The 254,151-nt window shown below is 38.0% G+C and overlaps 5 protein-coding genes and 1 long non-coding RNA gene across 9 annotated transcripts; 2 read left to right on the top strand and 4 right to left on the bottom strand.

Moving 5' to 3' along the window:
- Positions 1-9,647: 9,647 nt before the first annotated feature.
- On the bottom strand, positions 9,648-12,281 carry LOC124262686. The gene is made up of 2 exons (XR_006894668.1): positions 10,509-12,281; positions 9,648-10,373 (listed from the first exon to the last, which is right to left on the bottom strand). It is a non-coding gene; the product is annotated as an uncharacterized LOC124262686 (long non-coding RNA).
- A 337-nt stretch (positions 12,282-12,618) lies between these two features.
- LOC124262684 (alternative oxidase, mitochondrial-like) lies at positions 12,619-31,712 on the bottom strand. The gene is made up of 11 exons (XM_046697200.1): positions 31,446-31,712; positions 19,815-19,924; positions 19,488-19,562; positions 18,164-18,227; positions 17,783-17,874; positions 16,881-16,999; positions 15,991-16,083; positions 15,330-15,442; positions 15,140-15,217; positions 13,583-14,970; positions 12,619-13,497 (listed from the first exon to the last, which is right to left on the bottom strand). The coding sequence occupies exons 1-10, from the start codon at positions 31,578-31,580 to the stop codon at positions 14,845-14,847; spliced, it is 1,005 nt and encodes a 334-aa protein (XP_046553156.1). The 5' UTR covers positions 31,581-31,712; the 3' UTR covers positions 12,619-13,497; positions 13,583-14,844.
- A 6,259-nt stretch (positions 31,713-37,971) lies between these two features.
- LOC124262722 (activin receptor type-2B-like) lies at positions 37,972-52,289 on the top strand. The gene is given in 6 exon segments (XM_046697261.1): positions 37,972-38,230; positions 41,342-42,390; positions 44,441-44,579; positions 46,353-46,480; positions 47,536-47,610; positions 47,613-52,289. Coding segments are annotated over 6 exon segments (1,566 nt in total). The 5' UTR covers positions 37,972-38,181; the 3' UTR covers positions 47,739-52,289.
- An 11,799-nt stretch (positions 52,290-64,088) lies between these two features.
- Positions 64,089-68,564, top strand: LOC124262688. The gene is made up of 4 exons (XM_046697205.1): positions 64,089-64,203; positions 64,320-64,625; positions 65,518-65,699; positions 65,927-68,564. Exons 3-4 carry the CDS (start codon positions 65,571-65,573, stop codon positions 66,416-66,418), a joined length of 621 nt encoding a protein of 206 aa, XP_046553161.1. The 5' UTR covers positions 64,089-64,203; positions 64,320-64,625; positions 65,518-65,570; the 3' UTR covers positions 66,419-68,564.
- Positions 68,565-70,198: 1,634 nt separating this feature from the next.
- On the bottom strand, positions 70,199-195,166 carry LOC124262687 (zinc finger protein GLI4-like). Of its 3 annotated transcripts, XM_046697202.1 has the most exons (19): positions 195,046-195,166; positions 173,075-173,216; positions 137,110-137,217; positions 100,996-101,244; positions 96,655-96,772; positions 94,831-95,006; positions 94,409-94,537; positions 93,578-93,781; positions 92,855-93,051; positions 92,124-92,238; positions 90,691-90,839; positions 87,446-87,595; positions 80,814-80,978; positions 80,182-80,349; positions 79,575-79,670; positions 78,971-79,171; positions 78,414-78,555; positions 76,317-76,412; positions 70,199-76,123 (listed from the first exon to the last, which is right to left on the bottom strand). In XM_046697202.1, the coding sequence occupies exons 3-19, from the start codon at positions 137,186-137,188 to the stop codon at positions 73,887-73,889; spliced, it is 4,671 nt and encodes a 1,556-aa protein (XP_046553158.1). In that variant the 5' UTR covers positions 137,189-137,217; positions 173,075-173,216; positions 195,046-195,166; the 3' UTR covers positions 70,199-73,886. The 3 variants fall into 3 exon arrangements, with proteins under 3 accessions (XP_046553158.1, XP_046553157.1, XP_046553159.1); XM_046697201.1 differs by lacking the exons at positions 173,075-173,216; positions 195,046-195,166 and adding an exon at positions 153,379-153,901; XM_046697203.1 differs by lacking the exons at positions 137,110-137,217; positions 173,075-173,216; positions 195,046-195,166 and adding an exon at positions 120,917-121,189.
- Positions 195,167-220,884: 25,718 nt separating this feature from the next.
- On the bottom strand, positions 220,885-252,756 carry LOC124262723 (tetraspanin-13-like). 2 transcript variants are annotated; one of them, XM_046697262.1, is made up of 7 exons: positions 252,627-252,756; positions 249,602-249,769; positions 246,957-247,175; positions 246,070-246,240; positions 243,217-243,322; positions 234,595-236,689; positions 220,885-220,897 (listed from the first exon to the last, which is right to left on the bottom strand). In XM_046697262.1, exons 1-5 carry the CDS (start codon positions 252,687-252,689, stop codon positions 243,248-243,250), a joined length of 696 nt encoding a protein of 231 aa, XP_046553218.1. In that variant the 5' UTR covers positions 252,690-252,756; the 3' UTR covers positions 220,885-220,897; positions 234,595-236,689; positions 243,217-243,247. The 2 variants fall into 2 exon arrangements, with proteins under 2 accessions (XP_046553218.1, XP_046553219.1); XM_046697263.1 differs by lacking the exon at positions 243,217-243,322.
- Positions 252,757-254,151: the final 1,395 nt, after the last annotated feature.

The raw sequence follows: 254,151 nt of genomic DNA, 5'->3' as shown, positions 1-254,151 counted from the left end.
TTATCAATGTCCCAAAACGAATTTTCGTCAGCCATAATTCACGTTAACTAAAACAACATGAGGCTGACTAGTCGTAAGTAGTGCCGGTACATGGAAGGCCAGCCCTTGAGCTACAGATCGCAGACCCCACTCTATAACTCAACACTGATCAAATCTAAATATAGTAACATGGCCATGATCGGACATGTCTCATAAAACGCTTAATTTCATCAGTCTAGAAGTGTTTATGAATTTTCATAATCATATATATGATAGAATATGGAATGAATTTTAGCACTGTACCTTTATACTTAAATAATACGAATGCATTTTAATTTGTAGACACTTTGAAATACACTAAAACTAGGACAACAGTCCAGCGAGTGGCAATCGAAGCACAACATCCAGCCAAGTTATTTCATTGGTCAAAGTCACATATTTTCACAATCTACGGTTTCTGATTGGTTAACTTGCTATGATTCAATGGCGGGAGAAATGACTTTTGCGTGAGATAAGAGGGTTACAGCAGAGTCGCGATGACTTTGAAAACTTTGAAAAGACATTAAAACGGTATTACGTTGATAGTATTCCATTAAGGTATAGTACTATAATATTTCATTTAATATATTTAAGCAATAACTATTATATCTGCATGTAAGTAAATAAAATATCACGCAGAACTGGTAACAGACATTGTCACAATAAATGGCACAGTTTGATTTAGCGCGCCGCGTAACAGTTAAAGACAAGGTTGCTTTATGAACACCGTTGTGATGAAGACTTTGTCTGTTTATCATATATCTAAAACAACCATACCTCTCATTTCCGTCTCAGCCCAAGGACCCGTTCTTACCCGGGGGCGGTTCGGTAGGGTAGCCTAGTGGTAAATCGTTTGCTCGTCGCGCCGGAGACCCGGGTTTGATTCTACACATGGGTACAATGCGCGAGGCCAATTTCTGGTGTCCCCGTCCGTGATATTGACAATTCAACAGCAATGCACCCCCTGGAACCACTGTCCTGCAGAGTGCAGTGATAGGGTGACTGTCCGTCTGCGTTTGCAGTGATAGCGTGCTTGTTTGGCGGTGAATATAGGTTCGGTGTTAAAAATCTAGACATCATTTGTGAAAGACGAACAATATCATTTATATTTTAACATTTCACGAATGCAAAGGTTCTGATGGTTATTTGCAGAAAGTTATAAGGTGCTAGGTTAAACATGAAGAAAGCAATCAGCGATTATCGGCAGAACATACCTTTTCATGTACACAAATACTAAGTTTAATACCAAATGGTTTGATTTTACAGTATTTCTATGTGCAGATATTGTTAATGATACACTTTTCCACATATATATGTGAAGCCTTTGCTCAGTTGAATGCATGGTATTCATATAATCTGTCTAAATGTGATCGTGAAGTGATCGGGGTCCAATGACTGTACACCCACTATGCTTGCAGTGATCGTATTTTTTTCTTGCAGTGATCGGTATAGTACAGTCGTTTCAAACATGAGCATGGGCCTGTAGAAGAGAAGATGACTGAAATAGACCGTTTGGATCTAAGCTTTATTAGCATAGGATCAGAAATTGAAGTCCCAGTTACTGTTCCGTTAAAGCACTTCAAGCGCAACTTACCCGAGAAGATCCGGGTTAGAATTGGTCTTCAGTAGCACATGCTTATCGTAAGAGGCGACTAACGGGATCGGGTGGTCAGGCACGCTGACTTGGTTGACGTCATCGTATCCCAATTGCGTAGATCGATTCTCATGCTGTTGATCACCGGATTGTCTGGTCCAGACTCGATTATTTACAATCCGCCGCCATATAGCTGGAAAACTGCTGGGTACGGCGTTAAACAACAACGAACCAATCAAGCGCAACTTTCGATTCGGCTTCTCGGCCTTCATCAAGCACAACTTCTTATTGCAGTATTCGTAAATACAGTACCAAACGTTCTTCGTCCATGCAACGGCATATCAGGTGTCACCAAACATCATCTAAATGTGATTTAATCATTTATGTGACAGGGCGTACATCGACAAAGATAAACTAAAATCACACAAGCAAAAGCATGAACGGAAAACGTTTCTTGGTGAAGTGTGCGAAAGTGTACTTGTCGCGCGATTCCCTACGAGCCCATTTGAAAAAAGCTCATGCCAATGCTTGCACATATACATGCACAATTTGCACAATTTGCACAGCAGGATTCATTTCACTTCGGTGACCATTGCTTAACATGTAAACATGGTGAGGGTACATAACATTCATATCGGCTTTCTGCAATACAAGGTTTTTTCTTCATTTACCCACCAAGTGATGTATTATGTGAGTAATACACCTGGTCATCGTGCCACTGTACGTGTCACTGAAGTCATATTCACCTCGAATTAATTTGAAAAGGTTAATGTTCTGTATGAACAATAGGGCGAATGAAAGTATACACCCATGTTTGCTGTCCAAAATGAAACAAACAAAAGTTTATTCACTACTGATGCATTGTATGTGCGTATCATTTTCCTCTTGTAGACAGTGAGTTTGCAGTGTTTCGGCGAATGTTTTCTGTCAGATAACGTGTCGATAATGTTTGTAATTTCATGTAAGATTATATTTCCAAGTGTTTGCTTTCTCTTGCCCGGTAATGTATATGAAGCTCATTGTGGTACATGGATGTACACGCTTACCTCTGAACGTAAACCAGAGCTAGTCAGTTCGCATGACGTCGTGTGTATACTTAGGTGAGGTGAAATTGGGTTTAACGTAGTGCTTGAGAATATTTCGCTCATATGACGACGTGCATGCGTGTGTATGTGCGGCTGCTTGTACCAGCCCAGACTTAAGCTGGTTTTATAGTGCTAGCCCACTGAGATACCATGCCGCAGTGAAGCAGGAATACCCCACTCAGACACATTATACTGACTCCGAGCCGACCAGTCCTTGTTGTACCCATTAATGCCGAGCGCCAGGCATGGACCAACAAGTATCATATTTTAACGTCTTTTGGTATTGCGCGGTCGGGGATCGAACCCGCGACCTTCCGCTCTCCGGGCGGACGCTCTAACCACTACACCACGGAGGCGGTCGTGTATACTTAGGGGTGTGCTTAGCCTTCCTTCAACACCGGCACTGGGACGGTGGGGTATCCTGGCGGTTAAAGCGTTCGCTCATCACGCCGAGGACACGGGTTCGATTCCCCACATGGGTACAGTGTGTGGAGCCCATTTCTGGTGTCCCCGATTAGTTGGTCAACTACAAATATCTGTGAGTAGTGTCGGGGGTCACAGACCCATCCGAATATTTGGTATGTTTGACTAAATTCAGTCACAATACTAAACACGTTTGACAAAGGAAGTGTGAAAAAGTAACCCGAAACTATATCTGTTTTCATTTTGCCGCAGTTTCCGTTTATACGTGGCAAGTCTTTACAAATTCTGTATTCATATCGACGGAGAATAAAAGCACAAGTGCTTCATACAAAATGCTAAAATAGATGTACAAGTATCTGGCTTACTCCATTAAACGCAAAAATATCACATGAAATAAGGACAATCCAATTTGTCAAAACTGCTTTGTTTGAGGGAAATATTTCATTAGCGATGTATTTTAACAGTGAAATCATTTTGCCACATCAAGCAGAAGTACGGAGGCTATATTGTCGAGTGGAAAGGTTCGCTGCTTGCTTTCTTCATGTTTAACCTAGCAACTTAAAAACTTTCTGCAAATGACCATCAAAACCTTTGCTTTCGTGAAATGTTAATATTTAAATGATATTGTTCGTCTTTCACAAATGATGACTAGACTTTTAACAGAGAACCTACATTCACCGCCAAAACAAGGACGCTATCACTGCAAACGCAGGCGGACAGTCACCTTATCACTGCACCTCTGCAGGACAGTGGTTCCTGGGGGTGAATGCAGCACCTAATGCAACGTCACATATACCGGGCGCTGGGATAGCCATATTTCCACCGCCCCTTGCTGTACATAGTGTTTTCGGAATAGTGCTTAAAACTGCGTAAAAGTATGCTCACTCACATGATTCTTGGGGCAAGTTTGTCATTGTGAAAATGTGAAATGGAGATAAGGCTAATGCTGCTTTTTTATAGTATGTCTTCCTGGATTTTCCAGTGAGTTATGTTCAATTTCTATTATGATAAGACCCCATGAAGCATTCGTCACGATGGATTTGTAACGAAACTCATCTATCTATATCTCGAATATCACTAACTTGGCATGCAGACAGACACAATGTCTTTGGATATCTTTCCGATCGAGTTCAAAATGGTGGTAGATGGGTCCAAGATATTTATCATAACAGAAAGGAGATATAATAAAGAAAAGAAAGTATATATACTTGAAAACTGGATTTGAATCCAAATTACAAACGTAATCAAAACGTCACTAGACTGAAAACAGTCACCGAAATATTGCAAATGAAGCACCCGAACGCAGCCATGATACCTGTGTCAGATACACCACCATCAAACACTACTTCTTTTAGCCGCCATCAAACATGACTACCGCTTCGTTTGAATAAGCACGATATTCGAAGTTACACATTTTTGTATGAAAACTGTCTACGGTGATACCAACAGGGCATATAGCATGCGGCTACACTTTTCGCGGACACCAGGTGCGCGTGCCCCCACGTGGAGTGTGTGTGTGTGTGTGTTTGTGTGTTTGTGTGTGTTTGTCTGTAAATACTCGAGTCTGGACCAGAGAAACCAGTGATCAACAGCATTAGCATCGATCTACGCAATTCGGATGCGATAACATGTGTCAACCATGTCAGCAGGCCTGACCACCCGACCCTGTTAGTCGCCTCTTACGACAAGCATTGGTTACTGAAAATCAATTCTAACCCGGATCTTCACGAGTTCACTTGTCATTGTGATTGTGTGTGTTACATATATAGACAACAAGGACAATTATGATATGGACAATGTAAGGATATCCGTATTTTCACACTGAGCATTATAATGTTTGCTTAACGTTGACTATAGCTAGTTCGAGTCATTTGTTTCATAGTTTTCATTGTTTCCAAAGTCGTTGCATAGCAACGTGTCGTCCTGTCAACGCATCGTCACCAACAGTTCGGAAGTTTACAGACCTGTGGAGGTCCGGGTTAGAATTGATCTTCAGTAACCCATGCTTGTCGTAAGAGGCGACTAACAGGATCGGGTGGTCAGGATCGCTGACTGGGTTGACACATGTCATCGTATCCCAATTGTGTAGATCGATGTTCATGCTGTTGATCACTGGATTGTCTGGTCCAGACTCGATTATTTACAGACAGCTGACATATAGCTGGAATATTGCTGAGTGGGCGGCGGATTGTTTATTCTTCAACACACAAAAGCAAGACAGTGGGTAATACACGTAATACGCCCATAACGTACTGGCAATTTGGAATATACGGATTGTTTATTCTTCAACAAACAAAAGCAAGACAGTGGGTAATACACGTATAACGTACTGGCAATTTGGAATATACGGATTGTTTATTCTTCAACACACAAAAGCAAGACAGTGGGTAATACATGTAATGAGCCCCTGACGTACTGGCGACTTGGAATATACGGATTGTTTATACTTCAACAAACAAAAGCAAGACAGTGGGTAATACACGTAATACGCCCGTAACGTACTGGCAATTTGGAATATACGGATTGTTTATTCTTCAACAAACAAAAGCAAGACAGTGGGTAATACACGTAATACGCCCGTAACGTACTGGCAATTTGGAATATACGGATTGTTTATTCTTCAACAAACAAAAGCAAGACAGTGGGTAATACACGTAATGAGCCCCTGACGTACTGGCAACATGGAATATACGGATTGTTTATACTTCAACAAACAAAAGCAAGACAGTGGATAATACACGTAATAAGCCCCTGACCTACTGGCAACTTGGAAATGCGGATTGTTTATTCTTCAGCAAACAAAAGCAAGACAGTGGGTAATACACGTAATACGCCCCTGCATAGCGAACGGGTAACTTGGAATATACGGATTGTTTATTCTTCAGCTGAATATTTATTCATTTATCATCAGCCGGTAATACTGAAACACAAGGTGTGCTAGGTGTCGTTGGTTGCAAAACAGTTATTTTCTTAACCATAAAGAGGTGCCTATTGATTTTTGCTCCTTTTCAATTGAATAAATATAATAGATAATTCTGCAAGAAACTACAAACTATTTATTTCCCTTTCATATGAGACATATGTAATAGTGAGTGAGTGAGTTTGGTTTTACACGGCTTTCAGCAATATTCCAGCAATATGGGCTTCAACATATGTAATATATTCCATCAAGATATGGGATGGATTCAGTTTGCAGAAAAAATCCATCTCACTCACTCACTCACTATAATCTATCATATTTTTCTGTCCGGTGAGCTACAGGACATTCTAACTCAGTTTCCACGAAGAGGCACTGCATCCTTAATGCTACTCGGAACAAGGTAAGGACCACCCGATTGTTTCATTGTTCTGTGGTTCAAGTTATGGGTCACCCGGATCTTTCGTAATAGTGTAGTTAATATTTCATGTGGCGCGATTCTTGCTATATACTATAGTTAATCCGCTATAGTGTGGGAGATTATGTATATAATATTATGACAGAATCGAGTGTCCCTAACGGCAGATTGCTTGTCACAAACAATATCAACACTCGACGGAATGTCATAACATCCTTCCTATTTACACACAACATTTATTACTGCATCGATCTCAGAAAACATCTCGACATTGTAGCTGGTACGATTTTGTGAGCCAAAATAACACGATGAAACGGCTTAGATATTACGCTGCAAAACTTTATACGGTGTTTGGAATAAATCCCGCACAGGGGAGGTCCAAACTATGCAATATTAGTGCCCGGTACATGTTATACTGTAGGTTTATTTGCATTTCTATTTCGAAAACGACCCTGTGTTTTTATAGCGAAAAATGTTTTAGAAAACAAACATCCGTAAACCAAGTAGAATAAGACTTATAATGTATGGACATTTTATCACACATTGTGTTTTGATGAAAAAAATGTGCAAATGCTTTTGATGTATACTACTTTAAAACACCTTATTCTTCAATATTTCTGCCACAACAGATTAACTACATGTATAGTATAATACGAACACTCGAATGTTCCAGAACCACTTTAGGGTGTTATATGTGGAGCTATAGGCAATATCAGCATTATTGCATGGCTAAGCGAAACTCTCAATAGAGTGATATATGCAGTACATGGGGGTCATGTTTCCACAAACCCAGCACCTACAGCTGCAGGCAATGGTGACATGTTTACAAAACACTTGTCAAGCAGTACATGTCGGTCGTGATAGTGTTTTAATCCTGTGTATGAAGACGAAATGTTTGGGCGCTAGACAAAGGACAAGCTTTTTCCATTTAGTTCAAGACTATTGACACCCTGATGTAACACAGGAGAAGTATCTTGGCAATGTGGATAGTAAAGCAACATATTTATACATCAACCGAAAAAGTGACTTGGTTCTGAATCAGGTCAGATGAAACCATTGATACTTATAGGCGACTGGTGAAGTGTGTCGGTGCTGTAATAGTCATGGCGCAAGAACCAGTGCAAACTGGACCTGACAACTTGGACCATCTGAAAACATTGTAGTTTTTCTTGGTCTGCTGTAGCGGGAATCTCATTGTAATCTACTTGAAAGAGATTGATCTGTATCAAAATTGTAAATATGTTATGTGAATGACGGATTGCTGGTTTTCAATTTGGTGCTATGACACTTTCTGTATGTAAATAATAATGTAATGAATAAATATGGGGTTTATTTTTAATCTCAATTAATTTTTGTACGTAAAATGTGTGTGTATGAATACAAACTTGGTCTCGTTATGGCTGAAATAATGCTGATGCCACTTTAAACCAAACTCAACTTTCTTCTGGGTGTTTTTCCGCCATATAGCTGGAATATTGCTCAGTGCCGCGTAAAAGTAAACTCACTCACTCACTCTTGGTGTTTTAAGAAGCAGTTATACTGAACTTATCCAGCTCATTATGTCTGTCCAATCGTTCAAGTTCATTATGTTAAAGTTTATTTTACCGATAAACATATGACTGATTCTTGCCACTAAGGCAAGTTTGTGAATACGTAGGCCCCTTTGGTGGCATGTCCTGGTAGAGGTTGCATGAAGCGTATTATGCTGTCATGGAGTCACTGACGATGAAGTGAGTGAATAAGTTTGGTTTTATGCAGCAATAAACAGAATTCCAATCATTACACACGTCAGCTTGATGTAGGATGAAAGCCGAAGGGATGTTGACATTAAACGTTCACTAGGATAGAAATATAACTGGAATCGAACATGATCATAAATTTTGGGTTTGCCGAAGGGACGCAACTCTGCACAGCGCCTTTGGCGACCTGACCACTGTTTTGATTGGATATTATAAGTTGTGTTATATGTCCTTCAGTTGGTCGCAAAACTGGCCTAAGGTGGAGTTGAATAATCCCAACTGTCAGAATATTCCAAGCTGTCCATCCTTCAGGTAGTGAGTAAGGCTTTAAGCTGATTTCAGCAATATTCCAGATATATCAAGGCAAGGGGGAAAAATGGGCTTCACACATTGTACCCATGTGAGTGAGTGAGTTAAAATTTAACGTCACATCGGCAATATTTCAGCCATATCGTGACGATTGTACCCATGTGGTTCTTTGACACAGAGTGAACCCTTTAACCCCTGTGCTATTCACTGTCCACCTGCAGATAGAATTTGGTGCAAGCTGTAATACAAAAAAAAAAGAACTTATTGCATTGCACAAGGGACCGTTCATAATTTATGGCAAAAGTGTGGTGTGGTGAGGGTGATGATAATTTTAAGGGGTGGGTCACCCATTTTGTTCTGGGGAGGTAGGATAGTCATCAATTTTGTACACGTTTCGAGGGGGGTGGGATGTCAGCAATGTTGTACATATTAATATTTAAAAATTGTGCTTTAGAAATATGGGAAGGGGGAAGGGGGTCATTGATTTTGTACATGACATGCAGGGGGGTCACTTACTTTGTGCATAAATTCTAAGGGGGGGGGGGAGGTCATTCACATTGTACATGCTTCTCCATGAAGATCACCATCACCCCCCTAGCCATAAATTATGAATGGTCCCTAACCACAGTAAGACGTTGTATGGTTTAGTGTCAATTCAAACAACATTCCCACTGAACTGAGACCGGCTACGCTTTAACCACTAGGCTACCCCACAGCCCTCAGTAAGGGATGGAAAGAACACCCTTACTGTCTGCAGCCCAATACCAGATTAGGGGTCAACATGAATGGTCTTTACAAGGAGGTATTTATTTTTCCCACTCAGTGTGACAAATAAATTCTGTAACCATTAGCTTCCAATTCTATACATTCATATCTTTTACATACTCATCAGTCTGTGACACTTTGTTGTTTAACATCACACTCAGCAATAACCCAGCTGTATGACTAAGAGTCTGGACCAGACAAACCAGTGATTCATATCAATAGTAATGATCCATGGGATCCAAATACAATGAAAATAAAGCATAACACATGGCTGAAGATATAGATGAAGACTGACACTAAGATGACTGGAAATGGAGGGGTACCACCTCATCCTCTCTGGATCCCTTTGTGCATTGTACAGTACAACGGTACAACTATACACAGTATAACTATTTATTAAACTCTTATATAAATACAACATCTGTAAAATGTCAAGAACATAACCATATGAGACAAAATGTGGTAATGAAGAGCTTCAGGACATATTGCATGAATACAAGAAGGCATAAACAGATATCACAGTCCCATATATGTCATACTTTAACACTCCCAGGGTGACAAGTACACTGGTCTCCCTGAACTAGACTAGAACTGAGCTCCCTGAACTAGACTAGAACTGGGCTCCCTGAACTAGACTAGAACTGGGCTCCCCGAACTAGACTAGAACTGGGCTCCCCAAACTAGACTAGAACTGGGCTCCCCGAACTAGACTAGAAGTGGGCTCCCTGAACTAGACTAGAACTGGTCTCCCTGAACTAGACTAGAACTGGTCTCCCTGAACTAGACTAGAACTGGGCTCCCTGAACTAGACTAGAACTGGGCTCCCTGAACTAGACTAGAACTGAGCTCCCTGAACTAGACTAGAACTGAGCTCCCTGAACTAGACTAGAACTGGTCTCCCTTAACTAGACTAGAACTGGGCTCCCTGAACTAGACTAGAACTGGGCTCCCTGAACTAGACTAGAACTGGGCTCCCTGAACTAGACTAGAACTGGGCTCCCTGAACTAGACTAGAACTGAGCTCCCTGAACTAGACTAGAACTGATCTCCCTGAACTAGACTAGAACTGGTCTCCCTGAACTAGACTAGAACTGGGCTCCCTGAACTAGACTTAACTAGACTAGAACTGAGCTCCCTGAACTAGACTAGAACTGAGCTCCCTGACCTAGACTAGAACTGAGCTCCCTGAACTAGACTAGAACTGGGCTCCCTGAACTAGACTAGAACTGGGCTCCCTGACCTAGACTAGAACTGGTCTCCCTGAACTAAACTAGACCTGGGCTCCTGGATGTTATCATAAATGTTTTCAGAATCCCTGCTACAAAACAAGCAAAGAGTGTACTCAAGGTGTCCTCTTTTACCTACATAAAAAATACCAAATAACACAGATTCTGAATTTCTGTTTCCTTTCAAACACACATCTACACTGCACATTCATTCTTTCTGTACTGCTTAACAATGGTAAATATATATGTATAATATAAACAAATATACAGAGGCTAAGGTCTTTATATATTATGATATCCATTGGATCATTGCTTCTCAATGATATAGCTTTGTTTCATCTCTTGCATGTTTGCATGTATTTCTTAAAACTTATATGTGTAAACTATGAATGTCATGTTTGTAAAATACATGAAATAAAACCAGGCAAAAATAACCCTTGGGAAAGTGCAACAGTTGATCTTTTTCTCTATCAACATACAATGAAATCTGCCAAGACAGAGCATGGTACACAAATAATGCATGGAAATGAAAACTTTGTCCAGTATAGCTGCACCGAAGCCATTTTAAAACAAATTATCAGGTGGCATGAGAGAATACTTCCGTGCATAAAAGTCACGTATGCTGTTGCTAAATATCAATATCCTGTATATTCTGGGTTTGGTCAAAAAGAACCAGAAAATAAATCGTCATGGTATGAAGACACTCATTTGATCACATAACTTAATTCTTAAAACAAATTGAATTAAATCATTTTTGAAACTGTGTAGGAACACAAGTCAGTGGATGATATAGTATCAAATTAATTTCACTCATGTTTGTTTACAAAAGCTTCAGGAAACCACTATTGAAACACTTAAGCACGGACATTAATAGTGTTTTAGGAAGTAAATGAAACATCTATGTTCAGACGTCATCTAAAGTAGTTTCTGCCAGGGAATCTCATTTCCATATTTATCACATCATATTGTATATGATTTGCTTATTGCATGGACAACACAAATGATAAATGCATATCACTGAAAGAAATTATTTGGTTTATACCAAGTGGGTGTACCTTGAAGTAGCTAACTGGTCCATTAGCTTCTCTAGCTCACTAGTAATTGATATGTACATTGTCCTTTGTTTACTCAAACCTCTGTATAGATTTCATTATATTTCATAATGTTTTGGTTTAATAATGAAGTATATGGCCTTATGTTTTTTTCTGGCTTAGTACAAAGTGTGAGTAAACTTGAGTACAAATTTAAAAGAAATCTGAATCCACAAAAAACATTCTTCTGACATCAATGTTATTGTCTGTAACAACCTGCATAATAATAACCCATAAATACTGTGCATGTTTTCTTTCTTGAGCCAGCCACTCCACTGAGCGTCTGGTCTCATATGTGAAAGGGACTCAGAAATAAAATATCAGTTACAATAAAAACTGTATGATAAATATACCTACCTACCTACAGTACACATATCAGTCAAGGTAAACTTAGGCTCAGTATTATTCTTTACACTGCTATACTGAGCCTAACAAACCCTAGTAGAAGGTCGCGTCAGGTAACCTTTTGAATTGACCAATCAGAACACAGCTTACCAAATCGTCAAAGTTAATTTTCACACATACTGTTTGAACTTTTACCTCAAAAATGATTCCAAATGCTTTTTTCTGCACAATCGCTTCTGAGTGAAGCACATGGAGGACACCATTATTCACAACAGCGAGTAAATGGTCGCATTTTTGTCAATATTCGATGTCATCTTGTGGAAATATAAGCTAATAGTAACTGTCATCAGAAGCCCCTGAGCATATATACTGCAGGTCAAATATCTGTGTTTTATGTGGATTTTCGTTTGTTGCCATTTTGTAAGTCCTGCCGAAATAGTAGCCATTGTCTGATTGGTTAAATCTGTTTGTCTGTCTCGCGTTTGATTGGATGGTCATAGGTTGCTCAAGGTTAGGTGACGCGATCTTCTACTAGGGTTTATTAGACTAAGTATACCAGTGTAACGAATAACACTGCGCCTAAGTTTACTTAGACTGTACACATATACCCTTGACACATGCACACTGTGTCGACAGGGGCTGTCAGATATGTAGCTTGATTCAAACTTGAAGATAAATAAACACTTACTTACTATACATGCCTTTGTTTCTTGTTAAATGTCATGCTCCGCTATATGTTGGCTATATGATAGTGGCTGGAGGGAAATAAGGCCTGAACCAGTGATTGATATTATGAGCAATGGCCCCAGCCATTTAGTTAGTCTGACATCTGATCATCCCAGTCATGAAGCCTGACTACAAGATCTATACCTTGTCTAATAAACTCTGGAACATTTGACAAAACTGGATACAAAACCATTTGCAAACAACATGTCAATGCTTAAACTTAACAAGAGAAAAAGAATCATACAATGAGATTTGTTCCTTTTAATAAAACAGATTATATTTTATCATCATCAACACTTCACAGCTATATTCCTCCATTACTCACGAGTCCATATGAAGGCTTGTTGTGTAATTGCTATTTTTAACCACGTTTCCAGCCTGTGACCTGACAATGGCACAAATTGCAACATTTCTCCCTTGACAACATGTGCAGCTCTACTTCTATTACAGGTCAAAGGCCAAAGGGCATGTATATAATAACCACTGATGAACGGGCTGCCCCCGTATGTTCACAGGTGATGGAGGAACGTCGTATAAACAAGTCCATCAAGTACTGATGACGACAGCACAAACAACAGTATTTGTAAATATGTAGAAAGAAATGACAACAGTCACAGCTACAAATATATACATGAATGAGTACATTGGACTGTTGAAAACATATCCAAGTTTACGTAGTTAGAGACGAGAAGAAAAAAATGCATAAAAGCATAAACTTGATCAAATGTGGTGGGACTTTTTCTTCCTGATATGTTTTCATACATTTCAAATTGTCCAGGTGTGGGGGTTGGCCAACACGTCATTGACTATCCAGGTGGGTGGTCTCCTGACACATCATTGACTGTTCAGTTGTCTGGTCTCCTAACACATCCTTGACCCAGGTGGGTGGTCTCCCAGGTGTGGAGTTCTCCCAACACATCCTTGACTGTCCAGGTGGGTGGCCTTCTAACACATCCTTGACTGTCCAGGTGGGTGGTCTTCTAACACATCCTTGACTGTCCAGGTGGGTGGCCTTCTAACACATCCTTGACTGTCCAGGTGGGTGGTCTTCTAACACATCCTTGACTGTCCAGGTGGGTGGTCTTCTAACACATCCTTGACTGTCCAGGTGGGTGGCCTTCTAACACATCCTTGACCATCCAGGTGGGTGGCCTTCTAACACATCCTTGACCATCCAGGTGGGTGGCCTTCTAACACATCCTTGACCATCCAGGTGGGTGGCCTTCTAACACATCCTTGACCATCCAGGTGGGTGGCCTTCTAACACATCCTTGACTGTCCAGGTGGGTGGCCTTCTAACACATCTTTGACCATCCAGGTGGGTGGCCTTCTAACACATCCTTGACCATCCAGGTGGGTGGCCTTCTAACACATCCTTGACTGTCCAGGTGGGTGGCCTTCTAACACATCCTTGACCATCCAGGTGGGTGGCCTTCTAACACATCCTTGACCATCCAGGTGGGTGGCCTTCTAACACATCCTTGACTGTCCAGGTGGGTGGCCTTCTAACACATCCTTGACTGTCCAGGTGGGTGGCCTTCTAACACATCCTTGACTGTCCAGGTGGGTGGTCTCCCAACACATCCTTGACTGTCCAGGTGGGTGGTCTCCCAACACATCCTTGACTGTCCAGGTGTGTGGTGGTCCCCTAACACATCCTTGACTGTCCAGGTGTGTGGTCTCCCAACACATCCTTGACTGTCCAGGTGTGTGGTCCCCTAACACATCCTTGACTGTCCAGGTGGGTGGTCTCCCAACACATCCTTGACTGTCCAGGTGGGTGGCCTTCTAACACATCCTTGACTGTCCAGGTGTGTGGTCCCCTAACACATCCTTGACTGTCCAGGTGTGTGGTCTCCCAACACATCCTTGACTGTCCAGGTGGGTGGCCTTCTAACACATCCTTGACTGTCCAGGTGTGTGGTCCCCTAACACATCTTTGACTTAACTGTCCAGGTGGGTGGCCTTCTAACACATCCTTGACTGTCCAGGTGTGTGGTCCCCTAACACATCCTTGACTGTCCAGGTGTGTGGTCCCCTAACACATCTTTGACTGTCCAGGCGTGTGGTCCCCTAACACATCCTTGACTGTCCAGGTGTGTGGTCCCCTAACACATCCTTGACTGTCCATGTTTGTATTAGCTTCCAATGAGTTTTGAAATGTATATATGTGTTCTCAACATGTTCCCTACTGCCCAGGCTTATACGGGTTATGGTCCGTGCTCTTCATGGAGGCCAGAGTGTGGTTGACCAGTCGGTGGTGAGCTTCGTCTGCCCGTATGGCTAGAATCACATCCTTCATGGTAGCATCAGCCTGAAACGGTCGAGAATGTATGAGGTGCTGTTATAGTAATAGTCATTCCGATATTTGATGTCTGAATGTAAAATTCTAAAGTGCATTATAGATATGCCTGGTTCATCAAGTCATCCACTACTCGGAACATTACTGTCGTGTAGCCATTATCACCATTACAGTTCCTTACCCCTAGTTTCCAGTACCGCACAGCCACATCTGGCGCTGCCTGGGTCTTCCAGTGAGACATTGGACCATTCTCTATGTCCTGCAATCAGAAGACTTATGTAAGGTCTCAGAAATATATACTGAAAGGCAAAGAAACGTTTTCTGAACACAGCAGCTATAGCTAGGTTAGCGAGAGGTGTTGATGGACTCACTTCTAGACATTTGGTGTATGTTTTAACAGCCTCCTCTTCCAGGTACCCAACAAAGCGATGACAGAACCGAGGGCTGATGAAGTATGTCAGGCCAAACATGGTCACAAACACCCCTAAAACACATCATTAGCTTATAAAACACTGAATACATAGTAGCTACCAACAGACATTATTATAATAGTAGTGAGTGAGTTTAGTTTTATGCCACTAATATTCCAGCTATAGCACGGTGGGGGATGCCAGAAATGGGCTTCACACATTGTACCCATGTGGGGAATCGAACCTGGGTCTTTGGCATGACAATCGAGTGCTTTAACCACTAGGCTACCCCACCGCCCCTTATTATAATAACCCACACAAGAAGCTTTATCAACTAGAGGATGTGTTACAGACATAATAATCATGATCCGACAAATATGCAACTGTCCCCCAGCAGGAACAACTGTATATGTGTATATTCAGCTGGATTACCTTAAACATCAGTTACCTAATGAATGATCCTAATTTACTAAAACTAACAGGTATATCAAACAAGCCATATACTACTTCTCTTGGATTTCACCGGCATGGGAAACATTTAAATCTGCATCACTTCTCATGCTTTCCTCACTCACTTAAGATTCAAACCTTGTTATAACCGCTGGAAAAAGCTACAACTTACCCTGTGAACCAATGACAGCAAGTCGGAAAAAAACAGATGGTTGTTTCAGCTGCAGTGCTGTGAGGAGATGCATCCGTTCATTTTCTGCCTCCTCTGGAATAATATGAGGAAAGATGGGTTCAGAGAAATATACATTGACTGGTGTATAACAAAAGGGTATTGAAGAAAAGGGGAATTATCACATATACAGTCCGACCTCGTATATCTGAACTTCAGATATCCGAATACTTTGGTTTCCGAACATGCTTCACAAAAAACGAAATTTTTTAGTTACAATTTACCTCGTATATCCGAATGTTCGGTTTCCGTATCCGAACGGTCAATTTTGGTAACGAAACAGATAAATTTGTACAATTTGCCTCGTATATCCGAACACCAAGGCTGTCGTCGGTAAGATGTCTGATGTTTACCGCTCCTCAACAGTGCTCTATCCTATATCAAAACCCAAGGTCTGTTGTCGGCGAGGTATCAAAACACGAAGTCTATCATGTCTACCGCTTGTCAAAACATTGTGCTGGCTGCTAGTTCATTCATTGTTTATTGAACATTTATCAAAGGGCGTGTAGGTTAATTAGAGAAGAAACAATTAAAGTCTGACATTGCGTTGACACTGATTCGAATCGTTGATTGAGTAAGCATAAACAAAGATGGAGGTGTATGCTAGATATAGAAACAACACAAAGGCGTGGATGACAGCAGAGCTGTTTCGTGATTGGCTGCTGTCTTTTGATCGACAGATGAGGTCACATGGTGTTTTCACGTGTAGCCGACCATCTAGGTCCTGATTTAGATATCCGAATGATTCGTTTGTCCAAACAATTCAATAAAAAACCAAAGTGTTCGGATAAACGAGGTCTGACTGTAGCTGATATATTTCAATGAGGTTGTACCTAACAGAGTGTGAATCCATCCATAATCCCTCTGCATCATCCTCAGTGACTTCATGTGCCGCGCCATTGCCGCCACCATCCCAGGAACACCAGCGACAGTCTCCAGGAAACAGATTCTTCTGTATAACATACAATAATAATTTTGGCATTAACACATATTTTGGTATTTTGGACAGAATTGTTAATATATACTCATTTCATTAATATCATTTGCAGTGTAGGTAATTAAATACCAATAATTTCAATCCAAATTGATGACATGACAAGAATATCATGTTTTCACAAATAACAGTTCCTGATCCTAATGATCCAGTCACTGTGCATTGGCGGGATATTATTTAACACTCCTAGTTTCATCAAAATCAGATCTTTCACTCACACATGAGTGTTTTCAGTGTGCAACAACCCCATATACCAGAGCTTGCATCAGATGTTGCCGAATCGTCAAATCAGTGTTGACATTCTCAGTTCTCTGTATAACTAGATAAAGCACATCTGATTTCTGTACTATGTAAATAATTTTAACACACCAATTACAAATGTTAGTAAAAGTGTCTGAGTCATGATATTGTTGCAAATAGTTTAGACACCCTGCCGTTTCCCAACAAAATGGCATCTACACACAAAGGAGAGTACCACAGAAGGAATATTTGTGTTCTGTCTGGATGTCCCATTATTACCATCAACTTTCACACTTTATATCATAAGGGAAAAAGGCTGAATTGTCTAAGACACTCACATAGGCCTAAGATCCCCCCACAGCCTTTCATTACATTGGGCAATCAGTGTTTGCTCTGGGTTCAGCAAGAATCATCAAAACACCATGAAATATTAAAGATCATTAAAGATTAACCAACAATCCTGGACTTTCACTGTGTAAGAGATTTGTAATGTGTACTTACGTAAGCCATTTTTTTTCATTCCGCTGTCCAAATATAAACCCTGAGAAGATGTCAAACCCCTTTCTGAATACCTTGACAGTCATGAAGGCCATCTGGATAAACGAACAAATGGTAGTGTTAAGTTTTGTTCCATGAGTCCTTTACAGTAGGCTGAAAGATCCCATTATTTCATGCTACATGTATTTCATATGTAACCTTATTTTGAAATCAGAACTTTTGGCATGTAATCATTACTACCATAATTAACCATAATTAAAAGCTTATCAATAATGTTCACATGTATAGTCATCTTCGCCCTAAACAATAACATTTTAGCACATACTTTTGAGTTCTTCATTAAAAAATACCCAAAGATATTTGATCATGGGAGATAACTCTCACCTTCTCTACCTTTCCTTCAGGCTCCTTGTGAGTTATTTTGACTTGATGCAGTTGACCTTCATTCCTGTGAATGGACAATTATCATGATCAGACATATCTAGACATATGTACATTAGGGCTTGGGCAATACACACTCACAATATTAAATGTGTCATGATACTGAAAGACTGTCACAACTGATTTTGAATGATGAATGTTTAATGTAAACAAGTCCAGTCATTTTGGCAGAAAATTATGACAAAAAGTCAAAGACAGAAAAAAATGGAAGTCACTGTTTTCCTGCCCAAAAGTCACATTATGAGTGAGGCACTAATAAATATACTTGTTTGTTTGTTGTTTAAAGATGCACTTAGCGACATCATAACTATTGGATGTTTAGCCTTGCTTTTTCATAGAACATATCAAAAACAATCAAAATGTTTCCAGTGCATCAGAGACATCACAAGCCTTCATCATATTTATGGTATACTTATTTTACTGGTATATATATGTATGTTAAACTTCAAGTGATCTTGTCCTGGTTATAAGCCATGGGGGGGTGGTGGTTAAAGCGTTGTCTCGTCACGCCAAAGACCCGGGTTCGAATCCCCACATGGGTACAACGTGTGAAGCCCATTTCTGGTGTCCCCCGCCGTGATGTTGCTGGAATATTGCTAAAAGCAACGTAAAACCAAAATCAGTCAGTCAGTATAAGCCATGGGAGTGATGGTCCCAGTTGAAGCTGCAACAGGGGGCTTTAGCTTACCGGTAGTGGTTTAAGTGTTCGCCATGCCAAACATTTGATTCCCCACAATATGTGACAACTATTTCTGGTTTGCTTGCTATGATATTGCACAAATTTTGCTAAAAGCAGCACAAAAACTCACTATCACACTCACTGGCAGTCAACAAGGCAAGAATTTCTACAGTTATTATAGTGTCACATAATTAGGACCGACTCAAAACAAAGTGTTGACTGTGAGTAGTCCATTGTGGATATCATGATAGGACGGAGATGTGATGCAGGGGATAATCAAGAAGAAGAAGAAGTTTATTCGTATTCAAGACCTCGTGGCCAAAATGGGATAATCAAGAACAACAACTGAGACTGACTGACTGAGTTTTCGTTTTACGCCGCTTTTAGCAATATTCCAGCAACATCACGGCGGGGGACACCAGAAATGGGCTTCACACATTGTACCCATGTGGGGATTCGAACCCGGGTCTTCGGCGTGACGAGCCAACACTTTAACCACTAGGCTACCCCACAGCCCACAACAACTGAGAAACACACACATGGACAAGAGTTGAGTTCAGAACAGCTGGGAATGGTACGTCTACATACCATATGGGATGGGGCATGGTGTACGTTCCAATGGGAGGTTTCTCTTTCATAGAGAGAGGGTCACTTTTCCCAGACCTGTCAAAATATAGAAGTCATAATTAAAGAAAAGCTATTAATGTCTAGGATCTCATTGCAGCCAGTTTTCCACAAAATGTGGATTATTGTCCATTTTCATTCAGAACTCCCTGTTTTTTTTTTGTCATATACACAAATTTGTTAGAGATGCCTGTCTCATTCTTACATAAAACTTTGAAACCTGATTTGCTGACGGCTCCTTCAATGGATGACAAAACCACTACAACATTATTCAGAAATGTATCACCTTACCTAAAGTGTTCAAGATGAGAGGGATCTGGCATGTTGTCAAATTTTCCTTCCTTGAAATTCTTGATATTGTCCTGAACATCTTTGTCTGTTGCCAGGCGACGAGTAAACATCTAGGAGAAAGAAAAGCCTTTAAAACACATCCTTAATATATTTCCAGTGACGATAAAGTGACACTTCATAACAACTGACCAGACTTGCAAAGGCATGATGTCATCATAACGTAAAGCTGTACAACAATTAATAATTATCATTCTTGACAAAAATACAAGATCTCTCTCAAACCCTGCACTGCACTTTTCTATAAACAAAGAAGTCATTTCCCAAATCCAAAAACAATCCATTAAATGATTGTAAGCTTTAAATCCAAAAGTTAATATACTTATATGATATAGATATAATGCTGAGCTTAAGATATGAATGGCTTTAGCTATACATATATAATAGCAAAAACCTGTAGAGTTTGTTAGCTAATATATATTTTACATAATATGAGTATAGTACTGTGCTTAAGCCATAATTAACTTAAGCCACATATATAATAGCCAAACCTGTAGAGTTTGTTAGCTAATATATTTTTATAATATGAGTATAGTACTGTGCTTAAGCTATAATTAACTTAAGCTACATATATATATGTAAACTCTGTAGAGTTTGTTAGCTAATATATATTTATAATATTAGTATAGTACTGAGCTTAAGATATAATTAGCTTAAGCTACATATATATAGTAAAACTCTGTAGGGTTTTGTTGGCTAATATATTTTTACAATATGAGTATAGTAGTGTGCTTTAAGATTATAATTAGCTTAAGCTACATATATAATAGCAAAACTCCATTAGAGTTTGTTAGCTAATATATTTTACAATATGAGTATAGTAGTGTGCTTAAGATATAATGAACTTAAGCTACATATATAATAGCAAAACTCCAGAGTTTGTTAGCTAATATATTTTACAATATGAGTATAGCATTAAGTTTTAAGATATTATTAACTTGCTACATGAATATAATAGCCAAAAACTTGTGTAGATATTATTAACTAATAAGCCATAGTATAACCAAAAAACTCTAAACTCCTAGAGTTTAATATACTTTTATGTTAAAACATAGCTAATGAAACTTAAGCTATATATGATAATAACAAAACCCGGTTTGGTTATATCACTTTATAATGTAAACATACTGCTTAAGATATGATGAAAACTAGCTACTTGTATAATAGCTTTAGAGTTTGTTAGCTATGATATAAACCTGCATTGATTTATGAAGGAAAACTTAAGCTACAAATAATAGCTCCAGAGTTTGTTAGCTAATACATGCTTTGTTAAAGTTTAAAATATGATGAAACTTGGGTTTAAATATATAATAGCAAAACCCTATTTTGATAGCTTTACCTATAAGGATATAAACATATAGTACTGCGCTTAAGATATGAATAGTTTAAGTTACATATATAATAGCTAGGCTCTGTAGTATTTGTTAGCTAATACATGTTATAATATAACCATATTGCTTAGAAATATGATGATACTTAAGCCAAATAGCAAAAAAAAAACTCTTTAGAGCTCTGTTAGCTAATCTACTTATATGATATAAACATAGTACCTGCTTAAGATATGAAGTTTTAAGCTACCTATATAATAGCAAACCCTTAGAGTTTGTTAGCCAATATATCTTTTAATAATATGAGTATAGTACTATGCTTACAGCATAATTAGCTTGGGTTACCTATATAATAGTAAACCTCGTGAGTTTGTTAGCTTAATTAACTTAAGTTATGTATAAAATAGCCAAAACTGTGAAGAGACTGACCAGCTAATGCATTTATCATGTAACGACCGCTCAGTATTACTCTTAAGATATGAATAACCCCAGGTAGGCTGTATAGATAAATAAACTCTGTGGCAGAACCGAACGCTTGTATGTTGGCTTGTGATGTAATCATGAACGTACTGTGATGATGAAAAAGGAGACTTTAAGTGAAGTATATATGGCATGGAAGCTATTTAATATTGGTTATAAGATACGCAAAATCTGTTGGAATTGACTTGTCTTCTCCGAGGAACTGTCAGCTGCTGTAGCGAGGACCATGGATCGAATTGGTGTATACCTGAGACGCCCCTCGTGGTGATATCTCTCAGATAATGGTTTGCAACCACTATCGGATTTCTCCAGAAATAAACCTCCATTATTTCAATCACATTTGTGTAGAACAAATTGTGGTAGCTACGCCATAATGTATCATGAGTATTAAGCTCATGGAGGGTCGGAATAGGTCCATCCGCATATGCACGAGTATGACAGTTCTGATCCAAATGGAGATATAGTACATGAGGACTTCACTCTGCTAAGTTGATGATAGAGGAAATAATCTGTTGCATTTTTCCTCCTTGCCTATTTGCGGAGATAAATTTACAGTACCTTGATAAACAAAGAAGTCATTTCCCAAATCCAAAAACAATCCATTAAATGATTGTAAGTTTATTGGTTTAACTAATTTGACTTTCCCCCCAAAAGTTCAAAAGATGTATTTTGTGATAATTTTCGATAAATCAAAAATATAAAAAAATCACTTTTCACTGCCCCTCACCTATCAAAATGGAGGGTGATCTCCAAATTCAAAAATAATAAATTCAAATGTGTCCAGATTATTGGTTGAAAAAGAATTCCTTTGTTGGTTTTCTTAAAGTTCAAAATGCATAAATCAAGCAACTCTTGCACAAATTCGAAAATTAGAACCAAACTTAGCACAACACCTCTGTTTTCCAAATTTGAAGATATTTTTACCAATACTTTTCAAGTTAATGGTTGAACAACCTTTCTAAGTCCAAATTTGTAAATTGCTGTAAACAACCAACCAATAGTTTTCAAATTACTGGTTGAATAAAAATGTCTCCTGACGGCAGAATTCCTTGGTATAACTGTATGTAAAAGGTTCTGGGGTTTAACAAAAGCAAGACATTTTCAAACAATAGCATGACAATGTTAAACAAAATCATGACATCATCAAACCATAGCATGACATTTTGCAACAACAGCATGACATTCAAAGTGTACCAACTGATGCAAGAGCTTTCCTTGAAACACTAAGGGGTCGTTTTAATTATGTGCAACGCTAAGTGAACAGAACCATGTTGCCTGTTGTCTACACCTTCAATAGTTTAGTTAGGCCTAGATGTAAGTGAAACATGGGTTAATGTGCCACATATTGTGTAGTCATAAAATTCAGCCTCTGTCACTCAATAATTGTTGTGTTTTTTTCTGAAATAAAATGCATTGTTCCCAGTTCCAGTATAAAATCAGAGCACAAGCACTTAGTTCTGTGTCTGCACCTACATAGGTCCATTGTTAAAACGTCTTGAGTGTATTCTATATGTAGTCAACAGATACCACCAACCTGTATCTATATTGTTTTTCTTGTCATACGTGGCAACTAAACAGCTTCTGGTGCCAGGCTTGGTGATTTGGTTGAATGTGTGGCACCGTAGCTCACAGCAGGTTCATAATATCAATCACTGGTTTGTCTGGTCCAGATTTGATTATTTACAGGCTTATTTCATAATACAGCTGGAAATTACCTAAACAACACCAAACAACAAGCAGTGGCATATGATAGGGACCATCTCAAAAGTTAATACACTGTATACATTATACACAGCCATTTTCACCATCTATCATGGTGTTTTTGAGAGAGCCATGATATTAATAAAATATAACGTTGACCATCTGAATTATATTAATTTGTTAGCAGTGACAACTTTATACAAGTACATGTATGACCTAGCGGGGTAGTTTCATATAACCACAAATCCTTGGAACTTCATGCAAAATATCCTACTAACGATAAAATGATTTATTACCCACGTGGTGAAGGTATGGGTAGTTGCATACTAATCTCGTACGTCACACGAGTGTCGTATCGAGCTGACCTGTGTCATAACGACTTGACCTGAGATTCTAACGATTTGATTGGATAACCAATGACCTCTCAGTTAGGTCACGTTGTGACGGAACTACTTGTTCATTCATAACAAACACGTGAATTCATTCATTCTACAACTTAGATGCATTGTGGGAATGTAAACATTGCGAACGTTGCCGTGTCGCTGTTTAATATTGTCGAGTCGAACTGAGACATTATATCCGTCGAAAAACATAAACGCAATGTTTCCACCAGTGATGTTAGCCGAGGGAAGCAGTTGCAACCAAGAAACGGGGTGCTACAGAGTAGTTTACTGTAGGAGGCTGTACGAGAGGCGATGACAACTGACATGCATCGTGACGTCGGTTACCAAGGGGACAGACCAGAATGGCGTAGTGACATCAATACAGTGTGACGTCATGCAAAAGTGTACTACAGAACAAAATTCTTCCGCAACCTCTTTATGAAACCGGTTTCGGTTTGAAACCATAACAATAACAAAAATACGCTATTTTGTCAATTCAATGCATGTAAGACGTGGATAATAAATAAAATACCACACTCGGTCTCATAACATACGAATTATACGAAACTCGTGACCTTCCTATGGTTTCTGACCTCGCTTTCACTCGGTCAGATATCATAGGAAGGACAATCATTTCGTATAATTCATATGTAATGAGACCTCGTGTAGTATTCTATATATATTTAATAGGGGTGTCAAGATATAGGTGCCTAATGGTGTGATACATATCAGACTGACTGACTGAGTATGGTTTTATGCCATAAATGGATACAAATCTCGATACTGAGGTCACAATAGGTATCGCACCATAAATGGGCATCACGTTGTACCTGTGTGTGGAATGGAACCCAGGACTTCGGTGTGACAAGCAAACACTTAATCCACTAATCTTCGAATCATGCAAGCACACCTTTTTCCAAAACTTTGTAGCTGTTCCAGAATGTGAAAAACTAAACCTGATTTTCAAAAGCCAGATACTAATCTCAACTATGCAATAAGTGATGTAGTTCAATATTTACATTATAACTGAGGCTCAATTCAAGCTAAATAACGTGTCAAGAGTGAAAGGACACAATTTGCCGGAACTACTTTCAACACTGGTCAGACTCAATGGCATGATGATTTTCCAGCTGAAATCAGTGAGAAAATACAGAGGAGATAAAACGGTTGGTCTATCTTGTCAGCAGTACATATCATCTTGGTGGTCTGATGGTGTGATTGTCAGGCCACTGCACCACTCCTCAAACTGTCAACTTAGTCATGTCACTCAATGAGATATACATGTCACTGGGCCAGAAACATTGTTTTCTTGTACCACAGCGCACACACAAAGATATGTTTACTGTATCTCTGTGGAAGTCAAGAAGAAATATAGAGATTATCACACGAGCAACTGTGTCATACGACTTATACGAAACGAGTGTGAAATTTTGTATTGCCCGAGTGATAATTTCTTTAAATTATCCATTTTATGCATGTACATTTGTGCAGTAAAACACGGTAAGCAAGTGTGACGGCCCACTTCATTGGCATCACGTTCAATTGTTTAGTGACGTCACAGACAATGAAACACAGAAACAATGGTTGCTAGGCAAAAGTGATAGGTGCACATATGCACATATGATATATATGACACTGGTTATATTTCGCCCATATGAGTAATAAATACTTTTTCTCCATCCCAAGCTTGTGAGATTTCATGTCTCCTTTTCTTTCATTGAGATTGCTAATAACCTTTTCAATACCCGATCACCGTTGTTCATTCCAAGAGCCACTCTGAGCATTTTGTCCAACTTAAAGATTTGTGAGTAAGTACATCCATTTGACCAACAATTTATATCATTAAAATAATATTAGGCAAATCACTTCTAATATAGTACATGTTTCTGAACATTTCACCTAATGAATCAAGTTAATCTTGTTTACATGACAGAATTTTCTACTTCATAAAACAAGAGACATCAGGAGACGACATATCCCCCTGGCCCCCACATATTTGAAAGAACAAATCATCTGACAGTTACATCCGGGAAAATTAAAAATGATGAAAATCTGCAAATAGCAAAAGGCACCACTTTGGGATCTGCCTCACATATCTGCCAAGTTTTGCTTAAAGATATTGAAAGGTTTTCGAGTTGTGCTCCGGAAACGAAGCCCACCCCTCCCTTTTGAGACTAGGTCCGAATCGTTTCAATGGAAACCGAGAAAATGATAAATGCCAAAAATCTGTAAAATGCAAAAGGCACCAGTTTAGGTTCTGTTTGATATATTTACCAATTTTTGTAAAAAAATATTGAACATTTTTTTAGTTATGCTCTGGAAACGAAGCCCACCCCTCCCTTTAAGACTAAGTCCAAAATGTTTCCATGGAATCCTAGAAGAATAAAAATGACAAAAATCACTAAAAGGCACCCCCTTAGGTTCTGTTGGATATATCTACCAATTTCTGTTGAAAACCATTGAACAGTTTTTGAGTAATGCTCCAGAAACAAAATTATTACAGACGGACAAGGCGTCGACTATATCCCCCGGAGGGATAAAAAATTAAACTGGTACAGTAAACTCAGAGGGCTGCCAATTATAGTTTGCTACAACCATAGTGTGTTACATGCTTTTCGACTAAAATATGAAACAAGCGACTGGGACAAAACAAACCCACAAACACAACACTTCAATATCAGTTCTTCAAAAAAGTTGGCTGTAAATGCTGTCTACTGTAGCTGCATGGGTGTACAGCTATAGCTGGTAATATTTAAGGTGTGATAGTAGAAACATTCTCAGACAAAGAATGAACTTTGTTATACAGTAAGATAAACCTGTGTCTAAAGATACATTCAAAACACCAGAAACATGACGGATAGTCCAAAGTCCACTAATTTAATGTGAAAGTCACGAATAATAAATATTTGGTGGGGCTTTATTATTGTTCGATGTTTTTAGGATTCAGTTGTATCAAATATGCAGTGTGATCTGTCAAAATAAAACCATTGACCGTCACAATTGTAACCAAAATATATCCCATTTTCCATTTCTGGAGTAAAATTGAATCTGCGTAGAACAAAATGAGGCCGACTTACAGTCACTTGTAACTGAACTGGCAACAGACACAACAGCTAAATATTACACATTTTAACAGTTTCTAGAACTCTGTTGAAGTTAGAGTGGTAATAAGTTGAAACAAGAATCCACAAAGTTTACCAATGGGAAATAAAATGAGATAAGGTGAGGTTAACTGAAGGTGAGTATCTTGTCAAGTTTACTGTGTTTCTCTGTGTGTGTGTGTGTGTGTGTGTGTGTGTGTGTGTGTGTGTGTATGCATCATGTGTAGGCCCCCGTAATGCCTTGCACAAGGTAACAACAAGTACCATCTCTCAAAATCCATTGGAACCCATGAAGATCCAGGTTAGAATTGATCTTCAGCAACCCATGCTTGTCATTGGGGGGGGGGGATTGGGCGGCATCACTCCGTCCAGTATCACTCTGCTTGTGGAATGTCTACACTCACGTGACTTTACACAGTTTAGTATATTTAGTCCTACTTTCCAATCAGGCCATGAGACAGCATGGATGTGATGCTGCAGCTATACCACTGCAAAGAATGGGTTCGTCAAACTGTACCTATTTCAAAACCTGTCAAGATCCAGGTTAGAATTGGTCTTTAGTAACCCATGCTTGTCGATAGAGGCGACTAACAGGATTAGGTGGTCATCTCACTGACTTGGTTGACATATGTCATTGTATCCCAAAGGCATAGATCGATGCTCATGCTGTTGATCACTGGATTGTCTGGTACAGACTCAATCATTTACAGATCGCGGGCCATATAGCTGGAATATTGCTGAGTGCGGCTCAAACTAAACTCACTCACTCAGGGGTGGAAATAACCCATTGCCCGACGCCCGAGTCCACTGTTTTTTTCTGTCGGGCAAGCAAATTTGTATATCACACTGTACCAGTGTCCAGTTGACTTTCCAATGTTAATTATGTTGTTTATTTAAAAAAATCAACAAGAAAACGGCCAGTACAGTGGAAAAATTATCAGGGCAAGTGATTTTACATGTGCCACTGTACCGGAGTACACTAGCAATTTTAAAGTTATTTCCACCCCTGTCACTCAATATCATTTGGAATGATATGGCTTTGGATGACAACAGGAACCTTTCACTTTCTGGTATAAAACCCTAAATGAGAAATGTACATCACTATTTCTTGTAACAATAGATGCATATTTTTGTATTGATAAAGAATATGACTTAATATACGTGAACACTCACTGCTGTTGTTGTGATTGTACTTGAAACATTTACTGTTGGTTACTACAGTCCATTTGAGTCAGAGACGGACCGTTGAATTGCAAATTTTATCATTGTACAAAATTGCCACATAAATATAAATACATGTAGTACACATGTTTATCATTTACTAATACCTTACAGCTTTCTTATATTTGAAAATTTTCCGGACTCCACCAAAAAAGTATCATTAAAATTTTGACACAGTTCACTATATGTTACGAGGGAGGAGTGCAGAGAAAGGGACAGCCAGGTGTTAGAGAAGCACGAGCACAAGTGCCCATCAAGTTATTGATTCATTAGCCTGTGCTGTGCCATCTCCATCCTTTCTCGCACACCTGGCTGTCCCTCTTTCTGCACTCCTCCCTCGTAACAAATAGTGAACTGTGTCAAAATTTTAATGATAGTTTCTTAAAGAACTTTTTTGGTGGAGTCCGGAAAATTTTCAAATATAAGAAAGCTGTTGGGTATTAGTAAATGATAAACATGTGTACTATTTATATTTATGTGGCAATTTTGTACAATGATAAAATTTGCAATTCATCGGTCCGTTTCTGACTCAAATGGACTGTACTGTCCCTATCGAACATGAGTGAGTGAGTAAGTGAGTTTACTTTTACGCTGCTTTTAGCAATATTCCAGCTATATCACGGCGGGGGACACCAGAAATGGGCTTCACATATTGTACCCATGTGGGGAATCGAACCCGGGTGTTCGGCGTGACGAACGAACGCTTTAACCACTACGCTACCCCACCGCCCCCTATCTAACATGAAGTAATGGATCATTACTGTACCACTAGCTCTCCATTTATCTTGTCTGTACATAGAAACAAACAACCATTGTAAACAAAAATGAGTTTGAAAACAGAAACAGTTTTAGCATTTTTTCATAATAAATGTTTATCTGAATGAGTCCACTTTCAAAAAAAGGAGAAAAACAAATGTAATTTGTTGTGAACGCATATAACATGATGAATTATTATATCTTCATGGCTGTATCAGAGGGTAGTAGGTCATTGTATTTCATCAGTAAATACATACAGATTAAGAAGGATATAAGCTTTGTATTCCTATTGTGGTTAGTTAATGGTGGATTGTATACCTTTTGTGTACCATACTTGTAGGTAACAAAGTATATTTTAAACATGGAATATTGCAAGCAGCAGTTCTCAAGATTTTATCAACACCATATCATATTCGACAAGATCAAAGAGTAAAAGTAAAGAGCAACAATACTTTCAGCTGCCTTGCCAGCACAATATACTTGAGTCAGATAATCACAAGATAATCACCAGATGACAGTTAGCACAAAACATGAGTCAAAACAGTCGGTCCATCATCAAAAACATTTGAATCCTAGAAGAAAAAACCATCCATATTTCAATACTTTCCATGTTTGAGTATTGTTGCCCTTGTCTGTGGTATAATACATGTTATATCCTCCATTTTGGCAGCTGTGTGAAGGAGGCCAGCAAAGGGGTGTATCTCTGGAGGTTGTTACTGAAGGAGTGGACCTCTTTAAAGGCACCTGGATATCGTTAAGTAGTATGTGGTAGCAGAAAAAGCACAGTGGTTTTGGTCTGTTTCACTTGAAAATCAGCATTGTTAGGCCCTACACCCGAAACCCCATATGGGTGCTATGTTTACTATCTGACATCGGCTGGATGCAAATACATGTATTACATTGTATTGCAAATACATATATTAACATGCTCTCAAAGAGCAATACATGCTTTTATTACTCTTAAGATAAATTTGTCGAATTCTGATTGGTCAATAGCCAAAGCATACCAAACCATGTAGGCGGATTTGCCATGATGTACGAACCATACACCCGCCTAATCTGTCATGTGACACACTACACGTGTTGTACAAATGACCTTGACCTAAGATGGAATGTGGCTGCCAAACGGTTCATTGCTTCAAAATTTTAGAGTTGGCGTATACAATTATGTGTATAAACTGGGAAATATAGTTGTTGCCATAATTTCTTATTTGTTTGTGTCAATAAATATATCCCAAAATAAAATGTTTCTGTATTTCACTTGTCATTTAACAAAACCTCAAATTTGATATTTTTAATCATAAACTATCTCCCTTCATGACCGTTCAGGAAAAATCATGGCGAAACATTTTGCGTCTCATTCTGCCGATGATTGAATGTTGTTGTTTAAAGATAAGTTAAATAAAAACATCTTAGGGTAATAAATTGGCCACACAGTATTTTGAAAGGGTCAACGGGACTGTAAGACCCTTGAAAATTCTGTATTTCCTGAGGTGCAGCTGAAGTGGATGAGCCGAGTGACTTTCTTCATTATCAGAAGATACTGAAACTGTGGTAATCTTGACTTGCCACACATTCTAGACTTGCAAGGGCTACATTTGATATATTTGTTTCAGGGTCTGTATAACAGAGTGATAGCTATGGTTACATTTGCAGGCTCTAGATCATGACATGCAACATGAAGTACATTACACAGTGTCGGATCCAGGGGGAGGGAGGGGTTCGACCCCCTTTGAAAATGACTTAAGACCACATTGAAAACAAAATTGCGTTGGCAGAGCCAAGGGGGTTCAGGGTTTTACCCCTGACCACCCCCACCTCCACCCCCATCTAAAATTTCTGGATCCGCCCATGTTACATCACACAACATACATGTTATAACTTGGGGATGGGCAGAGATTGAGACTATCATATTCAGCTCACAAACCTACCATTCTATGTAACATTGTTTTCCTGGCCTTTCCCCATTCCCCACCTCCCATCTTGAATACATGCAACATTATTTGTCATGAATCTCCCCTCCACCCAATAATAAGTCACCGTTCACTAAATAACATTCAAATTTTTATCCATATGACCGTCCTTAGTTGAAAAAGCAGAAGAGTGTGTTTTTTTCTGGACTCCCCATGCCAAAGAGTTGTGATGAATGTTTTAGACTTTTTAGACTTTTTAGCTGCATCAGTTTTTAAGGACAACCACTCATTCTCACGCTCCTACCCACCAATACATGGCCAATGGTTAAAGGTAATATAATTTGTCTTAAGTTTATGCTTATTTGACACTGTAACACCTCCATATCCTGAAAAAAAGTGCCTTTTGAAATGATGACTGATTTCTATGACGAAATCAACAACTAAAGTTATAAAAACAATAACCAGTACCACGTGATTATAAATATTCATTTTTTCTTATCAGTACAGAAAAGTTCGGATTAGCGAGGTACCACTTTAGACAGAGAGAGCACACATGTTGCTGCGTTTGACTTCCGGGGTCTTATTGTTCGGGGAAACGGGTTTCTTTCGGGGATGGAGGAGGGTAAGTCTCAAAAGAATGTAATTTGCATTGTGAATACTGGTCTGATGACCATATCATAATTTCTCTTACCGCAGTTCCTGAAAGAAGTTGTTGTTTTGGAACGGTGCCATTGGTGCCGAGAAAACTGTGAGTCCCAAGACTTTTCAACTTTAAGCACTGACTTGCTTGGACATGTCCTTTCATAACCACTCGAATAGCTGTCATCGTTCGTTTTGTGTTGTTCGCCAATGATAAATACTTATGGATCACTATATTCCCCAAATATCAAAGACTGTTGCTGCTGCAATCACGGTGACATTGGGGAGAACCTCTAGCTATTTATTCGTTTAGCTTTATTTCCGCGCATGCGCACGTGGATAATTTCGTCACGACTTTCCTGAAGTATTTATAAATAGCTTTGGACGGTAAGAAAGGTATTCCCTCGATTATTGGCCTCGTATGGAGTTGGTATTTGGCACAGTCAGTAGTAACATGTGGCATTAACAATATACTTTAACTTAAATGGGTTTGATGTGTTTTTATTATGAGATATAGGTATAGAAAAACTGAAAACTTGCAAATAATTTCCGTTGTTGTAACCAGATCTGAGCGGTATCCGCTGGCTCGAGAAAGTGACCTCAACTCTTTCACAAATGATGCAAGGTCGTAGGCGATGTCGTCAGGGAATACCTAAGGAATGTAGACACAATAAACGTCAAAATTAACTTTATTCGATGCAATTTTATGATATAAATACTGGTTGAGGCATCTGAAATAGGCGATGCCGGCTTAATTTCTGGTCTATTCTAAAGAGGCGTTTGTACATAAACGTATTTTGTCAGTTTTGGTTCAAATGTGTCTTCAGGATGTTTCACAACAAATAACGTATCAAAATTTAAATTTGGGATGATACCTTAGGTTATTAAGGGCCATGTGAATAAAAACTATATAAAATTTGGTGTTGGAATTAATTAAGTTTCGCCGTTTGTTTCCTTTCGGTTGACCGTATTCTAGCCACGCGCTTATTCGAGGATTTACGGTACGTACTCGAAGTTCAACAGAGTTGTTAGGATAGGATCAACGTCCCCGCAACAATAGGATCTTCCTTTCCCCATTACAAAATGAATTAGATGAATGAATGTTATTTTACGCAACATGTATTCATGTTCCAACTACAGCGGTGTGTATATAATCCATTCGGAACTTGTGGTAAATTGCATGGGCGACGATCAACGCTGGCAGACAACGAATTGATTTCATTCACAATATTTTATTGACGATCGAAATGAAACATCAAAGTCAAGGAAAGTTACTCCATTTAGGGCATCAGGCTAAGGTATATACATATGAGTTACGGGGCGGTGGGGTAGCCTAGTGGTTAAAGCGTTCGCTCGTAACGCCGAAGACCCAGGTTCGATTCCCAACATGGGTACAATGTGTGAAGCCCATTTCTGGTGTGTAGCCTATATATCTGATATATTACTAGAAGCGGCGTAAAACTAAACTCACGCACATATGTTGCAGGCATACATTGGAACATTGGAATATGACAGCATCATCCTTTGCACAGAGAAGAGAAGTAAAACCAACCACAGCTATACGGCTAACGAAACTCGAACAGAGTACAAAAAGTACTTACGCGTGTGGCAAGCCATTTTCATATTTGTTATGAAATTACTGATATCTTAAGTTCCTTTTAAAATATTGGTGTAATATTTAAAGATAATAATAATATTTTCAAAGTTTATGAAGATGGCTTAAATTTATTTGTGATTTTAAAAATCAGTTACCGATATCCTAAAAAGATAGTTCATGACATCTCTAACTGTGACATAAGACATAGAGATAAAAGAGATTGACGAGTGTAAATGGCAGCCATGTTGGAAAATGATCGTCACTGTCTAATCCGACACCCTGTCTAAACCCTTTTTTTATTTCGGTCCCGTGGGGTGCCGGTTTCGACAGGTTTCACTGTATCTAATTTACAACTTATCAAGGATTTAAATCATTATTATATACTGATAATGTTACCTCAGAGACTGCTATTTCTATTAAGATCATCCGAACTCTCACTAGAGTAAATACGGGTTGGTGGGAACGAGTACCTCTTGAAGAAAGAATATGTTTAATGTGTGACCTACGTGTAATCGAAAACGAATATCATTTCTACAATAATGTCCTGTCTACAATAGCTCAAGAATAAGATATCTTCCATTGTATTACTTTTCAAACCACTATCAGGAAATGTAAAACTGTATTAACATCTCAAAATACTATCTTGCTCAACAATTGTGCTGAATTGATTAAAGGAATCACTGTGTAGAAGGAAAGTGTTTCTAAATGATTGATTACTGTGTTAAAGTAAATTTCTTGTCACCTTGTCATTGTTATTCAATTAATGTATGTTATTTTTGTATGTGCCCCGTGAAGGTCCGGGTTAAAATATTGATCTTCAGTAACCCATGCTTGTCGTAAGAGGCGACTAACGGGATCGGGTGGTCAGGCTCGCTGACTTGGTTGACACATGTCATCGGTTCCCTTTGCGTAGATCGATGCTCATGCTGTTGATCACTGGATTGTCTGGTCAAGACTCGATTATTTACAGACCGCCGCCGTATAGCTGGAATATTGCTGAGTGTGGCGTAAAACTAAACTCACTCACTCACTCATTTTTGTATGTGGGCGTTGGCCTTTATAGCGAAAATAAACTGTTCTAATTCATCTTTAACTGAATTCAAGATATGATCAATTGTGACCGTTGCTGGTAAAAAATCAAATCAATTATTTTGAAGATATCGGTACATCAGATTTTGGGATCTTTGATACAAGTAAAATGAGCGAGTGAGTTAAGATTTTAAGTCACATCGGCAATATTTCAGCCAAACTATGAACAAGTTTTGAATTCACCATAAATACATGTAAAGTATAAAAACCTGTCGACGAAGGACAGTAAAATCAACTAGAATATCACAGTATCAAGAAATACATCATCCCTTCAGCTGTCAGAAATATTTGACAATCTTGCCATAAATTAAAAGAACATACATACTACGATTAAAAATAATAGTAGGTTTAAATCTACCTTTAATGCTTTGGGACTTACGTAGGAATAAGTAAAATGAGAAAACGGTAAATGAATCATTGTGGTCCACCAAGAGGACGGAAAATATTTCACAGGTAACTTCAAATATTTCAGACTACAAATCCGATAATTCTTCCGGTTCGAAAATTGACGACGAAAGCTAGCCAAGGAGCTGGAAAACAAACGCCGAATGTCCATTGTGGAATATATGCTGGCATGAACTTATATCTATACAGCGGAAGTCGTGACCAGTAGCAACATTGGTTTGTTGGTTTGTTGTTTAACGCCGCACTCAGCAATATTCCAGCTATATGGCGGCGGACTGTATAAATATTCGAGTCTGGACCAGACAATCCCGTGAGCAACAGCATGCGCATCGGTCTCGTAATTAATTAATGGTATTTATATTTAATTGCAAGATCTCATGAGTTTAATTACTGATATCTTAAAACACATGCTTTTCAAATATATTTAAATCCTATACATGTATATCATTATCAATAAAGAAGAAGTTGACATCCATAATATTTTGTCTTATATATCATGTATCCAATTTAAGATATCGGTATTCTTTTCAAGACATCACAATTCATCCTTGACATGAATATTATTGTTTCTAAGATGCCTAGCGGTTAGAACAATCGAAAAAAACAAACATTATCAGACAATAAAGGTATAGTTTTTTGATGACGTAACAATTGAATGACGTTTTCCCGTCACTGCGCCATTCTAGTGTGCCCCCTCGTAATCGAATTATTTTACATTACGTCACAATGTAAGCGACGTCACGATGCATGTCAGCATTCGTGACCAACTCGTATTATTCCGGGACAAGCCAACATTACTGGTGGAAACATTACGTTTATGTTTTACGACGGTTAAAATGTGTCAATTCGACTCATAAGTTTTCAGCGACACGGTAACGTTCGCAATGTTTACATTCCCCGAATGCAATCGTGGAATGTCAATTGACTACTGAGCTTCATCTGGATGTACTGATCTAAACTTACGTTGGTAGTAGAAATGCGACGTTCATATTGCCCCATATGGTTTACGTTAATGACAGATGTAATTAAAATAATTCAGAGAAGATATTTAATCCGAACGTAAACAGTCATCAAACTGTTATCATTTCTTTTTTTCTGGTAACGTTCGTCTTAACGTAGGGGGGCAGACACATCAATAGAACAGCGCGCCAGTTAGCCCTGTGCGAGGAATCTTAATTTAGGTCACCGACACCGTCGTTTGTTTTCTGCCTTAAATTAATCGTAATTATCCTAAGTATTAAATTTAGCATCTTAGAAAAGATACCGTCCTCGTGCTTTAATTATAATAGTTCAGGGCAAAACTATACTTTATTACAAAACACATTGGGGTAGAGCGAACTTTATTTCCTAAATATAAAAATATATAAATAAAACAATCTGTATTTAAAGATTTGTTCAATTTAATTCACGTTATCTCTAATTTTTTTCAAGTCATTTTCAAAACAACTGAAGATATGATGAATTTCGCATTAAATGTTAAAACTTTGTTTGCCATACAAGCGAACATTATCAATATTTAAATCATTAAAGCACGGCTGAATAACATAAAAATAAACAAACATGAAGAATCGAGAATCCCCGATTATCCATTTTCACTTTGCCATATATCATAATAAACTGGATATACACCAAACGGATAATCGAGGGAAATAAAGACGCAATGTAGGCATAACCAAGTGCAGGTCATTGTATTTAGTGAACACCCTATTCTCATTACAACCAGGGGCGGTGGGGTAGTTTAGTGGTTAAAGCGTTGGCTCGTCACGCTGAAGACCCGGGTTCGAATCCCCACATGGGTACAATGTGTGAAGCCCATTTCTGGTGTCCCCCGCCGTGATATTGCTGGAATGTTGCTAAAAGCGGCGTAAAACCAAACTCAGTCAGTCATTACAGCCAGCCCGCGGCGAGCATGTGGTTTATCGAGGACATGTTTATCCGTGTGCCAGCTGATCATTGACTCGCATGCATGACGTATAAATAAAAACACCCAGTCCTCATTCATCACACATCAAACACAAACAATGACACGGCGCTGTCCTGGCAGTCAATCAACTAATGTCGACCTTTTAATCATTGCTCATGGCGGAAAATTACCAAACAAATGCGCTATATTTACAGAATGGACAATTAGCATTTGTACTTTGTATAAACTTCACAGCGTCCGACTCAGACCAACCCTCACCCTCCCAGATTTGTTCTTATATGAATACTTTATCACTAGATTAACTATAGACACATGTTCTCTAAGAATAGAGGCTGGATATGCGATTATATGCCATGGGCGGATCCAGGAATTTTGAAGGTGTGTGTGTGTGTGTGTGTGTGTGTGTGTGTGTGTGTGTGTGTGTGTGTGTGTGTGTGTGTGTGTGTGTGTGTGTGTGTGTGTGTGTGTGTGTGTGTGTGTGTGTAGGTGTGTGTGTGTGTCAAACACACACACACACACACACACCCTAACTTCGCCAAAGCAAAAAAAATCTTCAATGTGGTCTTAAGTCATTTTCAAGGGGGGGTCGAACCCCCGACCCCCTCTCTGGATCCGCCAATGTATATGCATACATATATTTTTCGATAAGGCGCGGCTAACGGGATCGATGGATGAGACATCAGTGGTTCTAGCTGCTTGTCATCGAATCACAGAAGAAACGCGTAGCTGCGCCATCCCCCTGACGCGCCAACGTACACATATAATTAGGGCTGTTGATGAACAGTATTCACACATCACGTACACAGTGCTAATTGTGCCACGTTTATATGGAATTTGTCTTAATCGTTCGTTTAAGCAGAGACCATATATCTATTATATGGTCTCTGGTTTAAGGTAATAAAACCACTGATGCCATTGAGATAAAATATTGATAAGCATGGCATAAATACATTATGCCTGTCTCACAACATAGGCCTAAACTCACCGATTATTTAGAAAAATGACTTTAGCAATCTGTCATATATCATTTTAAAATCAAAAGGAACAAAATACAATGTAACTTTACATGTGTCTAATATTTCAGCTAAGTTGATATCCCGTTAAAAATCAATCCGCATATTGTTAGGAAATACTTTGATTCATTCCAGTTTGAGATTTGAACAGAACAGATACATTATACTATTACTATCGTTGTTATTTTTTTTTTTTTCGGGGAGGAGCGGGTTATTTAACAAACGGTTTCACCATGAAGGAATAACTTGACAATAGGCACCGACCTCTCAACTCGCTCAAAGGTCATCTCTCATTGGTCATTACATACACGTATTTCCTTTTCTTGCCTAACGCCGTATAACAATGTTTGACAGTACAATGACACGACTAGGAAGAGAATTTACTATGACAATTTACGTGATCCGCTGACACAACATTGTGATTAAATGCATAATTGTAATATGGCCTGATTGTACAAAGTCAATATGTGCGGGTTTCAGGCCAATCAGATTGTCCTTTACAAAATATGCATGGCTTGGTTTTTACATCCGGGCTTCTGTATAGGTGATTATTGGAGTCGGCCATGTTGAATCACCAATAGTGTTTTGAGCTCCCTGTTTCTATGTCATTCAACTATTGTGCAAGTGATTGTGAACGTGCATTGTTGACGATGACGTATTGGACGTTGTTAAACCCGAAAGACGTAGCTGCCATTACCCTCAAGGTGTAGATTCGATTGTTGAGCTCGTCAATTGACGGGCTATCTTTCTACAGGTCAAAATGAAGTTTGGGGTCATGATAATCGCGTTTGCAGTTTCTCAACAAATTTGTAAGTACTCCTAATGAAGAACTAGTATTATTTCCCGAAAATACGGTCGCCTGTGTGTACATAGTACATTGGATTCATCAACGCCTAAAGCATGTGTGTTGTCGCCATTTAATGGCCTTTGCCTTGTTTCACACTGCCCATCCATTTCTGACGCTTTTTTCTGTTGTCATTTGTCAATAACATGCCATGATGTGATATCTCCCTTATGTGTACATATGTGTTAACGTCATGGTCATTTCAATAACTGGTGTATAACAAGCTATATTATACGCATACAGAAACATCGTTGCACATTATTACAAAGGATGAAAGTCCTGAAATAGATTTTTATCTCCCAATGAATGGCCACATTGTTCTTGTTGACGAAACAAGTTATAGTACAGTACTAACCGACAGTAAGTAATAGACAATGTTATTGAGAAGTTTTGACGCCCCTAATTGGAAAGAGTTCCTTCTGTTCCCCCAACCCTAAACCTAACCCTAACTTAAATTTTGGACTTTGTCATTTTGTGAGTTGTCTAGTAATTGTTGTGTCAAGTTTTGTTAATAATTTTAGTATATTTATAACTATTATTTGGGATGGGGAAACGGGAGGAACTCTTGCCCCCCTAATCATTGATTTGTTTGCTGATTTTTTTAGCTGTTTATTTCCTTGGTTTGTTTGTTTACGGAAATGTTGTCTTGTAAGTGAAGTTTGTGAGCATGGTATGACTGCAGTTGGAAAGAATTTGTCAGTAGGGCTTAAAAAAGCAATATATTTATAAATTATGAGACATATTTAATATTTTGTTTTATATGTTATTAACATGTGTGCAGTGTATGCAAACAGATAACTTATTTAAGGAATAGACTCATAAGAAATGCTGCAAAAATGAACGTTATTAAACATGAAGAAATCTCAACAAAGATTTGCTGTTCACAAAGCTTATTTAAGCTGAAATAATTTAATAGTTTTCTTTAAATATTATGTTGAGTAGATGTTGTAACTGATGTAAAAGTTACTTACACATTGGGTCTCCTCAATCACAAAAGATTGAATTGTGAGCACATTTGAATCGGGAAATAACCTTGCCTGGTTTAATAAGTTGGGAAAAATTTCTGCCTGTAACCCCCATATTTTGTTTTAATGATTCTGTTGCTAAGAACATATGCCTACGGTTTTTATATAAAACCTAAACCCTAACCCCTCGAAATAATCCTAAAAATAGAATACATTTCAAGCAGGGGTTACGGGTAGAACTCTTACTATAAGCTGAAAATAAATAGGAAAAAAAATATGATTAAACCATCTTTAGGGAGCCAGGTGGCATGTTGGTCAAATGTTCTTGTGTAGTGTGTTAAACATCTATGTAGTTGTAGGGAATGAAAATAGTAAAGCATCACAGTCAATGAGAATTTGAAATATGTTCTGAAACTTTCTAAATTCTGAAACTTTCTAAAAATGGGATATACTGATCGTTAATGTGTGTTTTGAGTCATGATTATTTGTTTTGCAACTCCTGTGTGTTCTAATAATGAAATTAAGCCCATTTCTGGTGTCCCCAGCCGTGATATTGCTGGAATATTGCTAAAAGCTCCGTAAAACTAAACTCACTCACTCACTCACTCTAATAATGAAAACAATGACAGCCATACTATGATCTTATGTTCTCATGTTTTCTCATTGCTAGTTTGTCGTTGTTTTATGAAAGAACAGTTCTTATCTTATAGACAAATTGCATTCACAAAACATGAGGTAATACCAACTATTCCTTAGATCATTTAATATGTAAGATATTTTCTGTCTCAAGATTGAAGTACTGAATTGCCGGTTTGGGGAGGTTCATTTGATACCTAAATTAAAAGTTTGCCTAATTATGTATGTTTTCAATTATGAAATCTTAAGGCAGCATATTTCTAACAGTCCTTAAAATACATTAGAATTTGGGCAGTTTGGCAAGGACAAAAGGACTAGTTGTAATTTCTGTGACTGCAGTTTTATATGAAAATAACTCTTTAATTAAAGGATGGTGCTTTGCGTTTTTGTTTTCTCACTGAATGTAAGGGGAACAACCCTTGATTGTACAGTTCCAAATGCTTTGAGGAATTACTAACACATGTAAGGACGTTTATTATTTATGATACAGCAAATAGGTTCACAAAAGCTATCCTAAATGTCTTTATTATGTTTTTTTATTGTATTTGAAAAAAAAATAACATGGACATATTCCTCATGTTGTATAGAAAAATAATATTAACTTCAACTGTAAATAATTTTATCAGAGTAAGTGGTATTTGTTGGGTTACTTTTCAACTCTTCGGTTAGTGACACACCTGACGTTCTGACATATCCAGGGATTTACATGGACTCCTGTATTTGAGGGTCCCTGGGACTCATACTCTTAATTTTCAGGGGTCCCAGACACTTAAATATTATACTTAGATATTGTGTATCATGATCATCACATTGTTACAGTAATTAAATTGCAAATACTACCATAACCCAGCTAGTAGCAAACTTATTGTCACTTGATTGGAATTTTTACAAAAAGTACTTAGATTTTTTCTGAGTCTTTGTGGACGCGCTAATAAATTTTATTGTGTCTGTTGTCAAATTTTATGAGTATAGGACACAGGAATTCGCGTCCTGTAAATCCCTGATATCTACTTTGATATCTGTATATCACAGTGGCTTGTCGTGAACCAGATATGACAAGAAGTGTATCTGGCTGTTGGGGCTTAATGACTAAAAAGTAATGATACATGAATGATAAGTAATTAGTAACTTGCAAATACTGTACCACAGTGCTTCTGTACAACTTATAGCGGCATGGTAGCCTAGTGGTTAAAGCACTCGCTCGTCAAGCCTGGGTTCGATTCCCCAAATGGGTACAGTGTGTGAAGCTCATTTCTGTTGTTCCCTGGCCTTATATGGCTGGAATATTGCTAGAAGTGGCAGAAAACCTGACTCACTCACTGTTCACTTTAAACTTGCTCCTCTTGACATAGTAAGTCCATAACAAATATGCCATGACCCTGTCACATCCCTGTGTCATGACCGACAGATTCTGTAGGCCATTTACATGTATATACTTTTATTACTATCATTAATCCTGGGTGTGTATGTTACAGGCGCAGTGGACAGTGAGACCGAGACGACGGGTCGGAAGTGTGCCAAGTACAACCATGAGTGCACCGGTGATGACTGCCCCACGGAAGAGATCTGCCAGGATCCCAAGGGAGTCACCAAGGTTTCCTTCTGTTACGCCTCCTGGATAAACAACACCAATGAGATTCAACTGGTGATGAAAGGCTGCTGGCTTAATGACTTGAGTTGTACGGGACTTTCTAAATGTGTCCGAACACACACCGTGAAGCATGTGGACTTTTGTTGTTGTGATGGGGACATGTGTAACCGAGAGATTGAGGCGAATCCTATTGAGCAACTTCCCATCACGACTACCAGTGAACCAGGCATTGTTAGGAAAACGGGAGATGAACAGTTATTACGAACTATAATGTATTCAATTGTACCAATCATTGGCGTTTGTTTCATCGTGGTGGTTGTATTCTGGATGTGGCGGCGACATCAACGCAACATCTACATGTACCATCAACAGCTGCCAACGGTCGACCCAATTTCGGCGACGCCATCAGAAATAGCCTTGTGCCCACTTCAGCTGATAGAGCTGAGGGCGAGGGGAAGGTTCGGCTCTGTGTGGAAGGCGCAGCTACATAACGAAAACGTAGCTGTGAAGATCTTCCCTCTACAAGACAAACACTCATGGATGACCGAACAAGAGATCTACAATTTGCCGCAGATGAACCATGAAAATGTACTGCACTTCATGGCAGCTGAGAAAAGGGGAGATAATTTAAACATTGAGCTGTGGCTCATCACCGAGTTCCATGAAAAAGGTTCCTTGTGTGATTGCCTGAAGGGACGTGTGTTGACATGGAGTGATTTGTGCAAGATTGCTGAAGGAATGGCAAGAGGCCTCGCCTACCTCCATGATGAAATCCCGACCAACAAGGGAAATGATGCCAAACCAGCCATTGCTCATCGGGATTTCAAGAGCAAAAATGTTTTGTTGAAAAATGATTTGACTGCTTGCATTGCTGACTTTGGCCTTGCTCTTAAATTCGAGCCAGGCAAAAATCCCGGAGAAACCCATGGTCTGGTGAGTAAGAAGGGAGAATTGTGGGATTTCTTTGTTACATCCCTTGGGCACGCCAGAAAGTTGTAATGATTGTGGGTTCAAATTGTACCCAGGAAGGTCTGGGTTAGAATTGGTCTTCAGGAACCCATGCTTGTTTTATGAAGCGACTAATGGGATTCGGATGGTTAGGCTCGCTGACTTGGTTGACACATGTCATCGTATCCCAACTGCGTATCGATAGTTATGTTGTTGATTGTTATTGGATTGTCTGGTCCAGACTCGATTATTTACAGACCGCCGCCATATAGCTGGAATATTGCTGAGTGCAGCGTTATACAACGAACCAAGAACCAAGGGTTCAAACTGGTTCCATGTTTGTCAGCTTCATGCCCATGCTTGCTGGTTTCACCAATGTGGTAAATGTCTGAGACATGCATCAACTACATGTGATGGAAATTGTTGGGTTCAGAGCTACAGATAACTATTTGGGTCGAGTTATGTACTCACTTGTGTTCATCTCAATTGGGTATTTTGTCATTTTCCATTAATTGTAAAAATATAATAAAGTTTAAATGTTATTTATATTTGATCTGTAATAGGAGAAACGATAAGAAAGACTGCAAGTCACAAGTGTTGAAATAGTACCTATCAATGTACCTCAGTTATTTTATCTATGCACGGGTACTCAAGATTTTTATGGGTTTTTTTTTTCATTTTCACATTTACTAACCAATAGTAAAAGTATTATTATATTATGATGCTTCCCCACCCAATCAATGTTTCACATAAGGTATTTATGGCATTGGACATCATGGTATGCTGTCCATTATGGTCACAAATTCTGTTTCTCAAAGTGTCTACCGTATATATGTCAGGGTAGAGACAGCGTTGAGTAGAGATTGCGATCGGAGTCTCTACTGGTAGAATCTCCGATCCTACTAGTAGAGATTGCAATCATAGTCTCTACTGGTAGAGACTACGATTATATGGAATAACCTATGCAAGCAAGTATAATAAGTGGGGATAATGTTTTCCTATTATTTGCCAGTTATAATTGAACTTATTTATTGTTATCTTGTTAACTTTATTTGTTAAGTCTGTTTGAGAGTAAGGTATTTTGTTTTGGTTTTTTGAGTGGAGTCCAAATTTGGCAGCTTGGTCTCATGATGTTACAAACCATTTTTATTTTTTATTTTGATATTGTTTACAGTGAGGTGTTAAATGTTTGTTATCTAAGTCTCAGTTAAAAGTAGGAAGTTCATTCAGATGTATTTCAAAACTTATGATCAGTAATTGTTATAAAAAAACTGCTTTCCAAAGAGGTGGGGAAATGACCAGGTGGGGATATGGCAGATGGGGTAATGTCCTGGTGGGGAATTGCCCTACAGCTATCCTCCAAAAAATGCCGACATGCCAAGACACCTATAGCTTATAACAACAAACCAATTCTGTATTTCCTGGAGCAGTGTTACAATAAGTGTTATATCTGAATAAAATGCATAGTACTGTTCAGAAAAAGTGTCTTTGTTGTTTACCCAAAGATCACTCGGAGTTTCTACCAGTTGAAGACGATTGCAGCTTCTACTAGTAGGATCGGAGTTTCTACCAGTTGAATTGGAAAATGTACTGGTAGAATCTCCGATTCAACCAGTAGAGACTACGATTACAATCTCTACTAGTAGGATCGGAGATTCTACCAGTAGAGACTCCGATCGCAGTCTCTACTGGTAGAGACTCCGATCGCAATCTCTACTGGTAGAATCTCCGATTCTGCCAGATCGCAGTCTCTACCCTGACATATACTTTGTTGAAAACCCTAGATAAATCCTAGTAGTTTCTTCATTAGCCTCTGCCTCGGCTTGCTGACCATGACAACTTAACGATGTGGTTAAACCAATGTTGCCATTGCTTTCTTGTATTGCATAAGTCATTTCCCCTGCTTGGGATATCAACTGGATCAAACTTGCTTACTGTCATAGCTTGATGCTTGTAATGTCCATCACTGCAAACAACAAACAAACACCAGCTTCAATCAGATGTTTTTGTTAAAGGTTGCCATGTATGGTTTCAGGTGGGCACCAGACGTTACATGGCCCCTGAGATCCTCGAGGGAGCCATTTGTTTCAACAGGGATGCATTTCTCAGGATTGACATGTATGCATGTGGCCTGGTTCTGTGGGAGCTCATGGCCCGGTGCAATGTTGTAGGAGGTAGGTTTCTGTTACCGTTGTGTGAGGGGAAGGGGGACCTGGTGGTAATAATAATCTCATGACATTGCATGCCCATTGGTACCTTCCGGAAATGGAAATGACCTTACGTGCTACATTGCACCAATAGTGATGACATACATGGTGATGTTTAGGATAGGTGTCACATGCAATCACATGTGTTCATGGAAGCAGCCATTTGATCATACAAAAGTAGGATTTAAAAAACTAGGATTCAACAGGGAGTAGGGGTGGAAATAACTTTAAAATTCCTAGTGTACTCTGGTACAGTGGCACATGTAAAATCACTTGCCCTGATAATTCTTCCACTATACCGGCCGATTTTCTTGTTTATTTTTTAAATAAACAACATAATTAACATTGGAAAGTCAACTGGAAACCGGTACAGCGTGACATACAAATTTGCTAGCCAGACAGAAAAAACCACTAGACTTGGGCGTCGGGAAATGGGTTATTTCCACCCCTGGGGAGCTTGTGAAAAATGGAATCTTCATAATCTAATATATCCCTGGCTAGGTGGGTGAAAAAATTGAAACAAATAATAGGGTAGCCGAGCAGTTAAGAAATAGCTTGTCACGCGGAAGACCAGGGTTGGAGGTCCCTATTTGAAGTCAATTTCTGGTCTCCTGTTGTGAAATGGGAATACTGGTAGAAGTGATGTAAACCCTCTCTCACTCATTCCCACTTGAGACACACATGCTCAAGTGGAATACTGTTTAAGTGGAGTTAAACCAAACTGACTCCTCCCGGTCATATCAATCACCGATTTGTTCATATGGCTCGGAACCCGTGAAGATCCAGGTCAGAATTGATCTTCAGTAACCCATTCTTGTCGTAAAAGGTGACTAAAGGGATCGGGTGGTCAGGCTCACTGACTTGGTTGACACATGTCATAGGTTCCCAATTGCGTAGATCGATGCTCATGCTGTTGATCACTGGATTGTCTGGTCCAGACTCGATTATTTACAGACCGCCGCCATATAGCTGGAGTATTGCTGAGAGCGGCGTAAAACTAACCTCACTCATTCATATGGCTCGGATAGTGTAAGTGAGGTGTTAAACGACGACAAGACAAAACTGACTGAGCTAGTGCAAATTTCCATCCCTAAAGAATAGTGAGATCAATGCAGTGCTTCTGTCTGTAATTACCGATATCATGATTAGAAGTGGTAGCCGCCTTTAGCTCAGTGTTTGAAAACTTGAAAGAGCTTTTCAAGCCATTGTAATAACAGTGTTAGTGTTTTGGATGCTGAAGGATGTTTTGATCAGGGCTCTGTATTAATTGGAGGGTCAGTGAAATAATCTATTTACTGAGTAAATTTGGGGTTTGTATCAGGAACATGAGGGTGGGGGTAAAGTGGATACGTTGTTATTTTTTTGTCATTACCAAACTGTCTAATGTGAAACTCTGTTTCATGTCTTTCTGTTGAAATGTGTAGGTAAAGGAGGGTTTTAAGTTCCAGTGTTTTCATGTAGTTGATTTTAAAGGCATCCTAATGGATCAAGCAGTCAGGACCTCTGATTTGGAAGATCACAAGTCTGGTGATCATGATATTGATCTGGTGAGGACTTGCTTTTTTAAGGGCAACTGTCTTTTTGCTGGAATATTGCTGAGTATGTCATGAAACAAAAAGAGCTGGTGAGGTAGCTTAGTGGTTAAAGCAAGGTACATGTATGGGTTATGAGACTTTTATCTTGTTGGAAGAAACAATGGTTGCTTACCCTTCTTTCACTCACTCACTGACTGACTTGCAGAGGTGGATGAGTACCAGTTGCCATATGAAGAGGAAATAGGTCCTCATCCCAGCCTAGAGGAGATGCAGGACCTGGTCGTCTTGAGGAAAGTCCGACCTGTCATCAAGGACATCTGGCACACACATCCAGTAAGTTGCTTTACAACGAATCAGATCACGTGGGTGAGGTACACATCCAGTAAGTGGCTTTATAATGGATCGTAGCATGTGGGTGAGGTACACATCCAGTAAGTGATTTTATAACGGATCGTAGCATGTGGGCATGGCACACATCCAGTATGTGACTTTATTATGAATCGGAACATGTGGGTGAGGCACACATCCAGTAAGTGGCTTTATAACGAATCAGAACATGTGGGTGAGATGCTGCGAAGTTTTATTACCCACAAGACTGGAATATTGCTAAACACTGTGGTGTTACTTCTTGGCATATTGGAGTGCGGCGTAAAACTAAACTCACTCACTCTCTCACTCTTGGCATATTGCAGTGAAAGTGAGCACTTCATTTTGGAAGTCTAATTTGTGATTATGAATAATATTAAAACAGTCATGGCAGCTTTTCTCAAGTCCTGATGTCAAAACAGAGTTGGCCAAAATAACACATGCTTTTAAACACTACCCTTTCTGACTTATGATTATACAAAGAAAGGTACCTACCATTTTATATACATGTGAAACAGACTTTAAAGCAGGTTGATCTACATCTTGAGGATATTACTGGGTGTACAGCAACCTTCACAGTGAGCTGGGAATGATAATGTTTTAATATGGGATGTACAAGTTTTATACAAAATGAAACATATCTAGTATAATGTCAAGTTCTGTTTTACATATTTCAAAAATATTTATGCCAACCTTTTAGAGTAACGAGTCTGAGATTCCAGTCTGAAAGTTTAGTAAATGGAAACACCAGGTGAAGCTGTTAGGAGTACTATGGTACATGTCATCCCTCTTGAATATGTGACAACTACAAAATACATAACACTGAGGAAAGGTTACTTTAGTTTCAGCATACTTGAGGTATAATTTGTTAAATAATACATGTATGATTCATTTCCTTAATGTTCACCACTGTAGCTCAGAATAAAGACCGTTTAGTGTCCATTGTTTAGCACCTGTTTAAATATATCATCTAATTATATCTATTTATGTCTGCTAGAGATTGTTGATATTTGTCTTTGCAGGGCGTTGCTCAGCTAATCTGTACAATAGAAGAATGTTGGGATCACGATGCTGAAGCTCGATTATCAGCAGCAGGCGTGTGGAGGAACGTATTGCCGTTTTGGCTCGTACCGTGAACATTTCTACCTCTACCAATCACCTCGTTCCTTCTGTAGCCATCATAGGTACAGAGGAAGATATGCCTGCCAAAGACTCAAGTATCTAACTTTTTGAAGCATCTAAGATGATACGGGTGTGCCAAAACATGCGCCTTGGATGGAAGGCGAACTGGAGAGAGACCAGAAAGGAAGTGACAGGGGTGAAAGTCCTTGGATTGTGGGTAATCCAGTGAAAGAATTTAATCCCAAAAGTGCTGGGTCGACTTGATGCAGTTGAAGCTGGCAGGTTTAGTGCTGTGTGGATAAAATCGGACCGTGGTCTTAACTGTGGGTCGTTGGCCATTGACATCGTGGGCAATTATCCATTTAATCACTGGATCATGAATTTGACTGTGACTTAGTCTGCAGCCAGTCGTCAGAGGAGGGCTGAGGCCAGCCTTTGTCATGACTTCATTAGGTTGAAGGACTATGTGGAGATTTCCTTTTCATCAAGAGTGTTGGCCAATTTTTGAAAAGTAGTGAATCCAAACGTAACAAAATATGACATTGAGAAAATCATGTCAAAGTATTGACATCATCAGGTGAAGGAGAGCAAGCTACAAGTTCATCAATTATGTCTGTGTCAAGCTTCAGGCATGAGCCTTCTCAAATTTTCAAAGTAAGGACTTGTCACAGTGAAGGATACAAAATCTCAGTTATCACAAGTAAAATCTGAGTATATCCTTGCCATGAAAATGTCTCAAATACAATGTGATGTACGTTACATTTTGAAAACCTTGTCAATGTGAGTCCATTTCCCTACAGACTTTTTGGAAACACTTTGGAAATCACCTTAATGACAAATGTTGTTGAAACTCCCAATTAACCCTACCTTGATGATCAATAATGACGTGCTTGAGGACATACGATCAATATTGATGGGCTTACAGCTGTAACAGGGAGACATGATGACCGTGTTAACCCCTTCCAGGTGGGACTGCTGATGCTGTGGTCAGCTAGAATGTACCTTGATGAGACATCAACTGGGCAGGGGTTAATACCGAGTTGATCGTTCAAGTGCCATACTCCAGTGATGCTGTAGATGAATGCTGTTACCATTGGATACTGCTGTTGACTAGTGTATCAGAGATACCGGTACTGTTGCACTGGCTAGGACATTGCAGTCTGGACAACTATATAGTGCTGCTATTTGGGAGCCCTTTTTGAGGCAATCGCTGACCATACCCATGAGGAACTGCAGTCAGTATGAGGAATGAAATATAACATTATGCTCCCTAAGCCACTGGTCTGTGTAGTTAAACATTCTGGTTTAGTGAGCTCAGCAAATCATGATTCTTATGTTGAGTCTCTGATCGAAGGGAGAAGTCACTGAATGTCAAGGTTTGTGCTAGTAGAGAAAAATGAGAACTTGTTCTCGGACACTTTGAATGATTTCTTAATTTCTCGCCAACATTAACCTGGTATTTTGAGTTTTCATATGAAAATGATTCCATTTGGGCATTTACACTACTCAAGGGAACTTAGAGAACACTTGATTCTACATTAAGCTTGTCATGGCATGGCAGCCTTTACATACGATAATAGTCGTATGAAAAGATTAAATGTTCTCAGAGTTGTTTTGAGCATGTATTGTTTATTAAAGGCGTTGATATGGTTTAGGCTCAGTGGAGATACTAGCTGCAGTTTCTTATGGAGTAGGGTTAAGTGCTCCTAATGCCATCAGGGAATTTCCTTGATTACTGTTTTCCGTGGTCATTGTGTGTACAAAGTAGAATTATGTGCATCTTTAACCTACAGAATGCTGAGTCGATACTTTGTTTCAGGAGTAATTATTTTAATATGAACTGTCTATAGCTTGAGTTTTCCTATACACTCATAACCTTACATGTGTACATTTTAAGAAATGTATGATGAAATCTATACAATGAAATATTAATCAAGACAAATTCAGCTCTTCCTTCCGTCAGCAACTTAGGGTTTCCTTTATATGCCTGGATGGTTGTGTAGCATTGGTTGTCACATTAGGATTTTTTAATCTGTTGGTTTTATTCATTTTATGTATTTTTTTAGTCTTTTGAGTGTGCAACTAAAATGGCAGAACCTTGGATGATACACTTGAGAGAACTGTCATATTGAACAGGGACCATCTCAAAAGTTGTTTCTGACATTTGGTCAAAGAAATGTAATTGGAAACAATCGTAGATATTTCTGAAAGTGACCGAACAAGATTTTTGTGAAGTTTCTGCTAGTTCTTGCCCTGTTTTGGTAAATGGATATAACTTTTGAGAAGGCCCCCTTACATATTTTGTAAATCTTGTACATATCTTCATGAAATGTGTGTAGATGGGGAGACTCTGTATGGAGGAACTGTTCATGCCGTAATTATTGTAGTGATACAAATGAACAAAATGTTTGTCAGGTTTTAGGGGGCACAATAACAACTTGAAATTGGATACTTTTAAAGTAAAAAATATTTATATAATTTTTAATAATCTATTACTTTTAATGATGTAACTGGTGTACAGATGATAGGAGGGTTATACATACATGTAACCTGTTATGCAGGTATTACTGTCTGGTGTCTAATGTCTGTATTCTGTGATAGAAATTGAATTTTATTGAAAGTTATGTTTTTAATTGGAGACGAAGAACAAACATAAAATTTTAAAGTTTGTTTCTATATTTTGAGTGTTTGTATTATTGGAATAATTATGGTAAGTTCTGTGTGGGCCTGAAAAGCACAGAATGCACATCTTGATTTTCAAGTTATTGTGTCCTTGTGAAATAGTTGTATAAAGTAATTATTCAGAACTTAACATTTTTAACATTTGGGGGTGATTTTGAAATTATTTGAAACTGTTACCTACATAGTAATTATTCCATTTTCCAAAATCACAGTCTGAAATCATGATGTGTTTTGAAAATGCTTTTCTGTATAGCAGATCCTGAAGTGAATTGTGAAACTAGGATATACATTTCGAGTGCTAGAATTCCTCTCAACTTTTTGTATGGATATGTCTGTGTCTGTCACTCTGGGTATGTTGTGAACTGGTGTCTTGTTCTATAGCAGTGTTTTCTGAAGACGAAAAACATCCAATCAGGTTTAGCAAAACTTTAAACAAACAATGAATTATATGCATTTCTTTCATGACTAATTGTTAGTGGGACTAGATGTTCAGATCCTCCTACAACATGTGTTACACTTGTTCAACTTTATGATGTTGTTTTGCATACAAACCTTGTCGTTCAGGTTTTCGAGAGGAAATACATCAATATTTTGATGACCATATTATGTAAGGTCCCGTGTTTCCTCAAAAGCTATTCTAAGAAAATCTTACTCTGTCGAAGAGGATGGACTGAAATATGTGTTTGTTGCAGTAGTAACAGTTCTACTTTAAATAGATAACTTTGTACATACGCCGTGAGTAGGTTCATGTGCAGTATATGTATAGCAGATACACATACACGGGAACTTGTTTTCTTTAGTTTTGTATCAGTTGGCTTAAGTTAAACTTTGTTGTCAAAATTATTACAAACTACTAAAGTCTTAATATTTATTTTGGGACAAAAAATCTTAATGATGCATTTTGTGAGTATCATAATACTGAGTGGTTTGAAGTCACTAGTTTTATGAAATAACTGGAACAGTTTCTTAGTTTTGTTCTTTTTAAAGTCAGAGGGTAACAACAGAATCTATTAAATCTGAAATAAGAACTACATATGCATCTTGCACAGATGATTTTTTGTTGAATTTGTCTAGTGATTTCAAGCAATGAGAACATGTAATTCTCTACGGCTTTAACTGTTTATCAGGCACTTGATGGGTATTAATTGTCAATTATTCTTGGCACTGGTTTATTACAAGTTAACAGGTTTCATTACTTTCTTTTTAAACAACTTTTGTCTTTCTATTTGGGAGCAAATTTGATGTGTTAGTCCTTGTTTACTGCCTCGTTCCTGAAGAATTTTTTGTTAAAATGTAGATTTGTTGAAGGAAAATACTATTGGCTTGGCACACATTCTCTTTTGACTAATACTAGTTAATTGTGCGAAAAATGTAATATGTGCTTGACAAACAGTTAAAGGATATTGAGTTCATTTTAAACTCTCATGGCATCAAACTGCTTTTATAAGCCATATCAAAATCAATTGTAATGAAAGTATTTATGCATTTTTATTGTAAGACCAATCTGGTTAGTCTTGTGTTGATTTAAGATGATCATGTTTGTAGGGATTACACAGTGCGATGTGTGTATACTTTGTGTGACTTAATGTATATACAGGTAGGATTACTGATTGTCTGCATGGCATCCTTGTTTGATGTAACTAGTGCACAAATAGGATATCAGGCATTGTATTTGTGACGGATGTATTGCAGAGTTTGCACTTTGTCGTTCATGATAGTCTTGAACTGGCAAACATGAAAGCACCTACATGCTTCCAACAGTTGAACAGTTATCTTTTCCTTGTAGCCCGAATGTATGAAAGGTCATCTACGCTGAGGTCCTGGCCTGCTTGGCTGTTTAAACACCTTATCTGATTTCAAACTTGCTTGTCTGAACTATGATTATGAAACAAAACTAAATTTGTTACGGTTCTAGTTTTATTATCGATATGTCTGTTATTAGAACCCCTTTTACTTCCATTTCTTTGCTACCTCAAAATACTGAAAGTTCATTTCTGACACTGTAAAATTAACTGATAAATTGTTGAATTTTTCAGTAAAAGTTAACCCCCCTCCCTCACTACCTTATCCCTGCGATCAAAACTACCGGAGAGAAGGCCACTCCTCGCCCAGCTCCTGTCTGTTGTCACATATCTACGTCCAATATCAGCACAGTCAGCAGATATGAAGTGAAACATCTCAGTTTTAAGCTGTCTTTACAACCTCAACATTGACCCAACCCCTACCTCCTATGCAGCTCTTGCACAATGTTACTGCACAATTTGTATTTCTAGGAATAAATGACTACCCTCAGACCTGCCAACATGGCTGAATGTTCAAGGGACCTGCAGGGTTGTGACACTGTGCTTAAGAGATACAAAGAAAGACTATTTTGAATTAAATTTCTGAAACGTTTTTAAGATTAAGCTGCAGATAACCCTCCAGGTGTATGTACATTCCAGGTGTCCCCTGTCGTGGTGTCTCGGTATCAGGTAACTGTTTACAGCTGCTTGATGACATATCAAGGTTGAGAGAAGATGTTGGGAGACTGGGCTCCGTCTCCAACGACTTCCTCCATAGGTGCTTTCATGTTAGCATTGTTTGAAACTGTTATTTAAGCCAGTTCCCTCGGGTTCAACACAAGGTACAATTGAAACTCAGGAACATGTTTATTCAGATTTTAGATTTAAATTATGATCTTTGAAGTGTGAATACTGTGCTCTCTTCCCAATCCCCGCGATTGCATGGTGTCCCATGCCAAGTCACATGACATAAATGGTCCCTCGCTGCAAAACGTCATTGACAAGTGTGTTTAACCCTTTCAGAGATACCTTTTGTTCACAGTTAAGCTGCTTTAGTAGCCTCAGTATGAAGGGTTAAGATTTATCAATGCAGGTGGAAGCAGAACAAACTGGATATATATCAGAAATAATATATTGTATTGAGTATGCCCTGTCATAATGTTTGCGTGTGTCCTTCACCTTAAATCATGATAGGAAATTAAACGAGTAGTGACAAACTGTTTGACAAATGGCCTCCATGGCTCTTCTACCTCATTTTCTAATATATATTATGCATGTGTACTGGCTGTTCTTGGCTTTCCTACCACATAAGAAAATGTCATATTTGTTTTATCAAGTATATAGATTTCCAACATGAATATCTTATGATAAGTCACACCCCCATCCCTGTGACTTTTGCTATAACCTCATTGAAAAGTATTTATCACGAACTTGAAAAATAGTTGATTGTAATTTGTTTTTTTTTACTGTTCCAGTAATGTTTCTTTATCCATGATCATACCAAATGCCCTAGATTATTTTCTGATTAGGAAAATTGGTAATATGGACATCTTGTTATCAAAGTTCATTGTGTAGTTGATGTTTTTCTGACTGGCTTTGAATTACTAAATCTGACTTTATAAATTCAAAATATGTATTTTATGGGGATTTCTGTTATCTGATATGATGGTTAGGGTTTATTTGAGGTTTGTTGTACTGTTAGTTCAGCTGAATCTATTACATATAAGTTTAAAGGAAAATCTGTTTGGAGTGTTATGTTTTCACACCAGTAAATTGAGCTAGGAGAGACCTCCAAATATTGATGATACTTGATGAAACAAATATTTCTGTACGTCCAGATTATTCCTGAAGGGACCTGTTGGCAGATGACAGGAAATATGGTGTTTTCTCCATTGTTATTTGTCAATCTAGACTAGAGCGTAGGGAGGCAATATAGAACACTCATTTTAAACAAACTTGTTATGGAATTGTTTTGATGGAAATCAAAATTGCTATTTGATATCATTGTATGATGTAAGTGTTTTGTCTTCTACAACAATGGATGTGCTTATCTAGTCTTGAGTAACAGTGTCATACATAAACTGTCCGTGGTATGTTTATTGCCCTTCGTACGGCTTCAGAGGGGCTGTTGATAGTAGAATCATTGTTGTCTTGACAAGTGCATTTTTTCTTTAAAACTCTAAACCAAGAAATCAGGAACGAACTTAGATATTGACCTTATTTTCATTGTGTTGACCCTCTACACAGCATGAAACAGGCAAACTGTATGCAATGGTACGTGCCACTTGTTATTCTGTGAGGAGGCTGTATGTATATAGGTGTTTGTACTTTGTTTGTCCTTGTAGTTGGTTTGGCCAGAGTGATCCTATGTTAAAGTTAGTGAGAGAGAGCAAGCCCTTAATGATACAAAATCTGGCAGCATCAACAGAAAACTGGTACTTCACATTTCGTCCAATTATTTGTTTCATTTTGAAATTTTCAATTTAATTGTTTCTTTGATCTGTCTGTGCAGCAATTCTTTGCCATGTTATATAGTTTGTCTTGTCCCATCTTTGAATATTTAGAACATTGTTACAGTTACAAGTACTTGTTTGGAAACTAATGAGAAAGTAAATGGTTAACTTACTGTAGACACTGATAAACGTGTTACCATGGTTACTGCAGTACTTGTTATTTGCTGTTTGATGTTATATAATGGCATGCAATTAGTCATCTGAATCAGGTCAAATTTTTTCTCTCATTTGAAGTCATTTGTCTCCCACTGGAACACTAACACTGTAGTACGGGACAGTATGTTTAGAGTTGGCATTGACCCACAACTTATTGTATTTCAAAACAAAGAAATCCGGGTATTATTGACAATAAGACATTATGAGTTTATGAATTTACAATGAAGATTTTTTATTATTATAAATGTGAACAGTCATATGTTGGAAATTTCCGCTCTGGTCCATTTCCTAGACATTGTAGTTACATGGTGGTTGTGTCTCCTCTCAAAATCTCTTCTTTTCATGAACATTGGATTCTACTGTCCCGGTGCGATTTGACATGGAATAACCATGATAACAGCTCCTTCAGATGGTTATACGTTGATAATACCCTGCTGTTAACAAGCCTCCTTCAGGGGTGCTCCTACACAGGAGTCCCTGCTCTTAATACCAGCAACACTGGCAGTCAATGATTTTGTCCACAGTAGAGGAGATTTCTATTTTTATATACATAAACGTGGACAGGATCATTGCCTGAGCTGTCTGTGTTTTTGTCCTAATGTTCAAAGAGAAGCATTACTCTGGATTGCTCGATCTCAATTCACTTTGACTTTTGAGGTCTGACCTTGACAGTTTGTCATACTCCGTATTGGTATGACCTTGACAATGAACTTTTGACCTCCAGTATGTTCAGACCTTAAGAACAAGAGTGAATTTGGACCGCTTTAAATCATTAAGATCCTTGCTGTAGAAATTCAACTGTGAATCTTCAGACTGAGGGTGTTTAATGAATACGCATGTATAAAATGGGCTGATCGAGTTGATGAACGGGTTTCTTGAATGCTTATATGTACGTACAGGTATTTATCTTTAGATTGTCATCAATAAACTACAGTGTTTGTTAATAAACATCAATATGTATATATGTGTCTTGTTTAATTCTTCTCCTGTAGGGATTCTGGTTTAGAAAAGGCTGATGCTGGGTTTGCTCCTATGTGGCTCAGGTTGTCATATTCTCCCAGGACTTACCAAGTAGTAAACATGTGACACCTGCATCAGTTGGGGCTCTCATTCCACATGAACCTGGCATGTCACAATATAACTGGATTACTGTTGCATACAGTTGGAATACAAAGCAGAATTGTCTGACTCATAAATACATGGACCCATGAAGATACGGTTTAGAATTGGTATTCCGTAACCCATGCTTGTGGTAGGAAGCGACTAACGGGATTAGGTGGTCAGGCAAGCTGACTTGGTTGACACCTCATGGTAGCCCAATTGCGTAGATCGATGCTCATGATGTTGATCACTGGATTGTCTGGTCCAGACATGAGTATGTAGACCGCTGCCATCTAGCTGGAATATTGCTTAGAACTAAACTCACTCCCTGTTTAGTGTTGCATTTGTCTCCTGTATGGATTCTGATTTAGAATAGGCCCCTATAAGGAACCTTTTGGACAACTCATATGTCAAGTTTCAGCTTTATTTATCCGCGGTTTCCGAGAGGATGTTTTCAGAGGCTAGAAAGTACTTTGAGAATAATTATTTATTTATAGGCACACACAATGCAAGCATATGTGTTATCCCGATTACTGACCACTGGTATAAAATTTCATCTCAGCTGTTTTTCAATATGGGTGCCGTCTGTAGCGGCAATACTGACGATCGGATTCGTAACTCTGGCACAAATATATTTAGGTGCCATCATTGATAAGATGAAGTAACTGAAATTTCACCTTCAACGGTGCACAGGATTATGAACAAATTTTCCAGTACAGCGCAACGCTTACTGCGAGAACGAGGTCATACAGAGAATTTGCAACATGGCCGTCATGGCTTCCATATTGAAAATGTGATCCGAATCCACTGAACCACGTATAGCGTCTTTTTCGGTGAAGGGGCGCATCTGTCCCTTTTGCAGCAACGTGATTGACAAGATTCAGGAAAAGCATACTAAGTATGCGGACCTCGCCTTTGAAATGTCTCGCTTGCATCCCAAGTACACTGTCGCCAGGCTCCCCATTGTTCTCGGTGCCCTTGGTTTGGTACCTCCTGATCTCTTGGCGCTGATCAGGAGAGTGCCCGTTTTCTCCACCGGGAGCACATCCCTTCTGACACTCGGGTAATGCAGAAGGCTGCAGTGTTGGGGAGCCTTCATATTCTCCGGAAAGGTCTTGGTGGGTTCGACTAGGCAGCGTTTCCTGGGAGAAGTCCCATTCGCTGTCTGGGCTGCGTGTTGAGGGGGCGAGGGCCCTGAGCTGATGATGAGCCTTACCAGCCTAACTGTGCCAGGATCACCCGAACCTTCTCTGCTGCATACTATCTTTAATCTGTAAAAAATATAATAATAATGGGGCCTGATGATGTACGCCTCTCCGTGGTGGGCCTAGATAAGGGAATTATATTCCCTGAACTAAACGTACATCACCCAGTTAGGGCTGACACCCCGAAGCTGGTTTTTCACTGGGTTACCGACAAACAAGGAGCAAACAATCTTTTAACTCCACAGCCCAGTCAGCCTTCCTCCGGTAGTGACACCAACCACACTGGAGATGGGACTTTCCCAAGGGGTAGGCACAGAACCCGACCAAGAATATCTTGGTCAAACCACCTTAAAACCACACTACTTGGTCCCTTTTGACACCAATGTGATTGGCAAGATTCAGGAAAAGCATACTAAGTATGCGGACCTCGCCTTTGAAATGTCTCGCTTGCATCCCAAGTACACTGTCGCCAGGCTCCCCATTGTTCTCGGTGCCCTTGGTTTGGTACCTCCTGATCTCTTAGCGCAGATCAGGAGAGTGCCCGGGTTCTCCACCGGGAGCACAACCCCTCTGACACTCTGGGTAATGCAGAAGGCTGCAGTGTTGGGGAGCCTTCATATTCTCCGGAAAGTTCTTGGTGGGTTCGACTAGGCAGCGCTTCCTGGGAGAAGTCCCATTCGCTGTCTGGGCTGCGTGTTGAGGGGCAAGGGCCCTGAGCTGATGATGAGCCTTACCAGCCTGACTGTGCCAGGATCACCCGAACCTTCTCCTCTGCATACTATCTTTAATCTGTAAAACATACATAATACTACTAATAATAATGGAGATTTATATAGCGCTAAATCCAACCACTAAGTGGGTGCTCAACGCATGTGGCGTTTGTTTCATTAGTATACTTGTTTCTGGGGAGATAGTGTCTTCTGAACCAGGAAATACGTTTTTGGAGAATTTGGAGACATTCTCTGTAAATGTAAGGTAAATGTGAAACAACGTATATGTCGGATACAACGACAAATATACGCATTTACCTTCCTTCGCATTTTTTAAAACGCGTGTATAATTAGAGGCCATAATAAGGTTTCCTATTTTGTGTGGTCGGAATGCAAAGGTCAAATCGAAATAAAAATGTAACAATCGGATTCGAATCTTTTAACCAAATGCAGTGGACATCATTGGTGGGAACAAGCAAGTGAATATTCAGTTTTAATGGTGTGATTTGAGGGCAGTCGCCGACGACATCGGTCTCTCAATCAGGCCATGATATCAGCTGATTTGACTTTTCCCAGTTGAGGGAACATAGTTTTCAGTCATACATGTTTCTGTCCTCATTTGACAGTAGTTTCATATATGAAACGCCGATTAACGTCAAAATAAGTCCAACGTAGGTCAAGTGAATAACTGAATAACTGAATTATTTTAATCGGTTTTTGAAGGTGGAGCTGCTAGGACCAAGATCTGCACCCGAGGCGGCTCCACTCAGGCTGAAGTCCCATTGACAGTATGGGCTACATTTATAGTTGATAGATCAGGTCACAAAGTTCCACAATGTAGACGTACTACGTCAGGCAGTATCGTGTATTATCACTCTATCACGATCTGTGTACTAACTTATAACAAACCCGTAGTATATATCTGAAGCCGCCATGAATATGATAAGCAGTACTGAGATAGCAGGTTTTCATTGTCCACCCGTCAACCTGTCAATCATACATCACTGTGTTTATGATGACACATATCTCAGGTGAGGTTACTTGTAATCTTGGTAACGTCAACAACCGCCGACGATGCAGTCCAACTCGTTAATGGTTGTTCTGGAGGTAGGCTGCCTTTGCCTAGGAGCGATGTGGCCTAGCTGGCGTTATCAGCTAAGAACTGTAATCTTGTGGTGAGTGGGTGGTAGTCGGACTGCCTGGACTACTTCGTGTGAAGTTGCCATGTATGTTGACCAGATCCAGCTGTGTGAGATATCCCCTATATGGGGAACAGACGGCCTCATACTCCTTTATTGCACTGGCCATGTTCCTGGGCCCCGAAATTCTGCCCGTGATATAAAGCACGATTCTGCTTTCCCTCGACCAATGGATTTCTACTGGATACCGTCGGGCTAAACAGTATGTCGAGCGGAGCCTCTGAAGGTGATCTGTTGGGAGCATATGATGACACAATTCCTGCTGTGCTCAAGCGGTTCCTCAAGGTCCTCGTGGATAGACGTCTATAGGATAACTTCTGTCCATCCCCGCAAATACTAGTATTAATGAAAGCAGTGCTTGGTCTTCACGCTCGTCTTGACTGTGGAATGTCCTGCACAGCAATGGTCTGAGCAACAATCGGCCTACTATACCTTTTAACGTTCGCCCAGTTCCAGCCTGACAGGTTTAAACTAAACCCTGTCGACTGCCTTCTGATTATTTGTCATCTTTGGTTCCCTGGTAACCTTTTTTTCTGCAAGACAACGAATTTACATACGTAAACTTGACCCCTCAGCTTACAGCATTTTGGAGGATGCACGCGTGACAGCCGGCACGTGCATGCCACGGAGAGTTCCGGCGTCACCGGACAACATATGTTCCAACAGTCACATCCTTAAGATGGAACTTAATTCTTGTTATATAATGATTGCCATTGTAGTTGAAAAGTAATGGTTATCATTATAAAAATATAATAAAAATATGTTATCATTCATTATCTCGCGGGACCGCCTCCGTGGTGTAGTGGTTAGAGCGTCCGCCCGGAGAGCGGAAGGTCGCGGGTTCGATCCCCAACCGCGTCATACCAAAAGACGATAAAATATGGTACTTGTTGGTCCCTGCCTGGCGCTCGGCATTAATGGATATAACAAGGACTGGTCGGCTCGGAGTCAGTATAATGTGTCTGAGTGGGGTATTCCTGCTTCACTGCGGCATGGTATCTCAGTGGGCTAGCACTATAAAACCAACTTAAGTCTGGGCTAGTACAAGCAGCCGCACATACACACGCATGCACGTCGTCATATGAGCGAAATATTCTCAAGCACGACGTAAAACCCAATTTCACCTCACCTCACCTCATTATCTCGCGGGATGCTTAACTTATTTCCAGGTGTATAGAAAACGGCGTTCAGCGTCCTGGGCCTCGATTTTCGAAGCTCTCTTAGCGCTGAGATAGTCGTAAGTTAATGTTAATGTATGGCACTTACGACGATCTTAGTGCTAAGAGAGCTAAAATCGGGGCCCTTGGCTCCATTTCACAAAGATATCGCAGCGTTACGACTGTCGTACCTTCTATAACGTAACATAGACTTACGACAGTCGTAGCGCTACGATAGCATCCCGACCACACAAAATAGGAAACCTTATTATGGCCTCTAATTACACACGCTTTTTAAAAAATGCGAAGGAAAGTAAATGCGTATATTTGTTTGTGAAACGGGGCCCTGAAGTCTACTGCTTGCTTGGGGGTGGTCGGACCTGGGATCGGTGACCTGTATGATTGAGTGTCACGTTTACCCAAACGGCGTGGGCTCAATCCCTTGTGGTCCAGGGTGCTATTGTTCAAAGCAACCTTAGCGCTAACACTACCTTAAGCATATGTTATGGTATGGAAGTTACGGTCACCTTAGCGCTAAGATCTCTTTGTACAACGGCACCCTAGACGTACACAGACCGCCACCATATAACTGCATGGAATATTGCCGACTGCAGTGGCATGAAACGTGAAAGATTTATGTTCACAATTCACAGGTTGATATTTGAGTGAGTATGATTTTACGCCGCTTTTAGCAATGTTCCAGCAATATCACGGCGGCGGACACCGGACATGGGCTTCACAAATTGTATACCCATGTGGGGAATCGAACCCGGTCTTTGGCGTGACGACCGAACGCTTTAACCACTAGGCTACCCAACCGCCCCCAGTTGATGTGTTAATGTTTTCATATTGTCAGTAGATGCACACGATCTTCGTCGGTACTCCCGCTTGGGATGACGGGTTCCATGTGATCTGAAGTAACCAACGAGAAGTGTACAAGATCGGACAGGGAGTCAGACTCAGTGACTCCGTTGCATGATGACGTGTCGTAACCAAAAAGCGTGGATCGTTGTTCTTAATATCAATCACGGGTCTGTCTGGTCCAGACACGATTCACAAGCAGCCGTCACATGGCTACATTGTTTTTTAGTATACTTTAACAAACAAACAAACAAACCTCACACCATATGATCTATGAATTCTGTAACTCTCAATGGTAACTCAATGTCTTCTACACAGCAAAACATGACAGCCAAATTAGGTGTTTCAAAAAACATTTAGTCTAGATTCCGGACGTGCTATGTACATATCCACACTGCCGGCCGAGTAAGTGCCTATATAGGTCGTCACTGCGGTTGATCGATATCACTCCTGTCTTCATAGAGGTTAATCGCTGATTAAGGATAACTCGTCCACTCAAGTTTACATCGTACAACGGGTTACTTCCGCAGCGGTTAAGCGCACGTTGTGAATGAATGACTGCATGCTCAGATAAGCACAGTATAAACACGCCCCAATCTTTCAATGGCCACATGCTATTGTATACGGTGTTTCATCACAGAATATTCTCGCAGTTCCAAGAAGCTATGTACCGTCGTATACAGAGTATATTCCGGTATATGGTCTCTGTATGTACGTGTCTGTCTGGGGTTTGTTCAAGTCAGCTTCCCGGGGGCTGGAGATCTACATATAAACGCAATGTCACATAGCATGCAGTAAAATACAAGCTGACACGACACAACGTGGTTGTACACACACGACATCGTCTACTGCAGATGTTGGGATAGTTGGTAACACATCCCAGAGCCTCGACTATACAGTAAGTATAATGCACGGGTTAAAATTGATATAACCTACCGAGCAGAAGAAAGTGTAATACCCAGTTGTAATGTGGCTTAACATAACAAAAATGACAATAAACGTGACATAATGGCGTCAACGTTGTCGCAACGTTTGTAACATTCTGTAAAAATAGCATGTACAAGCGTTTTCTTTTGTTAGGAAGTCGGCTAAGGAATAGGTTGAATATGGCAAAGTGTTTCTAATGATCTCAGTGCATTATGGCGCGGTCGGACGCGCTAACGAACCCGATGTGTAACACTCTATTTACCCATTACTAACCATTTACACGTGTACTAAATATATGACAAACCTTTTAACACCCCTTTAAACGTGTGTAAATCGGACAGCCAGATGATACGTAGATTTCAAACGTTGTGGCCGCCGGATGAAACACATATTTTCAACACTAGTAAATTTGGGTAATACAGTAAATACAAAAAACATCTTCAATGTGGTCTTAAGTCATTTTCAAAAGGGGGAGGGGGGTCGAACCCCCTGACACACACACACCCCACCCCCCGGATCGCCCATGAACAACTATCAGCAACGAAAAAAACAATGGTTAAATGTATTACAATGAACAATGATATTATTTTTAACAGTCAACGTGCTATATTATATGGTATTCCTTTGTAGTTTAATAAATAATATCATATCATTAATATTATGTTGTATTATTCCTGTTCTTCAAAGTTCCTGTGGGCAAAGATCCGTACACCGAGAGAGAGAGAGCATATAGTTTTATAAGAGAGAGTACAGTTTTCAAACCCAAAAATGTTATGTGTATAAAAACAACAGATGTCATGTCTGTCAAATTTATTTAAATGCCTGTCTCTCGCTGTCTGCCCGGCTCCATCTTTACATGTGTACACGTGTGGGGCTCTGCAATACCGTGTATAGTGAAGCACCGGTGTATGTTTATATGTATATATATTGGTAATGTAATCTCTGATATATAGAATTATTCGTACAGGTTTTTGTTAAGTTACATACAGTAGTTAGCGGTAGTGCGATCGCTTGGTCATATACAAGGCTTAGCCCGAGATTGGGGAAATATTTATTTAACTTGTACCAGTGTTGTCATAACACACCGAGCGGTTAAACGCGACACACACACGACCCTTGCTTCGCGGATTGCCTTACATGGTAGTTGAACATTCTGATCAATTCGTTCCATTCCGGGACAAGGTCGCGGAAAGATGCGAGTGGTGACGACTGGGTAGTTAGACGGCACACCGGCTACGAAATGGGTTAAGTGTATGTATGTAGGTCGCGCGTGATGAAACACTGAGATTCCGTTGACAGGAAATATACCTGGTATGGGATTTTAACGTAATGATACTGATAACATAGGCGATTATTTCCATCTAATTTCAAATAGATTTGACACAAATATTTGAATTAATTAAATTTACAGAAACAAAAAATTCAACGTGTCAAAAGATTATTTTTATCAGTGATATTTGTAATGCGATGTAATTTCTCTATGTCAAATGAACATGTCCCATAATTATCTAATGTCTTTACGAATAAATTCACTTAGAATTGTTTTTTATACAAATTTACTAACACTGTGATTAGCAAAGGTACTTTAGTGCAATGACGTAAGTTGAATGTTCGGCCCCTTTGATGACGAGGGTTGGAATGTGAAGCCTGACTGGCTTTGAATAGCCTGTCAAGGTGGATGTGTATGGACCTATCTAACTATGTCAACTCTGTGTAGCTATTGAGTTGGCACAACGCCATTTCGTCCCGTGTTCCTGTATGACCCCATTTGTTTCTAAAAAAATCAAGGCTATTCACCTTCCTTGAAAGAATGATGAAATATACCGACATCCAAATAATTCTGAATGGGGAATATTATTCATTATTTATACCTGGAAAACACGACAGAAATCGCAGAAATGTTACACCCCAACGTGGGCGGATGCGCGTATTCTGATACACTGTTTCACAGGTATTAAACAGCAATGTTTCCACTTAGATATCTGATAAGGTGGTCTATATCTGGGTTGTGTTTGGGTAATCAGGTTTTCACGCAGGGACCGGAAGCTAAACAAACGCAGAAACACAACACCGGGAATGATGGGATATAAAGTGATGTCATTATTTAGGTTAAAAATAGCGGAACATGTCCAATCCTCGCTCTCTGATTGGCTGTGCCATGTGTAAGTTTCTAAATTTAGACGTGGTATTGCACCATAAGACAGCAAGCCGGTCGGGAAGTTCCATAGTAGATTGAATTTGAGCTAAGAGGTGGGACAGGGACCGAAGGACAGAAGGTATGCTGAAAAATAACGAATAAATCTACGTTTTAAATCCCATTAATTTCAATAACAGTTTTCTCGACACATTTTATTATATAATCATAAAATGTCATGTGTTTTTAACTCCCCAGAGCGCCACAGAAGGCAGCTACGCGCAGGTTATTCATCCTGGAAAGCGGTTTATTCTCCGACACATCAACGTCGTCAACCAACGACTTCAACAAACTGGACACGTTTCTAAAGTCGGCTGACACCATTGCAACGATGCAGGGAGAGGAAAGTTCGGTGTTTGTCCCAACCGGCTCTGAGTTTATTCCCGACACGCTGGATGAGTTAGTTGACTGGCTGGATCTCGAGGGTGATTCTACCAGGAAAGCTAACGAAATCCAGCACTTCCGCACGTTCGGTACAGAAGACAAGTGGCCTATTTAACGAAGGTGAGAGTCTAATTTAATGTCTCAAAATGTTCAGCGTTAAACCAATTTCCTGAAGATCATATCGGTGAAAAATGTCAGAATTTGTAAATGGTATTCTACGCAAACGACCGTAAACTGAAGTATGTAGGTTTGTGTAGTTTGGGAAGAAACATCGGTTAAATGCGATCATACAGTTCGTTTGGATCGATTTGGGTAAACAAACATGGTAGGTACGGTTAATCGACCCGAGGCTGCCTTGGCCGGTTAACCGCCCTGTCACGTGACAAGTGTTTGTCGCTGTTTCTTAGCGATCACGTGACAACAACGTATGTTTCCATAAATAGGGCAGTACTTGCCCGTTCAGCAAAGATTGTGCCTCTATTTCCCAGAATTTCGTCATACTGGGATCAGTTGTGCAAGTAGCTGATAATATAAAGTCGCGGGCAAATCAAAACTGACAAACCTCTCGTATGTCTAGGAAAGATAGAGTTAGTGGAGAGTAGGCTTCTTGAGATGAAATTTTACGTTTATTTGGCATCCACTTACCCAACAACATTTCATCACAATATTGGACAGGTGCGTTTATAATACGTCAGCCCCAACGGGTATTTTGTTTGAAAGAATTTATTGATAATAAGTGGCCTTGTAATAGTTACTTAATTATTATTTTTTCATATTTATATTTACCTTTTATTGATATCTTCATTAATATTTTTCACTTTGAAAAATGTCAACAATTTGATTATTATTTAAAAGACGCCAGCTCAATTACTAAAGTTATAACATTTTGGTGATCTTTTCTGTAAGAACAGTGCTTGTTAAATTATTTTTTCCCACAATATTCTAGATTTGTCTTGATGCTTGAGGTTAACCTCCCATTGGAAATCTCTTCATATGTATTTCTTCTTTTCAGGGCCAGCTGATGACTTGAAGTTCAACTTAAAGCCGTCAGCTGATGACCTATTGATGTCGATCGACAACGGTAACAATGCATTGATGCTGGGCAGCTTTGACCCAGGGATGCTAAGTTATCTCGATCCACTGGCCGAAGCCAGTCTTGATAGTTTTGTGGATCTTTCTACCTTCCTTGAGGAGGTAAGTTTCACTTGTGTTTTAGAATAACATGCTTTGTTTTGGAATTTAAATTTGAACATTCACTTATTTTTCAAATTATTTAAATTGGTAAAACAATTAGCTCAGGGTTCTTGGACTGACTGTTTTGATTTTTGACGTTTTGTTCTGTTGATGATATTTTTCATTATTCCTAAGCATTTGAAACTTTGATATTATTTAAAATTTATGTAAACAATTTGACATTTAAGGATAGAACTGTTGAGCCAGTAGATGGAGCTGCAGAAGATATTGATGCACTAATGGAAAAGACAAAACCTGTTGAGGTTGCGGTGGAAACTGCAGAGCCATCTATGAAGCGCAAGTTTGAAGAGGTTGTGGAATTTGTAGATGTGGTCAGCATGGAGGAAGAGGTTGTGGCTACAACCCCCGACCATGACTATGTCTGCAAACGTCCTCGGCTGTCTACTTCATCTAGTGTGAGTGAGGAATGGGGACCTTCTGGCGCTGCTGCGTCCACAAGCCCCGTTCCACTTGTACAGAAGTATCGTCAACGCCGCGACAAGAACAATGTTGCTTCACGCAGATCACGTGAAATAAGGAAACAGAAATTTGTTGACATGGAATCCCAAGCAGATGAACTTATTGTTGATAATGAGAAACTCCGATTGAAGATTGTGGATTTGGAGAAATTAGCGAAGGAAATGAAAGCCATTCTTGTTTCCAAGTTGTCAGGGAAGTAAACATTGACTTGAAGCGTCGTACATGATACTTACATTGTTATCTGACAGCTGAATGCTCAACGGCTGTTGTAGCAGCTCAGTCATGTAGAACATTGTTTATTTATCATTTAAAGAGGAAACATAAATGTTTCTATGTTAGAGTAGTTACTTGTTTGAATTTATTTGAAATCCGTACTACTGAAGGAAATTGCCACTGCTTCTGTATGGGCAGTTTGCAGTGGTAGACTGATTAAGACAAAACTGGTCTAAATTACACCTTCTAGTAATAACGTATTCAGATTTGAATATCTGAGTGTTTTAACATTGATGTTGATAACACTATAAGAAATGCATTTTCAAAATATGATTGTTTTAAATTAGTTTGTTTTAAATGTCAAAAGGAAATTATTTAGTCACATTTGAAGGAAATAAAATAAAATGATTTGTTTGAAACTTTACCTAGATATTTTAGAAAGTCTTTTTAGACCAGGGGTTATGAAATCAATTGAAGGTTTCCATGGAGAGGATATTCCTTTAGTATTACTGGATTTCTATCATGATGAACTGAAACACCATTGACTGAACATATGTTAAATAAAGTCATGTTGCTTGAATGTTAGAATTGAAAAAAAGAATGTACATCTCTTAATCTCTTCATAAGACTTTATGTTGGTGGGACGTCATTGGAAGGAAAATGTACACCCCTTAATCTCTTCATAAGACTTTATGTTGATGGGATGTCATTCTGATAAAAAAATGCCCCTTAATCTCTTTTTGAGACTAAACTCATGGGGATAGTAACTCTCAGGAGTTGTGTTGTTGATTTATATTCCATGCATTAATCATGTTGATTGTGTGAAACATGTTACTAATGTACAGTGTTTCATACAGATGTATCAGTGTGTCTACTGACACTACTGAATCACTTCATAGACAAAAAGTACATTGTGTACAAATGCGAAACAAAAAACCAAAACATTTAAAATGGCAGAGAGTAATATTTTTCTTGATGTGTTATTGTGCCAATATGAATGATGTTTTGTATTTGTATGTGTGTCAACCATGCCATTATCCATTACTGACTATATTTACCTTAAAGGGTTAACCGTTGAAACAGAATTTATCAATATGTGTCAGGGAATGATGTGACAAGTGTCAACGTGACTCTTTGTCTTGTACAATATTCACACATTGATGGCATTAAAAGGGATTTATCTAGACCTGATCAAAGACAGATATTCAGGTTAGGGCATGCAAATGTAATAAATGTCAAACAAAATTCTCAAGAGGAAATTATAACTTTTCCATATGATGTTATAACCTGTGTTATGATGTGATGGCTTGGTCAAGTTGACATGTATTTTACTGATAATGGAACTAATATTCATATTGCTTGAGATGCAATGTCAGAATATAGTGTTTAGAAAACTTGGAAATATAACACCCCCAATTTTAAGTAAAATGGTATTGTTTACCCAGCTGAGCTGATATTGTGCATTTTCTTTGATATCCTAGATAAATCCCTGGATATACACAGAAGAACATTCATGCTCTTACATTAAGAGCCACAGATCTCTTAATGTTCTGATGCTATATGTATACGCCACAAGTGGTCCATATATCATTGAACTTATAGGCATTTTGAAAGGAAATAAATCAGGGATAAATATAGATTAAAAGTTCACTGTGAACTTGTGTGGATATGACGGGTTTTTGATTGTATGAAGTTGAGAAAAATGGATGCAAACTTAAAGAGATGTGTGAACTTTTGCGAGATCTTGCGTCAGTTTGTTGATGTTTTATCACTGTTTCAATCTTTTCTACATGGGGAAAGAGTGGGTTATTTATGTCTGGATGAGCAATTCCAGCAATATTTGTATTTTCAGGAGGCCTATCAGTTAAAGGTGCCTTATGGATTTGTTTGCCAGAAACATGCTATGAGGAAAGATTTAATATTTGCTCCCATAATTCATTGTATTTGTAAATCTGTCTTTCATTTTCATCATCATCTTGGAAAATAATGCAATATTGTTTTTTTCATCATTGATGCTATTTATATATTTTCAAGGTGTATGTTAATTTTTATGTACTGTTGACTGACGAGAAGTCTCAGTAGGATGCTGTTGACAGACCTTTTTTTACTGGTAAATAAACTGAAGATATTGTATTGATGGCTTGTGTTCTATATAGACCTTTAGAAGCAGAGGATATATGGTAACTGACCGAGGCAGTGGGGTCGCCTTGTAGCGATGTACACTACCTGACTGAGGCAGTGGGGTCGCCTTGTAGCGATGTACACAATGTGACTGAGGCAGTGGGGTCGCCTTGTAGCGATGTACACTACCTGACTGAGGCAGAGCGGTGGCCTTGTAGCGATGTACACTACCTGACTGAGGCAGAGGGGTCGCCTTGTAGCGATGTACACTATCTGACTGAGGCAGAGGGGTCGCCTTGTAGCGATGTACACTACCTGACTGAGGCAGAGGGGTCGCCTTGTAGCGATGTACACAATCTGACTGAGGCAGTGGGGTCATGCCTTGTAGCCGATGTACACTACCTGACTGAGGCAGAAGCGGTGGCCTTGTAGCGATGTACACTACCTGACTGAGGCAGAGGGTGTCGCCTTTGTAGCGATGTACACTATCTGACTGAGGCAGAGGGTGCCTTGTAGCGATGTACACTACCTGACTGAGGCAGAGGGGTCGCCTTAGCGATGTACACTATCTGACTGAGGCAGAGGGTGCCTTGTACACTGTACACTGACTGACTGAGGCAGAGGGTGCCTTGTAGCGATGTACACTACCTGACTGAGGCAGAGGGGTCAGTGGCGCCAGTATCTGACTGAGGCAGTGGGAGCTTTGTAGCAATGTACACTATCTGACTGAGGCAGAGGGGTCGCCTTGTAGCGATGTACACTATCTGACTGAGGCAGTGGGATCGCCTTGTAGCAATGTACACTATCTGACTGAGGCAGAGGGGTCGCCTTGTAGCGATGTACACTATCTGACTGAGGCAGAGGGGTCGCCTTGTAGCGATGTACACTATCTGACTGAGGCAGAGGGATCGCCTTGTAGCTTTGTATTTAAAGCTTTCCAAGGTGTTTGGTTAATTCCCCACATATGTACAATGTCTGAAGTCCAGTTTTTGCTAGAATATTGGTAAAAGTATGTGTGCTTCGCATATATAAAACTATATGATGAGCTGTTTTTACCCTAATTAACTCAACTACAAAAGCACTTCTTTGTTTGTATATATGCCTTTTAATCCATGCTCTGTACATCACTTTCTAAAAATGTGTTCGAACCTACACAGAAACATCACTCCTATGGTAACAAAGAACCCCCACTTCTAAATGCCACTCAAAGGAGAACATGGTATATATTGCCCTGGACAGTGCCCTTCAGCTTTTTTCCCTCACTAAGCAGATATTCTGTGATTTAACCATAACTTTTCAAAACACTCAGTCTGTAAACTTAAAAAGTTTTACAGTTCCTGATACAGCTGGCCACCCCTCTCTCACCAGTCTTTATGCCTTACATATCAAACCCTGCTCATTTACTGGTCTTCAGCAACCAATGCTTTTGTGAAAGGTGAGTAACAGGATATGATGCATGTCAGCATATCCAAAATATGTAGATCAATGTCAGTGATTGGAATGTCTGGTCTGAACCCAACCATTTTCTGACTGCCGTCATAAGAAGTACGTTGTTCACTTCACGATGTGGCTTGTGATACTTGTGTGTATGTTCAGGTATAAATCCTTAGTCCTTGTACAATTTCACACACAACAAAATCCAATTGTCTTGTTTAACAAGCACTTTTTTATTTACATCCTATCACTGTCTACAAAAAATGACATGAGTTACAGGCACCAGATGTGGCTTGATTCTAGGGGTTAGAAAAATAGGTGTATCATACAAAATGTACAATGCACAGAGTATGAAATATATTTCCAACATGGCATGACGTCACTACCGTGCTACACATACTCTCTCTTCTATGTCCGACATCAATGATATATGTAGTATGCTTCTATTATATTATGCATAGTTGTTCAACAACAATGTGATGAGGGCAATGTGTCCACTCTATATGGACATTCATGAGTATGTAACGTAAGCGGAGTTATCTCCCTTCAAGGATAGTTTGGTTTGAATCTATACGCTTTCTGTTGATACAGAAGTATTCAACACAATCTCAATTATGCTGTGGGTTAAGCAAGGTCTAAAACAGGACATATTCATCCACTGTTTTATATTAATAGCACTTATTTGCATTGAACACATTTATAGCAATTGAGATCTGTACATTCACTTTACCCAAATTCCTGAGTTCAGCCTTTTAATGATCTGATTCTGTCAGTTAAGGGAGACAACTCAAATGCATCATTTTCCAGTCAGTCCTCTATGATTATGGCAACCAAACATGCAGTTATAGCTAGCAGATCATCCCCTCTTACCAAAACACCGGATAGAATATTTACAGATTTCAGAGCACAAGGATATGTGATGAAATTCAAAGGTAACTCAATTGCGGTCAGAATAATCAACATTGTACAGTGAGTAAAATTAATAAGATCATCACTTTGAGACAAATATCTTTTCAGCAGAAGAAATTATTGTTATAATGGGTTTTCTTCATAAATTGTACCTAATCATTATAATATAACATATTACTTCCCTAGTACAATGGACCAAATCAGTACTTCTATGGAGAGTCAGTGAAGACGAATATATCAGATACCCAAATTGCCAATCACTGTCATTGCAGCAATGTACATCCATATAACAAGTGTTATTGTTGAGTACAGACAGCTGCGCTGATGGTCTCCATGGCTGATCATATTTCAGCTAATTCATAACAAGTATGTGAAAGATAAAGAGAAAAATTAGGTATTTCCTTTACATATTCTGAGCAGCATGGGAACTGTGCCATCTTTTAAGTACACTGATCATTTTGACATATATACAAAAATCATTCTTAGGCATCTGTTTGATAAAACAAAGACATATTTTTATTGCTTAGTTCCTGAATTACTTCTTTTCCACTTTTTTTATATTTTTGGGCAATCCCTCTTTACTTTACTGTTAGGTACTGTGGGAAAATGTTAATCTCGCAGCAGAAGGGGCTGATCTAGCCATGTTTTTGTTTGTCTCACAAACTGCAGGCATCTATGTGCAGAGCAAGTTGCCTTTGTGACAAAAATACATATATACCTTTATTCACGTGTATGTAAAACATTTGACAATATGTGAAAGTAGTGTCGGAAAGGTGCCAAATAATTGCATCCAGTTTGCCTAGATGAGAACCACAGGATCTTACATTCTAGAATGAAAAATGATTTTGAATACATATGACGCCTTTATTTAATCCTATATAAAACAAATACTGAAATGTCTTCCTTATTTCCGACACTACCAAGTTGTGAAATGTTTCACTGTTTACAACCTCATACTTCTTGGCTGAATTTTCAAACTGAGACAGACTTCAAATTAATGGATTTCTCATGAAAAACACAAGATAAGTGAAACATGTTACTAATTATGTAACAGCTGTTTCATATGAAAATTGTTGATCTAACGTTAAAAGACCAAAGGGAGGTAATTCACTAACAGAAACAGAATTGCCTCCCTTGGACTATTAGGCAACCTGCCAGTCACAAAACATTATTTTGGACAGTACTACTTAAAATTTTATTTCTTTTTCTTTAGTGAGGAAAATATTTCACTCAAATAATAGTGAAATTCATAAAAAATGCCTGATGTCAATAATATTTCATTCCTTAAACTTCTATTTTGCTAATCTGAAGATCAGCACAACTATATGGCAAACATTCAGCAGCCTTGTGGGTCAAATCTGTCACTTCATTTTGAGAGAACAATACCTCAATTCTTCACAAAAACTTTGTTTCAGTACCACAATGATGCTATAAAATATCAAAATCTTCATAATAAAATTTGCAAATACTTTTTCTTAAAAAAGATGTATACATTCTTAAACATGATATGGACAAATCTGTACAAACAAGCATACTCTAAAACAAAACAACATTCAGAAAACTATTCATAAGCACTTGATTTTACCTCAAAACAATGTTCTTTTCACAGTGGTAACATGTATTTGTTCACCTTAGAATTATTATGAGGTGTTTTCTGTGATAACGTTCTAGAGAAACTTCTTAAATGTTCCGTGATGGTTGATGGTTAATTTCAGTTAACGGAATGCATTGCTAAGCACTTCAAGCTCATACTGATCTCTGCAGTAAAGTAAAATTCTCCTCTTAACTAATTATGCAAATATTACGGAGATCAGCACTTCAGGACGATATGGAACGTTGATCATGCCACTCTTTCCTCTAAAAACAATGATAGTTATAAAAACAATCAACTGTACTTTCTGACATGAAATCATATCAAAACAAAACAGAGATATTACAGAAAACTGTAATGAAATGTCTCCTAATTTAGAGATGTAGGTCTCAAAGTGTTTACCTCTAAATATTTCAAACAATGCATACAAAAACAGAACAACTAAAACCTTGCTTATTATGCTTTGAAATGAGAAAAATAAAGAAAGTATACATGGATATGAATAATTCCTTATCACAATGATGTTTAACTTCTACCACAAGCACTTGCCATTAAGATCAAAACCAATCTTTTGGCATGCAGTCTGAACGAATATATTTAGAATATATTCATGTTAAAATGGACAAATATCATACCTATTATGCTGTATGGGGTCTGGAGAGATGATGACCCACCAAAGATGAGTAACGATTGCATTAAAACCCTGCCTGTGTATATCTACAGATATAACAATATCACCAAAACTGTTATGGTATTAAAGAATACTTCAAAAGTATTGTTGGAATTTAACTGAGACAACCAACATTATCATTCAACAAATACCAATTAATCTCATATTTATTTTGCATTATTTGCTGTATGTATTCAGATCAGTATTAAAAGATATGGGGGTAATCTTTTCTCCAGAGCATGTCATTCAGGTCTTGGAAGTCATTATAAGTCAGTATAAGGGTTGACGTACAGCCCCATGCTATTATACCCCACACAGAAAAAAAGGTTGATAACTCGAAATTATTGTTTAATTTAAACGCTACAGCATCAATTGCCAAAGATCTTAGTCACCTGATCGTGAATCATCCAAAACCTTACCTGAGGGAAATGTACACGATTCATGTCACCCATAATATGTCCACTGACAATGATATATGATTCTACATTAACACTGTATTCCACCACTGCATGTTGAACAAGCTGTCTCATACACAAGTCACTGAAAGTCACACTCACAACAATGTTGCAATGTGTCCAGCAAGATGCCTTCTAGGCCGACTCCTTGCTGCACCATAAGCACTAGCACCCATAATGCCACAATAAATGCAAGATAAAAAGGAAAAACATATAACATTTCACAATGTTCCATATGTGCACCAACATCCAAGTCTACATCACTCTAGTCTCTGTTACTTCATATTCAAATACTTGTTCTCCTCTGCTAGTGTGGTCAAGACAGAGCTCATATCATTTACCGCCATGTTATTCATATTGAGCACTGGATTCAACCGAGAGGAATTCTGAGACGCTGACCGGTTCGAGGCTGCTGTTGGACTGAATATATTTTCTTGTGATATTGAGCTTATATTGTCTATGAGATTTTCAGTTGATATTGATGTTAAGTTGTCCATGAAATCTTCAATCGGTGGCGCCGTGGTCTCGGCGGGGTCGGTGCTGCTCGTCACCTGGTTGCACCCTGGCGACATTTCAAGCTGGTTGGGGAAGGGGCCGTGTGGCTGTTGGATCTGGCAGCTGGGCCGGTTGTTCTGGGGGGTACCCGAGGGGGTGTTACTGCTGGGGGGATGGGGAAACATGGGTGGTACAGGTTGTTGGGGAAATGGTTGCTGTGTTGGTGGTAGTGGTTGGGGAGCAGGTGGGGGTGGCATGCTGTTCACTACGTTGGGTGTCATGTTGCCGTTCATGTTGGTGTTCATGCCGTTGCCCATGTTGTCCCCAGGGTACATCTTCTGTTGGTGGAAGCTCTGCTGCATCCCTTGCATGTTCTGCATCTGCTGCATCGGTCCCTGCTGCATCTGCATCTGCAGATTGTTGAAAATGCCAGCGCCGTTCTGCTGCTGCTGCTGCTGCATCAGCTGTTGCTGTCTCAGCAGCCGTGAAGCTGTCTTGGCATTTGGTGGTATCTGTGATTGGCTAATAAGAGGAACCTGCACCTGCGGTCTGGCTCGTTCCGGCTTCTGGCGCATGTTCATCTGCATCTGAATCCCATTCTGCATCTGCATTTTGGGCATGTTCGGAGGTGTGGGTGCAAACATCTGTGGAGACTGAGGTGGCAGCATGCTGCCTTGACCTTGATTCTGACCTTGACCTTGGTTCATCATAACAGGCCATTGGTTCATATTGTTTCCTTGACCATTATTACCCATTCTTCCTTGCTGCGGAACATTTTCAGGAATTGTGGTCATCCCCCCTTGTGGCATATTTCCCTGTTGCATGTTCTGCTGGCTCATGCCTTGCATCTGCATCGCCTGAGGCGATAACTGACTTCCAGGAGAATGTTGCATTTGCATATTTCTCATTTGCATATTCTGCATCTCGTTATTGAAGTTCTGACCCTGGTTCCACCCCTGCTGCATGTTTGGCATCATGCCAGGGCCACACTGGCCACCATTGTTGAACTGCTGACCATTATTCCCACACATCATGTTAGAGTTCATACCCTGATTGTCATAGAAACCAGACTGCATTTGCATATTGTTGCTATAGGGATGTGGCACCGAGGGTTGCTGATTTGAGTATTGGTTATTGGGACTGTGGTTTTGAGACGGAAAGTTCCCTTGCATCCGTTGCTCCATGTCTGGCGGATGAGGGTCATACCCTGCATAGCGTTCGTTCAGGAACCGTTGCATGTCGTCGGGGATTATCATATCCTCATTATCCTCCAGCATCTTCTCTTCCAGTGACTGCTCATTGTACGTCTCCATGTTGTTTCCGGGAGACCCATACTCTGCATCCTCAGCGACACTGTAGTCAGTAGCGATGCTGCTTCTGGAAGAGTGGAACGTGTTGTTTGACCCACACTTTCCTTGCAGACTTTTCATACTGGGCGGAACTGGAAGAACCTTCATAACATTCAAACTGTGGTAGCGCTGAAGCCGCTTCAGGTCACGGAAATTGTGATCGACAGTCCGCACAGGGTCACTGGCTCTCCTGATCTCCCTGTTGGGAATTTCGTGAGGCAGTGGCGTGCGACATGGCGTGCTGGTCCGTGCACCTTCCATCTCCCGCCGTGCGGCGAAGAACCTTGCAATATTCTCATTGCAGTACTTGTTGGCAGGACTTCGGATGGGCATCTGTTGTGACTGCACAACTAAGTTGGGATGGCTCCCTAGATGGGCTTTCTGCATCATGTTGGCAACATTACCAATATTACTACTCTCACTCGACCTCCTGGAGGCATGATGGGGCAGATTTCCTGAGATGTCGTACTCGTACGGAGAGTTGGCGATGCTGAACCGGTTGGATGAGAGCTGCGACGTTTCACTGGACCTCCGACTGGAGAACTGACTACCGAAGGGGTAGGGGCTGGTGTCCGACCTCATGCTGCTCATGTAGGAACTGAGGGTGCTGGTGTTGCTGTCACGGCGACCACCACCATAGATCATCTGCGTCTGCAGCTCTGTGCGACCTGCAATAGAAGGATGAGACATTCAATTGGACTGATCATTTGGTATTCACTACACTGATTCTGATGGACATGTGTCATTTGAATATTCTGAAGGAAATTACACTACAATTTGCCAATATACCAGTCATCCAAATATGAACTTAACAAGGTCCAGATTTAATTTGAAAAAAAGCTTTCTCTAAGCACATCATACCTGCGAGATCAGCAATACGTTTATGAGGTGGACTTGTTTTAATCTGAGTCATCTTGACATTTAAGTCGTTTGAACTGTTGTTGCAGCGCCGACCATCTGCAAAAATACAGGTAATTCTTAAAGTTCCTCAATACAACAGAAACATTGCGCTATCTTTGAGCAAGAACATGCTTGTAGGAAGCTCCTATGCATTAAGCACTGCCTAATAACCTATGTCTTATAGTGATGACTATTCCCCAAGCTGAGATTCGAACCATGGCCCAATCCCACCTAATATTGCTAGCAGCAAATAAGCAAGCTGATTGGCCCATCTTAGGAGACAGATATGACACAGAGCAGCCGAGAGTACTTACTGGGACTTATTGGAGGCAGCCAAGAGTACTTACTGGGACTTATTGGAGGCAGCCGAGAGTACTTACTGGGACTTATTGGAGGCGGACGGAAGTACTTACTGGGACTTATTGGAGGCAGCCGAGAGTACTTACTGGGACTTACTGGGACTTATTGGAGGCAGCCGAGAGTACTTACTGGGACTTATTGGAGGCAGCCAAGAGTACTTACTGGGACTTATTGGAGGCAGCCGAGAGTACTTACTGGGACTTATTGGAGGCAGCCAAGAGTACTTACTGGGACTTATTGGAGGCAGCGAGAGTACTTACTGGCAGGACTGGGACTTATTGGAGGCAGCCGAGAGTACTTACTGGGACTTATTGGACAGCCAAGAGTTTACTGGGAGAGTACTTACTGGGACTTATTGGAGGCAGCCAAGAGTACTTACTGGGACTTATTGGAGGCAGCCGAGAGTACTTACTGGGACTTATTGGAGGCAGCCGAGAGTACTTACTGGGACTTATTGGAGGCAGCCGAGAGTACTTACTGGGACATATTGGAGGCAGCCGAGAGTACTTACTGGGACTTATTGGAGGCAGCCTGAGAGTACTTACTGGGACTTATTGGAGGGACATTGGAGGCTACTTACTGGGACTTTTTGGAGAGGCATCCGAGAGTACTTGGGACATATTGGAGGCAGCCAGAGTACTTACTGGGACCTATTGGAGAGGCAGCCGAGAGTACTTACTGGGACATATTGGACTTATTGGAGGCAGCAGCTGACTTATTGAGTACTTACTGGGACTTATTGAGGCAGCCGAGAGTACTTACTGGGACTTATTGGAGGCAGCCGAGAGTACTTACTGGGACTTATTGGAGGCAGCCGAGAGTACTTACTGGGACATTTTGGAGACATCCGAGAGTACTTACTGGGACTTATTGGAGGCAGCCGAGAGTACTTACTGGGACTTATTGGAGGCAGCCGAGAGTACTTACTGGGACTTATTGGAGGCATACGGGAGTACTTACTGGGACTTATTGGAGGCAGCCAAGAGTACTTACTGGGACTTATTGGAGGCAGCCGAGAGTACTTACTGGGACTTATTGAGAGTACTTACTGGGACTTTTGGATATTGGAGGCAGCCGAGAGTACTTACTGGGACTTATTGGAGGCAGCCAAGAGTACTTACTGGGACTTATTGGACTGGGGGACTTACTTATTGGAGGCAGCCGAGTACTTACTGGGAGGCAGCCGAGAGTATTGGGAGGCAGCCGGGACTTACTGGGACATATTGGAGGCAGCCGAGAGTACTTACTGGGACTTATTGGAGGCAGCCGAGAGTACTTACTGGGACTTATTGGAGGCAGCCGAGAGTACTTACTGGGACTTATTGGAGGCATACCTGGGACCTTTTGAGAGTACTTACTGGGACTTATTGGAGGCAGCCGAGAGTACTTACTGGGACATATTGGAGGCATCCGAGAGTACTTACTGGGACTTATTGGAGGCATCAGAGTACTTACTGGGACATATTGGAGGCATCCGAGAGTACTTACTGGGACTTATTGGAGGCATCCGAGGCAGCTGGGAGTTGTACTTACTGGGACTTATTGGAGGCATCCGAGAGTACTTACTGGGACTTATTGGAGGCATCCGAGAGTACTTACTGGGACATATTGGAGGCATCCGAGAGTACTTACTGGGACTTATTGGAGGCATCCGAGAGTACTTACTGGGACTTATTGGAGGCAGCTGGGAGTACTTACTGGGACTTATTGGAGGCAGCTGGGAGTAGACTGACAGAGAGTTGCTTTTGTTGTTGATTCGGCCTTTCATTCGGTTCTGCATCACCTGGCCAGAATTGATCTGGTTGCGACGTACCAGCAGTGACTCGGACCCACCAGGTACCTGGGAACAGAGATATTTATATTTCAGTCATATCCTTAATACTTTGTGGATTGTTGGGCAGCCTAGTGGTAACACTGCTTCAACCCATTTTGCCCAAAGTTTGATTCCACACATGAGTACAATGTGTGAAGCCCACTTCTAGTGATATTATCAAAATATTGCTAAAAGTAATCTAAAACCATTCTCACTCACTCACTCTATACTTTATCTATCTATTCCTTAATATAATCAGCGATGAAGATTAATTACTATAGCACCAATAGCATTCAGTTTAAAAAATCTGCAAATACATTTCTTACACAATTGGCTTTAAAATCAACGTGATTGTAACTTTGAACTGAAAGGCAAAACATTATCGTGTCACAGCCTGAAACAATGAAGGTCCAATTGAGCCTGTGATTACAGCAGTCCCTACCTCAGCCTCGTCGGGTTCCGGGATGTCGACCTCCTCCTCCTCCAGTGAGATGCTCCCAGGGTTCCCTCCAGATGAGGTGATGTGCGTTCCTCCACTCAGATGCTCCTCGATAGTGTCGGGCTGGATGTTGTTGGTCACGTTGACTTCAGGACTGCTCTGGGGTGATGGGTTGTTTTGAGACACGGATGATCCCACATTATCCTGGAAAATAAATGTTAATTCATTGTATGGAGTAATGTCAGAGTGGACTGATTGATACCTGGCTCCTTGCAAATAGCCACTCCAGTTCCACTCTAACTTAAATTTCAGGTTCAAGAATCATCCACTGGTGACAGTCCTCTGATTCCTTCATTATAAAATTGCGATCCCTTATACTGGCATATCCTTAAGCTCTTACCAAAAAAGGTAAGGCTTTGCTTTGCAAACAACAAAGATTTATGAAGATTGCTGTACCCACCATTGCAGGCCATTTCGTGAACACAAACAAAATACTTCCAAATTATATCCACATACCATTCCATCTTGACCATCGCTATTAGTTTCTTTGGGAACTGACTGTCAGTTAGGGATTATCAGATGGATAAGGACAAGGAATGAGTTGTACCTGTGACTTTCTTCGTTCTCCTGGAGCTGACGTCTGTAATGAAGTTACCATGAGACACTCCTCCATCTTCTTACACTGGTCGTCATCTTTCTTGTCCTGTAACAGCAGACAGATTATTGTAACTCTCATACAAACACAGTCGACCGCCTCCGTGGTGTAGTGGTTAGAGTGTCCGCCCGGAGAGCGGAAGGTCGCGGGTTCGATCCCCGACCACGTCATACCAAAAGACGTTAAAATATGGTACTTGTTGGTCCCTGCCTGGCGCTCGGCATTAATGGGTACAACAAGGACTGGTCGGCTCGGAGTCAGTATAATGTGTCTGAGAGGGGTATTCATGCTTCACTGCGGCATGGTATCTCAGTGGGCTAGCACTATAAAAACAGCTTCAGTCTGGGCTAGTACAAGCAGCCGCACATACACATACACACGCATGCACGTCGTCATATGAGCGAAATATTCTCAAGCACGACGTTAAACCCAATTTCACCTCACCTCACCTCACAAACACAGTCACATCAAGAATAGATCGGAGTTCAGTGTTAGGAGTGTTGTAAGTCTATGTCAGAGTATGGTAATTATAATCAGCTGACAAGACTCTGAATCTTACGTCATCGGGTTCTTCTTTCTTGGGGTTGCAACCGGTGATCTGATCATTTCCTTTATGTTTCTTGTTTGCATAGAACTCTGGGCCGTGGACGGTCTTCACGTGCTTCCTCAAGGAGCTGGGGTCAGTGTAGCGTTTGGTACAGCCTGCTGCCTTACATACATACGGTTTCTGTAGGAGAAAGTAACATCAGCTATACACATCAGCCAGTTGAGAACTACATACATCCTACTACATGACTGTGTAACCAGGACTTGTAGATCCTGAGTGTCATGTATGTTCAGATTAATTTGGCAGCACTCTAGACAGAATAATTTTCATTGGAGTAGACCATTTAGCTCTCTAGTCTCTTGCCAGAAGCACCAGTTTGTCACGGGTTGCCTACAAGCTGCTGTGCAGAGTTGTGCCCCTTTAGCATGCCTGGCGCTTATGATAAGTGAGTATGTCTATCTGTCTGTCTGCACCATACCCACGCATGTAAGTATCACAATGCAGTAAGTTTCTAAGACCAACATAATTTCAAACTTTCCTCACAAATCAAACTGACACAATGTGAATTACGTGAAATTCAAAGAGGCAGTAATCCTATTTCATTCACTCGCTCTAATCAGATTCACCTATACATATATACTCACAGCATTGGAGTGGGTTCGGTTTTGATGCTTGGCCCTGTCGGATGCGTTACTGAAAGCCTTGGTGCACCCTGGGAACTCGCACATGTAGGGCTTCTCACCCGTATGAGACCGAAGATGTGTTTTAAGGTTTTCAAGTCGTGAATATGCCTTCGAACAACCTTCAAACTGAAAGTGAAAAAACAAAACAGCCATAAGCAATTCATATCATAATCTGCTTGCTTGTGTCAAGAAAACACAATAGAATTAAGACATTTTCGTTATTTTATCAAGCTGTGATATATCACTCTACTCCCAGCATATGTGTACCAGTTTGAAAAATGTACGTTTTAGATGACAAACAGCAACTGGCCTTAACATACCCCAATCTGATACCATGAATAATCGGACTGCAGAGTATTACTCTAGTATTCCATAGTAAACAAAGCTATTGAAATAATACATGTTGTATATCTTTTCTGTGTTCCTGTATATTGGGTAAAAATATATCACAAGCTTCCCTATCATTTGCATTGTTGAACTTCACATCTAACCAGAAATATATTCACAAATTGTTTGACAAAACTGCAGAAACACGGGAGTGATCTTTCTCTCACACTGTTATCTCCCCTGTTTCCATGACCATGAAATGTCAGTACCCATCCATATTCACCGCATTATTTAGAAAATATATATCTGTATGTACAATCAGTGACAATCACTCTAGCTCTTAAAATATCTCACCACACATAGAAATTGAGATACCTACAGTGATACCTATGTCAGGTGATTGTTTCATAGAGTATAACTTATGGAAGAACTGACGTTACTAGCAACCTAAAACAATATATCAAATATTTGATAAAGGCTTGAAAAATCATACTTGTTTCACGCTGTTTGCATTTTTTTCAATGTTTTTTTTCTATTTTGTTTTAACCTAAATTATTTTCAAAAGATGTGCTAACTGGGTTATGTACAGAAGGGTTGTTCCACTAACATAATAACTCACAACTAAATGGCAAAACTACCTACATGTTCATAAACTCAGATCAGATGTACAACAATGAAAGTGTCTTTGAAAAATGTTTTAATTACTGTCATACAATTGAAAGCAAGAATTACTGTAATTAATCACTTCATTGCTAATCATTAGGGACATCATAGTGAAGCAATCCCACAATACACTAAGCACTCAGTTAGTTATAAATGGGCTTGAAACTTCAGGAATATCTGGTCTCATATTTAAAAAACAAAATCAATACTATATTCCAGAAAACTTATGTGTGAACACCAGTTAGAAGAACAGAAAACTAGAACAGAATTAGTCTTAAACTAAGTACTCCTACATTGTTCAATGTAGTCAGAGCATAATCAAAAATTATAAAACTGATATTTAATTGCAGGTAGGATCCATTTACCAACAAAGTCATTTTATTGGTGTTTTAAATGTTCCATGTGAGGAACAATAGTTGAAATCAAAATATGAACTGAATAAAAATATGAATCAATACAGGCAATATTATTGATATAAATATATATTCATGAACTGAGATTTTCTGTTTAGGCATCTCTACTTTTTGCTCTTCAAATATTTACAACAAACAAAATACTTTAAAACAATAGTTGGCTGTTTCAGAACAATCTATTTTTGAGTCATTTATAAAAAACTCAGACACACTAAAAATCCAAAGCATGCCACCCTCAAGGTCAATACATACAGACATATATAGACATAGTTTCCTAAAAGAGCATGTACTTTTACTGTTTAACTGCATGTGAAGACTATTTGGGGAGATGCATGACTGGCATCAATCGTCCCCTCTTTTAACTAAAATCAATTAAAACTGACACTAAAATACAAAAGTCTTGAGACAATATTAATCCTAAATTTCCTCCAAAGGTATATTCCCTACAAGCATGTGAATATTTCCCATAAGACACTTATTTAACTTACCATAATCATGCTGATGGAACATGATGCAAGGAGCCCTTAGTGTCTAACAAATATTATTCCACTGTCGACAAAGTAGAATTAATGCCTAGATTATCAGGCTGAACTTGGATACAAAGAGCTTTGAGCATTTGACAGCTACACTGACATCCCATATCAGTGTCAAAAGGACACTCTCTGATTTCCTTTATTGAAGCTTTGGATAAACACAAAGAACTGAAAAATCAATAGTCATCCCAGAGTTGTGTCCCCTTGACCATATGTTGAACAGTCTGTCGCTCTATTAATGCTGGTGTCACTGCTCTGCTCAAATCAATTACGTTTTTTCATAAAGGGTTGCTTGACAACTGTGTATCTTGATCCGAACCATTTGCATACATTTGTAATAGATAGTATTTTTTGCAGTTCAGTTCATTTTCAATGGTCATGTTATGAAATTCTAAACATGTAAATTTCTTTGTTTCAGGCATGACAACTACGTTTAATTTCATGGAATTAAAATGAATTTAGATGAACACTTTACAATTTATAAAGGGCATTGTTCTCTTTTTGCTAATAAATGTACTCAATTACATAACATTATTCTGGTAGAACTCAGTGGATCTAGGTAACCAGCATCACGAAAACAAATGACTTACATGATGGTCACTGTAGACTTCTACTTGGTACTTTTGAGTATTTGTTTTGTACAAACCTTTATTTTCAAAATATGATTTGAAATTTTAATGTTATTAATGGATCCAAAGGGTATTTTACCAGAACTATCCATCTACTGACACGAATCATCTGGCAATTTTGGCCTTGAAAATATGTGCACATAAAAATATGAACCACATATAAACCTGGAATATATTCTAGAAATTTGATGAAATTTAATTTAAAAATAACTTCAGCTAAACTTTAAACTTAGCTTAAGACTGAAAAATATAAATTAATCTAAATTCCATTCAATAAAAAAATTGAAACAAAATTCAATTTAAACCTTAATTAAATTATCAATCTGTGTCAATTGCAAATCCACGAACCTCTGACATTAAAACACTGACATTAAAGCTCAATCCATTTCAACAGTTGAGAAAACATACACACAGTAAAAGCTCAGTGGAAGTGGATTTCTGGTGAGCAGCTGAATAAATGCTGGATGTAATGTGTTTGTATAGTGACATACTAGCCAATTACAGCACCAGAGGGTTGCCATATCAACTGACACAGGGATGGGTGTGGTCACACATTTCACACATCCTACACACCTCAGACAAGTGCCAGACCATCTTACATCACGGCTTGGGTAATGCTTGTATTAACTCTTTAAATGTCATAAGCCATGTGGTGGCAAATGTGGCAGTTTACATTGCTTTACACTATAGAAACATACTGCAAGAGAACTGTATCCGATATTGATGATTTGTATTGTTTCCTGACATTTTGTGGCGTCCGGATATCACATCAGCATCTGAATGTATGTGACAGATGGTCAAATATGAGAGGTGATTTTGAAATGAAACTATTTTGGAATCATATATCCAATTTAGACAAATATTTAAATTAAAAATATATTCAAAATATCCATCTCCTCTTTTGTGAAATATGCATCATTCCTGACAACATATTCAAGTGGTTTAAAAACAATTATTTGTTATAATGCAGAAATTATTAAATTAAATTGTAAAATAACATTTTCATTCTTAAAAAATGTTCAATTTATTTATATTATTTCAGGGAGCTTGTGCTTACTCCACAACTAATTGTCACCTGCTGAGACTATCAGGTGGAAAACTACTCATGGTTGTTATTATTGGCGACCATTCTTGCACAGCCTGGATAACATTTACCAGGAAGATCTCATTATTTCTGTGAGATAACAAACCCCTATCTCTCCACTATATCAGCAAAGGCTCCAGGTGAAGCAGCAGCAGAAATAGGTTGGCGCGATACGAGACGATAGATGCATTGTTTTTTGCCGATTAGCAGCAACTATTTTAAGCTGCATGCTGTGAATGTGTGTGTGAACACACACGTCAGTCTGCCGTTAACGACTTTACCTGTTGTCATGATAGCCAGACGAGTTTATCACCTCTTCGGGATAACATCCGCAGTGGTGCAGTAACCATACTTATGAAATAATCACATTATTCCTGACAATACCGTAATAGGTTCCTAATTTCATCAGTATTATGTATGGTAAAAAACACAGGAGTGGATGCCGTGTTATGCACTCTTCATATTTCCTCTTTAGTGCCGGCCTAATTACTGGAGTTACTCATCGGAAATGGATTACCTACCTTCATCAGTCTATTTGTCTACAGTGATGATGGCCTGACAGCAATATAAAGCATTGTTGTTATTGTTGAAACCTAATCTTTGAAACATTTTGTAGCCATTAGCTATCTTTGAGGACTATTTAGCAAAAATCAACACAAATGTTAATCTTTTAGAAAATTGTGAAACCAATGCTAAATCATCTCCACTGAGGTGGAATTCCATAAAAGACATGGAATGTAACACAGTGAAACAGTTGATGTCTAAAGACCTAAGTATAACCAGAGTGTGCCCGTTATGATGCCCACTGGATCATATTCACAGTATCCAATTTTTTCTAAGATTGGTATTCTCAAAATCTACATGAGCAGAGGTACAGATAAGCTGCGTATCTGCGTACATTAGGCACATATTTATGTGAAAACTCAATTCCAATTAAGTCTATTACGTACAAGTACACTTGAATTTTTGAAAATACTCAATAAATTTGATCTTACATGTGTACACACAAAAATGTCAAATCTTAGCTTGTGTACTGGTCGATAGATAAAATAACTGAGGTACACTGAGAGCTTCTATTTCAGCACATGAACTTGGCAACTTGCAGTCTTTCTTATCGTTTCTCATTTTACAGATCAATATAAATAACAAATATGTAAACCAACATTTAAATTTTATTATATTTTCACAATTAATGGCAAAATACCCATTTGAGTTTGAGTGAGGTGGGTACAATTTGTTTGGTTACTCAAAGGAAAATTAGGATACCCAATTGAGATGAACACAAGCGAGTACATAACTCAATGACCCAAAAAGTTATCTGTAGCTCTGCATGAGTGAATAATAATGTCTAATAAAATGGTGAGGCATTAACTGCACATTCTACTGCGACGTACTAATCAATTACCACAAAAACAGTTTACTTATTGCTGACAGTTTTGCCTAAAAAGATCATGAATAGCATCTAACATATGAAATATTTGAACCACATGTGGAATAAATGCCCATTTAAAAAGGCCTCAAAACATCTCAAGATTAATCAGATAAGTTTTCAAAAAATGTTTACAAAACACTTGATTGTGTCCATATTTCACTTTATTTCAAATGTGCATAATACACCATTGATAATGTCATACTTCGTCATCACAGGACAAGATTACGATGATGTGATAGTTGAGAGAATGTTGCAGCACTAGTCTTTGATGAAAGCAAACCTATACATCCAGCATGGATTAATCAAGACCTCGAGATATGCAATCAAATCGGAAGACTGTCGTGAATGAAGGGGAATGAAGTCTTATAGATGTTCCAACTTGTACTTGATACACCTCACAACAAGGTATCATGAGAACTTGACATATTGCTGCTTGTTTCAATAATTAAAAAACAGCTTGATTGGATGTTTACTTTTCGCATCATGTAATTCGAACCAGACTGAAGCTAGTGAGTCACATGTTTCCATGTATTTAAGAAAACATATGGGAGACTGCCAACCCCTTTTGGTATGCAGGGTCCAGGGGTCAACTTGGAGGGTATTTGGGACTCAAACATACACACACCAGGTATGCAGGGTTCAGGGGTCAACTTGGAGGGTATTTGGGACTCAAACATACACACACCAGGTATGCAGGGTTCAGGGTTCAACTTGGAGGGTATTTGGGACTCAAACATACACACACCAGGTATGCAGGGTTCAGGGGTCAACTTGGAGGGTATTTGGGACTCAAACATACACACACCAGGTATGCAGGGTTCAGGGGTCAACTTGGAGGGTATTTGGGACTCAAACATACACACACCAGGTATGCAGGGTTCAGGGGTCAACTTGGAGGGTATTTGGGACTCAAACATACACACACCAGGTACCAGGTATTGGAGGGTTCTCAGGGCAGGGTTCAGGGGTAAACTTGGAGGGTATTTGGGACTCAAACATACACATACCAGGTATGCAGGGTTCAGGGGTCAACTTGGAGGGTATTTGGGACTCAAACATACACACACCAGGTATGCAGGTTCAACAGGTAAAAATATAAGCGAAAGTAAAAGTATTCTACATTCACATTTTAGCTGAATTATTTAGTACTTTTACTTGAAAGTGGCCTCTTTTCTCAATGTGTTTGATATGTGTGTTAAGTAGTATTCAGGATTCTGCTGGGAAGGGGAGGAGGCTCCGAGAGACAATGGTATTCCGGAATCAGGGGATGGGGAGGGGGGAACAGTCGTAAAATACTGGAATAAGTGAGTGAGTGAGTGAGTATGATTTTACACTGCTTTTAGCAATATTCCAGCAATATCACGACAGGGGAAACCAGAAATGGGCTTCACCCATTATACCCATGTGGAGAATCGAACCCAGGTCTTCAGCGTGATGAGTGAACGCTTTAACCACTAGGCTACCTTACCGCCCATATATACTGGAAGATGGAGCAGAATGAGGTGTACATACCGTACACTTGTGTGGTTTCTCTCCTGTGTGTCGTCGCATATGCACAACCAACATGTACTGGGCCTTGAAGGGCTTCTCCTCCCTGGAACACTCCTTCCATCTGCACACAAACGACTTCTTGTTGGCCTGGATGTGATCCTGATTGATATGCTGAAACAATGTGGCAATAATTAGAACAATGTACACAAAGTAAAAAATGACACATATGTTCACTTAGAAATTGTTGCTATACAAGAAACACTGATGTAGGCAATACAGTAACACAACACAACACAACATTGGCTTTGGATCAGTTTTCTAAAATATTGGTTTCTTCTTTACATTCTATTGGACATAGTATTTTCCTACAATTTCCGAAAACAAACCATGAGCAACACAGTTCTTAATACATCCAGCTCCGACGGATGTTGTCACTGATGTGACAGGAGGGGTTGACCTTTATTGCCATAGACTGGTTCTTGACAGTTTTGCAATGCTGCATCTTTATTCTACATTCAACAGGTTACTGGCATCTTCTGACTCTATTTATAGCCGATAACCCTAAAGAGATTTCCCTTTTGTCAACCCATAATATCTTGGTTCAGAGGTAATAACACATAATTATATTTATTTATTATGTCAGATGCAAAATATCGGAAAAACCTAAAATCTGTTTATGCTCCCACGAGACATAAATTTCTGCATTAAACCATAGCCAATAAGGTTCCAGTAGCCGCTCTGAGAGCTGTGCCACTAACACCAGCAGCTGCTGTATCAGACAGTAGGTCATACTGGTGTTTAAAACACATTCAAAGCTTTACATGTATATGCATTATGAGACCTCATATACAGTTGAAACCACCTAAGTAAAGACCGCTTAACTAAACAGACCTGATAAGTAAACACTTTTCTTTGGTCCCGTCAAATTTCTTCATTAATTATCACTATTAGAGTCTGGTTAACTAAACTCGGATAAGTAAACAATACCGCTTAACTAAACGTCTCCTCACGGTCCCTTGAAGTAAATTTCTTAACAAAAGAGACTGGATAACTAAATTAGCGATCACCACATAATCCGACATGAGGGGCAGTCGTGTCAGTCTCCAGTCAAACAAACATCCTACTTACAGCTCGCTGGCGTCATGCAGTTTACAATACACTGACAACTGGAGGCCAGCCCTGATAAGTTGTTCATTGTTACATATGCATACATATACATGCATATGGTTGTCATTTGCAGGTTTATATAAGTTTGGATAAGTAAACTACCTGATAAGTAAACAATTTTGGCGAGTCCCTTGAAATTTTACTTATCAGGTTTCCACTGTATTTCCTTGTACAGGAACTACACAGTATTGATCTTCTGTGGGATTTACCAAATAATTTACAGATATTGAACTGCTACTACTGAAATACATTATAGAACACCGATAGCAACACATTATCAAATTTATCCATGAATCAATTACTGATCAAAGTGTATCAATATTTTAAAAGTTGCTGTATTAACGTTTGGTACCATTTACTAAGCATAAAGAAAAAGAATGCCAATTTTGAACACCAAACAGCAGTAAAACATAGCTATACTATTCTAACAAAACTAATACATGAACAAATACTTCTCATTGCAATTGCCTTAACAGATTCAGTTTACTACTCTGTGATGAAATAGAAATATCCACAACACAGAAACACTACATTCAACACATTCAAAAGAATATGTAAGGTCTGAAGATATATTAACAACTCCCCACCCCATCCCCCTATTCTTAAATGCCTACTTTACTTTCGGTAATGAAAGAATATATAAGTGTTTAAGTAATGGGTGATTATGAAATATATATAACAGGTATGGTCTCTGAAAGCCACTATTAATGAGGCAATAAAAAGGGTCATACCATGCAGAGTTCATCTGAGTGAGTGAGTGAGTGAGTTGGGTTTAGTGCCAGTTTGAACAGTATTCCAGTTACATCAAGGCATGTCAGTTGTTGTGCCCAAAGTGAAACATGTCTTGGCATCTACCACTGTGGCGACCCCATGAGCATGGGTATGGTGTTGACAAAAATAGAAACATGATTCAAACCCACTATCTGAGGATTCTGGCATGCCCAAGGGAAGCAGCTCGGCTTTTCAAATTGCAGCACCTCAGACAAATTGGCCCACTGGTGGACCCCACTAGATCTAAAATGGAATCAACCTAGCAGGCTTCCAGGTGTCCATTGTGTTAACAAGGCTATGACATACCTAGCAGGCTTCCAGGTGTCCATTGTGTTAACAAAGCTATGACATATATTCACCTGACTGACCAGGAAATAAAACAACATGGGTATTGACCACAGTAGACACAACACACAGACAACAGATAGAGGAGGAATATCACGACTAAATCTTACCCAACACTCCGTGGCTGCGTTGAATACACAAAGATCACTGAATTATACTTAATTACCATATTGTTGCATATGTTGTACTTATTGTAATACATCATGTGGCATCTGGCGCCCATCCCATCCATCTCGCCGTATCAATATGCCGTGGACATACAGCATGACATATCATACAGTGTAATGCCTCCGTGGGAACAGCTGATCACAGCTGCTATACAGAACACTTGGCATGGTCCGTGTGGTTCACGTGTCATGGGGTCAGGACTTGCCAACAAGGTGCATCGCATGTTGGCTTAGTATGGAGGTATTGGCACATTTCATTTCTGAACGTCATCAAGGTAATTTTGAGTCCATAACAGGAAAGAACTCAGTAATCAACAGTAATAATTTGTTACATTTGTCATAAATTCTTAAAATTGTCTGTAACAAACGCAGACATCTCTGCTTTCCTTATCTAAAGTGAAGAAATCTGTTCAACCTATGATTGAAACAGTGCCACCCTATATATGTTAGACGTTTGGCAATAAATCGTACTCAATTACCAGACTTGGTCAAACTTTTTAAAACTTCTTCTGTTAATAAATCCAAAGACTGCAAAACTCATAATTGTAAACTAAGTGAAGATCAATGAATTATGATGAATGGAGATCCATGCTGACAACAGGAGGGAAACTCTAAACCTGCTGCTTTCCCATGATCTTCCTTCCACCATTGAAAGGAGTCAAAGAGACAGGATTGAGTGGGAGTGCGTTCACATCATGATCAGTAGTATGGGCCCCCTGGTCTACTCGGTCTACTCGCAGTGTATAGACGAAGGCTGAAAGAGGGGAGGTGTGGAAGAGGTATGCAATATCATTGTGAAAATCACCAGACACATACCTTAACAAGTTCATCCTGAGTTTCAAATTCCCGAGAACAATCTACCCAGTGGCAGTGTGTCTCAATAAAATCTGGTTCTCCTTCTTGAGGTATATGTCCATCTTTGTGAAGGCCTTCTCGACGGTCGTCTTCTTCATCACAAATATCTTCTGAAATCCCAACGAAATCATTTTTATAGGTAAATATTTTTGTGTTTGATAATGTTTTTCGCAAGAATTATGACATTCACACAAATGCCCTATGTTGTGTTCCTTAGCATATGTAAGAACCCAAACACCTCATCTGTTGCGCCAGACTCCACTGGGTGTATTCGGGCAGCGTGGGTACCTACTTCAAAGTCATGAAAGGTCAGTTGAGGTCAGATGGGATGAATAGTGTTCACGGTGATTGCACTTTGTGATGGGCATGCACGGACTTGTGTTCATGGCTGCTTCTGCTGGTGCTAGTCCGGAACAATGCTGGTTTTACAGTGCTATCTAACTGATATGCCACAGTTTGATAGGGTAAACTGACACGGAGCCGACAGATCTTGTTTTGTCCTTTAAAGCATGGCAATAGGAACTATCTCTTAATGTTTTCTGGTAAGACATTTTTGGGGATTGAACCATGAACTTTCCATTCTTTGGGCACTACACAAAGGTAGTCAGTTTTGTTTGTCTGCTTGTTGTTTAACATTGCACTAAGTAATATTCCAGCTATATGGCGGCAGTCTGTAAATAATTGAGTCTGGACCAGACAATCCAGTGATCAACATCATGGGCATCAATCTATGCAGTTGGGATACGATGGCATGTGTCAAGAAATCATTGAAATTAAAGGTGGACAGTCATAAAAGACTGGAACGGTGATCAAGTTGCTGCAATGACTGTTGATAATCACTGTTTCCTAACAAGAGCCTGCCATGGAGGTCCAAGTGTGGCCTATTGCTCACCTCTGTTCTACCTCCTGGGTACAAATATGAGGTGAGGTGAGGTGAAATTGGGTTTAACGTCGTGCTTGAGAATATTTCGCTCATATGACGACGTGCATGCGTGTGTATGTGCGGCTGCTTGTACTAGCCCAGACTTAAGCTGGTTTTATAGTGCTAGCCCACCGAGATACCATGCCGCAGTGAAGCATGAAGACCCCACTCAGACACATTATACTGACTCCGAGCCGACCAGTCCCCGTTGTACCCATTAATGCCGCGCCAGGCAGGGACCGACAAGTACCATATTTTAACGTCTTTTAGTATGACGTGGTCGGGGATCGAACCCGCGACCTTCCACTCTCCGTGCGGACGCTCTAACCACTACACTACGGAGGCGGTCGGGTACAAATCTGAGCCTATGCTGGTTGGTGACAAGATGGATCTGATGGTCAGACTTGGTGAACTGACTGATTGAATTCCAACATATCTCACTTGTGTAAATCATTCTGTGAGTAACTCTTACCATGGTACTCCACCTCCTTCTTGATCTTGGACTTGCGTGCCTCGGAGGACGGATCCATGGTGCTGCTGACAACGCTGCTGCCGGCATCGCGAGCTGCTGTCGTCGAGATCTGAGACTGTTCACAAACGATATTTTGTTCAGCATTCGTTATAACCACATCTGGATACTTAACACGACATTATATACTACTCAAAATAAGGTAAAGAAAAATAAAGGTACCTTTCCATGACCATACATAATCTATCCTGGCTGATGGGTACTACTATACATAGCCTTCCGACTGTTGTTGCTTATGTTGTTTTGAGTGGTATCATATGCAGAGCAGGTAAATTTGGTACTATCCAAGGAAAGGACTGCTAAAAATGTGATTGACACATCTGACTACCATTTCTGAAACCATATATCAGCATGGTTGGATTGATGTTATAAAGGCTTACAATGGCTGAGTGAGTGAGTTGGGTTTTACGCCGCTTTTAGCAATATTCCAGCAATATAGCTGTGGGGGATACCAGAAATGGGCTTCACACATTGTACCCATCTGGGGTATCGAACCCGGGCCTTTGGCGTGACCAGCGAACATTTTACCACTAGGCTACCCCAGCCCCTACAGTGGCTGAGAGACATGGCCGCAGTAATGCAGGACAATGTGATAGTGGCTGTAACTTCATGGGACTTGACACTTTGTATTAACCATCACAGTATAATGAATATATTAGTTGTTGAGTGTTTACCTGGGGGTCAAACTTGGATGGTGGTATGAGTGACTGTGATGATGGGGGAAGGATGGTGTGTCCATGAGGGGGGACCCGCCCCACCATGGGAGGCATCACTGAGGGGTAGAAGAAGGGGGAGCCAGGTAGACTCCCATGGCGGAGATATGGATTCTGTGGTATCGTTTGGTGGGCAGGGCTAGCAGCCCCTAAGGAGGCTGGAACACAGATACACAAGGGTTAAACGGATGAAAATAGTCAAGTCACAACATTTGTTGTATTGTTGACACTAGCTCATACACTGGAGAAAACATTCAACAAGCACCTGTTGTAACAACTGACATCAGGAGATGACATATCCCCATCACAAATTGAAGTTGGTTACTTATATCCACTTCTGGTTCATTGCCATTGGATAAGAAAAAGAAGATACTGTTTAGAAAAGTATTTATTTATATCCCAAATCATCAAAAGCACCAGTTTACCACTAGACTGATCTGAATACCAAGTTTCATCAAGAAATATTCCAGAAACATTTTCACCTAAGTTCAACTTCACATGAAACCAAAAATAAATAAAATAGAAATTGCAAATTATCAAAAGGCAACATTTCCCCACAGGTATTATCTGTAAAAAACATGGTTGAACATCTGTTACAATGATTATTTATATTTGAAACCTATGAATTAATTTCACCCTTGATATAATTTATATAACCTGGTCAATATGTAGCGTATGCCCCACCTGCAGAGAGATGGCCATAGGAGCCACTTGCAGCACTGGAACTCCGTGAATTGTGATGCAGGAAGGGAGTCAGTTGGAGGGATCCTTCAGAACTTCGAGTTAAACTCTGAATGTCTAGATAGTCAGAGATCGGGGATTGCGATAAAGCTCTTTTCCGATTCCTTGCCCCACCGATGCTAGGCCGTGGACTCGTTAGACGAGAACCTGAAAAGATGGATAATGTTTTATGACAATTTTGTCATTCAAAAAAGATAAGATCCAGACAAGATAGTACAATTTCTCTTGGCAAAAAAAAACATATTACATATTACTACTTGTCAAATCCTCTAGAATTCCTGGTTATCACTTGGCATCTGTCCCTAAGTAACGCTTCTAACAGGAGTCAGTCAACACTTGGATCACCTTGTTTTGTGCATTTCCTCCACAAACATATCATACTGAAACAATCTGTAAAACTTAATCACTGCAAACAAAGATCCTGACAAATATTTTACAAGATAGTATGAACTTCAATCAAATGTATTTCTAAACTAAGAAATATCTAATCAACAGAAATTAACTTTTCTTTTTAGATCTGGCTTGGGACAGTAGGTACCAAAAGTGTATATATATTGACACCAGAGTTTATAATTTATTAGTACGAAGCGATATTCATGTTTTAAAAATATTATTTGCAAAATTTGAAAACCAATTCATCCAAACATCATTAAAGCCATAGGTTTGTGTGATGTATTTGACAAAATACAGACAAATAGATTTGTCAGTATGGAGAATTCACAAGTTAGGCATTGTCTTGAAGGTAGAAGGCCATTTTGTGGTGGTGGAACTCACTCTCTAGAGATCCTGGAAGTGTGATGCTCCCACTTCCTGGGGTTGGGGGGATCTCTGAGAAAAAACTCCGCTGGCTGAACGATGGTGGTGGGTATTCACTGAAGGACCCTGAGCCGGGTAGAGGTAGACCTGAATACACACAACACATGTCAAAATAATATCCCTTTGACATTGTTTAGGGGAAAACGTTTATTTATTCACTCACTCACTCAACAGGTAGACTAGTCATATAATGCTGATGGGGCATGAAGCAAAACTTGACTCACTCACTCACTCAAAGGAAGCCATATCATAAACAGCTAATCCTGATAACAGTCGAACAATAAATAACTGACTCATTCTCTCACTCACCTGGTAGACGAACCATAAACAGCTGATGCTGATAGTGTATCAGTCAATACCTCACTCACTCACTCACTCACCAGGTAGACTAGCTGGGCTGAATCTTCGTCCTGAGAAAGGACTCTGGTAAAAGTTGCGTTGAAGCTGCTCCCAGTGTATACGAGACGCCAGGTGAGTGACTGTTTCCCCGTTCATAAGGTGACTTCGCATACTAAGCAATGAAATATCTGATTGGGCAGGACTGGTCGCTTGTAACCTGCTAAGGGAGATAACCATGTTAACATAAATCCACATCAACTTAGCCTAATTCACCTAACACAAGACACAACATACTGTAAGTTTTTAACAAACAATCCTTTATTCAACAAGGGCTGAATATCAGCCCTCTTACTGCATGGCGATGGTTGTCAAGATGGCATTTCAATAAAATCAAAGTTTGTTCTGAGGTAAAAATAATTTGGCTGAAAAACAGTTAAGGAGATATAAATACATTTTATTATGCTCTTTTTAGACAAATGTTTCAAACACATCTTCAGCTGCATTTATAATTATATTGCATCTCTGATGATCTCTTCACGACTTTTTCTGTCAAGAAACACAGATTGATCAGAAACACAGATGACTCCTAAACTCATGCTTGTTCCAAAAACAGCTCAAATAAATTAAAACTCAAACACAATATAACTTTACTTATGTTAGACCTATATTTGCAATTTAAAAACATTATCACATTAAGGATCTAGAAATATTTTTCTGAAATGACAAATGCAGTTTTTAAACTTGAGGACCAACAAATGATGGAATTCCTATCAAAGGAGGAGAGACTGATATGTTCTTCACCAAGTAATGTTAATGATTTTGGCATGACAATTGTTAAGGGAACATGTTCAGAATATTGGAAGTGAGAGATACCAGCGATATAACCACGTGTACAACCCACACATCCTCTGGTTGTCCCAGGAATATTTCCTGAGTGGATTCCTCTGGTTTGTCACAAGAAGCCATCAATGGTTGTATGATATTTCCCTGAGAGAGGATGGTTGTCTATAATATCACTCACTGGACTGTCTGAATCAGATTGGATTATACGCAGGTAATCATCACATAGTTGAATCACCAGCAGTCATCCCAAACCATCAATGGTTGTATGACTTCATATACTGCAAGGTATTGTACCCTGACAGAGAGGATGGTTGGCCATAATATCACTCACTGGACTGTCTGAATCAGATTGGATTATACGCAGGTAATCATCACATAGTTGAATCACCAGCAGTCATCCCAAACCATCAATGGTTGTATGAGTTCATATACTGCAAGGCATTGTACCCTGACAGAGTGGATGGTTGTTTATATTATTATATGATGGGTAGATTTCCCTGTGACTGTGTTGGTTTAGAGTTACGTCCCATCTGTATCAAAATGGCAGACAACACGACACCACGAATATTCATGACTGTGTCAGAAGAGGAAATACATCGTCTATGTCACAGAAGAACAGGTATTCAGTACCTTTGTCATATAATAAAACTGACTGACTGATTGAGTTTGGTTTTACGCCGCTTTCAGCAATATTCCAGCAGCATCACGGCGGGGGACACCAGAAATGGGCTTCACACATTGTGCCCATGTGGGTATTCGAACCCAGGTCTTCGGCGTGACGAGCCAACGCTTTAACCACTTGGCTACCACACCGCCCCCATATAATAAAACAATTATTGACTTCAGTTCGGTTGATCCAATGATTTATCGACCTTGGACATGTCATATCCGCCGAGGTCCAACCTCACTAGAAGTCAATAATTGTATAATATCACTCACTGGATTGTCTGAATCATATTTGATTATTGAATCATATTGATCGTCACATAGTTGTAATATTGCCAGCAGGTCTACAGTCTTACCCTGGTAGAGGCTGATGATATGGACTTGCGGGTGGCCAGTGGTATCTTCCTTCCAATGTGGACACGTTGATGGGGAGGGGTGCATTTATAGGGTATGGCACGTGACTGTAGGGGTATCCTGGAACAGGAATTAAAACATTGGAGTTATCCAGATTTGTATATACATCAAATACAGATGAAATTAAATCAACAGAAACATCATAATATCTGAATCACCATATTGTACATTCTCAAATAATCTCAAACAGTATTCCATGTAAACAGTACAAGAATCCAGTGCTCATCAGTGAGTGAGTGAGTGATTGATATGGGTTTAAAACAGTATTGCAATAATATCCCTGCATGTCAAAATGAGGTAGGTAGAAATCCTATATCAATGTAGGTATTACATGTGTACTGCTTTGGGTGCAATGTGATTGTGGTTGCTTTCAATAAGGTAAAACGGAAATTGTATGTTATGGATGAACACAAATTTCGCTGGAATTGATATAAACATTACTGAATGATATTTAAGTAAACGTAATAAACTAGATTACGAACGTAAGTACAGATAGCAAAGGACATGTTATATTGTTAGATAGGGTAACAACAGGAGTTACTTGTGTAATTCAATATAAATCTGGTTGACTCTCTATTTCCAAAGACTGAATGCAACGAGAGGATGAACAAAGATTGGTGGTTCGGCTTATGTATGGAAAATACCATTTTCATTCTGATTGTAAGGGTCAAGTTAGGGTTATCTACGGTCATATATGGTAATGTAAAGCCCCTCTTCCAAAATTGGGCTATTGGGTAGCCCAGTGGTAGCCCAGTGGCCTCGTCAAGACACGGGTTCGATTCCCCACATGGGTACAATGTATTCAGCCAATTTCTGGTCTCCCTCACCATGATATTGCTGGAATATTGCTAAAAGCGGTGTAAAACCCAACTCACTCACGCTTTAAGACAATTGTAGTGCTTTGATTGCTCTGTGGATCCTTTGGGTGTAAACTACTGAGTACAACCTAGGTAGTATTCTTGCAGCCATTACACAACATCCAACTCGACTGAGTACAACCTAGGTAGCATTCTTGCAGCCATTATACAACATCCAACTTGACTGAGTACAACCTAGGTAGTATTCTTGCAGCCATTATACAACTTCCAACTTGACTGAGTACAACCTAGGTAGTATTCTTGCAGCCATTATACAACATCCAACTTGACTGAGTACAACCTAGGTAGTATTCTTGCAGCCATTATACAACATCCAACTTGACTGAGTACAACCTAGGTAGTATTCTTGCAGCCATTATACAACATCCAACTTGACTGAGTACAACCTAGGTAGTATTCTTGCAGCCATTATACAACATCCAACTTGACTGAGTACAACCTAGGTAGTATTCTTGCAGCCATTATACAACATCCAACTTGACTGAGTACAACCTAGGTAGTCCCGTAGGTACCAGGGTCCACCTCAAGATGTACAACTTCCCTAAGGTACTGGTCTAATCCAGAACTATATTCAAAACTGAATTAAAGTGACACTTGTAAAGCGTGCCAAAACATACATTATTATATTTGTTTTGACATAAACTTTGTTAAGTGTAATAGAGGTAGTTTTGGCATGAGATGAAGCTTGATGGAGAAGAAAATACTATCATGAACCCGATTTTTTATGTAAAAAATTTCAACTGATTAAACTGCACCCAAATAACACTTTAATGTGCTATAATGCAAACGTAAACACAAATACTTCACACTTCCGTCTAATACTCTAATAGTTTCATCACTCAAACAATATTCCCCACTCATACACCGGCAGTAAAGGCACATCAACAATGTGCAAGTGTAGGATAAACTGTTTATACACCTAGGGCATTACGAGACCAAGGAATGAGGTAAAGCCCAAATCAGCCATTGTTAGCAGATCTGAAACACTTGCACCGTTTCACTGTGGGCATATTGTCAGTCATAACAAGGGTTTCCCTAGTCTCAGGAAACTGCAGGCAAAACAGGCACTTATCATCACATTGTTAGGGGATAATAACAATATTCAAATGTAGTGTTCACCAGAGGCCACAAAGAGTTTTTTGTGACTTGGCGTTAACAGAATTATATCCAAGTTTCAGCAACACGTCAAGGCAGTTATCAGCAGCATGTCGGGCAGTTAATAACTAGGTCATAAAGATACAACGTGTACCAATATAAAATGCAAACATCAAGCACGAAGTACACTTTTTCATTCTTTTTCATTATATCCTTGATGAAGATCAATGTCGACATTTTTTTAAAAATGACTGTATTCTGTCCCTCAGTTATGTAAGAATTTCAAAGTGATTTGTTATTCCTAATTTATTACTCGCCCATGGAAGATACTGCAGCGTAATATTTTTTCACTAGTGTAATACCGCTAGACATCATAATGGTTACAGTTATGACGTCACAATGCTAATGCCTCTGTCGCAATGGTATTAGACCTTGCTTGACTCATGGAAAATTGATATGGGAGTCATCACACTGTAGGCAGTTTCTATCAATTTATGTTGGAGAGTAATAAACAGAATACTAAACTCGCTTCCGTGAAATACCATTTTTATTAAACCCGTGAAAGATTTAGTATCAAATTTGTTCTCGCTCGTTTGATACCAAATCATTAACTTGTTTGATAAAATTGGTATTACACGGAAGGTCGTTTAGTATTCTCTATATATTGGTAATTAGGACTACTTGGACATTTTTAAGTTAATATTCTTGTTTTAGTCACGAGCAGACAACACAGAAAAATGGACATATTCACAGAAGGGCAGGTAATCTCTGAGACACAGGCTTATTCAAACATCAGAGATACATATTTACAAAAAAGTTTATAATTATCCGGGACACATATGAGTAATTTCTGAAAGACTTTACATCATGCTAAACCTTGCACATACATGTAGAGATCTGGAATATTCCCATGCCTTCCTATAAACACAGACCATCACTTATCCTGCTGGCATTCATAATATTAGTTCTTCCAGGAACAAGTTGGTCTAAACATTCCCACAGACATCACCTAAGTTTACAAGATGCATGTAGCAGTTGACATTTCTGACTGGAAATCTCTCTTCCAGCAAGGACTCTGGACACACTGCTGGGTTCGAGACATGCCTGGTGTAGCACATGTAAGTCAGGCACCTTGCAGGCAGCTCTTGCCACACCAAGTGACAAAGACGTTTTGAGGACAATGCAATTCCTTCTTTGCTTTTGAAACCGATTTTAATACTTGAAAAGTGAAACCGATCTTAAAACTTGACCAAGGTGAAAACAATTTTAATACTTAACTTGCAATTCCTTCTCTACTTTTGAAAACAATTTGAATACTTGAAAGGTGAAAACGATTTCAATACTTGACCAAGGTGAAAAAGATTTTAAAACATGACCAAGGTGGGAACAGTTCTAACTTGACCAAGGCACTTACGAGTGCCTCATCTATATCATTCGCTATATCTATAGAGTACTTTGCTTTATGTTGTAAGAGAGATGCTGTTGCACAATAGTAAGCCTTCAGTCATATTGTCTAGGTTTTGTATACAGTGATGGTATTCAGCCCAGAGGGTACAGTATCAGTTTGCCACACTGGTTCTGGTTTGACTCACATTGGTTGTGTATGTTCTTGCTGTACCCTGACAATGATGGTATGTGACATGTGAAGCCTTCTTGCTGTACCCTGACAATGATGGTATGTGACATGTGAAGCCTTCTTGCTGTACCCTGACAATGATGGTATGTGACATGTGAAGCCTTCTTGCTGTACCCTGACAATGATGGTATGTGACATGTGAAGCCTTCTTGCTGTACCCTGACAATGATGGTATGTGACATGTGAAGCCTTCTTGCTGTACCCTGACAATGATGGTATGTGACATGTGAAGCCTTCTTGCTGTACCCTGACAATGATGGTATGTGACATGTGAAGCCTTCTTGCTGTACCCTGACAATGATGGTATGTGACATGTGAAGCCTTCTTGCTGTACCCTGAGAATGTATGACTGTTGTATAGTAGGTTCCAGCTAGTCACCCAATTTTGGTATGTGACACACTCTTAGGGTACCCTGCCACTTTGCAACTGTCTTTTTCCAGTTTCCATCAACTCCCTAGTGAACACTAATTTAAGCATCTTATTACACAACAACAAACTGCCAGAATTTATTCTAAACTAGATTTTAGTGTTGTTCAAATCTATTCCCTCAATGTGGACAGATGTAATGAATTTGATTTGTATGTCTCAAACATCACATATAATGGATGAACAGAGCTGCGTCCAGCTGTGACAACACAAACTCCATGAATACATATCTAACCATGGACACCTACCGTAGGGTGAATCAACTAGTCCATTCCGGGGATCCACATAGGGTGGTAGTGCTCCAATGTAGGATGGTATCCGGGGTTCTACATTGGGGGGAGGCAAGGGTGTGGGGCCTACTCCACGGTCGACAGTCTCGACCGATTGCGACTTGGCCCTGCTAGAGTCGGAGGTGGTCGGCTCCTCATCAACGCGAGTGATGTGACTGCTTGGGGGACGACTCACCCCGGTACCTCGGCGAATTTTCTGTGAATTTTCTGCAAATAAAAGAGTAAATTTGAAACAAAGGCTTCATAAATGTTGATTCTTATTCAACCTGTATGGCCAGGTAGCCTGATTAAAACAGTTGTTCCATTACTCTAGGTTCAGCTGCCTTCACAACACATGAAACATTTCTAAAAATGGATATTACAAGAGTTTAGCTTAATGAATTATTTGTTAACAGGAAAACTTAAAGATTATGAAAAGGCTTTAGATGTAAAATGTCAATGAAGGGAGATTAACCAGTCTCAATAATCCAATTAACAAAATTTCATTGGACATAATCACTCAAAATATGTGGGGACACCAGGTGTTGATGAAAACAACAAGCATGCTCAGCCCTGTTGACATCACCAGTCACACAAACTGGACAAAAAGTATGTGTCTGAAGCTCAACACAAAAGGAATAGCTAATTATGCTGTTTTAGGTTTACGCCACTTTTAGCAATATCATGGCAGGGACACCAGAAATGGAGTTCACACATAGTACCCATGTGGGGAATTGAACCCTGGTCTTTGGCATGATTATGCTGAAGAATCAAAAGTAACTCATTGCAAATACTAACATAGAGATGGAGAAACATGCTCAGCTTTGGATCACAAGTGTCTCACATCTGACAACCTGACACCTGTTACGTCCTCTACTCCTGAACTAAAGGCAGCCTGGACCAAGAACAGTGGATACCCACATTATGTTCAGTTCAACTGGTATTCACTTATCTCAGCAACATTATTCAACTGTATAACAATTTTATAACATAGCATCCATCTGCCACAAACACACATGGTTAAGGAAGTCAGAAAAACAAGGTCATAAATTTTAAACGAGGCATCACATTTAAATGACACCACCACATGTAAAATGGCTTACAACATTATCAGGTATCTATAATGCAATACAATTCCAGATGTAACACAATCCTACATATATACCTGTACGTCTCTACCTGCAGATGAGAATCCCAATCTGACACAGGTGAGCAAATCAGCACCCTACATATCGGAAATACTTTACCCCTTGGAATTTGGGCTCTTCTGGTCCAGTGCATTGCACATCATGCATTTTATTGAAATTCTTTATTTACAGATATCAAACTGAATCAAATATTTTTCCGGAGTGGTTGACAGAACTCAGTCATCCAACAATAAGGAAGGCGATGGCTGCCAGTGTGAGTCAGAGACACAGGAGGGGCCCCATCACTACACCTGGATATAGTTATTATCCCATAAAGCCTCACACACAGCAACAATACTTACTTGTATGCAGCTAAAAATCTAATCTGCAGGTAACAATATATATGGGTGTGTCCTACAGTTATGGTTTAAAATACTTATTCTTAGCCAATACAAGAAGAAAATATTTTCAGAAAACAATTGGTGTTGGTGAACTACGGATCCCCAGTGTTGTTCCCTGTGTTGTGTTACTTGCAGATGAATAATGGATTTGAAAATTGTTATGAATAATCCTCCACAATTGCAGGTGTTCATACACAAAGCTGAGTTTATTCCAATTTCCATTTAGAGACAGTTTTATGCATAAGCGGAAAATGAACATTCAAGATGTTTCACAAGTCATTCTTAAATGATGTCAAGAAGACTATCGTTGACTTTGTCAGCAATTAAAAAATCTGACATAACCTTATACATCAATTACTTGCATATGAAAATATACAAAAACACTGTTTGTACAATAATTAGAATTTAAAATCTCATTCTCATTCTCAATTTCAGATTATGAAATGACAGATCTGAGGGAATTAAGGAATGTTTGTATACAATCAACTTGAAAGGAGAACTTTCATGTATTGTTTCTTCAGTGATACAGCTGGCTATCAACTGTGCCTTTGGGACCCTCCTCAATCACCCCTCCTCAATCGCCGGCAAGCCAGGGCACACTGAGCAGTAGGTACAAGCTTTATGGCAGCAGAGAAACGGGGCATCCACAGTAGAACCTTATCAACTTATTGTAATGTTTGATAATACTTATTTTTAGTTGATTCAAGAGCAGTTGGCACCTACATGTATAAGTTAATGTATGTGTGTGTGTTCATGCATGCAGGCATGGGCGTGTGTGTGTTTCTAACTGATGGATGGAAAGAAGGCTGTATGGGTGGCTGAATGGATGGCTGAACATGTCACCTCCCTACTCGACAGACACACACAGTGACCCTATACATTATTTCAGGTGTTCCAGCTGGCCACCTGAAGATGTGTTCCTCACAACTGACTGCACCCTGCCTGAACCCACCCTCCCAAAACCCACACACAGACCCACCTTTTCAACTAGTCTTTCTAGCGTGAAATTTAATGGCCAAAAACTACCCCTTTTGAAAAGTTAATGATCAAGACATGTTATCCCTGAAAACAGTTGTTGACTGAATATTGATATTAATGCACTACTGTAATGAGAATCGGATATGGATCCCCCAACAATGGCTGTAGAAGTATTGTCTTAGCTAGACGGTAAGTAAATCACAAGGATCAGCCCTCAGTAATAAGCACGTCTGCTTGAAATTTGGGTTTAGGGTCTTGCCCTTTTTATCCAGATGAGTGGTCGCTATTCCTGACCTACCACATAGCTGGGTCTAGTTCACTCCCACCCTGCCGGGACGAAGATGTGTCAAGGGTGAAATCACTAGTTGTGGGGAGTTAAATGACCGACCTCCGACACAATAACTGCTTCCTATTGTGCAGACGTATTGTGGAAAAACTTCGGAGTCCTACCCTGCCTGGTCAGCAGGTAACCTGACACCATGGATTGTGCAGGACATCCTCGACATTGTTCCCAGAATTCCAGAGTATTGTCTGACAAACAGTGACATACCATCGCCCTGTCGGAGGACTTGGTACCCCGACCTAGTATACACCAGGACAGATTAGCACCCCCTTGCTGAGAAATCATCCCCGCCTTTTCACTGTGAAGACAATTTGAGTCTCCTCCGACACCAAATTACTCTAATTTGAGGCATGTAGAGAAACCAGGTAAACATGTAACTCATTGTATACAAACCTGAGTGAACAGTGTAAGTCTCAGAAATAACTAGACCTGCCCTTCAAGGGGATGATGACCAATTTGGAGATTATAGTAGTCAATAAAATACATCTGTTTGTCGAAACTCATTGGACCAGAGAATGTAGAATGGCAAGCAAACCCTGATCTGATAAAGAGCAGTCCTGTTATAGACTTGCTGTAACCCTACCAATAAACTGATAAATGAACTGAAATGAATAATGAATGTATATGTGTCACATTTCCATCAAAAGTAGCAAAGTATTACAGAAGCTGAATATAAACCTGATTATCAACAAATAACATAACCTCTTGAAAAACAGTATGATGTCTTGCTTCAATCTTTCAACCAATAACATCCACATTTAGAAAATAGTGTGCAATCTTAAGCCAGTCTTCCAACCAATAATATCCATATTTTGTACACAGTATAAAGCATAACTCTAATCTTTCAAAGAATAATATCACCATTTGAAAAAAAGTATGAAGTTTCACTTCAACCTTTCAGGTCGTATCGTCAACATTTGGAAAACAATAAGAAATATTACCCCATCTTTCACAAAATAACCTTACCATTATGAAAATAAGATAAAATATTACCTCGCTCTTTCAACCAACCAGCTCAGTCACTTAGTTCAAACTATCAATTACAGCAAGAAACTTAGCTAAACCCTTTTTAACATAAGATCTAATCATCTTCTCCCAACATGTAAACTACACCCTGTGTCTGTACACCAGCTGTGCCAGCAACCTGCAACATTCTAGCCCTGCATACTGTTCCAGGAAGGGGAGACAACCCAGTGTGAACATATGTCCCCTCCATGTACACTCCACCCATTCTTTAGACTGGGGCTACCTGGTATTTGCCTTGTTGTAGCACATGGCTGGGACATGGCCAAGACGACATGTTCCTCAATACTTCTATTTACAGTAGAGTCTCCATGAAAGACTGGTATGCAAATGTCATCCATTTAGCAGCTTTCTGAGTGGTAAAAGTACAGGATTTGTGTTAATTACAAAACTGTATTTTTTCTTTTGAAATGTAGTGGCGTCATGTATTGGTAGTTTAAATAAAGGTGAGTAAGTGAGTGAGTGAGTGAGTGATTATGGTTTTATGCATTTTTTGTTTGTTGTTTAATGCAATATGGCTATATTGCTGCAGTTGGTAAATAATCAAGTCTGATAAAAAGCATGAGCATCAATCCATGCAGTTGGGATATAATAATAATAATGAGTATTTTATCCACAAGGTGCATGCTCAAAGCGCATAAAATGATGGATATGATAACATATGTCAACCAAGTCAGAGAGCCTGACCACCCGGTCCCGTTAGTCGCGCCCTTTTTGACAAGCATTGGTTGCTGAAAACCAATTCCATCCTGCATCTTCATGGGTTTATGCTTTTTCTGACAATATTCCAGCAATACCAAAGCAGTAAATACCAAAAATGTTCCCATGTAGAGATTAAAACACAGATTATCAGCAACAACAAAACACTTTACAACTAGGTTTTCCCGAAACCCCCTACGATACAGGTGGACACATGAACATACTTTATTTCCTGAACAGGTAATCATGCAATCATTAATAAGTAAAATTGATGAAATCCATTTCCATAATCATAAGAAATCTCTAATATATTTAGAATATATGTGGTACAATTCAGTGCATATTCATGTATATTTACTGATATATGTACCAAGAATGGGTGTGGTAGTCTGTCACACAGACCCTGAAGCAAATTTTTCCCAGAAAGCCCATGCAAGTCTAGAAAATGTGGCAAGTCTAGAGTATTGGAAAATGTACAATATGTGTATTTCATAGAGTGGGTGTGCGAGCATTGGAGATCATACGGTATGTGTATTTACTGGAGATGTGCCGGTATCTGAGACAGTACAGTATTGTTTTTTCCTAGAGGAAGTGTGTTTATATTGCCGGCAGTACGGTACGTGTATTTACTGGAGATGTGCCTGTATCTGAGACAGTACAGTATTGGGTTTTACTAGAGGAAGTGTGTTTATATTGCCGGCAGTACGGTACGTGTATTTACTGGAGATGTGCCGGTATCTGAGACAGTACAGTATTGTTTTTCCTGGAGGAAGTGTGTTTATATTGCCGGCAGATGCACGGCGTGTATTTACTGGAGATGTGCCTGTATCTGAGACAGTACAGTATTGTTTTTTCCTAGAGGAAGTGTGTTTATATTGCCGGCAGTACGGTACGTGTATTTACTGGAGATGTGCCTGTATCTGAGACAGTACAGTATTGTTTTTTCCTAGAGGAAGTGTGTTTATATTGCCGGCAGTGCGTAATGTGTATTTACTGGAGATGTGCGGTATCTGAGACAGTACAGTATTGTTTTTCCTAGAGGAAGTGTGTTTATATTGCCGACAGTTGATGCGTGTATTTACTGGAGATGTGCGGTATCTGAGACAGTACAGTATTGGGTTTTACTAGAGGAAGTGTGTTTATATTGCCGGCAGTACGGTACGTGTATTTACTGGAGATGTGCCGGTATCTGAGACAGTACAGTATTGGGTTTTACTAGAGGAAGTGTGTTTATATTGCCGACAGTTCGGTACGTGTATTTACTGGAGATGTGCCGGTATCTGAGACAGTACAGTATTGGGTTTTACTAGAGGAAGTGTGTTTATATTGCGGCAGTGCGGTGCGTGTATTTACTGGAGATGTGCGGTATCTGAGACAGTACAGTATTGGGTTTTACTAGAGGAAGTGTGTTTATATTGCCGACAGTTCGGTACGTGTATTTACTGGAGATGTGCCGGTATCTGAGACAGTACAGTATTGGGTTTTACTAGAGGAAGTGTGTTTATATTGCCGACAGTACGGTACGTGTATTTACTGGATATGTGCCTGTATCTGAGACAGTACAGTATTGGGTTTTACTAGAGGAAGTGTGTTTATATTGCCGGCAGTACGGTACGTGTATTTACTGGAGATGTGCCTGTATCTGAGACAGTACAGTATTGGGTTTTACTAGAGGAAGTGTGTTTATATTGCCGGCAGTACGGTACGTGTATTTACTGGAGATGTGCCTGTATCTGAGACAGTACAGTATTGGGTTTTACTAGAGGAAGTGTGCTTATATTGCCGACAGTTCGGTACGTGAGTCAGCAGTGATAAGATGATAGCTGATGCTCATACATCTTTTCTCCATTACTGATCCAGATTGACAAATGATTCGCACTTCCTCCTCCGAATTTATAATTGCCTCAAATGAATATACAAAACATTTCCGGCTACTTCCTCCAGGCCCACAATTCCCTGGCATCCAGTAACCCAATCTATCAAAGATCGGAATGTAAACCAGAGAATCGCCTCAGAAACCTCTGGGAACTGGTTCCCGTGGCAGTTTGGAGGAGCTAGGTTTCTAATGTTGGAAGCGGCAGCAATCAGCTGAGGAGGCCTGTGGTGTATTTACACATACACTGTAATGATGCATCGTTTCTGGGTCATGCACAAAAAGTTGCACAAACAAGAATAGTGTTTGAAAATTGCCATAAATATACATACAATGTGTAAACTGTCACCTTTGAGCATGATTTTTGTACAATTATTCTCTGTAGATACACACACTACATACACGTTCCAGGGTTTCCCCGAATGTGTTACACCACTGTTCCAGTTGAGGAATTGTGCACATTTTTTGGCGAAGCCTGAGAAACATGATTCTATGTTATATTTTTTCAAGATGTGAAGCTTTCTTCATGGGATTCTTCTGTTTTAACACTGAACTCCATTTCAGTGCTCATGGTGACCTCATTTAACGAAAAAGCCAAACTGATTTTTTCAGATAAAAGGCACTTTTTTCTTTCTGTAACTGTAAGCAAAAACACAAGATTTAAAAACTGTTTAGGCTTCATAATAGAAATTCTGACAGAGTTCAAAAGCATTCAGTAATACGCCAACACCTTCCACATCTGCAGTGTGAACCCAATATTTATGGCTAAAAGATAAATGCCTAAAGTGTGGTTTTATCCTTCAGTCAGCAGATTCACTCAGCAGCCCAACAGGCTTCTGCAAATGTTCACATCTGACAGACATCCAATGGTTGACAGCATGACCAAGAAATAATCCACATTGTCAGTGTTCAGTGATGTGGCCATCCAATCCACATTCATACAGTGTGGCCATCCAATTGTCATTTCCATTGGTTCTGATAGAGCATGATGAATATGTTCACCCATCCTCATATCGGGATGCTAAAAAGAATGTAACTTTGTTGCAAGTCACTTACGGTAAATTAGTTAGCAGGGGTAGGATATATTAGGATTTGTATATATTACATAACTATATCAACATGGGGTGATATATATTTCATCTGCATCAACATGGGGTGGTATATATTTCCTATACAACAATATGTGGTGGTATATATTTCATATTCATTAATATAGGGTTACACAAATTTGATACATGTCATAAAAACTCTGGAAAGTCTTGTACTGTTGAAAGGGTTATGCTCATTGGTCAACACCAAGTGCTGTAGAACTGTGTATGCAAGTCACTGTGTATGGACACAAAGGGCCATGAATGTATGTTGCAAGGATGAGCCATCACATCAACATGGACCAAAGGTGGGCAGTAACAAGTCAAAGAAATAGAATGATGGTGAATGGTTTGGCATTGATGCAGACAGAAGGGAACAGCCTAATCCTTTCTGGACAAAGATGCCACAGAGCCCACAAACCATTCTTTAAAAGAAATTGTGACCTTAATCCTTCAGGTTTCACATGTGAGTAGGACTGGCTAACCTATATGTATGATTGTCTGTATTTTAATGCACAAACAAATGCTATGTAAGTTCCATGCCTTGTGCAGTGTTGCAAGCCCCACATATTCTTACAGGGTAGGTATTTACCTACATCTCATTGTAGGTTACATTAGTGTTTCCCCAGCAGGTGGAGGGCTTCAGGCTGTAAGACATCTGCCCAGGAACATCAGTTTCCAAGTGAAAGAGAACTCTTCAGAGTAGGAGATAGAAATCTGCTCTAGTCAGACCAGGAGAGTATCAACAAAGTTTGAAGTCTGGCAGGATTGGCAGTCCAGTTCTGACAGATTAGCTGGAGAATGGAGTCTACTTGTGGAATTCCACATGATTCATGACATTATCTACCCTTATATTTACATAGCTCACTGAAAGCCCCACCGATACTTGAAACAGTCGCCAGGGGCAACAGCCCAGTCCTCAACTTCTTCAAGATGGCGGCCTGAAGGATGCTGAGAGGAAGGGTGCTTGCAAGTTGGGAATGAAAAACAAACATGTTTCGAAAACACATGAGCAGATGGGTGTTTTGATTCTGGTTTTATGCTGCTGAAAACCAATAAACTAACCGACCTGTGACAGTTTTACATGGAAATGTACCAGTATTTGTCATATTCAAAACTTATCATGGTCACGTTAATTTTCCTTAGGGCAGCTGTCACAATATTGAAGTAAGGCAACTAATTTTCAAAAACAATAAAACATTTGCTCCATATCTAGCTTCCTTATCAAAAGTAAAGAAAATGTCACACTCAGTTGTTTTTGTAATTTTGTCAGACATATTTTAAGCAGAATAACCAAAATAAACCTGATTATATAAATATTCGTATAATCCTGTTACTCATAATACATATCAAACTTTTGTATAAATATTTAGTTTTTAATCTTAAAGATGACAAATATGAGAAGCAAATTAAGAGTTTTAAACACACTGCAAAATGTTTATGATAAAGTTGCCACATCAGCGCATCACTACTACAGCAATATAAAAATGACCTTACTATTTCAAGAGAGTCTGATTGGTTGCTTCAACAGCCACACATTCAGAGACAATATATGCAGATCTTACATACATGTACTTCCCCAAACCTTCACCAATACAAAACTGACAACATCAAGGCAACACACCTTTCATTTAAGCTTATAACAATGAGCAAATACTCTCTACTTGGTTCTAACAAGCAAACATAAAACTTTGCCCGTTAATTCAATGAAGGGTGTTAACAGGCACACTTCAAGATGATATTATTTCGGCAATTCAGAACTGCTTGCAATCGTCACAAAATGGCCTTCATGTCAGAATCTACTTCAGGAAATTGGGTGTGCGGGGAACAACAAAAATCTTATTTTTGTAAGGTACCCGAGGACAGTAGGGGCAGGTGAGAGTTGTAGCATCTGAGAAAATGACACTGTATCTTCAATACAAACACTCCCTATCTTCGTGAGCACATATGACTTGTATGTTTAATGTGACCTGTTCTATATGAGCCGTGTGTCAAGCCGTACAAGCCTGGCGTCTGTACCAAGCTCTTTGGTGGTACATGTCACTCCTGTATTCATCCATAATAAATGTGTGGATTTAGATCACAATAAATTATCTATTAGATTTCCATCTAAATCATAAAAAATGTGCAGTTTTTCATATATCATTTTTCATTAACAAACTGTGATTCATGTGAAGCATGAATAATTGTTTTTGACTATCGTGATGGTGTATTTTATCAAGAAGGGGAAAACGTTATTTTTAAGTTTAGGTACATATGGGTTTGACATGATGGGAAGTCGACAGGGACATAATTTATCTAGGAAGTAATTTATTACAACATTACATGTTTTTTATCATAAAACTCAATTACAACTATCAGAATTCAACCTAAATCTACAAATTTACAATTGAAATTTAAAGCTATAAGTATTTATATATAATGAGTCATATCTTCATATACTATTTCAATACATTGAAAAAATATATATCCGAGATACAATATGATACATATTGGACAGAAAAATGTGATGCTTAACCTGAAATAGAATGGCTGTGAGAGTCGACATACATAAAAACACATGTCCTAATTCTGAAAGTTCACTGGATCCCATCTGAAGTAAAATCAGGTTTGATATCTTTTAATAAGCACTGCGACCAGATACTATTGTCTGTTAACAATACAACTAATCACAAGACAACACCTCTTGAAAACAAATTTGCAAAATGATACCAAAAGAAACCTAAAATTCATTTTTATCACCAATTATTTTTTTTATCTACGAACAAATTAAGAAATATAGTTACAATTTGCCTAAAATATAAAAACAACTTTAATTCACTCTTTTCAATGATTTTTAGCAACATGATATGGGTGGCCATGATAATCCTGGAGTAATCAAGACCCTGTCTGGGTTTATCACGCTACTTGTGTGTGCACTGCTTGGCGGAAACAATCAGCATACAAGATCCACCTGATCAGGTTTCTTGGCCCTCTCCGGTCTATTGTGTAAAACGCCTTTTCTGACGTTTGATGGCTGATTTAGGACCTATTTAGCCATGCCACCTAAACCATGCACTTGCTCAGAAGGTGCCGAATCAGTTGGCGTTCATTTATCACGACTGCAGACACACTTTGCGAAGGACAATATTCGACTGGAGTGACGACAAGCCGCAATTTGGCACTGAGCATGTTAGATGTTGTCAGAGATCACGTTTTCAGAAAGTCCTTACTGATTACTTTACATGCTCACAGAGGTATCTGAGAGATTGGATTTTCTGAATGGACTCTTACCTTCAAAATTAGGTGCATGTGTTTATCTTGGAATGAGTACAAAGGTCTGCCACTCACACAACCATAAAATATATTTCTCAACATCAATATCACCAGTACGAGTGCATGTCAGGATAGTCAGCTAGTCAGAAAAATGCAAGTATAAACTCAATTGCCATCAGATAACAGATCAATGGTTACTTACACACATACTTTCTAAAGAACTTTTTTATTAGTAAAAATCTTTATACCCATGATTCAAGATATACTGCACAAAAACATTATTTTACAAAAAATTAAGATTTTAATCTGTTTATGTTTCTAAAAATATCCAAATCAATTCTCAATTCACGCAGAATCATCCGTTCACTAAACCTTCATATCAGAACCAGCTGACAAAACAGGTTTAAGCATATGTTTGTTGTATACATTGCTATAATCTAATACTTATGTGTACACACCTACAACCTAAACACATCTACACTGCTAAGTATGACATGATTCCACAAGCACCTTACGCTTCCTTCTATTTCTATCTAAACATGTGTACCACCAAGTAAGATACGATTATGGAGAACACCTACTAAAATACTTAAGACCACCCCGTGTGCCACTTCCCCTGGGGTAAGTAATATCCATAACGCCTGCTATAGTAGATCCATCTCAGGCTCTACCCTGCTCTATAAGCTGACTACACACTCAGCACACTTCCTGCAATGGATTCTGTCAAATCTGAACTCCCAAAATACACATTCAACCAGATTCAGATGGTCAGTGGCAGGGCAGAATATTAATGTCTCAGACAAATACAATTACTTAGGTGTTACATTCCATGAAAATTCTAAATTTAAACACTGTGTGGAATCCCTTGTAAAAAAGGGTCAAAGAACATACTATGTTCTCTCTTCTAACTTGTTTGGAGATGATTTAGATCCAACAGTCTGCTGCAAAATTTTCAAGGCAATTGTTGAACCTGTTGTTCTGTATAACAGTGAAGTATGGGGAATTTACTTTGTTCTGCTGAGACATATAGATTCTTTCCCACCTGAAAAATTACAAACGAAATTCTGTAAACGTACTCTGGGAGTTTCTCCACAAACGCATAACTGGGCATGCAGAGCAGAGCTTGGTTTGTTTCCCCTATTATTCAGAGTAATTAAATCCATTGTTCAATTCTACAGTCATATTTTACATTCTCCAAATACCATTTTAAAACATGCCTTTAATGAATCAATAAAGATTGCTAAACACAACATTGGATGGTACTATAAACTCAGTTGCCTCTTAGATAAGTTTAACATCAAGTAAAGTAATCTTACTTCCTCTTCTGTACTGAAGGACCTCCAATTGAAATTTACAGACATGTTCCACCCATCTGTTCAAGATAATCCCAACACATTAAATTCAAGGAACAAACTTAGAACATATAGACAAATTAAATCTGAAATTAACTTTGAACCATACCTGCAACACTGCAAGATAAAAAAACACCGTATCCACTTCACAAAACTAAGACTGAGTGATCACAGACTAAAAATTGAACTGGGTAGGAGAACAAGACCACCTACACCTTTGGAGGACCGTCTGTGTGATCAATGCTCTGTCCTTGAGGATGAAGAACACCATTTCATGTGTTGCACTAAATATCCAGATGCAAGAAGTCCTTATTTAACTCCCTTTACTCTAAAATTAATAACTTTCTCAGACTTACCACTGAAAAATTTAACCTCCTTTTCAGAAATAATGATCCAAATAGTATAGAAATTATTTGCTACCACATGTACAACTTGAAACAAGTGTAGAAGATCTGATTGTCCTAGGCCATTATTATTATTATACACATTTGTATTATTATATGTTTTGTTGCTCATCATATATATGTGATTCATTATATATATTGTTTATGTAGTATATAGAATATTGTCACTGTTTCTGTATGGAATGTTTGCACAATAAATATTTTATCTTTTTCTTCCTGCAGTGGATTCTGTCAAAACCAGACTCCCAAAATACACACTCAGCCAGATTCTTCTAAATGTGACTGTCAAAATCAGACTCCAAAAATACACATTCAACTCGTGGAAGTCTCTCTTACAGAGGATTTTGCCAAAGACAGAGTCCCACAATACAGATCCAACTATCCAGAATTTACTATGATAAATAATCTTCCTCCCTACCTTATCTTTATAACAACCTATATATATAGTTCCTGCTATAACCTCACTAATCTCACTTCCCGCCCATTCAAAATTTGGGTAAAGAGAGATCTACAGAAAAACAAAAACACAGTTAACTTCACCTTCTTAATCCTTTTATGTTAGGGCTATTGGATTCTGGTCCATTCAAAACAACCACAAACACAAATTATATTTTGTTTTAATTTTCATGCTGAATATACTGCAAAGAATAACACAGAAAGTAAATTCTTGACTTTCCTGCTCGTAACCTAACACAAAAAATCTCGTTTGAGTGCACCTCTTCTTCCAGCTGATGGAGAATGTGCCACGGGCACGATAGGTTACCCCTCTGTATTATGTGGGCATCACAAAGATCAACACCAAGTTTGTTGTTGGCTTATCTTTTGAGTGAAAGGTCTTACCACACTTTAACAATTTTGTATCAAGGTCATGGCAAGAATCACACTCAAACTCCAGTAAGCCAGTGTGTTACATCAACCGACTCTATGTTAGCCCAATATATCCAAGGACAGTTCTGTTTTCAATAAGTATATAGAATAGGCACCTGTGATTGTATCGGACAATTATCTAGTTAAGTAAGTAGCAATAAAACCCCAGTACATCCAGTGTATAAAATGACCCAAATCCTAGCTCCCTTCAAAAGTGAAAAAACATGATGGCCAATATACATTTCAGTTTCTATCCTGTGTTGACAAGACAATCTCTGAAGAAAGAGTCAATGATCTGATAAGGTATGTGTGCATGCATGTGTGTGTACGTGTATGTGGGGGCTATGTGTGCATGTGCATGCATGTGAACTGACAGATTTACTCCATTCAAACAAGGGGGACTACATTCAGACAAGATGGGACAGAGTTTCATCAGAGACAATGTACGAATATATGATGCCTGTTTTGATATAGTGAGGCCTTGTTCTGACAACGGTCAACATAAACTGGTAGACACCCTACATTCCAACTGGGTGGCACAATCTGGTAGGAGGAGCATGATCTGACTTGAGGCACAGTCTGAACAAGGTCTGAACAAGGTCTGATACCCACAACAACATCAACAAGAACCGTGTACAATCACACCCTTCATCTGATTACAATCTACATTTGCACTGCTCTTTCCTCGTACCATGCAGCAGAACATCCATGGTTCCAGCAGTGCCACCTACTGGCTGTCAGCAGCACTGACCTAACAGTACCTGATTACCAGATGCCAACCACATGGCAAAGGCCGATCATTAGTATGTACTGTACATCACATGAAGCATCCATTAGTGACATCCACGCTTGGCTCTGACATCAGGGGCTTGTACTATTACGATTGCCACAATAATGCTTACACTATCGGTGCCATTACAACACATACACTATCGGTGCCATTACAACACATACACTATCAGTGCCATTACAACACATACACTATCGGTGCCATTACAACACATACACTATCGGTGCCATTACAACACATACACTATCGGTGCCATTACAACACATACACTATCAGTGCCATTACAACACATACACTATCGGTGCCATTACAACACATACACTATCGGTGCCATTACAACACATACACTATCAGTGCCATTACAACACATACACTATCGGTGCCATTACAACACATACACTATCGGTGCCATTACAACACATACACTATCGGTGCCATTACAACACATACACTATCGGTGCCATTACAACACATACACTATCGGTGCCATTACAACACATACACTATCGGTGCCATTACAACACATACACTATCGGTGCCATTACAACACATACACTATCGGTGCCATTACAACACATACACTATTGGCAGCACTATATGAAGAAGCTAGACAATGGCTAGTTTCCGAATACACATAATTTTGATAGTAACAAATAGTCCCATTCAAACTGAATAGTAACCTCAGTGAGATGGGAAATTCAGAACCTGAAACGGAGCAAATCTAGACTTCATTTAAGGCTTTAGCATTGCAGGAAGGGTAAGTCAGAAAGGAAAATATGGTTCAGGAACATATCAGGCTGGCAATGTATACAGAATTTTACACACAACAAATGTGCATGACAACAGTTTTCTAACCGAACCTATTCTAAAGACCCTGGACCTTAAATGTTTTGTTTTTATATTTTAGTTACACCTTAGCTTCAATACAACCTGATATTGTCCATATTTTACGCAAGTAAGTGTTTTCGGATATGCTACATTTTGCCATTCGCTTAATTTGAAAGCAGACCTTTTCTGACATACTACAAAGTTCTGTTTTTTTAAAGAAAACAAGAACAATAAGCCATTAAGTCACCTTCCCTATGTTCGATTGGTTAAAATGGGAAACATTTTTCTGCCCAACAAGCACTTCTGAAAGCATATCCAGTAGAGATATATTGTCCCAGCTGTACAGAAACTGAATACTACTACAGAAGGTATCCTGCACATTCTGACACCTACATATTTGAACCTGGGGAAGAGATAAGATGAAGGCTCTATAACTGGTTTATATATTCTGATAAATCTGAATGTTTGTTTTGAAACAATATTATCGTTGTTGATTCCAGCCACAACTGCAGGTAGTTAATGCTGAGTGATGTCAGACAACACAAGTGCAAGTTAGATCATGTTATCTAAGTTTCAGAAACAACCAAGCCATTGTTCTCACAGATGCTATCACTTGTTTTCTGGAAGATATTATCTCAACTGAAGACAGACGGTCAGTTTTAGATTACAAGCCTGTTTGGGAAAACCACCTATGACTAAATAATGACATTGGATTTAGACGAGGTTGAATTTAGACGTTGATTTTTTTTGCCATTTCATCATAAACATGGTGTCGACACCATGCCACTGCTAAAACAGAAACCATCTTACACAAACCCAAAGTCATTCCAGGAACATATTTCTTTTCATTTTAAAACAGCTTGTACATGTTGTGAGAACCAAAATGCATTTTTTTCTCATGAACTGTTAAAATCATGATTGTGCCTTTCAAAGAAATCATGAAAAAGGATATCACTCTCTACTTTTAGATCTGTATATACCGGTACCTTTTTAAACAGAAATTGTTTAGGAAATACTTTGTCTCATACTTCAATCTCCGTTTGTTGAGTTGATTGTTTCGGCAGAAGGAAATAGTTTAATAACATACTCATGCAATGATGATTTGCCATGCTACAAGTGTAATTATCTTACTTCATGTCTCATCGTGTTTCAAGATGCTGATTGTCACAAGAATACATGATGGTGACAGCGTAATCCTATTGGCCAGAAATGCTTGCTGAACATCACAGATCTTTCCCTGATGGCACCAATGGCCAACAAACGTGTCACCCGTCTTGTAGGTTTCATGGCATTGGAAGTCACCTCTGATAACACTGATGTGGAAGTATGTGGAAGTTCTGGCAACTGTCAGATTGGTAACCTTGTTGCTGAATGATGTTTACTTGTTAAACCCAACCATCTTTCTTATCTGATGGTAACAACCCTAACCTTGTTTGTCCTTGCCCAATGATGGCGTCATGAGGGGTTAAATAGGAATGTCCTACATTTTGGGACACCAATTTAGCCATTATTCTTGTCATGTTCAGATAATGATGTTAAACCGACAGTAGCCAATATTGGTCATATCCAATTGGTCCACCATTCATTCCAAACTACTGGTTTCTTAAAAATAACAAGACTTGGAAAACAACGACCAATAGTCATACTGTATTTTCACTAGGTTAAGGCTAATGGGATAACAGTCATGTTTATCCCCCTGATAAATGTATGTTCAATAGCGTGCAATAATGGTAATACTGACATGTTGGTAAGGTGATATCACTCGTATCAGCACAATAGTCCGTATCATCTTCTTTGTATGTTGCTGACACACATGTGTTGATAAACGTTTGGGAATCAAGCTAATCTATCTGACTGTGGATTAACAGCATTGTGGACAGACATACAAGTAGATGCTGTTTGCAAGACCTCAAGCTGATCCTTAATGTTTCCTAAAGCATGTCTGATAATGTTTCTGACATCCCTGCAACTTCATTTACAGAATATGGTGTAAAAACTATCCCACCTCTTGATGGTATCTTTATCAAACCCTACATTTCACGGAACTGTTCTGCCTCATTATGCTGCACAGACAACAAGAAAAATACAAAAGTAAGATACCTTAAATATAGCTCATATTTTGTTTCACTTACTTCTGCCCATACGCTCAGAACATTATATGTATATGTATACCAAATGATTGTGCCCTTGGTATTGTCTCTGTTACATAACAGAATAATTTTGTAATAAATATGGCTTATCTTATCTTATCTTACAACATCCAAATTTTTCAAATGCTGATGCAAGCAAACTCTTTTCAAGCAATAAGTCTCAATTTCCATCCTTTTCATGTGCCTTGAATAAAATAAAATTTACAATGCAATCTGAAAATATTACAAATATTTAATGATACCAAGCTTTTTGAAGATCTCAAAGAACTAAAATTCTCCTTCTAATGCGATGTATTACTCATAATGATTGAAGAATATTGTTTCAGATCAATCCAAACAACAGGCTGGATTAAAGTCTCAATTCACAATAACCATTTATCCTTCAAGCAGAGTATTTAAGACAGCTACCTATCCGGATGTGATTGTGTTATTGCAATGTTTGGTTTTGCAGTCAATTACCTGATCCAGGTAGTCCGTGGTTTCAGGACAAGGTGTTGATGTGGAGTATATCCAATGGCTTCTCAGTTATCTTATCACATGTTAACAAGCCTGAGATTGGCATTAATGAAATAAGCGCCACTGAACGGAGCATAAGTGAGCATTAACGACACAAACAAAAGATTATGCGGAACACCCACGTTGATGGTGGAACCCATGTGCATGCCAGACCCGGCTGAAAACATCGCGGCAATTATTAGCATTGCATGTTCATAGATATATGCCCCATTCTGAAAATCATGGTTATCCCTCTTTTTTTACGATGAAAATACATGTTCTTTGGGTAAAACTGAAATACCACTGTATTTCGTAACCTTTATGGTTTAATTTCTATGCTTGGGAATTAGCTGAAACACCATTTTGTTCTGACAAAGTAGACCAAAAATTAATGTATAACGTCTTTATTAGAATGTAATAGTGGCATTTCGGTATGGATCTTTACGTCAAGGACTTTCACTGAACTTTCACGATCACAGTGTAATACAAAGTTGTCATCCATAAACTGTTTATCTACTTTGTCATTTACCTGATGACATTGATTTTGTAATATCCAACAACTACATCCTATTTGCCCCTTTTCCCTGTGTTAAATACCATTAAGTATCAAAGCTGTCAGTTCCTACAAATATAAAACATCCACATCCAAATATAACCTGCCTCCATTATCCAATGAGAAGTATTCCCCAAATCAGTAATGACATCAGTTCATGGAAAGGGAAGTCTCTTTCTATGTGTCGTGAAGTATTTCATTGAGAGTTTTAAATATTTGACAACAAACTGAAGTTAAAATAATTATGTTTATTCAGACTTTAAATATATGGCTTAATGTATTAACTGATATAGGGTGGTTGGGTTTGGTTTCCTTTAATTGATGAATTATAAAAGTATTCTCAACTGATGATTTCCAAAGAACCGTGGACATTTAAAGGACATGATAGTGAAACAAGCACAGAAGGAAACTGTGTAATACCAGCTGATATTGCTGGAGACCTTTGCTCTCTTGTAAGTACATCATGTTATTGCCAGACATTTTCAGTCTCGACTGCCTGTTGAAACAGATTACATAGGGCATAAAAGACAAAACAGTGGTGAAATGAATGGATCACTGAAAATCAGTCGTGACAGCATTAGAAGAAAACTAATGAGAAATTAACATCTGAAATAAATTATGCAGTTTCTTTCATAGTTTCTCTCGAAAAAGAAACTGGAAAACTTAAATTTTAAAAAGAATAGGTTTGTTAAGATTTGATCAGTATATTTTAGAGAGGCTTTCTTTGAGACCAATAATGAGATATGAGATGCTAATATGTTCACCATTACACTGATAACCTATGTCTTAAAGACATCCTTAAAACTAACCAAGTAGACAACCAATCAAAGGAATGTACATGCTTGAAAGTAGGATTTGAATAAAACATTATAAATGTTACAAAGCAAACACTGGAAACGTAAGGCCCTTACAATTATAATATCTGTATGAAATTAATAACTGTCAAAGTAGTACCTTATCTTGTTTCTTTCATTTTATGCCACAATCCAGTATTGGGGAATAGCGTCTTTTGCCCATCATTTTATCAGAAAATTCTAAAATATCCTTTTTCCGTCACAAGTTTTAAATATGAAAGATGTCTTAAACACTTGCATTACTTTGTATGTGTGTGGTAAAAAGAATAAAGAATTGCTTCAGGTAATAATTTGAAAAAAAGAGACACACAGTATATTTCATATCCTGGATGCTAGACATACCTGCCTTCAAGATCATATAACTTGATAAAATCTGTTCAACCCTTCATGATAGCTATGATAACTGACAAAAATACACAAAATTCATATACTAAATTGCACAATCTACTTCTCAAGGACCTAAAACAACTTTTTTTCAGAAAATTCTGTTTGATCTCTGTTTTTGCTTACTTAAGTCTATATTTAGTTTAATTTATTAGCCTCAAAATAAACTGCTTTCTTACATTCAAACAGAAAATCCAAATATAGTTATGATAGGACTTTTACACCCAAGGTAATGAATAAATGAACATTACACGAAAGGTAATAAATAAATGAACTTTTACCATTATATACAAAAATATCCTAATGAATGCAACATTTTCCATTACAAATCCTTCTTGAAAGATGCCTGTTTTCCATTAATGAAGCACAATAATAGAAGGTTGTTTTCCATTTCAGGTCTGAAGCAAAGGCTGCATGGGACATTTGCGATACGTACCTAATGGCAGGTGAATGTCAGACATTAATCCATTGTGCTCCTGATCAATCCATCGTGAGAGAGGAAAGAAAGATATTATGGGTGGTCCTTTCGCCTGAGTCACACTTGTCGGCTTGAAGGAATTAGTGGTAGAGAGTATATGTGGTGTTGGTACACTAACTTCCAGTTTAGTATCCTGGATGAATATTAGAGAAACACTTGAAGATTACTCAACACCGTTGAAAATTGGTATTATAAGGACATGGCAAATTGGGCATGTGCTCATTCAGAATGTGGCTTTTTCTCACCTGAAATCTTCTGCTTGGGTTTTTCTTGAATTAAAGGTATGTTTTACACAGATGCATTGCTGAAGATGTTTCTGTAAGCTGTTGTCAACTGTACTGAAACTGTTGGAATGTGACAAGTTGTCTCAAAATGAGGTTTCACTCAAAAATCCAAATTTTCTCGGAAACTCCTATAGCTCTAGAACTGGTCTCAATCCCTCGAAAACATTTATAGAATTGTTTTGAGGGCAATTTCATGGTACTATGTCAAGATTTATGCATGCAGAAGGAAAACCTAGTTCAGGAGTTGGCACTTGGTAGCAAAATGTTGTTTTGTATCCGCAGGATTGAATCCGCTTTAACTGCTGTCGACGCCTGTCATTCCCTTGTTTCACTGCAGGGAGGAGATACTAACCACTGAAATCCTAAAATGCACCAAAACTGCAATCCATGAAATCCCGGTTGACTTCTAACATCACAGAAACAATAGGGTATCCAGAAATCACAGCGGAACTATCACGGCTTCCATCACACTTTCAGGTGAAAAACCTCGTCGTAAGTGCACAATTCACATGTATAAACACCCATTTCATAATCATACAGCATATAAACTGATCACATAATCCACAAAAATCACAACAATGAGTAGAAAACTCCCCAAAAAGGAGGGAAAAGCACACAGTGTGTGTGCATCCACATGCTAGAACTCAGTGGAGTAGCACACAGACTGAATGGTGTGCTAACTTTTGGGGGGCCGAGCTTGCTTATACCACCCAAGTGAAAATTGCCTGTACCTTGTCCTAAGCTGACAGACGGCCACGGAATCTGATCTATCCAACTCGCTGTATCAGTGGGCAAACCTTGCTCTCTCAACCAATCACAAGTTATCACAAACATAGAATAAGTTGTATTTTACGCAGAGGGACCACCCACCTCACACAAACAAATAGGGTCGTGTTGTCAACACTTGAACAGCCCAGGGTTGGTAGCTGACTTTTCAAACCTTGTTCTTTTGCTCACAGATGCATCATGTTGAGGAACATCAGAGCAGCTCTCTATAGGTTTGTCACAGTGATAATAAGCTAGGTAAGGTCAATAGACAGAGAGGATACCACCCTGATATAACACCCTTGGTGGGATTACAGGCCTGTACGACTAGGACCCGTCTGTACGTCTAGTTCATCTTTGTATACTCTCCTGATATGACACTGTTGTCAATGCGATGAAGTGGCGTTAGAGAATATTATACAAATTAAATGAGATAAGTTGTACAGAGAGCATGCTTGTGAATAGTACTTGACAGAATTGAGGTAAATTTGCCAACGGAGGCTTGTGAAATCTTTATTACTTTGGGTGTTCTCTCGCTAGTGATTATGCAGGTCACTTTCAATTAGATCTCACTTAAAGGGACTGTAGGTTGAATTTCTGTATGGCTGAGGTATCACAGAATACTAACTTGGAATGTGAAGAATGTCAAGACTGTGTTGCATTTCAATCTTCTTTATAAGTTCCAGATACTGTATTTCTTATTGGGCGTGTGAACATCAAACAAACCAAATATTAAACATACAATATGCCATAATAGACATACAACTTAATCAGTTCCACCTTAAATTTGAATGAATTTGAGATGACGACTTTATTAGGCATGATAAAGGTCTTTGTTAAACATTATTATAAGTTATTGACAGAACAAACAACATAATTGTAGGGATTATTTTTCATTTTCCTTTTAACACATTTTGAAAAAGATTAAATATATGAAACATATGAATACACATGGGTGATCATGAAGAAAACACTGACAAGCACCTGAATGACATGTACAGTCACAGATAAACAAAAAACATCTCCTAAACCATATTTATATAACAGTCCCTAAAAACAGACTGGAATGAAACAGTTCAGATCATAAGTCAATGTCTATGTGATATTCAACAATTGTTCAACACTTCACATTAACCAAATACCAAAGTCAAGGTTAATTAAATCCCTTGAGAGTTATCTCCCTTGGCAGCAAACAGTTCTGCCTTGAGACCTCACTTGTGGTCAAACGTTAGAGCCACTACTAGTCCTTCTCCTACGGCCAAGAAAATAAATGAAAAAGGAGCCATATTCAAGTCTAGAATGATTTGTTAAGTCTACATTGCCTCCACGCCAGGCCAGATATTAAGAATTGTTCTGGGCTCCATTTGGAGTTGTTTTCTAGATCAATATATATTATTCAGTTAACTTTATTTCTGAGACTAACTGTCAGTCTTAGGAACTATATTTGACCCATTATTTGGTTGATACTGTTGTGTCTTTGCTAATACATTATACAAGTGTTTATTATGGGACTAGCAAAGGCTTGCTTGACTAAAAATCGATGTAGTTCTATTTCCAATACCCCAAAAGTACCTGGACAAGCATGTTTCACCTTGTTCTGACAACAGGGATTCTATGGTTGAATTTGTTTTTGTATGAAAGAATGTAACGTGGGCAACTCTAAAAGTTAAGCTGGGTGTGGATTCATCACACAGACAACATGATTGCCTTGTCAGCCTTCTGACTTGAATAACATTATGACAAGGTGTCCAACCTTGGGACAGAAGGTCTGTGGTTTGAATCCCATCAAGGCACTGGGACATTTGACGGTCACTACACCCACTTCAAGAAGAGTGGTGACTGAAATAGTTCTGAAAATGCTGGACTATATATTGTTACTGCATATGTCATAATAAGTGCCAAGGTTGCTGAAAAAATTGACATGTGTGGAATGGAGAACACAAAGAATAAATTTGATTTTAGAAATTGTGTGGTAGTGAACAAATTTAGTTCAAACTAAAACATTTTCATGACAGTTACATGGCAATTATATACACGTCGAACCAATCTTTGATATACTCAAGAGAACATGGTCTGTCATATTAATGTGAGGACTTAATACAGGAGCTTATATATGACTATAGGTTGATTTAGAAATTTGTTACAGGGCACTTATTGGAGCACTGTCTTATTACAGTGAATACGGTACATTGTTTTGTATGACACAAAATTCAAAATAGTTCTAGTTAACTGTGTAGATGGGTATTTTGACAATTATTTTAGTACTAAAACAATTTCCATATAAATGTTACGATATGTCAGGATGATGTTAGGGAGAAAAATATTAAAAAATTGACACATTAATCTCTTTCATGATTTACACTGAATACCAATAAGACTTATAACAACAATTATTAGCTAATGCATGGATTTTCCATGAGTGTATATGTTACCATTTTACGATACACACTACTTGCAAAAATAACACATCTACATGGTCTGATTTGTTTTCATGAACTAATACATATTTACAACTTATCAATACTTAAAACTCACATATTCAATTTCTGCATTTACAGCAACTGACTTTCCAGTCTACAATCTTGTTTAGTTGAAACGGTGAACTTGTGTTTTGAAAACTATTTGATATACTGATCCATAAATTTAAATCTATTTGGTCACCAGTTGTTCCACATAAACAAAAGTAGTGCTGTTTGTTTCCTTCTTATGAACATGTCAACAAATGAAAATCTGTTTATCGAGGTTTAATATGCACGTCTACAAATGAAAATCTGTTTATCGAGGTTTAATATGCACGTCTACAAATGAAAATCTGTTTATTGAAGTTTGATATACATGTCTAAAAATAAAATCTGTTTATTGAGGTCTAATGTACATGTCTACAAATAAAAATCTGTGTATCGAGGCGCTAATGTACAGAATCAAGTTTCAACAAACTTCAGTTAGACCTACACAAATGCATGGGTGTGATAGATCAATGTTTGTCTGGGCCCATTGGTGCCATTGCTCCAAACTGGACTGGAGAGGGGGATTGTGGGTCATTGGTGATCGTACTTACCGAGACGGATGAACTTCCCTGCAGCTATAAATAACTCTTGCCCGAATAGAAATCTTAACACTCTGTGGCTCCAGAACAAGGAAACATCAAATTATCATATATGGACAATCAGTTATCAGCTAAGGTTTATCATTTCTTTGAAACCTAAAAGCCTAAAATCTGTGGAAATGAGGCACTTAAACAGAAAACCATACATGTTGCAATCTGCTCCTTTAGTCAATCTATATCCAATTAACTCACATTCTCAAACAGTTCTAGGAACAAATAACTATTTTAAAATATATTTTCTAGATTTGGTGGGTCTAGCAAAACAGTTCTCACATTAACATTATTACATTATAACATGTGTATATATATAATTTGGCAAATATCCACCCTAAAGCAGGTTGAAACTCCTGCAATATTACCTTGATCAATGGATCAGTGTATACTCAATGTTCATTCTCATCTCCCTGGGGAGAGTACAACCCAAAAGAAGATTAACAGTCACAACTCCATCACACACTACTGGGTACCCAATTACTGATGGGTGAACTGTAGAATTTTTTTGCATAAAGACACACAACATCAGCAAGGGGCAAGGCTGAGCTGAACCCTCAAAACATTTAGAATTCAAGCTACAGAACACCCTCCTTCTACTCTTTGTGACTAATGTTGCTTAACCTCACCTGATTTGTGACCTGTACAGGGGACCACACAACACAACATGCCTAACTACCTATAACTCAGTGATACTTACTTCATGGCTATTCTACATGATTCACACTAAACTGTCACATGTGAATGCAATGCAAGTATCAAGGACACTCCAGAACATGTCAGAGCAAATCGGTCTCTATTGGAAGAAGAGGGGTCGTGTTTAACTGCAGTAGAACTGGGTTGGTTTAATAGGATTGACAAATGTTCTTCACATTTTTGCTGACAAAGGAATCTGTACATAACAAATAATGAGAAAACAGGGAACCCAATCAGAGGATATGTCCATGAGAGAGGTTCGACAACCATGGATAACAATCACAGACTTACTGTGGTAGGTAGGTCTGAGGAAACAATTGGAAATCTTTTCTAAAAAATATAATGGAAGGACCTGGAAACTAAATCATCATTCAAAAAACAGAATCTTTAAAATACAACACTACTCCTGCAGCGACATGTGACCCACAAACAAACTGAATCCCTATGTTAAATTGTCCCAAACTGACATTCCTCACAACCTATTTGACAGATAATCCTTCTTTGAGACATCAGGTTACATCCAACGGGCAATCAAAACACCCCATAACCATAAATATATATCATTTGAAAAAATCACTCCCAAAAACAATATTTAAAAAGAAAAATCTTTACCTCTTTAAAATTTGTCACAAGACTTTCAGGAAGCCTAGATGGCTGGAACTTAAGTGCCCCAAATTCCAATGGTATTCCAAATGCCAACTGGTTCACCTGACCCTGAAGACAATAGGTGAGTGGTAGGAGCCAGTCTCCCCTGGCCTACTTGTCTGGGTTCTGAAGCTAGTAATCAAGGCCATATGGCTGAGGACTGCAGCCTGTTCTGGCTGTTTTTCTAACCCTGCATATTCCTGGGGCAGTTTGCCATTAGCAGTAGGACAAGGCCTGTGTTTTTACATAATGCCCCCATAAGATGACCTCCATATAGGTTGATAGGAACCCAATGGATATACATGTAGTTGACAAAGAGGCAGTTGGTGGAGAACATAACATTGTCTGAGGACAGTCAGCGTAGTACTCTCTATTGTCTATGACATGAATCTTGTACCAAACTCTAATATTCCATTACAGATTAAACCTGTCGGACTGGAATCCATTAATCAAGAACCAGATTTTTACTGTAAAGGATGTTTATATGCATAAACAAGTCTTCCATAGGCATGTCAAGTTGGAAGAACATGACAACATGAACCAAGTATGGTCACAACTTCATCTGATACAGAGGCAAGAAGATGCCTGAAGTATGCCTGCAGACAATGGAGAAGTTGCCATCAACAAGACATGTCCCTGTATTCACATAAACAAAGCAACATTATCTGTACCCACGATTAGAGAATCCTAGAAATGGTTTCACTGATCAACTATAATGTTTTATTCATCACCATTAGTATCAAGGCTACCAAGTACCAAAAGGCAACTAGCTGAGAATGAGGATAAAAATGTCCAAGCAAGACCTATCAAATTGGCATAAGTTTCTTTTCTAATACTTTTTCGTGGCATAGCAAAAGCAAAGATGCAATTTGACAGGAACTGTTTCCCTGCTTCTGATCAAATCCTGCCAAGCAAACATCCAAACCCATTCCTGATACTAATTATTTGCTCCGCAAAAATTCAACCTCTGTAATCAAATCAGTCAGAAGTAGGCTCCTGCATTCAGCACTCAATGATTGGTTGCTAGGCAAATAAATACCCCCTCCCCTCTCCCATCCCTCGCACAGCCCCACCTCCCTATCCCAAGATGCTCCAGCGTGCTACAGAACCTGTGCAGCGGTACTCCAGAACATTATTTCAACCCTTCCCCACTTCCTGTATATTTAACAGCCCATTAAAAGCCTAGTAAGGCACAAAATGTTTAGGTATGAAACATGATACACTTGTGGTTCACTAACTGCCTGAAGACTTCTGAGTGTATTCATATGTTTATTTTCCTGACGTTTGGCTGACAAATGCTTCTACTTTCCAGGAAAGCCTTATGCTATGATTGCTATGCTTGGTTGATGAGAAAAATAAATATTACTGAAATCAAACTCTTAACATATCGCTCTGATGTAATATTGGGAGAATTATCTGGAGGCAGTTTATGGGAAAAACACAACAGCATATGCCGAAAGTGTGGATGGGTATATGGTAGGTTCAGAGGTGTTTATTGGCCACAACGGAGTCTGTGAAACTCAAAAGTCGAAAATGACAGGAATATATAGACTTTGATAGACTGGGAAATCAATTTGTCAAATATACAGGTGCAGTATCACTTGTTTATTGCAAAACCTCTAAGTGTTGAGATGATTTACTGATAAGACTGGAACTAAAGTCGTTGATGTGCCAGGAGATATTCTTCCTTCAATGATGGCTTCCATGGTTTCAGCCATTTTACACAACTTGAGACATTTTGTTTCGTGTTTTTCCTATTCTCAAGTCGTTAACACAGGACTGGGCATTACTCACAGTTAACATATAGGTTAAACTATTTGACTCCTGTTACAACATATCAAACAAACAATATTGTTTGTACAAACATATATGGTATGTATGGAAAGAAACTTGCCTCTGTTAGATGATATTACTTGAAAAGATCTTTTTCATATATATCTGGCACTACAAACAGGCTAGATAATAAATAAACAATTTTATTTCTTCTTCACTCATGGTTCATCGTAATGGGGTGATAATGGGGAGATAAAGTGCACCATAGACTAAGTTATTGTCCTGTCAATTGTCATGTCAATAACAAATCCTACAAAAAGTCTCTGAGAAAAAGAAACATCATACTGAAAAAGCTGTAGGTTAAGTAAAATGTCCTGGGAATTTCAATTTCTAAACAATATCAACAAAAAGGCTCCCTACAATCTCTCTATTAACTTTATTTTTCTCCAACTGAACTTCCATACATTTAAAATTTTCACTTAAAAAGCTTTCATTTTAAACACAAACATATTTCAATAATACTTGTGAGACTTCTTGACTGAAGTCATAAAATCACTTCCTTCCCTTCTAAGACCAAATAGTCTATATAGATAATCTAACACTTTCAGCATACAATTTCTATCTGTCTGGTTCATTATTTGCAAACAGGAGGCTAAATATTTCTGTGGTGGTAAAGCTTTGAAAGTAATTAATTTGAGAGGAAAGGGGGTTAAATCAAGTGTGTCTTACATCTAAATATTTACTACAAAACATTTCCTTCATCCCAATTGGACTGAGCATTGATCACAGAGATGGCCCTCCAAAGGTGTAGGTGGTCTTGTTCCTCTACCCAGTTCAAGTTTTAGTCTGTGATCACTCAGTCTTTGTTTCGTGAAGTGGACAGGGTGTTTTTCTACACTAACATAATGTGTAGGAACTGTTTTATTACACATTATATATTTCTCTTCATTTGATATACGTTCTGATTAGCCCTGAGTATACTGAATCATCTGCACTGGACATACACTATCATGGTCCATCCCCCCTCAACACAAGTTTCCCCACCCCTTCTCCATGCATTCATCCATTCTGTACCCCTGGCCTCGCCTAGTGTTTTCAACCATCCCCCCTCAACACACGTTTCCCAACCCTTCTACATGCATTCAGTTATTCTGTAGCCTCGCCTAGTTTTTTCAACCATCCCCCTCCAACACAAGTTTCCCCACTGCACTCAACTTCACCAACTGAACCTCCATAGAAAATACATTTGGGAGCTGCCAGAACTGTGACTTTATTTTGCCACAAAATGTCAGAGCCTCTGATGTATGAGATGAGAGCTGACTGCACACTGATCCCGGTACACTCAAGTAATTACATTCATGTGTGCCAATCAGGAGAACTTAACCAATCTTGTCAAAAATAAATTACATAAGAAAGTTAATCATGACTGACATGAATCATTTGAAATCCTTGTCATTCTAATAAATCAAGCACATGTTTTAGAACCCCACTAATGTCTTGACAAATACATACTTTTTAAAAGTTATGAACATGCTCTGACCCAATAGTATATACTGATAAGATGAGTCTGAAAGATTGAAAATGTGTGTGGATGTTTATACCGCTGTTAACAATATTCATGCAATATAAAAGTTGGGGAATCTCTAAAATAGACTTCATACATTGTACCATGTTGGGAATCAAACCTGGTTCTTCAGAGTGACAAGTAAATGCTTCCACCACTAGACTACCTCATCACCCTTATGAGTCAGAAAACACTTTTTAAGTGATTTCCATGAATAGTTCTCTTCTTTCAAATATATTTCTATTAATCTGAATACATTCTATTATTCCTAATATCTTTAACTTTTTTTTAATATGAGTATTTAAATAAAATCAATATAAACTGCTGGGCAAAGGAAGCTATATACACTAGAAATTGATATTTCACTGAAAAATTGCACAACTATCAAAATGTTATTACGCAGAAATCAGAATAACTGAAAAGTTATGGGCCAAAACATCAATATGGTACCTGCATCTAATGCATTACCATCAAATAACCATTTTAAGTTTTAGCCACCTTCAAACATAGGTGTATGCTTTCTTTTGGATTGCAGTTTATATGTTATATATTTAGTTATAAATATTAGAAATAAAATCACAAAATAAAACTGCAGTAGTTAAAGATATTGTCAAAATCTGGAGGGGGTTCTGATTATCGTGCAAGTTGCTCAAACCGAATCAAAAAGATTAATTATTCTTGGATCAAATAGCGATTCAACTTGATAAAAAAACAATCATCTAATCACATCATAATAATTTTATACCTTCCAGAAATAAAGCTGTCAAAGTGCCAATGTATATTATCCTTCAAATACAAATCTGTGTCTTAAAAGATTATCATATCTTCCTGACAATCAATCATCATCAATCAGATTCCTTTGTTAAACAACCAATCTACATTTGTATTAAAATGATGATGATGTTTTCCTGAAACATGAGAATACCAAGAAAAGACTCATCAGTTGGTTCTGTGTACCAGGGGGCTCCAGTAGACTGTATGAACCAACTTAAACCTGAGATAATGCCATGTAAGTGTACATTTTAATATAGAACACAAACTCATAGGAACCAGTGTAGAAGCAGGTTATTGACCTGCTGGTGACAAGAAAGTGACGGTGAAACATATTCTATCTATGAATACATATCCAAGCTGCAGTGATGTGGACACTATTCCCTCCGGCAGTAGTCAACCTTCTATCTCCCTGGAGACAGTACTCATTGTATATATATCCCATGTATTACTGAACAATCTCTCACTCTGACATCATCAATTGTACATGATGTCATGGCAGATACTTAAAGGCAGGTGGAAATATTCTCCAATATTTCTTTAAAATATGTTTCTGTATATGTGTGGTTTTTTTTAAAGCTACTCTCAGCACCAATCAAGCATAATGACAGCAGCCTCTAAATATTCAAATCTCGACAATCCAGTGATTGATATTGAAAGCAAAGATTTCAACTTTCCGAGGTTCATCTCCCAAATAAGCCAAATCACTGAGCCTGACCACCCACTCCATTTGGTCATCCAGCAGCGGTTGTTAGGAACACATTATAACTCAGGCTCCTAACAGGGTTCATGCTGCATAGATACTGAGACCTTAAGTCACCCATTTTTCATTAATCATCTACAGATTTTCACTTGTACATTGTTCTTGGTTGCATTTATAAAATAATTAAATATATCTGTGTGGACTACATATTTTTCTTAAATTATGGAATCATAAATGCAAGAAAATACTTATTAATGCAAGAATACATAGACAATTAAATCCTTCAGAATTACATGCAGTCTATCTATTTTATGATAAACTGTTTGAGTTAACTGACGACTCGTCATATTTGAGTACATGATGAATGCTTGATATATTGTGGTTCCGTATCACATAAAGGGGAGGGAACACATGACTTTCTCCATCAATCTGTAGGGGCGAAGGAAATTATGATGTGGTCGGGGATGAAAATCTATTTATTATTTGGTTCTGGCTTTAGTTCAAACCTCGTGCACCGCTTCCGTGGTGTAGTGGCTAGACTGTCCGCCCAGAGAGCGGATGTCGCGGGTTCGATCCCCGACCGCGTCATACCAAAAGACATTAAAATATGGTACTTGTTGGTCCCTGCCTGGCGCTTGGCATTAATGGGTACAACAAGGACTGGTCGGCTCGGAGTCAGTATAATGTGTCTGAGTGGGGTATTCATGCCTCACTGCGGCATGGTATCTCAGTGGGCTAGCACTATAAAACCAGCTTAAGTCTGGGCTAGTACAAGCAGCTGCACATACACATACACACGCATGCACGTCGTCATATGAGCAAACTATTCTCAAGCACTCCGTTAAACCCAATTTCACCTCACCACACCTCAAACCTCGTGCACCTAAATATTAACACAAATGATGTAATAGTCTAGGCAAAGTCCTTATTTGTGCAATATGATAGAAAATCAGCAGTCAGGTTATGTAAAAAAAGGAAGAAAAGACAATATGATTTCAATAGCCCCAAAGAATTTAAGCTTCAGACATATAACCATATTTTATATATGCAATGTCAATTTGTTCACTGGATGCATATATTAGTTATATGACTGATCAATACTGATATGTGTTTATAAAAAAACAGATTTGAAACAGAACCCAGTTTCTTGGCCTATTAATGCTTTAATTCACCACAGTGATACAATAAAAGAAATCTTCCCCATCTCTGCAACATTCCCTATGAGGTGGAAATATGGTGATAACATCAGCAATATACTCAACATCTTTTCTCCATAGCCACTGAGGTGTTACAAACTCCCTACACTGTCATAAAGAGGTGTGAAGTTCACAATGAGTCACATGATTTCCTTTGTCAACTCATGTCATCTTGATAGATGTGGCCATGTTAAGGCCATAATTAAATGCCATCCAGAAATTCTGAGAAAATTGCACGAAAAAGTTCTAGTTTAGTTTAAACAGGGTCATACACTTCGTTTCCATGGCAATAAATTCAAGTTCACTGCAAAAAAAGTTTCGTTTGGAAGTAAAGTTCTGAAATTACCTTCATCATATTTCAAACAGATTCTAATGGGGTATGTTTAATAATCAGATTCAAGTTTCTGGCCTCTGACATGCACCATCCTAATCACAAACTAATTGACGAGTATAATTTACTTTAAATTAGCATCCATAATATGTTGATGGACAGCTCAACTGTTGTAGCATACAGCCCATAAGACTTATTGATATTACAATGATGAAACTGATGTTATATATAGGCACATTCATATCAGAGGGGTGGTTGGGTAGCCTGGTGGTTAAATAGTTTGCTCATAAGACTGGAGTCCTTAGTTCTGTTCCCAATTGGAACAATAAGTGAAGCTCATTGCTGGTGTCCCCCGAGGTTGTATTGCTGAAACTGACTGACTGACTGAGTTTGGTTTTACGCCGCTTTTAGCAATATTCCAGCAATATCACGGCGGGGGACACCAGAAATGGGCTTCACTCATTGTACCCATGTGGGGATTCGAACCCGGGTCTTCGGTGACAAGCCAACGCTTTAACCACTAGACTACCCCACCGCCCCGTATTGCTGAAACACTGTTGAAAGCTGTGCGTAATCATACTCACTGATTAACACTAGACATAGGCACAAACCTGCTTCATGGTTTTATAGCTAGAAAATTCTAGGAATATTCATAATTACACAGCACCTCTTAGTTATAATCCTCAACCACATATCAACATTTGTTAATGACAACAGTGTCAGGTCAACACTACAACCATTACAACACAACAATGCACAGCAAGATTGCTATCAAAGTAATAAAACCAGAATATAGAAATTTCTTGGCAATAAATCAACAAGGAGAAAGTAATCAATGCAAAAACTGTACAAAAGATGAAACATTTAAGACCGTAAAGCTTGAATGATTTAATTACAAGTAAAGGTATCAGTGAGACCAGACCTCCATGAAAAGATGTCATGCCAGTGAACTCCGGTGTACCAGGGTATATCTATCTGTGCTGCAATATTTCATAACTTCAAAGTTCTCCAAGGGTTTGGTGACAGAATATCCTTTGCCACCTCTAGATCCATTCAAACTGTTGGTGTCTGTCAAGGCCAGTGTCTGACAGAGAGATGGTCCCTCACACACTGGGACAAACATATCAGTTTCATCTTACTTCGAGTGTCACACCCATAAAGTCTCACCTGAGTGATATCAGCAAATATCTCATCCCAACTGTAGCTTATAATACACTATTAAATGTACATTGAATAGGGATAGTAGTAACATAGGGGGTGTCTTAAGATGTATATACCCTAGATAGTGTAAAAAGTAGGTACAATACATGTATAATCCCTTGAACATCATAGTAGGAGACCGTCAAGTTTGTAGATGCTGTACGAATCAACCACTACAAAACTTTTCATTTCCACTGTAAAAACATATGATTATGTTTATACAACTGCAACACTATACATTTCGGGGTATGGGATATAATGTAGAACTATTGAATGATACCACAAATTGTTATTCATCAACTTGCACATTGTGCAGGCAGTAAAAGGTATATTATCTACTTATATTTCAAAGAGATTGCGTTAATAGACATATATGTTCTTGGCCACTTGTGAAGTAGAAATTAGAGACATAAAGTATGTGAAATCTTTTATCATACAATTAATTATTTTCCTTTAAATTGTATTTATAATGCTGATTGTAGAATAGACCCTTGTAGACAAAAACTATTCTGGTTTGCTATTAATAACACATATACTAGTATACCACAGTCCTGATCGGGACAATAGCAACGGCATATGTGTATCTTATATCTCCACATTGTGTAAAATGAGTTGACAGTTATGCTGGTACATAAAAGCTATATCACAGGAGTTGACAGTGTAATCTTGAACCAGTGGTGGATATGTGACCACCAACACAATGAACTTGTCATTGTCATTAACTTTATGCTTGTATTTTTTTTGTGATGAAAGAACTCCTTAAGATAGTTATGTTTTGTGGACAAACGTGTTTTTATGTCAACAGAATTACAACTTTTTGTTGTCAACAGGTTAAACTTGTTCAGAAGTTTCTTTATAATATTAAAACAAATATGTAGATATATTATCATTTGAAAAACATTTTCTATAAGCATTTTTTATTTTAAAAGCTCTTTGTAGAGCTTTATTCTCCAAAGTGAAAAAATATTTTTAATTGCTTTTATTAATGCATCTTGGCATGTTTCTTAAAAAATAAATATGTGGATAGTTTTGTTCCCTTGCAGATGACACTAACAAATGTAATATTGTTCCTACACAGAGCTTGAGATGACGCCATCTTTCTTTATAAGAGATCATTCCAATATGGACAAAACAAAAGTGACAAGCCATGAAGACAAACCCCGTTTGTTAACGTCAGATTCAAGTGCGACTATCCAAATGCATGCTTCTGCCCAATCACAGCGATGATTTTCTCTTCCAGTTTGTTTGGTATCATTTCATTGGTTGAGTGAAAGCACTGCGCTGACTCCTTCAATCCATGTCGTTATCGTCACAGAACACATATAATTCATCACACCACATGCAGATGTAGTTTCTCAGTTTACACATTCACAAGTTGTGACACGGCAGATGCAACACTTAACACAATCAAAAAGTCATGCAGCAGCACTTAAGGATACCAGGCAACATATGCATCAAGTTAACTGTCAGTCAAAGTGCATGTCACTCATTTGATAATGTCACTTCACGTAAGGGCCATTTAGTTCGAAAATACTTGGCAAAATCTTAAACATTTCTTTTCGCCAAATTTTATCATAAAAACATTTTCCTCTTTTTAGAATAAAAACTGCCATGGTATTTGATTTGAATGGGCTAGCTTGTGCCAAGATCATAGAACATGACTGTATGAAAAGAAGGTTTGAATGGGCAGGTGGGCAGCTGAGCTCTCAATATATATACCCCACGCTTGTTTAACAAGGAACAGATACACAGCACCCAATAAGTCTCGACTCCCCTAAAATCCGCATATATTGCCTTCAATTGAATTGAAAATGCATACATTCCCCTGGACCAACTGAATACAAGCCATTGGCGAACTCGCTTGAACAAACTGTTACAAAATCCCCCTTCCCAACCTCCCCATTCAATAGGGCACGAATTGCGATTGTGTTCACGGGCCATGCTCGCGAACAAGTGATCTTGTTTGCGCGTCTGTTCTGAAAACAGTCAGTAGGAATACGTCATGTTCAAGCCTCATACGAACAATCAGGGGAAACTATCGCGTGTTGTAAGGGCCTGTTCCCGTCAACAGCTTCCCAGAGGTTATAGGTCATGGTGGCAGGTAGCTAGGACACTTCTCTCGTATCCATTTCACTAAACCGTGCAAATGCCCTTGGATGGGACACACCGATTTGCATGCGTATTTAGATAAACTCCCATGGCTGTCAGTCCACTTGTTTCTCATGTTGGTCTGCTTTAATGCATTCAATGTCCGAGTAATTAAATTACCTGTGTCAAGCAATTCACCTGAGTTGATGACCTCTCACTGACCATCCTCCCATTGACAGGTGAGCTATGCGCTGTCCTCGTCAAACAACAATACAAATACACCTGATTGGAATTTTATCATCCGAAAGAACTTCTGATGGGTGTGCATGGGTGGTCATGCTCTGTCGCTCTTTACACACCAATGTCTGATTGGTGGGATTAGGATATAATTCTGTCCTTTATTTCTGATGAACCAAGATGATGACCAGTGGTTTGTGCTGGAGACATTGTCAGGTGTTCATCTAATTGGGTCTATTGAGAATCCTTGTTTGAAACTATCTAACATCCATACATCCTTAATCTCTCAGTGCCAATTCAGGTTTCTCGCTGAACTCTGAGATCATGACACTGAGATTATGCTGGACATAAACTCTGAACAATAGCATTACTGGCTTCGGTGTTGATTGTAGAATGTCAGGCCTCAGTGAGGTACATAACTACTGAATCTCCACAAGGTGACATTATCAGCTACTGGTTCCTTCTAATAACATCTGTGTCTATCTGATAACATTTATCACCTATCAGTGAAACTAATCGGAATCAACTGAACATATACACCAAAATAATCACAATAGGGAGGAATTCCGTAACCATATCAGGATCTGCTTGGTGTGAAATTTCAGATTTGCCCTGATTCTGATCCTTGTGTTCGTGGGAACCACATCCATACTCCTGTATCATAAAAGACACATCTACACTCTGTGCTTCTTGTCTTCTTGTCTTCTCCCACATCCAGATGAAACATTGTGATTTAACTGACCACTGTTTAAAGTGATGTAGAATTCATGCACTCCTTCATGAAGTGATGCTGCTACTTACCACCATCTTTGAGGGCGTCCCCGGACTCGGAGCTCTCCGCCTCCGACTTGATGTTTGTATTATGTCCCTCATCAGACATACTGTCATCTGGAGGCTATGTCATCCCATCTACAACACAAAACACACACTGTCACACACCAAGAACACTAATAGCATTACAGTATTTATCTATCTGTTCTATGAAATGTCACTTAGCAATAGTCCAGCTTCTTTGAATAATCAAATCTGGACAAGTCAGTCCAGGGATTGACATCACGAACATTGATCTACAACACTGGAATACAATGACATCCATCAGCAAGCCTGTCCAGTCTATTCTGTAAGTCACCATTTACAACAATCATGGGTTGCTGAGGACCAAATCTAGCCAGATAGCAGCACCATGACAACAAATTACAAGAATCACACATCTTTACCTGCACACACTATAACCATGACAGGGTGAGCTACAGTACATGTATCTGTACCATGTTACTTTGAATACAGGACAGCTTTAATAAGTGTTACTAAACATGTATATAAAAGATATAGTTTATATATATTTCATGACAGTCGATCTTTTATCCTGACATAATTATTGCAAGTGTAACATTTCAAAAGTATCAATAGACAATATTGACACCGTGACAAGTATGCCATATTGCAAAAAGAAGAAGTAGGCTCAGTAGCTCACCTTATTTCTTTCTGTAATATTGGCAACATAAAGTCAATTAAAGGGTAACAAGAACAAGCAACAGTAATTAACAGAGAAGAGGATAAATATTTCATAAATGATTCATGCAAAGTATGGAATAATGGGTTAAATAATATTATCAATATGGCTGTTGGCGCCAAAGAGTTTTGAGTCCACTAGCCATAACATTGGTTCTTAAAAATAGTTTCTGTGCATTTTACTGTAACTATATAGACCGCTATTAGCTGAACATCCCAGACCAAAAAGAATTTGACCAAGTTTGGGCTTTCGGCCAGTGGCAAAATTGCATACTGTCCTTTTTGTTTTATGGACAATAAATCTGGAACCATCTAGCAAAGTGCCATGCTCTTATGTCTAATGGGCCTTTTCGTTTCAGAGCCAGTGGAATCATTTGATAAACAACAGGCCATGCCACAAGCTAAATATTTCTCCATACATGATTGTCAACCATTACACAGGGAGCTGCAGTATATTTTCAGCTATTGTTATTCGGATGTCCGAGATTAAGGGACAGTTCCAGGTGGTACCCTGCTGTCGGATCTCAGTTACATGTTTGAGTCAGGCCAGACTTCCTGTGCCTGATGGCAGCATCAACAACAGGTGAAGGGTGGGATGGGCAGGGTCAGAGGGTACAGCAGGATTATCTGCTCTTGCCTGGAGGTCAGAGCCGCACCTCACACATTAGCCACTGTGGCATTGCTTTCTCATTGCATAAATACAATAGTGTTTTGGAGGGATCACTGACCATCCAATCTTACACTGCTATTGAGGTGGCAAGACAAGCTGTGTTGTCAACGGCTTCATAATCAGACATAAAGGAAGGGCTACTGTATAATGGAAACAGTCAGGCCTCCTTCATAAAAACCATGGAGACTCATATCCTTTGACCTTGATTGTAAAATAATGTTTTATGTGAGGGAGTGCAGTGAATGAGCATGCAAGTGATCTGAGTGGATGTTTTGTTGGACATTAGCTTTTTACAGCAAGAAAATGGTTTGCAAACTTGTAGGTCAGGTAACACTAGGGAGCCATATTGATGAGAAAGGGTGGGTCATTTGTTTTTCATGGGTCAATAACCTAGAGCCCCTGGCATTCTGAAGTCAGTTTGAATTATCTGCTGAAACAAATTCCATTGGGTATGAAAGATAGAGTAGTGTCAAATATTGTTGGAAAGGATCACAGAAAGTAAATGGTGGCACCAGTATACAGGTGTTTTTGAAAAGCCAAACTTTGATATGATGCCTTTCACAGAAACATATATCCTATAAAGGTGAAACACATCCCATAAAATGTGGGTGTCAGCTCTAAAATACCACACAGATGTGTGCAACATTGTCAACAGCACTAACACAGAACCACCGCTCTTACTGCTCATATGAGTGAGTGAGTGAGTGAGTTTAGTTTTACGCCGCACTCAGCAATATTCCAGCTATATGGCGGCGGTCTGTAAATAATCGAGTCTGGACCAGACAATCCAGGGATCAACAGCATGAGCATCAATCTACACAATTAGGATACTATGACATGTGTACTGCTCATATGCTTTCCGAGAACAAGTATGAAGTTTGAATAAACATCAGCCCTGCAGGAGTTGCCTACATCTACATTATGTTGTATCATTTGTGGCATCTAGATCCCAACTAGGATGAGAATCCCTGAAACAGGTATCTGTCAGACTCTGGACACACCATCACAAGGCTTCCATTCCAGTGAGCTAAAACCCTGAATACATGAGTTTTTACATATTCCTGAAACACTGTCCAATGGTGATGCTAAAGATTTCACAAGTTTTGTTCTGTAATTGCAGATGTGAAATGATTGTTTATGAAGGAAAGGGACACTCATACAATGTATCCATTGACAACCTTTCTGTAGTCTAAGAGCTCAATATGGTGGCTTAACCTTCTGAATCTCACTCTGCTTCTAGCCATTCCACACAAAAACATGCTTTCAACAAATCATTGAGGAGTAAAATTTATGTAGATTACATTAAGCTGTACAAAGAGCTGTTTAAACAGGATAAAATGTCAACTTATTTGATTCCAAATGAGTGAAACATTGTGGCTTGTGTGTACTACACATAGTCAATAACACCAGTTTGTACACATTGCAGACAGTTTCTAAGATCAACCACTGGAAAGAATGACAGAAAACTGCTATCTATTTAAAACTTACAAACAAGCTTTTGTCAGTAAGTAAAAGGTTAAACTTCCACAGGATTATTCAGATTAAATTAAGTGTGTATTATAGATCAGAGGCTGCTGCTAAACTTTACAGCTGTATACGTCTTTTTGTTAAATTCACGATTAATGTTCCCATCCTGTGCTGTCCTCAACAAAGAGTTGCGTACTCAGTGCCCGTACCCACAAATACCCCCGTGGCTAAATCACCAATAACCTACCAAACCTCCACCTATAAAGCAAGCCATGTAGATTGTACACCAACGCTACAAAAAACATTCACCAGCAATACAGAAAACGCAGTGCGAGAAATACCATTAAAACTTTTTAAACTATATTTGCTTTGAATGTAGAAGAATTCCAAACGACCTCCCATGAGAAAAAGATTGGACACAAATCCCTTGAATAGACAATACTTTAAGCTTTTCATCACACAGCAACCAACATGAAATGAATCATAGTCAATTATGGGCATGTAATATATTTTATGTTATATTTTCCTAAGAACATCAGTTTTAACCTGACACACCATATGTTTTACCTGTAATGTACAGAACAATGAATTCAGGATTTCAGACTGGCTTCATCATCATCTTAAATAAAATCAAAGTGACAAAATCCCTTTGGTGCTCATAAGAAATCTACACTAATAGCAGAGTTGATTGTACAATTCTGATTAAACCATGAACACAGGTTTGTTAATCGCTATCAAAGTGGTCATAAAAGGGAAAGAACATGGGGACTATAACTAAATTACAGAGGTGTTTTAACAAAGTCATTATGGGGAGTGAAAGATGTCCTAACTTTAATACTAGTTTTCACCTGCTCATTCTTTCATAGAGAATCATTTGATCATATACAGGTTTTTTTATGTTGACTATATATGAGATGATGTACAGCCATTTCTGGGTTCTCCATGTGATTTAACACACTTGGAAAAGAAGTACTTCCTGAACCTTGCAAAAGATATTTCTGCAATTAAGTTTGTGTGAACACATTGAGAAGTATTCAGTCTTTATTCTTTTATTAGTGTATGTTGAAGGGCCCATTCTACATAACAAAGTTCTGTAGAGAGAGAGAGAACTTCACAATACATCAAGCAGCATACAGAGGATGTTAGTGAACTGCTTCATACCTAATACCTATACTTTAAGTGTAAATACTTCAATTTTGAACAATGGATACATTATTTCAGGACATGAACATATTAAAACTATATAAGATGGGAAAAGAAAAAGTATGTGTATATTGCAAGACAGTGTTTGTATGTGGAAACATATGACATATCATGACAGGACCATGATAGAGATTTCTCGAAGTCTTATTGAAAAAAATAGAGTGTTTGATCATTACACAGAGATGAATATGTTGTCTTTTACTGAACCAAATATGCATACCTAATAATTTGTTAACTCTGTTATACCAATATTATTATACTATTGCAATAATTTTCCAGAATAATGTCAGTAGGACACTTTCAATACCGTAGCAAATTTTAACATGACTTTCTGTATTGTTAGCAAAATTTGAAAAATCTTTTAGGCATATTGGATGGCAATAAGTGAATATCCTAGTAAATAAACTGGTCTGATATACTTCTATTGTATTGTGTCCCTTCTTGTACATCTTAATTTCTTTATAGGATGAGTATTTGATTTAATACAAATGATCTAACAGACACATTAAGATTGTAAATGGTCTATCAATCAACATGCATCTCTATACCGCAAAGTATTGTGATGTCATGTGCCAAATTGTGTGGCTGGTATGATAATTGGTTTTGTTTCATAATATCTTCATGGGTTTCTTGGCATTTTAATATGATAATAAAGTCCTCCGCATTAAATTTGATACTGAAGAAAAGAACATATCACAAAAGAAAATATCACTAAAACGTGATAAATCAATGAAACTGTTATTTCTCACGTTTCATCTGGTACCTAACACTCTTAAGAACCAACTAATCAATCAAACAAGCTATCATTCTTCTGACATAAAAACATGTAACTATCTTTCAGTGTAATAGAATACATGTTCAACACCACAGATGTGATATAACTTGGTCATTAACATGCCAAATGTAAAGTTAACAAGGATTTTAAGTTCATACATGAGCCTGTGCCTTATCCGAGAGGCAAATAAATGAAGTCAATATCAACAGTGTCACATTGAAAGCCTCCTCTGTGTTAACTGTGGGAACTGACCGTGCACAGTGGCCTTTAATGACAAATACATTGTTTGTTTGTTGTTACTGCATTTAGCAATATTCCAGCTATATGATGGAGGTCTGTAAACAATAAATCGAGTTAGGATCAAAGACTGACTGACTGACTGAGTTTGGTTTTACGCCGCTTTTAGCAATATTCCAGCAACATCATGGCGGGGGACACCAGAAATGGGCTTCACACTTTGTACCCATGTGGGGATTCGAACCCAGATCTTCGGCGTGACGAGCCAACGCTTTAACCACTAGGCTACCCCACTGCCCCTTAGGATCAAAGAATCCAATGATTGATACCATGAGCATCAACACATACAACTGGGATACAGGACATGCATCAAACCAATCAGAGAGTCAGACAACCAAATATTATTAGTTGCATCTTATCCCAAGCATGGTTTGTTGAAGACCAGTTCTAACCAGACCATAATGAGGCTTAGTCTCTGAAAATATTACAATTTTGAAAGAAACAAATTACCTTTTATAATTGAAAAGGAGCCTCAGTATAACTGGAGATCCCTGGATCTGATGAAAACCTAGACTTACTTCATGTATGGTTTTGCATCACAGAAAGAGCTGGGAAAATAACATTGTTAAGGGACTGTGAGACAGAATAGCATGGGTTGCTAGAGATTATTTCTAACTCAGAGTGAGTGAATGAGTTTAGTTTTACGCCGCACTCTACAATATTCCAGCAATATGGCAGCGGTTTGTAAATACTCGAATATGGACCAGACAATCCAGTGATCAACAGCATGAGCATCGAGCCTGACCACCTGATCCCGATAGTCGCCTCTTATGACAAGCATAGTCACCTTTTGTGGCAAGCATGGGTTGCTGAAGACCTATTCTACCCCCGATCTTCACAGGTTTCTAACTCAGAACTTTCAGATGCTAGGACTGGAGGTTACAGAACCAAGACCTGGTATCTTGTGTGATCATACCTAAATGGCAGTGTTGCTTGTGTGTTTCTTCACCCAGAAACAAGGCTTAGGTTGTGGTTATAAAATTATCACCTTCCTTACCAGTGGCATAATGATGGGTTTTACCTCGGGTTGACTCAACATGACTTCAGTGCTATCATCCTAGTTCTTGTAGATTACAATCCAGTAACATCAGTTATTGTATAATAATTAAAATGTATTTTGGTTGTACTAACACAAGTTTGATTGGATGATAAAGTTAGTCAACATGGAGACACGTGAATTCCATTGAAGATTAGCTTGTTGAATAACCTTGAGCAATCTAGGTTGTACACATGCAACTGTCATGGTTCTATTGTACCATCTTGGGGTTAATACATCTGTACACCCACTTCGGTCATCCCATGCTCTAAAACACTTAAATGTGCCATACTTGTGTCCAGATGTCCATCCACAATACGCAGGGATTTGAACCATAAATCACCAACACCCACTTGATATGTCCATGACTACTCCTGCACTTCCTGTTGTGATGTGCCTAATGACTGTAATTTGTGAAGGATAATGTCTCCCTTATTCCCTACACAATTAGATGGCTCATGTGGCCAGCCAGCTACCATCACTGGTGTAATACTGACCAGCAGTGATGCAATGGTGTGTGATAACTACCATTATATCATAGGGAGATAATAGCTGTACTTCACCAACTGCAGGTAATCCTGACCATGGATGGTGTGGCACACTGACCAGGTAATCCACCATGGAGTGTACATGCCTCATTGAACTGGCTAATGGCTTACAGGTCCATCAAAACCAGTGCATGTGTAACAGATATGTTTTCATGGATAACGTCTATCCTTTTCATCATTGTTCATCAAAGGTTAGCTTCATCTGATTCCGTGTGAGACTGTCTTAAAATTTGTATTTTGACTATATCCTCTCACATTACAAATAATTGGGGATTATTATCTTTCAATACAGGTCACTTTCTCCACAATTTGAATTGTTCAGCATTTTGAGGAAACAGAAGCATTTTGAGGAAACAGAATTATACATGTTCAGTGTTCCCTGTTGCCTATTTTTGGGGACTAGCAACCAATAGATTGACATTGATGGGAATTTCTTAATCTGGAAATATGAAGAAGACATGTAGTGTAATTTGCTTTCATAAAATACAATTTGTAGCATATGTATCTGTTCTTGGAACCTTCAAATATAGAACATCAGTGCAAATATAGAACATCAGTGCAAAGGAACACTGAGTCTTGACTATCCTCAGAAACATATTCCTTTTGGATTATGAAAAATATATATAAACATATATCTTATGCTCTTACTTTCTGGCACAGCAGTCAATATAATTTTACTCATCCTCTTTTAGCCAGAGCTGCATATAAAAGGTATTTTAATATACAAAACTATTCCTCCAAGATGGGTGAAAAACAGAATCCTTATTTTCCCTTTATTATCAATAAAACCTGAACAGATAATAATTAGATGGTAGAAACAAACATCAGCACTTTCTCTACAGTTTCCTTTATCTATAAACCTCATCATGTAATGCCTCCCTGGAAAGTAAGCAATGAGTTTTCTAATGGTGCCTGTGGATACCTTGAAATCGCAAGTCCAGCACTTACTGCAGGGTAACGACCCTCTAGAACACCTTCAAGCTCTTTTAACACAGGTAGCAAGTGCCATCATGAGTGTTAATGGTTCTTTCATAAACTTCACAAACAGTTGCACACTTGGAGAAGGGTTGCCAAAACAAACTGAGGTACAATAGCATGAGTATGAATTGGTAATAACAGCATGCTTGTTCCAAGCAAAAAGAGCATAAAATATGCATAAAATTGCTGTCAGCATGAAGCAGTGTGGTGATATATCCCTGCTCAGTCATAAATCATTGATCAGGAATTCACCTTCATGACTTTAATGCGAAATGAAACTTTGACTGCAAGCACATGTGTGTTAGTGAAAGAAACCCTGGACAAACTTGATAGAACATCTCTAACCTTGTTGCCACACAAGGTCTGAGGAATTTAACTATCTACTTGCATCGTTTACTTTTTCTGTTCCAAGTTTATCCCACCAAATTTGTCTGGGTCCTGATAACTCCCACTGTGCCCATCGTATCTCAGCCTGCAGACTCAACATTTAACAGAAGAAGATCTCATTCCTTCTGTCCTGAAAATTTATCATCCTCTTACAAATGTTCATACACATCAAAGAAAATCAGCAATATTGTTTTGATATCAAGTTGTCTTGCTATTGTAACACTGATCCCCTGATCTCTTGGCATAGGCGCCATTCTGCTATACTTGGTTTAATTATAGGATTGTTCTAAGAATACAAAATGTCTGCCAAAGAAAAATGGCTGTTCTAGCTTTGTGATTAAAGGTCATGTGACAGCACAAAATGGAGTCAACAAAAGCAGTGTTAGATTAATGCTTAGTCTCTGAAATTCATTTATACTGAAAGAACCCAGGTGAGATTGGAGATTCACAAAATGGGTAACATCTAGACTTGCTTCATTAAAGGAATCTCTGGTAAAACATGTGTCCATTGTACGATTCCAAATTTATCTTGAACATGGCTTAAAAAACCATGGCCTAATAATGACTATACAGGAGATCCTAAGAAGCTGAGCATATCCTGCTTGATTGGTGGCACCTGTCACAAACACATGCAAAGACCAGGCAATTGTTCAGTAAATACATGTCAAACTTAAGAATTGCATAGGATATCATTTTGCCACTGATTGTCAATTTAGGAAACATCCTTTTCTTGTCTACCTGACAATACATGTATATCTTCATATAAATGCCTGCTATCACATCTATGTAGAATCAAGGCTACACCCAACCCTATCCCATTGAGGACATGCTCTTATACCACTATGTCCTGACATAAAGTCAAAGTGGAGCATGTCAGTATCATTTTCCTGGATCCCAATTAACAACATCTCCACATCTCACAATACCATCACATCAACTCTACACTTAAGCCAGTATCAGTGATAAACAATTATAAGGAGATCTCTGAACACTCTAATATCAACCCCTAAATAAGATTTGATTCCTGTTGTCTGCTTTTTTCACATGTCTTAACGTCACAGCCACCATGTATGCCATGCCTTGCTGAGTCACGCCCCCAGTGTCTAAGGTGATGGGTTTATATGTTACGAGTCATTGTTTTGTAAAGACTGCCGATAAGAGAGAGGCATGCATAACTCCTGAATCTCCTGCACTTGAAATAACCACTGACCTAGCACATACATTCTATAAATAACCTGACGCAGTAAGAAAACAATGTGAAGAACACCAGTTACAGTATTATAAATAGTTCTTTGAAAGAATGTAGGAAACACTGTGAACAACGGTCTGTTGAATGAAAGTTATACAAACTGAGAACCATCATGATAAAATTAGGCTTAAAATTCTTATTAAAATCAAGAGGCCCAAATTCTCATTGAATATCGGTCCTCATATCCGGGATAGAATTTATGAAATAATTAGAATATTTAAGCACAAATATCTAGAACAGATAATTGCATTAAAGTGTGAGTATTTGCTAGCACAACAGGTACGACTGGATAAACTTCAGGTAAAGTCATTCTTATCCCCTTCCCAGCTCAGAAAATTAACAAACTCTAAGGTTCCTTTATTAATTATTTTGATTTCAACTTGCACATACAATTATTTTGGTCACTGAATTTGGAATTCAATTCCTATAAATACCCTGAAGCCATATGTTTTTCAATGGCTTCAGTAATGACAGTGCTCAGGTATAGAACATATACCTTGTTATGGAATCTTAACTTGAAGCATTGGCCTCAAGCCTAAAACAATTAAACTAATGATTAACCAATACTATCATGTACATAAATGTGTCTCATTTACAGCAGAATAACTCTCTAATAAATGAACAGAACTTTTTCCTCTCACTCAATAAAAAGAAAAGCCACAAAGTGAACGACCCAAGACAGACTGGATTGCGATAAATAATAGTAGGAGTCCCTATACAGCCTCCCAACATAGACATAACCAGTGCTGGTATGCCATGTTCACGGTCCAGAATCAGTGGAAAGTTTGTTCAGGGAAACTTAACACTTAAGGTGGATAAACGACAGCTTGTTGACAGCTTTTTACACCTGCACAGCATGTCAATGTTGGCTCGTTACAGGTAGCTGTGTGTCTCTTCAAGTTTGAACGAAATAATTGGGGATTTAGTGTAGGACAAGGGATGAAGAGGTCACTGATGGCCTTCTACTTGGTGATGATAGTGTCCTCATGAACTCTAGATGCTCTTCTTAATACTTCATATTTGTTATAACTGGATGCACAAATTCTGATTTGGATACATGACTTTGATTACATTAAGCCAGTTCATCTCTTATGTGACAATATGTTTGGCTCAAGATTTCTTTTGACTAAAGAAATTAATATTCTTGGTTCTGAGACTCTTAACATAAAACATATTGCCATTGGCATAAGACATCTTGGCTGAGAGCAGAATCCATTGTATTATTCCAACTATATAAGCATGTTGTTATGAGTCACTATCAAATAGTGATGTCGGGGTTCAGGGAAATCTGTCACAAGATGGAGTTTTGTATCTGCTCTTCAGACAAAACATTTTGTGACACCTATAAATCCTTTCTGCAGTAATGTCTTCTGTAAGTTTTTTTGAAATGGTCGTCTCAGGGACAGCTAAAACCTAATCAATGACTCATTATTCTCTGAACAACATTGTACACCCTACTGTATTATAAGGTATATGTGTACATGTTATATTTTGTCAACATTTCATACCCAAAACCTGTTTGTCTAACAAACATTCAAAAGTAATTTAACTTTGTGACTGCTCTTGAAATATCCAACATAGCAATGAAAATGTAACAAACCCCTTTCACCACTAAAACTCATTACCATCAGTACCCAAATATTTATCAGTTGAAAAACATGAGGCTAGGTAATGGGAAGTCATTATCGCCAATAAAATATATCACCTGAGATAAATCCTCATCAACAGCTGGGAAACCTCACACTTATGTGTATTTTACACAACATTAATACCTTCAAAAACATTTATTGAAAAAAACATGGCCAATGATTTCACCATGACAGACTATAATTAAATATCTTTAAAAACATCATTCTTTGAAAAAGTGAAAAAGAATATTTTCAACATGCACTAGTTTTTTAAAAAGTACAACACCTGTTAAATGTCAGTGATGATGATGTAGGAATCTTGACGAGGTGTGTAAAACTGACAATGTTTCAGTTTCATTTGATGGAGTGATATGTAAATGTTAGCTGGATACAGGCTTTTCTCTTTCAGGTGTGCTCGTGGAATTCTTCATTCTACTGTAAGGTAAAGTCTATCTAGTGCTTGACAAAACATATCCAACTTGTAAAGTGTGTTCACATCAATGTGTCACCTGGATGAGACAGACAAACATTCTCTTGCTGTGCTGATTTCTCTAGATATGCTTAAATATATGTTACAATTACAAACAGGTCAACAATGTGGCTGATGTTTTATTGAAATGGATAAAGAAAAAAATTCACTTGTACTGAAATTTGCATCTGTGAATATATACATGTACAAGATCGTATCCTTGATAAAAGGATCAAATTGCTTCACAAACCAATGAATATTATATTTGTCAAACGAATAAATTAGCTTCATATTATAATGTAGTCAAGTTGTAGACATCAGAAACTAATAGCTTCTTTATATGGCATTTTAAATAAAATGAAGATATATATAAATATACATGTATCTTTCTATCTATCCACCTATTTGCCCCTCACACACACACACACACACACACACACACACACACACACACACACACACACACACACACACACACACACACACACACACACACACACACACACACACACACACACACACACACACATATTGTGTCTTTTATTGCAGCACATATGATCCCTAATGGAATCAGGTGGACTTGCTGACTTTGTTGATGCAAGTCATCCCAGTTGAGTAGATTAATTAAAACCACACGTCAGTCACTGGATTGTGTGGTCCAGTTATGTATATACAGGCTGCTGTCTTATAGCCTGAATACTGTGGAGTTAAACAAACAATGACAACAGCCACCTCATCCCAACTGACATCAAGGTGAGGCATACACTGAACAACTTTACACAGGGACTGTCTGCGCTTAATGGATTGTCTTCAAAGTAATTAAACGTAAATCTGAAGGCAAATAAGTATGTTTAAAGTCTGCTCTTGTTGCACTAGATTTGAATGTAGCAAACAGTGATATCAAATAGAAGCAACAAAACCCTTTCCACATCCATAAGAAACTTCTGCTAAAAGCAGAGTCGTTTGTACAATTGTGACTATATCATGAGTATTTGTTTCAACAGTATTACAGCTGTACGATGTTGTTTATGAACAATCAGGTACCTCTGTACCTCAATTGTAACATTGTGTCAAAGACAACAAAATTTTACTTGTAGAATTATTACTGTTTATCATTAAACAAGTAAACTTAATCTGTGTTTTCGTGATCATATTTCTGTTAGTGACTGAAAACATCCTAAAAAATACAGTAATTGATTTATTAATCAATTAATTTATTGAATATATATACTTTAGCATGTGGATTCTACTTTATATTTACTTCATTGACATAATTAAATATGCTAGATGAGCTGACAATAGAAATTAATACACACTAGTCATATTAGTATTAGCAAAGCGAGTTCATCTTCTTTTATAAGTTCTTCATTAATGAATTAGAAATAGAAATCTGATGTATGAGCTCTTGTTTTAAATATATTGTTTCTATCCATATTACCATGCCTTGACAATATACTTACGTGACTCAAATTGTCCAGTGTATTGCGTCACATGGTGCTATTCACAATGGACTTTGAAATATTTCCACATTCCAGTAATCAAACAATTCATTACTTTTTGTCATGCATTTCTAGTTTTCCAGAACTGTCAGCTCACAAACAAAAAAGGCTCGTTGCGTGGATACCATAAAATTGCATTGCATGTTAAAAATTAACATTAAACAGCTTCAGAGAGCAGTTCATCAAGTATACTTTCACAGGCCATATTGGTTTGTAAAATGATTCCCTCTTTAACACAAAAACCTATGTAGAATCATTATTTCAGAATGCAGGAAGATATTAGTCTTAACATTTCTTTGTTGAAGAATTTCAGCAAGTATGAAAAATACAATTTCAGATCACCTAATGTTTTCAGAAATTTACAAATCTTCAAGTATACATAAGCCAACTTAAAATTAAGTCATTATGCCTTCCCAACAAACAGTATGGAACAGAGCTTGGTTAAAGTTATCAAGTACATATTCTATGTGTTCTCCGTCCACAGAAAGTCTGACAATTGTGCTGCAGTTGACAAGTGATGGACTTACCTGTAAACACACACAGGGGTGCACCTGTTAAGAAGACAATAATGTGTCGGGGAGGAGAATACAGAGACGTACACGTGTTCCTGACAGTAGCAACATGTGTCATCTGTCACCTCCACTCAGGAAGTCAGGCATTGCAAACATGGCATACTGTTTCTGGGAAATTGATGACTACACATCACTCTCAAAGGATGCTTCCTAAACAGTACTGCACTCAGTTGTATGTTTAATTCTACATATTATCTTATTTTTCTCTAAGCATGATTCTAAATATACAGAATCTTTTACATAATCATTGACGGCAAAGGACACAGAACCCATAAAGGCTGGACATACATGAAGCATTTTAGCATGCTATAAGCTATGTACTGTTTCCAGGTGGACATCTGACTTGCCTGTGCATGTGTTTGTGATACATGCCACCTGTGAGGAAGGATACACTTCACAGCCATATACTATTATATAGTCAAAACTGTATTCAATCCTGCATTTTTTCAGAGATTTCTTTTGATTGTAGAAATGTTTTGTAGCTTCTATGCATATTAATTTCCTACAAATATCCATTTCCCACAGAACTAAAAGTGACCAAACCCTTTCCACTCTCACAGGAACCCTCTTCCAAAACCAGTCAGTTCAACAACTCCAGCTAGCATGGTTATAAACCATTCAGTTTAGACATATTGATAGTTACAGGTAAGGAATACACTTCCTAGTATACAATCATACTATCTCTACAACTCACTAGATATTACTTCAGCAAAACAGATTCTGTGGGTAACATCTTTCACAGATCTGGTATTTGAATGTCTGGTGCTATAAACAATAGTGTTTGACTGAGTCAGACACTGGTTCAAGGTTCTTCATCCATCACCCTGGTGTACAAAAGAGAAATGCGATTTATGGACAAACTTCGCCTATGGACAGCAGTTCTTGGGTCACTGGTATAAGAACAGAGAAGGGGTGAAGGAGTTGGCTATGATGTGCTTATGTTTGGAACAATGCCCCTTTGCTGAAGAAACATTACCTATCTCTATAAACAAGGTCTCTTGACGTGGAAGGTTATCATGTGGTGATTAAACAAATTTGAGGTTTAAAGTATAATACACAGCTTTAGGAATATATAACAGTTAGTCGACTCAATGGACTTAGTAAACTGATATGAACATGAAACTGGCAATATTTAAAATGTTCTTGTGCAACAATTTAGTGGGAGTTTAGTCGTTCATATGGAATCCAGTTTTCTGGCATCCATCCTTAAAGCATATGACAGCAATACCGTTTGAATTTCTCTAAGACACTGGGGCTTTCCTTGTCATCATCCTTGTGAGAGAAAATGAAACTTCTACAAAACAATCATTATCTACAAAACAATCAGTATCTACAAAACAATCAGTATCTACAAAAACAATCATTATTCCTTATATAAGCAAACACCTGACAGGTTGTTGAGACCAGGTAACATCACATATGTAGTGTAAGAATATGCTACTGAAGAATATTTCAGATCTTGTCAGGAAATAGCCAAGAAGAAACACATCCCTCTTTTGAACAGTCAGAGAGGATTAACATTTACCAAAGTATTAGTAGTAGTACTTATCATTGTTTAATTGAAACTGAGAAAGTCAATGTAACTGATAAAGAGCTTCACATCATATCTCTTCTGATACACAAAAGTTCTGAACAAGTCACATACCATTATGTGATAACCATTATCTTGATAACCATTATCATGACATTGTATTGATAACATTAATTTAACCATGTCTAATGCCAAACAATATTGCTAATATATTTCTCTGAAAGTATATCATACTTGCCTTATATGCTGAATGATAACTGATGGAAATGCTGCATGTGTCAGCTATTCAGTACATTCTTCACAATATTTCTTCCATAAACACCATGTTGTATTTAGTACAGCTTTTCCCAGGCAATACTCTAACAGTAACATATGTTTCAGATTATCCATGAACATCTCGAAACATACAACTCATGTAAATACCACTAACATTTTCACAATTTTCTTTTACATCTCTGAAAATATATTATTCCAGTCTCAACTAATATCACCAATAAATATTCAAGTTCTTTCTCTGAGGTGTACAAATGTATATTAACTTTGTCAGGCATGTATCATATACATCTGTTGTTCAGGGGTAACATCAATATTCAGGTTTTTAATCAGAAGAATTACATTAAAGAATATGCATTTATTTTAGTTAAACTAGTTAAAACATACCATTGCTTATGTGCATGTATAACAATATGACAGAATACATACCAATTCTCTCTTATCAGAACATGCATAAATGTACTAGTTCCCATTCACAAGTATCAAAATGATATCCAAATTTCCATTCAGATCCCTTAAACAGCAACAACATTTTATTAAATGATATTGTTAAAAAACACCTGTTTTTTTCAGTGTAAAATAATTTCACACAATTAAAGAACATTTCCTGTTATTTGTATCATATTTAAGAAGCGTAAGTGCATGCTTCTTTTCTTTAAAAGAAATAATGGTTTCAAGTATTTTTCTCACCTCTTGAAGGATTTCACCTTTTTGCAGTCATATTATAGTTTAACACTGATACAACATGCAGCTCAACTCCATTGACAGTTCATTGTCTCTATCACATTTATCTGAGAAATATTTCATAAGTTCATACAAAATGCTTGAATAATCATTCAGAATCACTAAAACTATCTCTATTAACCGATTCCATTTTATTAAAAGCCTAACTTATACAATAATATAGGAGTACATGTGTGTTCTGTGATATCGGACTTGACTACTGAGATGTACTCAGTTTGAATGTACAACTTACCTAGCACAAGCAATACATCCATGAGAATTCACACATTATTCCTATTGAATTCCCCCATGAGTTATCCATATTTAGTTTCTCCCTCAATGCAGCACGGACTGATATGAATCGGATCTCTCACACCATAATCTGTCAGTCTCTCCAGATCGCTTGTACTTGGCACTCCTAATACTGACAGTATGATAACAGTATAGACTTTGTCACATGGGTGTCGGATGTCCAGCATCAAACAACACCAACAGCAGCAGGAACAACACCTAATTCCCACACGCAGGTTTCTTGCTGCTGGTAATGTCGTGCTGGAGCTGGAGCATGTTTTAGTCAACTGGTGTGAAAACTTTGTGCGTCAGCGACTGTCCATCTTCTGTGTGCCCCAGTAATCCAAATGGGAGCCCCTGAATCTGTGTTTTCATTTACAGGGTCAATGGTGGCTTACAGAAGTATTTCCGCGGGACCACAGTGGACCGTGTCGCACATGGATGCTCTAACTATAGACTGAACACACTCCCAACACGCCTTTCAATCTGAGGCTCTCAACTGCTGGGGCACGATATGGACACGCAGTATTGTCAAACGAGATTTTCATACATGGATGCCCGCTCGCCTGCTGACACTCAAGTTATTCCAACCTCTATGCCCCAAAGTCACGAAAGGGAATACTTACTTCACCATTTGTATTCAACTCTCATTGAAGTTGAGGACTATAATAGACGCCATGCAGTCTTTCCCTTACTGTGTCATATCAAAAAGATAAATAAGAAATAACAGTTTTAAACATAAGCCTTTCTTTATATTCTGTTCTTACCAAAGAAGACTGAATAATTTTTACCAAATTGGTTTTCAAAATATATTGAAATTCATTTACAGAAACCAATGAATTAAGGATGATAAATTCATGCATGTTGTTGCTTCGACATACCAAAGCTGCTATACTTCATTAACCCAATTCACTTTAACTAAAATGGGTAATATTCTGAAATATCACTAGGTCCTTTTGATTCCTTTATAGCCTAATGTCTGAGATGCTCTACTGACTCCAACATTACACTGAATACCACTCCATCTTCACCAGTGCCTATACCCCCTATGCAGTTATACTTTTAAATGATCCATTTGATTTCAACACTTTATTAGCACAAATGCCTATTCACCATCACCACATATACACGTCACCTAACGTTACATACTTTCACAAACCCAACAATCCATCAGTCCACACTGTTCGGACATGTATGACATATATACCAAGAACACAAGAGTCTTGCATCAAACCAACACCTACTAACGATATTGGATATCTTAAAAGCCACACTCAAATAAGACAACAATGATGGCAGATTCAAGTTGAAAATGAAATTTATTGAAGACATGTTGACCATGCATTTTTCCATCCCCTACCCCATGAATCTGTACTACAAGCCGTAGAGCTGAGGAAACCATGGCAGTCAAACCTCTTCATATACCCCATTCACGAGGGTCGACAAAGCATAGCTGTAAAGCTGGGTCCCAAATACATCCCCGCCAAATTACACAGGGGCATCCCCCTTGCTTTCATCCCTGCCCCTCTCTTGTCTCTCTCTCCCCTAGGCTTCAGTCTACCTGAGCACTCAAGTGTGGCGGAGAGAGCCATGACTCAGAGGTTCCACATGGATGGGTACTAGTGAGGGGAGGCATTTTAAGGAAAACTGTTTTTCGATGTTTTATGACACATTCTGAATAGCAGAAACGACTGTAAGTGTTTATTTCTGACATCTTGAAATTCAGCTAGTCACAAATTGAGTGAGTTTGTGGCTAAAGAAGTCAAGGAGGTAGGACTCAGGTGTGTCTATGGACATTTATGGAGTAATGGGTAGTACTCTAACTTCACACTTGTGAAGACAGTCTGCAACCTACATTGAAAACTACCCCAAAAAAACTTGCATAAACTGTATCTAAAATTTATGAAGATATTTTATATATGCATTGACTATGCTTTAATATAAAAAAGAAGAATAAAATTGCTAAAGTTTAAGCATGTATGATGATAATGTGTGGAATATCACCACAATGGCAATACTAAAGTTCCTGACACCAGTTCCTTAACAAATCTGTCACAGATTTTCAGAAGAGTATATGCAGTGAGCACCATTACTGTTAAAGGAATATTTTTTTGAAGATTTCTTCCAAAAATAAAGTCCACAAAAGGATCTACATGTATCAGTTGAGTGCAATGTGTAAATAATTCTTTTGGAAATATGTGACCAAAAAACTGCTGATGTATCTGCAACCATTTTGCTTATCTTAGACACTTGTGACATAAAGAATGTTTACAAAGTTGTATCTTTTATGTAATTCAAAACTGAAAGAATTTTCTTAAATTTGATTATGTCTATTTAACCATCAATCCTGCAACAATTTGTAATATGTAATCTGTGAATGTGTAATTTTGTGTAAATGTAAATTAGAATTCTAAGAATAAAATTTCTAACCACATGCCCCCCATCATATTTGAAACATCGAAAGCTTGCACTAAAAGAGCAAGAAATTTTTTTGGTAAGTTTTAACAAGCATAAAAATTGAGATATATTGTAAAAAATCAAACCATGTAGTTGATTTAAGTGCTGACTAAGTGCCAGCTGACTAAGGACATTTTCAAACATATGATAAAACAACTAGAAGGTATAGTTTCTTGTGTTCTTCAGTATATATTCATCAACACATTACTATCACAAATCAACATAAACTACACCTGTTTTTATTTGATGGCAGATTTTCTCCGTGTAATAAAACCTTGAAGTATTCAGTCACTATCAGCACACTGCTGTTCAAGAATGCTAAATCCTCCAACACAATCACATGTATTCTCCTTCTGTTTGGATAGTTTAATATTTTATGTGATGTTGACAGTAAGAAACATAAGCCTCAACAGGCGAACTGTGTGCTCCTCTAAAGTAAAACACTATCTAAATACATCGCTGGAGACTGACAATGTTCTGTTACATATTCAGACACTACACAGGAAATTCTTTTCTCAACTTACGTTATCATATCAAGTAAATCCAATTACTGTAAGTTGGCCCAGGTCATTGTCATTTCTGTTCACACCGAGGGATTTATGTGCGAAGAAGGCCACATCCCCTTTTCCAAAGGCGACATAGAAATTGTTTATCAAGGGCAAAATTATACTTGACAATTGTCTAGCTGTGAATGGAGGAGTCTGTAGCCAAGATTTTCAATAGACTGGCAGCCAGGCCCTCACAAAAAGATGAACTAAGTTCACGTCAATAATAGTTTGAACTCTCCTGGCACAATCATTTTGGTAAAGATCTGGCAAGAAGGACAGGTACAATTACAGGCTGTAAAGCATACACAAGCACTATAGAATTGTCAGTTTTCTCAATTTTCTAGTATTTAGAAACTAGTTGAAAGTCTTTGAAGCTGGAGCTTTTAAAGGACACACTTACAAATCTAACAATCAATTGAACTTGCACAGTTTGAATGATATTTTACCAAAATTGAAAATTTAATTAAAAACTAGTATTTATGGAATTTAAACAACTTTTGAAAGGACCTTTGATATTAAGATTTTCTATATTAACAACATGACCAAAATATTTCCAAAATGAAACTTTGGTACATGTATATAAGATTGAATAAATTCCCCATATCAATATAGATCTACTGCTAATTTACTTTTTATTAATGTATTATATGCCTAACTATTGTATTAAATTGTGTGTAAAGCCAAAGCTAACATTACAAATCTGAAGAAAAAAAATAAATCAATTTTAAACTTATGTAGAAAGGATAACTGCATCATTATATTTTCCCAACCACAACACTGACTTCATCATGCTGACTTTATATATTTTACTTGTGTATTTGTACATTATGTTTAGCACTATCTTTGTGTACTAACAAGCTGTTTGAACTCAGGTTTCTTTGGAAATAAAAATATATTTAAACCAAATCTGAGAAAACACTTAATAACTGACCATGCTCTATGATTTGCTGTCAAGTTCCAGAAAGACATTTTGTAGTTAGTAATCAGTGAGACATTATATGTGTTCAGTGAGGGTGTCAGATTGTCACAACATACAAATATATTCTGGAACTCAATTCACTCCAGGATAACTGTAACCCCCAAACAACAATTGAGCGTACATCATAAAACAGCATGAGGTGGGTGTTGAAGCTAGCCTGCATGTCGCCAAACATGAAAGGTACATTGCCCTTAAAAGTATTAAAAGATAACCAGATTTTGTTTGAACGACTTAAATCAACTTTCATACATCTTGAAATGAAAATGTCGGAAAAAGACAAACACAGTTGAGATATGTCCTAGCTGTGATTTGTTTATGTTACATTGGTGTCAACAGTTACATAAAGAATGACCCTATCAAATGTCCACTAGTTCTGGTCAAGAGCTTACAAAGATACATTGTCTTTCATACAAACCTTCCCATGCTGCTCTTTCTGTCTTTTGTAAACCACAGTTCCTCTACAGCACAATTACTCCTTGACAGTTGAATACACAACCAATCAGGCCATGTCACTTCAATATCTGACCAATCACTGCCCTTCATTGTTCTCTGTCCACCCTTGAGAACATTCTTGTGAAAATATTTGTCCTCAACATGTCTGTACTTCAGAATGAGTTCCTTCAAGAGTAAGGTCATTGTCATGCAAGGGATCAAGAGTAGCATCTCCAAAGATGCTGGTAGAGTCTTCACCTGAGGCTAATGTCCAGTCACCTGTGCAAGGGCATATAAGGACCTATCATTGACTTTAGGATTACATACTGGTGATAAGACCTAACAATCTGTCAACTGTTGCAACATGCCTTAGGCTTGAGTAACCCAGAGGAACACAGAAAATGATCAACTGATCATTATACTATGAGAATGTTCATTTCATTTTGAGAGATAATTGATTGTATTGTATATTGATTAATCCTTATGGTTTGATGATTATTGCTGGTTATATATGAATAATTAAATCAGGGACATACGGGAAGTGATTTGGGTGATAGCATCAATGTAGATTATATAACTTGAACATGACAAATATCACATGTGCAATAGATTTATTTATAATCTGTGCAAATAAGAGTTAACTTTGATTATGTTGTAGATATTGTGTTAGAAATTAAAGTTACTTTCACACTTGGACTTGTTTTTCCATGCTTTGTTGGATCATTTCTTAATTTCTAGTTTGTTAAAATCTTATTGTGGAAAGTGATCAGCTGCTAGAAATTATCAATTTTAGGCGAATAGAAAATGTCAACCCCAGATAATAACCAGTTTCCGCTATAACAGATTACAATGGGTATAAAGGCAAACCCCTCACTACCTTGTATGATATAGCTGATATGTTGCAAACAATCACATACAACAACACTTGCTTAAATACTCATATATATATATAAAAAAGGCTCTTGATAACAAATTCAGAGCATAACGCAAAACTGCTGATTATATTTCTCTCCTTTGGCATCTTTTAAAATTCCAGCAAATTGAAAATTCTCTCCAGAAATGTGAACATGGTTGACTTGGCATCAACTATAACCTTACTATGTATGATGCAACCAATCAGATCACATCAGGTGATGACAGCTCCGGTCTTTGTACGAAATCAACACCATCAACATACCTGTTACGTTGATTTCACGTCATGAGATTCAATTTCCACTTGAGGGGGCATATTCATTGGTTCGAAAGTAAAATACAATAGACAAGGAATATCTCCAGGCACTGAGGCCTTCTCATGAGATTTAATTTTACCCCTAAAACATTGGTATCTTATTTCAAACAGCTACCGTGTCCTCAAGATATACAAAGTGAACAGAATACACCTCAGTCAGTCATTTGCTATCAATATTACACAGCTAAATACAAATCATCCAACTGCACATGATATTTTGTTCATAAGAAACATGAAAGTAAACTGAAAATGGGGAAAAAAAAAAAGTAATAAAGAAAAATATTTTGTTAATTTAAAAATATAATTCTTTTTCAAAGTACATGTTAACAAATATATAGAGTGTGTAAGAACTTTTGCAATTCAAGTAGAAGACATAATACTAGAAGCGACAAAACCCTTTCCACATCCAAAAGAAATTTCTGCTTAAAGGCAGAGTTAGTTGTACAATCATGATTATATCACGAGAATATACTTGTTTCAGCAGTATTACAGCTGTACAATGTTATTTGTAAACAAATCAAGTCTGGACCAGACAATACAATGTAAAACAAGGAGGGTAAAACCATTGTCATTCACTTGCTCAAAGGTGTGAAATGACCAATGTGATCTCATTCCTTAAATAAAGAGCAACAAAACACATTCCAGAGTAATAAAAGTCTCTTGTAAAACCCAGGTCTGCTGTATGATCCTGACTAAATCACAAGCCTGCGCTGACTACATTAAAGTGTGTGTTTATGAATCACTATAAAACTGTGATGACAGGTTTCAGCTATTTTATAATATCTTATTGTCTGATTTTAATGAATGTGGAAATGGTTTTACCGTTGCTATTTATATTTTTTAAAATAACAAAAGTTTAAGCAATTTGTGTAAATATAATAGAAATTATCAATTGTGAAAAACAACAATTTGCAGAATTCTGAACTTTATACAAGGAGAACCTGTTCCAGAAGTGAAGGGTTCACAATCTGTCATCAGCTGTAGCTGAGGGACGAGCAACACTTCAGCTAGACCCTCCTTGGCACATATCCCCAAACTGCATCCAATAAAAACATCCTTCGTCTCGTGCATGATGTGCTTCTTAAAATGTAAGGAACATTACATCTATTACATTACGATATCCTGCGGAGATTTAGAGTGCTAATTTATCAAATGTGCTTCTTAAAATCACTGAAACATTACATCTTTTACATAACGGTTCCCCTTAGAGATTTTAAGTGCTTCTTACGATTACTTTGACATCACATCTATTACATGACAACGTCCCTTGAAGTTATAAAGTGTTACTTAAATCACGTTCTTTAAGAAAAATGAAACTGTACATCTATGACTTGACAGTACTGTTTAGAGACTTGAAGTGCTATTTAGCCAATGTTCAACTTAAAATACTGTTGAAACAGTACATCTACGACTTGCTGGCTTTGGTCGGACATTTGAAGTGCTACTTAGACCATGTTCATGTTAAACCATTAAAGTACTACATCCATGATCTCTTCAAGATTTAACAATCTTCATGACAAACGTTACTTCAAAAAGACTCCTTATTCAACCTCCTCTAGCCTCCTCCAGTCTGTACTGAATTATTATTCCATGGCTGTATAGTAATACATAGGCCAGTCCTTAGACTAACAACTAGTCTCTGAAATGAACATATTTTACTGAAAAAAAGTTCATAGTAAAAAAAAAAATATATAATGAAAAGGAGCCCTGAAGACTTGCCACATTTTCTAGACTTGCGTGGGCTTTCTTGGATATATTTACTTCAGGGTCTGTACGACAGACTAGCCAATCCTGACAAACTGACAGTACAGGGGATGCCAGTCTTTTATAAAGACCACTTGTTCTTGCTATTTATATACTCTAATAATCAGTTCCTCAAAAAAGTCTAGTGCAAGTCTATATCTCTTCCTTCATAGAATTAAACTGAGATGTCAGTAGGCCAGCATCAGGCTGAAACCAGTGCCGTGGAGGAGAGCCTGACTTTATGGTCCTGTTACACAAGTCAGTCCTATGTAGGGAGCAGCACATTAACAAAGGCAATTTGAGAAAATCGTCTGATCAAAAACAAATCAGCAGGCTCACAGAGGTCACAGGAGAGAAAGCCTGTTTGCCTGATGACTGCAGATAAAGTAATTGAACGCTCTTAGCTCAGAGGCTGCTATGGCCAGCCATACTATGGTAAATGAGGCGGAATTTAATCACCAATTGATGAAAAGACCGGCCTCACTAAGTCAGTGGATTCAGAAAAAAATCTACAACCCTCCAAAATGATTTATGGCCCTGGCAATGTATTGCCCTCTTTCAAACTGGGATCAAACCAGCCCCGGAGAATGGACACCCTGAATAGACTCAGTCCTTGGGTATAGATGATACTGATGGGGTTTCACTCAGCTCCCCACAACCCTCTACCAGGTAATCTGGACTTAACCTGGGTGTTGGGGGCGATCTAGAGAGGCAGAGGTGTAAATGAACTGTCTAGTTATTCTGATGACGCTAGCCGATAGAAGCCTCACTACAGCAGAGTTTGGGGGACGGATGAGACAGGGGATTATCAGGAGGGATCAGATAGCATCGCTGACTATTATTTTTAGTTAACATGTGGAATGTAGGCCATGATTGTACAGCCAGGGGAAGAATAGGTAGGTGGAGCAATCAGCTCATCTGGATGCAGCTCACAGAAAAACACCGTACAAAGTTACACATTTGGGGAAAAAAACATTGGGGTTCACATTTCAAGAGAAACAGGTAAATAGTGAAGAACTGGACCAAAATTCTGTAATAAAAATGAATAATTTAATTTGAGTGAGAAAAGTTATCCACAATTCCCTATTTTGACTTGTATTCCTGCATTAATTCAGGCGAAAAATGACTATCATGTGTTTGGAAATGATAGTTGCTATCAGTGGTGAAGTGAAGACATGCTCACCTATTCCTTAGTTTAACAATTCAAAAGAAAATAATAAATGAAATACCGTGTTAATAAATGTTTACAATACTTTTGAAAGTTGCTGTTTGAATCATTATTGCAAAATCTTTAGTGGAAAACAAAACAATCTGCCCAGTGAAAAGACTGTCATTCCATATTTTCATTTCGAGCTTATAATTTTGATAGGTTTTTCATATAAAAAATGCCATCTTGTAAACTTTTGAGTCATTTCAGTCCTGGAAAATGTGTCTGAAGCCCAGATTATTATTTGATCAAATACAGCTTGGATCTTAATGAAGTATTTTTGGAATGGCATGTTGATTTGATCATAATGTTATGGATGATAAGATAGGGACTATTAGCCCTGGAGATACCACCCTGTCTCATCCCACCATTTGTAGCTGATAACAACAAGGTGGCAGTCTATCAAAAAACATTGCACTGTCACCTTTCCGACAAGTAGCCATCGTCAAGCGGGGATCAACAGCGAGGGGACAGATTTCATCTTGTTTGAGGGCCAGAATTGCCACCAGATAGAAACCTAAGTGTGTTGTGATGACATTTATGCTTTGGCCGCAGGCATCAGACACCTAAGTGATGTGAAGGTTAGATTGTGTGGAAGGAAAACAGTTAATAGAGCCTACATTTTCAGATGTTCTTTTTATTAGAGAAGGTGAAAAAACCCACATTCATTCATAAGTTATTTTATACTACTATAGGATATTGTACAGTCAACACTTGCTTATGTGAGCCTAAATGTGTGCTTTTGCTGTAAGTACACCAAAAACTACATTAAACTTTAAAATAAATAATGATTTTGAATAGTAAATAACAGGAAAGATGTTTCCATATTGATTAGTATTCTTCATTAGAAGCACTTGAATGGATGATTCTAATGTTATTATGAGCCTACATGACTTTCACATAGTGATGACACCAGGTGTCTTTGTAAAGGTAAGCATAATTTCGCTTTATCTTACTAATATTCGAAAGAAATACGGCTCAAGAAACACGATTCTAAAATGACATAACTGGACCAATAGATATTGTTGCTTCTAAATTGTTCAGTGATGTGCTTTGTCATGTTGTTTATAGATATATAATGAGAAATTATTTGCTATAGTGATAACAAGATATTCTATCTAATATATCAAGAAAACCCTCTCCATATTCATAAGAAATCTCTACTAAGAGCACATTCCAATTACATCACGAGAGTGTGTACATGAATCACAATCATTTAGTGATGATACCAGGTGTTCGCGAGAAGCTGAGCACATCCTGCCCCACCCAAACTATTTCACCAAGCTATTAAAGGAACTTGATCAAAGGGAATTTACACTATACCCATGTATTGTGTCTCACATCACAACATTTCCTGGATTTTAGATACAGTGAATCACATAGTCTATACATAATCCATCCCTTTTTTGCATCTTGTAAAAGCCTGCATGTCACACACTTCTGTATACAAGTATAAACATATTTCATATTTTCCTGATATTTTTTTCTAAAGTCTCTTCTTAAATTTAAGTCTTGTCATTTATAACACTCATTATTTACATTAATTGAAATATGTAAACAAATTAAATAAATATTCTTTCTCTCATACACCACAATCATACATGTTATGAAGATTATGACATTTTTTATGATAAAATCCAAAACTATTTCAACATTTTAACATCACAATGTATGACCTAAAAACGCTATGTGTCAGTTATGAAAGTGTTATAGCACAGATCCAGCATGATTACCAATCTGACAACACAGTCTTCTCATTCCACAAAGTACACAGAATTCATGGAGGAGAATGTATCGACATTTCAGTTGATGTCCTATGTCTTTAAACTTTTGTCAAGTCTATCAATATTGAAGTAGCAGGTATATGAGAGAAGTCGTTATGCATACATTGTATCTAGTATGTCTTCCATCAGTTTGTAATGCTTGTCAGACAACTGGCCAGTCACATTGGCAATCCTATTATACTTACGAATATAAAGTGTACAGAGAACCAGGATTGTCTGATGTAGTAATTCAAAAGGCATCATTTAAAGAGCACAGCAAAATAAGTGTATTGATATGACAGTACATGTAATTTATAACATTTGTGTAAGAGCTCCAATAGATGGTATACAAAAAGTGCCTATCATTGGGATGTTAACGGGAACAGCAAGATAGGTATATTGATATGATAGTAATTTATAACATTTGTGTATACCAGTAGATGGTATACACAAAGTGCCTATCATTGGGGTGTTAAATAGAACAGGAAAATAGGTATATTGATATGATAGTAATTTATAACATATGTGTAAGAGCTCCAATAGATGGTATACACAAAGTGCCTATCACTGGGGTGTTAAATAGAACAGCAAAATAAGTATATTGATATGATAGTAATTTATAACATATCTGTATACCAATAGATGGTATACACAAAGTGCCTATCATTGGTATGTTGAGGGCACAGGGTATATAAATGAGATAGTAATTAATACCATTTTTCTTAGGGTTACAATGATGGACGGTGTACACAAAAAGCCCATCCTTGGTGTGTGAAAGCCTATCTCCCTATTATAACAGATCTGGTATCGTGTAGCTAACATCTTGGCTGTAGTTTATTGTGTAACGCCAGACATATAAAGTTGATCCTTCATTATTGTGTATCACTATAACATATAATAGTAGCATCACTTTTGCCCCGAGACACAAACCATGCACACTGCCCAAAGTTCAACACTGACAAGCGAGATCATCAAGATTGACAAGTAAAAAAAACCGTGTGTCAGTTTCAGCAAATCGTGAACTCCATGATAGGAACGCCTAGTAGCAATTCAGGTACACAGTTGGATTCACATAGTTCACCGATTTCACGCAATTCTGTACCGATTTTGAGAAAATGTGGAGAGCTCGTTTCCTCTCTATTATATAGTGGCTTAGATACGTTTTTGTGACCAGCATGGGAGAGTGATTAATTAGATACAAATGACTGAGTTTGCATCACGTAATGTGACGGAACCATGCAGGTAGCCATTGCGTTATCCCACATAATAGCAGAGTATAGTCCCTGCACTCACAGCTTCAATACATCTTGACATTTTCCTTTAACGTGCAGTCTTTCATAAAAAAGGTTGCTAACTCCTGGTCTAAGGCTCATTGCCATCGCCTAGGCAGCGAAGAACATAGAGTAAGATAGTCGTGTTTTATTACAAAATGTTCAGCTGACATGTCAAAGACTTAACAAGTAAACCTTTGCCTTTAATGTGCTTGAATACATGGTTATGTAGGCTATTTATATCCAACACATCCTTTTCATTTTACAGACTATTCCAACTTAATTGAAAAGCAGCATGGTTCCAAAAGAAATTCATTCTTGAATTTTAACAATGACCAGCAGAAACCACTGAAATCAATGTGATATTTTTCTGTATAATAACATGTTCACCATCAAACAATCTCATCGAGAACACACAGATATTGCATGATGCAAACAATCGTTGTTCAGTCACTATACAATTAAGTATGTAATACGCATTTAGAAATTTGAATAGAATAGAATTACTCTGGGATAACAACTTGTTTGTTTGCAAAAGAGTTTCTGTGATGCTTCTTGACAATTCATTGGGTGTCATCAGTGGATTCTGTTTTTGTAGCCTTGGAACCTTGTTCCAATAATGATGAAGAGATTATCCATAAAAACATATTTTGTTTTAAGGGCAGAACAAGTTTATTTCTTGTTTTATGGATCTGCCAGTCGTATTTTTTCAAGATTAAGAAAAACAAAATCTTAATGTGATATAAGTGAAATAATCTTGAAATCAGTGTGAAACCTAAACTCACTCAACTTATTTTTAGTTGATATAAACAAACCAAAAGACTTAACATGGAAACTCATGTAGGTTTTTGCTTTGACAGGTGATATCACCCCACCCACCCCCACTCCGCCATCCTGCCTTTAGCTTTTCTGAGGACAAAATTCTGTACAAGAAGAAATAAAATTGGTTTGGCCTAATCATAGAATAAAGAGATCATAACCTTTCAGAAAGATTGTAGATGTGTTCTTACAGAAAGCTTGAGGCCAGCAGAATAATCTTTTAGCAAACACCTGGTGTCATCACCCATTCTGTGTAAAGTTGATTTTCTGTGATCCATACATATAATGTTCATATATAATCACTAGTTTGCTTCTGTGATCCAGACATATAATGTTCATATATAATCACTAGTTTGCTTCTGTGATCCATACATATAATGTTCATATCTAATCACTAGTTTGCTTCTATGTCCCATGGAATCTGCTTTTGCAGTTACTTTACACTGATAACTTTCGGACGGCAATTTATGCCAAGTCACCTTTTGCCAGTGTTATTCAACATATGAGTTAGTGAATACTGTATAGGATGTAGCCAGGAATGTTGCAGGTATTCTTTGTCATCAGGTACATAATCAGGTTTTGACAAACTAACATACATACCTACATATGTACGTACATGATGATCTCACTAAAAGGAACATAAAGACATGAAGCCACAGGGTTATTGTTGGTAACAATGAGCTAGTACTTGTACATTAGTGAATACTTATGTACATCAACAGGTTCATTGTTTGAAACACTGAAGCAAATATGCCTGTACAAGTTTCAGCATATTTTATTTTTAAGTGAGACAATCACACAAGGAGGAACTTCTTTGTATTCACTCGATGACATAAATAGTGTTAATTAGACCAGGGCTCCATTGTCTTTGACCATGAACTAACTAAATGAGTTGTTAGGGAAACACTACTTTCCAGTGATATAAGATTATCCCAGTGTCATATACCTTGAAAATATAACAATATCTGACAAAAAAACCCATGTTGCCAGAGGGATTTAAACTTGTGAGGTCTACAATGAAGGCTGGCGGATGTAGTCGTCTGCCACAGCAAAACTGAAGACATTATGTAGCAATTAGAATGATATGAAGACCAACATTCAACCCATCTATGAAGTATTTGGGATTTTATTGGTACGCTATTCTATACATTGAACATGCGTCTGATTCACTAAGGCAGGAACATACAAAACACATTCACTTGAGATACATAACCATCTGATCTTGCAGATTATTGTCTAGATGTGATATGTGAGTTGTGTAACCTGAAAGCAAAGTGATGCTGGAAGGTTTTACCTGGCAGTTGTACTTTAAAGTAAGATGTTTTTTATCTACCACCAGCCCATCAAGCTGGTCCTGTCTGCGATAAGCACCAACAAACACCACTCACTTACAATCATTTCTTCTTCTGATGCTCCTATAGCACTACTTACAGAATAGAAAATATGTCAAGTGTCAACAATCTATTTCAAATAATGTAAAAAGAACGGTTTACCATGTTATTCATTATCGGAGAAAGTTAAGCCACTTCCTAGTTGTTGTATTTGTTGATGAAAGGTAGAGCCAGAGCCTGTTTTCATTTCCTCAGCTGTTCATATATATATTAGCTTGTGGCACCTGAAGTGGGAACGGAGCCCTCCTCTGATGGTTAGTCACATTAGCTTATTACCATCACTTCCACTGGATGCAGCCATGCTGATTTCATTTCCCATCAATCATAGTATACAAATTGAAGCACATTCCTTAAAAATTTTCACCCCTTTTGAATATATTTTGTTTGGCAGAATTCAGCTGGAAATTTATTTCAAACCTAATCCAAATCCTCTTCATAAACAGTGACAACAAAATGTATAAATTTCAGAGGCTGTTAGAGCACTTATAAACAGTCCACACAACCAGTGAGTCGTCCATTACCTTGAAACATACCAACAGTTGTCATAATCATAAACTATTGCAGAAACAACCTGAGGAAACTGTCTCTATGATCTGAAACTGTTTCAGAAATAGCCAAAGGAACTGTCTCTACAATCTGAAACTGTTGCAGAAATAGCCCAAGGAATTGCCTCACCATCTAAAAATGTTCCAGCAACAGACCAAGGAATTATCTCTACAATCTGAAACAGTTTCAGAAATAGCCAAAGGAACTGTCTCTACAATCTGAAACTGTTTCAGAAATAGCCCAAGGAATTGTCTCTACAATCTGAAACTGTGGCAGAAATAGCCCAAGGAACTGTCTCTACAATCTGAAACTGTTTCAGAAATAGCCCAAGGAACTGTCTCTACAATCTGAAACAGTTTCAGAAATAGCCCAAGGAACTGTCTCTACAATCTGAAGCTGTTTCAGAAATAGCCCAAGGAACTGTCTCTACAATCTGAAGCTGTTTCAGAAATAGCCAAAGGAACTGTCTCTACAATCTGAAACTGTGGCAGAAATAGCCCAAGGAACTGTCTCTACAATCTGAAACTGTTGCAGAAATAGCCAAAGGAACTGTCTCTACAATCTGAAACTGTTTCAGAAATAGCCCAAGGAACTGTCTCTACAATCTGAAACTGTGGCAGAAATAGCCAAAGGAACTGTCTCTACAATCTGAAACCTTTTCAGAAATAGCCCAAGGAATTGTCTCTACAATCTGGAGCTGTTGCAGACATAATCCAAAACCAATGCAAATATTCAAAGCTGTTTCAACAACCCGAAACTGTTACATAGGTAGTTTTGTCCTGAAATTTAGAACAAGGACTCCCTCTCATGAACATAACCATATATACAATTGCAAACATTTTGTCTATTGCAAGTTTCATTGAAACCCAAAACATGTATCATAAACCTTTGGCAGCCAAATTATGCTGTAGAATTGTTCTGCTCCCTTAAGGTAAATGTTAGCTCCAACATTTCACTGTGGATGTGTCTGTGGACAAAGTTTCCAGTATCAACGCAACTGATGTACTGATAACACCTCCTTAATTGGAACAAATTTCAAATCATTATTTCCTCTTTACTTCCACTTTTCCTCTGAAAAAATATACATATAATGTGGAGCTTCTTCAGCCCAATGAAGGGAACTGATATCTAAGGGGAAATACTTATCATAAACTGTGTTCAATCCTTATCTGTGCACTTGGTATACCACAGCAATCATCACGATCTCAAATATAACATTTGGTCGGAATCAGGAGCCATGGGGACTTTATTTCCACTATCATCATTAATGGTGTGGCAGTAAACATAAACATGTAATAGGCGTCATAAACGGTATCGACAAAGTGGAAACCATGTAATTTTCTCCCGCTTTCTTCTTCACGTGTAGACCGACTTGTGTGAAAAATGACATTTCACACTTCCAGATTAAATAGGCATAAAATATTTATGATAGACCAGGTCTTAAACCATATTAATAAATATCTGCATGTAGTCTACTAGGATGGCCTGGTGTTACCAGTATACTGGTATTATCAACAAGACACTTTTCAAATGATACATATTGAAACATTTTGTTCTGAGAACCAGTTTATTGGGTAAAATATATATGAAGTTTTGTGATTATCTCTTTGGTTTAAGTTTGACTTTCTTTCTTGTTGCTATTCTGCGTACAAGGCAACTCACTGATTAAACAAAATGGCATGATGTATCAAATCCAACATCAATGCCTCTATTATCCATATTGCACCCATTTCTCCAAATCAGCTAACTACAGGAAACATTACCCATGACCGTTTAATACATCCAATATGTTTGGCAGACATCGCACTGGTCCAGCACTAAATGTAGGAAGGATATGTCCCAAGTCGAGACTCCAACCTTCAATACTCATGACTGCTACAAAAATAAATATGGCGGCCATATGAACATGATAGTCCCCTACATCTCGAAAACCTAACTTTTGTATATTTAAGTTGAATTTGCAATGACAGTTAAACTGTGAGATAAAATCATTTAAACAGACATTCTAATTTCCATTTTTCAAATTTTGTAATTATATCTAACATATTGAAAATGCTCGTGTCATCTAAAATCAAAATGGCTGCCATATTGACATCTGCTCTTTGACAAGCAACAAGGGTGTTTATCTGACATGGGAACCTTTCCCCTGATGTAAAACAAAAGCTTGTGAAGGTCATATACATTAGAAGGAAGCTGAGAATGAGAAAAGACTGTTACACAGTATACATCTGCTAATGTTTCTTCAAATCAAGGGTGCCATTATTGGACTTTCTGCAGGTCTGCAGATGAGAAATCCATCCTTCAAATCATGATGCATCCTTTCACATAGCCAGATATTCACCAAATTGTAAATGTTAAGTGGATTATACATTTGCAGTTCTGTCATATTACTAATACAAATAAAACTAGCATGATCTATGATGTAATGCATACATATATCTTTAACATAAGATAAGATATTTATTGCATAGCATTCCATGAAGGCAAAATTCCATAAAGTACAAATATGTTACACAAGTGACACATTATCATAAGTGATTGGCACTGTTACATCACAAGTTCTGCTCTTACAGTATACCCTTCAATAAAAAAAATGAGGATACTCAACACATTGAATAATAGGAATAATAACTAACAGAAAAGGCACTCAAAATGCCTTCTTTTAAATATATGACACATGGAAGAAAGTGATGCATTATTATTTAGATGAGGTTTGTAGACAATGTTCCTTAGTCCTCCCAAAACAACTATGTAGTGAAGCGATATATAAATCTTAAAGCATCAAGAATGAAATACCACCCATATTAATCTTTTCACATTGTCATTTCTTACCAACAGATATTATTTTTGTAAGTACTAAGTTGTCTGTAGAGCAAAGAATAAACTGCCGACTTTAATTTCACAAAATACACATTTGATGTTTTTCAAATTAGTCTGTTTAAGCAAAGGTTAAACTGCATGACTTTCTATTTATATAATACAAATTTTGCGAAGTTTTTGAAAGTAGTCTGCAGGAACATAGGTTAACATGAAGGCTGGAGTAATCAGGACCAGGCTTGTGCACCGACAGGCCTCCGTTCTCCCTCCGCCCAATGCACAAGGCGCAGTCAACGGAAACTTATCACATTCGTTGCCACGCCATGAAAGTGGAGTCTGATCTTCAAAGCCCAGCACAAAACATTTGTGGCACATTTGGAAAGGTTTTACATAGACGACCAAGGCATGTGCCTGTTTTGATGCAATCTGTCGGCAAATGCAAGAGATTCTGCAACATACATGGCGAGAATGCCTGCATAAATACAGAGAAATGAGAGACACGGAAGCAATGTGTTTGATGGCATGCTGAATGTTTTCTTACGCTGGTTAGATCCCTACCCTGTTAATATTCCTATAATGTTTTCAGGGCATCTGGGAGATCGATGATGCAAGTTCACACCTGGGACATATATACTGTTCCCCTCAGGTGATACTAATTACAGGTATCTCATGGGAACAGACTCTTTTCTATTCCTTACCTTGCTGTAGATTCCTCTAAGCCATACATATTCATTCACATGTAGAACAACAAACCAGTCATATAATTACATCACGATCTTGTTTGCTTTTATTGTGTCTTTTCGCTATCAGTAACTATGTAAATAGTTAATCTCCAACTGTTTTGGACACATTTAAGCTAAATTACCTTTTGGAGAGTAAACATAGACAGTAGTGAGTGATTGTACAAAGAGAAATGTTTACTGACAGACATAATAATATACAAATCTCAAAATATGATTATACATTCAGTACTTATGTAGCTATAGGTTTAAGTAAGTGAGACGGTTAACACTGGTTAGAATACAATATTACAGTAACATCACAGCATGGCAGCTGTGGGAAGAAAGCATCAAGTGAAGCAGGTTTCTCATGTCTACCACCTACATCAACACAACAAGCACGGGCATGGTGCTGACCGGCCTCACAACATAATCCAGAAAAATACAGGATTCAAACTCACTATCATAGGTCAATCTGGCATACCCAAGGGAAGCAACTCTGCACAGTGAAGAGTGTGCCATCCATAGCCTTCCGTAGATTCAAGCAGCCAGTTATGTGTTGGTTGTAAATCTACCCTAAGTTTATCCCATCTCACTGATAACCAATGTGATACAGCTGAAAACACTGACAATGTTGTTGTATATACGTGTACTCTACAGGCATTATAACCATGCACCTACAGACCGAGTGTGATCGAAATAGTCTCCTGCATGAAGAATCACCAAAGTGACAGCTGCCATTGATGTTTCAAATGAATCTGCTACAACCAATCGTCAATTTTTTAAGGCAAAGAAATATTCTTGTTTTTTTCCGTACAGCATCCCTGGATGAGAACATTTTGCTTCTGCATGAATGAAATTTCAGACATTTGAGAAACACACAGTTTCACACTCATAACAATTATAAGCTGTTAGACCTTGCCCATTAGAATAAAACTGTATCTGTATTGTTTTTAAGTATTTTATACTTTATTTCCAAAATGGTATTGCAGTTAAACATGTACATGTAACCAGTACTTAGCATGATTGGTTTTCATGTAACATATCCATTATCCTATGAAGGTCTCACATATAGCAGTGTCTTTTATGGTATGCTGAACATTTTCATGTAACATATCCATTATCCTATGAAGGTCTCACATATAGCAGTGTCTTTTATGGTATGCTGAACGTTTTCATGTAACATATCCATTATCCTATGAAGGTCTCACATATAGCAGTGTCTTTTATGGTATGCTGAACGTTTTCATGTAACATATCCATTATCCTATGAAGGTCTCACATATAGCAGTGTCTTTTATGGTATGCTGAACGTTTTCATGTAACATATCCATTATCCTATGATGGTCTCACATATAGCAGTGTCTTTTATGGTATGCTGAACGTTTCATGTAACACATCCATTATCATATGAAGGTCTCACATATAGCAGTTTGTTTGATGGTATGCTGAACGTTTTCTCATGATGGCTAGATCTCAACCATCATCATTGTTTTTTATGCTGCATATCAACCGCCCCATGACAGTCCTAGAAATAGCAAAGTCTAGTGAAATACCTACATTTAAGAGTGAAATTACATTGTTGTTCTCTGTTAGTGAAGTATGAAATTAACAAGCCATTCTAGAATACTTCATGTGACAATAGCAGACAGAATTGAGTATGACTCTGTAGAATGGTGAGTGCTAAAATAGCTCTGTGGAATACAGTCCAGAAAATGAGAAACACTCTCAGACTTACCACACTGACTTGGTACATCCACACATATTTTTTGTTCAACATTGCACAGTGTCCATTAACTTGTCCCCGATTCCTAGGATGTGCGTATCACACAGAATATTCTGGCACAGTTCCGGTCTCCTGGGAGCTCAGTAATGCTGTTCTGTAAATAAACAAAGACGTGATACAATCCCTTCAAGACATGTAATTCAAGAGTTCTTAAGTTTAATGCTTCCTTAAAAAGCTTCAGGCTTGTTTTCACATATGTACACAGCCGAAAACATATCACCAGATAGCTATTGTGACGCAGGACAACACACTACCATTACAGTCTCTGTATCAGACAAGTTATATTCATAGACACATGTACAATTTAGTTTTAGAGCTCTGCTATTCAAAAAATATTAGTTAAGCCTCCTTTACCAGAAATTGTAAACAATTTGTAGAATATATATACTGATTCTTCAAGGAATGCTATGCAAAAAATATCTTGACCTCTTATCTTTGGTTCATCTGTTTCATGACGCCATCATTCAGAACCAAACGGGAATTTGTTTCTTAAAAGTTTCTTGGACTCAAAATATATATATTTAATATGTATCGACATGTGTTTGCAAAAAATGGAGACATTTTAACAAGCATGTTTTTCTCCAGTTTGTATTTTCAAAGTTGGAATAATGTACTGCTGACATTATATTATATATCTATAGATTTACAGGATTTACATTGTTCCTCATAATATCAATCACTGGATTGTCTGGTCCAGCCAATGCTATTGTTACAGACTGAATATTGCTGAGTGAGGGGTTTGAACAACAAATACAAACACACATTGGGGACTGATGGTTGAACTCTGGCCTTACCAACAAGTACAGGCCCCTGAGATACAAGATATTGATCTCACCTGTGTAAGCTATTCAGGCCTACGTTTTGCCTGTCCATCTTTGATGAACAAAGAAGACAACACCGGACCAACAAATAGATACACAACAAGTTGACAGGTGCCCCTATTTGGGTAGGACATGCCCACCTTTACATGAACACCTGCTAACATCGCCACTGGAGAGTGATTTACAAACACATACTGATGATCTGGTCAAGTTCATACAATGGCGTCTGCTTCAGATTTCTACTGATTATGGAAAAGGTTTTGTTGCTTCCATTTACCTTGTTCTTTTTTATTCAGATATAATCAGCTTTACAGAAACCTACCAGAAACAAGCAATTATTCAAATGAGATTGGCAATTTAGTCACACTGGTACATCAGGCATACAAAAGATCTGTTTGAGAGGCATTTTAGAAGTTGGGACATACAATAGTGAACAAACTTTATGGATAACAACTTCTCTATTTCTCCATTCCTGCTCGCCAACAGTACAAGAATCTGTATCAGACATCCCACTCACGAAATAAAGAAGTTGTTATCCATGAAATTTGTTATCATATTAAAGATTGTAGACATTTCTTAGATTAAAAAAAAAGACATTCATAATTCTGTCACACACTCCTCAAACAGAACATGATAATAATTCTGTCCCACAAATATCTGCTGAACAAAACAAATTAATCATTGTATAATTCTCTTCTGAACAGAAGTCACTTAAAGTTGTAAAATTCTATGCCAAACTAATAATTGTACAATTCTCTGACAAAGACAAGCCACTAATAATTGTATGATTCCATGACGAACAGAAGCCACTAATAACTGTATAACTGTCTGATGAACAGAAGACACTAATAATTGTATAATTCTCTGCCAAAGTGATGACACTAATAATTGTATAATTCTCTGCCAAACAAAAGACACAAATGATTGTATAATTTTTTGATGAACTGAAGACACTAAAATTTGTATAATTCTCTGCCAAACTAATAATTGTACAATTCTCTGACAAAGAGAAGACACTAATAATTGTATAATTCTCTTCCAAACAGAAGACACTAATAATTGTATAATTCTCTTCCAAACAGAAAAAACAGCAGTCATCCATTGCACAACTGTCAGCTGTGAGCAGAAGACATGAACACTTCTCCAGAGTCCAGGTAGAACACCGGTCTCCTGTCAGACAACTTCTGTTATTGCTTCATCTTTAAGATGACATAAAAAGATTCTTGTACCCTTTTATACAAATGTTAGGAAATAAGAGAACACATATCTAATGTGGGCACTAAAGTTTCTCTCACATTCATGCCATGAAAGATATCACTAGCACAGATGTCATATAAGAACTTCAAAATGGATGTGTCAAAAGGAGTGTTTATTTGTCCCAATAAATCAAAAACATAAAATTTACAAGTAGAACATTTATCCCGTTTGTTGCCCATGGATTGAGAGTGGGAACCATAAACTCGGGCCACAAGTCAAACAGGAGCTGCTGAGGTCTGCAGCCTCGTCCAGCGATAAGACATTTTCACACACTTTTTACTGTTAACTGAAACTTCCCAATCTCACCAAAATATGACAAATACAGTCTCGTAGGGATATCGAGTTTCACAACCACATTTTTAGTCAGTGCGGGAGGATAAGGGCCTTGATACAGGCCCTGTCACTCAGATTCACCAACCATAGCCCAACAGCTCCCCGATACTATTTCACGCCCATCCCGGCCAATTATTATTGCAAAGTCAAAGTTTTCATCAAGTCAAGATGGAATTAACCCTGAAGATCCCTGTTGAACTAGAAGGGCTTATAAACCTTCCATGCAGCTTGCCGCCCCCTTTCATCTCCACTGCCATAGATAAAGTAAGAAATAGTTCAGGAAAAGTCCTACAAAGCTGAGACCTTATCAAAACCCAGCCTGCTGGGCTGTAGCTCAAATAATCTAAAAAGACTGATGCGTTCTGTCCTTAACTCTGATTGATGTTCATGATTTACCCTTTCTGAAGGTTAGGGAAGTGAATATGTGCCTTCCTTCTGACACCAGCAGTGTTAAAGACATGACTTGCTTTGTTAGCAACAAAGATCAGGACTCGATAGCTTCTTACATGAGAAACAGGCTCCCCCTACATTTACAGCAAGGCTACAACAGCATCATATACCCATTGTGTTGTAATCACAATGGCGGTGTGGCAATATCATACACACAGGCCATGCACTTGATCATTTCCCTTCCTCCACAAGTACACTCCATGTACCGCTCACATACGTGTTAATGTACAGTAGACTCTTCTTCTTATACACATTTCACATCATATCATACACCAAAATATGCAATGTTTATTTTTTTTTACCAATTTTGTATGATTTTGTTCGAATATGGAATATTTGCTGTCATTTTTCAGATAACACAAACCTTGTATGTAAATTGAATATCTAGATTACATTGCCAATGAAATAATAATACAAAAGTGCTTTTGTTTGGTTTATTCCTCAAAGACCTTTCTGCTTTAAAATAATTTCTTATGTTTTTAACAGTATTTGGCCTAACACTGAACACACCAATCATCAAACATTCCCACAGTTGATAACCATCAATTATGGTACCTATCTCATGAGCATGCCGACATCAGCATTCATTATACATAGTTCCATTGTACACAGGCCAAATATCTTCACATGGTGCCAGCCAATAAATGTCACATTTGGGTACTAGTTTCTCCATATTTTTGTAGAGCTCTGTTAAAAAAAAACCCCAAAGAATTCTTGAATCTCTGATGTTCCATATCGGCAGCCGTGTTTGATGGTACAATATTGCCTTTCCCTATCAACACACATGCTTTCATAATGAAGCATGTCATTCAGATGTTAACATGCCCTACACAGAATCACATTCCTATCAGCGTGAAATGTGTTAGGCAATGCCATGGTACTGAACCATGGAATGTCCGGCAGTAAAGGCATTATCAGAGGCGCTGCAGCCTCAGAGAAGACAACAACATTCCTGGAGCTGTTTACATTGGTTACCCTGTCCTGCCCCAAATACGTTTATGACCAATTAACACAAGTCTGTTTGTCCTCATGATCACATTCATCGTCCCCCTGACCTCAGGCTGGCATTCATAGCTCCCTTGGGGTCTAAGTGTGCCAGTGGAGACACAGTAACTATTGTTCACATTCTTTCTACCCCTTATTGCTCACTGGACCTTTGTTTTTCTTCCTTTAAGAAAATATTAAAGTTTACATGGAATTACAGTAAATATTTGACTTGTTGAGCTCAAAGAATGAAGAATATGCTGATTTGATTCAATACAATTGAGAAAATTCTTTTAAAATTCTGGTTTGGTGAAAAGAGTAATTGCAATTATTATGACTGCCATTTAGAATGTGTATTAATCTTGTTAAGATGATAGCAAATAATATGAACCAGAACATTATTCAAATCTGTGAAACAGTTGGAATAATAGATGCAGAAAGAGATTAGCATTAGACCTGGAAATAACCAGACTGAAAAGTCATCCATAGCTTCAAAAACTGTTATATGATCTCCATAAGCAGTATAAAGACTGTATATAACATGAGAAGATGTGCGTTGAATAAGGTGTAATGGAAATGATTGTTTATCATTTTCATGGTTCAACTAAATGTTCTGTTCACAAACTTGGTGACATCACTCATTTTCAATGATTCAGTCAAGACATTTCCATTGTTATTTTGCCTTTTATCGACCCATGAAATCTTTTTGAGATATACGTATATAACACATTTTGCATGAGCCTAAAATTGTTTGCATCTTGTTAATGGATGTCTGAAGATTTTTGAAGACATTTTAAAACATAATGTCACATAAATTTAATGAAAACAATTTTTAAAGTTCTAAAATAATGAAGCCATTCTAAATGTATGATGGAAAAATTGAGTTTGTTCACCTGAAGATGGAATCAGAAATGATGAAACAATCCCAACTACTATACTCTGCCTGAAGTGTTGCTGGTACTGTAGACTAGCTCCAAGACCCTACTGAATGATAAGTCCATGAGTGTATTGTAGATGCCTGAAGTGTTGCTGGTACTGTAGACTAGCTCCAAGATGGACATTATGATCTAAACTAATAATTGCTGCCTTAGAGCCTGTGCAAGTCTATTAGTAATGATTTACACTGCAGCCTCAATTATTTCAACTATATGATGCAAGTCTCTCAATAATCAAGTCTGGACCAGACAACCCAGTGAATGACATGATGGAAATTGTTATATGTAGTTAGAGTGACAGGCATCAATCAAGTGAAAGGAAAGCCTGCTACCAGATCCCATTAAGAACCATTTCTAACCTGGGAACCCTCAGGGCCAGGTTGTTAGCAAGTGTAAGCAATGGTACAGCAGGCCTCCGACAGATGCAACCTGTAGGAATGGCTACCAAACTTAACCAACACCATACATGAACAACCTCCCTGCACACTACTGGGCTACAACAAAGAATTTCCCAAGTGCTGGATCCTTACAGTAAAGTTACATACAAATTCAACGGGTAGGCCATAACTTTGAAGAGATAAGACTTAATCTTTCTTACTCTTTGAACAGACAATGCAACCTCATACATAACCTGTGTTTCAATCTGAAATTGCAAATGTTATGACACAAATCCACAGTTAAATGAACCCAAATCCAAGCCAATGCATTCATTCATTAGCCTCCTCCTCTGTACCTGCAAGATCGCATGTACGCTGCCCAGTTTCCTAATGAGCAACTGCCATAAAACCTTCAGACTTGATAACTCTTCATCCCCCACAGATTAGGTGGCCAAAGTTTGCTGACTCAGAGATGATTACTGCAGTTCATGACATTCACATACTTCCAAGTGTTACTCACTTGACAGAACACTTTATACCTTGTAGCATAACACGTCAACTTATGAAAAACTGCTCCAGGCTTTACTTGGGATATTTATTTATTTTTTTATTTGGGTTCATACCAACTGCAGGAATACCTCCTAAGTAAGCCATCTGGTTCATACCTATTGCAAGAATACCCCCCCATGTCAACCATCAGGTTCATACCCATTGCAGGAATATCCCTTATGTCAACCATCAGGTTCATACCCATTGTAGGAATATCCCTTACATCAACCATCAGGTTCATACCTATTGCAAGAATATCCCTTATGTCAACCATCAAGTTCATACCTATTGCAAGAATATCCCTTATGTCAACCATCAGGTTCATACCTATTGTAGGAATATCCCTAATGTCAACCATTAGGTTCATACCTATTGCAAGAATATCCCTTATGTCAACCATCAGGTTCATACCTATTGCAGGAATATCCCCTATGTCAACCATCTGGTTCATACCTATCGTAGGAATATCCCTTATGTCAACTGGTTCATTCCAGGAATATCAGGATGTAAACCATCTGGTTCATACCTACAGCAGGAATATCCCATATGTCAACCATCTGGTTCATAATTACAGCAGGAATATCCCTTATAACAACCATCTGGTTCATACCTACAGCATGAATATCCCTTATGTCAACCATCTGGTTCATACCTACAGCAGGAATATCCCTTATAACAACCATCTGGTTCATACCTACAGCAGGAATATCCCTTATAACAACCATCTGGTTCATACATACAGCAGGAATATCCCCCTTATAACAACCATCTGGTTCATACCTACAGCAGGAATATCCCTTATAACAACCATCTGGTTCATACCTACAGCAGGAATATCCCTTATAACAACCATCTGGTACATACATACAGCAGGAATATCCCCTATGTCAACCATCTGGTTCATACCTACAGCAGGAATATCCCCTATGTCAACCATCTGGTTCATACCTACAGCAGGAATATCCCTTATAACAACCATCTGGTTCATACCTACAGCAGGAATATCCCTTATAACAACCATCTGGTTCATACCTACTGCGGGTATACTCAGAATATCAACCATCTGGTTCATACCCAGTGCAGGAATACCCCTCATGTCAACTGGCTCATTTAAAACTCTCAGAAAGACATGGAGAGTAACATATGTGCAACCAGGAATGATGGATGTGCTGTCATGAGTATATTATTTCAGAAAGTTCTGAGCCCAGGTTCCCAACTGTTCGCCAAAAGAAAAAAAACATCCATATGAACTGTCTGGTTGATAACTGTCTGAGGAAAGCCATTTGACTTCTGATTGGTGTTAGTTTCAATGGACAACTAACAGCACATGTATCCATCAGGACATTATCAAACGTGATCTTTTCAAACTACTGTCATAATCTGATATAAAAGTAAATGATTGATTTTGATATTACTAAAAGGCTTCCAGCCAACTACATTAAAAGGGTTGACGATGATTGATCCTTGAGTTACAAATTAAAGAGTCAAAAGCACCTGCTGCTTTCTCTATCAAATTCGATCTCACTCGGAATATACCCTTGTTTTCAATGTATTGTAACAAGGGTAGGCTAAAGTCCAAGTTAAGATAGGACATTTATATTAAGGACAGTTACATTGGTAGTAGAATCTTTTCTTTCGAAAAGTATTTTGTTCCTGACTGTTTATTACAGTGAAGTAGGGAGTGTTTCTCATTGTTGAATATGTTAAAGGGTGGGTGGTATTGTCTGCCGAGTTCTATATTTAAATTATAGTTGCTGAATGCTGGTTTATAATGCACTCAATCACTTGGTTATATAGCCATAAGGAAGAGAGGTTTTGTTATGGATGTCAACTTCTGTATTATGAGGAACACAACGTTTCGGAGTGTATCACTTCTAAATGCCATTCAAAGACCAATGTATTATTATATGTTTTGTTGTTCATCATATATATGTGATTCATTATATATCTTGTTTATGTAGTTTATAGAATATTGTCACTGTTTCTGTATGGAACGTTTGCACAATAAATATATTTGATTTGATTTGATTTGATATACTCTAATGGTGATGTCATAATGATGTCCCCTTATACTGGAACAATTCTTAGTGATCAGTCATATATGGACGTAATTTGTAGTGGTATGTATTGCATCTTAACACAAACACAAATAAATTTCTGCTAATGTTCAATTACCAATGATTATTTATTGCTTGAAATCATAACCATGTGCAATTCATGTTGATAATGTCATTATTTGACAGTGTGAAATATTAAAAAATAATCTGTAATATATCATGGCATTTCCAACATTTTAAGTAAAACCAAAGTTTCCAGCAAAGCTTATTGGCAGGAAGGCGGCATTAAAATGTCATATTCCAAACATACCACAGAAACATGCCCTCACGGCAGTGAATGAGAGGGGAAATACCCAAAGACACTGGAAGTATAATTAAACGTGATAAGACTGACAGAGTGCAGGCATCAAAGGTTGAAGTCTGTGATGGACATGTATTTATCCTGCTGCTAACAAGTCACTCCAGGATAAACTGTACAGGAGGTCTCCCACTGCTTGTGGACATCTGGTTATAGATTCACACGAACATACTAAAATATGTTTACCCAAATGAAAAATCTCTTTCTGCATTAATGTCAAGTGAAAGTGAAAACTAGACTTGCACAAGTCTCTTAGGTCAAAATTAATAGTTTAAATGATAATTTCTCAAAAAATTTAAATAACAGATGGGTCTTTAGTCTATCTTGACTTGCCTCTTCGAAGGATAGAATTACTATACATCCACAGGCTCAGCATTCAGTACAGCCTTGGAGCAAGGCTAGTGAAAAACATGCATGCATGTTTGAGAAGGAGGCATTGAGCAAGCGATGCTATGGTTTTAATGCTGTTTATGTAGAGTCCTTGATATTGAAGGAAAGTCCTATTTCAAACAGGCTTTGGACCATTTTTGTGAAACCCTTTAGCAAAGATAATGGCACTCACAAGCCTGGAAACAACATCAGGACAAAGATGGTATCAGCACACATGACCAAAGGTTTCTGGCATGCCAAGGGGAAGGATCCTTCAAAACAAATTGTCAATAAATGTGTCATCACATGTACAAAGCATGGATATCTTATCTTCACTCCTGTCATCGGGTCCCAATTGCGCAGATCGATCCTCATGCTGTTGATCACTGGATTGTCTGGTCCAGACTCGATTATTTAGAGACTGCCCCCATAGAGCTGGAATTATTGCTGAGTGCAGCGTTAAACAAGAAACCAAGCAACCAACCAAGCAACCAACCAAACCTAATTACCGAGCACTATACACACTGATATACATATTACAGATAACCTGTAACTCCTCAAAAACATAAATGATTATTTCTTTGCATATGCTATAATTTTGTAGATAGCTGTAATAATATGACAAGGGAAATAAAAGCATATTTATATATAGATGAACCTCACTTATCTGGACGCTGGAGTTTTCTCACATTTAGTCCACAAAACATTTTACTGGATATTTGAATCTGGACAGTTACCCAATTACCCAAAATCTATAAACCTCTATTGTATAATGTTTATGATTATGTGAGTATTTTGAAAAGTCAATTCTAATCATCTGTGCACTGGTTTTCTGCCTATCTAAAGGTGATTCTGTTAGAAAGTACCCATTAATATAATTTCATAACATTTTTGTGCAAGGGTTGGAACAAATTGTATCTGACACCATTAGTATGTCAGAAATACTATATCAAAATACAGTGTTATTTTTGTTGTAGCATTTACTACATAAAAAAAAATGACCATAAGGAAGCTGGATTTCTGGATAAATTAAGCATTTCATATGGTATGGTATGAATGTTATTTCCCTCACACGTCGTAAAGTAGGCGAGGTTTATGGATACCTGGAGTCTGGATAAGTGGGGTTCTACTGTATACTGATTGAAGGAAACAAGGGAGCAGACGTAAAGCATCATTTCTAATTCAACTTAGTATGTAACACGACTTCTGATTGGTCAATGCTATAAATTTCCGACCGTATAATCAGCATATACGGTCGCAATTTGAAAAACGATTCACCAAAACCTTTGAATGTATTCCTACACAATTGGGGTAACGCTGTTTTTCAGGGCATTGCCATTTGCAGAAGCCTTTGGCCAATTAACTCCCCTATCCAGCTAAAATGGGTGGAATCTGTGTTAACAAAAGACAAAACAGTATCATAAATTTAATTTTAAGTTCAAACAACTTACTCGCAACGGGCTATTGACCCAACTCTGTTAGATCATGAAACAAGATTTATGACGTCATTATGGAGCATGACATCACCTGCTGTGACGTCATTTGACAACAGAACTGATAATGGCCCATAGTTGAGGAATCAGCAGGCAGCTCATTTCTGATTTAACTAGAGAGTGGTTTCATCATAATTCCATCCATTTTATCTATAAAACTATGATTTATTCATCATTGTCAGATTTAGTCAGTGTGCACATAATAAACATGTGGAAATTTGCAAAGGGAAGTACTTTTTCTGGCAATGGTGTAATTTCAAGGAGTGATATGATTAACCTTTGACCTAGAGGAACTTTGACCTGGTTTAAATAATGAATTTCTTTCACGAAAAAACAGCATAAAACAAGTTGAATTAGAATGGGGATAACAATACTGTGTTTGATGAATTGGGGATGTATACCGGTGGTTATATAGCCGCTAATTTCACGTTTTATCTGCTCCGCTTACGCGTCACCGATATAACTAACTTTGCAGCTATATAACCACCGGTATATGTCCCCAATTCGTCAAACACAGTACAGTTATCCCCTAAATCATAATTTACCATGGAGATAAACATAGATTGGTGAATAACTTATTACCATTATCTGTAAAAAATCTGGTCAACTTAGATGCCTTGTCAAAGCCTATACAAGTCCTTTTATCGATTTGCATGGATATGATGTTATAATGCTGGACATGACATCTTAGTTTGTCACGTCACCACAACTCCAATTCAAACTTTGTGTTGCTACACTGGGAGACTGACAGTAGTCTTAAGATAGGTGTTACTGTCACACATAAATATTTCACTAAAATGATTCTTTGTAACATGTGAACATATAACGATAAATTGTTACACATGTCTTCAGGATGATGTTCAGGATTTTATAAGCAGGACATTTATAACCACCACACCCATTCAGCTCATAAAATCCTGCACAGCATGCTACTGACTCTTGTAGCTAATAGTTCCGCATCCCGTGCTCGCACTTCACTTTGTCAATATGAAGCATTTACATAGAGTTAATTGTTGTAATCAGTTTTACTCCAAATATCCCAAGTAGACTGATTCATAAATGGAAAGTCAGCATTTCTACAAAATCCAATATCTTCAACTGTGGAACAACATAAGTGGTGAAAATCCACCTAAACCATCTAGGACCAACAACAACATGCTTCCAGCAATACAGCAACCTTCATATCACCGTTTAACAGAGGAACTTCTTTAATTGGAACAATTATCAGTCTGCTTCGGAAGATGAGCACATCAGACTCAAATTTCAAAAGTACGAAAACACACAGCTCTGAACTTTGTGCTTGAAGTTTAGGTAGAAGATATTACAAAATCTGACACATCATTGACCAAAACAATGTCCACTGCAGTGTATTTTTGTATTTTTTTCAGAACAGTTAACTTGGCTTTGCATGTGTTTGTGATAGGTGACACTGAAGGGACATTATACATGCCCTCTAGTACCACCACTAGTTAATTCAATAGACAAAGGAATTTGTTTTAGCAGAGATTTCTTATAGAAAGTATTTCTTTCCTTCACCAATTTACGTAGGTTTCACCATCACTGTTAAGATTCTAGGCAGTTTGCATCTATATAAAAACTGTTTTGTTGGATAATAGAAAATACTTTCCTTGGCATTGTGTTTTATTTGCTATCCATGTTTCAAAACAAAAGTATGCAACACACTGTTTCTGACATGTTTCGACCCATCTAATAACATAAGTGATAATCCCAACTGACAGGTTTTTGCCACCCTCAGTGAATTAAACTACCCACGATTCGTAAGAAGTAATTTCGCTGACATTTATAGAGAAAAAATACAAACATATAAAAACACCACTCCCAGCGAGCAAATGACATATCTATTGCCGGAATGGAAGTTTCCTCTTTTAAAAAATGCATATGCCTAATTCAAAAACTAAAAAAATAGTTTACCGTCAGACTGCTCCCAATTTTACAGAAGCTTGCGCTAGCACCATGCTCTGAGAAATGGCTCCCAAATGGCTCACAGAGGCAAGTTTAAAAGAAAAACGTCTTGATCATGTTTTATCCAATGACATAAAGCAAGTGAACCGTGCTCCTGAAGGGGGATTAATGGCTTTCCCTGGGTTTAATGGCAGTTCATATGATTACTTACGCAGACACAACCATCTTGGAACATTTGATGTTCAAACCAGATGTTGGTTGCACCTTCAATATTCATAACTTGGTACTTGTATAATGGATGAAATTGTTAACCAATGTGAGGAGAAGAGATAATATTTCATGTGAACTGAGGGAACCTTGAAATGATGATCAGTAGCTGATGTTCTCCCGTAATGTGAACATCAAGATAATGGCAAAACATTGAGGAAATCAAAGTAATTGAAATTGGCCAATAATAACATTGCTGTATCCCATAATAGAAACATAAACGAACTTTGCTCCGTGCATAACTTAATCATATTAACATACTGACCATTACTTTTCAAAATCGTACTGTGGATGAACTGGTAAAGGTAAATAATCTTGTCTAGTGATGTTAAATTGCAAATTTGACGTCGTTACTGACAAAGTTGTCTTCTCTTGTTCATTCATGCAAAGCGATACGATGTCGTTTTCTTACCTGCAGAAAATAAGTTTGATGAAAAAATTACCTGTAGATAAGCGAAACGAAATTCTGTAACGTACTCTGGGAGTTTCTCAGCAAACGCATAACTGGGCATACAGAGCAGAGCTTGGTTTGTTTCCCCTATTATTCAGAGTAATTAAATCGATTGTTCAATTCTACAGTCATATTTTACAATCTCCAAATACCATTTTAAAACATGCTTTTAATGAATCAATAAAGATTGCCAAACACAAAATTGGATGGTACTATAAACTCAGTTGCCTCTTAGATAAGTTTAACATCAAGGAAAGTAATCTTACTTCCTCCTCTGTACTGAAGGACCTCCAATTGAAATTTACAGACATGTTCCACTCATCTGTTCAAGATAATCCAAACACATTAAATTCAAGGAACAAACTTAGAACGTATAGAAAATTTAAATCTGAAATCAACTTTGAACCATACCTGCAACACTGCAAGATAATAAAACACCATATCCACTTCACAAAACTAAGACTGAGTGATCAAAGACTAAAAATTGAACCGGGTAGGAGAACAAGACCACCTACACCTTTGGAGGACCGTCTCTGTGATCAATGCTCTGTCCTTGAGGATGAACAACACCATTTCATGTGTTGCACTAAATATTCAGATGCAAGTAAGTCCTTATTTAACTCCCTTTCCTCTAAAATTAATAACTTTCACAGGTTTACTACCACTGAATATTTAACCTCCTTTTCAGAAATAATGATCCAAATAGTATAAAATTATTTGCTACCACATGTACAACTTTAAACAAATATAGAAGATCTGATTGTCCTAGGCCATTATTATTATTATTATTATACACATCTGTATTATTATATGTTTTGTTGCTCATCATATATATGTGATTCATTATATATCTTATTTATGTTTATAGAATATTGTCACTGTTTCTGTATAGAACGTTTGCACAAAAAATATTTGACAGTTGACAGATGTGAGAAAACTTCATATATTTTGACACAAACACAAAAGCGGTAATACATAAAAACACCCATAGCATATGGTGTATCACATGTGATTTTCATCTATAAAAAATGCTACACTGTTAGAGTTTTATAAATCGTTGTGAGATTCTGTATGATTTAACATATTAAAAAACAAGGAAAACACTGTCATTGCCATCTGTGAAATGTAACATGGTCCATCAAAACTGGGAAACAAATCTGATACTGTATTTCACACAGATGCTACAGACAGGACGAAAGGTGAACACCAAATCTGTTAGCATGTAACCTTCTTATCTGTGAAGAAACTGCCAAAAGAAATGTCCACAGCTGTCAATGTTGAAGAAATTGCCAGAATGAAATAAATCACTCACTCATGTTGATATTCTCATGCTTAACAAATCTCAAGACAGAAGGCACAGAACTCTGATACTGATGATGACGATAATGCAAAAAAGATTTCTTGTCTTTTATTTTCCCTTAACTGTTACATTCATAACTTTTGAGAACACTCCTAGTCATCATCTGTAGCCAAACCATCAACATCCCCACATGCTTGGTTGGTTAACATCGCACTCAGTGAGTGAGTGAGTGAGTGAGTGAGTGAGTTGAGTTTTACGCCGCACTCAGCAATATTCCAGCTATATGGCAGTGGTCTGTAAATAACTGAGTCTGGACCAGACAATCCAGTGATCAACAACATGAGCATTAAATCTACATAACTGGGATACAATGACATGTGTCAATCAAGTCAGGGAGCCTGACCACCCGATCCCAGTGGTTGCCCCTTATGATAAGCATGGGCTACTGAAGATCAATTCTAATGGGGATCTTCACAGGTAAACACCAAAATCAAACTACATGCTTACATCTACATCCACCCACCCCCCCCACACCAACATCCACAGCAATCACATCACACCAAAACAAATGACCTGCTTACATCTACATCCACCCCCACACACACCAACATCCAGCGCAATCACATCACACCAAAACAAACGATCTGCTTACATCTACATCCACCCCCCCACACGCCAACATCCACGCCCACAGCAATCACACCCACAATGCCACAAAGGGTACAATGTGTGATTTCCATTTCTTGTGTACACCGCTGTGATATTGCTGGAATATTGCAAAAAGCAACATAAACCGTACTTAGACACTCATTGAGCATCCACATTACCACACCATCATAAGAATTTTAACAAGCCAAAATCATATAAGACAATCCTCCCAACCCCAAAACCCAAATCTCAACTTCCTCCCCATCCCTGGCCCATCCCGACACCTCCGCAAATCCTAGAATTATCCCACCTGCAACACATATTCCTCATGATATTTACTTCTTAAACCAAAGAACAGTTTCCCCCCTATCATTTAACATGTGGCTATGCTTGAAAGAAGGGACTGTCAAAAACATTTCGGGAACATTAAACCATCAGTACTTTGTGATTTGTGTGTGACAGCAGTGTATATATACAGGAAGTTGCAGCTATTCCACAATAAACGACCCATCAGTCAGCACTTGTACAACACCAAGTTTCATCAAAGGCAATGTCTACAACTTCCAGTGTTGTCCTTTGGCAGAGATCCACCAAGAGACTTTCCGTCAACATTATAAGTGAGCCACCAAAGGCAATCTTCTTCAAAATAAATCAGCAACATGAAAAACCGTTTGTACATTCACAACCTTAAAAAATCTAACATGAACAAAACACTGGAAATGTTATCAAATGGACAATAAACAAATAGGAACTTCTTATAAATAATGTACAGCTACATTTTCATCTAAACAACAGAATTTCTGAGCTGCAAGAGTATACAATGTTGAGTCAAGGATACATAAGGGCTAAGAACAATAGGGTGCAAATGTTTCCCTCCTCCGCCCACTTGCTGGAGGCTAAACATGTTCAAATAAACACTGGTAGCTAAGCATAAGTTACATCAATTATTTCTCACCTTTCCTCAAATATCCAACGTCCCAGAAACAATACTAGCCTGATAATTGTGGTGGAGATGTGTGGCCCATCTGGGTCTGTGTAAACACACATGCTGGAGTTTTCTCTACACACAAACCAATACTGCACACTGAATATATTAGGTGTTTACTGTATATTGTTGAAGCATATTCGCTTCGGAATAATGCCATTCAGACAATTTTGGTCCTGAATGTATCGAAAATGTCCAAACACTAAGGAATTGTTGTGCGACATCACTAAATGACATCATCAGTGTTTACCTACAAACAAGACATTTTCATCTGTCATTAATAAACAAAGTTCATATTTCTTACAGCATGTACAACAATGTATCATCTGGGCCGTTAGGTATGAGGCCAGTCAATTTAATTGTCCCGTCTACTATTTATTTGGCTGCTTAAAAATTTGACAAAGTAGGGATTAAAACAAGTGTAATCAGGCAGCAGCGGAAAATTGTATTTTAAGTTTTGAATACAAATGTTGATGGAAATTAAACTTGTTCAATGATAGTTAAATAGGCAACTATATACATCTCTAATAACGCCAATAACTGGTAACAGCTCTGAATGTTGCAGACACAGATTAACACTATAGTTTTGATAGTAACTTTTAAATTGAAAAGGAGCCCCAGTGAGATGGGAAATTCAGAACCTGTGGAAATCTGGACTTGCTTCATTTAGAGCTTTAGTATTGCAGGGAGGGCTAGGCAGTCGGGAAAATAAGGTGGTTCAGAGACTGTATTGCTAGTTCATATACAACGAATGACATCAAGTAAGTCACACCTGTATGATATGAAGCATCTATATGATTGTCAGTAATATGGTGTAGAGACTAATTGACCATCCTTGAAAGTGTCAAATCAGGAATGACACCATGTGTGTTTGTGTTACATGCAAACTATCAGATGGGTTTTGGGGTGACGTTTTACAGCCATATACATCTTTGCATTAGACATTTGTCCTCAACACCTGCTTCTGTTCTGATACTTGGCCCTACATATATATTTCAGGATGTCCCACTACTGTAAGAGGATATGAATAGACTGTCCATATAACAAGATTTCCGCCATCGCCCAATGCTGACATCAACACTGAAACACCACTTGTTTGTATTCCTTTTCAGGAAAAGAAGGCCTAAACATTTAATAATCAGATTTAAAAAGAATACATATTTATCCAGATTCGCTACGAGTTATATCCCCATCAGTGTTTTAAATAACTCATGCAGCTGTTTTGTCAAGAGATTGAATGTCTGAATGTGAGATACCTCATGTACTGTTGCAGATAATGCTTCAGGTCCTTCTCAAATTTCTCCTCACTCATATTCCATGACAGTCATGCTGACAAAAAATTCAGACCTTTTGCTTCAAAGAGGTATACAGTTTCAGTTCCTTTTTCCTAAAAGGAAATATTTCTACAGGAACACAAGTAGTGAGAAGCCCCAATTCCAAGTGTCAGTACCACTGGACCTCTTGTTGGAGAGGAGTGCTGTCACCTAGGTTAGGTCCTGGTGGTTCTTGTACATAGGAGAATGCAAAGGACACATGTTCAGAGCTTATTACACATGATCCTGTGTGTATCTGGACCAAGGCTGCTCAATCTGTGATACTGAATGCTCTGATGCTAAAGAGGAATGCTGTAACATGAGGTTACATATCATTGCTAAGTAACCAGGTGTATAAGATCATCCATGTCTCCCGTCTCTGTCTGAAGGGAAAAACTACATGTATTATTACAAAGCAGTGCAGGCACCAGAGATACAGGGGTCCAAGATTTGTTTTACTCTAACTTACTGATCGCCACATATGTATTGTTGCTCTGATTCATTATATATCTTGTTTACGTAGTTTATAGAATATTGTCATAATATAAACTATTTTGTATCTTGTATCATAAAAGAGCGTGTATATCTTGCATTTACAGTGGAGTCTGAGAAGCTGCATTTCTCCTGCAGTTATCATCTCAGAACTCACAGCTTAAGATATGATTCAGTGAGAGTCAATCTCAAAAACGGCCAATTGGGCATAATTAGTATTAGAATCATTAGTGGAGTTTCAGTCGTGCCAACTTACTCCCCTCCATGTTGTTTCTCAAAAGATGATGATGCTTAGACATTTTCAAAATGTGATCTTCAGTCTACAAAAAGTTTGAAGCTCAAACCTACAGCTATTTTAGAACAACGGAAAGTCTGCAGATTGAGAATAGATGACAAACATTAGCACCATTACAGCACGGAATCACAATTTAAGAGACAGACCAACATACAGTGAACAATGCTGAAATCCTTCAGCTAACACTGGAGAATCTTGTTTCTCAGGCATCAGTAAAACATCTACACATGATGGATTCTATTTCAGTTGTAAACATAAAAAGAAAATTGTGACAGTGATGGAAAACTTTTGATAAAAAAGAGGCTGCCTGCCATCACCAACTTATACAACATAGCAAGACAAGCAACTGGTGATAGGTTTCAGTCAGTCTTACAATCACTGATACTGGTAGATACAGCATAGTTCTATTCCCAAACATGTTCAGGGCCCCGTTCCACAAAATGATCGTAGTGCTTAGATGATTGCACTCCCATTCTTTATCATAGACTTACGACTATCGTGGCGCTACGATCGCTTTGAGGAACGGAACCCAGACCTCTCAGTGCACTAGTCGCTGGAGTATCTGCCAGGAGAGCAGACGGACAGTGGTTTGATCCCCTGTCTGTCACACCAAAGATGTTGAAAGGTGATACTTGTTGTTTCCCTGCACTCAGCGTTAAAGGATATAACAAGGGCTGGTTGGCCTGGAGCCAATATACTGTGTGTGAGCGAGGTATCCATGGTAAACACATGCTATCTCAGTCAACTAACATCATATAACCATCAAGGTTATATCAAGGTAGTGGGAAAGCCTAGTGGTTAAAGCGTTTGCTCATCCTGCCGAAGACCCGGGTTTGATTCCCCACATTGGTACAATATGTGAAGCCCATGTCTGGTGTCCCCCACCGTGATATTGCTGGACTATTGCTGAAACGGCATAAAACCATACTCACTCACTCGCTCACGGGACAAGTACACTCAGTTACACACTCACTTGCACATACGTCGTCGATATGTTAAACCCCATTTCACATTGCCTGTCTGCCATTTTAGCTGACTGCCATTTTGTGACATGTAACACACCATGATTGCTGATACTGGAAGATATGTAGCACAATGTTATAGTTCCATACACTTTTCATTGAGAGTCAGTGGAAAACCTTGGCCATGTGTACTAGTTGTGTATGACAAGCATTTTTTTACTTGGTAGCTTTATGGTTCTTCAAGTGCACATGTCAAATGTCAAAGTATAGTTTGGCTAAATGAACAAGTCTCCTTACCAGTCTTGTGAACTATTCTCTTCCAAGAACATGAAGAATATCTCACTCGAATACAAGCACAAAACCTCTTTCCATAACCATGACAAATCTAAAAGCAGAGTCCTAGATATGATTGTGATAATATCATAAGCTACTTTTTATATATAACTATTAAACATGAAGACATGACACTTTTATGGACATCAACTTCTTTGAGCAAAGAAGCTGTTATCCATAAAGGCGTCATGTTTTCACAGTTCCAACTTCACAGACCTTTTTATGTATTGTACATCAAAGGTGATGCATTCTAATTGATTAAAAACAACAAAACACTTTCCACAGAAGTCTCTGCCAAGACTAAAAGCAGACACCATTGTAAGATTTTGGCTTGGTCAGGAGCAAGTGTTTATGTATCGGCTTGACAGAGTGATGATACAAGGTGTTTGTGAAAAGGTAAGGGTATTCTTTCCCACCAGTGACACTCATCACAAACACATGCAAAGGCAAGTCAACTGTTCAACTGAACAAACAAACACGGGAACATAGTTTATCAGATTGCACCAGACATGCTTTTTTTTAAACTGATGTGTTAAATATCCAATGTCTACCATACCACATTTGAAAACCTGTACTGAGCCCTAAAACATAGCGGCTGTTGTGGAGAACTGTGTTTGTAAACATAGAATATTCGCGTGCGTTTATGTTTCAAACAAACGAACATTCGCGCAAACACAATGAACTTCTCGGAAGATTTTATTGCGTGAAACACGTGGAGTTGAACCTGCACGAGGTTTCTTCGATAGCAGTTTTCAACATATCTGATAGAACTTCGGACATTAGCGGTCGTGCTTCGACGAACTGACCAATAATAGTTTTTCGTTATAGTCAATGAATAGAGTACTATCTGTATACATATGTGCAAAACAAAACAGTGTATTATCTGTATACAAATGTGCAAAACAAAACAGAATTAAAGTTGAAATAGATTAGTCACAGTTTTGAAATATTTATTTATAGAACACTGCGTAACAGCGGCCTTGATAAAACAACTTTTGAACAAAAGTGTAATGACGCTCCTTGAAATCTTCCCGAAAGTGCAACCATGATTGTACCTCAAAAGTTGTGAACAGTGGACACCAGAGACTGGAGCTGTTGGACCACATGAAGGGAAGTAACCTTATTGTACAAAAATGAAAATTTAAAATACATAAAAACAGACACCTAGTCACAGATTTGAGTGTCCAAATTTTCTAATGAAATTGTATAAGAATACAGATACTCATCAACAGTTGGTGTGTCACCCGATAAACACTACATTCGTTACCAGGTTACCGAAAGTAATGACTATTGTTCTTCTAAATTCAAACTTGTTCAGGATTAATTTATTCAAATCAGAAGAAAAACTGAGCGACAGTATAATACTAACTGAACAAAATTCCATACTTTAATATTCTGTTGAATGAATTCAGGAAACACAACCAGGTGTTAATTCTGTCCCCTTTGATGACAACACTAGGGGAATAGCATGTTAAGTCAAGTCAAAGCTTGAGAATAATCAGTCTTGGTTCTCACCTGACACAGATTCCACTGAGCATAACAGCCAAACAGTGATGAAACTTACATGAATGGATCACTCAAAATCAGTGATGACACCAGGTGTTTGCTAAAAGGGTAAGCATATCCTGCAACACCACTCACCTAATGCAGAAAAATGTAAGTGTTTGTTGCCTAGTGTCAAAGTCAGCAATAGTCCTGCAATACGAATGCAGTCTGTAAACAATCAAATCTTATATTTCACAGTCACCCATCCCTAGGTATTCTGGGTTACACTTTTGTTCCAAAGCAACCTAGACTTCTTGTAATAACTTAATGTTGCAGGTAGTCAGGTTCTGTGACTTGGTTGATTGGTTTTGCGTGAGTGAGTGAGTGAGTTTTGTTTTACGTCACACTCAGCAATATTCCAGCTACATGTATATAGCGGCAGCCTGTACATAATCAAGTCTGGACCAGACAATCCAGTGATCAACAGCAGGAGCATCGATCAGTGTAACTGGGAACCCTTGACATGTGTCAACCAAGTCAACGAGCCTGACCACCCGGTCCCGTTAGTTGCCTAACGACACGCATGGGTTACTGAAGATCAATAATCTAACCTGGACCTTCACGGGTCCAGGATTCATGGGTTAGTTTTGATAGCACAGACCATTGCTCCTAACATCAATCACTGGATTGCCTGGTCCCGACTCAATTAAGTTATAATTTCCTTTATATTACTGTGTGCAATGTGCAACAGATCAGATGTAGCAATTAGTCCAGAATGCTTTCAGATATGAACTGTATTTCTATAAATTATGTGTCTACAGTCATGTAAATCACTCCCCTTAGCTCCCACTATGAAACTGTATACATACACTAACAGAAGCAGTGTTTGATATTGTTCTCAGTTAACAGTCAGTTCAGACTGTCCTTGTGGGGTGGGAATTTTCTACCAGAAAAAAACCCATAACCTTTTCATATATTCCATTGCATTATCACTGCCTGACAATCTAATCTTACAAAAATACATACAATGGCAGGAACAAATTGAAATTGTGACAACATCAGCATGTGTGTGTCATCCTACACAACTTGGCTTTGACTCCAACTGCCATTCTGACAGTCACATAGTCACACACCCTAGCATGTATAGCCCATCTCCAGCATCAAGAACAATGCTCCACCTATAGACATGTGACAACACAATCTTCACCAACATACAAACAAAATCTGTTGTTTCCCACTTATGTTGCAGCACACACTCGAACATGGGGAGGCCGACATTCCCAGCTGGTGCCTGCATACTACAGGAATATATTTCAGAACACCACATTGCCGGCTGAGAAATCCATTTAACTTTCAGTAAGTCAAAAAGATACCCCTTACAGAAGGAGGAGGGGAGTTGCAGCCAGGCAGGGGTTCACGCTCCAGTTTATCGGGTCAACCCATGCTCTAAACTTTCACAGACACACTGTTAGATGTTCACACTTACCTGGTTTGCAAAGCTTGGGATCACTGGTGTATCCTAAATCCAAAACATGACCAGTCTGATGTGGTGTAAAAATGGCTACACTGAGTTGTATTTTTGTGTGGAGCACTTGGCAGTGAACTCTAGGCTTACTCCCTTGGGCCAAATTGGTGTCAGATTTCTTGCAGTCTAGCATTAGGATGGTTAGCAGTGCATCTGATCCCCTTCTCTCACAGATAGGGGGTCAGGGTGGGGAGGGAGGGGGGCCACTTTCGCATATATCACCACCTGAGATAGGGAGTGGTCCATCCATGTGACTAACGCTAAACGTGTGTAATTATTTTCTGAACTAACAGAATACACCATTGTATGTTTCTATTCTTAACACAAAGGGACAATTTACAGAAATGATGTGATTAACAGAAAATACAATATGAGCACGGCAACATATGTATGGAAAGAGAAGCCTTTAACCAAAGTGTTGTAGAAGTATTTGATTAATCAGTTTCCATTGGGACAGATTGATGTAACAAGTTGCCAAAATGAAAAAAGAACTTCTGAATTTTTTAGCATCGGTGATTAAAGAAATAAAGGATTGTCAAATCCTATGCAAGAATGAAGATAAAAAGTTCTGTCTCACAAGACTGACTACCATTATTCCATCACCTATTAATTAAAACAATGAAATTGTTCCTGTATACCAACTTTAACATAATTGGAGCATGGCTCAATCTTTTTTTCAATGATCTTTTTGGATTCAACTATTATAATAATCTGGTATATAAATTTATTTTCAACCTAATAAAGATTAGGCCAAAAAATAATCCCTGCAAATTTCATGGAATCTGTGTGGGAATGTTGTCATTATTATCAATATTCAGCTCCATCACCAATTCTATTAGCATTTATTCTAACCTTCAAACACTTTCCAAATTATGGTTATTCTTAGAATACTTGAATGCAGATTTTTCTAAAATTGACATGACAACATCAAATTATTGCAACTTATAAATGTAACGATGGTTCCTTATATGATGTGGGTATAGATGAATATAGTCCAGAAAGCCATTCTTCATTTCTTTTAACTCACTCACTCATTTCAGGATCTATCTGGTGTGCCAACATAAGAAATACTTACATACTTATTTACTGATAATATCTGACAATAAATTCTATAGTCATGATAGTTTAGAAATATTTACATAGTTAAAAACTGCACAAAGCATGTTCAACTTCTAAAAGCAAACTTTCTGAAATATATACCTTCCGTTGATAACATCCTTGAACCCTGTTTCCCACAAAGATGAACTTAAACTTAGGGCTGAATAAAGTTAAAATAACATTTCCCAAGCTAATCACCTAAAGCGCATCTAAAAGCCAACTTGTAGGTCTTCAGAGGGTGAAGGGGTCAGCGCCTGATCTCCTCCCTGACCCCAGACCCTTGGTAGGGCAGGAAGTTGTCCCTGGCACAGACAAAACAACATGGCGCCCAGTTGGTGGCTGGTCAGCGCAGAGGCACAGGTGGAAGACATTTCCACTTTGCTTACACACCAGGAAGACAGTGTTGTAACAAGTGGAGATCCCAGAGAAACAGGAACACATTAGCCCTATCTGGGGGGTGTCTCGGTGCTCCATTCACACAAACACAATTCTTCAACAGAGACCAGTTTTTTACTTTGTCACATTTTATCAGCGGAGAGTTCACTGGTAATTGGTTCAATTTTGCCTGACAGATGTAACCTGCTCACCTACTGAGCACTTCACACTGTGGGGGGATGTGATATGAATGTATGTTGCACTTTCTGGTAAAATAACTGTACATGGATTGATTAAACAAGTTGGTTCCTCCCTGGGTGCTGGATATATCCTTGGAAGTTAAACTGCCCTGACATTGGATACGATTACAGGATACTGCTGTGTAGTATTACACACCGGAGGAAGAGAATCTGGTTCTACTGGCAACATGCATGTTACTTGACGGGAAGTGAAATTAGTAATTATTTGAGCTTACCGTTATTTTGTTAAGATGCAATACATACACATTACTTCCATATATGGCTGATCACTAAGAATTTTTCAGGTATATGGTGACATCATTATGACATCATCATTGAGTATATATGTATATATCAACAAGTGATTGAGTAAATATTATAATCCAACATTAAGCAACCATAACATAAATACATGTACAGAACTCAGCAGATATACAAAGCCCCACATCCCGTTACAGGAAGTTTGTTCTAAATAATTCAACCACTATTGCTGGAAAACACTACCAAACACTAGCAAGAAAAAAGACACTTTGGGAAAAAGTATCCACTCATGATGTGGATATGTTTTCATGTGTTTTATAACATTAACGTGGGCCGGTGGGGTAGCCTAATGGTTAAAGCATTTACACATCACACCAAAGACCTGGGTTTGATTCCCCACATGGGTACAATGTGTGAAGCCCATTGCTGGTGTCCCCCACCATGATATTGCTGGAATATTGCTAAAAACAGCATAAAACTAAACTCACTCACTCACTCTAACATCACTGTCATTGTTTTAACACCCTGTCCTGTCATGTCTAGACAAACAACTAGTCTCTGAAATGAACATATTTTACTGAAAAAAAGTTCATAGTACAAAAAAATAAAATATAATGAAAAGGAGCCCTGAGACTTTTTTCCTTTTCAGAGGAAATCTAGACTTGCCACATTTTCTAGACTTGCGAGGGCTTTCTTGGATATATTTGCTTCAGGGTCTGTACGACAGACTATGTCATGTCTTATGTAAAGTCTTAGCTGTTACTGTCCCTCAATGGGTGTATATTAACAACAAATGATCTAATCTTCTTTCTTTCTGCGTTAAGTCATGAGCATATTACTCATATTGTCTGGAATCAGCTCCATTAGTCTACAGCTCCATCAACATACTGAAATACAGACCACCACTGCCCTAGTTCCACAGAACCGTAGATCACTGTGATATATCACTTCTATATATCACTTCCAGTGTATGGTAACCATCAATGTTGATAAGTATCTGACAGAACATGTACCTAAAAGACAATATCTCCCCTCATATACCATTTCCTCATACACCATTATATACCAGCATCATATAAAGCAAATGTACACATACAAGGTCAAATGTGTCCATTTTCTAATCAAACTCTCACAGTTATTCAACCACAATTTACAATTCTATAAGTTAATACAAGCTCAGTTTAAGATAGTCACTTTTGTTTCAATTGTTGAAAATTTGAAATAAATATTTGATAAAAAATGGCACACATTCATATTTTTTAATGTCGATTAAACCACAGAGCAATAACAACTGTCTCCTCCTAAAACAATTTCTGATGGAAGAGTTGCTAGTGAATTGATTGGATGACAGGGTGAGATGGTAATCATCGTATCTGTCATTGTATAACATGAAATAACTCCACGGGCTATAACTCTAACAGTGCAACACCATCATCTGTGACAAACACACAGGAGCAGGCAGGAATAGATGGGAATCTCTCAGCGACCCTATACACACTGTAGGAATGTGGTATTAACGTTCTCATTGTCTGCTTAAACTACTATCCTAGGACATTATTAATATTATGCAGTAGATTGGGACATACTAATATACTCTATGTGCATATATTGAGTGAAAGCACCATTAACAAGGCCATTAGAATAATCAGTCTCCAAACAAACAATTACTTATTGAAAACTTTCTCTTCCTAATTAATTACTTATCTCAATCCGGACAACCGTTTAATATTCTGTGGGAGGTGTGATTGGAGAAAAAGGAAGAAGGGCTTTGGTTTTATAAATAATCCATCCCCAAAACATCAGAAGATTTAATACCTTCACTGTACATGGTGCATGCTCAGGAAAAACCAAGTGCGGTTGTTTAATAAATTACTGTTTGCTATACCTTCATTTAAGGAAAAGTTCCATGCTCTGAAGTGCAGGCTGCAAAGATTTTATTTAACATAAATCATCGCAATTCCTGCTACACTGATCCTGAGTACTGAATAAATGGTCTCTCCTTAAGATGATTATGAAAAGAGAAGATTCTCTAATACTAATCCCATCTTCCAGGTACCAACTTATAATATGTATATATGAAACGCAATGTTACCTGTACAATGACACAGACATGAGAGTTGCTTCCAAACACCAAGGACACAATTACACAAAAATTCTGAAATATGTACAAGGATAAGTATTTGATCCTTTTAAGGCCATTATTTCACTGAATATTAATATGAAACAAGGTTTGAATTATTCAAATATACTGGTAGTTATATAACTGTAATTCTCCTTAATCTAAACCTTAAAAGTGTTGAAAAAACAAGGTTTGTCAGTCATATAACCAATCCCGTTAACTTCTGAAATATCTTAAAATTTCCCTGTGAATGTGGCAAAATAAGTCATTAGTGGAAAAAACCCCAAAGAAATATATAGAAGTGTCTGTATGTTATAACCAATTTGGTTTGCTCATATCAACACACCCAACAATGTTCAAGCAATATAATGGAGGCATGTAAATAATGATATCTGCACCAGACAATCCTGTGACTGAAATGATCAGCATCAATCTACACAATGGGATGTCATGACATGCATCAACCTGACCACCCCATCAACTGCCTCTTGCCACAAGCAATCTTGGATCTTCAATGGTGACATTCAGCAACAAGACACGACCACAGATGGAGCCTGTCAGCATATTCAATCACAAATAAAGTCATGAAATTTCTCTTTAAAAAATCCCTTTCCAGTGAAGATACTCATCGTTGAAATAATATGACTGACTGACTGAGTTTGGTTTTACGCCATTTTTAGCAATATTCCAGCAACATCACGGCGGGGGACACCAGAAATGGGCTTCACACATTGTGCCCATGTGGGGATTCGAACTCGGGTCTTCGGCGTGACGAGCCAACGCTTTCACCATTAGGCTACCCCACCGCCCAGAAATAATATGAATGCCATGAATTGAAACCAAATCTTTCAGACTGACTTATTTGTGGTATATCAATTAGTATTATAAAGTACATATAAACTTCATTAAAGCTAATAAAACAAACATGTCTTAAGATCCCAACATATTAGTATCGTGTCTGTATTGAAATAACACAAGATCTTTGAGATTGTCTATTAAGACACAGCTTATGTTTGCTCCTCTGTTGCTATTAGTGATAAATTCATGTTTACTTGTTTGCATACATTTCTCAAGAATTACTTAACAAAACGTATGTGTGCACATTTACTTCAAAACACATATTCATTCTCTCATAATTTGAATATGCATGCACTACTGATAAACCAACCCATAAAGCATAACATCAGAACAGAATTCCCAAGTTCTAGTCCTCATCTTTTTGAACATCTCTGGGACCTTAAAACAGATTTTAAAAATAAGGTTAGTTAAAGTGAGCAAAAAGCTGTGATATATCTGTGACTCCAACCTAGCGAAACTGATTGTGGCAATAAATCCCCCCGCTAGCGGCAATAAACCAGGGCCCAAGTGTTCCTGCGCCAACATAACTGCAGACCCCAATGGCTTTGCACTACTACAGGAACAAATCTCAGCGTGTGTTTTCCCATGCTTTCATATTGCCATGGCAACTGAACCTAGCCAATGAGGGCATCAGAATCCCTTGCACCTTTCATTCACATTCTTTGACAGCTGCCATAGGAACTGTTGCTGCCAATAGGAATCCCTCACCCAAATGCTTCATGGCTTCAAGGAATTTTGGGTAGCTTTTTTAAGCCAATGACATCAGTTCTTTGATTGTGGGTCAAAGGTCATGAGGTCATGTGATAAGGCTCCAGTGAACTGATTAATTCCCTCCTGTCTGGAGAACACACATTTTTTTGCCATGACTAGTTTGTTGCTAAAGTCAGAGGGCGAAATGTACCTCAGCATTAAGGTCTCGTCATAAGGCCAGAGCATCTGTTAAAGTGTTAATTACTCTGAAAGCGATGGGTCATACCCAACACTAAGACATGAAACCATTGAGAGGTTCTGTTAGTAACAACAAGTCAGACTGGACTCTATTATTTGACGATGCATTACTTCCCAGAATCCTACTAAAAAACTTGATACTGTTGTTATCTGAAAGATAATATTTTCCTTAATTAGATTAGTCAGTCCGATCTGGAAAGTTTGCTCATATGGGTTAAATGAAGCTTTGAGTGCATTTCTTCATCATACACCACATGTATACCATCTAGACATCTTCAAACAAACCTGAAATACATAGATAATCCCAGCTCATATCAAAGTGTTTAGTATCAGCACGTTGTATTATTATCCTGACTTATTATTTGTCTGTTTGCAGAGATTGCAGAATGTTGTCAAAAGTTTTCTACATGGAAAGTTTGTGTATAAAATATCTCGTACAGAATGTCCAAGTTTAAGTCTCTTCATAGAAATCGTCCACATCAAAGACTTAACAAGTACATCAGAAGATGAAGAGTGAGTGAGTGAGTACGGTTTTACACCACTTTTAGCAATATTCCAGCTATGTCACGGCAAGGGACTCCAGAAATGGGTTTCGGCATGACGAGGGAACTAGGCTACCCCACCACCCCAGAAGATGAAGAAGCCAAGAAGGGAGGATATGAATTGTTTGGTCGGCATTCTAGAAGTTGGTGAGTCAATAATGAAGCATACAACTTTATGCATAACAACTTCTTGTTTATTGCACAAGGTGACATTTCGGTGTAGATTCTTACACCGCTTTCAAGCTTAAAGTGACTACAACCAAGTATTGAGAAGTATATATACATAGTGTGGTGTGACATCGGAGTAACATTAACAACGACATGGAATTGAATAGCAAGTGGATGAGGCCAGAAGAATGTTGTATGATATAGTAGTTAAAGCAGTTACCAAGCAAAGTACTTAGATAAAGACAGCCTGGTCGTATATATACTCTCCAATTGTATCACCGCAATCACTGCTTTCATATTTACAATTTGAGTGAGTGAGGTTAGTTTTACACCACTTTTAGCAATATTCCAGTAATATCAAAGCTGGAGACATCAGAAATGGGCTTCACACATTGTACCATGTGGGTAATCGAACCCGGTCTTCCGGCATGATGAGCAAATGCTTTAACAACTAGGCTACCCCTTTTTCAGATAAAGTCCAAATCGTTTCTATGGAAATCATGAGAAATATAAATGCTATCTGCAAATAGCAAAAGGCACCACTTCTGTTTGTTCTGTTTGATATTGATACATCTCCCAAGTTCTGTCGAAAGATATTGAACAGTTTACGAGTTCCAGCTCCAGAAACGAAGCCCACCTCTCCCTTTTGAAGTCCAAATCGTTTCCATGGAAACCGAGAAAAATATAAATGAGTAGCAAAAAGCACCACTTTGGGTTCTGTTTGATATATCTACCAATTTTTGTTGAAAAATATTGAACATTTTTTAGTTTTGCTCCGGAAACAAAATGACGGACAGACGGATGGACGGACAAACGGACGAGGCGTCGACTATATCTCCCTGCATTACCTGCCGGGGGGGATAAAAAGTACAGATAAAGAATTTGCTTTCTTGATAGAATCCTATAAGTTGAATTTGCTCAAAAAAGAAAAAATTGGCTGCATCTGTGATGTCATTCCTTGTCCCAGTTGCACAGCTATAATTGTCTTTGTAACTCCTTAACATTTAAAAACATTTATTCAAGACATACTTAATTTTCTTGATCCAGTCTTTTATGCAAGCACATTTGATGTGTTGGTGTGTTGTAAATTGAGCCTGTGTTCTACAATACATCTGTTCTGTAATGGGACATATTGCAATGAATATTATCCTACCTCATTGATGTATTGTGTCACAGTTATTCTTTGTATTCTACAACAAAGTGCAGCTGCATAGGCCTTAACATGGCATCAAAGGATAGAATGTACATCATGAAACACTGAAGACAAACTATATTGTTTCTGTCATGTATTGCTGCCTAGGAAAGGGTTATATTGGTTCCATAGTTGTTGGATTTACAAAAATCATAACCAGAAATTAACTGTCTCAATAACCTAATAAAACACGCTCCATAAAGCATACACATCAAAATGGTGATATAAATCATAATTACATGACAATCCATCAAGACACCAGGTGTTACTGACAAGGAAAAACATGCCCTGCTGTTCTGAGCACAGGAAAATCACATGATTTGGCTTAAACTGTAGGTGTGAATCTGCTATATGAAGGCCACAGAATGGGATAGCTTCAGGTATCATGTTACCAAGTGCAATGATGCTAGCGCCAACATTAGTTTTGTGGACAAGGCCCTCAAACGTAAACTTTGGATAAACAAGTAATGTTAACAAGTCACATTTTGACACCTGAAATAATATTACGCATGAAACTTTAGTTATCAAATATGCAGCTGAAAAAATAATTACTTGGTCTGTTATTGTTCATATTTAAAATAAACAGCTTCTATACACTGCTTGGAATTCATGCAACTACAGAATAGTTAATAACACATTAATTACTTTCAGTAAAGTGGTTCAGTGCTTGTATTGTTTTACTTTCTAAGACACATCTTTTCAAACAGTAATTGTGAATACATGATTCATTTTAATATATATTCATATCATCATATATATATATTCATTGTGACTCTGAATCTATGGACAAATCAGTGATGTGACTGCTGTGCCTAACATGGATCAGTGTCAAACTGATGTCAGTGATGTGATGTGACTGGCTGAAGTCTATGGACAAGTGATGTCAGTGATGTGACTGGCTGAAGTCTATGGACAAGTGTCATCAGTGATGTGACTGGCTGAAGTCTATGGACAAGTGATGTCAGTGATGTGACTGGCTGAAGTCTATGGACAAGTGATGTCAGTGATGTGACTGGCTGAAGTCTATGGACAAGTGTCATCAGTGATGTGACTGGCTGAAGTCTATGGACAAGTGATGTCAGTGATGTGACTGGCTGAAGTCTATGGACAAGTGTCATCAGTGATGTGACTGGCTGAAGTCTATGGACAAGTGTCATCAGTGATGTGACTGGCTGAAGTCTATGGACAAGTGTCATCAGTGATGTGACTGGCTGAAGTCTATGGACAAGTGTCATCAGTGATGTGACTGGCTGAAGTCTATGGACAAGTGTCAGTGATGTGATGTGATGTGACTGGCTGAAGTCTATGGACAAGTGTCATCAGTGATGTGACTGGCTGAAGTCTGATGGACAAGTGATGTCAAAGTCTATGGACAAGTGTCATGTGACTGGCTGAAGTCTATGGACAAGTGGCTGTCAGTGATGTGACTGGCTGAAGTCTATGGACAAGTGATGTGACATCAGTGATGTGACTGGCTGAAGTCTATGGACAAGTGATGTCAGATGTGACTGGCTGAAGTCTATGGAGGACAAGTGGACAAGTGTCATCAGTGATGTGACTGGCTGAAGTGTGTCATCAGTGATGTGACAGTGATGTGATGTGACTGGCTGAAGTCTATGGACAAGTGTTATCAGTGATGTGACTGGCTGAAGTCTATGGACAAGTGTCATCAGTGATGTGACTGGCTGAAGTCTATGGACAAGTGTCATGTCAGTGATGTGACTGGCTGAAGTCTATGGATAAGTGTCATCACTGATGTGACTGGCTATGGATAAGCCCATGATGTGATAAGGCTACTGAAGTATAACGGATAAGGGGTGTCATTGCTACAACTGGCTGAAGTCCACGGTCAACAAAGGAGTAAAGACAAAGACAATTATTTTGTGCAGTAGGGACCTGGAGTAACATGTGCAAGTGCATCCAATTACCTGCTTTGTGAGCAAATTCATCTGCAAATATTCTACCAAGAACCAAAATTCTTTTAACTATATTTTTTCACTTAAAACAATTTCCAAAGAGGGAAACATTACTAGTTACACAGTGTTAATCTTTGATGGCATGGGCTCTATGGGGTGACTGAGTGATATGAAGCAAGTGAACATCGCAAGCCACTTGAGAAAGCATCAGATCATGTTTATACCTTAACAAAGAGCAAGAAACTGTTCATCAACATCGTGCTCTGCATTGAAGAAGCATTAAGTAAACATTTCTTGGAGAAACTGAGTTTTAAGACAAAACAACGCAACACATGACTAAATAATTCTTCATGGTGAAACTGAAAGCAAAGGGGGGTGATTCTGGTATTTGGTACATCTCCACTAATGAGGCAAAGATACAGAAATAGGTATCATGGAAGTCTATAACTAAGCTGGAGATAGCTGTCTTACACCTACACTTATCCTGTAAATCCAGGCACAAAGCTAGGCAGGGAGATATCAACAAAAGCACTTGGAAGTATGAACATAACCCAGACTCACAAAGCACAAGGATGGTGCCCTTCATAAATGTGATGACTGTGATAAAACAATTAGAGGTTTCCTCAAATATAATACTATTTATTATGTGGGTATTTACTGCATTATGTGCAAATGTTTGGTAAATAAATTAAAAACGATATATTATTCTACAATAAATTAGAATTGTAGTTTCATACAAGCAGATTGCTGTTAATATCTATCAATGATAGCATCGCAGCACCACTGACCTTCAACATCAGGGGTGGAAATAACCCATTGCCCGATGTCCGAGTCCAGTGTTTTTTTCTGTCGGGCAAGCACTGTACAAGCACACTGTACCAGTGTCCAGTTGACTTTCCAATGTTAATTATGTTGTTATTTAAAAAATCAGCAAGAAAACGGTCGGTATAGTGGAAAAATTATCAGGGCAAGTGACATTACATGTGCCACTGTACCAGAGTACACTAGCAATTATAAAGTTTTTTCACCCCTGAACATGTAGTGTTAACCAATGTTCAGCATTATGCAGTATTACTGGTATGTCACATGCAGTATCACTGTTCTTCAAGGAGAATATCATCAGTTATCAACATATAATATATGCTATATCACATGAAGTATCACTGTTCTTCAAGGAGAATATCATCAGTTATCAACATATAATATATGCTATATCACATGCAGTATCACTGTTCTTCAAGGAGAATATCATCAGTTATCAACATATAATATATGCTATATCACATGAAGTATCACTGTTCTTCAAGGAGAATATCATCAGTTATCAACATATAATATATGCTATATCACATGAAGTATCACTGTTCTTCAAGGAGAATATCATCAGTTATCAACATATAATATATGCTATATTACATGAAGTATCACTGTTCTTCAAGGAGAATATCATCAGTTATCAACATATAATATATGCTATATCACATGAAGTATCACTGTTCTTCAAGGAGAATATCATCAGTTATCAACATATAATATATGCTATATCACATGAAGTATCACTGTTCTTCATGAGAATATCATCAGAATATCATCAGTTATCAACATATAATATATGCTATATCACATGAAGTATCACTGTTCTTCAAGGAGAATATCATCAGTTATCAACATATAATATATGCTATATCACATGAAGTATCACTGTTCTTCAAGGAGAATATCATCAGTTATCAACATATAATATATGCTATATCACATGAAGTATCACATGAGGAGTATCACTGTTCTTCAAGGAGAATATCATCAGTTATCAATATCATCAGTTATCAACATATAATATATGCTATATCACATGCAGTATCACTGTTCTTCAAGGAGAATATCATCAGTTATCAACATATAATATATGCTATATCACATGCAGTATCAGTGTTACCTTTATCTATCAAGCATTGTCTCTAAGAAATAAACATAATAATTCATAGAATGTATGTACTCATATTGTTATTTGTTACGATATGGTATGATGTGGTGCGATATGATATGATATGATATGATATGATACATGGTATGATATGACATGATGTAATATGGGGTGTTATGATATGATGTGATACGACAAAGTATGTGTAATGCGATGTTATATGATGTGATACATTTTGATGCGATATGACATATTGTGATTTGACTATTTTTATTCTTTTCTATGATATTGTGTACTATGTTCTTGTATACTATGGGCCTGTGGCCTTCAGTATGAATAAAGATTGATTGATTAATATCAGTGTTATTTAACATGTAGCATTAAATATGTTCAGCTTAATGTGTCAACTACAGTATCACTGTTATCAGACACATAGTTTTAAACACAGAATAATACTATATCAGATTCAATGTAACATTTGCCATCAGCTTATGTACAAGTAACATTCATCACCAACACAAGATCTAGTAACATTCACCATCAACACAAGAACTAGTAACATTCACCATCAACACAAGAACTTATATATAGTAACATTCACCATCAACACAAGAAATAGTAACATTCACCATCAACACAAGAAATAGTAACATTCACCATCAACACAAGAACTAGTAACATTCACTATCTACACATCATGGTGTTTAACAAGGTACTTTTTTCAACAACCATTTACTTCTCATAACAGCACTAAGGTAATGAATGTCTTTTTATTGCTTTCTCTGCAAACATTCCTGGTTTATGACACCACCATCAAGGATACTGCCTCCCGACTAATGGTTTTATTAATAACAATGTGAGTTATGTGATTCAGTGCCTACTGTCGCATGGCTGCAGAAGGGGAACCAGGGGTGCTCCTGGTTCATCTGTAAGATACAGCCCTGGCAGGGTAATATTTCACTGCAATCTTTCCTATCTCTGAGGTCAGACAGAGTAACATAAACAATCATTCAAAATGAGACTTTTTTAGACTCATTATCAAGAGTTTTGATGCATGTCAGTATGTATGAAAATGTGAATTAGTGGAACAGGTTATACCTAACAACAAGGAGATAGTGGGCAGAGGTTTTGGGTGGGTCCTTGAAGCTATTTCTTTCCCCATGGAGGTCTTTTACTTCTGAAGTTTGTTATCATTTCTGAGCCCTGATTGGATGCTTCACACTTACCTGGATAACATGATTGGTCATGGAAAACTGGAACTAAGCCAGCAAGCCAAACCAATCTAGTCTCTCTGGCTCCATGGCAGAGGAGGAAAAGTTTTATTGAAAAACATGTACAATTGATTTAATGAAATGTTTTCCATCCCGATGATTACTGACTGGCCTGATTACTCTGTAACATGTATGCTACTTGAAGTAAGGTAAATTACCTGGCAAGTATACTCAGCAGCAAAAAAAACCCATCAGTACGAATTCAAAATTAGATAGGCACTGTAATCAAATCATTACAGAAATGGACATAATAAGTGGATCAAAAACATTTTTTTTGTACAATATCCTGACACATCAATGAATAACTCAGCACAATTCCAAGACATTACATGAACGTTTGCAGTCCATTCAGACTCTTGACTTCAGTATCTAGTGTGACCACCATGACCACCACAGTGCACCAATCGATTGATGAAGGCCGTTGGCACCTGCAACCACACTCTGAGAAAGGCCTGGCGCAATAAATCGGCTGTGTTCAGCCTTGGTGTGACATTATTCAGTCTCCTCTGAATTTCATCCCAAAGATGTTCAATTGGGTTTAAATCAGGACTAAGGGCTGGCCACTGCATAATGTTGACACCGTTCTGCTGTAGGAAGTCCCGTGTAGCTCTGGCAGTATGGGCCCGGGCGTTATCATGCTGGAAAATGTTGTTCCGGTGACGTGCGAAAATTGGTATGACGTAGGGTCTGAGAGCTTGGTCAATGTAGCGCACCACTGAGATGCCGTCTCTTCTCCCTGGACCAAGGTTCTGGAACACTACAGGACCCACTCTGGTTCAGGCCTATTCCACCCCATACTATGATGCTTGCACCTCCCCATGAGTCTCTTCCCATAACACATTGGTCTGAGTAACGCTGGCCACGTCGTTGCCATATTCTTGTTCTGCCATCTGCAGTTGATACGCAGTACCGACTCTCATGTGTGAACAGAACAGTTCTCCATTGCCAGTATCGCCAGTTTTGGTGTTGTAGGGCAAACTGTAGACGTCACACCGATGGCGAAGGGTGAGGATAGGTCCACAGTAAGGTCTACGGCAATGGAGGTCCCCACTGTTAAGACGATGGCATACTGTTTCAGTACTGATTGGTCTTCCGTGTGTTCCCACTGTCTGGCGTGCTGTTTCGGATGCCTGCATGAAAGGGGTTTTGTACATGCTGTCGCACAACATGGTGGTCTTGTCGTCTGGTGGTCACCCTTGGTCTGCCAGTACAGGGGCGATCATTTGTTGTGTTGGTGCCTCGGAAATGTTGCTGCAGCCTGTAGATGGTTTGAACGTTGACCTGGAAGTGATTGGCAACGGCTTGTGCAGTATGGCCAGCTTCAAGTCTTCCTTAGCGCCTGGTTCCTCTTAGCTGTCGTGAGTCGCGGCATCCTGCTGACGTTGTAATGTGAATGTTTCAACCAGGTTTGGAGGTGCATTTTATAGGGCTGATCCTTGTGAACAGCAAGAGCAGCACGAGTTGCATGAAAAAAAACATGGAGAACATGTACCATCTCCGGGATCAGGTTGCGTTTTGGGGGCCATTTCCTGGGTTCCATTCTGAGTTTGGGAAGGAATGTCTTTGCTTAGGTAAAGTTGGGAGATGTTGTCAAAAATATACAGTCAAAACATTAAATGAGTTTACAGTTATCCGCTTCTGCGAAGGAAAATTCCAAACTGACGTTTCTTTTGCTGCTTAGTATATATCAAACACTTATGTTGTCTTCAATCCATGAAGATCCAGAGGGTGTTCACAGTTACGGTAAATATAAACATAAAGGATGAATGTTTATGGTTTGATTACAAAAATATAATAATCACTTTCATCCACTTTGACCAGAAAATGTATGCTTTATGGGCGACTCCCTCCCTGAATGCTGTCAATTTATATTTATGTAATTGTGAAATTACTTGGTCCTGAAACCCCTGCTTGCAAGTACTTACAAAGTAGTAGAATCATATTACAGGATAGCCTGTGAGCACTGAGTGAATGTTGTGAACATTGTGAGCAATATTCCATCTGTATCATACCAGCCTGAAAATCAAGTCTGAAACAGTTGGGATGGTGGGGTAGCCTAGTGGTTAAAGCGTTTGCTCGTCACGCCGAAGACACGGGTTTGATATCCCACATGAATACAATGTGTGAAGCCCATTTCTGGTGCCCACTTATGTTGTCTTCAATCCATGAAGATCCAGAGGGAATATTGCTAAAAGTGGAGTAAAACTAAACTCACTCACTCACTGAATGTCAAACCAGTGGTTGACAGCATGAGCAGTGATCAGTCACACACAATTAGCTGTAACAGAGGTGAACCATCGGGCCCCTCACTCACTCTGACAAACATGAGATACTGGGGACCTATTCTGCCCTGGAATCATTACAGTATAAATAATTTGTTAATTGCTACTTTGGTGTCCATTTCATTTTATCAAGACCACCTGGTCCTTTCAAAACGTGAATCTAAATTAAGTCATGTGACTGAGACACAGCAGAGGTTTAGTCAGTGCAGGGCGAATAGAAAAAGTTGAAATTTTACACCTACTGGTATTTGCGCACTTGATATTCACACATGCACATCTGTGTATAAAGTACACCTTCAGCAAAAAATATATATCTAAAAACATCACACAAAAGACAGTATTAGATATATTATGCTCTCAATACGTGACAAAGGTTATAAAAAATGAATGTTTCAGATTTATAGAGCAATTACAGGGCACTTCTACAGCTTCACCTTGCTCCAGTTTGAATGGATCCACTGTCTCTACCTGTATCATTGTGCACACCTGTGCAAGAACCTCACACCTGCATTTTATTCCCCAATAAACTAAAACAACTCAGGCACGATAATGGCAAGTATACCCCGTGGCATGGAAGTTCAAAGCACAAGTGTGATATCATCTAATCTCTATTGTGTAAGTGCCATCACATATTGTCATGTTCTTTGCAATGTGTCTCTCCACAACATTACACTGCTTGAATTACTGCTCATAAACAATACAGATTTAGAACAGGCAGGATTATTCTTTTCAAATGTACATATTTTGAATATTCAACAATGATTCATTAATAATTATTATTGTGTAATGTCTTGGAAAAATTACGTTTTTCTCTAAGCTGAAGAATACAATACAGCAACCAGTAGAAGCTTGAATCATGTGTTTGTGAACAACTTTTGGCAAAAGGGGCACATGTATGATGGTTTCTTTGAAATGTTCTGGAGCTCTCCTTCATTTAGCATGAAAACATGTCTGAGAAAGACCAGGCTATAACCAGGCTTCAACAATAGAACAGAAAAATGATAATTTGACACTGATGATTCTCAGATGAATATGAATTGAGAGACAATATTATTTGGGTTGAAAAACAAATCATATTCAAAAGAATGAAAACTGAATTGTCATTAATGGTAGAGTTGCATCATGTAGGATGTCAACCAGGAGTTGAATGAAGCATTCAATGCCACATATCTGTTCAACCCAGTCAACCAGTAGTTGAATGATGCCAAACAATGTCACATATTTGTTCAACCCAGTCAACCAATAGTTGAATGAAGCATTCAATGCCACATATCTGTTCAACCCAGTCAACCAGTAGTTGAATGAGGCAGTCAATGCCACATATCTGTTCAACCCAGTCAATCAGTAGTTGAATGAAGCAGTCAGTGCCACATATCTGTTCAACCCAGTCAACCAGTAGTTGAATGATGCCAAACAATGTCACATATCTGTTCAACTCAGTCAACCAATAGTTGAATGAAGCATTCAATGCCACATATCTGTTCAACCCAGTCAACCAGTAGTTGAATGAGGCAGTCAATGCCACATATCTGTTCAACCCAGTCAACCAGTAGTTGAATGATGCCAAACAATGTCACATATCTGTTCAACTCAGTCAACCAATAGTTGAATGAAGCATTCAATGCCACATATCTGTTCAACCAAGCCAACCAGTAGTTGAATGAGGCAGTCAATGTCACCTATCTTTTTAAAGTATCCCATGACGGTTATTCATTGAAGATATGTTTTGTTTATTTGTTGTTTAATGTGGCACTCCAGTATTTCAGCTATATGGCAGCAGTCTGTAGCTTAACAAGTCTGGACCAGACAATCCAGTGATCAGCAGCATGAACATCGATTTGCTCAATTGGTATGCGATGACATGCGTCAGTCAAACCTAATCACTTGATCACGTTAGTCGCCTCTTATGACGAGCATGGGTTGCTGAAGACTAATTCTAACCTTGATCAAGAACCATGAAGACTCACCATGCATTGTGGCCCGTCAGTTCTCATTTCTCTTCCTTTGAAGATCAGGGTCCACTTGCACAAGGCTATCTTCATGCTACAGAGATCGTAACTCCCATAGCTCAATGCTTACATAAGTTATAGCGCTAAGATTACTCTTTGCAAGAAACCCTGTTTTTCTCTGGCATACTACTCTGATCAGGCAGTGTGGGTCTACTCGTTAAAATATCTTGCACAGATGAAGTGATATTAATTGAACAAACAGAGCTCTGATCCCAAAGTCTTCTATTTTGGGATTAAACTACCATAACATAAGGTACTGCATAATCTGTGTTAATATTGAACGTTTCACTACACCTTGATTAGGTAACACAACTGCAAGGCATTGCTTGGGATTGTTTCCTACTAGTGCTGAACAGTGAGATACTCCAGCAGCAACCATCCAGTTTTGGGAAGCTATGGAACGAAGTAATGGTTATATTATCTCCGATATGACTTTGTAATTACAGACAAGATCTATGTACTAACAAATGATATTGACATTTCTAAGCTGAGGTAAAAGTTTTGTTTTTACAAATCCAGAAACACAAACATACCTTCAGAGCTGTTCCATAAGGTAAAAGACTGAGTAATGGACATACCGTTCCTATGGCAACAAATTCTTTCAGACAGGCATAGTCAGCACCTATATCTTTTGAAAACATAACAATGACTTGAAAGAAGTTTATCAGTAATTGCCTAATTACATGTGTGAAAAGCTTCAAAGTGCTATCACACACATTCTTCTAAGTCTTTTTAACAAGCATAATTACCAAACTGAGAAGTACCTGTGTGATATCCATCTTTCTACACTGAGCCGGTAGGTATATCACCTCATAATCTTACTAATGCTCAATTATGCCTCAAAAATCGCGACTAACTTTCTAAGCGCAAGGTTGTGACAGACATTTGAGATTAAACACAACAAGAAACAAAGCCATGAAATGTCTTAAAAGAAGGTGGGCCGTGTTACACTCCTAATAAATCAAGCAGCTGAATTGATAGTTTTGTGTTTATTGTTGTAGGAGAAGCAATAGAGCCTAGGACCTGTCCTTGTCTAACTACCACCACACATGCAACAGCGACATATTTTCACATGGCCAGTCACATGAGCAGTCAGTTAGTTATATGACAATAGACAACATGCTCTGTGATCCTATCTTTCATGTTTACGACCAATTTTGTGAATTTGTCACATAGAGACTTAGTTACCACAGGGTTACAACTTGGCCACGAAATGGTGGGTGGTGGATGTATCAGATTAGCAGACATTTTTACATAGCATTGAGAAATAGTTATAATATATGACTTTCATTCCTTTTTTTCCTATCACATTTCAACATCCTCTTTTGAATACCATGGCATGTTTCTTAACCTTCATAGCACAGGGATGACAGGAAATGTGTCCTGGATGTAGTTCTCTATTATCTTAGATGCATGCTCATGCTAAGTCTCCATGGATGATATAGCAAGACATTTATTCAAATCAGCAATAGATGCATCTTGTTATGACAAGTGAGAACAACATGAGAATGGTCATGCTGAAGACCAACATGCTCAAGACAACAGCTTTCACTATTTTTAGTTGACCACAACAAAAATCATATGCTTGGGGAAATATTCTGCATCCTAGTCACATTCATAAACTAATATGCAGAAATGATAGAGACACATAGAGCAGTCTTTAATGAGTTGCTATGTAAACCAAACGATAGCTCAAATTGTGATGAGTTGCACCATCAGAATTTGATCCAGATTTGCACTCTAGCAAAGTTTCAGTTTCTGATGTCAAAAAGTATCAAAGATAATTTCACACATATAACTGTACTTCTGTGTTGGTCTGTCTCCTAGACCCTAGAGAATAAATTAAATAGGAGTCCCACTCAAGTCTAGAATGATTTGGGACCCGTGAATATCCGAGTTAGAATTGATTGTCAGTAACCCATGCTTGTCAAAAGAGGCAACTAATGGGATTGGGTGGTCAGGCTTGCTGACTTGGCTGACATGTCATCGTATCCCAATGGCGTAAAACGATGCTCATGTTGTTGATCACTGGATTGTCTGGTCCAGACTCAATTCTTCACAGACCGCTGTCATATAGCTGGGATATTGCTGAGTGCACTGTAAAACTAAACTCACTCATTCATTCAATAGAATGATTTGGCAAGTCTATTCGCCATCAGCACCAGGAATTAAGGATTGTTCAGGGCTCCATTTGAATTTGTTTTGCAGATAGATATTATAATTGTGTATCTTTTAAAATGGTAACTTTTTTCAGCAACTAACTGTCTGTCTACTTCTGTATACACCACAAACAAAACACATGTCAAATTTCATCCGAAGACATGTGCCTGAAAAAAAGCAACACTATGGTTGTCATGGTGACACTACACTTTAGCTGTAAGCATTTGAAAACCCTTAGACTGACCATTAGTGGACAAAAGAAGACAATTTCAACAACATTGATACTCATGGTTTTGGAAACTCACAAATGGAGTGTTCAACCATATGAACTTACAATACGGGAGATTTCATAATGTGTCAATAAATACATTTTATTGAGCATGAAGATAACGCACCTTCTACAAACACTTAATTGTTCACTCATCATAGACTATCATTATCTGGGACCTGTCTATCTGTAACAAGACCACCTACACCTTTGGAGGACCGTCTGTGTGATAAATGCTCTGTCCTTGAGGATGAACAACACCATTTCGTGTGTTGCACTAAATAAAATGCAAGAAAGTCCTTATTTAACTCCCTTTCCTCTAAAATTAATAACTTTCTCAGACTTACTACCACTGAAAAATACAACCTCCTTTTTTGGACCATTGTCCAAATAGTATAGAAATTATTTGCTACCACATGTACAACTTTAAACAAATATAGAAGATCTGATTGTCCTAGGCCATTATTATTATTATACACATTTGTATTATTATATGTTTTGTTGGTCATCATATATATGTGATTCATTATATATCTTGTTATGTAGTTTATAGAATATTGTCACTGTTTCTGTATGGAACGTTTGCACAATAAATACTTGATTGATTGATTGTAAATATTGTAGATCTTTCATGTTGGCCTCAGTCACACCTACATTCCAATCATTAATCTCATATCTCCAATTATCTCTGGAGATTGTCTCTGTTCTTCTGGTGCCCTGACTTCCAGACAGTGACTCCACCATGTTCTATATTACCCAGTATTCATCACCCTTACATGAGAGTGTAGTATAATTTACTAGCTTTCCCATCAGTAACACTGTTTTTTTGCTGATATTATCCTCACAACTGATTAGAGCATCTACATTAAATGTCACTGTCCTAAGTCAGTCTTCGGCTAGTTGACAGATTATCTCTACGCTGCCCATACACGGCAAAGGGAGTATGATGTATGAGAGCGCCACCTACCTTGGTGTTGAGTTACTGTTGATGGTGGGGCCCCGGAAGTATCCGGTTACAATGGGGGTCACCCATATGGCTCCTCTCAAGTGCTGTTGATGATTGAGAAGCACAGTTAGTCATCCCTTGGAATAACATGAATATTCCCCATTTAATATGGCTAGTTATACACCATACAGATTTGTAGAAAGAGTGTTTAATGTTGCAAAAAGGTCATATTATAGCCCTTATTAACTCATAGTGTACAAATCAGTTTAGATATTGGCAAATGCTAAACTAATGGGATTCATAGCTTAAAAACGTTAATGCTTATGTTTATAATGTCAGGAAGGGCAACAGTATTGGCTTTGAATTCAGGAACATAAAGTACTCCAGTATCGTATATCACAAGGGTGCTGTTTTCAGATGATTAACTCTGGAACATCGTTTGAATGTGTAGGTACTCCGTCTATTACAGTAATGGGGTTATTGGGACAATGCCAAGCTAAGCCGTCAAGTCGAGTTTACCATATACTTAGCCCGTGATAACACTAATGGTTCACGCACATATTACTACAGTCACTGATCTGTGTTATCACAGGAGACAGATAACACGCAGTATCATTCAAAATGAAATAATGATACTTTGTTTACACATCATCACCAATAAACCAGAGTGGATGAGGTAATGATTTGCCAAAAAGACCAACATCAAAGAAGTCCACAATCAACATGGCAACGATAATTTCTTGTAACATTATAATGATATAGTAAGTAATTGTCAACATGCAAGGTTTTTCAACATACATCTGATCCATATCATCAAAACACTTACAATATCCCTGCTTCTGAGAAATGAAGAAGATAAGAGGTCCTATGTTCCGGTTGTGTGAGAGCCAGAGTAATACTGTATAAACACTCTCCACATCTGACTTCACATACTAATGAAAAAGGAAACGGAAATGGTGACTTTTTGTTGAATGTTGTTTACTGTTGAAGAAAAACGTTTCATATCAACAAAATGGTGCTGCACTCATTGCATACCCCAAGTTCTCTGGTTCAACGGAGTACATGTAAAACTCATGCAAAAGATAGCCATTCTCCTATGAGCCATTCCTTTATCCTCCCTCTGTATATGAATCATAAGTGAATACAATATGACATCTACTGTGTACATATGCAAGAATCCAGTACAGATCCTACATCTGTTAACTATCATCATATGTCTTACTTCATTGATAAATGCATCTAAAATATACAGAGAATCTGACATATAGATTCTTCAACCGAAATTTATATTAATTTCCAACAGCCGCTGTGATTGATATATTTGTTCATTTCATTAATAAATGCATCTAAAATATACAGAGAATCTGACATATAGAGTCGTCATCAGAAATTTATATTATTTCCAACAGCCTGTGATTGATATATTTGTTCATATCATTGATAAATGCATCTAAAGTATACAGAGAATCTGAACAATCAGTCTTGAATAGCCTCTAAATAACTAGTGCCCTAAGAAAAATATCAGAAAATAAAATATGTTCATTCTGTGAACTGTACAATAAATGTTTAGTGACAAACTTAGTTTCTAGGTGTATATGCTGGTGATCACTATATTCTCTCTGTTGTTACAGTACTAGCAGTAACTGACACAGACTATTATTGCAATAACCATGTAATAAGGCTGCTACATAAAACACCTACAGTTCAAGAATAAAACACAACACACATTAACATAACATGCTAATATTTCTTAAAGTCTCTTTACCTATGTTGAAATGTGCATAGCTAGATAGAGCATATCCAGTGTTTAAGCCAAAACAGCCACTTCAACTTAGACATCTAATAAATAACGTAAAAATGTATGTATTACCTGATCATTAAAAATTAACTAAAATTTAGTACATGGCTAAAGATTGTATGTGCATAAACAAGGTATATACCTGCTGAATTGAATTAAATATATACAATAAAAATGAAAGAAAAAAGTGCCCTATTCAAGCCAGTCCCTATCATTCAGCCCTGACAGCTTTCTCTACCCTGACCATATCAAGAGGTAAGAAAATATTCCCAATGTGTTCTAATCCTCTTACTAGATATCTGATCCTCCCATGTGTATTCTTGGAGAAGTTTAATGGAGGGTCCAAGCCCACTGAAAATAATCCTTCCTCCCCTTGAGATAAATACCAAATAAAATGGAGGATCACTTGAGTTGTTGGTCATTAGGCTAAGCCAAGGTAAGAATATGGTTCTAGATTATCATCAACAAATTGCCATTGCCTCCTGCTTGCCATCAAGAGATCATGTCATGATTCTATACAGCTTTTTGTATGGTGACTTTTCAGGAAGCCCATAATTGGAGATGTTGTTACCTTTAATTGGTGTGTTATGTTTTCAGGTAATGTCACAGGAAGTCAAACATTTAATTGTTCTTCCATTCCACTATGGTGGCGATTTACATGACATGTTTATTTGGGATTTTCATTCACATTATTTGGGTTGCATTTATGATGTCCGTCACATCATCAAAACAGTATAGATTTACATGGAGGGCTTAGCTGAAGGATTTGTTTCCAGGAACACCGGATACTTCCAAGTCTTTTGGGGATTACACTGTGTAGACAGTTCTTCTGGACACCTAGAACTGTATTTAATGTGTCAGTCATTCTCACCATCCTGTTTATGAATCACAGTCTTTTAACAACAGCAAACACTGTCATCTAGCCATCTGTCAGTTCTACTTCATGCTTCTAATTTCATGTGGTTTAGTAACTGACTGGTGTTTTACTAATTTGCCTGAAGTTCTACAGCTCTTCTGACAGCAGTATCTTGTACTTCCTGTTAGATGGTTTGAGAGTAATTGCTGTGTTTGCACTGAGGTTTACCCCAAAAATAAATGTTGGGACCCCCTTAATCTTTAACTAAAATGTAGGTACCCACTTAATCTTTAACTTAAATGTAGGTACCCCCTCAGTCTTTACCTTAAATGTATAGACCCTCTAAATCTTTAACTTAAATATAGACACTACCTTAATTTGCAACTTACATACATAGACGACCTTAATCATTAACTTAAATGTATGGACCACCTTAATTGTTAACTTAAATGTATGGACCACCTTAATTGTTAACTTAAATGTATGGACCACCTTAATTGTTAACTTAAATGTATGGACCACCTTATTTGTTAACTTAAATGTATGGACCACCTTAATTGTTAACTTAAATGTATGGACCACCTTATTCGTTAACCTAAATGTATAGACCACCTTAATTGTTAACTTAAATGTATGGACCACCTTAATTGTTAACTTAAATGTATGGACCACCTTAATTGTTAACTTAAAAGTATAGACCACCTTATTTGTTAACTTAAATGTATGGACCACCTTATTTGTTAACTTAAATGTATGGACCACCTTAATTGTTAACTTAAATATATAGACCACCTTAATTGTTAACTTAAATGTATAGACCACCTTAATTGTTAACTTAAATGTATAGACCACCTTATTTGTTAACTTAAATGTATGGACCACCTTAATTGTTAACTTAAATATATAGACCACCTTAATTGTTAACTTAAATGTATAGACCACCTTATTTGTTAACTTAAATGTATGGACCACCTTATTTGTTAACTTAAATGTATAGACCACCTTATTTGTTAACTTAAATGTATAGACCACCTTAATTGTTAACTTAAGTGTATAGACCACCTTATTTGTTAACTTAAGTGTATAGACCACTTTAATTGTTAACTTAAATGTATAGTCCACCTTAAACATTAACTTGAATATATAGACCACCTTAATCTGTAACATTCGACATTAAGACAATGACAAGGATCAGTGGACTTCCGTGCTTAACTGATAAAATTGCTGTTGCAATACTTCTGTTGGTGTTTATGCTGAGCAAAGTTTTCTTGTATTTTATCACTGTAAGTTTGGCCCACTCAGCTGGACAAGTGGCACAAACAGTTCTGTAATGGCCCATAAACTTTCTGATCTATTTGCCAGAAACCCTTGTGTGTAATAGTTTTTCCTAATGATAATACCAGAGGATGTTCTGTTGACAAAGTGAAATCTGTAACCTATCTCGAACCTGATCTCATCCCTGTACAACCTCACACTACTCCTGGGGCAGGACATCGTTCTTTATGCACGTCACCTTACACAAGACAATCAAGTGTCCCTTTAGACACACAAGTTTGTCATAAACACAGAAGAACAAAGTCCTTCTAAAACATACCAAGAGTATATTATAACACTGTAATACAACATCACTTTAAGAACCACCATGAGTTTGTTATTGTTATAAACACTGTACTGCAAAGTGACTTTAAGATCTGACTTAGTGGCAGCCTATAAGACATGGCAGCAGGGTGATATAAGTACAATCAAACATCCTTTTAAGATGCACTTCACTGAGATATAAACATAGTTATTCAAAGTCCCTTTAAGACATCCTCAGCGGTAATGCCAATCACACACAACCAGTTTGAAAAGTAACGAAAAGTTCCTTAAAGACTCCAGCAGTCAGACAAAACACCTTTAAAAGATATACTCCACCAGTCAGACAGATAGCATGGTCATGTGACCTATAATCACATTACATTTATGTCTACACATGAACTTGGTGAAATAAATCTGCACATCCTGGGTAGCTAACCCCTCTCAACAAAACATAACCATGGAATAAAAATCTGTCTTTGTTTCATGTGTGTGGGGACACCCAAGAAATATTGCATGATTATGTTTTTGGTCTGAGAAATATTTACATAGGCATGATCTCCCTCTTGTTAATCCATTATGCATTTATAGTTGTGAAATAGTTTCATGACCCTGTAGATGGTCTGGACCAGGAAACATTCCACAGGTTCACACTTGTTTCTGTCATGACTTTTCATACAAGTTCTCTAACTGCTTCTCTAAGGCAACTGGTTCTCCTCAACTCTTGACTAAAATGGGCATCTGGTGATCACAATGGCCATTGGGATTGTACACTGATGAGAGTGAGTGAGTGAGTGAGTATGGTTTTATGCCACTTTTAGCAATATTCCAGCAGTGTCACTTTGGGGACATCAGAAAGGGGCTTCACATACTGTACCCATGTAGGGAATTGAATCGGGGTCTTCAGCTGACAAGCAAACGCTTTAACCATTAAGCTAACCACAATAAATGCAATATTTGTCGATAAAGACATCAAATATAAAATTCTAGCAAAACGTCACAATAAGACTTAGAAAGGCCAAAACAAAAATTATTCAGTTATTCCCACTAAGCTGAGCCTGTTTGATCAGAGCAGACATTTTCATTCCTTATCACGATCCATCTTGAATTACGATGTACTGAAGAAGTCAGAAATGCTGTCTGCGGCCACAGACAGTCGTGACACATAAAACATGACAACCCAAAAACCTTACCCTAAAATTATAGACAAACTCATTCATAAGAAGGAATTTCAAAAGCTTTTTCGGAAGATAAACCCCATCTCCCCTTAAAGAGAAATTAATGGTCATAACAACTCGTTCTAAATCATGTCTAGCTTTTGAGACATAGACGAAGGTGTGCCTCTATCACATGTTAGGTATTTAACTGGCACTGGGCTCACAAAGGCTTTGCGAATATAACGACACATCCACCGAGATGCTTGCCGCTAAGCTTTTATTTAAACTTGGCCCCATAGTATTAGTTTGCAGCACACGGTCTGTTTGTCGATCCAATTTTGAGATGCAACGGGGTATCTGTACTGTTTGCATAGCTTAACATACCCCTACTTGAAGCATACAGGTTAGAATCTGACATTACAGTGTATAGGGTATAGAGTGTTGATCTAATAGAGTAGTATAGTGGACTGCTTTATACAGACCCTTTCAAACTTACACATGAAATCGTAAATAACTTACTCTTAAACTGGGTATTACTCAATTATTACAGCAAATTCTTTAAAAGAGAGTTAGTATTAATCTGTATTACATATTGATGCAGACTTTGAAAATCGGCAACCTTACCTTTAAATGCGAGACAGGATGTTTAATATTACAAGTGCCTAGTGTGAGTAAATAAAGGCTGGGTTTCTGAAAGACACAAATGAAAATATGAAATTTTACATTTTTCTTATGACCTAGTTCTGTACAGACTTAATGTTTACATTAAGTGCAATACACAATGCAAAGATCAAAACAGTTTCAGCAATAGAAGTACCTTTATTGGAAGCTATGTGCACCTATTAACTGACATCCAACCCTCTTGATCCTGATGCATTACCATACATATGTAACAGCAATGGGTTTTGTATTTCACCTGGTTCTGTAGCTCACCTACATCGAGAGTGATTTGTAAAAATATTCCTTCACAATACTTTAGTAAATCTGTCATACCACTTCAGTGTAACTATAGCAACAGGAAAGAACCAGGTCCTTATATTCTTTGCTTGCATCAATGCTCTAGACAACCACCACCACCTACATATTGAGAGGGTGAGTGAGTGAGTTCAGTTTTATACCGCACTCAGCAATATTCCAGCTATATATGGCAGCGGTCTGTAAATAATCATTCAACAGCAACTACGCAACTGGGATACGATGACATGTCAACCAAGTCAGTGAGCCAGACCACAGACCAAACGTTCTCTACAGCTGACAAAATAGCCAAGCCTCTGGAGGTATTCGAACCCCAGACCTTATGATCCAAAGTTGAACACAATGCACTGCCCCATCCCAAGTTGCAAACATGACAAAATGATGAAGTGCTAGTTCATTTAATGCTGAATAAAAAGGTACCACTTTATCCTTTTATTGTTTGGTCTGCCAGTTTCTCTTCCAGGGCTGCCAGTTCCTGGGGAGTCTCCAGGGGAAACTTGATCCCATCTGGGAGCACATCCTTGTTCTCACTTGGACTTGAGGAGAGCTTCCTCAGAATGAGAGTCAGTATTCTCTGACTGGTCCTGTTTTGATCCTGGAGTTGGAGCATCTTCTCGTCAACTGCAGAGTAGCAAAATACTTTTTGTCAAAGCAGGAAATTCTATAAAAAAAATTGTCTTGTACATCAGGGTGTACTGGTCACCACAGGCAGTTCCGTATTGTGCTATTTTACCCCCATAAATTAAGAACCAAGCATGAAAGCAACAATGATCTCAAATCCTTAATGTCTTTTGGTATGGCACGGACAGGATTCTATCCTCGTGGGCGATATACCACTTTGCTACATCCCCAGTAAATTTCAGATAAAGGTCCATTTCTTAACATGAATTAATTTACCAGGAATGATATAAAAATGTTACTATTTACCTCTCTTTGAGTGTGGTGTTGGAAACGTCTGATTCCGGGAAGTGCTAGGGGAATCTAGGAATAGATTCCTTCGTGGCAGTGGGGCTGGTGGTGGCAAAGGGGCTGGTGGTGGCAAAGGAGCTAGTGGTGGCAAAGGAGCTTGTGGTGGCTGGTGAATGACTGAATCTCTATGGCGCTTTGATGGAGTGCTATCACTGTCAGTATCTGACTCCAGGTGGCGAAACGTAGGTCTGAAAATTTCAAGCTGAGTGTCATTTCTTGATAACTGATTCATAGAGGATACTAGCTAGCTTTATACATTTGGATGAATTTTTAAAAAATATTCTGTTCATTACTCGCCGACATAGAGAACATGAATCTGTAACAATATCGCTGTGATAATGTCATAACTAAGTCACAGACCATTGTGATAGCAGCGCTAACATTGTGACTTCATAAGCAAAACCATCATGATGTCAAACAATTTGGTGCACTCTAGTCTATTACACAATGTGAATTAAACGTTGCAGACATATTTTAACCTGTTATATCATTAATAGCCGAGTAACTATATGTTTTTCCAATGTAATTAATCACAATTGATTGAAATTTGAAACTTTGATATATTTGACTATATCTGAACTCACCGTCTTTTGCATTTCCATGGCTTGTTTCCTCATCTGTTTGCAGGTCTGATGTAGTCTCTGCCATTTTGCATTTCTTCACAGCTTTTTCATAAGTATCTAATTAAAAAAGATGCAAATTTTTAATATATGATATACCTTTGTATTTCTAATGGGCCTCAGGTGCATGATCAACACCAGTACTGTGACATTTTCATAGATGCTATGTTGAGAGAAGCCAACATTTAATCTGTATTTTTATTGGATTGTGATCAGAAACTACACTATGTATTGTTATTGATTAATGAATGCGCATATCCAAATTAACAAATAAACGATAGGAACAAAGTTATTTTTTGTGCGGAGAAGAAATGATATGGATATAATGCTTTGCATATTTTGAAACTGTATCGATTTTGTTAATTTGCATTTAATTCAGATACAAACATTTTGCAAATTGGTTATTCTATCATGAATGTGTGTAACTCACCACACTGATACAGGACTCGGCATGGGTATTTATTGAATGTGTGGTCCGGGTCTTTACAAGACCTTACAGCCTGTCAGATTTGGCTGGCATTGTACGGGGGCCACAAACAGTGAGTCTTCCCGACCATCCATTTCATGGGAATGACTTCTACTTCACTTTCGTCGGTGAATATGGCAACAACAAACAATTTCTGGAATAGCCATTAGATTGATAATATATTATTACTCAAGTAAATAAAACTCATAATGGTTGGGGAATAAATTAAAATCTACAGGAACCATCAATAAAATGCAAATCAAATAGGAACTTTCTTCCACCCTCCTTCTAAAGAAAATCTGAATCAAACCTTTAACTATTTGTGAATTATTTACGGCAATTTGACTTGCCAAGATGGTATTATTAGAATAACCTTTGTGTCATTGGAATTGCTACAAATCTGGCCATATGTGGAATCATAACACATTTTGTAACTACATCAGACAATGCCACAACAATATATATCAGAAAGTTTAGAAACTTTAAAAATTCCAAATATCTTGGATTCAAGGGGGTAACTGAAGAAATCACTCAAACGCAGGAATTTCCTACATATCAAGATAATATCTGAACCAACTTCAACAATATTTTCAACAATGAAAATGTCATGTTGGGTTTTGATGCATCGGGTCATGCATTTCTGTAGAAAGGAAAAATGATTCCATTTGAATTTGTCTGTATTGTAGACAAGGTTGAAACTGCAATGGAAGCGGCCCATCAGAATGGATTTTTTCAACATAATATTGATCTGTTCACCCTTTGTTGAGTTAACTTGATGCAATCCTTCTGAAAGGCATCGAATTATCTGTTGCAAAACAAATGATGGTTTTCTTACTAATCTCTTCAATCTTGCAAGATAATTTTCATAAGGGAAAGCAGATATGTTATCAAGACAGCCAAACTTTCGCACCTCTTCAGCAAGATGAACTACTGAATGTTGTAAACTAACATGTCTTTGCCATAGACACTTCCACAATGTGTTACAAACAAACAAAGAAGGCTTTGAGCATAATCACAATGTGTTCTGCAAAGAGATGGGGTGAGAAGAATGTGCATACCAGCAAACAATAACATGAAGTTTTGATAGAGCACTGTTGGTATTCTCCCTGCTAAAACCACAGGACCTGTATATAAAAGAATCTGGCGAAACTCAGAGGCCTTCCACCTTTCAATATCTTTTAATGCCCTGGGTTTCCTAGCAAATTCTCTGGGAATCCATCCTTTTAAAGCTGTGAGTCCATCAGATATGCTATTGATGACTTTGACTCCTAGTCTGCATGTCAAAGGACCCTTTATCCAAATCAGCAGCAACCGTCTAACAACCCCTAGACAAATCAAATGCATATAGTCTAGAGAAAATTGACTGACCATATCCCAACACCAAGCCTTTGCAATGGTGTTGGCCCTTTATGATGATCCTCACCATGCATTTCATCAAATGAAACATCTGATCTTAAGACAGAATGTGTCTCTGGAAAGGTCATCCTGTGGTTTAGATATATCCCTGCCTGGATGCACTTGTCACAACCAGAGTAACCAGAATGGGATTTCACATTCTTTATGAATGAACGTGCTGGTGAATCACAAATGAATGAATGAATTTCTACACCAAAATGCACATCTCCGCTTGTGAAACCTCTGTTTTTCAGATCAACTGTTTCAGTCACAAAATCATGTAAAAATTCCAAATTTGAGGGCTTGGAATTTCCATAGTAAAGGCCAATTATGAAGGGATCAGAGGGTTTGGTTTGAACAATGCTTCCTAATATTGGCCAAAACTGATTAGAAGTGCTTTTAAAAAGGGGCAAACCATCAATGTTTACTTGTAAGTGTATTAGATTGTCTTCAAAGCTATCCTGTCTCAAACGTAACTGTTCTTCAAATCCTGGTAATAGCTGCCACCTGAAGCTAGATCTTTGATATTGTAACAAGTTTTTGTTTTCAGTAAAGTACGTGGATCTTTGGGCAACTGGGGGAAATGTGGTTTGAGAATTGATAACAAAGCAGCAATTGCACAGAGAGGAATTTGAAAATTGTTTATCCAATCTTTTAACTGAGATGAAATGTCTTCTGTATCTGTATCTGAGTTTTCGGTGTCTGAAGATACAAATTGGTATTGATAGTCAACAAAATCCTCCCTGAACTCTTGTGTTTCAGCATGAAACTCGGAACAATCCTCATCTGAATGTTCTTCAATGTCATGATTAACATGCATATGAAAATTAGTAAGATTATCATCGGGCACTGGGGCACTGTTTTGGGAATCCCATCCCCCTATATCTTGTAAGTGCTCATTGACTCTCTCTTGAATTTGCCTTCTACAAGTCCAGTAAGACTTGGACATAAATGCCATAATATTCTGTACCTTTGAAACCTAAATCGGAACAATGTTTGGCCAATGTGCGGCTAATGTTGGGCCAATGTTGAGTAAATGCAGTACCTTTTTCACAATTGCTTGCCATACATTTTGGTAAATAATGTAACAAAACCCCACCAGGTCCTAATGTTAATAAAGAAAACCAAATAAATTCAAATAATTTAAAATGAAATGATAAGATTTATCAATGTGGTTAAAACAGGCTAGATATCTACCTAAAGAAAAAAAGTCAATAAATTTGTTTATCTACTCAATAAATTGCCTTTCAATACAGCAAGAGTCAGTTTCTTTAACTTAAATGATGATGTAAACCAATTATTTCATAATATATTCAAAATTCAGTATCACAGAAGTAACAATGCATATTTACCAACTGAAGGCCTCCAGAATGTAGTGTCGTCTGCTATGGGCATATCAGGTAAAGCTATCAGTGATGACATGTTTGGTATTCAAATTTCGAGAAAAAACGCCGTAAAATTCACGTAATAGAGTTAAAATACAGGAAAATAAATTATTTTATTTTTTCTGTGTATTTTCTTCAACTTTCAGCGAAATCTTAATACGAAAACATGGCTTAAAATGGTCATGTCCTCATTGGCAATAGGGGAGATAACTCTTTTATTCACAACGTTGAGCCAACTTGTGAAATAGATATAAGATCAGAGGGAAAACAGGCAAAGTTTTTCAAATGTTGGCCCACTGTTGGACCAACATGTCCAAAGCCACCGTTATGTTTAAGTCATTAAGATAACGTTGGGCCAATGTTGGCAAACCGTTGGCCAACCAACCAACCATTATACCAACATTGGCCCAACACACCTTTGCTATCTGGGTACAGCCTGGTGCATGTTTGTTTTAGTTTAGGGTCACTTAAAATATAATTGAAGCGAAAGATATATTTTTTTCGCGGCCGTTATTGATACATAATATGTCCGCACGTCAGGTATATCAAGGGCAAACTGTAGAAAGAAACCTCAAATAACTCACAACACTATATCGTCTGCCTTTGGTAAACCTTCCATCTTGAACTACTTTGTTGAACGTTGTAATGTTTATAAAAATATATCGTCAAATACAACTGTCGCATATTCTGGTATGAAGTTGAACAGCATTGCCAGACGTACATCTTATCAACTTTGCAAATGAAGCGCTAAATTTTACAACATCAACTTCTCCCCGTTATTTGAAGACACCTTGTGCGCGATGTTCTCTTGTGTATTGTTGACATTCTGTACTTACACGGAACTTTTTCTGAGTAAGTTGAGTAATTGCTTCCATATACGGATAAGGTGAAGTCATGTGGCCAGAAATGAACCAATCAAATACTTGGTACCACTTGATTTTGGAATCGTTATATAAAATGGCGTAAGAAATGTCGGAATAACAAGCTGGGATTTTGAGTTCTTATATTATTGAATAATTGCTATACAATTTATGTAAGTGTTATCTATTGCCCTTAATCACATTGACTTAACAAGATCGTAGACTTTTATTGATATGTTTCTTCATGCTGGCTCTACTTATGTTAGAAAGAAGATCAGTCGATACTCAGATGTGTCATTCCGCTGTATAATTATGTATAACAAATCAGTTGTTATAAAATTAAGTACGTGGTATGTGGATTAGATTGACTGAGTGTACTATCCTCTGTTCAGTGTATGTGAATATAGTTCACCAATTAGTTTTGTCATTGTATTTCGTGAGTAGACCTTCACCAATTGGGTAGTGCCCTTCTTCTCTAGGAACTGCCTGTCACGAGGCTGTCAGATTTGTACCTTCACTGAAGGCTTCAGCTGTACATGCAGGACAAGTAGGACGGTGTTCCTTTTTAGCTTGTGCATGCTTACAGTTAAATATTTGTTATGAAATGAAGAAAAATGCATTCTTGAGTTACAAGGGTGCAAGATATCGACAATAATGTCATTTTTCACTTTGTTCACAAGGTTACTATACCCAAATCTTCCTATAAACCCTTACAGTCCTTGTCTTTCAGTTTTGTGCATCAGGGATGAGACTTTGGGTAAAAGATTCCAGGACCAGCTGTGGTAGGAATTTCTGTCACTGGAACCAGTACTTTGTAATTTTATTGAATGTCATGAACCATAATGCTGATGTTAAGAGATCAGTTTGCCATTGAGTAGCATTCATTAAAATATTTTGCAGAGAAAAACCAAAATAGCTAATGTACCCCTTTCTTGCATTCCTTTACAGTGGAACCCATTTCCAAGAGTCTTAATAATTTTGGCAATGTGAAGGTAGCAACTTCCTCATTTTCTCATATATGAGAGTTTTTAAACATATCTATGATACATTAAGACATACATCAGTTTGATAAAACCCATGTGTACGGAAAAAATTGTCCCAGGAGAAAATGGATGAAGCCACAAAGAGTGCAAAGTGCTCAGGCCTGCTCTGGTTGGTTGATTTGCCACTCTCAACAATGTTCCAGCTGTATGACCCAGACAAACCAGTGATATGAACAGTTATCCACAAGGCCAGGCAGGGTACAAGTCACGCCTATGATGAATTGGTCTTCAGCAACCCTTGCTTGTCGTAAAAGGCGACTGATGGGATCGAGTGGTCAGGCTCGCTGACTTGGTTGACACGTCATTGTATCCCAATTGCGTAGATTGATGCTCATGCTGTTGATCACTGGATTGTCTGGTCCAGACTCAATTATTTACAGACAACCACCCATAGCTGGAATATTGCTGAGTGCGGTGTTAAACAACCTACCAACCAACCTGACCATCTGATCCATCAAAAGGCCTGGTATTACCTTGGCCTAATGTACTCCAGTCACTTTCTAACCTGTTTGGGCCTACCTATTTCTGTGTTAGATTCTCTGCTTCTATTGTGGATCTCACAACCGTAGTGTGGGCTCTGCAAAGGGTAGTCACATGACTTGCTACTCTAACTCAATTTAGTCTGGGCAGTAACAACATTCTTTGTCGCAGTACTGCAAGTCATTAATAGAAATAAACAGTGAGATAGATGTCTTGCAAGGTTGGTTATCTTGGGACCTTTACTTTCAGATATATTGGGGAAGTTTTTTTTGGTTTAGCGTCACACAGAACATTGTAGCCAGGTGAAGGTGAGGTGAGGTGAGGTGAGGTGAGGAAATGGGGTCATACCTATGCATGTGTATGATTGCAGCCAGGATACAGTGGTCTGTTAGCAGTGTTATAATGGTGTTGGGACCAGACCATCCCGCAACTGATATTATGAACCAGGATCCACACTGCTGGACTGAGGAACATTTGGGAAGCAGTTGTATGATGATATTGCTGGAGTAGAGACACTGATTTAGCCAGATCACAGCTAGGTATGATCATTCAAGGTAGTTCATTCAAGAACTATCCATACTGTTCATCAATTGTGATCCAACTCTAATTCAGTCCCTCATACAACAAGCAAGCAGGCCATGTCAGGTTGTCCACTTTCTGTTTCCTCACAGTAGATGCATGTCTCCATGTAACAAGACACAAGAATGATGATCAAGAAACAAATTTATTGCACATTCTAGCTCATGGCTTCAATACTGAGTGAGACAAGATTAATATGGAAGTGATAGGGAAATCTACAGCAGATATGTCTGTTCCTCAGCATGTCACATCACATGTCATGTACAAACCTACAAGATATGGCAATGTTACACAGATCAGTTCAGGTGAGTTTAACTATGGCCAATCTTTGCATAATCTATCTGCATGTAGTTCACACTTTCACAAGTACCCTCTGTTAAAATGTATTTTGTATTTTACAATGTATTCCCCTGACTAATCACTACATATTTTGAAGCAATAAAATATATTTCAACATTGAGTTCTTTCTTATTTCAGTTGCAACCAAATTCCAGAATTGTTCATGGCCCTGTCTAAGATATAGGATTATTAATATTAGGAATTAACATGAGAAATAATTGCCATCACCATCATGTAATGTTTCAACCTTATCCCTGAAGCTGTTGCTGCTTTGAGACATTTGTCACTCTGGGAAAACCCACAAACACAGGTAAGAAAACAGACACATGATGGGGAATCAGGGAATTGAGCTCCACATCATAAGTTTCTGGCATGCCAAAGGGATGCAACTCTGCACAATAAATTGCAGAGATCTAGTTGACTGGGTGGCTAGTAACCCTTATTATTATTACCATATACATGTCCAACATAGCTATCAGTGTTTGCTGTTATACTGTGAGAATCACATGGAGATGTTTTGCTTCAGTCTGAGGCATGTGTGGAGGGAGCAGCTGCTTATTGAGATTAAAGCTTTACAAGATTGGCCAGGCCTACATATTACCTCAAAACATGCCTTGCCTCCTTCACAATCTACCTGTTTTAAAACATATACCATAGCTTCTTATGCCATCTAAATCAAACTGAACAATTATAATCTGTGATATTTTGTAAAGAAAACATTCTAGCCAAAACATTGAAAGATCAGGGAAAACATATTGTAAGTAAGATTACAAGAGACCCTGTCTCTGCATATTCTCTTACAAATAATATAGAAGCAGTTTGAACTGATTAAATGAATTACATCCTTAAATGAAAAGTGTCCATCATAAACAGAATCTTGATGACATTGATAAGAGAGCCTGGCTGTCATGGAGTAGAATGGGTCATTACACTGAATGTATCGGCAGGAATTGTCCAGCATCAAAGTGAACAGGAATGTGCTACAAGGAAACAATCCAAAAAAACCAAATCATAAATATACTTGTTTTCTTTCAACAGAACTTTAAATGATTTTGTAACTAATTCCACTAAGAGTATATATTAAGTCACCATATTGATGGAGTACATTTGAGAGCAACCACTGGATACTCTGGCATGAGTTAGGATTTGTTTGTTTTTTAAAAATATTTTTTTCAAGAAATAGAACAAAAGAGAAAAATAATGAGTCCTCATGTCGTACAAAAACACATTAAGTTTTCTATAGATATGCTTGATGTCCTGAAGCATTTTCTAACAAAAAAAACCCCATCACCTTTTGTGCTTTACCTTGTGAAAGTAATAACAAAGCAGTATGGTAGGTAAACGCTAAAGTCTGTGTCAGGTAATAAAGACCCTGTGTCAGGTAATGTTAACAATTTTGGAAATGTTTGAAGCTTGATGCTATGGATGGTTGAAACAATCTTGAACATAACATACAGTGACACATCAAACTAAGGACAACAGTCTTCTAAATGTAACATATTTAAAGATAACATATATGAAATACCCATACAAAACACTCGCAAATCAAACAGTCACCAATGACAAGACCATGCAACTTCTTTAAGAGTAATTAACAGTGTCTCAGGGGCAGGGGACATATTACTTGGGCTGGAATTATATTTATGATTATTTTGTTGTAAATGTTTTACTGTGATTTTATGAATATAACAAGAATCTTCACTGGAGTTGTGATTTATGAATATAAAGAAGTAAAATGTCATTATGAAGAAGTAATCAATCGTGCATGTTTTCAACTCCTTAAGCCGTAATCATATAAATACAAACACTGTGACTTGTACACTCAACAATGAAAGATTACATACGTAGTGCTTATACACACAGACAATATGTTTAGTGATTGGTCCCACTGTCTGATAAATAAGGGCATGGAATATATAGGATTTCTGTTATACATCTCAGTAACCATAGCAACCATATATGTAATGTGTATAGATGGTGTAAGAATTGAGTCAAACCATCAGTTTGGTGAATTTTCAAAACTTCACCCCTTTCTGTCACCAATGACGGAATTCATCTCCGAACCATCCAAGTAAGGAACAATGAATTGTACAAAACACACAATCACAAATAGGCAACCCAGATAATTCACTGCAAATTGCGAGAATTAAATGAACATTATGCAAGTCCTGAAAGGATCCTATCTAAATGTGAGGCACTATACAAAATGTATCACAAGCAACAATGAAAAACATATACATGATGCCAAACATACTATGTTCAGCTTTTATAAAATACAATAGGAAAACTGTGCCAAAAAATTATGAATAATAACTTGAAAGATTATGAACTGCTATAAAAACATCGGTGTGTTAAGTATAAAATTTCATTTGATAAAACTCTGATTATTGGACCAATGATGAAGTTAAACATTGTCAAAGGTAAGTAACTCTGTACATAACCAAACCATCAAAGCAGTTGAAGTGCAATAAAATACTTTCATAATTCTCAATTCACCAGGAAATGGGATGCCTCAGTATGGAAGACAGAAACTTCAACAGCATCAAAGACACCCCAAACTAAATATCTCTCTCTTTTTTAAACTTGCGTTTTCCCACTGAAAAATAAAAGCCTTGTGTGAAGATACATGGTACTTGGAATGTGGATAACATTTGATAACATGACAAACATGAATTGACTAAACACTATAATCCATCCCATCTGCAGCAGGTTCAGAGGCATGTTTTCATCATCAGCACCATTCAGTCTTCCTACTTTCCACCATGAGCTAATCCCAGCACATTCAACTTCCATACACATCTCAACACCAACCTGGATAATCTGTCTCAGTACCAAATAGAATTTGGTGAAACACATAAAGGGGAATGTACATTTGGAAACAGCAGAGACCTAAAGATGAGAAGAAAGACGATACTAATGACTCATTAGACACAAAAAAACTAATAAAGTTTAAAGCTTGACACTTCACAACAAAATGTCACCTAGGTCGGCTGTGTGGTGGTCCATTCAACTGAGAAACTCGCCTCTTTCAAACAGTACAGCAGAATGCTGACAGAAATAAATGACTGCACTATATATACCTGGAAGGGGTTCAAGGATATGTATCCCTGTTTGGAGCACTATAATCAGTTACACAAAACTAAGTAATTGGACATTACAATTAATTGACAAGTTGTTTCCCAGATTATGTTGCAGCATTTCTATAGTTTATATGCACTGAGATAACCCATTTTTTAACTAATGCCTGCCCATGTTTTAAATGAAATTGAGAAAAACATAATAATAAATAACATGTTCCTAAAAGATGTATCTGTGGTTGACTATGACTAAGATATTTGTTGTATGAAGAGCTGAAGTCATTCCAATTGGCATAATATAACTGTCAAATTCCTGTTTAAAACAAGAGTGCCTAAAATTCATGCTTACCCTACCGACTTCTTAAGCATTTTGAACAGTTACACTTTTGTCCCTCTTAAGCATTTGACACAATGACCTGTTTCATTCACTAAGAAATTATATATTTTCTGATGACATTTACTTCCATTTCATTGAATTAATCCATGATTGCAATATGTCAGAACATCAAATATCTACTAACATCTCCAAAACTGCATATCTTGCAAATTGACTGGTGTCTATTATGCTTTGAAGACAGCCTGAAATGATCTTGAGACATTTTTCGTGAAGTCTTTGTTACAGTAGTTCCACCCGAAAAGTTTGTTCCTGTTTCTAATTACCTGTGTTAAACTACACCCGCTGAACCGGCTGCAAGGAGTACGACACATACCCATGTATACCGTAACATATTCAAAATGGCTAATAGTAAACAACTCTTGATTCAGTTTGACTGAAGATAATTCACATGTAAAAGTTTTGAGTATCCTTTGCACCAAAAGTATTAAGCAATATCCACATCCCCAAATAGAAAGTAAGTAGAAGAATGTCATGGTTGGGCAACACTGGTGATTGTATGGAGTCTGGTTGTGTGGCTTATGTTCTATGTTAACCTACCTCCTTCCTCTAGCCAACCTATCACGCACCATGTCATATTTTGAGTGTTTATTTCTTGTTGATAATATTCTGACAAATACCGGGAAGAAATTAAATATTAATATATATATGTCTATCCACAAAGTTACTCAATCACCAGATTTAAGGAGCAAAAGTACAGCTTAATTAAAAAAGGCATGAGAAGTACTTTCATGTCATGGAGGTTCAATTAGAGGAACATTTTTACATTACTAACTTACTCTCAGTGAACCATTCAGCTTGGTGTTACTACCATGTAATCATAAATTCTAACTCTAACATTATCAACTCTGAAGTAGATTAAGCTCATTAGTGAAAAATAATGAAGCAACACTTAAACCCTTAAGTAAAACACAAATCCCTGATCTTCAAATTGTCACATACGATATCAGCAAATTAAAGTTTGACTAGAAGCTTTAAATGATCATGACAGGCCTTTTCTTTCTTTTCTGTCTGGAGGGTAGGAGAACTATAGAATATGTTTAACACATTCATCAAAGATAATTCAGAAACATGTCACTTACAACACACTCAGTAATCTGAAAACAGACCTGATAAATTGGACCAACCAGGAAATCGGTAGCCTCAATACAGGCGTTATTTCAATAAATATACACAAGAGTTGTCTACCTTGTGCGAACCTATATTCTCTACTTAAAACCCCCAAATATTTTCTGGAAGCACAACTAAACAAAACCTATAAATAGAGACGCTACAAAATAACACAAAATCCCTGAAAGTACTGTCACAAGAGATATTTCACAAACAAAATAAAGATAATAAGAAATAACAGATAAGTGTACCTCCTGATTTCAGATCAATGAATATATATGAGTTCTTACCAACATAAAACTTTGCTATTTCTTTCTTGTAAAGAGATAATTCTTTCAGTATTATGTTAACACACTACCTACAATTTTGCCGAAACACAGTATTGGTGATGTTATCATATATACAGTGATACACTGCTTACATCTATAACACCACAAACATCAACATGTCACTGCTGCCAGGATGTGTTACGATGTTAAGCACGTCACGTCATTATGTCCTGTTACTAATATACCAATACTTAACATATCAATAGATGGTATCAAATAGCATTATTATGGACAGTATATAATACTTATGGTAAATAACTTACAGTTTCTATATAAAACAGTCTGAAGCACAACAAAAGAAATAGTAACATAAATATACAAAGCATGAATTATTTATGTTCATAGAAAACAGCACTATAGTCACATGTAAAGCAAAAGACCCCAAAACAAACCAAGAAAGTCAAACTGATTTCCATTCCCATGAGAATTACCATGGTGACACAGTACATGAATGATCATTTGTCAAATATGAAAACAAACATATTTATAGAATACAGATATATGGATACTGGCAGAAATATAAATAATTTCACTTATAAATTATTCACAAATAATTTGTATGGCTAAACAAAAGATACACAGATATGGGCTTCTCACCAATCAAGATCAGGCCTTCCAAGCAAACACTTGAACCACTAGGCTACCCCCTGGCTTAATGTAATGATACAGGAATGCACGACCACATACAAAGAAACTCGGTGATTTGCTGACAGATCCATCTCTGCACACTGGGAATGTACATTGTACACCAAAGAATTGGGAAAGGAATCTGAACATTCATACTAATAGAGACTTCGTTTGGGATAGCCAAATAAATGTTTAGTCTCTAAGGTTTTCGACAAATACACACTATTAATTGTTTAGGCTAAAGTGGAGATTTATTAAATCATATAAATAATAATAGAGACATAACTACGGCTACAAATGTTCAGATCTTACCTATCTACATTGCCATTATAGACATTAATAAAGAAGTGAACACATTTTACTGATGACAATCAATCCTGGTCCAGCTTGTGCTCGGAAATCCAGATTATTCCCCTGCAATGAGTTACCCTTTGTACCACATTCAAATGCATCAACTCAGAAATCCAGTTTACCTCCAATCGTTGAGTCACCTTTTATACCACATTCAAATGCATCAACTCAGAAATCCAGGATAACCTCCTCCAAGGATTGAGTCACCCTTTATACCACATTCAAATGCATCAGCTACAGATATTTTTTCTAAACAATGGAAGATATACAATACAGTACACTGTACAGGATAAAGTTTGAACAGGAAATTTGTCTATTAACATAACAGCATTGGAAGAGTCATATCCTATTGAACAATTTCTTGACCTTGAACTTAACTGGAAAATGGAGACAAGGTCATTTCATAGAGATTTTTGTCATGGTCTAACAGCCATTTGGACTCTGACCACTGCATCGTTGTATACAACAATCTTTGATCAATATCAAGGTCAGCTCAAGTCTCTAAATTGTACAGATATGAAGAATACACGACTATGTACATATATGTAACTAGTTAATGATTGTTGCTGTTAAAGAAATGCGCTGGGATTGGCTCTGGGGTCCTTCTGATTGCGGTATCTCATAGCAAGCCACACACCAATAATCTGAAACAAACAACAGACAGGCATCAGTGACATGACACATGGGTTTCATCATGGAAATAAGAACCTACTTATCATAGGAATAATCATATCGCTACTGTTTTAGTTCCTATTACCAACAAGTAAAGTGAGTGCTGCTTTATGCTGTAGTGAAACTGCCTGTAAATGTTCGATTCTGGATCAGGCACACAGCAGGCTGAAAGCATGAGTTTAACAAGGAACCATTCTGACGGGGTACAATGGCATGCAGTCAGCTGTGTCACCTGGTAACCATGCAATCCTCCTTACAAGCTGTAGCTGACAACAAGCATGGTAAGTGACACATATTCTACCGAGATTCACTAACAGGTTCTTACTCACATACTCAGGGATTTACATGGAGTCCTGCATTTGAGGGTCCCTGGGACTCATACTCTTTAATTTTCAGGGGTCCTGGACAACAAAATGGGGGTCCCAGACAAATAAATAATACCAAAACCCAGCTTTTAGCAAACTCAGTGATTGTCACTTGATTAGAATTTTTACAAAAAGTATTTGGACTTTTTCTGAGTCCGTGTGGACGCGCTAATAAATTTTGTTGCGTCCATTGTCAATTTATGTGCGTAGAGGACGCAGGAATTCGCGTCCTGTAAATCCCTGCATACTTATTTTCCTTACCAAGATTACCCTCTTTGACAAACATTTAGGTTTCAAACAGTAAGGCAGTTAGTTTTCTAAAGATGATCAATGAGATTATCCAATGCTCTTCAACCTAGTTTCACTATCAGTTTGTGTCAGCTGGGCTAACAGCTTAATGTCACAGCATTTTATGGATTAATTAGTCATAAAACCAGATCAGTTGATGCCCAGCACCTGCTCCCAAGCACTATCAGATACCATTTTGTATATCAGCAAAATATTACATATACAGCTAGTGATCAAGTGACAAAGTTAGATGAAGGAATGGAAGAGACTATTCGACAAGCTAAAGCATTAGTTATGTTAGTAACGAAGTAAACACTTTTCTAAATTCCAAAGTCGGAGCCTTGCAGAATTATTTTGAAACTGTGTCTGATGATAGTTGCATATCTGCAATGTAATGAAATGTAATGAAGACATGTATGGGCATGTACTCAATGCATATCAATCTCTTAACTATACATCTGCATTCACTTTAATAAGAGTGATTGAGTTTAGTTTCACGCCGCACTGAGCAATATTCCAGCTATATGGCGGTCTGTAAACAATCGCACTGAGCAATATTCCAGCTATATGGCGGTCTGTAAAATTAATCGAAGTCTGACCAGACAATCCAGTATCAACAACATGAGCATTGATCTGTGCAATTGGGAACCGATGACATGTCAACCAAGTCAGTGAGCCTGACCACCCGATCCTGTTAGTCGCCTCTTACGACAAGTTTGGGTTACTGAAGATCAATATTCTAACCCGGACCTTCACGGGTCTACACTGTAATAAGAGCTTGCGGTGCTAGGAATATTGACACGAGAATGAACTATACAGGGGTTAAACTGGTTGTTACACATCGAGGAGTAGAGAACTAACTTAGTTCAAACCTCCAGGAAACTATAACAATTATCAATTCCAGCTACTACATAGTGACATTACCTTTCAACATTGGTGTGTTTACAAAGTTTACAATAATCAGATTTGTAATATACATAACAATAATGTAATTTTCTGAATAAAATTGATATTTTATACTTATCCTGACTCATGCTTAATTGCTTGTCTTCTTCTTCTTGCGAACATAGTGGAAACACTTGTATCTCCTATTGAAGCTCCCTTCAATGTAAAATCACTAATCACTACTCACCAAGAGTTGTCCCTCCTTCCGTTTTGGCGGGAACTGGCGCCACTGTTCCCCCACATGCTTCACTCTCTCCTGAATATGAGCCCGACACTTGAATTTGCAGGGAAATCCAAAGTGTCTTGTGGGGAGGTTGGGAGGGCTTACCTCATGAGTCAGGATAAGTATAAAATATCAATTTTATTCGCTTCTAGTCTTCAGAGGTTCATCTGAGTCCCTCATCAAATCTCATTCTCTCGCGAGGAATTTCCGACATCCTGCTGGCTGAGTCAGAAGTCTTGGGATCTGCTGGGAGAACTGCTGCATAAAGGGTCAACAGTTGAAAGCAGAGATCTAGTAAAGTTCAATGATCTTGTTGAGCATCTGTTGTCACCGTAGCTGAGACCGGTCGTTTCTTGTGATGAACCTCTGGGATGATGATCGGCTGATCATCACACAGGCCCTGTTCTGCGATGGGAACAATCTCGGCCGAGAAAGTTCTAGTAGTCTGCGCTGACTTCCCCTTGGTGGTGGACGCTGCCCTGGGGGTGCGAAGTTTGCGCTGGGTGGTTGACGACCTCCGAGTCTTGGACTGCGACGACGGGATGTCTGGAGATGCAGGTCTCTTCTTGGAGGTGGCGGACTTCATCCCACGCCTCTCCTCCGAGGGAAACTCCAGCGGAACACCAGACAGTAGGGGGTCGTCCGACAGCAGTTGACTGGTGAGGGACTCTGCTGAATTATCCATGACTGGATCAATCCTTCGCGACCTATCTGCGGCATGTCTCAGGACGCAAAGAAGATATTTATTAAATGCACAAGTTGATAAATGCTTGCAATAATTGCAGCGTGAGCTGAAAGAACATGGTACCGTGCAGCTAGGGCATATTAGGTGTGGGTCAGCAGCAGAGAAACGTAACTTACATACGGAACAGATTTTCATGAACGTAAACTACTGAACAAACACGGAATACACCGTGAATAAACAGTGATAAATACGAATAAATATCAAATCATATTGATGAAGGATACTAGCTAAACCTCTATAAAGAACTTATAGAGGTAACTAACTAAATAATCAAAGGATATAGTGCCGTAAGGAGACACAGGCGCTCTCACAACCTGCTCACAGGGCGAAGAAGGAGAGAGTGAAGCATGTGGGGGAACGGTGGCACCAGTTCCCGCCAAAACGGAAGGAGGGACAACTCTTGGTGAGTAGTGATTAGTGATTTTACGTACGCTTTATTGAAGGGAGCTTCAATAAGGAGATACAAGTGTTCCACTATGTTCGCAAGAGGAAGAAGACAAGCAATTAAGCATGAGTCAGGATAAGGAAAAATTATGAATTGTCATGTTCCCGTCTAGATACCCAGATGTTTATCATGTTTATTGCAATCACTTACAGACTGAAATTGAAGTTAGTCAGGAACCACTTACAGGAACACTTATTACAGTGAATATGGTATTGAAGTCATGATTAGCATGTACATCTCCACAGCTATTTACAATACACAAATCTGTTCACAATCACTTTAAAATAGGTGTTAACTCTGGAACATTGATTATATGTGACCAGGCAGAATTACCCAATGAGATAATCAGTAGGCAGGAATATGCTAGTGGATGATAGTATGAGCATTGCTTTATATTGCCATGGTGATGTCACACAGCCAAGTCATGGTCTTCCCATGGATCACACATGAGCTGCCCATACTCAGCATTGTGCCTTTGAAAGAAACCACAAGGGACTCTGTGGTGAAGATCACCTTGGGGCCTATGTCCCTGCACCAGCTGAAACCGTGAACCACACGTAGCGAGGACACTGACAGCATACACTGCAGGTAAGTAACACACACCAGACCCACAGGTACAGGAGGTCTAACACAGATGAAACCCAGTCGTCAGGGGATTATACATCACAAGGTTGTGTGCTAACATGGTGGAGACATGAAATGGTTGGGAGAAATTTCTGGAAACAGCATAAAACATTTTGAAAAATAAAATAAAAATGATGTTATGAAATAACCTTATCAGCAAGATCAGGCCTAAGACATATTCAATAAATTCCTTAGTTCCGATTTAGTATGAAATCTATTTACATCTGCATCAAAGGCTAAGTTGATTCAAAGAAAATTATGAAAATGACAAAAACCAAAGAAAATCTAACAAATCTAAGTTAGCAGATGCACACATATGCTACGAGAGACAGGTATATACTAAAGTGTTGTGACAAATATTACAAACATATTATCAGTGTAAAGATGAACTTGAAACAAAAAGAATTACAACAGATAGATGGAGACACAGATATACTATTCACTATATCTGTCTGAATGAATGATGCCACATCACTACTTGATTGGTAAGTATACACAACATTCTTCCACCGCCTGTGAATACATTTGGCCAATATGTCACAACAGAGTCACTACATTTATCAATGAATTCAGAGACAGCACAGCTCCAAAAGACTTAATTTAATACATGTCAGAAACATTGTTTCTCACTTAACATATGATTTGAAACATGAACCTGGCTTCGTAACATTTGCTCTTCACATCCTTTCAATGTCAGGAAAGGTAAATTTACACAAACGTCATGCACTAACGAAGGACAAACATGAGTTATAGACAGCATCACAGCATCTAGGTCCAATGTATTGGTGGAAAAAACATAGTGCATACATACCAATGAAATATTTATTACCATTTATTACATGTACAACGAAGAGGAAAACAAAGCAGAAACAAACATGATAGAAGAAACAGAAAAACAAACTGAAAAACATTACCAAAGTTATACATCATACATAATGGCTGTCACTGCATGCATATTTTTGTTGATTTCTTAACTCAAATTACCATGGCTAATGGAACAAAACAGGACTGTTTTGAATGGATATAGGTAGTTAGCTTTAAAAACAGTGCAAGGGTTAAATAGTCAAAGCAAAACAACACATCAAAATAAAGAGTTAAGTAAGATCTACATTGCTTTGGAAGCTAGAAATTATGGCAACTTGATGGCATGCAATGAAAAATAGTTGAGTGAGTACATATTAGTTCTTTACTTGCAGTCTTTAATGTAAATCTGACAACAGGCTAACCAGAGTCCAATACTGTTAGTATCTGTCACCCCAACAGGAACACACAGACAAAAAGTCTCAGATTGTTCTGTTTCCAAAGTGAGTGAGAGAGCAATGTTTAATTCTCCTCCTAGTATTAACAACATCACTGTAAGAGACCATAGGTGTGAGTTTTTTCAGCTATCTGTCACAACCAGACACTACATTTAGTCAGTCCAGAAGTCAGTTGTTAGCCTCACCTACCACACACTGGATAACATATTCTATAGTGTGCACCATAATCTAAATCTGGGTCTAATTAACACACCCAAAATTACTGCACTTGAGACACGTGCCAGCACGGGTTTCCATGATTTGATCAATTTTCTGTTGGATGTTCCTGTATATAACATAAGTTTATTTAATTTTGTCTCCAAGACTTTGAACAAGGCTGAAAAACTGGACCAACTCAAGTTTAATCCTCCTTGTTCTGCTTGTGTTTTCTAAATCATGTCAGCTGGTCCATTCTACACTTGGTGCAGGACCATTTTTTTGCCTTTCACCAGATAACAAATCAGTTCAAAATCTACATGATACATCTATATAGCTCCTTACAGATTGGTTCAAGTCTTGTTTTCCCAATCTTCTGTTCATCATGTTCATGATTCCATTGAGATATGAAAAGGACACAACTTCACCTCTATATGTATTTGTAATGCAAAGTATGATATGAAAGATCTTGCTGTTAATAGATCACAAAAGATAATCTAGTCAAAGAGAAACAGTTCCTAGCCATGCATCACAACGTACACAAATGATTTTCTACAATACCAAACTTCATAATCCAAAACCTGTGTCATGTTGTCAATTCCTTTCATTATAATACATACAAGATCTTGCAAAATGCTATTTTAGTATTAAACCCAATTCTAATACTATCTTATAAGTTTGGAAAATAGCCACAAGCTGCATGCTTGACACAACATCAACTGTCAGTACTGTAGCGCACAGGAGTACTGTTCCTCCATTTCTGACAAATAGTGGACCTAGTTTTATTAATCCAAGCCAATTTTTGTCATAGAAACTTAGTTACTTACAATACATGCAGGGAAAACTTATGCACTCATTTGACTTATATTATAGTGAGTGAGTTTAACAATATCATGGTGGGGTACACCGGAAATGGGCTTCACACATTGTACCCATGTGGAGAATTGAACTCAGGTCTTCGGCGTGACGAGCAAATGATTTAACCACTAGGCTACCCCACCACCCCCAAGATATATTATAGAAGCACACTGCAAAGAAACAGATCTCCCGGCCCAAGGATACCTAAAACACAGGACATTGCTTTGCACTTGCACCAATTTCTGTTTGTAAATTATTATACTACAAGAGTGATAAGCACAACAAAAGTACTCATGTGATTTCCTTATCAACCACCTATAAATAATTTGTAGCGAATCTCAACCTGATTAAAACAAACAAATAAAAATCACATTTTCTTTTGAACTTACATCTGAAAACCCTGAAATCAAATCACAACATTTACCTTTAGCCTTTTAGGCAACAAACAGATATAGAAAAGGTGACTGAAAGAAGGTGCACATATCTGGAACAGGAACAGAAGCAAGCCCAGCACCTACAGTAACATGCTGTCACGAAGGGGCATACCATTACCATTTAAATCAGTCTAGCCTCTAAAACTAGGTTACAGAAAGGCGCTAGGGTTAGCTCGAGGATCTTTCTGATTGCGATATCGCACTGTGATCCATACGCCAAGAATCTGAAAATGAGGCAAAGCAGACTAGTTTGTTAGTATATGTTAGTACTAGGATGTCTCTTGTTTGTTTGACGTTAACCACCGCTCTCAGCAATATTCCAGCTACGTGGTAGCGGCCTGCACATAGTAATATAGCATGGATCAGACAAGCCTGTGATTGAAATACAGCATCATCTTTTGCCACAAGGGTACTACAGCTTGTATTCAACTAAGTCACTGACTCTAGCCTCCCCATTCATTCAGTCGCCTCTTTAGACAAGCACAGGTTGCTGGGGACCTAACCCAGAAACTCCCACCCCACGGGGCCTGGGTAAGGCTTTACACTACAATAATTAAGGTGAGTAAGCATGTTAAGATCAGCTGTTACAGTGCTCCTGATCAATCTTTTTAACTAAAACATATTTATTTGATATTATTTTTATTATTGAGGTTATTGATAGTTTTCTCTACATTTCATTCACTGGGTCCAGTCTATTCAGTTTTGTAAACTGATGCCCTTTCTTTCATCTATGCTGTTTTAGGTAACTTTTCTTTACTGTATGTTGGTGTGCTGCTGCAGCAGCTGTACAGTTAGGTTACAATAAGCTGGATGTTGAACACTGCAGTAAATAGAGAATACTACACGAGAACCATTACATACGAATTATACGAAACAAGTGTCCTTCCTATGGTATCTGACTGAGCGAAAGCTCATGACTACATGATGCCTGGATAGTCAGTAAGAGGACATATCTGTAATGACAAGTACGCAAGCTGAAAAGGCTTGCAGGGTTATTTTTCCCAGCACTGTTCTATCAAATTATTCAAATGTATCTATATTGAAAGGACTAAAAATATATCAAGTGATGGTGATTTCATCTGAGTATTTTATGCAAATAGGCAGGTAATCTGGAGCAGTTTTGAAAGCATAATTTTTGTTTTAGCCAGGAAAGCACCTTGCATTTAAATACTATCACTGTGAGAGTTTAGTTTGTTAGTATAGTTTAGTATGAGTTGGGGTTAAAATAAGTTACATGTATAGTTATGAATAGAGTTACCCAGGGTTCAAGACAATCATCAAACAGAATTTTCAGAAATCACAGAGAGGACAGTCAAAGGTACGTGAAATGAGATGAAGTTGAAATTTTGAAGAGTGTGGGTGTGTGGATGCTATTGTTTGTTTGGAACTTGAATCATCAAGGAACTTTATGCTAAATTTGGATACCTGGTATTTCTTAAACAGTTCAAAACATCCAACAATTTCATACATCTGATTCAACAGATCCAGGCATATATGACAATACACATATTAGGAATTTGAAGGGACTGGAAGATGAGTTCAATACAACTGCGAATTCAATACAACCTAGTTCAACGCAATGAGGTTTGAATGTACATCAGACTTACAGTCTTTTCAGACCTACAAAACTTCACTGAAATTACTAATTTCTGTAGAACATTTGACATTTTATTAAGCTATGAATCAGATTGTGAATGTTTCAATTGTACCATTTGATAGTTTAATATTTGAGTAATCTGACACATTTACAATGCCCCTAAACAATAAACATGCAAGTTTGCCTAACACAATTCCAGATCAGCATCAAAGGGAGGCAACCCAAAGGACACCACTAACGGATGGTACAAACAGTACTATGATAGCAAGTTTGTTTTGTGTTTTTCTTCTTATTCAAAATAGATAACATCATATCAACTTGGCAGTTAATAGTTTTAGATGCAATTTTTTGTCCAGTCATTGCATTAATATTCTTGTTAAGTCTTAAGATACTGGAATTACTCTACTGAATCATGGACGTACCGAGGAGAAAATGTGTTCACCGCTGTTTCCAACTTACGAGACAATTACAGATGGTGATTATAATTTCTGTATGTAAGACAATTCCAGCATATAGTAAATATCTTTGAAATAGTAACTTGAAGACTAGAGATGTTTTATCGCAAATTTCACATTTTCAGTGATCAAGTGTGTTATCTCTCCTTTGTTCACCTAATATGATGCAATGAATGGTCAATGGTTGACTGCCCACAATATAGGAAATAGTTTCCAAAACTTCTACAAAACATGGGTTTGTGCAGTATACTCCAGTGTACACTATACATGCTAAACACAAGAAAGAACACTACTCAATTAAATAGAGACAATACGGGAGTTTCACACACACACACACAGCACTCATAGTCACATCTAAACCTTGACTTGAACTGAGCACCAGACTGTTTAACCAGGTAGACTTCATCTTCGTGAGGCAAGGGAGTTAACAGACTAGAAGTTTCCAGCCTTGCTGAACCATACTGTGCTCAATTGTAGCACCACCAATGGCTATTATGTCTATTGACCAACACCAGTTAGACTCTAATTTCATATAACTTGCATTTGCTTAAACAAATACTGGTGGATTCCAGTCATAACAATCTGACCGGTATTCAAGATCTTTATCATGTTAGTAACAAATCATTTGAGCACCCTGATAAAAACCATGAAAAGACTAGGAAAATGTGAAGGTACACATGCTCTGCTGATCTCCATGGTAGTCGGCTTGCTTATTTTGAATTTTGTAACACAATTTTGATTGGACTATGCATAGACTTGTTTGTCCAGCCAAAATATCACTCTATAATTCAAACCTAGTTTGGCAAAGGTGATTACGCAGTTATCTCCCTTGCCTTGGGAAGCTGAGGCAGAGTTTGGTATTATGAAAACCCACAACTGAAGGCAGCACCTAACACCATCACCAATGCTCACTGCTTACCTCTGTAAAGCTGAAAAACAAGCCCACTCCTCCAGTCATAGTGAAGGCAGAGTATATTTTATCCTGAAGCTTGTCAAAACAGGAGTCACAGGGACAAGTGGTGCTGGAGTTACTTGACTTCCCTGTGCAACAGAAGGCTTCAGAATGTTCTGGACTGCTACAGCATGCGCTCTGGAAGAACACAAAAGCAATGTTTAGGTCAGTGGTGGCACAGACACAGACCTTATATCACCATGGTGACATATACTGACAAGATTCACTCTCCTACCCAGAGTTCCATGCGGCCAGCCAGCATAGTACCTCTGCCACTGGCCAGAAAGATGTGACGATTCGTCACATTTTGCACAGTCCATTCAATATAATGTACATATTTCTTAACCCTTTTATTTTTGACGAGTCTATACATCTAATTAAACATCTTTGATAGAATGGTTTAGTTCCACAGAGAAAAAATCCTAAAACATGTAACACTATGTTATGCTAAGTCATCACTACGCTGGAGTGTGGACAAGTCTGTGACTGTGTCCTGTCAGGCTTTGATCATTGACCATGGGCTGAGTCCATTATGCATGAGAAGTATGGCTGGTCAACAGAAGCTGCATATGACATGCCCGGAGTTCGAATCTAGTGAGTTTAGTCGCTAGTTTGCTTCTGAAATAGGTCTGTCATTATGATAATAAATATAAAGGTTGGTATCAGTTTTAACAAATTATAATAAAGTCCCCCATCCTATAGGGCATTCCATGTCCAACATGTCAAATGAACACTAACACCATTGGCTTGAGATGCAGGTCTCAGTACTGAAAACCTCTCATGTCACTGTCAGATGGTACCTTTATAGGACAGTAATAAATAATCTCTTTAAAAGCTCTAACAATCAAACTTACAGTCTTGCAAGATGGGAAACCTAGGCGATCCGTGGAATTCAGTTGTTGATTTGTATAACCACAGCAGTTGAAATTTCTTTGTACATCTTCCCGTGTACTGTCACTGGCCATCATCCAGCCCTGTTTTGCTATGTTCTCCTTCTGCTCTGTGTTTACAGCAAGACAAGCACAGGCTAGGGCAAACTGGATCAAAAACAGCACAAACAGAATGATCATGTACTGGGCACTGTTAAGGTTGGAACATTTACTACAGTCACTGACATATCAGCCCTTTCTGTACATTACTGGATGCATGACTGAGAACGATTACTGTTTAACACATCTTCCAGAAGCAAGGGAGATAACTGACAGTGTAAGTTCGGTTTGTGCCTTGCCAAGCTTGCCTGGAATTTCACCAGTCACCAGTGGCTATTACGAGTCATGTCCCTGGTATCTCCCTTGCTATGATTAATCACGATTTGACTAGCACATGCTTCAAACAAAATGCCTATGTTGATCTGTTTGAGAATCATGATCTCCAATCAATAAAACTGGTGTTACCCTGCAAAGTGCATCTGATCACTGGAACACCTTGAATAAAAACACGAAAAGATTTGAAAATACAATGAAACCCTGATAAGTAAACTACTGATAAGTGGCAACCCCTGATAAGTAAACCTTCTCCGGTCCCGGCAATAGCCGTCATTATTTATCATTATTTCATATTGGATAAGTAAAATCGAATAAGTGGCAATTCCGTTTAAGTAAACCTTTCTCTGCGGTCCCTTCAGACATTTTACAACAGAAATGACATCGAATAAGTGGCAATACTCGGACCAAAGTTTGTGGATTCATTCAGCAGTAATTAACGTATCTCACCTGGCATCAGCCACTTGGGTTGTTAACGAGCCGACTAATTAGTCTCTTCCTGCAGGTTGTTTATTGTCATAATTAATCCTAATCGGTGTCAAGTGGCCATAGACTCGATATAGTGGATCTGAGTAGAGGGGCAAGTTCAAACAGAGAGCCGCCATTGATCACATCTCTTGAGTTTTTACCAAAATCGTGGAGTAGGGTTTTTATACGAAATAGGATTTATCACACTGCTATATAACATGCACAAAATCACAATCTTTAGTTACATTTTGACAGACTTCTTTTAGTTGACTCATTTTCCGTGTGATATTCTTGTGAAACTTTTAGTATAACCCGATAGTGAAACGACAGATTGCTGATTTGCTGTTCAAATTCATGAAATCATAACGGGTGATATGATTTAAACATATTTATTTCCAAAGAACGTAACAGGGCTGGTAAACAAGCATAAGCTTATATGAATACCACTCCGGGATACAATTAAAGGAAGAGTAAACATGTCATGATGAATGTACAATGTGAATGATATATAAATGTTGCAAAAACGAGAAATAACGCCAATCATTGTTAAACAGTATATGTCATATGAAGAAATTATTTTGGATCAAATCTGCCTGTTAAATTTATAAATGAGTGCACTGAAATTAAAAGATCTTTGTTTACTATCGAGGAACAGCTTTGGTTTCCAAACAAAATTGATTTTAGGTCAAATCCTTTAGTATAAAAATACATAATTTGACGTATATCGTTGTAAAGAGTACATGAGAAGAATTAATGAGCAGAGTCTTCATAGTTGTGACCACAAGAGCAAGATGATGTTGGAGATATAAATCTTTCATATTTGTGCGCATTAAGGTCACTACATTCAAGTCGGAGATGAGAGTGTATGATTGACAAAATCTGCTACCGAAATTTAAGTCAATATGACTGTAGATATTAGAATCATTTAAAAGCACACTTTTGAATCTCGATAGGCACGGTTATTCTCTATGTTCAGCTGGTAATGAATTCCATAATTTAACAGTATCTGGAAGGAAGGACCTTGCATAATTTACAGATTTACATTTTATACTAATTATAGTCTGAAGGTTTGAATCACCGCGCAGATTATAACCAACGATATCTGATACTCTAGGCGGAACAGGGTTACTAAGGTAACTTAACGGGTGATATTACATGTACATGTATATGAAATGTTTTTTAATGATGAATGTTGATATTAAAATGAATCAAATTTGTATTGATCTATTTATTTTATTTTATTTTGATCTGCATATAAATTAATGAATGGTCCTGATAAACGGGTCAGGTTGCCCTGATACAATGGGGATGCGATGTCTATTTACTTTACTTGGAAATGTGATACAACTTGCTTGGATGGATAAGTGGCAATATGGATAAGTAGCAACTTTTGCCATGGTCCCTTGGAGTTTTACTTATCCGGGTTTTGCTGTATCTGTTGATGCACCCTATCTTCGTATCATACATGGGACGTGAATGCCAATGTGGTGAACCAGAGGATGACAGTATGAACAATGCCCTGAAGTAAATGGACATTATATGGCCCACCAATGACAAAGTTACAAATTGAACTAATCCTCTCTCTGTGAGTAAGTGAGTGTATGGGTATGGTGCAACAAACCTAGAAATAGCATCAAGGCAAAGTGGGATTGGAAACCATGATCATAGGTCCCCTCCCCAATATCTTCACTCACGGACAAATCTTACATTACAATAAAAACTGAATACTGTTCACACATTCTCATGGAACTATCGGTTGCAAAGGATACAAAAAACAGCATAACTTGGTGATGTTTGACAGCTCCGATGAGACCAATCAGCGATATGAAGAACAGCACAACCCCACATGTTATCAAGCTACCCACCAAAGTGAGGCTTGTAACTATGGCAGCTACACGCCCATAGGCAGCTACACCAATTAGGATGAAGGAGATAAGCTGAAATTAAAGAAGCAAATATTAATTACATGTTTGTATAAGCAAATATTAAGGATGATAATTAACAAAGTAGATACAACCAACATCACCATCAGCTAGCGAAATAACTAAATTCCAGGAAGGACTACTAAAACGTGCTTGTGGACTCCATTCAATTTCTAACCCTGGAGATAAAGGTGATTTTAAATGATTTTTATTTAAGTTGAACAGACAATCAATTGTCAACATGATTAGTAGGGAGAAAGCAAGATCAAGAACATTACATGTTTCTTATTCATTTTGATCTTATGTGAAGTGATTGCCTCTAGTTGGTCACCATGGTCACTGTCAAAAAGCCTTTACACATGTTTAAAGAGAGTTCTTTCATACAACAGTTTGTTTAGAATATCATATACACTTGTTTTGAGGGTGCTGAGTGTTGGTCACTTCACTCCATGAACCCTGACCCATGTTTGCACCAAGATTGACAATGATTGTTGACATCCCTAGGGCCATTCCTCTGTCACCATATAAACGCATGGGTTGCTGGTGACCAAACCAGGTCACTAACTAGGCCATGTGTCATGTAGGAATGATCTTTACAATGAATCGGAAAGTGTAGCTTTAATATGTTAAACATACATCCTCTATTACCATCATTAAGTTTGTTTGCATGCAAAGGTTTCAACTTCTTGTTGTATTTACGTCTAAACTGGCGTTCACAATTCACATATTGAGCCTCTCAATAACTCACATATTAGCTGTGAAAACCTGTTGCATAACAGTTGCTAATTTCATATTAAGATTTGAAAACATAGTGTTGTCATAACTTCATTTCTTGCTTGTAAAGTATTTTACAGGATTGGGTGTCAAAACTGATGACAAACATGTTCAAACATCTGTGAATTTTAGGGTATTGTAACAGTAGTATTTGACCAAGGTTTGGTTGTCAGGAGTAGGAGACAAATCTGGGTATACTAAAAGACTATGTCACTTGTTCATAATTTCCAACACAAGGAGTAAATTGAATAAAGGAGACAGATGTTTTTCAAAAGCAGGTCCTATGCTTTGGAACAACATCCCATTGGGCATTAAAAGTGCAGAGGAAATCTGTACATTTAAGAGAATGTTAAAAACATTCTTTTTCAAATCATATTACATTTCCAAGTGACTCTTTCCTTGTCAGACTCATCTGAAAGCGCCTTTGAGCAGGACACATCTGGATATTGGCGCTATATAAATCTCTATATATTAATATTATTATATTCAGGTATCTCATGAGTGTTTTAGGGAGGGACCATTTAATTGTCATAACTGGATTCTTCAGCAGTTAAGCCTTTATTGAAAATATTATTCTAATGTACCATCACTATCTTCACAGTCCCTGTGGTTCAAAGTACATGCTTAAATTTGTTTGACATTATCTGAACAGGGTTTCTATAACATGACTTAAGTTCTTTTCAGCAAGCTGAGAAAGAGCACTGCAAAAATAGTTCGAACTTCACAGTATGAATATAGACAAACATTACTGATAACGGCTTCTCTTGTTTTGTGAGTGCGACATTTTGATACAGATACTTGTCCCGTTGTCAAGCAGGAGAGTCAATATTGTACTTCTGAATTTCTAAAATGCCACTCAAAGAAGTTTCACAATATGAATGAAAAAGTGTCTGCGGTGAATTATTTCATGATTGTGGAACTTACATCAAATCTGTTACTATTTTCACCCACTATGTTATGTAAGAGCCCTCGTCTCTTGACATTATTTTCAGAATTCTTTTCCACTACAACTACATGGCCTGCATTACATTTAATTTTGAAATTCTGCTACACCTACAGAATACCAGATACCTACCAGCCATATTGTTTAGTGTCACGTCACCCTAACCCTAAACCTAACCCAAACCCTAAATAAACTTGCGTGCTTTAAAAGCGGAAGGTATCTGATATTTGTAGTCTTACCGAAATTCTCAAACCAGTGAGTGAGTGAGTATGGTTAAACACCACTTTTAGCAATATTCCAGCAACATCACGGCAGGGGACACCAGAAATGGGCTTCACACATTGTGCCCATGTGGGGATTCGAACCCGGGTATTCAGCGTGACGAGCCAATGCTTTAACCATTAGGCTACCCCACCGCCCCATCTGCATCCAGAGTAATGGTTGGGCAGGATATAGTACTGAGTTTTGATCATGTTGATGGACGGAGAAACTGTTGTGCTGTGATTGCCTACTACCATTGCTAGGGGGTCACACCTTAACATGTCTTTGATCAATGTTAAACAAAAGGTTAATTGTATTAAGGTTGGAGAAAAGTGTTTAATTAAGAACAGCTTTACAGTTTAAAGATCTGTCCAATTTCATATATGACAGATAACAAAAACAGTTGGGCAACTCTAGCTCTGCACTACCTCGTATTTTGACCATCATAATCAATAGGTGAACATTATCAATGTTATACAGATATCTAATGGAATCATCTATCATAGATAGTTGAAGATAATATGTCATGTTATATAGGCTGTTGTGATCTTACCATCATGTTAACGAAAGATCTAATATTTTTTTAACAATGGGTATTTGAAGCCGGTTATTCATCAGCTAAATAATACTTTTAATTTAAGATTTAATAACGTATTACATATATGTGATGATAATGATGCATTTGAAAGTTGAGTGTGGTTAAATGTACAACAGCCACGTCACACAGAATCCCCCAGCAGGTGATTCCGGTGCCGGAATATTAATCATCGGTTACAAACGATCACATGTCGTATGCTTGTTAAATGGCGAAACAGCAACGTGAAAACTGCCACACATCCACATCGCAGATGTCTCTTAACTATCAAACGTAACAAAATGAGATTTAATACTTACTATATAAAGAACATTTAATGCCGCTAGTGCATTTTTCGAGCACGTAAATCCGCCACACACCATATTCTCAGTCTTACTGCGAAATTTATGCACGCGTACACACGATTGATCGAAGTTCTCGCTCACAACATTAACGACAACAGCGGAGTAGAGCTAGGGTTAGTTACGTAAATAAGCATACAGTTCTCCGATTAAGACAGAACAATACACACCTAATATTTCTACTGTATTTTAAAATAACATATTAGCCGTATAACGTAGACACCGATGTTTAATAGTATTATAAATCAGTTTAGTTTCGCATTTTTCTAAAACACGGAAAATACTGGAACATTTCGGAATAAATCGAGATGCCTAGTCCATTCTGCAATGCTATAACCCTAAAGAAAGGAAGTCTAGATTTCCTCAGGTTCAGAAGCCTTCTTTCGGTTCAAAAGGAATTGTTTGTTTCCATCAAAAGTATATACATTCAGCCACTAAACATTATTTTCACATTTTCGGCGCTTAGATACCTGTTTGTATTGACGGACAGGAGGTAGATCTACTGTAGAAGAGGGCAAATATCTGGGTACTATCCTTGATAACAAACTTTCATGGAAATCAAATTCATATCGTGTACATGGGAAAACGCAACAGAGGCTTTTCTTTCTGCAAAAATTGCGATCTTTTAATGGTGACACTACTGTCTTGACATTATTCTACCAAACACTCATCAATGCTTTTATGCATGGTGTGACAACCTTCCTCTTACACAGAAAAACAAAATTGACAAAATTGCAAACATATCCAGCAAAATTTGCCGATTGTCTTTCGAACCTCTTCCTTTTCAGTATGAGTCAAGAGTTAAAAAGAAAGCTCTGGAGAGAAAAAAATCGGACCCATCACACTTTTAAAATGAATGTTATGAATGTTTTCCTTCTGGCTGCCCTCTCAAAATCATGTATTACGAATAGAACGTCTAAGTCATTTGTCCCATACAACGCAAAACTTCTAAATCTTCCTCCAAAATTAGTGAAATCAATGATGTGGCACGAGTGATAATTATATAGTGTGTACTTTGATTATGATTCATCGATATGGTGATTAGCTTGGCATTGTGTATGTATAGGCCTACTTTAAATTATTTGTTGTATGTATGCATTGTATTGGCTCGAGGAATGCAAGACAAATATTTTGGGAGATATTCACATACACAATTACAGGCAACAATCCAGTGCCACAATAATGAAGAATATGACATTTGAATTAATGGAGTAATCTATACAATCCATAGAAATACTAGTAGTAGGTTTTGTTTGGGGATGCAGAATCTTTGGTAATGACTTTGGATCACTTTGAATATTTGCAGAAATTGAATTTATGGAATATTCGGAATATAATATGGGGATGCAGAATCTTCCATTTTCATGTTGTATTATATGTTGCATGGGAGCGGTGTTAATATAAGCAGTAATGCTTGTTCACCAATCCCAATTCATCTTCATGAATAAAAACATGTTTAAATCATAATATGATGGAAGGGGTC

Source organism: Haliotis rubra, unplaced genomic scaffold, assembly GCF_003918875.1.
Source record: "Haliotis rubra isolate DU_JTF1 unplaced genomic scaffold, ASM391887v1 Scf85, whole genome shotgun sequence".
Taxonomy (NCBI): Eukaryota; Metazoa; Mollusca; class Gastropoda; order Lepetellida; family Haliotidae; genus Haliotis; species Haliotis rubra.
Note: the sequence above shows the minus strand (reverse complement) of the source record. Positions and strands in the feature narration are given on the sequence as shown.

Excerpts from the sequence above, each read along its gene's own strand:
- LOC124262684 (XM_046697200.1), bottom strand. The coding sequence starts at position 31,580 with ATGACAGCTATTCGAGTGGTTATGAAAGGACATGTCCAAGCAAGTCAG. Across the intron at positions 19,563-19,814 it reads TCTCATCTTGAACACTTTAG|GTCTGGGAAAAGTGACCCTC; the intron begins GTAAGGTGATAC and ends ATATTTTGACAG. Across the intron at positions 16,084-16,880 it reads ATGGATTCACACTCTGTTAG|AGGAGGCAGAAAATGAACGG; the intron begins GTACAACCTCAT and ends ATATTATTCCAG.
- LOC124262723 (XM_046697262.1), bottom strand. The coding sequence starts at position 252,689 with ATGGTGTGTGGCGGATTTACGTGCTCGAAAAATGCACTAGCGGCATTA. Across the intron at positions 246,241-246,956 it reads GTTTCCCATCTTGCAAGACT|AGCGCATGCTGTAGCAGTCC; the intron begins GTAAGTTTGATT and ends GTGTTCTTCCAG. Across the intron at positions 243,323-246,069 it reads TGTTTTTCAGCTTTACAGAG|ATTCTTGGCGTATGGATCAC; the intron begins GTAAGCAGTGAG and ends CCTCATTTTCAG.
- LOC124262687 (XM_046697202.1), bottom strand. The coding sequence starts at position 137,188 with ATGTCTGATGAGGGACATAATACAAACATCAAGTCGGAGGCGGAGAGC. Across the intron at positions 92,239-92,854 it reads CATCCAAGTTTGACCCCCAG|TCTCAGATCTCGACGACAGC; the intron begins GTAAACACTCAA and ends GTTTGTGAACAG. Across the intron at positions 90,840-92,123 it reads GAAGGAGGTGGAGTACCATG|AAGATATTTGTGATGAAGAA; the intron begins GTAAGAGTTACT and ends TTGGGATTTCAG.
- LOC124262688 (XM_046697205.1), top strand. The coding sequence starts at position 65,571 with ATGTCGATCGACAACGGTAACAATGCATTGATGCTGGGCAGCTTTGAC. Across the intron at positions 65,700-65,926 it reads TTTCTACCTTCCTTGAGGAG|GATAGAACTGTTGAGCCAGT; the intron begins GTAAGTTTCACT and ends TTGACATTTAAG.